The sequence below is a fragment of the Furipterus horrens genome, unplaced genomic scaffold (assembly GCF_987537825.1).
Source record: "Furipterus horrens unplaced genomic scaffold, mFurHor1.1.pri manual_scaffold_2, whole genome shotgun sequence".
Classification (NCBI taxonomy): Eukaryota; Metazoa; Chordata; class Mammalia; order Chiroptera; family Furipteridae; genus Furipterus; species Furipterus horrens.
The window spans coordinates 185989426-186233218 of record NW_028327172.1 but is presented as its reverse complement, the minus strand read 5'-3'; the positions used below and the strand labels follow the sequence as shown (position 1 = coordinate 186233218).

The following is a 243793-nucleotide window of genomic DNA, read 5'->3' as shown; positions in this document are numbered from 1 at the left end:
GTACTGAGTTGAGTTGGGACAAGTTTTTGTTTTTCTGTCTGACTTTTTAATTGTGACAAACTACATGTAACATAAAATTTACCACTGTAACCATTTTTAAGTGTACAATTCAGTAGTGTTAACTTTTTTCACATTGCTATACAGCCAATCTCCAGAGCTTTCTAGCTTGTGAAATTGAAAATCTACAATTTATCTATTAAACAACAATTCCCCAATTTCCCCTCCCCTTTCCCTGGCAACCATCATTCTATTTTATGGTTCTTTGAATTGACAACTCTAGATACCTCATATAAATGGAGTCATTCTATCTTTGTCTTTCTGTGACTGGCTTATTTCACTTAGCTTATATCTTCAAGGTTTATCCATATTATAACATGTGTCAGAATTTCCTTCCTTCCATTTCTTGCTCTCAAATGTTATAGCAGAGTCACATTAATTCCAGCTAAAATAATATGCTTAAGATAATCAGATTTACATTATTTAAATGTGATTTGTATTTTGCTAAAAACAGCCAGCAATTATTTCCCATTCCTCATAAAATCAAGCATAGCTCCCCTCACCTCATTTCTAAGTCCTCCATATGCATGGTCAACTTAAGGCTTTACTAAGCACTTTCCATGTGGTTGATATTGTAAGACAGGATCTACTGACCACAGAAAAGAATTGTTTTCACCCTTAAAGAGTGTGCAGTTTATATAACAAACAGTGTAGATGTAACAGGGGATGATACAATGTTCTAGAAACAACTGACAATATAAAATTTAGTGTTAAAATATGTAAGAATATAGCCCCAGCTGGTGTGGCTCAGTGGATTGAGTGCCAGACTGCAAACTGAAGGTCACCATTCAATTCCCAGTCAGGACACCTGCCTGGGTTTCGGGCCAAGTCCCCATTTGGGGGCATACGAGAGGCAACCACACATTGATGTGTCTCTCCCTCTCTTCCTCCCTCCCTTTCCCTCTCTCTAAAAATAAATAAATAAAATCTTTTTAAAAACTATGTAAGAATATAGAGGAGGATGGGTAATTGGGACTTAATTACTAATGAAAGTATCTAGAGAAAAAGAAAACCTCTGCACGTGCAATTATTCAGGTTGTTCAAAAGAAAAAAGTCCTGAAACCTAACCCATCACCTGCTTGCCACTAAGATGTCAAATGCTTTGACATTTGACACCTCACTTTAATCTTTATTATCCCCCCAAGAAATAGATGTAAAATTTTATTTTAATAGATTGATTTACTGATGAGGAAAGTGAAGAACATTGAAATTTAAGCAACGTATTTAAAGGTGGCAGCAAATAGCACATTTGGGCCTAAATGACATATTCATTCAAAACACACTTATGAGTACTTGCTATCTACTAGATACTGAACAAAGCACTTTCATTTGATCTTTAACTCTTGTACTCCTGTCTTCATTTTAATATCACTAAGCATTTCCTTTCAGTAATTCTCAGAAATAAATATATTAAAACAGATCTTGGTGGTTTGTTTGTTTTGTCAAAAACTAACAGATTACAAACAATAAAATAAAATAATATAAAATAGAAATCAAATGTAATCAGAATATATGGAGTATTGCAGTTTGGGAAGGTCATAATTTTATACAATATTTACAGGCTACCTATTTTTGAAGTCTTCCCTGGTGAGTAAGAAGATAAAGACACCTTTAACTAAGGAAGCTTATCCAGGCAAGGAACTCAATTTGAAAGCAAGCAGGAAGAGGACTTTTAAGACTGGCTATTAGTGATTTATGGGCTTCTCTGCTTGTGGAAATCTTCCTTTCAAAGCTTAGCTCAAATGCTACCTTCGCAAAGGCAATTCTGATGCATCAATTATTATCCAGTAATTCTTCAGTTCAGCTTAAGTAAAGCCTTGAGAGTCAAGCTCATTTAAGGCAGCTTAAAGAAAAAAGAGACCCTCTCAGCAAAAAGCAATAGTTTCTTCCATGAAACAACCAGAGTTCATTATATGCTCATGGAATGATAAACAGAACTATAAGTGATTGTCTTATGACAGTCCCAAGCAGAATGTAAAACCTTTATTCCATCACTGTCAGTAAATACCAAGGAAATCCTCATCACCACTTGATGTATTGCACATTTACATTTATTGGCTCTCCCCTCATTAGAATGAAAGCTTCATGAGAGAATGACTTTGTTTTTCTCATTGCTGAATCTATATAACCTAGAAGAGTTCCTGATACTTGGTAGACCCTTCATAAATATTTTTTAAATAAATAAAGAAATAGGATGAGATAAAGTGGAATTTAGGAAAGGTTTCACAAAGTTAATTATATCTCACTCAACGGACTTCAGAAGGATGCAGGGATTATCTTAAACAGGTAAGAGAGACCAGGAATAGCAGATAGATGAGTATTCAAAAGTAAGGGGGATTAAAATCACATGATTTCTTAAAATTACACAAAATATCTTATTAGTAGGCTGTAAACATTTTGTTTTTGCTTCTTTTATGGCATATGCACTTTTTCCCTTGTAGGAGAGCTAAAATTGTTTACTACCTTTTCATAATAGAGCTCTTCAAGGGCAAGGACTATGTTTTAGTTACATCTTTATTTTCCAAGTTCTCCAACAGCAGGTATTCAGTAATTGTCAAATAGATAAATGAAAAAAGAACAACCCAATATTTATTGATTATAGAGTATGGAAAAATTGATTGATTTTCAAAACTAAAATAGATTTCTTTCTGATAAAGTGTCTTGTTTGAAAACTTCAGAACTGAAAAGGACTTTAGAGATCATCTAATTCAAATTTACCATTTTATAGATGAGAAATTGAAACATCTGAAGTCAGGAAGTATGTAGTTATAGTTAAGAACTAGAACACCATTGTGACCAATCGTGTCATTTTCTTGAAAGATACGTTCTCAAAAGTGGCCTTATTTGGCATTATCTAATAAAATAAAAACTGCACATACTTTATTATCTATCTTGGACGAACATGTACAAGTCTGCAAGAAGTCATGGACAAGAATTGTCATTGTAGGGTTTTTTTGTATGTTAAGGTGTAAAGTTGAAAGCAATCTAAATATCAACAGAGAAATAGCCATGTTCACTTTATGAGAGCCATGCTATGGAATATTACCACACACTTAAAAATGGACGTAGTTTGATATATATGTAGTAACATGAAAGGATCTCCAAGACAATTAAAAAAAAAGCAATCCACAAAAAAATGTATTGTACTGTACATTTTTAGACTCATTAACCTCAGGATTTCCCACTAAAACCATACTATTCAACTGAAGTAAATGTATAGAAAATTTAAGAATGATTTACAGTAAACAAATCACAGCAAGCAGAAAAAAGCTGCTTTTGTAAAGGATGGTAGTGGGTGAAGGGATCTTTGAACTTAACTGTAATGCTTTGTTTTACCAAGGAAAAGGCATTATTCATAATTAGTTTTGCTTTTGTTTGCTGTCAAAATTAATTTTTCAAGAAAGTGGCCATGAATTATGATTTCTTATTTAATAAGAAACAGGAATCGATAAGCAGCTATTTTGTTTCAAGGCTGTACAACATAATAAGAATAAAATAAGGCCTTTCTTGAGATTAAAAGCAGAAAGCACCAGAAGCAGAACGGAACAATGGAGTACTCCGTAGGCAAAGGCAATACGGGTTATTACAGCAATGGTTGGGGGAAGGGAACCCTAGTTTACACAGGAAGCTACGGGAGAAATCAGCGCTATAAAGCCCAAGTGGGAGTACATAGGGGCGGGGCTAATTACGGTGCGCACGCGCAACTATGTTCAGGTGGCCGTCACCGCGGAAGCAAATCCACTTACAGACGCCGCACCGCTTGGAGGGTTCTGCGCCTGCGCTGGCGGGCCGAGGCCGCTGTCGTCTTTGCCGCCTCGCCCGCCGTGTGGTGTCCAGTGGATTTGAGTCTCGCGCTTTCTTCGTTCGCTCACCGGGGGTTTCGCGCCCCTCTTGCGTCTGAGGGCAGCGAGGCTGGGGAAGAGGGTGGAGGGGGCTTTTGACCGCTGCTTTTAAGTTGTGCTCGGGGCGGCCATGTCGGCCGGCGAGGTCGAGCGCCTAGTGTCGGAGCTGAGCGGCGGGACCGGAGGGGATGAGGAGGAAGAGTGGCTCTATGGCGGTACGGAACTTCCTGTCCCTTCTGTCTCTCCCGGGTTCTCCCAGGCCTCCCCTCCCGGCGGGCAAACAGTCGTCCTCTCGGGGCCCTTAACTGCTGCGCCTGGGGCTTCTGCGGAACCTGGTTTGGCCTAAGTCAGGCCGAGCGCGGTGGGCGCGTTCCCCCGTCCGCCTCGGCGTCCTCTCGCCCAGCGCACACCCCCGATCCACACAGCCCGCGGCGGCGGGGTCGGCCTGGGGTCTGGGACGCAGGCCCAGGCCCCAAACCTCGCCCTCCGCCCCACCGCAACTCCTGGGCCGCCTCGCCTCCGTGCTCTTCACTCTTTACTCTTTTCATATCGGTTCTGAGTAGTATTCTGTCTCTTCAAGCCCCTTGGCTAGGATGCCCATCCTATCCCTTTCTTTAAGCTACAGTCATTCTGTAATAGGTAATAAAGTTGATGCTGTAAAACTAACGTCTTGTTTCTTGATGGTCAGTTTGTATGGAATGCACCTGCAAGGGTACCTCCTTGTCTGAAAGTCGTGCTTAAAAATAATTAATTAAGAGAGATAAAGAAAAGATGGAATACATTATGGCCCATACAGAAAACCCCGAATGTCTCCTGTATGTATTAAGGTGAAGTTTTTCTTATTTAAGAGACTGCTCTTTAACCCACATCGTAGAAGTAACACATTTCCCTTAGGCTTATAGTTTTCAGTATCATCTTATGTATTTTTTTTTTTCCAAAACAAATTTAATGTATCTTGTACTTCCTTTTTGAAAGGAACTTGTTTAGGCGTTTGTTTTTTAGCTTTCATTAAGTCACAGCCCCTTGTTTGTTACAGATACTAGATGTGAAACTTAATATTTGTTCCTTGCCAGAAATGTATATGCTTCATTGTCTTTAATATAGTAAAAGTATATGTTTGGGCACCATGTAGCTCCTTGATGATGTGACTTTGACAAACTTTGATTTTGATAAACTTGTAAAGTCAAATCATTTGTCTTTGGTGGCAAGATGAAAAGCATTACTAATAATCTGAAATGCAAATATGTAGGATTTATTTTACAAAGATATAGAAGTATTTAATACCTCTTTATTTTTATGGAAGTAAAGTGATTTTTATTTTTCATAAAAGACATATCTTGTTAAGTCATTATAAAGTGATCTAACTTTGGATATGCTTATAGGCCCATGGGACGTGCATGTGCACAGTGATTTGGCAAAGGACCTAGGTTAGTGCTTGTGATGATCACTTCAGATTTTCATACTACTGGTTTCTTTTAAGAGTACTTTGTTAATTTTATTTATTTATTTATGTATTTTCTTTTTTGGTAGATGAAAATGAAGTTGAAAGGCCAGAAGAAGAAAATACCAGGTTAGTAAAACTTCTTGTTCTTAACACAGATCATGTGATACAGTGGTTCTGTCAACAAATTGTCAAAATTCATTGATTTGATTACAATGTTTGGACTAAAGGTTGGAAGACGTTGAAACTTTAGGAGTGTATTCCTATTTCAGGACCTGATTTCATACCAGTTTCTTTATTTGCTGGTAGATTAGGGGACAAAGATTTTGAAGTTAGGGTTTAACTACTTTTCTCTGTTAAGTAATTTTTACTTTTAAGTAAGCTCGAGTGGGGTATACGATATAACCATTAGACTGCCAAGAAAAAAGTATTAACTTAAAAAATTTTTTAAAATAAATAATCTTAAATTACTACTTTCACAATATTTCTGATGGTATAATGTACTTTGATTATTTCTGCATTTTGTGCTTATTTAAATGCAAAGTGGAATTATCATAAGATTAGTTCCCTTTGTTAGATTACTCGAAAAGTATGAGTATCATTTATAGAACATGTACAGGGAGCCAGAAACTGAATTGTAAATTTCAGAACAGCTCACTCATACAGGTTAATGGATATGCTGACCCGAGGGCTTAGTTTTTAAAGAATATTTGGATTTAATAAGTGGATGAAGTAGTACTTCACACCCATTAAGATAGCTGTCATAAAAGACAGCAACAGGTGTTGGGGAGGATATGGAGAAATTGGAACCCCCATTCACTGATGGTGGAATTGTAAGAAGGTGCAGCTACTTTGGAAAACAGTCTGGCAGTTCCTTAAATGGTTAAACAAAGAGATACCATATGATCCAGAATACCACTCCTAAGTCTATACTCTAAAAGAGAAATGAAAACATACATCCACGCAAAAACTTGCAAAGTAAGTTCTCACTTAACATTGTCTATAGGTTCTGCAAATTTAGGTGAAACTACCTATAATGAGAACAATTCTGCCATAGTCTAATCAATATACTGTAAACAGAAGTTACATTCCTACCCATCTCATTGACGTTATAAGAAAATGACACTGAATGAAAGGACATTATCCGAGCGCCTGCTCCACACAAGTGTTCATAGCAGTGTTATTCATAATAGCCAAAAAATGGAAATAACCCACATCCATCAAATAATGAATGGATAGATAAAATGTGGTATATATATACAGTGGAATACTATTTGGCAGGAAAAAGGAATGAATTGTGTGTTACAATGTGAATAAACCTTGAAAACGTGCTAAGCGTAAGAAGCCAGTCCCAAAAAGACTGCATATTATATAATTCTATTTATATTAAATGGGCAGACTAGGTAAATCCATAGAGACACCAAGTAATTAGTGTTTGCTGGGACTGGGTACAGGGCAAAATGGGGAATGATTAACATATACAAGGTTTCATTTTGGGGTGATGAAAATGTTCTGGAATTAGTTGTTATTGTTACGCTATTTTTTAAACATATTAAAAACCATTGAGTTGTACATTTCAGATGAGTGGATCATATGGTATATGAATTACTGCCTCAAAGCTGTTACTTAAAAACAAATGAATGGAGGAAGGAAGTGAGAAGTAGAAATAGCTTTAGGGGTGCTGAAAGTAAGAGTATTTTTCCCCACTTAAAACTCCTGTGTATGGGAAGGCATTTTTTTTTTAAACTTAGTGCTATATAATCTGACATTTTTGTTTTTAAATTTATGTATCCAGTCCAGTCTCTAAAGCTAACCTTAACCACAAAGTGAGAATTTGTGTAATTTATAGTTTGGAAAGTAATTAAATATTTTGTTGTGCCCTGTTTCTCAAATAGTCAAGAAATTACTTGATAACAAGGTAGAGTCACAACTAAATACACTTTTTTATGAGGTAATTTTTTATTTTATTTTTGTTAATAATAGTATTTTTGATAAAAATCTTAGAGCTTATTTTCGGATTCTAATTCCTCAATACACAGCTTGATTAAATTTATTTGAGAGGCATGTTTTACCTTCCCTGAGCATCACTGTCAATAATCTCTATATTTCTTATTCAGACTTTATTTGGAGAGCTATTAAATTTGTTTCATCCTGTGGAAAAGATCGACCCTTAAGGTTTTATTTTTCTAGAAAATACTTAAAATGTTATCATGTTTTTAGCATTTTAATGATGATAGAGAATTAAAACTTTTAAAAGTTTATTGGGAAAGAGAACATCAAACCTGTGTTCTAGTATCCAGTTTGGTACATTATTGCATTGTCCTAGGTGAGCTGAGTCCTTGTTATTAGAGGTTCCCCCAGTTTCTTTGTGACTTACTCATTGTTAAAACCTCTGTTTTTAATAATTACATTATGTTGTGTCCGATTCTCTCATGTTTTATCTATCCATGTTTTGGCTAATCATACTGTTTTGTGACATAAACAAGCTGAACTTCTTTATGGCCACCTAGAAGCTTGTTTAAGCAGGAGGTAAATGTACTGAAGACATATAGTTGCCGGTTTGTTTTCTTGGGTCAAGCAGGAAGACGGTGAATTTACCAGATATGCTATCAGTTTTTATTCTTCATGTTCCTTTATTTGAAAATTATGTTATAAAATATCAAGATAGAGATTAAATTGATTTAGATAGAAAATGCTTGATAGAGAGTGAAGTTCAGAAGATAACAAAAATCTAATGAAATCTTTGAACTAGATCAACATTTGTACTGTATTTTAGAAATGCTATTGAATAATTGTTAGTTGTTTTGTACTTGGATTTTCTTATCAATAAAATGAGGTTAATAGCTAATTTCCATTGTGGATATCATAATAATTAAAATTATAAGAAACCAGTTACTATAGTACTAGAAGTTTTATATGATAGTTATTGGCTATATGCTTGAGAATAAGACACTTGCAAAGAAGACGTAGTAGGATAAGAATGTCTTATTATTGTGTCAATTTTGCTGTAATGGCAAATGTAGGTATTAACTGGCCTTAAAAAAGCAATTTGTTTTTTTTTAATTAATTAATTTGTTTATTTATTTTTAGAGAGAGAGGAAAGCAGAAAGAGAGGGAGAGAAACATCGCTGTGTGGTTGCCTCTCACTCACGCCCCCAACTGGGGACCTGATGTGCAACCTAGTCATGTGCCCTGACTGGGAATCGAACCAGTGACACTTGGCTCGCAGGCCGACGCTCAATCCACTGAGCCACAGCAGCCAGAAGCAATTAGTTTTTTAATGTATCTGTCTGCAGCTGTTATTGTTACCAAATTGGGAGGCTGTCTTAAATAAAATTTTTTATCTTAAAATTTATTTGTTATACAACAAGGAACATATATTCAGTAAAATTGAAGAAACAGAAAGCCAGGCAGAAACATGTGTGTTAATTGAATACTAAAAGTGAATGAGATCTTACAGATCTGAAAGAGGAAACTGTTACATAGTCCTTGGCAATTACAGTAGTACTTGTCACATGGCGAATGTTTGATAAATATTTAGGATAAGTAAAATTGATTAAGTGTGTTGCATATTTTAAAAATGTAAAAAAGAAACCCTCCAGTTGTACCCCACCATCAATTGCAAATTTGACATCTTTAACAAATTTTGGAAACAGTTCCATTCTATTTCTGATGTTGACTATTTGTTTTATGCAAGGCATGAGGAATAGGAATAGCAGAGTAAGATGGGTAGGTAGTTTTTACCATCCATTTTCTTACCATCCAATGGAGCCAATTTTAGGAAACTATCAGACATAGCTTAAAAATACCAATATACACTATCTGTACTTCTGAAAAGTAATACTAGGTATATGTATTTATTTTTGTTGTTTGTAGTGCTAATAATCCTCCATCTGGAACTGAAGATGAAACTGCTGAAAATGGCGTCCCTAAACCGGTAAACATAAGGCTTTGAAATCTAGTTACTTATCTCTTTAAAATCTGTATCAGAAGTTTTGTGTTCACTTAGAAATAAAGCTAAAATTTAATACGTCCAGTATCCAGCTTGATCTGTCCCCCTCTTATGTTGCCTACCTCACCCAGTGCCATAGCAAAGAGAAGTAATGGAAAGATTTCAGATGAAATAGGACACATGCAAAGTCTTAATGTCTATTTCAAGGAACTTAATAGTTGTAGAACAACAAAATAGGTAATACCCTGATTTTCAAAGCAGACATTTGAGTCTTAAAACCCATTTGGTTGTGATATTTTTTAGCAAAAAAAAAAAAGTAACAGTATTTGACCTCATACCTGTTAAAAGTGATGTTTTTGAGAGGTGTGAACATATTATGAGTCCCTATGACTATTTTTAACATTCTGACCATGTTTAAAAAAAATTTTTATTCTGCAATTTTGAATTTGTGTACAAATATTTTTAGCCTAGGTGTTCTCCTTTTTAAATTTACTATTATGTGACTAAGCTCAAAACAGCCTTTTAGAGCCAAAACTGCCTTCATAAAATGGCTCTACTTCTCATAGAAACAAAGTATTTCCTCAGCCATTTGCACGCAGGACCCCTTCTGGGTGTATATGAATTCCAGGAGTAAGTAAACTGCTTTTTAACCACAACACTGTGAATCTTAAAATTAATTATTTTCCTCTTAACCTCGTATTCTTTTTACCAAGAATTTCTTAAATACTTTTTATAATTTTATCTACATATTAGTAAATTACTGTAGATCCTTTTTGCAAGAGGAGCAGTTATAAATAGTAGGAAAAAACATGAGGTATTACTTATTAAAAGATGATGGTTAAAAAAGGTTTTCACATTCTTATCCTATCATGTAAAACATTGAAGATATAAATGAATTGAAGTAGCAGTCCTGTGAGCTTGTAACTTTTTTTCTTCTGTGAAACTAGCTTAATTGCAAAATGGTTACTTCAGTTACTCATATTAGATATGGAAATGGATTATTGAATATATTTTAAAATTCTTTATGTTGGTATAGAAAGTGACCGAGACTGAAGATGATAGTGATAGTGACAGTGATGATGATGAGGATGATGTTCATGTCACTATAGGAGACATTAAAACAGGAGCACCACAGTATGGGTAAGTTATTTTTAAGTAACAATTGTGTGACTAAATCAAAGGTAGTGTGCCTTATTGAACTTTTTAGTGGTTGATTCCATTGTTTACACATTTTTCCACCTTACCATGATACATATAAAGAACTCTTGTTAAAATTTCTCCTGGGTTGGTAAGAGACTAGATCTTAAAAATTCATATTACAATAAAGAAAGGAAAAATTTATAACTTTGTGTGGTATTGTACAAATGCCTGTCCATAAAGTATCCATTTATTGAAGAAGATACGAGAAACATTGTATGTAGGACAGTGAAGCCTCAGTTCCCTTCAACGTAGACACCTTGGGTCCTCACACAGTTCTCCCAGTCGCCATCAGCTGCCCTGAATCTCATCAAAGGTCTGAAATCTCTTCCTTTTTTTAAAGATTTTTTTTCTTTTCAAGCTTTTATTTATTTTTAGCGAGAGGGGAAGGGAGGGAGAAAGAGAGGGTGTGGTTGCCTCTCGCAGGTCCCCAGCTGGGGACCTGGCCCACAACCCAGGCATGTGCCCTGACTGGGAATTGAACCGGCGACTTTTTGACTCACAGGCCCACACTAGATCCACTTAGCCACAGCAGCCAGGGCTGAAATCTCTTCCTTTTAAAGGTGATTCTAGGTTGGGGAAAAACCAGAAGTCGCAGGGTACCAAATGTGGTCTGGAGAGGCACTGAGTCACCTGGGTGATTTGATGCTTTGCCAAAAAAATCTCTGCATGAGACGTGATGCATTTGTGGGCACGTTGTTATGAAGCTGCCAATCACCAGTTGCCCAAGTCATCTGAATAGTTTTCAAGGAAAAATGTTCAAGCTTAACTCAAAATTTGATGCAGATTCATTGCTCTTCTCATTCAGTCATTTTGAATGCAATGGCTACACAGTACACATGCTCCCTTGACTGCCCCCACTGACTAGTACAGCGAAGTCATCATTGTTCACACATGCACATTCCAGTCCACTCTCCTTTGCTACCAAGTTACATCGATGTTCCACAAACTGTTCTCGTTATATTAACAATGGTTGAACTTTTTCTGGACAGAGCTGATACATTAACTAAATTTTTGTAATTTAAATATATATCAAATCAAAATTAATACAATGTTATATTTTAATTACAGCTCATGATAAAAGGGGATTTCATCATGAAATATTTATTTCCTAAAGATTATTAGGTAAAGTTATAGGGAAGGAGTAGTATTTTTGAGTTCTGAAATTAGAGTATTTTTATAAATGAATTGATAGAACAAATGTTTTAGTTAGAATTAGAAAACCTTAAATTGCAGTTTGCATCTGTATCGTTCCTGTGTTTTTATTACTTATCTAAGCCTGAATTTGGGCTTTTAATTTTTTGTTCAATAAAAATATCAAAAGTATTTGTGCTCCTCAGAATGTCTTCTTAAGTCGTTAATTATCCCGTAGACTTGAGGTCAGTGTGCTGTTTCATGTTTTGTAGCTGGTAACATAATCAAGTGAATGGGCTGTCACTGACTCATTGAGCACATAAAGAATCTTATGGAAATTTTGGAAGGAAGTATATTAAAGTACAGATGGTGATTTTTTTATGGTGGTAGAGTAAGAGTCAAGGTTGTCTTCTGTGCTTTTTAGATTGGATGTATAATGTAGTTGTGTATTGGGAACTTTTCATTAATTGCACTATATAGTTTATTGATCAGCCTAACCTAGAATCAACCAATATATATACACATTAAGTACTTTTGAATACTGGGTGGGCAAAAGTAAGTTAATAATAATACAATAATTAATAATATAAGAATAACTGTACTTACAAGTGTAAACCTACTTTTGCCCACCCATGTATTTTATTTCTTCAATGGAGCCATTTTTTTCAAAAGTTATTTCAGGAAGTAAGTTTTGCATTATAACAATGATTGTCTGTGTAAATTTATAACCCTAGCAACTTTTTGGGCAGCAGGGTTGAGAAGAGAATAAATTACCCATGTTAAGGGTAAATAACTTTTTAATTTTTGTTGTTGTTGTTGTTGTTCTATTACAGTTGTCCCATTAAAAATAAATAACTTGATGTTCTCATCCCTACTTAAAGTACATAGTGTTGGGCTTATAATATAAGGTCAGTAAGCCCTCTATGGTAAGAGGCCTTTACCACCTTTTGCATTATACAAAAGGGACACTTCAATATGACACAATAATCATGGCATATTTAGTCAATATTTTTACATAAAATTATTTGTAGTTGCAAGTATAGAACAATTAAAGCAAATGGTGATTTCTTTTATTAGTACGACCAATTTTTGGTAGTACAGTATTCCCTCACTTATCGCAGGTATTACGTTCTAGACCCCCCCCCCAATAGGTGAAAATCTGTGTAGTAAGCACCTTACATTTATTTTAGTATTTATATATATTTTAAGGCTTTATAAACCCTTCCCACACACTTATAAACAGTTACCAGTCCCTTATTAACCTTTCCCACTCCCTTATTAACCTTTTCCACACTTTTATAAATACTACTTATGTTCTTAAACATATTCTACACCCTTAAACCTACGTAACTTTAACAACATACGTATACAGTACCACAAAATCCTGCGATATAGCGAAAAATCTGCAATAGATAATTAAATATAATATTTTTTAAAATCCTGTGATACAGTGAGGCCACAATAAGTGAACCGTGATAGAGAAAGGGACTACTGTAATTGCATGCAAATGTTAAATGTACATGGACTCCCCTAGTACTTTATCTGAATTTTATTTCTTAGAGTAGTGTCCAGTTTCAGGAATTCTAGTTATGTTTGTCCATAATTAGACTCTAAATTCCTTAAGAGTAGAAATCCCGGTTTATGAATTTACGTATTCCTTATATTGCCTTACATGTAGTAAGTACTCAGTAAATGTTTATTGACTAAGTAGACTAAATGTTTAAACAATTATCTTCGAACATTTTTTCCTCAACATTTGATTATGAAAATTTTAAAATCAAAAAAGTTCAAGGAATTGATGTGTGAACACCTGTTTACCCATTACCTAACTTACACAGTTTCATTTTGCTGTTTGCTTTATCATATATATATACACACATATGTATATCTACACATAGACATGTATACATAGATATACACATACATATTTACATGGATAGATGCACATGTGTGTATATATTATATATATATATGAATGCCTCTACCCATTCATCAATCCATCTGTTTTTTAATATATTTTTTAAGTATATTTTATTGATTATGTTGTTACAGTAGTTCCAATTTTTTTCCCCTTTGCTCCCCTCTGCCCAGTACCCTCCTTCCCTCCAATAGTCCCATCCCCCTTAGTTCATGTCCGTGAGTTGTGCACATAAGTTCTTTGGCTTCACCCTTTTCTGTATTATTCTTAACATGCCCCTGTCTATTTTGTACCAACCGATCATGCTTCTTAGTCCCTGCACCATTTCCCCATTTCTCCTCCTCCTCCTCCCAGCTGATAACTCTCCAAATGATCCCCACACCTATGATACTGTTCCTATTCTGGTTTGCTTAGTTGGATTTGTTTTTATTTTTAGATTCAGTTGTTGATAGTTGTGAGTTTGTTGTCATTTTAGTGTTCATAGTTTTGATCTACTTTTTCTTAAGTAAGTCCCTTTGACATTTCATATAATAATAACTTGGTGATGATGAACTCCTTTAGCTTTACCTTGTCTGGGAAGCACTTCATCTGCCCTTCCATTCCAAATGATAGCTTTGCTGGATAGAGTAATCTTGGTTGTAGGTTGCATTTCATCATATTGAATACTGCTTGCCAGTCCCTTCCTGCCTGCAAAGTGTCCTCTGAGAAATCAGCTGATAGTCCTATAGGCACCCCCCTGTAGGCAACTCTCCACCTCTCTCTTGCTGCCCCTAGGACGCTGTCTTTATCTTTCACCTTTGGCATCTCAATCATGATGCGTCCTGGTGTGGTCCCCTCTGGGTCCAGCTCACCCGGAACCCTCTGTGCTTCCTGGACCTGTATGTCCATCTCCTTCACAAAACTTGGGAAGTTTTTCTCATTTTTTTCAATTCTTGCTTCCTCGTTCTGCACTGGTTGACTGTTTTTTTCTTCTTTATGGTCCAAATCATTGATATGAACCCCGGTTTTCTTCCCTTCACCATTGGTTTTGTGTGGATTTTCCTTTGTTTCACTTAGCATAGCCTTCACTTCTTCTGTTATGCGTTTGCCATACTCAAGCATATCTGTCAAGCCTATGAGCATCTTTATCACCCATGTTTGGAATTATGCATCTGTTAGGTTGTCTTATCTCCTCATCTATTAGGTTGGCTCTCTCCTCGTCGCTTAGTTCTCCCACTAGAACCTTGATCCATTCCCCGTTTTGGGCCATACTTCTCTGTCTCCTCATTCTGACAGGCTCCTGTGTGTGTTTGCCTCCACATCCCAGGTAGCGCTGTGGCTCCTGTTACATTGTAAGGGGCAGGGCCTTAGGGATTTGTCGGTACAGGGCAACCTGTTTCACCACGTTGTGTCGATGTATGTGGGGGAGGGGTCCGAGAGGGAACAATGCTGCCTGCCCAGCACTCGCCCCTTTTTCAGGCACCTCTCCCACTTCCACACTGGACTGGGGCCCCTCTATCCGCTGCCCTGGCCGTCATTCCCAGAGTGGGTTGGTGTGCGGACATTCTATGACCATGGGGGCCCTTTAAACAAGCGGACTCTGCTGAGAGACGGGCACTGGTTTTCACAGTCAGAAGCAATAAGGCTTGATTTTCCCCGGTGCTGGAACCGTGAGCTGCAAGGTCTGGTGAGGAACCGGGAATGCTCCCCAGGTGTCCCTCCTGACTTTTTAAAACCTCTGACTGCGATTTCTGCTGGCCTGCCACTGCAGCCACCACACCACGCCCTCTCCGCCCCTCCTACCTGTCTGGATGACTGTTTCTTCTTTATATCTTTGTTTGCTGGACTTCCATGCAGTTTGATTTTCTGGAACTTCTGGTTTCTAGTTTTGAGGCAGTTGTACTCCTTCTTAGTTGTGGAGGGAGATGCAGTGTGTCTGTCTACGCCTCTGTCTTGCCCTGAAGTCCTGTTTTTTAATATATTTTTAATGCATTTTAAAGTATGTTACCTATCTTTCTAAAGGGTATAAAGCTTATTTAACCTTGATATCTCAAGATATGATCTCAAAACTGAAAGCCAGTGAAAAAATTAAATTTGGTGGACGTTTACTTTGTGTGCACTTCACAAGCACATTAAAGGACAAATTATATTCAAGGAATAATACTAAGTTGATTCATTCTTAGCTATTCGGAGGTACATAATAGCATTTTTGTTTTTTTGTAACATACTTTTGTTACAAAGTTCTTTTTATCTGTAAGGTAAAAAGAAAAGCTGGTATGAATAATTTATCTTGTATAGAGAAGTGGTTTCTCAGCTGTATATTTGAGATTCATCCATTCTTTCAGGATCACGTTAAAGACAGTTTGGCACTGTACTAATTGATAATAAGGATATAAAAAATAATAGTCTTTATCAGAAGTAGTGAGGAAAACAGATGTGAACAAATACTTCTGGTGCAGTGTAAGTGCTAGAATGGGAACATGTATAAAGTGATTTGAAAGCTTTTGAGAGCACAGTTGCTAAAAGCCTACAGGTATTGAAGAGGAGGTAATATTTGAACTTTTCTGAATAATACTTGAGTTAGAAGGAAGAGAGGGCTGATGATTTATCAGAGGATACTACTTAGACATAGTGCCAGCATGGTTTAAAGCAGGAGTCCCCAACCTTAAGGCGTGTTAGAAACTGGGCCGCACAGCAGGAGGTGAGCTTTGCTGGCATTACCACCTGAGCTCAACTTCCTGTCCCTCTCTGACCAGGCCCCCCCCCCCCCCCCCCCCCGTGCTGTCAGTGGAATAATTGTCTCCCAAAAGGTCGACCTCTGGTTTAAAGGAACCACGTCACATGGCTGGGGGATAAAGGTAGATGTGAAAGGATAGTTGAGACCACTTAAGGAGAAGAGAGTTAGCAGTTTTTTGGTGTTACCATGGACCTCTGGAGGTTTTCTTAGGCAGCTCAGGTTATTTGAAAAGATAACTCCAACAACAGTAGTTGAGATGGACTAGATAGAAATTAGTTGTTGAATTGATTGTCCACACGAGGTAATCCAAATTAAGCCAACAGCAGTAGTATAGGGATGAATGAGAAAATAAGGTATATTTGAGTGAGTAATATATAGAAATAAATAGGTAACTGGTTGGTTGTGAATGAAGAGAAAGAAAAAGGATTCGACTTAAAGGTTTCTAGGGCAGTTAATTGCATACACAACAGAGTATTACCATGTATGGGCAATTTTGGAGGAGCAGGTTAAAATAAAAATTTTTGATGCATTTATTTTGAAGTTTCTTTGGACACCAGAGTATAGGATCTAGCACCTATAAAAGTGTGAGACCTCGTGAGGGTCTATTGGACAGTACGAAATTTGCTTGGGTGCAACTTTTCATTTAAAAATTTTATTTATTTATTTATTTTAGAGAGCGTGAGAGAAACATCGATTTGTTGTCCCACTTATTTATTTTTGCATTCATTGGTTGATTCTTGTATGTGCCCTGACCAGGGATTGAGCCCACAACCTTGACGTATTGGGATTACTCTCTAACCAACTGAGCTACCCAGCCAGAGCTTAAGTGTGTTTTTCAGGTAGCTCAGTTTCTCTATAAACATTGAATACAATGGTTTGGTGACTTTAAAAAAGAAAAGTGATGTTTTAAAAAGTGGAATGTGGAAGGAAAGTATTGGTTTGACCAAAACGTTTGTTTAGTGTTCTCAGTAAAATAAAAGGCACTCTTTTCATTTTCATCATTAACCATTGATTCCAATATTTTGAGCATGTCACCTATCTCCTGGGTGATATAATATTGATTGTTTTCAGTTAATGTCGCGATTTGATCGCTATCACCTTCATCTGTTCTACCTGACTGTGAAGCATCGTCCAGCGAGAAATCTCCAGCATGAAACTTCAGAAACCACTTTTGACATGTTTGATCAGTGACAGCACCTTCTCCATACACTGCACAAATCCTTTTTTGTGTGTATTTCAGTTGCGTTTTACCTTTCTTTTGATAATAAAGCATAATATGCCAAAAATGTCGCATATTTTCTTCCATTTTCAATGGCTACACAAATGTGTTGTTGTTTTTTAATGTACGCTGATGTGACAGCAGTCACAATATAACAAAATTGTTTCAAATGAAGTTAAACACAACTAAGTGCCACTAGAGTAATCTTATGGAAAAAACAAACTTAATGGATGGAAAGAAAAATTCATTTATTGAACTTACAGCTAAGCCTTTTATAAATACTGTTTTGTTTTATCCTTTACTAGTTTTGTAAGAGGACTATTTAGAGACTGTCCTTGATGTTTGTGCATTTTACCTTCAAACATTTACCACTTCCGTACATCAAATATAGACTCTGAAAGTGCTTTTGCTGTGCTAAATTTAGGTTGTTGAAAAGTAAGCAACATGGGGCAGGAACTATATTTGTCTAGTGCCTCATTCTCCTTAGCTAGAAATATATGTGATATATTATTGGTACTCAGGCATTTATTAAATGAATTAATTAATGAGATGATTAAACAGTTCAAGTTAGTAATAATAGTACTGCTTGATAGTTAACAGTTTAATTGGGGCTACTTCATACTTGTTGCATTTATAGTGGTGGAGCTTTGTATAATTATTTAACATTTTAATTTACTTATCTTTATTTTTAAAGCAGAAAACAGAAAAATGGTAGTGCTATGTAGGTGGATAACTTAGGTCTGATAAACTTAATACATTGGAGATGCAAAGGTGGAAATTACTAGGCAGACCAAAAGCAGTGAATCTTCACAAGTCCAGTTGGCTAAACTTGTTAGGGTAAAGAACCAAATTAAATAGCATGACTATAATGTGAGAAATATATCATTGAAAACAGTATGTTTTTGCTCTCTGGAAATGGAGTCGTCTTCCTTACCTCCTCCCTGCTGTTCTCTTTCCCCTAATCTCTCCAATAACATATATCTATTTTGGTCAATATATATGTTTTTCTCCTTTTACACAAAAACACATTTATATTGAAAATCAGGGAGCTGTCTGTAGACGCAGGAAATTTATAAGTTCTAAGGGATCTTAAGTGACATTGCTAACGTTATACAATTAATAACAAAACTTGTATTTGAACCGGCATCTTTCTGACTCTAGATTACCCTCTCCACCTCATAACATATATATTATACTACATTTAAAAAGGTGTAGCTTAATAATTTTTTAGAGTGTATGAATTCATGTAGCAACCATCCAAATCAAGAGATTGAACATTACTAGCATTCTACAAACTTCCCTCTTATTTTTCCCACTTAATTGTTAACCATAGACTACCACCAAACACTGTTGTTCTGCTTTTACTTTAGACTTATTTTTGAATTTCATGTAAATTTATTCATTTTATGGATAGAAGTACGCCTTGGGTATTTGAAAGAGGATTTATCAACAATATCAAATACAGGGAGGATTAAAGGGAGGTCACTGAATTTGGGAACAAGGAGAAATTTCAATCTTGGCAGGATTGCTGTATATGTTGAATTAACTAGAAGATGAGAAAATGAAGACAAAGTATATAAACTTATCTTTCCTTCCCAGCCAATTTTCTGTGAAGTGTCTTATAGTGGGATATTAAGTTAATAGCAGGTAGGTTTTTGAGATGGGAAAACAACTCAGACTTTTAAATAATATTTGTTTTTATCTTACTGAGCAAGTGACAGACTGTGTGAGTCATTGTCAGTTTATCCAGTCACTATGTGGGTGTATAATTCATTTGTACACATTGAATATATTGCTATTTTTGTTTAGGTTTCTCAGGATAATATTTATTTTGTTTTTAGGAGTTATGGTACAGCACCTGTAAATCTTAACATAAAGACGGGAGGAAGAGTCTATGGAACTACAGGTAAAATTTTTATTTGCAGCTGCATCAATAGGAAACTAAGGCATATATTTGCATAGGTCATGACTAGATTGTAATAGCTATAACAGCTCAATTAAAGGTATCAGTTTTTAAAAAACAACAGTTTTGACCATATATCACAGGGCTAGATAATATTTTAGGCTGTGTGGGCCACATAGAGTTCCTGTAATGGTGTTTTGTTTGTTTTTTCCTTGTCTTAACCCTTTAAAAAGGTAAAAACTTTTCTTAGCTCACAGACTGTACAGAAACTGAATTAAAACATGGAAGTTAGCAACTTCCTAGTGGTGCAGGAATCCCATATTGTAAATAACAAGTCCCTAATCTCTATCCATTTTATCTTATAGCTGTACCATAAAGTTTGACCTACCTTTTATTTACAGTAAACATTAATGCTTTTTTTGGAACCTTTGCCATATATATAGTGCTAGCAATAGTGAAAAGGTGTCAGTGTTTTCTGTTTGTCTGTTGTGTATGCCAGCTTCTTACTAATGTAGCTCCTTCACCATTTTGTAATTTTATAAAATAGGAACAAAAGTCAAAGGGGTAGACCTTGATGCACCTGGAGGCATTAATGGAGTTCCACTCTTGGAGGTAGATTTGGATTCTTTTGAAGATAAACCATGGCGTAAACCTGGTAAGGTTATTGTGGATTATATCGGTATCAAAAGATTTATAGTATAAACAATCATTAGAAAAGTATTTTTTAATATCAGTTTAGAATATTATTGTTTTAATGTCATTTTTATAATAAATGCATGAGACTGATAATGAATTTATTAAATGTTGCTCGTGACCTTGCATATTAAAGTAGACTTGCATATTTTACTATAATGCATTTCTAAAGGAAATAATTCTGATGAAAAATTCTTATAATCCTATTTCTTTTGGTAATTGGGAGAACTGGTAAAATTAGAAGGGGTTATAAGACTAATAGAACTATAAATTTATATTTTATAGTTCATTTTATTTTATGTACAGCATACAAATAGAATTGAAATATTTGTACACTAAAAATATTTTTTATCTCTAGGTGCTGATCTTTCTGATTATTTTAATTATGGGTTTAATGAAGATACCTGGAAAGCTTACTGTGAAAAACAAAAGAGGATACGCATGGGACTTGAAGTTATACCAGTTACCTCGACTACAAATAAAATTACGGTAATTAAAAAATGTTCCAAAATATTACAGCCTTTTCTACTGTCCCAATTTTACTTCCCAAATAAATCATGTTTTCCTCTAAAGGTGGTTAAAAGCTATATAATAGTTTTAAAATTTCATTTTTTTTTTACTGTTTGTTTTTTTCCCCTTCTTCCCTTTCAGTTTCATATTAATGATTTTCTGATGTTCTTAGTTTCAAGTCACAGACTAGCCACAACTAGTCTTTATATGGCCTATCAATTAAAAAATTGTTATTTAACTTAGGCCGAAGACTGTACTATGGAAGTTACACCAGGTGCAGAGATCCAAGATGGCAGATTCAATCTTTTTAAGGTGAATTTTAGTAAATTATCCTTGGTTGCTCTCATTTTTTGTTCTGGAGTCTGCTTCCATACCACTACTCAAGGGACAGGATTAAAGTGGAAATAGCTATCTTTTTTTCCAAACCTTCAGCTTCCTGGTGACTTACAAATTTGCTGATTGTTGTTCTGTCTCCACTTTTGCAAGCATGTGAATTTATAGCCTATCGTACTAACAAATGCCAAGTAAAACTATTCTTGCTATATGCTGTGATTTTATTTTTAGTCATAGTATGTTTGTAGGATATAAAAGTTAATGCCAACAGGTTTAAGTTCTGCTATAAAATTTTATCAGAATTAGAGATTCATTATTCCAAATTTTCTTTTTAAAAATGGTAAGGAAGATGGCTTATTATCTGTATGACCCTGAAATTCTTGGTATAGTTTAAGATAGCTCAAGAATCTTAGGCATTCTTTGAGAGTCTTTTGAAAAGACTCAGCAAGATAGGATAAAGCCATTGATTTTAAATTAGTACTTTAAAAAGGAGTAGGTTTAGTGAGGTACTCGAAAGCTGATACTACCACTTGTGTATCAAGTCTGATTTTTGGCTTCTCCATTCCATATGATCACAGACCAGTCCAAAGAATAATATATTTTCATACTTCTTTAATACATAGCAACCTACTCTTCTCGAAACCTGATGGTGTACTCTTCTTTCTTTACCTTAATTCTTAATTTTTGATTCTTGTACTGAATGACACTGGGATGAAGACTGGGAGTGGCTTTTAGATTGGGTTGTACATTTAGGGAACTTTTGTGTGCAGGAACTTTTTTTTTTTTTTAATTTATTTGTTTATTTATTTATTTTTAGAGAGAGGAGAAAGGAGAAAGAGAGGTAGAGAAACATCACTGTGTGGTTGCCTCTCACGCACCCCCAACTGGGGACCTGATGTGCAACCTAGTTATGTGCCCTGACTGGGAATTGAACCAGCGATCGCAGGCTGATGCTCAATCCACTGAGCCACAGCAGCCAGGGCTTGGCAGGAACTTTTTTGTGTCCCTTTTAGAACTGCAACTCTGTCCACCAAAATACTGCCTTATGCAATACATGTGCTATATCCGCAGATGTAGCAGCTCTGCTGGACACAATTCTGTATAAAGAATTTAATTTTAATTTACATCCTACTCTGGGTGAGTATTTGGTTCTTGTTCTGCTGTAACTTATTTTGAAAGTACGTGGTGATATTTTTCATATTTTAAATGACATCAGGTTCTTTTTGATGATATCTACTTATTGAGGCATTGAATATATTGCTATCCATGATTACAATGAATAGATAGAAAAGTTGTTTTGATAATGAAGTAGTTTATTTGCAGTAGTGCTTTGTGTTTTCTTCCAACAGAAATGAGAATTTCCTTTGTAAACTGGCAGCTTCTGTGTACTTTGTCTTTTTGCAGTGAACTTCTTAAACTAAAAAATAAAGAAACTTCTAGGGACTGGTCTCATTGAAGATAGCCATTGTGAATGAGTTTTTTAATATACATACTATATACTGAAAAATTATTTTTGAAGTTCTTTTTGGTTATTTGATCCTGAATGAATAGAATATGAATTTAATGAGTGCAGTCTAATGGGTTTTTTTGCTTCAATAATATGGTTAAATATTACTCATCTGTTAGAAATAAATAGGGTGTGTAATTTAATGTGTGGCTCACTTTTTTTTTCTTTTTCTTTTTGATGTATATTGTGGCCTGTAGGGTATATTTTATTGATAATGCTCAAACTCGGCAACTAATGGTGTGTGGGAGTGTTTGGCATTTTTAGACTACAATTTGATTTACACTGAATTTCAGAGAAGTTTCTATCACCTTAAATTTAAAAAATATCCTTGCCCAGGCTGGGTGGCTCAGTTGGTTGGAGCACTGTCCCATATACCAAAAAGCTGTGGGTTCAGATCCCCTGTCAAGGCACATACCTAGGTTGCAGTTTTGATCCCGGGTCTGGGTGCATATAAGAGGCAAGTGATGGATGTTTCTCTGTCTTTTCTCCCCTCCATAACCCCCCACCACCACACCCCCCCAAAAAAATAATCAGTAGAAAATATCTTTAGGTGAGAATTTTAAAAAAAAAGAAATATTCTTGTTGGCCCTTGGCTGTGTAGCTAAGTTTGTTACAGCATTGTCTTGATGCACCAAGGTTGCAGGTTCAGTCCCTGGTCTGGGCAAATACAAGTCAACCAATGAATGCATAAATGGGCAGAACAACAAATCGATGTTTCTCTTTCTCTCTCTCTCAAATCAATAAATAAAAATTTTTAAAGAAAGAAAAAAAATATCCTTGTTTAGATTTCTGTGGGATTCTTATTTTTTGAAAAAGTATTACTTGTCTGTTTTACTATTCTGCCAACTATGGAGAGTACAAAAAAATTATAAATATGTAACTGGTATTCCAAATATGCAGAGGTAAATTTCTTAGGTCATTGGCAGCCGTCCGTCTCGAGAGACGATGGTGTAGCTTCTTAAGAATATCTGCACCGCCGAGAATGGCTGTGCAGTCCGACTCGGGAATGACACGGTATCTGTCTCCTCCCGTGTTGAATCGACATCTTGCGATGACGCTGGAGTGTCCTCTCCAGTGAAGCTGAAGCTACAGAGCCTGGGCAGGGTGATATGGAGGGTCTGCTGTTGCCCATGCAGCAGACCCCCCCCTCTCTTCGCAGCTGAAGGGTCCAAGGGAAAGACGGAGTCAATACAGCTTGGCTTCAGGTGCGCCGCAGGAGTTGCCGGTGTTGACTACAACGTCGAACCGCCTTAGGGACTCCGGCTCCGGATTTTCTGTCGGGGTTTACTCCCTTAGCCTTTCCCCTGAAGAGGTATGCCGCAAGGCAGCGGAGGTTTTTTGGAGTCAGAGTTTTCCTTCTCTGATGTGCCCTGACTGGAAGATCGAACCAGCGACACTTAGCTCGCAGGCCGACGCTCAATCCACTGAGCCAAACCAGCCAGGGCCAAATTTCTTAGGTAGTAAGTGCTAAAATGTATATTTTAGACAAAAAGCTATAGAAATTAGAGTTAATTAGAAATTATTTTGGAATTAGAAATTGGGTGTTATATACAGGTTCATTCTATTTGTGTGTGTGTGTGTGTGTGTGTGTTGTTGTTGTTGTTGTTGTTGTTTTAGTCTAAAGTAGGCTGCAGTAGTAGAGAAGCGTATGCCATTTTAATCAGACCCTTTGGAGACTGCAGAAGAAGTTGCAAATTGAAGAAATTGCTTAGGCAAAGAAACTTAGGTTTTAATTGAGTAGAAGTGAATGAGAGGATTATTTAAGAAATTGGCATTATTGGATTAGAGAGTTCTTTTTGGAAAGGAGAAGAGAGGTGGCTTTGTGGAGTGTGGTTTAATTCTAGAAGCCTAGAAATAAATATGAGTTGGAGGGCTACTGCCTATTTGTGAACAGGACAGTGACTTTTCTCAAACGTTTGTTGATCCTTGACCATTCAGTCATGAGAGAGGCCACCAAAAAGGTGATTGGAAGTTCTGTGCATATGAATAGAACTTACTGACTGCAGGCTTTACTGCACGCTAATAAGCTTTTTGTACAATTCCTGCTGTCAGTATCTTTAGGTTGTTTTACTTTTTGTGGTTTTGTGTGTGTGTGTGTGTGTGTGTGTGTGTATGTGTGTGCGGTAATCTGATTTTTCAGAGAAGGCATTCCTAGAGGATTTATACATGGCTGATTTGAATGTTGACAATTCCTGAACCTTTGGGATCCTGTCATGAAAATTAAGTGTCTTTGCTTTGTCTTTGCTGATTTAGGATTCATGTTTCTTTGGTCTGCTAAATCAGTTACTATTTTTTCATCCACTTTCAAAGTCCTGAATTTTGTTGCTTTCACAGTCTTTTTGTTCTTGTGGCTTGAAACAAAGTTGTGTTAATTTATGTGGTTTTCTTCTTTTTCTTTTTTGCACCTTAACATTATGTGGCAAATGGTTTCCTAGGTCATTAAAGTTTTTTGATAAATAACACTTTAAATAGTTGCATAGCCCATTATTTTGATATACTATAATTATCAAATTTCTTTCTAGATATTTTGTTTATAATGTCAGACTTATAAATAATGGTATAAAGGGCAGCTGAATGAAATTTCACAGAATAATTATGTTTTGATATAGTAGTAGCATTTTGGGGGTGAATATTTAGCTTCTCAAGTTTACAGACTAGTCAGCTTTTGTTTGAATATGTAGGTCTGACATGAATTTGTTTTTAGAAAATCGGTCATGGTGTTTTACAGTCATTTAAAAATATTAGATCATGTGAAAAAATAGTTTGTGTTCTGATTAAACAGACTTTGAGTCTAATCATGAGTACAGCATCTGAAGACAAACAAGTGGATAATGATAATGGAAGTTGATTAGGAGGGTTGCTAAAATGGTGAGAGTTTTCAGAATTGTTTAATGAATGTATTATGAAGAAAGTAAGAAGAAAACTGAGGAAATACAAGTGGTTTTACATGTTTTAAAATCTACCTATCTTCCTGATACCTTTTCTTTTCTCGGATTCATACTCTTTTTCCCTTTTTCTTTTTTCTCTCTTCTTCCACTTTTCTTCTCCAACCCTTTTCCCTTCTCCTTCCCAATTTTTAATTGGGCATTGACTGTGCCAAGAAGTATCTCAGGTTGTGTGTGGAGAGGTGAGCATTACTGACATAGATAGACCCTGTATCTTAAGAGTTTATCTGAATTCATGGGAAAGATAAGTATTAATTAGGTAATAATGCCAAAAATTATATAGTTATAAACTCTGTGTCCTATGAAAACCTTCGAAGGAAGAACTGACACTTACGCTGAGTCCCAAAGTCAGTCAGCAAATACAGTATATTGAGCACTCATTGCATGCCAGCGTGCTGTTTTTGGCACTTGGGTTATAGATTTGAATGGCCACTGTCTGTGTTTTCAAAGATTCTGTGTTACTGTGGCAGCAAATAGACCATAACCGTACAACAATAAATGATTTCAGATAACTATACTAAGGAGAAAGTATGAAGAAAATAAAAATGATAATATGATAGAGATTGTTCAGGAATGGTTAGAGAAGGCCACTCCAAGATGACATGTGAACAGTATTTGAATGACTGGAAAAAAGATACCCATGATACAATCTGGGGAGAGAAGTACAAGGAACATCTGATTCAAAAGCTCTCATAAAGAGGACTTTATATACTTAAAAGAATAAGAAAAAAAAGTCACTGTGACTGGGTATAGTAAAGACAAGTCGGGGAGAAATAGAGGTATGCAGGGCCCACACCATGTAAATCCTTGTGGGCCATTATAGGAAGTTTCGCTTTTGCTCAGTTTGCATTGGGCAGCTATTAGAAAATTTTGAGCAGGGAGAGACATGAGTTCATTTACACTTTAATAAGATTGCTTTGGCTCTGTACAGACCATGGATTTTAGACAGGTGAGACCAAAGCAGAAAGGCAAGTTCTTTAGTAGAATGATTTGAGATGTGGCAGTGGGTTTGACCTGCTTTTAGGAGTAGACATAATACATGCTTGAATTTTATATATATTCTAAAGGCAGTGTCAACATTGGATATTCATACGTATTGGATAATTGTTAGGGGTTTTTTGTTGGTTTTTTTTTTCTTGAGCAGCTTGGCAGATGATGGTACCATTTACTTGTGTGAGAAAGACTTAGAGAGGATCAGGTTGGGGGATAGTGGGAAATTAGTAGTTTTGTTTGAGATACTTATTAGACATGAAGAAGTTGGATATAAATTACTGGAGTTCAGGGGAACAGTTGAGACCACAGTGTCAACTTGGAGTATTCCTGACATCCTCAGGAAAAGTGTTGCATTTCTTTTTCTGTGTTCTCATAGGAGCTTTTATCTATAGCTATTTTTTTCATATCATCTATTGTATTGCTTTCATTGTTTGTATGTCTCTCTTTTCCCATGGTCTGGTTTGTTGTATTTTTCGGTGTAGTCTCAGCTTCTGGTACAAATAGATATTTAGTAAATGTTTTATGAATGAATCATGTTTAGTTACTGTCACCACATTCTGTCAATTTGACCTGTCAGGTGTCTATGAGATTATTTCTTTTTTATCCTCATTGTGTTAATGTTGATCCACATCATGCCTCATTAGGGTTCGTGCCTGGATTTTTTTCTTTAAGCAGTGGAACTTTTTTCCAAATAAAATATCAGTGTTAAATCCTGATTATATTGAGGTACCAATTAGGGTCTGGGTATGGCAGTATTAATAAGAGATCTGGCTATAATGTCTCAAATATAAATATATAAATAAGAGTTTCTTTTTTCCACAGTGATTATTTGAGAGGTAGATGGTTTCTGGAATTGAATCAGTGGTTTGACTGTGTCAGAATCAAGGTTTCTGAGATTCTCTTGGCCTTTGCCTCGTGGGGAAAGGAAAGTTGTAGAATTTAGTCTGAACAGAGGCAGTAAAATATAAATAGGGCACAGAGTATGATGTAATGTTATTCAAGTACATGGCAACTTGAACTTAGTTTGTTTATATTTAACAAATTAATGACAATTTTAAGATGGGAAGGTGAATATAAAAGCAAGGTACATAAGAAGATATTTCACCATTGTAAAGGATAACTATGGACCATATTCAAAGGATCTAATAGGAGCAGAAAGGATGGACAAATTTGGGAGAAATTGTGGAGTACTGGCTTGAAAGTGAATATAAAGAGGGAGAAGAGGTATTAAGGGGACATGACTTTCAGGTTGCCAGTGCACAAAACTGGCAGGATGTTGATGATGGTGGGAAAAGGGGAGAAATAGTATGGAAGTGCAGGAGCAGATCATTAATATCTGTGTTAGAGCAAATCACAGTGTAAATGGTCAGAATGGCTAAGGGTAGTGAATATAGAAGGGGAAAATTCTTCAAAGCTTTCTTGATTTCTGAAACATGGAGTTGTAACCAAGTATTTTGGACTTACATGTGGTGATCTGAGGGAATTAATGAAAGTCCTAAAGAGTTGTAGTTTATTAGACTTTTAAGTGACATTTTTAATTTTTGGAAACACTTTGATTTCATAATCCATCTTCTGTGTCTTTCACCTAATGGTATTCTAAAATAGGTTAATTTTATTAAATATTCAATAAAACATTTTCTATTTAATTTGATATCAAATGTTACAAATTTATTTAACACCTTCAGTGTATTATTTTTGTGTTCTCTTAAATTAAACAAGCTAATAACCCCTTTTTTAAGGTACAGCAGGGAAGAACTGGAAATTCAGAGAAGGAAGCAGCACTTCCATCTACAAAAGCTGAGTTTACTTCTCCTCCTTCTTTGTTCAAGACTGGACTCCCACCAAGCAGGTTAGTGAGACCATTGTAACTCAATTTATTGAAGGCATTGGTACCTTGTATTGGTGCTATATGAAGTATAAAAGCTCTGAATGTGCTACCAAAAGATTGGAACATTCTACTTCGTTTTAGTACAAAATCAATTATTTGTGAAAAACTTGTCTGGGTGCTCATTCATCTTTAAAAAAATCAAAGTAAGCAAGTAATAGAGTTTGGTACTATAGTTACATGAGTGTATAGAGACAATTTTACCTTCAGGATAGTTGGTGACAACGGTGGTCTTGCCTTTTTCTGTGCCTTGTATTCTTATTTAAAGAATTATTGGACTTTCTTAAATCTAGATCTCTTAGCCTAAAAGTGTTTTACTAATTTTAGTAAAAGAGATTATTGAAATTTCAGCCTGGGCAGTCTTTCAGATTAAAACCTTTATTTTTTTTTCTTTCTTTTGTTTTGATAATATCTAACTTTGAATTCCACAAGATACTAGTTTTAAGAGGCAAATACACTGGAAGATATCCTTTTAATTTAAATGTAACAAATGGTTAGCCTGTTAGCAGGAAAATAGTAAGAATTAGATAAGACTAGGGAAGTTTGATGTCAGCAGTTTAATCTTTTATTAAACTTAACTTATATCAATTGTTTCTCTGAGCCTGAAGTAAGTCACTAATTCAAGTATTACTAGTTCTTAGCCAGATCATTTACCTGATGGGCATTTCCAAATACAATTATTTAAACTAAATGCAATTTCATAAAATGTTTGGCTAAGAATTTATGCTAGCTGAGGAATATTTACCCTCTTAATATGTAGGAGTTTTTTTGTTTGTTTGTTTTTTTCCATATTTTAAAAGAGGCCAACTTTCATTCATTGAGTTTATGGTGTTCTACAGTGAAGAGTGGTGTTAAGGGCTTGGATTCTAGAGCCAGGTTTCAAATTCTCGCTGTTTACTTACTAGCTGTGTGTCCCATATTATTATTTCATTTCCTGAGCTGTAAAACACAGTAATAATACTTCTCTCACAGGGTAGTTATGTATATTAAATGGATTAATTTATGTAGTGTTTTAGAATACTGGTACATACCTACATAGTAAATAGATACTCTATGGATATTTGCTATTATCGCAATTATATTAAATATTTAAAAATCAATAGCACTTTCATGTACTTTACATACTTCCCCACCTCCTACCCCCCTTTATTAAACTTGGGTCAGATTATATAGAGCATTATAAGGGCTTTGGCTTTCCTGTAAATGAAATGAATGGGGAGTCATCATCAGATTGTGAGCAGAGGAATGAAATACGTAATCTGCTTTAGGTTTTTAAACTGCTATATTAAGATCAGACTACAGATGTAGTAAGGGCAGAAACTTGGGGGCCAGTTAGGAGATTTTAATGGTTATCTAGCCAAGAGATAATGGTAATTTGGACCAAGGTAGTAATGGTGCAATGGTGAGAAATAGCCGGATACTGGATACATTTCAAAAGGTATAAAAGCATGTACATCTTTTATATTTGAGATGGAAAAGAATACCAGAGGCGTGACTTGTACAGGTGGAAGACTGCGAGTTCAGTTTAGGATATTGTAAAATTGGGATGCCTATTAGACATACACGTAGAAAATTTGTGTAGGAAGTAGATATATAGATCTGAAGTAGAAATGAAGGTATGGACCGGAGATATAAATTTGAGTGATCAGTGTTTAAATAGTATGAAGTGAAACTGAATAATATTATAGAAGAGGTAGGTATTGATAGAGAAGTGGTAAGAGGTCAAAGCCTTGGGGTACTCTTCGCAGATCAGAAAAATAAGGATGAGCCAGTAGAGAAGAATAACTAGTGAAGATGGAAGAAAACCCAGTACATATCTTGAAAAGGATGCTATTCATAGTAGGAAGAAAGATTAACTGTCAAATAATACTAATTGACCAAGAAGAAGAATACTGACAATGTTGGATTTTAAAATGCAAAGGTCATTGCTGATCCTGACCAGAATCATTTTCTGTGGTATAAAGTGAAGATTAAAAAAAAGACTTCAGAAAGACTTTTTGGATTCAAGAGAGAATGGGAGCAGAGGAATTATAATGAGAAAAAAAATGGATAATTATTTTGAGGATTTCTTTTTTTTTTGAGGAGGGCAGAGAAACAGTATAGTATCTGGAGGGAAATGTGAGATCAGGAGAAAGCTTTTTTCAAAATGGAATAAATTACAGCATGTTTGTCTGCTTAGGAGAATAAGTCACTAGAGAAGGGACCTTAAGGAGGTCAGAGGGGATGGAATGTAATAGGCAAGTGGAGAGTTTAGCCTTAAGAAGGAGCATGGACAATTCACTCATAGTAACAAGAGGGAAAGTAGGATATGGTGAAGGTGGATGGGTAGGGTAATGGTGATGGGAACAATTGAAAATTTTCTTATTGCTTAATTTTTCTCAGCAGCAGAGGAATCTGGGAAAAAGTAAAGTTGAAGGGGATGTTGAATGTTTGAGAAGAGCAGAGGTCTGAAATAGTCATTTGGAGGTGAATAGACTAGGGGAAGGGAGTAGGATTTCTAGGCAGTACCTGTAGGGAAATGTGGAGTCAAGAAGGTGTTTTTTTTTTTTTTTCCAAGATGGGAGAAACTATAGAATTTTATATACTGATAGGAATGAGTTAGTAAAGTGAAAAATTGATGACACAGGGAGAGAGACTATATACATTTCCAGCTTTTCTTGAGGTTAATGGCCATGGGTTTAAAATAAGTCAGTTTGCTTTCTGGTGTGGTTCTCTTTCCCTTGTCAAGTATTCATGTGTTTATGAAGAGTAACTACAGTTGGATTTCATAGAGGTTGAGGTTATTCCAAACAAAAATGACAAAGGGATAGAGGAACAAGGAAGGTGAGAGTGCACCTGAAGGAGTGATTGTAATGATGGACCATGGATCAAAGGAGAGATGGGAAGACAGTGGTAAATAAGGGACAGTAAAATGGAAGTAAACAAGGACAGAAAACTTAGAAGTTTTACTACTAAAAAAATAGATAAATACCAACACAGCCCCTTCAGAAACATAATCAGCAAGTCACTTTTGGATGTAAAGTTTCATTAGGAAAGTTTGTTTTCTGGATTCATCGTCACTAGGTCAAAGGGATACCTTTCGGAGATTATGAAGTATTTTCCTAAATACTTGTTTTTTTGTTTTTTATTTTTATGGAGATTACGAGACATCTTTGAAAGTGAAATCTTACTAACTTTAGGGAGAAGATAGTAATGTCATTTAAGACATAATACAAGCCATAACTTTTGCCAATTTCTCCTATGGAAGTTCTTTTCTTTCCTTCTTGATTTAGGATTCAGTCCAGGATCATTTATTACAATTAAGTTTCTTATCTCTTTGTTCTTCTTTAATCTGGGGCAGTGTCTCAGACATTCTTTGTATTTGTTTACATTGAATTTTGAAGAGTACATTCCAGTCATTTTGTTGATTTCCCTTGTTAATAGATTTAGGTTTTGCTTTGGGGGCAGGAATACTATGTAAGTGAAGTTGTGTCATTCTCAGAGCATCATCCTGGAGGTACATGATGTCTCTTTGTCCCATTATTAGTGAGGAAAATCAGTCACTTATTTGTGGTGGTGTCCTTTGGATTTCTGCACTACAAAGTTACTCTGTTTCCCCTTTATATTTAATAAGTCATCTGAGGAGACTACATAAATATCCTGTTTCTCTTAGAACTTTCCAGGAATTTTAGTATCCATTGATTTTTGCTTTAATCAATTACTAATGTAATGGCTGCAAAATAGTCTATTATTTCTCTTACATTTATTAGTTGACATTCTGTTTAAAAACGAGCTTTCCTTTTCTCCCCAATTGTTTATTTATTATCAGCCAAACTCATTAATTTCTTTTTTATGTATGAGAGAGTATGTGTATAGCTTATAAACACAGCTTATTTGTGGTATATAAACTATATATGATTTCGATATGCTGTAATTGATATCTATGCTCAAGTTGTTCCAGATTGGGTCCATGGGAGCCTCTTCAAACTGGTTCCTGTGACTTTGATATGTCCCCATCTTTTTTTTTTTTAAAGGATTCTTTCACTTTCTGGCATGACCAGATTTTCTAAGCTTATCAGGTAATTTCCCTGCCCCTTTCCCGGAAGCAGCCATTTCTTGTCACCCTGATGCCTTTTAGTGGGAATTAGTAATTAGAAACCAAGATCTTGGCACTATGTTCATTGCTACTGGGTGTCACTATTTGCAGGTCTTTTCAGCACCCAGAGCTAGAAAAAAAAAACAAGCAATTTCAACATGAAATTGCCATGTGTATGTTCTGTTTGTACATTTTAATCATACGATCATGTTTCTTTCTCAGTTTGACACTACCAGGTTCTACTTTCCTATTCCTGTTACATACTCCTTCTACCTTTCCCCATAGTGAAAACCTAGTTTCCAAGAACTTCAGTATTTCTGATTTGCTTCATTTTATAATAACACACCAAATACATTATAATTTCTGTACCTACCATTACCAAAAACCTATTAGGGTTTAAGATGCCTTTGCAATTCTTTCTTTCTTTTTTTTTTAGAGTGAGGGTATATAGTTAAAATATTGTGTTTGAAAGTTTTTTTCAGAGTAATTATATTAACCATTTAAAATATAATTTGTTTTATTGCTTCTGTTTGTATTTAGTATTAGCATTTCTTTTCCTCCATGATTACTGACATAATCATTTTTTACTTACATAAAACATTTTACATAGTTCCAAAGGCAAGGCTATTCAAAAGCATACTCAGATTTGTCCCTCTTTCCCCTATTTCTTTCACTACTCTCAATAACCAGTTTCATTTTGTTTAGTTTCTGGTTTATTCTTTGTGTGTGTGTGTGTGTGTGTGTGTGTGTGTTTTGTTTTTAAGACTTAAATTATTTTGAAATGAATTTTTATGAAGTATGTAGTATAGATTTTTATGAAATACATGAGTGTTACTGGTTACCCATCCTAACAGTACTTATACCTATTATTGAAGAATCTAGGGAAAGAAATACCACAATTTTGAATAAGTTTTATGAAACTGCAGAAATTAATGTCATTAACTTTTAAAAGCTCAGAAGTTTATTTCTTGATAACATTATACCCTGAAGAAAGCCTTTAGTTCTTTTCTTATTTCTGCATTTTGACATGAAACCATCTATGTTGAAAAATATTTCTAAAAATATTCTAGAGTTAATAAAATGTTGATATATCTACATTTATATACCACTAGCTGTCTTAGTACAGCATATAGTTTATGTGACTTGAAAAGAATGATACTATAGGGATATAGTAAAGGATTATAGAAAAAGCATGTCAAGGAAAAGAAAATACAGAACAGGGGGGTGGTCAGAGGCAACAATATATAAGAAAAAACATAGAAAATTTATCTCACCAGAAACAGCAACTCTTCTCAGTCTCAGACAAGTACTGCCTCCAGAAAAGCCAATTCAAGCGTTGGGAAGTGGCAGGATCGATATGGGAGGGCCGAATCGCCTGATCTAAGGTAAGGCTATTTTTGAACATTGGATACTCTCTGATGTTTAGATCATCAGTGTTATTCTGTCTTATATTAGTAGATAATAAATTTTTATTAGACTGTGCCACATTTTTACCGCTGTAAATTATGATTTTTCAGTATAGTATTTAGGGTTTAAGTTATAAATCAGGACATATCACCTCATGTCATGCCTCTCATCTCCAGCCTTTTATAATGTAAATTGCATGGAACCATGCTAATGGGTGCTGAGTAAATTTTTATTTCCCCCTTCTGCAGGTTTAATTCTTCTTTCTCATAATGCACCCTATTTAAAAATCCCTGGATGCTTTTCACTATTTGTTGAAGAAAATTTACCTTCTTAAATAGGACCCATAAAATTGGACTCCACTGACTCTTTTTCCAATCTTTATATCCCAACTGCAGTACATGAACCTGCCATTTTAGTAAGTGGGTCTACCAGCTATCCTAGGAAGTACTATTTCCCTTATTGTTGCTATGGCATTTTTTTTACTCATGATCCACCCTTCATAGAATTTTGGCTTGTGTTCTAAATCTTATATTTACAAGGTATACAGCCTTGGGTGGGTACTGTAAACTCTCTGAGCCTGTAAAATGGGAATAATAATTTCTATCCTAAGGGATGTAGTGAGAAGCAAATATGTTTGGGTACGAAAGTGCAATGCCACCAGTAATTAGTCTGAGCAATTATACTTAAGATACCTTCCTAAATTACCATTTGAAGTTTTAAACAATGACAGCGTATTAGGGATGGGGGAAGTATTATATTTTTGTTGTTGCAGAATTTTAAGCTTCCTGGGCAGCTTGATGTTATATGTTCTTAATTATTTTCATTTATAGACTTTATAATTATGTAAATTATGATTAGATATCTTTGATCTAAAATCTATAAGAAAACCATAGGGAGAAAACATAAAAATTTTATTTTCTTAGATTTACTTTTGGTGTCTTTATTATATATTTCTCAAGAGTAGTAGGAATTTTTAGTCAACTTGCTTTGGTAAGATTTCTGTTTTTGAAAGAATAAGCTTAGTCATTCTCAAAAATGGGTATTTGTCTCAAAGTCAAATATTTTTACTTTTGAAAGGCTATGCAAACTATAAGTATAGTAATTCATGCAGATAGAAATATACAGGGTGGGGCAAAAGTAGGTTTACAGTTGTAAGTACACAAAATACAGTTTATCCTTGTATTGCTATTTGTTGATTATTGTATTATTTTCCATACAAACAACTGTAAACCTACTTTTGCCCTACCAGTACTATCTGTATTCTTAGAATATTGTCAATTGCATGTGTTGCTTTAACAGGTTATAGAATAAAAATTTGTATATATTACTATTATTTCATTTTATTCTTTAAAGATTTTACTTATTTTTAGAGAGACAGGAAGGGAGGGAGATAAGGAGAGAAATATCAGCGTGTGGTTGCCTCCCATGCGCCCCCAACTGGGGACCTGGCCCACAACCCAGGCATGTGCCCTGACTGGGAATTGAACCGGCAACCCCTTGGTTCACAGACTGGCACTCAATCCAATGAGCCGCACCAGCCAGGCTTACTATTATTGTAAAAGTATCAATTGATATTTTTTCATATGTATTATACAATATTTATTGATGTTAGTTTTTAAAACTAAAATTCTCCTTGAAGAACCAATAGCAATTTCAAAGAGTTAATTTTAAACAGAAAAAATAGATCTGATAAGTGTGGAGTTTATGAATCTTTTCTCCTTTAATATTTCTTTGGAATCTGAAAGTTTAATAGCTGTGCTAGTAGTATAATTTCTATATAATATTTAACTTAGTGCATTAAAAAAACTGTATTTATATTTAACCCGTTCAACAACATGTACAACCTATTTGCTGATCCCCAAAGGGCCAGACAATTAAGAGTTTTCATTTTCATCATGCTTCCACTGGTAATGAATTAGTAGCTATCTTTTTGTATAAAGAACAACTACTTTCTTAAACTAACAGCTGTTCATGGCATACATACTAGATTTGGATATTAGGTTTGGTTTGCACATGTGTGAATTTAGGACAGTTTCCTAAAATCTGTAGGTCTATTTCCACATTTGTAAAATGATAGGGCTAGGCTGTGTTATCTGGAAGCCCTTTTAATCCTGAAATTCTTTATTTTATGGCTAGTACCTGGTTTATATGGAAAATGAGATCTGAGAAACTAGGGAATTTGGCCAAATTCATGGCTAATTAAGAGGCAGAGCCATGACTAGAGTCTTGTTTTCTGCCTTTAATACCTATAGTTCGGGCAAATTGACATCCATAAGCAAAGACATGGAAATGCTTTAAATATTCATTGTTTTTCATTAATTTTAAACTATATTTTTTTTCGCTAATATTTTAACATCTGGAATTTCATATCAACCATTATAATGTGGACTTTTTTACTTAAAATAGTTGCTTTTGATACAGTAGTTTATACCTTGAAATAAAATAGCTAGCTTACAGGAAGAATATTCTCATATTTGAAGGTGATACATTTAAGTGCTTACAATATATAACTCCCCTTCACCCCCCAAAAAATGATGCTTTGGAAAGAAAACTCCTCATTATGATTTTGTGATTAGTCTCAGGGAATGTAAGTAGTACAAAATTTGACACTATATTTTCTGCATGTTTTATGTTTTTGAAAATTAAAATTCTCTAAGATAAAAGCTACTTTTCTCTTTCAAAATGGTGCGCACACACACACAAACACACACACACACACACACACACACACACTTTCTTATAGTATTAAGATGGAAAATGAAGTTCCAGCTCTTACAATTAATGTAACAAATGTGGAAGGTTGTTTGTTTTTTGTTTTTGTTTTTCCTGAAGTATTGCTTAAGTCCCTTTGCAAAGAGCAATTTAACAATAGTTGACATCCTTTTCATAAGTTACTGTATTTGGAGACTTGGACTTCTTATCTCATGCTTGTTCCTCTTAATTTATATAAAACAGTGTTTTTCAAACTGTAATTGTCCTCTTCAAGCTGTGTGTATAACAATGGCATTTATTAGTGCAAGTTTGTGTTATAAATTCAGATTGGTAACTCTTATAAAGCCAATTAGTAAGAAAAATAAAGCAGTTTAACACAGAAAATTGAAATCGGTAATATGGATGGTTGCTCTACTTATCCTAATGTTCAGTTTATTTCTGTATTTATTTCCCAGTTTATAATATTAAATTCTGCTCCTCTAAAAGTAATTGGTTGCAGTTTCTAGGTTGTTCTGTTAGGCTTGTTTATCAGTGTCAGCGCTTTTTTACTGATTCAGACTCTTGAAAGAGGAATAGTAAAATGATTTTTCAGTGTAGAACCACTAAAATATTTAAACTTCCTTTCATTCTTACAATAGACAAGCATTAAACTTATAATAATAAAACTGGATGTTAAATGAACATTAAATCTAAGAGAGACCTTTTCATTTGTTCTTGCACTACTTCCTATGTTTTGATCCAATAATGTACTGAAAAGGTGTGCCTCTACCTTCATAGCATTTGATTGAGAGCTCTGCATGTTGCTGTATTGAGTAACTTGTAAGATTTTATGTGATTAGATATATGAAGGCCTTTATTTTATTTCTTAAAAATTTGCTGTAGAATACCTTTTTCTATAAATGATAAATTTAAAAATAAAATTAAGCATAAATGTGGCAGGTAAAGTTTTATTCCAAACTTTGCATAATAGTGAGTACTCTTGACTGCCCAGTGAACACATTTATTTCTCCCAGTGAGCCAGATTTTAGCATCTTTCCCCTTTAGGCATTTAGGATTTTTTGCTTTTTTTAAAAAAATATAACTTTAAAAGCAAACATTTTCAAAATTCAGTCCCCGGAAAATTAGCATAGAAAGTACTTCTTGTTGAAGAAGGGAAAGGTTGGAGTTGGTCTTAACCTGAGCCTGGATCCTGATGCTGGCACTTCACTACACAAAAGAGCCTCCTTCTACATCTGTGAAAATGAAACCAATTGGTCATAAGCCTTACTTATGACCTATTTGTAAATTAAATAATTTCTAAGCTTGTGAAAGAACCTGTTGGAGGACACCCAGTAAGTTTTAGTTTGGATCTCTGCTACTATCATGGGCTGTCAGTCTTTTTAAATGTAGTACTGAAGAAAATAAATTACATGTCCTAAAGATAGTTATAAATACTGTGATTTTAATTTTGAACATATATTACTTTTCTGGATAGGATTCTTGATTAATAAATCTTCATTTAAAAAATAGAATATATTAAATTTTCTTATAAACTATGTATACACTGTAGAGAAAATTACTCTTGTGCTTTTGAAAGTAAAATGTATAGAAGCAGTACTGTCACTCCACACAAAACTAAAAAATCAATATAAAAATATTATGTATTGAATGATATCCTTACCTTAATTATCAGACCTTTATAGGTATGACTTTATATTTATTATATGTATTTGTAATGAGTTAAATATTTACCAACGATTTTAAATTTTTCTTTTCTTTTTTTCCTCACCTGAGGACATGCTTATTGATATTAGAGAGGGGGGAAGGGAGGCATTTGTCCAGATGTTGTTTGTATCCAGCGAGGTATTCTTATTTTTGCAATCGTTTATCCACATAGCTAATGCAGACTCCATCTTCACAGTGATCTTATTGCGGGAAGTAACCACCCTCTTTGCTGTTTTGTTGAAAGTCACTGATGCTATCTATAGACCTGATATTCTTCACGTCCTTCTTTATATAGTGAACCGTAGACTTGTTGATCCCGTAGTGGTGGCCAACTGATGCATAGCTTCTCCCTTCAACATGTCGAGAAGTTCCCCCTTCTCTTTTATAGTAAGCGTCTTCCCCTGGCACTTGGGTTCACTGCCAGAATCCTTAGAAGATATAGAACATTTGGGTGGCATCGTAGGGTTGGCAATAAATTCAGTCTTTAAGGAAAATTTCACAAAACACAACACCACAGAGCAAAACTACGCACAGTGATCAGAGGTAGGAGTGAAGTGGACAAGGCAAGATGCTGAATGTATGCGCACAGTGCGGGATAGCAGACAGACTGATGCTACCGTTACTGAGCCAATCAGCGCCCAGGATACACAAGACAATGCTCTGGTTGGTCTGGTCACCTTTCATCAATCAGCCATTCGTGTGCTGTGTACAATCTCATATAGGCAGACGAGCTTGAGTGTACATCTCGTTTTCAGTGTAGTGTGTTTGTCTGCAAAAAAAAAATAACATACTGTAAACAGTGCAGTATTTTATTTGAATTTAATATCCTTTTAATGCTAGAATCATTTATTATATTTTTTAATATATTTCTTGAAAATTTTTAGGCAAAAATCATTAAAATAATAAATATGCATATAAATACATATACAGTATGTATATATATTTCAATATAGTGAAAAGTCCACAATAAATAATTAAATATAATATTTTTAAAAATCACGCGATGGAGTGGGGCCGCGATAAGTGAATCGTGATATAGAGAGGGACTAGTGTATTCTATTATGTAAATGTAGCATAGCTTTTTAATCCACTTTTCTACTGATGGACACTTGGGCTGTTTCCAGATCTTGGCTATTGTAAATACAGTATTCCCTCATTTATCGCGGGTATTACATTCTAGACCCCCCCCCCGCACCCCCCCCCCCATGATAGGTGAAAATCCGCGAAGTAGGAACCTTACATTTATTTTACTATTTATATATATTTTAAGGTTTTATAAATTCTTCCCACATATTTATAAACTGTTCCCAGTCCCTTATTAAACCTTTCCCACTCCCTTATTAACCTTTTCCACACTTTATAAACACTACTTATGTTCTTAAACATATTCTACACTCTTAAACCTACGTAACTTTAACAACATAGGTATACAGCACTGCAAAATCCCACGATATAGTGAAAAATCCGCGATAAATAATTAAATATAATATTTTTTAAAATCCCGCGATACAGTGAGGCCACGATAAGAGAACCACAATATAAAGAGGGACTACTGTAATGTTGCGGTGAATCTAGGGGTGCATAAATTCCTTCAAATTAATGTTTCGGAATTATTAACATATATTCCTGGAAGTGGGATCACTGAGTCATAGGCAGTTTCATTTTTAATTTTTTGAAGAAACTCCATATTGGTTTCCACAGTAGCTGCAGCACCAGCCTGCCTTCCCACCAGCAGTGTACTAGGGTTCCCTTTTCTCCATGTCATCCCCGCCACTTGTTGGTTTATTGATGATAGCCATTCTGTCAGGTGTGAGGTGATAATCTCATTGTTTTAATTTATATATGTGATGATTGGTGACATTGAGCATTTTTTCATATATCTATGAGCCATCTATATGTCCTCTTTGGAGAAGTGTCTGTTCATGTCCTTTGTCCATTTTTTAATTGGTTGGTTTGTCTTCCTGGAATGGATTTGTATGAATTCTTTTTATATTTTGGAAATTAACCCCTTATCAGATGGATGGATGGCCAGATATGTTCTTCCATACAGTAGGTTCCCTTTTCATTTTGTTGATGGTTTCTTTTGTTGTGCAAAAGCTTTTCAGTTTGATGTAGTCTTTTTTGTTTAGTTTTTCCTTGTCCTAGGAGATATATCGACAAAAATACTGCTACAAGAGATGTCTTTTTTCTGCCTGTGTTTTCTTCTAGGATTTGTATGGTTTCATGACTGACATTTAAGTTTTTTATCCATTTTGATATTACAGTATTCTTGTGTATGTTGTTAGTTGGTGGTCTAGTTTCAATTTTTTGCATGTACCTGTCCAATTTTCCTAGTTGTGTTTATTGAAGAGACTGTCTTTATTTCATTGTGTGCTCTTGCCACCTTTGTCAATTATTAATTGACCATAAAGGGCGGGTTTGTTTCTCGACTCTCTGTTGTGTTTGATTGATCTATATGCCTGTTCTTATGCCAGTACCAGGCTGTTTTGATTACAGTGGCCTTGTAATATAGTTTGATATCAGATATTGTGATCCCTCCTACTTTGTTCTTCTTTCTCAAGATTGCAGAGACTATTCAGGGTCTTTTTGGTTCCATATAAATTTTTGGAATATTTGTTCAAAATCTGTGAAATATGCCATTTATATTTTAATAGGAGTTGCATTGATGATGTTAATTATTCCAGTCCGTGAACATAGTATTATGCTTCCACATATTTGTATCTACTTCAGTTTCTTTCTTCAGCGTCTTATAATTTTCCAAGATAGGTCTTTTACCTCCTTGATTATATTCCTAGGTCTCTCTCGCTCCTTTTTTTTTTTTTTTTCCAATAATAAATGGGATTGTTTTTACAATTTTTATTTCTGATAGTTCATTGCTAGTATATAAAAATGCCACCTATTTCTGAATATTAATTTTTCATCTTGCTACTTTGCCAGATTTACTTACTAGATGTAGTAGTTTTTTGGTGGAGTCTTACAGTTTTCTATGTACAATATCATGTCATCTGCAACTAATTATGGTTTCACATCCTCCTTTCCAATTCTGATGCCTTTTTATTTCTTCCTGTCTTATTTTTGTGGCCAGGACTTCAGTGCTATCTTGAGTAATAATGGTGAAAGCGGGCATTCCTGTCTTGTTTCTGATTTTAAGGGAAACGCTTTTAGTTTTTGCCCATTGAGTATGTGTGGCTGTAGGTTTGTCATATATGGCCTTTATTATGTTATGATTTCTCTATGCCCGCTTTGCTGACAGTTTTTATCATAAATGGGTACTGCACAGTCTTTTTAGATCACCTGAGCTTGGTGCTCCAGGAATATTTCTTGTGGATTATGTGCACCCCTCGTTGTAGTTGAGTCATGAAGGCCGTTGGCCCTTTCGTGGGTAGAGTTAACTCTTCAGGCGGGAAAAGTATAAGGGTAAATAAAGCTCAATCACTGTGTATGAGATGCTGTGCAGGGGCTGTCCCACAAGGTGGAGTTGCGCCCTCCAGGGTCATGGGCCTGCTGAAGTCCCCCTTCGGGTGTGCCTTTGTGTGGCTAGTTTGGTTGAGGTCTGGTGTGGTCTCAGGCCCACCACTGGTTGGGCCACCGTTGGTTTAAAGTAGCTTTAAAAATGGTATACCAAACAAAAAAATAAAAATAAAAATGGTATACCAATTTTGCAGTATTGTTACAGCCATCTATTTAGATGTATGACCCGAGTTAGACATTCACGCCAAGGGTATCTGTCTTTAACTTGATAATACGAAATAGCCACATTCTGGGGTTTTTCCCCCCTAGAGAATACATCCCTGAACTGTCTGCGCTCAGTTCTCATTAGAAGCTCTGATGTGAGAAAACAGCATTAATAGATTTCTGCAAGGATATGTAATTCAGTATTTATTTTAGAAAAGTGGTTCTGAACTTTCTTTGAAACAGTAACCCCTTAGAAAATGTGCTGTAAACTGTGGACTCTTGCCTGAAAAATATGTGATTACATAAGCATATATTTAGGTTCAGGGATCCCCTGATCCCTTTGTATCTCAGATAGTCTAGTTAAGGACTCTTTCTCTAAAGTACAAGTGAATTCTTAGATCAAGCCTGACAGTTATTAAGAGGGCTGTCTACTAAGACCATATTGTTTTACTTTTCCTGATTAAACTACCTTTATTGAATTGTGCATTGTTGTTATGCTTCACCCAGTGTTGAGGAGTATTTTGGGAAACATCTCTGAAATTCACTTTTGCTTTTACTGTAGAAATATTGGAGACTTTATTCCTATTTCAGTGTTTTTCAAAACACGAGATTGAGATCCATTAGTGGAGTGTGAAATCAATTTGGTGGTTTCAGCCACCAAATATTTCTTGGTTTTGTATTGTTTACTTTGTTTTTTCCTTTTGTTATATTTAAATATTGATTGATAAAATTTTGTTTGATTTTAATGTTACTTTTTTAATACTAAGTGTTGTTCATGAAACTTAGTTTTTTATATAATATGTGTATGCTAGATTGCTTTGCAAAACTAAATATTTTTTAAGGAACTGTGCTTTGTGGTCTAAAAAGTCTAAAAACTACTGTACTCTATCACACTTTCTCTTAAGGTGGTCTCAGAGAAATTTTTTCCATTTTTTCATCTATAAAATGAAAATAATAATAGTCGCTACCTCATAGGGTTATTATGAGGAATAAATACAGATGGTCCCCCACTTAATGTTGGTTTGATTTGATGATTTTTTTGACTTTATCATAGTATAAAAGCAATGTGCAGTTAATAGAACCTATACTTTGAATTTTGATCTTTGATCTTTTCCTGCGCTAGTGATATGTGGCAAGATATCTCCCATGATGCCGGGCAGCAGCAGCAAGGTCATTTTGCGCAACTGTAGGCTAATGTAGGTGTTCTGAACATGTGTAAGGTAGGGTAGGCTATACTGTGATACGATGTTTTGTACATTAGGTGTTTGAAATACATTTTCACTTAACAGTATTTTCAAGTTATGCTGGGTTTATCAGGACATAACCCTATTGTTAGTCAAGGAGCACTTGTGTATATAGAGTGCTTAGAACAGTACTTTCCTGTCACATAATAGGTGCTCAATAAATACTAGCTACTATTATTTAGCACAGCAGTTTCAGAGCTAATACTTTGTTTTTGTCTTATGCACATTAAAGATGTTTGTTAATTTTCTTTATTTTCGCTGTTAAAAAGTAAGCTCAGAAATGAATTTGTGGCAAAAGATTAATAGCTAACCTTTTGTCCATCTTCCCTTGGCTCTAATTTTGTCATTTTTTAAATTCCTGTTGTATCTCTTCTGTAAGCAGCCCTCACACCCTTTTTGGAACATCAGAATCTCCAAAATATGATGTTTTAATTTATATTATCAGAGATTTTTTTCATATTTATCTGTGCCAGGAGGAAAGGTGGAGGCTCCTGTGAATATTCACTGCCTGTATGACGCTGTAGATAAATGAAACTGTAGGTATCATCTCTGTGATTAGTTTGACTCTTTCAGCTTCTTGCTACTGTATGATTGAGTCCAGTAGAGGGAAGAGAATATATTAGCTGTATTAGCTGTCTGCCTTATTGAACAAATTCGTAAGCCCAGTTAAAATTGTCCTATGTGGAAATTCAAGTTATAGAAGATTGTCATAGTGAAGCTGTACTAAATCTTTTTATGTATTAAAGTAAAAAGTGTTACATCAAAAACTTTTATAATAATTTAGTTCAATATTTTTTTATAATAGAATGACATTGAATTAATTACTCATCTGTGTTAAATATGTGCTTTTGTGTTACTTTGTTACATAGTTATATTTCTGTCATAAAATATTTCTAAGCAAAGCGGTAACCTTCACATTTCTGATTAAGGTAAATTAATTTGTATTATAAAAATGCCTGGACAAGGAGGTGTTATTTTTATATAAATGTAAGGAATTAAAAATTTCTGGACTTCCTCTATAGATACATATTTCTTAAGGCTCATTTCTCATTTGTATGTTTTTAGAAGCATAGTATATGTCATTTTGAATCTTTAGCAATTAATCCATTTAAAGCTGAAAAAAGTAATTAGACTGCTCTGATCATATTTAAGATAAACTTTAAGAAATAAGTACTCCTGTATGCCTCAGAGTTTTTAAAATCTATGGTGAAAGGTTATAGAAATAATTCCCCGGCACAAAAATAGAATATTATATCTAGATTTAAATTTTGCTACATTTGACAGTTTGGAGAATTTGTGGTCCAAATTGCAAATCCAAGCAAATTTGTGAAAATTATTCTTCATGGGTTTAATTTAAAAGATGGAGAGGGGGAGAATCCAGCAGTTGAGAATAGAAAAGAATGGAAGAGGAAATAGTAGAAATGTAGGTTTTTACAGTGAAGTCTATATAGCAATAAATGGTGAGGAAAGTCCTGGCCTTAGAATGCACACCTTTATCTGTTAGAATGTTGGAATCTGAGACTTGTGCATATATCAGAAGTTTTATAAAGTTTTTAAAGAGCTAACAGCATGGGCATAGGTTTAAGTTTTGCGGGAGAAATTAGAGCAATATTTATGTTAAAAGTATTAGGATTTTTTCTAATGTATTAATGCTAGGATAGTTTCCCAGGTATATTGAAGGGTATAATTTAAGTAAAATCACTCTTGATCTTTGAGCTCATTAGGGAACCCTAGGAAGTCAGTGACCAAGGCATAAAATCAGAAAGGCTTGAACATTTTTAAAAATTGTATTAAAATTATATAGAACAGAGTCTTAAAGTGGGCAAGATGGTAAGTTGGAGACATTTCAAGTGCCATTTTATACTTTTAATAGGGCTGTCTTTTATTTTTGTGAGCATAAAATTATGGGGATTTTCAAACTTGGCTTGAGACAATCTTATACCAATTCTTGATTTTTCCAGAATCCTTATATTTTTCAAGGCCAGTTATATTGCTGGAAGGCAGCCTGGTTCAAGGGAAAGGATAGGGTCTACTGTATAAGCTTTAGAATCAGACTCAGGTTTGAAAGTTAGTTTTGCCATTTGATTGTTACTGGGGTCCGTGACATCAGTCCGGGCCCTAGCTTCATAATTTTTAACAAGTATACAGTAATTTTTTTAAATTAAGGATTATTGTGAGGTTTAGGTAAAATATATAGACATTCAACAAATTGTAGCTCCTGTTTTTTAGTCATTTTAGGAACCTAACCAGTGACTGTGGATATATCTGTGGTATTTTGATTATCTTTTTATAAAGTTTTAGAGGCAGAATTGTTCATAACTGAAATATAGATAGGAGAAATTAATATGATTTGCATTCATTTTTTATTGCCTATTCCTACAAGTCATTTCTGTACCTTAATTAAGCATATATACTTTTTATCAAGTCCTTAACCACACTAAGAGAAGGAAAACTCTGACTCCAAAAAACCTCCGCTGCCTTGCGGCATACCTCTTCAGGGGAAAGGCTAAGGGAGTAAACCCCGACAGAAAATCCGGAGCCGGAGTCCCTAAGGCGGTTTGACGTTGTAGTCAACACCGGCAACTCCTGCGGCGCACCTGAAGCCAAGCTGTATTGACTCCGTCTTTCCCTTGGACCCTTCAGCTGCGAAGAGAGGGGGGGTCTGCTGCATGGGCAACAGCAGACCCTCCATATCACCCTGCCCAGGCTCTCTAGCTTCAGCTCCACTGGAGAGGACACTCCAGCGTCATCGCAAGATGTCAATTCAACACAGGAGGAGACAGATACCGTGTCACTCCCGAGTCTGACTGCACAGCCATTCTCGGCGGTGCAGATAGACTCTTAAGAAGCTACACCATCGTCTCTCGAGACGGACGGCTGCCGACGACGAACCACACTAAATTGCTTTTAACATTTTTTTAAATTTTACTTACTCGATTTTCCTGCTGAATTTGCAGGATTTTGTGGTAGACTATTTTCCATTTTCTCATATACTGTAGTGGATTGTAAATAAAATTGAAGGTGTGGCAGGCATCTAAAAATTTGAATTTTTCTACCTAAAGGCAAATTATCAGAAATATAAAGCTGGTTCCTTTTTTATGCTTTCTAATGCTCTGAATAGGTCACTAAGGAAAATATTCTCTGTGTTTCAAAATGAGTATAATTACTTTTCAGGTCTTCTGGGGGTATTTCTAAAAGTTTCTGTAATAGAACTGTGCTATTTGTTATAGCTAGCGTGCCCAAACTTCCATTTGTTTAGCGTTTGCTTCCTGATTCAATTCCACAAGGATAAATTCAGTCAGCTACTATTAAAAAATAGTAAGTTTAGAAGAAAACCTATAAAAATGCTTAAATATAATCTTACAATCATCATTGGGTGTGTTGGTCTAAGCTTATTAATAAGAATGCAGTTTTTTGACCATGCAAAGTAGGGAAGTTCAATCAATTTAGTGAAGTTTTTTCAGTGTGTATTGTAATCTGATTTTATTTTAAAGTACAATGCATAAGGTTTTAGATTTATTTCTCACCTTATATTTGTTTTCTTTTTTAAATGTCTAATTAGATAAAAGTGAATTGATTCAATTTTTATGTTACAGGAGATTACCTGGGGCAATTGATGTTATTGGTCAGACCATAACCATCAGCCGAGTTGAAGGAAGGCGACGGGCAAATGAAAATAGCAACATACAGGTTTAGTATTTTTTAAATTATTATTGTTTTTAGCTGAAAAAATATATGCATGCTTTAATTTAATTTACGCTATATTCATAGTGTTATACTACAAAGCGATTTAAAGTGTGGAGTCAGTCACCCTTTTATTACAAAAGCTGTTCCATTTAGAATTTGTAACCTTGTGTCTTTTTTAGTAAGATTCTTTCCTTGTTATAAATATAACATATGGCTCCATTGAACAAAAAGAGGGAAATATGGGAAAGTCTAAAGAACAAAATAAAAACACTGGTAATTCTACTAAGATAACCACTCTAAACATTCTGATACAACTCTTACATGTCATTGAGCTAGACTGGTGTACTATTATATTTTAGTGTATCCTTTTTTTTAACTTTAAATTATCATTTGCATTTTCTCATATTCTTAAAACTATAACTTAAAATCTCTTTATGATAGTGTTATTGTATGGATATATCATAATTTATTTAGTGTGGCTTTTCTTAGGGAAAACAAATTTGTAAGCCCTGTGTTTTCAAGTGAAAGGATGTAAGGTAATGAGTTATTAGTAACTGGGATAATTCAAGTTATTAGCAACTGAAACTTTCAGCTATTAGCTTGACCACACTTGTTTTATACCTATTTCCTTTTCTTTTACTGAATTTATTGGCATGATATTGATTATAAAATTATATGAGTTTCAGCCGTATGGTTCTATAATACATCATCTGTATATTGTGTTTTGTGTTCATCACCCCAAGTCAAGTCTCCTTCCATCACCATGTATTTCCCCTTCTGCTATCTTCTACCTCCCTCAACCCCTTCTCCCTTTGGTAATCGCCATGCTTTTGTCTGTGTCTGTGATGTTTTTCTTTACTTAATTTCTTCACCTTTTTTACCCAGCCCCTAACCCCCTCCTCTCTGACAGCTGACGGTCTGTTCCCTATATCTATGAATCTATTTCTATCGTTAGGAATTTTCTTTTCATGAGCACTTAAAAATGTCTATTTTTTTGTTTTTCATTACCTTTAATAAGTTAATCATGTAGAATGTTCTTTTTATCATCTTTAAAAATAAATAATTTCTAAAATGAAGCTGTTTTTTTCTTTCCCCCACCATCAAAATGCTATAATCTTAAAAAATAAATCTGTTCTCTTTATTAAAAATAGCTTATCAGCATATGCTTTACAGAAGTCACTGTACTTAAATGTAGAACAAGTTAATGAAGGATTATATGTCCAAATGATATGCTTTAGCTAGTAAGGATTTGAGAAATATAATTTTAATGTACAATATTATGTTGCCTGTCTCTGCTGTTTTCTAAACATGTTTGCACATTAGAATCCGTCAGGAAGCTTGTAAAAAATCCAAATTTCTAGGTGCCAGTCTCCTGTAGATTTGGTGCCTGTACCTTACCTGTTCACACAGGTCAGAATTTTTTGAACACTTCTATTTTTCAAGTGTAAACCATTGTTCTTAAAGTTACAAGGGTCACATGAAAAAGTTATCTATATATCTGGCTGCCTCTTGCACCCTGTTTATGTGTGCTTTATGGTCTCTATCTTTGCGCCCTGGTGATGACAGGCCCTGTAACAATGAATATATGGTTCTGCTGCTGTGTTAATTTTTTAATGCTAATATCTGACACTAATGATTCCATTGCTTTAATTTGAATGCTTTAACTTTGGTTGGATAATGAAGATAATACTTATTACATTTTATTTATAAAGTACTTAATTTTCTCTTGTTTAGAATATTTTTATCATTTAATTATTTCTTAATAAGAACTTTTGTAATGATTCTTTTTCTTTTAAAATTTAATTTAATTTAATTTTTGGTGGGGGACCCCCTCTGTAACAATTCCCCCCTCTTGGACTTAAGACCCTTTATGATCTTATAAAGGACAATGGGCAAAGGTCTCGTGCTCCTCTAGCTGCTTCAGGCTGGACATGGTTGTCATCCTACCTACGATTCCGTTGTTTTTATAGGCTTTAAATATGTGCGTTAAGTGTATACTCACATCTCTGTATATACACAGACATCACACACAGAAAATTAGTCCTGCCTCCTCAAAATATTTGTATATAAGTAAAACCTTTTACTTTGGTTCTTAGATGAAATATACTGAGTTTAATCTCAAATAAGAACATTTATTCATCTTTTTAATAAACTATGCTCTAATTTTAGGTCCTTTCTGAAAGATCTGCTACTGAAGTAGACAACAATTTTAGCAAACCACCTCCATTTTTCCCTCCGGGAGCTCCTCCCACTCACCTTCCACCTCCTCCATTTCTTCCACCTCCTCCAACTGTCAGCACTGCTCCACCTCTGATTCCACCACCAGGTAAATAGTACATAGACATTTGGTTTTGAAAAAAATAATAGCCCATGAATATTTCTTTTATTTTGAATTTAACAATTAAAATATATATTTGAAAAATAACATCTTCACTGATTGCATTGCATTAAAAGTAATAGATACAAAATTATGTTGTCTTCAGTAGATTCATATTGAAACAGATGTATGTATGTCTTGCTATTTCAGTATAGAAAAGAGACAGTGTGCTAAAATAGAGAAGAATGTATGGATACTAAACTTATGATCCAAAAATATGATCATATTCACCAAACTACAGTTGCTAATTGTATAAGTCCATACTGAATTATAAATCATGTTAACTTGTTTTGAAAAAAACTTTTGAAGATACTTTTAGAATTGGAGTAGGTAAAAAATAATATATCCTATGAGGAGAATTTTGAAATGGAAATCTCAGTCTGGTCATCTTCTTTCTTTGTATACTGGTTTCCTTTTAGGAGACTACTTCTGGGTGCCAGGTACCTGGTATTTACTTGTTTTAAATGAGGCACAAAATTTAATGTAAAATTTTTAATAATATTTGTAGCCACTTTTGATTATTTATTTATTAAAAACTAGATCAGAGGCCAATAGAAAAAAATTACAAATAATCCCCAAATTTCATACTTTCAACCTTTCATCCAGTAGCCTTTAATTACTTTTTTCCTAGGGAGACTGCCCATAGTATATGATGGAAAATTAGCTATTGTACCCAATCAGAATTACATGTGTAATATATGTTTAGGTTGTAATATGTCAATTTATGCTGAAGAGCCATGTCCACTCACTCACTTAACATTTACAAGAGAGCTGTCTTGCTTTTAAGGTGTCAGTTATGGTTAGAATATAGAGGCAAATAAAGGGTCTGAATAGTCCTTTCCTGTAGTACTCCTTGGCCTCTAAATGTCAGTTATCTCTCAGCCTTACAGCCACAATAACTTTGGATTCCTTCCATTGTCACCTCTACCTTCAAAAGGATTTTAAAATTATTATGAAAAATGACTGGCAATAGAGAATCTTGTTGCCTTAAAAATAGAGGAAGATTGGATAGGTTAGAGGCACTTATTCCAGGCAACATTGTTTCTAAAGTTCAGTTAATTCTTGTTCCAACAAGAATTTTTTGTTCCGAAACACAAACCGGAAGTTATGATTTGACCCATGGTTCTTGTATCTTTACTATGGTGAGAATTAACTAAATAAGGGAAAGTAATGAGAACTTAATGATTCATAAATGATTTCTTTGTCCCCTGAAAAAGATAAAATGTAGAAATAGTTAATTTTGAACATAATTTGATAAGACTAAAAGATGATCAGTGTATATGTTAACAGTTCTTATGCTAGATTGCTTTGTAACCTTATTTAAACTTTACTAGGTACTAAAAGTGATTTAAGAAAATTTTCTTATTTATTAGCTAAATAGTATATCCTCAGATGGCTAACATTTTATACAGTTCAATACTAGCTGTTTATTAAAGTGAGAGAGTGGTGATATGTAGTAATGATGAAAAAATAAATCGTCGGCGGCGGCAGCCGTCCGTCTCAAGAGACGATGGTGTAGCTTCTTAAGAGTCTATCTGCACTGCCGAGAATGGCTGTGCAGTCCGACTCGGGAGTGACACGGTATCTGTCTCCTCCCGTGTTGAATCGACATCTTGCGATGACGCTGGAGTGTCCTCTCCAGCGAAGCTGAAGCTAGAGAGCCTGGGCAGGGTGATATGGAGGGTCTGCTGTTGCCCATGCAGCAGACCCCCCCTCTCTTCGCAGCTGAAGGGCCCAAGGGAAAGACGGAGTCAATACAGCTTGGCTTCAGGTGCGCCGCAAGAGTTGCGGGTGTTGACTACAACGTCAAACCGCCTTAGGGACTCCGGCTCCGGATTTTCTGTCGGGGTTTACTCCCTTAGCCTTTCCCCTGAAGAGGTATGCCGCAAGGCAGCGGAGGTTTTTTGGAGTCAGAGTTTTCCTTCTCTGATGTGCCCTGACTGGAAGATCGAACCAGCGAAACTTAGCTCGCAGGCCAACGCTCAATCCACTGAGCCAAACCAGCCAGGGATTGAAAAAATAAATACCTCACAAGTATAAGGATATTTAGTAGTTCTGGAAGATATTGCTGATAGGCAATGGCATTATCTGAAGTAGACTTTTTTTAATGATAAAATTACTCCCCTTTATAATCTCTGTTTATAAGGTAACATCTTTTAATAATGTATACATGATGTATGGCATTATTCTGTAACAGATTATTATTCTGTTGCATAAACTATATTTAATGTTAATTTTCAAGCATATGCTTTCCATATTTTAAATAACTATCCAGATTTCCTTGAATGCTTATTTTTGGATTGCACTCCACGCTGTCCTATCAACATTTAAGGAATATAAATTCAGATGGATTTTAATGCTAATGTATTTACCCTAATGCTGCTGTATTTGCTTGAGTGAGGTGGGGGAAGATACCAATTCATATTAAAAACCAAATATTTGTAAGTTGAGGCTAATTGAAATACTCATTTTTACTAGATTGTGAGCTCTTTGGGAGAGTATGTTTCCCCATGGTCTTATGTATACTTGACATTCTCTAAATATGTTAACTAATTGAATTAGAAACATTTATATATCTGTAACATAGGGGAATTTTCAGATTGATAGTTGGTACAGTCACACAGGCACTTACCAGTCAGAATGGGCACTGGCTTCAAACAGCACCACGGCTGCACAGATACATGCCAGCTGCATGTAGGCCTTGATTAAAGCCACATTTTAACTTACTATTTGCCAAAGAACCACATGGTTACAGTATATTCTCTTGAGTTTGCTATAATTTATATCACCTTAAGAATCATAAGCAGCTAATGAAAGAAAATTGGCTCAGAGTTTTTTTGTAAGTATTGCCTTAATAAGTAAATTCCTTTCTTCTAGGAGAAACCTTGGGTTTTCTTTGTGATTTGTTGAGAAATACTAAAAGGAAAAAATATTTTAAGAATTAATTTAAACATTTTAATATTGACTTTGTTAACATTGGCTTTCAAATGCGTTTTTAAAACTATAATTCTGTATATGATGGGACAAATAAATAATGATGTATTAAGTCCATATTTGGGGGTGCGTCCAGTTTTTTTTATAAATAACGTAACCATATATCCAGATTTGCCTAGCACAGCCCTGCTTTATATGTTTTTGTCCCTGCATAATTATTATTCACTCAGAAATGCCCTTTTTGGAGGATAAAATTTTTAATCAGCTCTGTAGTTGGCTCCTAGTGTAAGCAGATAGTTACTCCTTAGCATGTGGAGTGTGATGGACAGTGCTCATTCAAGGGACCTTTACTGTCAGATAGTTAATAGAAGAGGATAAGTATATTGTCTCCTCTCTGCCTCAAGCATCCATCTGCTAATATACATGAGACCCTAGTAACAGGGAGAACAGAGCACTTTTGGCCATAATAGATTAGTATGAAAAGTAGGAGAGTAATGGAAAAATATTTAATCTGGTTCCTAGTTGCTGAACTAACCATAGCTTGAAAACGAACACTGATTATTCAGGATCTTCCCTAATTTTCAGAAAATCTTTTTTCATTTTCTAGTGCACCAGATCTATTGTATTAGTGCGGTTTATTAAACACTGTGTAGTAATACAAATAATAGCTAATATTTATTGAATGCTTACTATTCAAGACATTGTTCTGAGCACATTTCTTGTATTAACTCAGTTTCACTCTTGACAGCATTTGAAGTAGATATCCTAATTTTACAGATATGGAAACTGGGACTCGAGGAGTTTTAAGTATTAGCTAGAAAAGTAGCAGAACCAAAATTCTAACCCAGGCAGTTTTCCTCAAAAACTATTTTATTAACTATGTTGAAGTGAATCATTACCTGTGTCAAGAAGGCTATATTATTGAATTATGTGATTCATCCCACTAACATGCCCTGAAAGCCTTTCTTTTTTTCATTTTTGTTTTAAGCATTTTCTTTCTTTTTTTTTTTTTTTTTTTAAGCATTTTCTTGATGTTGAGGTATGTGTGTGTGTAGGGAAGTTACGGAAATTGTAAAGGGCAGAAATCAGTTTTTTTTTTAAATCCACTAACTGAGGTATTACTGTTTGCCTGATTTGTAAGTTTGTGTTCACTGAATAGTATTGAAATTCTTGGTTATTAGAATAAAAATTATAAAATTGGAAGGATTGATGTTATAGAGTAATTTTTTTATTGTGGTAAAATATGCGTAACAATATTTATGGTTTTAACCATTTTGTAAATGTGTAGTTCAGTGACATTAAATACATTCAGGGTTGTATAACCATCACTAGGATCTGTACCTAAAACTTTTTCATCATCTATAACAAAAACTATGTACTCATTAAACAATAATCCCTTCCTGTTTATCCCAGCTCCTAATAGCCTGTATTCTTTCTTTCTCTATGAATTTGCCTGTTCTAGGTACCTCATATAAGTGGAATCATTCAATATTTGTTTGTGTTGGGCTTATTTTAATGATTGTAAACAAACCTTTTAAAATTGTTCAACCTATATTACATTTCATTTAGGGTTTTAAGTGTTAATTTACTTCAGTGTCATGTTTTGTTTTTATTTTTCATAATAGAGTTTATTGACAAAAGGCATATTCAGTTTAACTCATTTCTTGTTACATTAATCAGTATTAGGGCTCATGTGACTGTGGTTATATATGTCTTGGGAACAACTGAAATCTAGCTCAGGAGTAGAACTCTAGTACATTGAAGAAGGCTCTTTGCTGTACTGAGATGTAGCCCAGCTAGTCTGGACCATAGACCAGTCATCTCAGCACTTAAAGTTGGATATAGGGTTTAGTTGTTTATCTAGATTTCAAAATGTATAAGCTGCATTTTAGAAGGAATTAGATTTTTTCCTAAAAGATTGTCAGGCATGTTGAGTGTCTTACTTATTTATTCCTTAAATATCTTGAGCTGGGATTAGCAATGATACATGGGGTTTGGGAGGAAAGTGGCGTACGTCTGGAGTCTTCAGCATTTCCTCCAAGGCCTATCATGTCTTTAAATTATTTTTCCCTTAGCAATCTGATTCCAGCACAGTGGCTCTCAAACTTTTGGGCCACAGACCCAAAATTACTTAAAAATTACTGCAGACCCCAAAGAGCTTTTATTTATGCATGTTAACATCTATTTTTTGTATTAGATATTAACTGAGAAATTAAAATACTATATTTAGTCCTTATTTTCTAAAATACTCATAATAAATCCATTACATATTCACAGTTAGAAAATATTTTCTTGTAAAATACTATTTTCCCAGAACAACAAAAAAATATTTAGTGGAAAGAGTGGCATTGTTTTACACTTTTGCATCTGTTTGCTGTGTGCCGTAATAGAAAACTGGGTTGCCCTGTTTGTTTCACATTTCACATAGCCTCTGGAAAACTTTCTTGTAGATCTGTAAGGGAATGAGGGTAAAAATGGCAAGTGACATCTTAGTATTTTTATGAAAGTAGTTTAGACCTTACAACTTTCTAGAAAGGCTTTTGGGACCCCCAGGAATTTCCAGGTGGCATTTTGAGAACTGCTGCCTTGGTAGAAGGTTGACCTATATTGGATGAATATTATTAGCACCTTGGAGGAAGTACAATTTTGTTCCTCTAATTGATAAGCTATTTCATGAACATAACATTTATTAAGCTTATTTTATAGTTCCATGAAGCTTTTTGGTCTTATACAGCAAATTGCTTATTAACTGATGCTATTTGCCAAAAATGTATTTTACAGAAGTACCTTTGCAAAAGAATTCCTTGAAGTTTTTGAGAACTATACTCATCTTCTGTGTTAAGAAAACTTAACAGTCTGTTGTGCTTTTAATATACTCAAAATAGAAACTAAGGCTAATTATCTGTAATAAGTAGTATATTCTGGCACAATTAAAAATTAAATTAAGTTTAATAGAAATTAAAAGCTTCTTTTTAATGGTGATTTTTTAGGCTGTTAATTTTTAAATGTGTTTTGCCCATGGATGCTGTAACATAGATGCTACATTTTGTAGAATTTAATTATAATTTAATATTTGCCTTTTGTTTGTGTAACTCTTCCAATCATTTTGTGATTTTAAATGAGCTTATAGAGATCAATTCCTTTACAAGTTTTTTTTTTTTTTTTTGTAAGAATACTGAAATTTCTATCAGAGATGTTTTTATTTGTTTAACAGAATTCTAATATTTGTAGCCTGTAGATTATTTTATAAACTGGAGGATTAAGAGATCCTAATGGGATAAAGTAATTTATTACATTTATAGTTACCAATAAACCGTCTTTTTAACTTCTTAGGTGTGAAGTATTCTGGTAACTTCATTGCCTTAAGTTTGTGACCATAGCACCTTTTAACACATATTTTTTCTTTAAAATTATTCCATTCTATTTTGTATTTTGTGATTAATTATTTTTCACCTTAATTATTAAAAACAGTTTTATAGTATTCTATATCCTATGTTGCCTTTTTTATTAAAGTAAATTATAGGTGAAATGTGTTTATATATAATTTTAAGAACACTGCTACACAGAAAAAGCCATGTAATGGAAGGTGATATGTAATAATTTTATAAGTCTTTTCATGTGCAGAACTTATGTATGGACTTTGTCTTAAAAACCAGTGAGACTTAAGGAAAGTGATCAGGCTTAATTATTTGTAACATAATAATGTTGAAATTTGGACGTTATCTGTGAGATCTTGGAACTAACAATTTGAAGTTACCAGTGAGACCCTATCACATAATTAATTTTGCTGTGAGGTTTTTTTTGTTGTTGTTGTTTTGTTTTAACTTAATAGAGGAATGATAGGTAGTTTTTATGTGTATTGGCTAGCTATTGCTGCAGAATAAATTACTTCCTAACGTATTGGCTTAAAACAACAATATATTATTGAATAGTTTTTTTGTGTGAGGAACATGGAGGTAGCCCAGCTGGGTCCTCTGCTTCAAGGTCTCTTACAGACATTGCAATGGTCATCTCATAGGCTTGACTGAGAAAGGATTCTCTCCAGCATGGCAGCTTGTTTCATGAAAGCATGTATGCCGAGAAGACAATAGGGAAATCAGCAAAATGGAAGTCACTGTCTTTGGAATTGTAGTCATGGAAGTGACATCCCATCATTTTTGCTATATTTTGTTTCTTAAAAACAAGTTATTATATCTGGCTGGGACTTAAGGGGAGGATAGAAATACCACATGTATAAAAAGGCATAAATACCAGGAGGCTCAGGGATCACTGGAAGCCATGTCATAGGCTGCCTGTCATGTTACGTTTTTTTGCCTTAGTTATACAAAATCGTGATGAAATACATTGAGAATGAGTTCTTAGATAATTTTTATTCATTTTGTTGTTGTTGAATGTGGAGCCTCTTAATTTTGTGAGAATTTAAAAAATTCTCTTTATTATATTTTGCAGGTATGCTGCCTTTCTATTTCTTTGCTTCAATTACTTCAGTCCCTCAAATAGGATTTCAGGGCCCCCTACCCTCACTCTTTACATTTAAGAGTATGTGTTACATACTGGAAAAATTTCATTTCCTTCTCTTTCTTTTGAGGATGCCAGATAGTATAGGCTGTCATACAACTGTACAATTTTACTTCAAAGTGTCACATACTTTGTATGTTTCATAAAAATTTGGAATGGAATTTATTTTGTCTATATTGAATATTAAGGTGTTCAGCAGTGCAGAAGAGAAGTTTATAATTGAATCCATCGATTCCCAAAGTTATCGTCTTTGGTCAGCAACATCACCATCTCCTGTTAGAATGCCAATTCTCTGGTCCCACTCCAGACTTACTGAATCAGAGATTCTAGGGGAGGGGTCCAGCAATATATGTTTCAACAAGTTCTCCAGGTGGTTCTTCTGACAGGTGGTGAAGTTTCAAAACCATTAATCTAAAAACTTGTGGCCAGTTTTAGCAATCTTACTTTTACTGCTATTATACAAGGCTTTCCAGAAAAATAAACATTTTTTCCCTACTCATTTTACAGGTAAAGGACACAGAGAAGAAATTACTTGCCTTTGTGTATTTCGGGTCTGTTGACTAGGCAGCACCTGTGTTGGCCAGGAAAGTGAGAATATTGAGAGAGAACACAGGGATTTTTGAGATGAATTTTTCTTTCCTTATACTGTTTCTCCTTGGTTAACAAAAGTCAAATGCATTTTAAATAGTGATTTTTAGAGGAGAATTATGTTGGCCTAACATATTAAACTTTCTTAGTTGCATTTTGAAAATACATTAGAAAATTGTAAAAGAATTGACTGTATAGTGTTAAATCAACTTTATAGTTAAGTTTCAGTGAACATTTGCCAATAAAGATTTACATTGAAATATCTTAGGTGGAATAGAAGTCTCACAAAAGGTCCCTTTCTAGTTGTCTTGCCAACTTTCTGATGTGTAGATACTGATTGGAAAGGCATCTATATAGGTAGCATGATTTTTCTTTCATGTTCTTAATTTCTCCTGGTTGATTATTTTTTTAAAACCTGTCCTGTGATATTATTATAGTAAGATTCAAATTAAAAGCATACTATATTTAACAATTTATTTATATATCTTTTTATCACTATGTTATGTGAAAAATTTGATAAATGTTTTTGAGGACTAAATTTTGAGAGGGCTGGTTAGTAATTTCTTAGTTAATTTGCATGAATTCACATTTTATTGACTGTACCAAGTGTATTAGCTGAAATGATACATGCTGCTCATGTGCTCATTCACATAAAATTATTAGGATTACAGAGTGGGTTGCCGAATTTGGTATAGTTCTTTTATCTTATACACCTAAGAAAATGGGTGTTTAAATGTAAAAACTAGGTTACATAGTGTAGTTCAGTACTGTACTAAACAAAATCAAGTAATAGTAGATATTAATAAGAACATTGGATGTGCTCTGCCTTTCTTACTTTGCCCATTTAGTTAGCTGTCTGGAATTCTGCTGGCTTGTATTGTTTGCTGGATTCTTATAGTTTCATAATTTAGAAAACAACAGGATAACCAAAGGATAAATGAGAATCATTATTAAGTGTAGATCAGTTTAAGTAGACTTATGGAGGCCTAATGATTTTTCTAAGATGATGGCTGCTTTACATATCTATTACAGTCTTACTGGTTTTATAAGTTTATCGTATCCTTTTATTGCACAGTGGTTAAATGAGGTGCGTCATTATTCATTTGAAGGCCACTTGCTACCTTAAGAACTTTTTATATAAACTTATTCTGGTAAAACATACAAAGAAAATTTTAAAATTATTAGCAGATTTTTCATCAACAAAAACATTTGAAAATGATTCTGTTTTCATTATTTTTTTCCCATGCATTTAGTTGATGAATTAGGTTATTTTTCCTCCAATTTTGATACAGTTCATGGTTCTTACGATAGATTTCTCTGCTCTGCTGAAGTTATTTATGGTATAAAATTTTCATGAAACAGTTTTTTTTTTTTCTGTTCTTAATAATGTCATTTTTCAGCAAACAAAAAGTAGTTACAGTGTGCATGCCACATAAGTTCTACATGAGGATTTAAGTGCACATTTGACAAATGTAAACTGAGAATGTTTATATGTAGTTGAATATTTCTTAAAGTTTATAATGTGTGCAAATGAGTGAGAGTCATTCAAACTAGTATTTTCTGACTCCTATAGAAGTAAATTGTCTACATTTATTTTAATGTGCCCTGTGGGTGTATATATATGAATTGGCTACACCCCCTTTTTCTACTCCCACAAATCAAGGGAAATAATAACCTTTCCCCACCCTGGTCAATAGTAAAACAATCCAGATCAACACCTGAATGTCCCACAAAGCTTTACTAAGTGAATATCCATCATCTTCAGAGTTACCTTGCAGTATCTACAGTATTAAAGAGCCCATTTATCAGTTTCCCTATTAAGATGTTAAAATAAGACCAGATGCTGATAATCAAACTTAGTGTTATTTTCATAGAGTTTGATATTTGTGTATGCACAAATGTGCTCTTTAACTGATGTCTAATTTTGTTTATGATCACAATTTGTGGGGGAAACCTGTTATCAAGTTGTTAGATTGGGTTTTCATTGAGGAAGTCAGATGTTATATACTCAAGTTGTTGGTCCTCTGCAAGAAAACAGAATGCTTCTCAGAGTGGATAAGCCAGGAAAATGAAGCGAGGGGTTTTATTTCAAAGGTGTGTTTTTTGTTTTTTGTTTTTTTTGGTGACGGCATAAATACATAACAGATTATAAAATCCAATTATATATTAAATTTCATCACTTGTTTTTTAGGTATTCCAATAACTGTACCACCTCCAGGTAAAACTTTTTACATGTTTTCTCCATCATTGTTAATAAACATGAAATTTCAAGCCTGTAGTTACAGGAGGGACAGTGTTGAAATGGTTAGAATATGGAATAGGCTATTGGGATTTCAAGGTCCTATTTTCAGCTCTGCCTTTGCTTCATTCCAGTTTTGATTAAGGTAATTAGTTTTCTTATACCTGTCTTACCCATTTCTGTAGAAGTAGAGATTCTGAGAAAATAAATACCACATCAATTTGTTGAAGAAAACTGAGTGTAGGATATAAAATAAAATTTTTATAAGAAGTACCAAGGAATTTTTTATATGATAAAGTGACTGCAAGAGGTGAGAAAGATCATTTATCTTAATTTTATTATGGTTTCTGGTTTTTTTTTTTTACCCTGCTGGCATAACTCAGTATTAGGAGAATTTTGAACCACACTATTAGATAGATTGATAACTGGACAGATGGTTGCTCTTTGAGTGGTGATTAAAGTGTTCATTGTTATAATGATATGATCAATAGTTTATATGTGGCCCAGTGTTGTTGTTGTTTTAATTTTTCAGGGTTCTTTTGTTTTTTGTTTTTTGTAGTATGATGCAAATGTGATTGCAGGTGTATTAACTGAGTTCAGTATTTAAAGCCAGGGAGCATAAAGAAAATGAGAAGTGACAATGCTTTGGAAGGGTGGGTCTAAATTCAAAATGACCTTGATAAGCAGAAATGGTGGAGTTTAGATAGCATAGGGGAGTATGCATATTTAGATGTGAGATAGTCACTGATTGTCTATAAATGTGGCTGAAAAAAACACCAGGAAAGTTATAAAAGAATCATTGGTGTGTCTTTTTAGTTTAAAAAGAAATGTGATTGTAAGACTTTAGAGTAGGATTGTGGACTTTGAGGACTAGTGTGGTACTTGCTAAACTCTACATTGCTAAGATGTTCAGTAGAGGATTTATTAATCCTAAAACTGGATACAGTGAGGATGAGCATGGTGAATTTGAAACAACTTGAAGCAGGGCCAAAACTGATTTAATTGGACTTTTGAGAAGGGTTAAGAGAACTGAGATTCACTTTTACATAGAATACTAAAAAGGAGGCCGAGTAGAAATGTTTTTAATATGTAAAAGGTGTAGAGAGTATGATAGTGGATTGTTTCTTGTCCTTGTTCAGGATAGCATATGCATTGGAGTGTGAGAGATATAAATAATATAATTTGATACATTTCCTAATAGTAAGAGTTGTTAAAACTTGGCTTGGTTTCATATATTGTGGAATCTTAAAGTCTTCATTGGGATTCTTTTTGTCTATCTTAATTTGAAAGTGTAGAGTAGATTAACTATTAAGGTCCCTTTTAGCCACATTCTGTGGTATTTCTTTTAGGTATTGCAAATTATTGAGAATGCAGGCCTCATGATATAAAAGTTCAAATTGTTTTCTTTCCAAACTAATGTAAATCTATATTACCTGCCTTTTGTAAACATAGTTTTTTAGGGTTGTGCTATTAAAACATTTTATGATGGATATTCTCAGCCTTAAGCATTTATTATATCTACTGGTAAGATTTTATTTATAAATTCTACATCTAAAACTCTAAATATTTTTTGAAAGAGGTAAATGTTATTTTATTTGCTTTTCTTCTAAAATATTTCAAGTCTAACATATCTGGTGGCAACACTACTACTGTTTTGTATATGGAAAAGGTAAGGCATTGAGATTAACATCTCATACTCACAAAATGGGCTGTGTGTGGTGCTGAAAATAAGACCGGGTGTCCTGACTCCCAGTTTGTGCTCTGTGTATTAGACCAGACTGTTCATTTAAAGTTTTATTACTTCAATATTTGTTTATAAGTTTAAACTCCATTCTTTTCTGTCCATTATAACATAGAGAAGCATGTTATGTCCCCAGAAAATTTAGTGATACGCAGCAACTTTGTTTTACTCTTGACATTAAGTATACATTCTCTTAATTTTTTATTTTCTTATGATTCAATGTTTCAGGTTTTCCTCCTCCACCAGGTGCTCCACCTCCATCTCTTATACCAACAATAGAAAGGTAAATCATTGCATATACTGTAAGTTTTTAATCATTGATAGACTTTTGACAGAAGAATCTTACACATGTTTTGTAATATTTTCACAGATTTAATGTTTAAATGGTAGTACCTGCCTTTTAATTAATAAGTCTAGATCTGTATTAGTTACTTTTATGTAAGATGTTGTGGACCTATGTAACCCAATGGCAAAACATAAAGAAAACTGAAGGATAATATTTTGAAATATCTTCCTTTGATTTATGATTAAAGAAACTCCTAAGTTAAAAAAAAACAAAATTCACTGTAATCAATTTTGTGGGAAATGCGAACAGATGACTGGTAACCATGAATAATGCATGTCTGTTTTAGGATTAGGTAAGGACAGCTATTATCAGGCACCATAGTAAAGAAAAGCTGCTTTACTCCTTGCTACCCTGCTGCAACTCAGCTTCCACAAAGGAGAACTAGATCCATTCTGCATAAGAATAGCCTTATTTCTATATCTGCATTTATGCTTTATGTTAGTTGGAATGCTACTGTAAAGAATATTTACCCTCATGGATGGCAGTGTGGTGTTTTAACAACATAGGCTCTGGAATCACAGAGACCTGGTTCAAGTTTTTGCCTTCTCGATTTACCAGCTTTGTGTTGCTAGGCAAGTTCATAATACTCCTTGAGACTTAGTTTCTTCTTTTTCCAAATGGGGGTTGATAGAATTGTGAAGATTAAAACAGCTAGTGCATTTAAAGCATCAACATAATTCTTAATAGATAGAAATTACTAATAAATGGTGGCTATTATTTCTGCCTAAGTGGCAAATAAATATAAAAGTAGTGTATTTTGAAAAAGTGATTTAAATTATATAAAAAGACAAAAATTGTAAGAACCTACTTACATCAATAGCTTCAAATCATGCACAAGATATTCAAAGAAAATTATAAAACTCAGTGAAGGATGAAGTGTGAGAACATAAGGATTTAATTTTATAAGTCCTTGTTAGATATATATATTTTTTCTCAACCAAAATGTTAAAAGTATTATTTGTTGATCCCGTCAGGGGAACTGAATTTCTTATTTATAACCAGTTTTTTTTTTTTAGACTAAATTTTAACTAAGTCTCAAATATTCTGTTAGCCTCAAAATTTCTGTTATCTTGTGAGTTAAGGTGAATTCATTGGGTTATTCATGTTTAGCAAGCTATATTTTTCTTTACAATTGAGTGTTAGGTTGGATATCTTTTGGAGGTTGAAAAGCCTGTTTTTAATATTAAAAATAAAATTACAGAATTTAAACTTATTATTGTGGTTAGTAAGTCATAATGTTTTGTACCAAACTATTAAAATTTAGAACTTAATAGTAACACATAAAAATACATTTTCTTCAACAGTGGACATTCCTCTGGTTATGATAGTCGTTCTGCACGTGCTTTTCCATATGGCAATGGTAAGTATTTTTATATTTATTTTTATTTATTTAGTTTCTTTTTGTTTAATTGTATTTTTTCCCTATTAGCATTTATCCCCCTCATACGCTCTTCCATCTCCACCCACCCCACCCCCCGCAATGGCAAGTATTTTTAGGTACCAGATTCAGTTTGAATCAGTAAAGGACTTAAATATTTTTATAGCAATAAAAACATACTTCCATAGTTTAAAACACTATCTTACAGAAAAACTAAAAAATACTAACTAAACAAGTAACTAAGTCTTAAATATATTTAAGGTTACTTAACAAAATAATTTTTTCTTTACTGTATTTTTTAAAATCAATAAATAGAGACACAACAGAGATATTTATACCATGTCTTTTCCTAAAAGGATTTAGGATTTGTCACCAAATTGTTTGTCTTCATTGTCTATAATCTTTCTGTTTTTTGACTCATAGTATTCAACTAGCCTTGTTCTGATCTTCCCCCATTAGTGGTTTATCTTTTCTTCTAGATCCTTTGGCTAAGTCCTCTATCATGTTCACTCTTGACAACTTTATCCACTCCAAGGGCTTCTGATACCAATTTCTGCTTAGATTCCTTTATGGTTTATTCGTTTGTTTTAAAAGTGCTATGCATTGTACTAGGTTTTAGAGATACAGGAAACTAGACATAGACAAAAGTTTGCCCTTATCAAATTTATAGGCTAATGAGGAAACAGATGATAGAAGAGTGTCTCATGGGAGCAGAGTGCAAGGGTCCTCCCACTCCAGAGGGATGGAGCTATAGATGATGTGACTCGGGGTTCAAAACATGTTCAGGGACATGGTGGTGATGGTGAGAACGTGTTAGGCTTTATGAACTGAATTGTGGTGTGGCTGGAATGTAAAGAATGCATGATGAATGTCTAGAGATGAGAAGAGAGCATGCAGGGCCTTGTAACCATTCCACATAATTTCAGCCTGATTCAGAGAGCTGTGAGGAGCAGTTTTGTATTATGCTGAGTTGTGAAATTGCTAGATTTACATTGGAAAAGGCCCGTTCTGGCTACCTACTCTGAGGAAATCGTGGGTGGGGGGAAGGTGGGAATGGCTGAGATGCCTGCTTGATAGGGAGAACAAGAAGCTATTGTAGTACTCTCATGTGCTGTATAGGACCCTTCTGTCAGTGATGAACTGCACCACAAACATGACTGTGGTTCCATGAGATTATAATGGAACTAAAAAATTTTCCGTCGCCTAGCACGTCATAGCTATCATAATGCGTTACTCACGTGTTTGTGGTGATGCTGGTATAAACACACCTACAGCGCTACCCGCTGTATAAAGTGTAGCCCATACAGTTATGTTTGAGTGTGCTCTTTCTACGTACATAAAAAAGTAGGTGGCTGTAAAACAGTGTGCCGTGTTACACCAGCATCAGCCTCATATATTTTGCATTTAGTGCATCTCTTGATTGTTTCATTTTCCCTTGTGCTTGATTTAATCTCATGTTGTTTTGTATAATAACATGCTGCACAGGTTTGTAGCATAGGAGCAGTAGGCTATACCAGATAGCCTAGGTGTGTAGTAGGCTGTACCATCTAGGTTTATGTAAGTGCACTCTGATGTTTGCACAAGAAGGAGGTTGTCTAATAAGTGTATTTCTCAGAACCTATCTTTGTCTTTAAGTGGCACGTGACTGTAATCCATGGGAAAAAATTACGGTGTCCTCTTTTCAGGTAGGAGTACCACTGGAGGTGGAGAAAATTGAATAGGTTAAAGGCTTATAGAGTGTAAGTATCAGTCATATATTTGGAGTTACCTTTAGGTATCTGTATTAGAGGGTTGTACTGTCCTTCAGACCCACTCTGTTGAAAGCCACATATGCCATCATTCACATGAAAAGGTAGTCTTTCTGTTGACTGATTTGTTTCATTGATTATACCAACTTTTTTTTTTTTTAAATAAATTCTCAGCTCCCAGGAAGTCGTATTACTTGAATTGCAATCTTGCTGCACCCTCTCAGTATTTTATGTGGCTTTTGTAGATCTTCAACCATTAAATGGAGAGCACAATTTTTCCCATAAGATAAAGTTCAGTGAGACTACATTGAAGCACTTTAGTCCTTCCATTTAATAAACACTCAGATATTAGCTGTTTCATTATTGATTATCTCCACCATCTTCAGCAAGCTCCAGGTTCTCTCCCTTTTCTACACTGAGGAAGAGTAGCATAACTATTAAAGCATAGGCTCTGTAGTTAGACAGCCTTGGTTTGGGTCCTGGGTCCATCTTACCTTAGTAACTTTGGGTAAGTTAAATAACCTAAATTGTTTTCTCAACTGTAAAATAAAGTTTGACTACAAAGTGCTGAGCACAGTGCCTGTAATATGTAAGTGCTTTAGTAAGAATTAAATGAATTAAAATTTTACCTATTATGGCACTTGTCATTTTGTGGTTTGTGATTAAATTCCTTGTGTACTAGTTTCAATACAAATGAATATAAGGAATAGCTAATATCAGAAAGATAAGACTGTATTCTTGAGATTACATACACAGTTTCCTTGTAGAAAATTTCATTTTTAAAAATACTTATTAAGTATTTAGCTTTTTCTGCTGTTTACTACCCCCAGCTCTTCTCTGAGCCTTTTTTTTTAAAATAAAGGACTTTTAAGTAATAACAGTTATAAAGCATTTTGCAAGAATTGAATAGAGGAAAGTTAGAAGTTTTCTTCATTCTAGTGAAAAAGGACCTTGGAATAAAGATGGTAAATGCAGCTTCCTCTTTGTAATTCTGTTTTAGCTCTGTTTATTTTATTTTATTATTTTATTATTTATTCCTAAATATTAATTATAGATGGAAATATTAAATTTTCCTTGATGTGCATATTAAGATTGTGCCTACAAAATAAGACCTAGTTTAAAAGTAATCTTTTGCAGGAATGTGAAAGAGCATAAGCATTTTTAATGGTTTCTAGATCTGATGGTCTCCATGGCATTTCTACATAAGCTTATCCCCTATTTCTTAAAAACAAATTTTTAAAAATTTATCGACTTTTATTCTTTCTCAGAGAGAGAGGTTGATTATTGTATGTGCCCTGACGGGATTGAACCTACAGCCTTGGTGTATCAGAATGATGCTCTAACCAACTGAGCTACCCAGCCAGGGCCATCACCTACTTCTTCATTTATATAACTTAAGATATCATTGTCAGGGCAGCCTTGCTCTGAGAAATCACCTGGAGACCACCGTGGAATCAGGCAATGAAATGGGTTTATTGAGGGGGGGAAGGGGAAAGAGGGGGAGGAGGGGAGAAGCAGTGCCCAAACCAACTCAACGGCCCATAGGAGCAAGGGGAATTGGGAGCAAGGGAACGGGGAATGGGGAATGGGGACTCCCATTCTTCCTCATGGGCCCATAGGAGTCCCACCTGCACTTTTGCAGGCACCAGATTATATTTGTCAACCACACATTTTGGTAAGGGTGAGTTTGCTTATCAACATATTCAGTAGGTCACTTACATCTCATTGCTTCCCCCGCCTGCTCCCCCCCACACACCAGGTTATTTAACATATCAGGCTAGGTCCATTACCATTTCCCCTGGGAACTATTTCAGTCCATCAACATATCTTTTGGGAACTAAGTCATCAGCATATCCTTTGGGAAAGGCTAAGTCCAGGGCCAGGTTGATGAGCATATACCAGAAGTCCAGGTGTGCATTCTAGCTGTCTCCATGTTCTGACAACCATGTGCTATCTGTCTACTATGATAAATGTGTATTTTGCAACTTACTATCTTTACTCACTTTTCCCCACCAGTGAAATTATAACATTATTTTTGTTCCTCTTTTTATTTATATACCTGCCCTCTTTTTCTTGTAACATCAATCATAGCTACTTTCTGCTTTTTAAAATTGTGTGGTAGTTTTCTGTTTACTTGATTTCTACTTTTATCCTTATTGTCTCCCTTTGGTTATATTATTTGGTACTTTTCTAAGTTCTTAAGTTGGAAGCTTAGTGGATTAACTTTCCATCTTTTCTAATGTGTTTTTAAAGATTAAAATTTCTCTTGAGAACAATTTGCATCTCTAGACATCTGATGTTTATGTTCAATTCCTAAAAGATGAAAAACATTTTGACACCTGAGTTATCAGAAATGTGAATTTAATTTTAAATGTATGGAGGTTATTTTCCCATAAATTTTTTAATTTTTAATTTAAATTGCATGGTGGTCAGGGAACATAGTGTTTAATATACTTATCCTCTGAAAGTACACAGTATACTTTTATGAATGTTTCATATGTGCTCGAGAAGAATGAGTGTTCTTTAACTGTTACAGGCGGTATTCTGTTAGGTTCATTATCAACCTTGTTAACAGTGTTTCGCTCAAATCTTATATATCTGTAGCAATTTTTTGTCTGCTTAAAGTATCAATAATTGAGAGAATTTTGGTATTCTCCCATGATCATTGTCAATTTTTCTATTTCTACATGTATTCCTGTTAGCTCTTACTCTCCAGAAATTTAAGGCTGTGTTGTTAGATACCTGGATGTTTAATTTGTTCTGTCTTCTTGGTGAGTTACATCTTTCATCTTCATGTAGTTATCTTTTTTTCCCCAGGTAATTCTTAACTGTGTGAGTCCTGCTTTGTCGTTAATATAGATGTACTCATATAGAGATTGAGGGGTGAGGCAGAGGTGCCTCCAACACCCTAGGCTCGGTTGGAACTACTCTGTCCAGCAGAGGTTTCATGACCACGGCGGAACAAATCTACCCAGGACATTTTATGTCTGGGGGAAGGGAGGTGGCTGCTCTCTCTAGGGGAGAACATTAATCAGACCTCCATCCCTCATGCCTTTTATTGAGGAGGATACACATGGGAGATACAAGGTCAAAATTCATGAATCATCAATAGCTTTTAGTCGTTCAGATAACAGTTGATAGTAACAGGTTACATGTATCAATATAGAGGGCACAGTGACCAGCTGTGTCAGGGTCTATCAAACATCTTGACGCCACACTGGCATTAGGTGCAAGGTTTCATACATTTCTTGCTAGAGATTGTTTATGTTACATTAAAAGATAAGCAGAGCAAGTTCTAAAGCATAATAAGCATTCTTTAAGTCCAATTGCCATGGAAACCCTCTGAGTGGTTTTTGGTTATGTTTCATGCTCAGCCTTATGTTGAGACTTAAAGACAAGCATGGCCGAAGTGCCGGCGGCAGGTGATGCTCAGGCCGGGGCTACAATTCCCTAAACCACAAGGAGCGGTTCAGCCATTTGGTGTGTTTTTGTGTTTTACATTCAAAATATAGTCAGAATTTTTCGAAGTACAGATCAAATTCTGTTATATAACTGATGAATTCAGTTCCATTTTATTTTATTCCGATTGTTGAGCTGATAAACTTGTCTACCTTACCCCATGTTTTCTAAGTCTTTTGAATTGAATTGGTGATTTTTAAATTATATTTTTCCCTATATTGTTTTGAAATTATACATTCTTTTCCTTTTTTTTTTTAAGTGGTTTCTCATAAAATGCATTATACATCTATCTGATAGAAGTTCTTTTGGTGAACTCTGTTAATTATGTTTGCTCACTTTTTTTGTTTATTAATGTGTTTTTTTTTTTTTTTTACTTTTGAAATAAAATATGTTGAGTACACATTTCCAGGTTTTATCTTCTCAATAATATGAAGATGTTCTAATGTATTCTGGTTTACATTTTTGATATTGGGAAGTTTGTGGTGTATCTATTTCTGGTTCCTGTTCACATTGCAAAGTGCAGTGTCTTTGTATGTTAGGTCTTTAAGATTTGTTTCTGGATATTCCCCCAATCTTTGAGTATTCCCTATATGTCACTTCTCTTTTCTAGTTATAAGTTTTCATTATAATCTAATGAAGCAGTTTTGGTGGGAGTTTTGTCTTTAATTTTTAGTACTTTTGAGTGGTCTTTTTCTCTTGTTTTTAAGTACCATAACTTTTGTTTCTAATCGTAATGTTTTGTTTTGTTTTTTCCTTTAGTTGCCTTTCCCCACCTTCCTGGTTCTGCTCCTTCGTGGCCTAGTCTTGTGGACACCAGCAAGCAGTGGGACTATTATTCAAGAAGAGAGAAGGACCGAGATAGAGACAGAGACCGAGACCGAGAGCGAGATAGAGATCGGGACCGAGAAAGAGAGCGCACCAGGGAGAGGGAGAGGGAGCGTGATCACAGTCCTACACCGAGCGTTTTCAACAGGTTTGTGGAGTGTTCAGGAGTTTATATACTTGCACTTTAGAATTTATATTTGATAATACGATGGAAAATCCAATTCAATTGGGAAAGGATTATTCGAAGAGCCATTTCAAAAGCATCAAGGCTATTCAATTCATAGGGGTTCTCATTACCTAAAGCAACCATCTTCAAATCTGTTTGTTCACGTCTCCCTTAAAAGAACTTTGAAAACTTGGTACCTCCTCCTATATCTTGTCATCTGAAATCTTTCATCTTAAATGTACATAGTTGGCTATATATAGTTTCCAGTGTATTATAAACATTACAAGTTTAAAATAAAATTATCACTCAAATATATGCAGTCAGCTAAGAACATTATAGTGATTTGCTAAACATAATCATCCATTTTTTAAGAGTGCATCAATGGGCTTTCTTTAACAGATGAAAATTATACATTTCCTTTTGTGGTCAAATTCTTCTCAGCTAATTCCTCTAAAAGAATTTTATTTGAATGTAAAATAGTTTTATTTTTAAGACAGTCTTTTTAAATTGATCATCCTGTCAATCTTTCCTACAACATACTTATATAAGTTAAAATGCATAAAAAATGTATAATGATACAAATTTTAATTATTTAAAAAAATTTTCCTTGTTTTAATTATCATTTTTTAAAATATATAAATATAATGTAATTCTGAAACTATTTTAATAGAATTACATTCCTTAATGTGATAACAGAGCTTCTGCCTATCCCCAATTAATATATCTATGAATGAATATTACTATTGTTAGGAAAAAACACTTTGCTATTAAATATTTTATATATATATACACATATATACATATATATGTTTTTATATATATATATAGTTGTAAGTGCTGAGAAACCTTGTTCACATAAGATACATAAGTGAGACTCTGGAATTTTGTTGAAACTCCATCACTCAATTATTTGAGCACCTGTAGATTAAGTGACATGCCAAAAGTACGTAGTTAACCTAGTGTCAGTAGTTGTTTTTAAGAATCTATCAGCTCATGATTTGATTTTCTCGGGAGCACAGAATTGGAAACCCCCTGACTTGTAAAAGCATTGGTTACTCAATGTAATTGTTTCCTAGGACTACTGTAAAAAAGTACCACAAGCGAGTGACCTAGAACAAAAATGTACTCTGAGTTCTAGAGGCTAGAAGTCTGACATCATCGGGGTGTCGGCAGGATTAATTCCTTTTTTGTACGCTCTGCGGGACAGTCTGTTCCATGCCTGTCTCTTAGCTTCTGGTGGTTGTCAGCAGCCTCATGGTGTCCTTTGTTTTATAGATGCATCACTTTGATCTCTGTCTTGTCTTCGCATGGCATTTGCCTTTCTGTTTCTATGTCCAAATTTCTCTCTTCTTAAAAGACTGTCAGTCACTGAATTTGGGCACAACCTAAACCACTATGACCTCATCTTGACTCGATAACACCTGTAAAGACCCTGTTTCCAAATAAGGTTACTTTCACAAGCATGGGAGTTAGGACCTGAACATACATTTTGGGGGGACAAAATTCAATCCCATTCAGTAATTAAAGTTGTGGTTTTCTCAGTTTCTTGGAAGAATACCAAAAGGGTTTTACCAAGACTGTTTCTTTAACTTAATATGCTTAGAAGGGTTTGGGAAAATCAAAATGTTGTAAATACATCTTGGCCAAAACTATCTTAAAAACATTAAATACCTTTATGTGTGTTAAATATTTTTTTCTATGCGAATTTCCTTCATTCCATCTATGGAAAATGGCTACCATCATGCCACTTCTCCTGCTAACTCCTTTCTCACTATCACCCTCCTGGCCCTTAGCAGAAGAATAGCATTCCTTTCACCAGTTTCACTATGGGACATGGGCTTAGGGTATAAAAATGATCATGGCATCAGACAGATACCTAATTTATAATATTACCGCCAGTGAGACCTTTTTTATTCAAGGAACCATAAAGTGTCTATGGTAAAAGCTCTCGTTGTCAAGTCAGACCCCCAAATCACATTCAGTTTCTAATGGAAAATATCTGGCTTCATTTTTCTGTTCACGTGAGTTAACCTATATTCCCTATATAAGTCTAATAAACAAAATAGTTACAGAGCTCAAAATTAGGTGCTGCCTTCCAACACTTTGCTTTTCTTCAAAAGGATTTTTTGTTTTTGTTTTTACAAAAGTTATGACTTCTGTAGTGTTATGACACTATATATAGTGTTACTATAGTTGTTATGACACTATAGCATATATGAAGTTTCGAAATCTCATTTCTTATTCCATACTTTGTTCTTAATTTTTTTTTGTTTTTTTTTTTTTTTTGTTCTTAATGTTCTTAATGGAACAGTGTATACTATGGGAAACCCAAAGCCCTATAGATGCTTTATGGTTCCTTGAATGAAATAGGTCTCACTGGCGGTAATATTATAAATTAGATACCTGTTTGATGTCATGATGGTTTTTACACCCTTAGCCAATGTTCCAGAGTGAAATTGATGAAAGGAATGCCTTTGTTTAGCAAAGGGCCGGGAAGGTGATTGTGAGAGAAGGGGCTGGAGAAGTGGCATGATGTTTTACCTGCAGGTGTATCATTAGGCAGTTCAGATTTAGGAAAGAATAAATATAGAAGGTGGGGATGTGGAAGTTGATTCCCGAAAACGTTCTGTGCCACTGAGAAGAATTTATACACTTCTGTGGGGCTGGCATGTACTGCTGGCCTAACCAATAAACTCCTGATTATTCTTATGATCCACAAGCCGCAAGTCTTGCACCTTTCTGCATTTTAACCAGAGGTCTCTCCCAAGCCAACACACTGCATGTTCTGGCTACACGGAACTGGTTGCTGTTCTGGGAATCCCTCATAGTTTCATACTTCCTTTGCTTATGTTATTTCCTCCCTCTCTGCCTCACAGACTTTTATTCATCCTTCAAGGTCCACACATCTGTCTTCTGTGGGCTCCTCTGAACCTGAAAGAATTAATTTCGTTCACATGTTCCCTAAGCACTGTGTATTTTTTTTAGCATGTCTTCCTTAGTAAGCCTCTTTCAGGGTATTGACCACCATTTTTCATTTCTGTAACCTCAGCACTTTGTACAGTAATGCCTGGCACGTAACGAATATATCAGCAAATAAAATAACTCATATATTTCAGGGTAGGAAGGTGAATACAATAGAGAAAAACAATTTTGAAACTCTAAGAAAGTTTTTAAAATGAACAAAAATCAATTTTTATCACAATCAATGCATTAATTTGGGCATCTTCCTTATAACATATTTGTGTTGGTACCGTCACAATGTAGAATGAAATAAGTTAAAAAAAACTTTTATACTATTTTCATGGGTGAGATAAATAAATGTAGCATAGACAGTTTTCTGATTTTGCTGGATGAAATGAAGTAGTAAGTGTATCAATTACGGATGTGAGTATATGCTTGATTCAAGCAGCATTTATTGTTAGTTATGGTCATCAAATCATAGACTTCTTAATCCAAAAGGTGCTTAGAGATTATCTAGTCTAAATTTTTACTTATCAGATGAGGAAATGGAAGCATAAAGAAATACAAGGCAATGGTAGAGCCATACCAGCTACTGGAAATGTGGTTGAGATTTTATTTAATATCTTTAGTCTTGAAGTTAGGTAGTTTAAGAATTGTTTTCTCATTTTCTTTATTACTCTTAAGCACTTGATTTCCTTTTTTATCCCTTTTTTGGTGGAAAGGGGTGGCAGTTCATTCTTTTATTCATGTAATTGACATTTTCTGAGTCCCTGTTATGTACCAGGCACAAAGCTGTGTGCTTGAGGGTACAGAATTAGTCATACACTACCCTTTCAGATTTAACCATATAACGTTGTCAAGGTGACTAGGGCTTGTTAGTAATTAAACTTTACCTAAGATAATGTGTAATAAGAAACTGAATAGGATTTAATAATATTTTTCTTCCTATAGTTCCTAATAATATACTTTTTAGGCACCTAATAAATCTGTATTCATTAAATAAATAAATGTATGATACATATATGTTTGTATGTGAGTATATGTTTTGTTTTCATATGGTGGGACGTGTGCTGTTAACTTTAGCCACACTGATCAGCATGATTCCTTTAAGTTACTTTCCAGAAAATTGAATTGTTTCTAATGTAGTTAAAATACGTGAGATAGTGCTGCCATCTCTCAAATGTCCATACTTAAAAGTTAAGGAGCTTAATGCAAAAGTTGATAGGAATGATGACTAAAAGTAATGGCTTTTCTAGAGCTCATAAATTTTCTTTGAATAAGTACAAGTAATACAAGGTTTATAGAATATTTGAGGCTAAATTCCTTCCTTCAAGCACATATGCACAAATGCTACTTAATTTTTAATGGAACTAAAGTGTTAATGAGTAAAGCACATTTAATTTTCAGGTTGCTATACTGCAGGGCATTAGAAGTCAATGTTTACCTAAATCTGACTAAAAGTTCAAGGCCACAGAGGCAAAAAGTAGAGGAATTTTGTGTTGTTCTAAATTATCCTAGGAATAAAGTGTTCTCTGGGAAATCCAAGTGAAGTATAAGTAAAAGCCACTTTTTTTTTTAGCAATATGGCATGTAGTATGTGTTGTGTTACAAATTATAGGGTCATTGTTTTGAAAATTACAGACCACTTTCAACATGTCATCTTTAAGCCACTTAATTGTGGGCCAGATTGAAGTCTGTTTGTTCTAGGGTATTTGAATGAATTCTAATGATTTCCAGGCCCAGAGAAACTGTGCTGCAGCTGCTGTCAAAGAAGGGGCTAGAAGAAGGGGTCTTAAATTTTATGCATAAGACCAAGCTTTCTATCACCTCTAGTGAGGTTTCCATCTTATGGCTGCCTTTAGAATTTATTTTTTCCCCAAACAGTACTTTTTTTTTTTTAATTTTGAGTTTATTTGAGCAAAAATCAATCAGAATTGGTCATTGTCAAACTAGAAGTGTTAGAAATACTCCACTGACAGGAGCTAGAGGATTTTTTTTTTTTTTTTTGCCTTTTTTTAATGCCTTCAGATTCTTAAAAGGTCTCATAGCTATCAAAAAATGGTGTTAGGGTGAGGTTACAGATGACAAATTGTGAGATAATTGATTTTATTTTAATGTAGACCTGTTTGGAATCATTACAAAGAGAGCTTCATTCTTTAAGATGGTAATACTAATGATAATATTCATTTGTCCTGGTGTGTGCTAGTTTATTCTGCTTCAGAAACATTAATTATTACAGGGTCGGTCACCTTTACAAAACAAGGTGCTGCTGCTTAGAAATTTAGCATTAAATTGACTGAAAGTGATGATCCTGCATGTCAGCTGGCTTTTATTGAGGGCCTTCTCTTGTCCCAAGCACTTTATAAATGTTATTGCCAGTTCTACAACAACCCTGAAAAAGATTGTTGCCAGTTTTACAGATGAGAAAACTGAGGTCTAGAGAGGTTGGGTAACTTACCTGGGGTCACACATATAGTGAGGAGTAGAATCAGGATGTGACCTGGGCCTGCTCTGCCTGTGCTCTTCCCACTACTCTGCACTGTCTCATGGCATCTCTCTTTTCAGGGGACGTGCTTCCACCTCCAAACAAAGTACAGTATTCCCTCACGTATTGCGGGTATTACTTTCCGGACCCTCCCCAGCCCCCCACCCTCACGAAGTGGGAACCTTACATTTATTCTACATTCTTAAACCTACGTAACGTTAACAACATACGTATACAGTACCACAAAATGTATGTATTTATGGCTAGGAAAATAGTGTTTATATACACATTTTTTGTTTTAATGAAATGGTTTTAAAATGTAATGTATTGAAGCAATAATTACTTCGTTAGCAATATGACTTGCATTAGGCATAGCACTACCTATTTCTTTTGCTAGGAGACCACAGGCTGATTTGTTCTTTTACATGGCTTATACTTTCACCCGATTCTATCTCCTGTTACTCCTACTCAGATCCCTCAACACCTTGATGTTCCAGACAAGTTAATTTAATAATTTGTGTTAAACATATATTTCTAGAAACCAAGGCTCTTCAGAACAGTGTTCTAAGAGCGATTTTTATTTATTCTGAGTTCACTGATACTAAGTTGTAGAAAGTATTGACTTCTGTGCTGAATAGATAAATACATACATAAATATATAAATAAATAAGAGACTTAAAGGATTAAGAGAAAGGTGGCGAGAAGAATGTCAGTGAAGAGATGTGAGAAGAGAACAGGACTAGGGAGGTGAAGGGAGACTACCCCTCAGTCCCAGTTCTACCAGTCCATTCTCTCCCAAGTCAGAAAGCGGAGGTGCAGCAAAGCTTATGCATTTAAAGTTATTGGCCATATGAATGAATCCCTTCTTTTCACCACACACATATAGTATTAAGTAACTGGGATGTCAGAATGCACGTGTGTCCACAGGCAACTTTTGTGTGGATATTGTAGAAGTTGCTTTGATGTCCCTCTGTTCTTCCTTTCTGTGCCTCTTTATTAATGAATATTATACTCTTGTGTGACCAAAAACTTAAGAACTTTCATTTGCTTCCTACTGTGTAGCCATTGTGAGCCAAATATTTAAAAAACATGTTTAGAAAACTATGTGCCCGATATTTTACAAGTAATATAAAAATTTTGGTTGGGTTTCTGAAATATACAAACATGCTTTTAATTCTAAAAGGAGTAAAAGAAAGCTGATTAAAATGTAAATCAGTTACAGCTCCCAATTTTTGAACAATGTTGTTTGATAAAATTTATATCCCATAACAATTGTGAAAGCACAGAACAAAACTGGTCCCTTAACGTGATGTGTAATTATTTTATATTTTGTATTCTTGTACTGTAGATTTAGTACTGATTTGGGAATGGCATCATTATTTCCCTCTCAGTTCAACAACTGTGAGGGGGGCTTCTGGTTTGAACTCAGGTCACATCTTTTACAGTTTGAAATCATTAAGTATTAACAGTCCAGTTGTCAAGAAAAGTTGTTTCTGTTCCAATTTCAGTGACGAAGAACGTTACAGATACAGGGAGTATGCAGACAGAGGCTATGAGCGTCATAGAGCAAGTCGAGAGAAAGAAGAACGACATAGAGAAAGACGACACAGAGAGAAGGAGGAAACCAGACACAAGTCATCTCGAAGGTTTGTTCTTTAATGAAATGGTGAAATACTTTGAAGCTAAGAGAAATTGATTTTGACTTCAGGAAGTAAAATCAAAGATTTCCCAATAACCAGTAGAGCATATGTATTCCTAGTTAGAAGATTAAGAATAATCTTTTTAGTAAGTTGATTCCTTATAGGCGTCAACAAAGATTTTTAAATCTAACAAGACTTTAATACCAGTAAACCAAAATTAGCATGGAATATAAAATAACATATAAGAGAATTAGGCTTATTGGAGAGAATTTGGCATATGAACCAGTCTTTAATAGTAAATATTATTAAAGCAGTTTAATCAAAGAAAATTCATGGTCTTGTAGTCTCAAAAAAAAAAAATTAAATTGTAATGCCTGTTATTTTCCTAAAATAAACCCTAGAAAGTTTTTCTGATTTAGTGCTTGTAATTTGTCTTTCAGAATAAAGTATATGGGCCCTGGAAATATTGGTGAATATTAGCCTATAATATAAATATAATCTCAGCATAAAAGTCACAAAAAACTGATTACTCCCCATAATGTGTTTGAGAAAAATAATGGATTAAATTTTTTAATACTCAGTATTGAAGATTTACCTAGACAAAGTGGATTGGTTTTTGTCACCACTTGCATACTTAAACATTTTAAAGAACAAACCTTTCTTCTTTTTCAGTAATAGTAGACGTCGCCATGAAAGTGAAGAAGGAGACAGTCACAGGAGACACAAGCACAAAAAATCTAAAAGAAGCAAAGAAGGAAAAGAAGCTGGCAGTGAGCCTGCCCCCGAACAGGAGAGCACCGAAGCTACCCCTGCAGAATAGGCATGGTATAACCCTTTGTGAATATTAGTGCCAGAAATAGATACTACAAATCTTGTTTATTTTTCTGGATAATGTTTAAGAAATTTACCTTTAATCTTCTGTTAGTATAAAAACTTTTTTCCAAAATAAAAGACTGAATTTTTCATGTTAAGTTAAAAATCTTTGTTTTGTAATATTTAAAAAATAATACAGCAATGACTTTATATCCAAGAAGGTAATGTGAATGAGTCACTCAGCAGGGAATTTAAAGAGTTGTGTATATACCAGTATCTGATAAAGTCAAGGTTCCACCTTGGCCATAGTTTTCTTGAGTTAATCATAATACTAGTCTTTCAAAAGGCTTCACTGCAAAAGGCATCCAAGGGCACCTCTGAGTCTTGAGATTAAAACTAGTTTTTATCATTACTGCTGTGGCACTGTTGCTTAGCATATTAAGGAACTCATACAGTTTTGATGTAACTTTTTGATAACAGGTATTCAGTGTTCTAAATCTGGGTTCATGGTGAAATTAAATGGGGAACTATTATATTCAAAATAGTCAAACTTAATGGTATTTGGGTGGCCTCTGTGAAATAACTTATCCAAAGTGTAGTTTCTTGTGGGCACATGGACACTCGTCACTGACACAAATTGAACTCCCTCATGGCCATCTGTATGAACCAGGTTCCAGCCGATTGGGCCTTTCTTGATTCTTTCCCTAAGGTCCATTGGTTGAGCAGCATGAATATATTTTATACAGTTACTATGTTGTGAATAAAAAAGTGACAAGAGCTTTAGTTGTTTCCTTTTAAATTTAAGAAAAAGCAAGTGTATAATTCTGTGAGCATTTTCAGGGGTAACCTTTAGAAAGTATTTGTCAGTGATGGTAACAACATGGTTTTGAAAGAATTACAGGATCTTTTAGACAGCGATAATAGAAATGAATTGAGTGTCACATACGTAAAGACAACTATAATTTTAAAAAATATTTATTTCTTATTTGATGTAAGGAACATTTTTCGGCAATGCACTTTTAAAATCCTCTGGGTGTAAATTGTTTTAAAACACCCATAATGTACCCTTGCGTCTAGACCTCAGCGTAAACCAGATTTTCACTTTAGTTGTATGATTCAAATCCATTGGGGACCTACAAATTATTTCAGCTATTTAAGAGCTTTTTATTAAATAGAAAAAATACAAAGCTGAGTGATGCAAAATCCTCCACACTGAATAAAAACTATTAGTAATGTTATGTTTGGAGAATTATATTTTCTGAGGTGTAATTGGCTTTCATTAGATCATACTTTTACTGATATTTAAGTTCACATTTTTACAGTGTATCCTTTAAATACAAAAATTGACACGATAAATATATTGTTTCAACTTAACTTATTTGTAATTTTCTGTTTTTCTGTGACCCATCATTCTATAAAAAAGTGCCAGGCCAAGAAACAATAGTCAGAGTGATTTTTCCTTTAAGTTCTTTCAGCATCCTTGCCAAGCAGGCATGTGTCATTCCTGATGTACTTCTGCCATTCACAGCAAGAAGAATATCACCACATCTAAAACAAAATATACAAAACAAAGTATATGATTAACATTTTGATCCATAGCTGAAGTTAATTCAAGTTTATTTGGTGGTCTTAATTTTTGCTACATCTGTCCATTTCCATTACATTACTTCTCATTAAGGTCTGCCTCTCCTGCCCCCCACCCCCACTTAAATTTTGCAAACCATCCACTCAGCTTGCATTAGAAGGGGGTTGTCAAAAGTAAAGCAAGTTGCTGTATGGGGACCAAGTAACTAATCATTTTGGATTTCTTAGAAATTGAATGCTACATAAATGTGTTTAATTTTTTACCAATAAAAAGGTTATACTGAAATATATGCCTTATTTCAAGCTGGGCCAAGCTTTTACATGTTATAATAAGGCGCCTTTTTTGTTGTTGTTAAATAGTTGTTATTATTACCTAATTCTTCCATCATTGTATGCTGGTGTTCCTTCAACAATGGATTTGATAAAAAAAGGTTTGTTCCCATTGTATTCTTCGTAACCTCCTACAATGCAGAAGCCCAGACTTCCAGCTGTGTTTCTTCGTAATATAACATCTTTACAGTTATACAGGTACCTGAAATAGAACATAATCAATATATAAGCATAGTTAAGTTGAACTCGTAGTTAGTAATTACTGTGATCCTTATCCCATTGCCTTTATTGGCATTATTTTTTAAGAGCACTGGATGGTCTCACTCAAAATTATGTCATAGCCCGTTGACCTTTGTGCTGTTAGCTGGATTTTTCTATTTGAGCTTCTGTTTTCCATTGTTAAACACATTTTTAAAAATTAGACCATCTATTGTGTCTTGTTTATACGTCTGCTGGGAAAGGTAATCATATTTTTTGGCTTGAAGAAGATTTCATGCTTCAATTTATATCAAACAAAAAAGTTAGATACGCATATATCCTTATTGGTGAACAAAATTCAGGTATACTTATGAATGTCATTTTTATTTACTTGTAGATAGAATTTTTAATGAAGGCAAAATTCTTTGAATAAATTATTAATCTCAGTTAAAAAAATTAAGCCTAACCTGATTAATGCATTTGCTGAAATTTTGACTTTAAAAAAAATAATAATTAGTTTATGTGTAGTTCTACATGTTTAATGAAGGTTATAAACACACAGGCAGGCATAAAGTGCATAGAAATTGTACATTTAAAGATTATAAGAATGCTTCATATAGGAAGAAAGAAAACTGGCAGTAAATGGAATAGCAAGTTATGAAAGAAGTAGGAGAAGGAGACACAGGTCTTTTGTAAATGAGTATAGTCCTCAGTGAAAATAGAGATTGAAGAAGCTTTCTTTTACTCTTCAGTGGCCTTTGGATCAGTGTTAACGCAGGTGCAGGCTACATGCAAACTCTATTACAGTTTGGATAGAGGTTGTATGTCAGGAGCTGGATTTGACTCTTAAAATCCCCCAGTTCAGAAACTAGTTTGAAAGAAAATTAACGTGTTAATAAAAAAATCCAAGATACTGTTTTGTTTTTAAGCTGTATCTTAAAATACTAACTTTTTGAAAAACCAATAAAAAGTCTCTTGTGCAATGTTTTGTTAAGTGACAACGTTGGTCGGTAACATTTGTTAAACTCTGAATTTATTTGTGAGCTTTTTTCTATTCTGAACTTACTATAGGCCAAATTGAAGATTGGGCAAAGTGTAAAGAATAGCAAGGTAGTTTGGTAATTTTTCCAAATAAGAAAATTATAGTTACCTCAAAAGTAATTTAAACCCTGTTGAAAGGAGTTGATAAATACGGTGATGGCTTTAGCTACTCTGGAAGGTGCACATGTTTTTGTTCTTTCACTAGCTGTTCCTTCAAGGATACCCCCCTTCCTCAGCCCACTTCTCTCTTGACCTCAATATTTCACTGAGCCTCTGCATTACCAAGTGTGGTTCTCAAATTATGTGCCTTTCAGGGTCTGGAAGTAAATTGTGTGTGTGTATATATTTTCTTTTTTTTATAACAGTAAGATATTATTTGCCATTTCACTCATTTTCTTACGAGCATACATTGTCATTTTTCCAGAGAATATATAATAGGTGATCTGGCAGCAGATATGGGAATCCAGTTATCATCTATTCAGCCAAACATTAAAGAGGTTTGCAAAAAATATACAATGCTAAGCTTCTCACTGATCTTTTAAAATGCTTTTCCTATAAAAGATTGTTAACATGTAATGGGAGTTTATTATTTTAATTAAGTATAAACTTCAGAATAATTCATAAGTTAGATATCATTAGATATAACCTATATAAACAAAAGTTCTTTGAGATCATCAATACTTTGTAAATGTCTTATAGGGGTCTTAAGACAAAAACTTTGATAAAGACATCTAGAGCTGAAATTCCCAAACTTGGAAGTCCCACTGGTGTCTCATACTCAACATGTTCAGAACAAGTAATATCTCCTCATTGGTCCTTACTGTGGCAAAATAATTGCATTGATGGTCCCCAGTGGTCACCCTTCCCTGGTATCCATGCCTGATTGCCTAACTGTGGTCTTCCTTTCTGATTCAGGACTCAGCCATAATGATCATCAGCGGGATTTTTGCCACAATCAAGCAAATCATATATATATATGATATAACTTACTACTGAGGTTTTGCAGCTGGTTGTTGTGCAGCATGATTGTGAAAATATATAACTGATATTCCTACTCCTATTTTAGTTGTATCCCTTCTGCTTTTAAAAAATTACTAAATAAGCAGCTAGGAGACTTGAAAATAGAAATGGAAATTCCATCTTAAAAATGAGTCACTGTATATGCAGGAGATCTTCCAAAGGCAGTGAAAGTCAAAAGAGGGAGGATGAAAGAGGGAATTCCCAGAGCTGGGGAGTGCAGTCCAAGCCGGTAGAGCCCTGGGGGCCATAGGTGAATGATCCAGTGATAGATAAAACACCCATTCCCCATGGGAACACCATAAATAGGAAGGCTGACTGTTAGCAGACCTTCTCCGGGCCCATTGTGGCAGAGAACAAGGGCTAAGGGAGGTAATAACCCAGACAGACAACCCATCTGGACAGGAAGTAGCCTGTCAGCATGGTAGGAGGAGAGAGATGGGCAGTGTGAGTGGCCCAGCAAGGCTGATCTTAGCTGGTTTGGGAGAAGTAAAGAAACCCTACTTCCTGGAACATGAACCTCCAGCAAATAGCTCCTCCAGGGAGAATTTACCTGACTCAAAGATTAAAGAATCAGCAGACACTACAAAAGTGAGAAAGTAACAATAATAACAGACAGAAACCACTCACCAGAAAAATGCTGCCATAGAAATGAAATGCTGCTATAGAAAATGAAATTTTAACAATATTACTATGAATTTAAACTACTTCTGAAATAACTAAGATCAATGCAGAGTTGTAAGATTTCAAGGACGATGTGAGACAAGAATAAATGAACTGACAGAAGTGGCTATAAAAACAGATACACTACTGAAAACAGGGATATGAAGGACAGATCAAAATAAGCGAAGAAAACAATGGAAATAAACAGTTGAAAGGAGTTTAAGAGAAAAGATATGGAACACAAACAAATACATAATCTGGACTCTGTAAAGAACCCAAATAAGTCATTCTGAACATTAGGTGAAAAGACCAAGCCACACATGGATGGAAAGCGATGAGGTGGGGCTCACTTCTCTACACCGGGACTCAGTGCTAGTTAATAGTGTTGCAATGCCTGCAAAGTCAAAGCGCGTGACCCGATAATATATCCAAACTATCACCTGGTTGTACAGATGGACCCTAATTGAACCAGTTCCTGTTGGTAGTGGATGCTGTCACTATATTCCTTATGAATTCTTATTGTAGCATTGTTTGTGAAAGCAAACATGGAAAAAGACTTCAGTGTCCACTATCAATTCAATAAATTGTGGTACATCAGTACAATAGAGTACTATTAAGCCATTGAAAGAATGAGACAGCTTAATATGTACTGATGTGAAATAATACCCAAGGTTTATTAGTTTTTTAAAAACTATTGGTACCTAATAGTGTATATGCTACCACTGTGTGTACAGGTATATATAAACAAGGGGTCAGCAAACTACAGCTCAGCCCCACCACCCATTTTTGCAAATAAACAACCACACCCATTTGTTTATGTATTGTGTACATATGGCTGCTTTCACGCTACCACAGCAGAGGTGAAGAGTTGCAACAGAGGCAGTATGACCCACAAACACTAATCTGACCCTTTTCTGAAAAAGTTTACCATCCCCTGACATAGATACTCCCTGGGAAAATACACAAGGAATTGGTGGCCGAGATACACTTGAGCAGATCTGAGGGGACTGAGGTGGGAGCCTAGACCTTTTACTCTCTATACCCTTTGATGCCCTCTGAATTTTGTACTGTGCTTATCATATTACTGTGAGGAGCAGAGATGAAGGCAACTAAGAATGGCCAGGGTGACTGAAAACCAGCGTGGTCTCTGCACTAGTTCTACTCTTCTTTTAAAGGAAATAAGCAAATCCAGATGATTATTCGGGCAAGAGCAGAGAGGTGCTCTCCCAAGACCAAGGGAAAAAAAGAGGGAAAGAAAGCCATTCACTTGGTCATATTTGGAATAAAAAGCATCTCACATTTGTCCCATCTTACATGAACCTTGATTATATATATTTTTAAAAATAGCTTTGAAGCACAAGAAAAAAATTCCATATTAGATTGCAGTTTCAAAAAAATTTTTTAACAATAAAAGTAACTTCCACCTAGGGTCAGTTCCAAAATGTTTAAAAGATTTTTAAACTGCTTCGGTGCTCATTTGTCAGCTGTTTTAAAAAAATGTACTCATTTAAAATGTATCAGTTACTGAAGGCTCAGAAAGGAATCTAGGTCATTTTGTATTTGAGCCAGGGATTTTTTTTTTTTTTTTAACCTCATTTAAATTTTTTTAAAAAGAATGAGACTGACCTATCTCCACCCTCAAGAAAAATGTACTGAAACCAAACATCCTACTTTCATTCATTTTTTAATCCTAGCCAGCATATCTTCAGTGACTCCACTACTGAACATTTAAATCACACATTTAGAATTAGTAAAAATCTTGAAGGCCAAGAGTTTATGCTCTGATGCAGGCAAGCAAACCCCGATTTATCTGTCTGAATATTTAATTTCAGTATACAGCCATATAGCAAGGCTGCACCCAGAAATCCTTTCCTGAAGTGTCTAGATGAGACAAAAACAGCTAGTCACATCTCACTAAAATGACAACCCAGATGCTTCCTGAAGTTTTATACAAGAACCTCAAGCAGAAACTAGGGCAAGACCAGATACTTTCAATCAACATGCTTAAACGTGGGTGAAGGCCAAGTGCTCTGCTGCATTGCTTTATGGGTAGCCAGGGCCACCCAAAAGCTAAAGAGGAAACCACAGAAGGGAGTCATCCTCTATGCAAGTACCTAGGGCTGTACTGCCAGAAAATTGGAGAAAGGTGAACATGCCACTGGTTCAAGGTGTGTGAACACCCTGGATTTCCGCCTCTGCTCCCTATCAGCTGAGTTCCCTGTTGCGTGAACAGCTAAACAACTCTACGTGGCAGACCTGTGAGCATCTCACCGTGAATGCCTAATGATGTTTCCACATCCAGGCTTTCATGCCTGACCTATGAATTTCTGCATGCATTTTGTTACAAAAGGGAATTATTTCAGGTTGTCCCACAACCAAGCCTGGGGTTTGTTAAGATGCTAGTGCCACAAGTCAGCCCAAGAGTGGAACAGTGGTCTAAGAAATGTAACTGTTTCCTCCCAGCGCCACCCGGAATCCTTTCCTGTGCGTCCTCCCCAAAGGTGTCACGTTGGAACTCACTCTGGTAATTCCAGCCACATGACCCAGGACGGGGACCAGTCGCAGGCTGGGGTGGTGTTGTCATTGGAGTCCAGGGCTGCTGGGCTGCTGCAGTCTTCCTGCGGTTCACATTGTTTGACTTCCAAAACTTTAAGAACAACCAAGGAGGATGTGCTTTTCAATAATGCAACGGCTTTGCTCCGGCTGACCTCTGTTAGTTCAATCCCATTCACATTCAACAAAATGTCACCTAATGGTCAGAAAGAAGAAGCCATCCTTAGTAGGAGTGCAAATAGGACCTTCTGCATCAAGTACAAAAGGGCAGGGACTGACTGGGATGCAGAGAAGTAGTGATGGTGAGGGGCATGTCATTAACTTCTTGCACTGACATGAGGCTGGATTCTCATACAGCAAATGGTGAACTGTGTGCATTCGCCAAGACATTAGTAAGTCATGTTTGGAGGTTTCTAAAGCGTACCCACTGGTGTTCGGCTCTTGCCTTAATAAAGGGGGGGAGGGGTGGGAGGAGGAAGATTAGCCTCATTTACCATTTAATCAAAGAAAACCTACATTTCCACTCCTTTTTTGTTTTTGTTTTCTGTTTTTAACATAAAGGGAGAGCACTTGGCAAAAGCTTTTAGTACATGCAGTGAGTCTAGTGTGTGGTAGGCACCTAATAAACATAATTTGAATGAATGAATAAGAAACTACCCCTAAGAGTATCTGGCAGAGGAGTCTACAGCAGTTAAGAAAAATGGACCATGGAACTGTGTTCTTAAAGAGGTAGGAAGAACTTGTAGAATTTTGCACCTGAAACCTGCATAATTTTGTTAAGCAGTATAACCCCAATAAAGAGCAATAAACAACAAAATAGGTAGATAGATGATAGATAGAAAAATAGATGTGGAAAGAAGAGTTAACATTTCTATTCATTGCAAAGGTGCTAAGAGTTACCATTGGTTGAGCACCTGCTATGTGCTGGACCAATTCCATACATCACACCACATAAGCTGCTCACATTCTTTCACTAACAAGTCACTTCTTGCGTGACCTCATTATTCTCCACCCAGGTGCTTGGGTGAGGAAGAAAATCAAGAGAAACTAAAACACATACCTCCCCTGCCTCCATTTTCTATTATTTTATCTTTCCTCTAATTTTCTGCCTCTGAATAGCTTTTTGTACACAGAATAACCATAGCAAGAGTAAAAAGTAGGAAAGGAAATCAGGAAAAGGCCTTGCGTCCTTTCTGAGCCCAAGAGAAGCACCGTTAGGTTAGCTGACTGAGCCCCTTAATATTCCACCCCTTCTGGCTCCATAGACTGAGCAATCTTACTTCAGAAACTTCTCCCATTTTATCTTTTGAATCTGAATCCTTAAATGACATAATTGCTCAACCATCTGAGCTACCCCTTCATATGAATTGACAATATTATTCAGGATACACATTTCACATCTTCATTCCAGGAGTTCAGGACAGATAATGTTAAAGTACTGAGACATTTCACCAGTGGGAAAGTACCCATCGCATGGTAGTCGCACTTAATATTTGTGCAATCCCAGTCTACCCAGTTATTCCTCCTATCCAACCTATAAAATGGAACAATTCATGAACAGTTACAACACTGGATCAATCCAGCAAAGAATCAGAATAAGTGGAACCAAATTATACCATTTCATCAAGGCAACTTCTCCATAACTGTAGCGTTCTCCTATTAATTCTTGGCATGGTTTGCAATACTTGCTTTTTACTAGCAAGCGAGATGGCACCCACATCAATGCACATGAACTGAGAGAGGTGAAATCCAGTCCAGCAACTACACTCCAAGCCAATTAAGGTCAATGGGTAACAGATGTCCTGGCCAGAGCACCCTTAGATTCTCTTGTTAAATCTGGAAACAGTTACCTAACTCAGCAAGCTGCTAATTCCTTTTAACACTGCTGCCCCAGAATCTCAAGTCTTTACTTTTTACCTGTTCTTATTCTTCCGTCTCTGCTTACGACTCCTCCAGGCTCGACACTGATGACATAGATAGGCAAATCCCACTCCCTGTGTGATGCTCCCCCTGCAACAGTCATGCCAAGAGATTCACTGGGGTCTTTTTGGACAGTAACCACCTTCTCGTGACAAGCGACCGCAGGATGGAGGGACTAAAGGCACAGACAGAAAAACAAACATGGGTTTGCATTTCCTACATGCAAAAGCTACCAAAATTGCATACGTACAATACATGATGGCGGTGCCTGGTCTCACAGAGGGACACACAGAGAGAACCCTTGCTTGCCCCCCGCCCTCAGCAGAGTGACACCCCAGATTCTACAGGCTGACTCAGAGGAAGTTTACATTTCAAACAGGACCATTAAAATGGAAGGAGGAACAGGCTGGAGACCACTAGAGAAATAGTAAACATACAAAGTGAACTCTACTCAAAGTTTTTCAAGTGATTCAATTCATTCCTGTGAGTCAACATTTCATACAACTCTTGTCATTCATGAATATCAGGAATTTTTCTAAGTTATATTTTAACTAAATAGTACCAATTTAATTTATGCAAGTAATCAATTATAAAAATTCTCAGAGAAAAATAGTGGATTTCATAGATATAACTAAAAAGTCACCAATATCTAGGCTCCCTCCAATTAGCATCTTTACTCTTACTTTAACACTTTTAAATTACATGCAGTCAGTTGTACTTTTTCATGTTATTACATAAAATATATAAATAAATATAAAATTAAAAATATAGTTATACATTGTATTGTATACACTGTGGACCAACTTTTGAAAAGCATATTAAGACAGCACTAGATAAAAAACATGCAAAGCTATATGCAGCATTCTCTTGAAGGAAAAATATAGAGAAAGGGCGCTGTTTATCAATGAATATACATCAATATACTTCTCCAAAAATTTATTTTCCCTCTGCTGCGGTGACCTAGGGGACTAAGACTGTTGACATGTGCACTGCAAAGAAATATTTATAACACTTGACCAAACCTCAAAGAAGTCCCTTGACTCAAAACATAGCTTACAGTTGTACCTAAGGAAAGAAAACTTTAAAACATATCTGATAAAAAAAATCAAGGTACAGAATAAAGTGTGAGTGTACTAACTTTAAAAAAAAAAAAAAGAAAAGTGAGAATTTGTATTACTATTTGCATTTTCATCAAGAAACTGGAAGGAAAAGTGGCTGTGTAGGGGTAGGTAGAACTGTGCAGATCGGGGAAGATGAGAGACTTAATACATCCTTTCCATTTTAACCCTGTATGTATATTATCTATTCAACAAATCACATTAGTTATAATTAAACAAACATCTATAAAAATCTGACAGTTGACATCCTATAGAACTATTACTTGCATGCATGGGGTTAATTTTAAATGCTTTGTTATGAAGCAAGATAAGCCTAGGCTTTTGTGCATTTGTTATCTCATGATTTCCTGTAGTTTAAAGTTACCCATGTCTGTTTTAATGGCCTTATGGTATAGAGTAATGGCCCATTACTGTATACCTAGCATTGAACATAGCATTTAGCACATTGAAGATGGTTAAGTACATGTTTGTTGAATAAATAGATGGATAAATTGCAAATTGCCACAAATTGTTTTTGGTAGTTAATAGAAAAATAAATCAAATTATGAATAATTATGGCAAGGGAGGGATATGTTCAATTAGTACTTGTAAGGTCTGGATTGTGTTTACATAAACCCCAGAACCTGGAATATAATGGTTATCAGATGAGGGCTATAAAACTGAAATGGGATTTTCTTCAGAGAAGTTTCCAAATAAGACAAATAAGTATTAGTCCTAGCACTCCGGCTGAGACCAAGGAGTAAATTTAGAGGGGCTCTCAAGATCCATTCTCAGTACATGACCTTTCCCTTCTAAAAAGCAGTTAGGGGCAGGATGTCCCTTCCTTTAATCACAGACATCTCTCAAAAGGACCCCACTTGGAGATGCAAGCAATTCTGAAATGCCCCCAACTTGGCAAGAGTTCTAAACCCAGAGGCTCCTACTGGGCTGCGCTGTTGCTTCAGCTCCTTCCTGGGACTATTTGTAAAGCATTTACACCTGATGCTCACAAGGAAGGGCTTCATTTCATTCTTTCCAAACATGTGGGATATGGGGATTGTAAGGGTAGCTGACCAATCTCCCAAGGTGATGTCTAAAACACAGTATGGAATATTCTGGAAAGCAAATATATCTCACACATTATCTCATTCTTGAACACCTGTGGACACTGTTAGTTATAGCCCCCACTGATGACAGGTTGTTTGCAAAATTAAACAGCAACACTGTGAACATCTTCAGACACATATACCTAGAGCACTTGTGTAACTATTTCTTTAGGCTAATGTCCTAGAGCTACAATGGCTAACAAAGGGCCTGGGCATTTTACATTTTAACAAATATTGATAAATTACCTTTGAAATCATTCTATCATTTATAATCTTACTAATACATTGTGAAAATGCTGATTTCTCAGAATTCTTCTAATGCCGGGTTTTATCAATATTTTCTCAGGTGAAAACTCAGATTCAAATCATTTAATTGCCTTTGTAGTAGGTTTGAACATTTTTTATTGTTATTTGGGTTTTTCATAGTAATTCACTTATGAGATTTGTATTAAGGTAATCTATGAAATGGGGAAGAATGCCCACATACTATAAACCTGTGGCTAAATAAAATGTAACCAAATGGAAGATCGGAGTTTTACCCAAGAATACTTTGGTTTAAAAGATGTGTTAAAAAGTTCATTTGAGAGTAGCAAAATCACATGCATTATGCAATATTGCAGAAGTTACACTGGCTTCTCTTCTGCACTCCAGTTACTAGGAATTCATGATGCTTTAATTATTTTGTTGTGAATAAATATTGCTTCAATAATGTACAGATTGGCCAGATACACCTTCAGGAAAAGGAAGGAAATATTATTTGTTTTCTACTTAAGTAGGTCAGGGCAGACAAACCAAGACTCAACATTTTTAGAAAACTGATCAGTGAAACACATATGTAATGAGGAAAATTGACCTGAGGCCCAGATGTCTGACTATAAATCCATGCTCTCTCCACTATACCATTTTGCTTTTAAAGGTAAAATTTAAATGTGATATAAATCAATGAATCAATTTTCAAGTATAGTCAGAAAAACACATGAAAGAATTAATCACACAATTCTTTTCAGAAAGCGTTTAATTAGTTCATTGACCAGAGAACTCAACTCAAATCCAGTTCTGTCAAATGAACACAGGACGTGTATGATTTGAATGTGGAGAGCTATATCCTTCTGGGCACAGAGTTGTGTTATTTATGTATTTAGATGTAAGTTCCGGAAACCAGACTCTTCACTTTCTCAGTGCTTACTTACCAAATGGCCTTTCTGACCTGAGCAAACATATTTTGTTGAGCAACTACGGGCCCAACGGACATGACTGGACTGCCCTGAATAAGAAATGTGTCTCTGTGTCCATGTGTCCTGTGTCTCCCCCAGCATCTGCCTTCCATGAGAGAGAGACACCCATGCTAGGAATGGGAAAGCCCCAGTGCTCCCATGAACCCTCCATACCCAGACTTGCCTAACTTTGGGGAGAGGAGAGTTAAATACAAACAGAGATCTTCTTTGCCATCTGCTTCCTCCCCATGCCCCTGCTCTACTTTGGAGACTTCAGTATGCTTCCTCATGTTTTAAACATGATTTATGATGAAGTAATTTAAGCTGATTAAAACATATCAGGGGCACCTGTGTACTCATCACTCAGCTATAAAAATATATTATAGAATATTAGCTTTGGATTTTAAAAAAACATTATAGATGTAATGCTTATTATTCTTTAACTTTTCAATTCGCTAAAAACTTTCTGTCTCACAAATCTTGGTTTGCCTTCTTTGGTGATTGAGTAATTTAACTTCCTGTTTTCAAAAAGCCATGTTGTTTCCTAAACAAAATACAACTTTAGTAGGATCATAAAAAACTAAGTCATCGAAGAGCTACCTATAGCTTGGATTGAAATAGGCCCCTTTTTTGTGTGTGAGAGAGAGCGTTTCAGAAGGCAGACAGAACTATAAATCAAAATCAAAATAATCACAATTTCCATTAGGCCAGTTTGTTATGCATGTTTTCCAGGAATTGAATATATGAGAGAGGGTTGCAGCAAAAATTTGATCAGCTCAATCTGGCTCTTCCCATGATTCATTATGATTAGGTGGAAGGGATCATAAAACCACAGGGCTGGTGAAAGCTTCATTTTGGTGGTTTAATGAGCTAGAATATAATACAGTCTAGTTAATTCACCTCTAATTAGTTAACTAGGTTAAAATTCTAAGAGAGTAAACTCATTCTCTATTAATAAATAGTGTTAGCTTAATTTAAACACACTAATAGTATTTACTAGTGAAAAGACACCCTGGAGTCCTTATCCATAAAATATTTTGGCAGGAGGTACTTAGTCTGTTCAGATTGCTTACTGTAAATAAACCTGGAATTTATGGATTTATGGGGCATGCTGGCTGGCTGGCTGGTGAAAGGAGATGGGGTGTAGGCTGTGTAATTAACAGCTTACAAAGCAGAGATGTTCCAAAATCAAAATCTGAGGATTGTTCCTCTATACATGGTTCAAAAATTCAAACTTGTGAGTTATTTCAACTGAAATGTAGCCTGATGTGATATGCAGGGGTTCCCCAGGCTGATGTAAGAAGAAGAGGCTCTCTGTAAGATCTGTTGTTACTGTTGTTGTTACAAGTGATTTAAAGAAACCAGATCCCAGAAGCAATGATGGCTGGACACTCACTGTCATCACAATAGGATGCCAAGTCAAGGCTACAGGACTCAATTTGATCTAAGCAAGGTGTGTGTTGCTTAGACACCCATCCAAATGGAGAGGTCATGGTATTACCTCTCATATTGGCCACAGACAGAGGTAGAAATGGGGCTGAGTGATCTCACTTAAATTTGCTTACCTGAAGGATGCATTTTGCCTACAAATATATTCTGCTTTCATCCAGTTTTTAAAACTTTGTCTAGATTTGAATTCCATAAGATAGGAATATGCTTTTGGGTTTGCCCCAACCCCCACCACTCCCTAATGTCACATGAACTTCAAGTGTTCATATTATTTTTCTGAGTTCTTCAGCAAAAACAAACATAATAAAAATAGCAGGGGAATTGTTCATTTTCAGGCAGATTGGGAACTTCAAAATCCAGAAGCCAAGTAAACCTCTTGTTTCATTTCAAAGTGAATGAAAAACAGTCCTTAAACAAAACGACTTGAAAAAAACATGACAGTTATTTGGCTTAGACTAGAAACTAGGTCCCCATATGAGGTCTGCAAGATCAAGTTTCAAAACTCTCCTGAAGGTCCTTTCTCCTGTTTAGATGGGAGACACCTGTTATCCCACCAAGTACTGAAGATGGAACTTTGGGCTTTTAGTTTTACAAGACAAGCCACATAATGTTCAAGTGATAAAGCCCAGAGATGACACTTAGAAATGCTGAGATGCGCAGCCTTCCCAAGAGATGGTTCCCCACAGAAGCAGTGGACATACCCTGGCTGGGCCTCACCTTGGGAGAGCTGCTCCTGTCCCCTGGCCCTGGGGACTGGCTGCCGTTGCTGCTCCAGCCGGCTTCCTGAAAGATGTCAGGACTCCGCTGCCGAGCCTGGCGGGACACGACAAGGTGGATGCGCCGTTCACTGGCCTGGGTGATAAAACACAGGCGTTAGTCACTCTGAGCTTCCACCCAAAGCATCTGGCACCAGGGCTTACCAAGGTGTGAGCTGGGTTTTACCTTTTCTATCGGAGGGGAAAAAAGTGGTTTCTAGTATTTTTCATGGCGGTGCCCACGTTGTAATTTGACAAGAACACAAGAGTTATTTCCTTTATCCTTTATTTAATGAATGCTCTGCTGTACACAGCCTGAAATGTCTGAAAAAACTTCTCAGATAGAATAGGATGCACAATGTAAAGTAGCAGCCTTTCAAATCCCAGACCAAAGGTAAACAAAGAAAAAGTAGAGTTAGTAGCAGCAACATTACTACTGCGGAGAGAAATTCTGCATCTGACGGTTTCAAACATTTGGGTTTTGGAAAAGATGGGCACTTCAGAACTACAGGGGTGACTGAAGGGGTCTAACACAGCCTGAATAAAGGCCTTTGTCTTGATTTATTTTTTATGTGACTATCATTAATTCTGCTAGTCCTCTCTGCTATGTACATTGATACTTGGACAGAGCGTTCCAGATCGCAAATATATTGCTTATGGGTAAGGTCCATTCCGCACCATAAATTACAAATTGGCTTTCTGCCAGAGATGCATTTGATGTATTTGATGTATTTGAGAATAAAGGTCATTATTCCAGAGCTGCTGATTACTGCGACTCCAGAGCTGCAGGGCAGTTAGACTAGACCTTGGACCTGTGAAACATACATAGACAGAGCTTTCTGATAGCCCCCCATGAAGTAGCCACTTGCACTCACCCATCACTCTGTTAAGAGCTAACAGTGGCTGAGGTGTGGCTAGATTTAATAAAAAAGGTACCTCTGAAATACTATATTTGTGGACAAGGACGGTAGAGAAGGGAGGGGTAAATTCTACGGGTTCCTCTCTCCATCCCATCCGCTGACCACTCACAGCCACAGCAGAGCTGAACATTAGCCTGCCAGTCTTCTCCTGTTTCAGAAACGACAGACCACGACAAAGTCAGGTCATGAAAGGAGGCCATGGAAAGTCCACTTTCTCGTCCATGATCTCAGAAAATGGGAACTGAGCTATTTGCTCCTGGTGTCTGCAGCTTCCTTCCCACACCACATAACTCTCACTGTCGGGAACTAGGACCCTGTTTTAAAACCTAAAGCAATAAGAACCCACCAATGAAATCAGATCCCCACTGTTGTCCAGCACTGATCAGCCCTAACCTTCATGACTTTGCATCCTTATATTAACATACATCTCCTCCAGACATTCTTAAAACGTGGGGGTCATCAATTAGGTGGCTGCACATTAGCTGAACTTTCTTTTATCCTCACCCGAAGACATGCTTATTGATTTTAGAGAGAGAAGGGAGGAAAGAGAGAGGAAGAGAAATATCGATGTGAAAGAGAAACATCGATCGCTTGCCTCATGTGCACCCACCCCAACTGGAACCTGGACCCACAACCCAGCCATGTGTCCTGACCAGGAATCGAACTCACGACCTTTTGGTTTATGGGATGATGCTCCTACCAAATGAGAGCTTTTGAAACTGCTGAAGCACCATAAGCGTGCTTATTGTAATCATTATGGCAGACAGTTGGCCAGTTGAGTTGATTCATTCCACATAAATTTAGAAAATCCTACCAAACAGGACTCAAAAGGAAAGTTCAAGTCCTTCGCTCATGTTCCTTCACATAAAGCCAGTTATCAGGCACTTGCCGTTTCTCCATTCCTTCGCCTATCTTGAATCCCCTGCTGTCTTTTTTCATATAGAAAGCCTGTGCCATATCAGAACAAAAATAACAAGCTCAGGAAACAATCATGAAGCAGGCTGACATGAAGAACTATGGTATTAGCATTCAATTCTTAGAAGAGTATTTTGTAATCACTGTCTCTTTATACTATAAGCCTCACATATCTTAATGAGGTTATCTCTGGGAACTTTCTAAAGCAAAAATTATTAAGAGATAAGTAAGAAGTGGCAAACATTCAAGTCAAAACTTCAATGGCTGAGCCCAGATTTACTTATCTTCAGGGAAACTCCGATGTTTTGAAAGATCTGGGCAGCAGGCTTGCCTCATGGCCAGCATGCTGTATCACATTCACTTTGGACCAGGAACATGACCTAGCCGCCTCATAAAAGTTGAGAAAATCTGAGACTTACATGTCAAATCAACTTGCCAGGCAAAATCCAAAATGTCAAGGAGCAGTCTGCAAGAGCTATTTAATTCACAGTTTCCAGCATGGATTTCTCACTGGATTTTCAAATGCTGACTTCAGTATTAAGTTGTTGGCAGGAAGAACACTCCAATAAATAACCCTGGTATCAATTTACGTGGAAATAAATTCCCTGCAAGCCTGGATCCATGGCTCTCACCAGCCACCTTATAAATTGCTCTCAGGGAGACTCTATCTGATGCATTTTCTTTCTTTAGCTTTTGAAGTTGAAGGTGGAAAATGGGCTAATGTGTTTGTCCTGGCTCCAGCTTTCAGAAACAGCTGGATTCAGTGTAAAGAAACAGTGCTTAGCATCTGTCTTTTCTTTCCATGGAGGTGAAGCTGGTGTGAATGTGGAGTGAGTGTGAGAAGAGGGCTGAGGGGGAGACACAGAGAGACCGAATGAAGGAGAACATGTGCCAGGAAGATGGGCACAGCAGACATGTCACTTAGTGGGTTGGCCAAAAAGGTCGTTTGGTTTTTTCCGTAAGATGACTGAGCAGCGCTTAGTTGTCTTTAACTTCATTCAAAACAATTTTGTTAGATTGTATTGTGACAGCTGTCATATCAGTATGCATTAAAAAAAAAAAACCTATCAAAATTGGTGAATTTTGTGTAGCCATTTTAATATTGAAGATGGAAGAAAATATGCAACATTTTTGGCATATTATGCTTTATTATTTCAGGAAAGGTAACAACACAACTGAACACAAAAGGAGATTTGTGCAGTGTATGGATAAGATGCTGTGACTGATTGAATGTGTCAAAAGTGTTTTGCGAAATTTTGTGCTGGAGATTTCTCACTGGACAATGCTCCACGGTTGAGTAGACCAGTTGAAACTGATAGTAATCAAATTGAGACATTAACTGAGAGCAATCAATGTTAGCTGACATACTCAAAATATCCAAATCAATCAAGTTATTGATGAAAAGAAAAGATGTGTCTTTTATCTTACAGAGAAAACTAAACAGACTTTTGGGCCAATCCAATAAATAAAAGCTCAAATGACGAACATGCTACCAGCATCTCTTGGGGTGTTGCAATTTGGGTGAAAGGACTGTTTAACAATTGTGGCTGGCTCCAGTAGTAAACAAGGCAATAGCTGGATCCTTTTCACTTCAAGTTTTCTCTCCTCTCTCCCTTAAACATCCTCAATTTTGCTCTAGGCAAACTCTAGGTACAGTGGTTGCAAGCTGCATGGCCACATCAATGTACCATATACTCCTTTCTCGTCCAAGATCTCAAGCATTAAACTTCCTCTCTGCGTTCTTTCTTTCTTTCTTTAAATCTTCACTCAAGAACATGGTGATTGATTTCAGAGAGAAGGGAAAGGAGGAAGAATGAAAGAGAATATCAATGTGAGAGAGAAATATCAATAAGTTGCCTTTTGTATGTGCCTTTACCAGGGACAAAACCCATAACCTAAGCATATGCCCTAACTGGGAATCGAGCCCATGACTTTTTGTTTTACAGGATGACACTCCAACCAACTGAGCCACACTAGCCAGAGCTCCCTCTCTTCTTTCTATGGGTTAAAGGAAAGGGATTCCAGTGGCATCCACATTACCTCCAGTGGATCTTAGCTTGTTGGCTGACATATTCCCTCTCTGGGCCAGGCATTTCACTAAGAGCCTTCCAGACATGGCTTCTGCCCTCATTGAGCTTGTTCTATTTCAGGGACAGTCAGAAGCAGGCACCATGAAAGAGATATGGGTAATACAGTAGTCCCTCTCTATATCGTGGTTCACTTATTGCGGCCTCACTGTATTGTGGGATTTTTAAAAATATCATATTTAATTATTTATAGTGGATTTTTCACTATATCGTGGGATTTTGCGGTACTGTATATGTATGTTGTTAAAGTTATGTAGGTTTAAGAGTGTAGAATATGTTTAAGAACTTAAGTAGTGTTTATAAAAGTGTGGAAAAGGTTAATAAAGGAGTGAGAAAGGTTAATAAGGGACTGGGAATGGTTTGTAAAGCCTTAAAATATATAAAAATACTAAAATAAATGTAAGGTTCCTACTTCGCAGATTTTCACCTGTCTTGGGGGTGGGGGGGCTAGAACGTAATACCCGCAATAAGTGAGGGGATACTGTACACATTAATTTCCAGACATAGAACCAATTACTTCTATACAAAAAAGAAAAAAAAAAGGAAAATCCTAATATTCAGAGAAAGCTAGAGGGTTAAAACTGAGTAGCATTTCTCATGGAAAAGCTTTTTATTTTTTTTTTTTAATTGTTCTCTTTAATGGCTATTTTTCTAAAAGCACTTGAAATTTGACTAAAAACTGCCAATAGTATTTATATAATGGAAGTAAGCAGAGGCTATAGGAGGGAACCATACATATTCTCGGAGCCTCAGTTATATTTAGCTTGTTTTAAAATAATAAAATTCCATCTCTAATAGTTGGAAGGGGGAGTCTGGGAGCATCTTGTCCCATCATGCTCAGCCTGGAAATGGCTCTTCTTCCTACAAAACTTACTATGGCTGATAAGAACTGCTCATATTGTTAGGATGCACCATGGACCAGAAACTTCACAGAACAGAATGATGAAACTCAAAGATGCGACTGCACAAGGAACCAGGAGAGGAATCTTGCAGAGCCAATTATTGAACAGAGGGGTCTTTTCACTTGTCCTGGTATTACACAGGTCCTGGGGGTGGCTGAGAGATCAGCCATAAATAAAGGCAGAGCAAGAATGGACAGAGTACCTATACTTCAAGGTGTAAATTTCTCCCCTAGCCAAAGGCTTCAGCTGTTCATTGTAAAGGGAAATTAGAGTTAAACTAAATGGTTTATAATAGCATCTGCTGTTTTTAAATATATATATGCATATGCTTAAATAAAATGTTTGGTTAACTGTATGCAACTTATATGGGTTCATTCATTATGTTTTTTTTGTGTTAGCTTTAATGACGTTTCAAATTAAGAGTTACCAGGACTTCCAGCCAAGATGGAGGCATAGAGAGACACTCTGCGTCTCCCTCTATAACTAAGAAGGAATACAACTACCTCAAAACTAGAAACAACCAGGAGTTCCAGAAAATCAAACTGCATGGAAGTCCAGCAAACAAAAAATATAAAGAAGAAATAGTCATCCAGACAGGTAGGAGGGGCGGAGCTGGGGCAGAGAGGATGCAGTGTGGTGGTGGCAGTAGCAGCAGCAGCGGTAGGCCGGCAGAAAGCTCAGTCACACATTTTAAAAAGTCAGGAGGGACACCTGGGGGCATTCCTAGCTCCTCACTAGACCGCGAAGCTCATGGTCCCAGCACTGGGGAAAATCAAGCCTCATTGTTTCTGACTGTGCAAACCAGTGGGGGTTGGGATGGAGGCAGAAACTGCTGGTCTGTCAGCAGAGTCCGCTTGTTCAAAGGGCCCCCATGGTCATAGAACATCCACAGACCCACCCACTCTGGGAATGACGGCCAGGGCAGCAGCTAGAGGGGTGCCAGTTCCATACTGAAGTGGAGAAGTGCCTGGAAAAGGGGTGAGTGCTGAGTAAGTGGCATTGTTCCCTCTCAGACCCCTCCCCCACATACAGTGCCACAATGTGGTGAAATAGGTTGCCCTGTACTGATGAATCCCTAAGGCTCTGCCCTTAAAACATAACAGGAGTGACAGCTTTACCTAAGACACAGAGGCAAACAAACACAGGAGTCTGTCAAGATGAGGAGACAGAGAAGTATTGCCTAATCGGGGGAATGGATCAAGGTTCCAGTGGGAGAACTAAGCAACGAGGAGACAGCCAACCTAACAGATAAAGAGTTCAGAACACTGGTGATAAAGATGCTCACAGGCTTGACACATATGCTGAGTACGGCAAATGCATAAGAGAAGTGAAGGCTATGCTAAATGAAGCGAAGGAAAATCCACACAAAACCAATGGTGAAGAGAAAAAAAACCGGTGTCTGAATCAATGATTTGGAACATAAGGAAGAAAAAAACAGTCGACAGTACATAATGAGGAAACAAGAATTGAAAAAAATGAAGAGAGGCTTGGGAACCTCTGGGATAACTTTAAATGTGCCAACATCCGAATTATGGGGGTGCCAGAAGGAGAAGAGGAAGAGCAAAAAATTGAAAACTTATGTGAAAAAATAATGGAGGAAAACTTCCCAAATTTTGTGAAGGAAATAGACCTACCAGTCCAGGAAGCATGGAGAGCCCCAAGCAAGCTGACCCAGAGCAGACCACACCAAGACACATCATGATTAAAATGCCAAAGGTGAAAGATAAAGAGAATCCTAAAAGCAGCAACAGAGAGGCAGAGAGTTGCCTACAAGGGGGTGCCTATAAGACTATCAGCTGATTTCTCAAAAGACACTTTGTAGGCAAGAAGGTACTGGCAAACAGTATTCAATGTGATGAAAGGCAACCTACAACCAAGATTACCCTATCCAGCAAAGCTATCATTTAGAATGGAAGGGCAGATAAAGTGCTTCTCAGAGAAGGCAAAGCTAAAGGAGCTTATCATCACCAAGCCATCATTATATGAAATGTCAAAGGGACTTACTTAAGAAAAAGAAGTTCAAAACTATGAACATTAAAATGACAACAAACTCACAACTACCAACAACTGAATCTAAAAAATAAAAACGAAATCCAACTAAGCAAACCAGAATAGGAACAGAATCATAGGTATGGGGATCATTTGGAGGGTTATCAGCTGGGAGGGGGAGGGGGAGAAATGGGGAAATGGTGCGGGGATTAAGAAGCATGATCGGTTGGTACAAAATAGGGGAATGTTAAGAATAATACAGAAGAGGGTGAAGCCAAGGAACTTATATGCACAACCCATGGACACGAACTAAGGGGGGTGGGATTGCTGGAGGGAAGAGGGGTACTGGGCAGAGGGGAGCAAAGGAAAAAAATTGGAACTACTGTAACAACAATCAATAAAATACACTTAAAAAAAAAAGTTACCACATTCACCTCTCCACCACCAACCCCCAGCGCCCCAGGGTTTTGGTCTATAGAAACACCTGCAAGAGGAAACCTCTAAACTGATTGTTGGGGCTGGAGAGCGTGCTGCTCAGATCAGCTAACCCATGTCCACAGCACCTTTATAACACGGGAGATGCATGCGTGGCTGGGCAGCTCTCTTGTTACAGAGACAAGTGAGAGGTGTAGTTGGATTTATAATAATCTTAGCTGTTTACAGAGCTTGTCTCTACTTTTCATTTCATCCATTAACATAAGTTTTAATGACCATTTCTTTAAAAAAAGAAAACAAAAAAAAACCTCATTCTGCCTCTGCCTACCTCTGTGGTTTCTTTTCCAAGGCTCCTAGAGTGAGACAATCTAGCTTTAATTGATTTTCAATATATACCAGTGGGGATGGTTTTTTCTATGCTGTCTGGGCTTGCCCCACATTAGCTTCTCTACCAGCAACTGCTCAAGTATCATTCTAAGTTCATCCATCCTTTGCTCACAAAGCCCTGGGGAACTGTGGAGAATTGGTTCCATAATGTTAGAAGGTCACAGATATGGAAGAGAGGTCAGACATCATCTAATGCGACATTAGCTCTGTAGCCCATGCTTCAGTTCCCCTACAAATCCTCACCATGCTGTCACCCAGCTCGTGCTTCAGTGGCTCCAATGACAGTGAACTCACTGTGTCTCAAGGCAGTCCAGGCCATTTTTAGACAGCACTAATTAGAAAGTCTGTCCTCAGATGGAGCTGAAATTTGCCATTTTCTTGCTTGCCCATTGGTTCTAGCCACATCTTCTAGGGTAACCCAAAACCAATTTCCATATGATAACCCTATTTGAAGATAACTCATTGCCTTCCCTTAGCTCTTCTCCTTTCCAGATCAAATATCCCTACTTCTTCCATATTTAGTGTATTTTTCAAGTCATCTCAAAAACTTGATGAACTCTGGACTTACTCTAATAAACTTGTCTGTGCGTGTGTGTATGTTCGTGCACATACGACAGAATCAGACCTAGAAAATGAGTTCTAGTCTTGCCAGCACAGAATAGGCTTTTTTTTTTTTTTGCTGGTGGGCCAGTTGCGCCCAGGACCTCACTGATGGAGTTCCCATTTTGCCATTTCCTACGTGCACAGGGGATGGTCTCTGTGTTCCTTGAAGCCAAGAACTCCACAGATGTCTTCATCATTATCGATCAATTGGAAGATGACAGTGAGGTTCACAGAACCCCACTGTGGACCACATGCACTCACTTCGAGATCATATATGGTGCACAGACCCTCCATGGCAATACAGATGACAGGAGACATCCAAATAGGGTTACTGATCGAAAACACCAAAGTCGTCAGTTATTCCTGGTGACATGACAACATACTACACAATGAGGTATAGAAACAAAGTGTTTGCCCTATCTCTCCTTTCAGTGAGCAAGAGAACTTCTGAAAAACAGAGGTACCTCTCACTGAGTAAAAAAGCTGGGGACTCCAGAAACGTAAATCCAGGATGAGCTAATGGCGCACCGTAAGGTAATATTTCCCCTATAAAATGAGCTCCGTGAAAGCAAATCTGGTGTGTGTCAATTCGTTCACCATTGCAACTTTAACCCCTAGCATAGTGCCTGGCACATTTAAAAAAGAATTTGTGAGTATCTTCTGCTGGAGAGGCACAAGCTACTTTAGTGAGCTCAGAGCAAGTAGTCTGGCCAAGGAAAAAGGAGATTAAGGAGGCTCTAAGGAAAAGAGGTGAATAGAAACCTTAGGATTTGTCTGGGGTAGAACAGGAGATTTGACATAACAATTTTTTCCCATCAGATTCTAGCTCCATGTTCATCTTTATGTTCACAAAAACACATATGTTTTAGAGAGTAAGAAACTGATGATGGTATGACATCTACAGGGTCCTAATAGATATCGTTGACAAGGTCAAAATAAGAATTTAGTGATCACCAAGTCAGCAGAATGACTCGACTCTTTTGTTTACCTCAACTTTTCTTTTATGGAATCTAGAAGTTACTCTCATGATCCATTCTCTTCCATGGTAAGAAACTCATTCATGGGCGTGATATGTAGGTTAGAGAAAGATAGTGAAATTTCAAGGTTCCCAAATATCTGCAATGTGTGGTCGGCAGCCGTCCGTCTCGAGAGACGATGGTGTAGCTTCTTAAGAGTCTATCTGCACCGCCGAGAATGGCTGTGCAGTCCGACTCGGGAGTGACATGGTATCTGTCTCCTCCCGTGTTGAATCGACATCTTACGATGACGCTGGAGTGTCCTCTCCAGTGAAGCTGAAGCTACAGAGCCTGGGCAGGGTGATATGGAGGGTCTGCTGTTGCCCATGCAGCAGACCCACCCTCTCTTCGCAGCTGAAGGGTCCAAGGGAAAGACGGAGTCAATACAGCTTGGCTTCAGGTGCGCCGCAAGAGTTGCCGGTGTTGACTACAACGTCAAACCGCCTTAGGGACTCCGGCTCCGGATTTTCTGTCGGGGTTTACTCCCTTAGCCTTTCCCCTGAAGAGGTATGCCGCAAGGCAGCGGAGGTTTTTTGGAGTCAGAGTTTTCCTTCTCTGATGTGCCCTGACTGGAAGATCGAACCAGCGACACTTAGCTCGCAGGCCGACGCTCAATCCACTGAGCCAAACCAGCCAGGGTCCTCTGCAATGTGTAGCTGTGATGATATTCACTCCTAAAATTCTAAGCTGCATAGTTTACCAAGTCATCCTTTATCATGAATGCATGAGGTTTGGAGCTCCAGGTAAAAATAATTTGGACTCTAAGAATTCAGTTCAGAAGAATGTTTTTATATTCATATATTATTCTCTGAGCATTAAATTTACTAAAATACAGAGCTAAAACATTTTGTTTAAATAGAGATTTGATTTTATATTAGCTGTGATCTGTGAAAAGCACCCAGACCAGTCATGTCTTATTTCACTGACAATTCTTTCTGGTTCCAGGGAACAAAATGTTGCCTCTTTCTCCAGTTATGCAGTGAAACTCATGGACTGGACTCATGGATTTAGAACAAAGGTAGGTGACGTGAGTAGTCCATTGTTTGCTTTCTCACTGAAGGCCAATCACATTCTTTTTAAAAATCTGAAGAGCTTGGTTGTCAGTTGTTCTTTGAAGAGATGACTTTTCATTTACATATTCATTCATGCAAAAGGGGGAAAAATCACACGTATCAGTATTAATAAAAACTTATTACCACCTCTCCAACTGGCTCTGAAGATTTTTAGCTTCTGCATGAAATCTAGAAGTTGCCTAGGAAAATAAAAGGCACCAGGAGGATACTCAAATGTGAAATCTGTCATTACTTTCTTCATTTATTATATGCATATATTTGAACTCCTAAATAAATATGAACTCACTGATCCAGAATTACTGATAGATGAGAGTATACCACAATAGGTGTAACCCTCAGAATCAATCATTTTCATATTGACTGTTGGATAAATACATGCTGAATCGCCACAGTTTTAGATGTTCAGCTGTTTGTTTGTCTTTAGGGTCTCAAATCTTTGGTCTATATTTCTTTGCTCTCCCATTTTAGGTATGACACCAGACAGTGCCACAAAGTTGTCTCTTTCATACAGTTATTCTTGTCCTGGTGCTCAAAAAACTTAAATTGGCATGGAGAAAAATAAAGCTGTACTAAGTTCTAAATAAGTCAACGGCTCTGTAGTTGGAGCTTCTGTCTAATTCTGGGGTCTGGCACCCAGGCTGCTGCTGAGTAAGCTGAGGTTAGGACTCCACATATGTAAAGTTGTTCAGATTTAAAACAGTTGTGGCTTCTCTGTAATAACTTTTCCCTGAAATAATACATAGAGAGGCAGAATGTGTGGTACTGTGGGCGAAAACATGACCAAAGGACATGCGGCCTGGGAATTTCTTTCTAAGGCAAATATGATCCACGGAGTAGGTACGGGGCAGGGCAGCCAAGGACTGGTTAGTAATCTGGGCGTTTAGTTGAATGCTCCCAGCCTGGTGTGCATTGCAAGTATCACGTAAATAAAATCCACTCTTGAGATTGCTTAACTGGGTTTTCCCAGCATTCTATTTTTTTCCTACTTCTTTTCCAACTAGCTTTGCCCAATTTTTAAAAAATTTCTCCTCCCCTGCTTATAAAGCACATTGGTTTTGTTTTAGTAAGCAGAAGAATCTTTTAGGAAGTCCCACTATTAGGCAAGATTTCATAAATTAACTTTCTCAGGAAAAAAAATGTTTTTCCTCTTCTGTTACTAATCTACAAAAGAAGCATGCCATATGTAATCATATATAGAATGCCAAACTTTTCCAAATGGCACGAGTAAGGGAGTTTTTGTTTTGCCTCTTGCTAAGTAGAGTTGGCAGATGATCTCTAGACTGGAGGCAAGCTGCACTGATCAACCTGCAGAGGGCGTTAACAAGTGTAACACACACACACACACACACACACACACACACACACACACACAATTGATGACTCCTACAAGTCTGATTTTTAAAGAGAAAAAAATCATGCTTAGAATGCAGTTTCTTCATGAAGAAAAACAATAAGGATTCTTCCTTTTTCATGGGTTAATGTTTTCATAAACATTGTCTATTTTCTGTCTCACCCATTAGCACATATCTGAGATCAGAGATAGGAATATATTCTAAGCTCTATAAGCCCTGGAAATGCGTTGGTCTTACTCCTCATTGTACCTCCCACCTCATGGTGCATAGAAGTTGCTCAGCTAGTAATAATGGAACAAATTCAAGTGGAAAAAATAGAGATGCTATCTTAGGGACAAATAGTATATAAAAATAGATTTCATGCTTGTTCTTTGGTAAATGGTTTGACAAAAAAATTATATGAAATGGAATGTGTAAATTATATTTTATATATATTTACATTTTTAATAATTGGACTCAATTTATTCATTCAATAAATATGTATTGAGTGTCTGCTATTGCCAGACATTTCTCTGAGTATTTGATATATAATACTTTACTGTACTCACACTAAATTGGCAAGTAATAATAATTAGTTGATAGAAAAACAAAATAAAGCAGATTAGAGGATATAGAATTGGAAGTAGTAGATGCTGTTGTAAGTGGGACTGTCAGAGGTAACATTTGAGAAGAGATCTGAATTAAGTGTGGGAAGGAGTTTCACAGGTATGGAAAAGAGTCTTCCAGTCAGAGGGACAGCAAGAATGTCAACCCTGAGGTGAAGAAGCTCTTGAAATGTCTGAGGAGAAGGCAAAGTGACTGAGATGGGTAAGCAAAGGGGGAAATATTAGGAATTCTCCCCTTTGCTTAGGAAGCGAAGCTGGAGACATAACTAGAGGCCAGATTATGTATGGCTCTGCAGGTCAGCGTTAAGTTTCAGAATTTTTAATCTAAGTGTCTTGTGAAGCATCAGAGAGCTGAACACAAGAGAGGGACATTTTGGCATTGACTTTGTAACATGGTCATTCTAACTGTTGTGAAGAGAAGAGGCAGAGGGTTGAGTATGGAAACAAGGAGATCAGTTAAGAGGTTCCTGAGTGGCACAGACCAAACTTGATGGTGGCCTGGTTGATGGAAGCCATGGAAGTGGTGAGAAATGGGTTGCAGGAAAGGATGCTGAAAAGAGTAAAGTTTCTTTTTGGCCCAAGTAACTAGGTCAATGGTGGTGCCATTTTTAGAGACAAGGAAAGACTGAGGGAAGAGCAGGTGTGACAAGGGGTGGAGTAGAAGGAGGCCAAGGGTTCAGGTCTGGCCATTAAGTTTGAGTTTCCTTTTAGACATCCATGTGGAGACACCAAGTGGGCAGCTGGAGATGAAGTGTGGTGTTCAGAGAACTTGGGGCTGAGCACATGAACTTGGGAATAGATGACATAAACTCCAGAAGGGAAATGCCTCTTGTAATTATGCTTTTGTTCTCTATCTGCCTGACCCCCATACACCCTGTTGGGAAAATCCATCAGGCTGATAATCACCTTGGAACTGGGACACCATCAAGAGCCACAGTTCAAGGGCAAAGGCACAACGTGTCCTTCCCATTCCGGTGGATGGAGCAAACAGGGGAAGTCTACATTTAAAATGACAGTATCACCCACCATTTGGGATAAGACCTGCATAGTACTGAAAGGTGTTGCCAACCCCTGGAAGAACTCCATGGCTAGAATCCAAGAATAGGGAGATTTGTTAGAACTTAGATAATCAAGTCCTTGAGAGCATTCTCTTTGTTCTGACTGCCACCCTCCATGGAACTTGGTACAAGATTTAGTCAACTAATGATGCTGACTCACTGTTCTTAAAGCCACTTCAGTCACTAAGTGGAAGCTCATATTTGTGCTGGGTAACTGCAAATACATATTAAGACACCATGCTCCAGGCATTAACCATTTCCCTAACAGCTTTTTGTCTTCTATCCCCTTAGAAAGATCTTCCCTGCCTCATCCACCTAGAGAGCTTCTAATTCCTCAAAGGCCTGGTTCAAGATCTACTCCTCTGCAGAATTCCTAGACCCATCTAAGCAAAAGTCTCCCCTTTCTCTGTACCAGCCCAGTACTTAATGTCTCCGTTACAGGACTATTACTCCACATGGCAGTCATTCAGAAAAAGTCCACCCCCCTTAATTAGACTGTGAGCTCCTTTGGGAGAACAGCCTGAGAGTCACCATCTCTCTGTTTTCTACACCTACTCCAGGGTTAGTCAAGGAGCAGAAACTTAATACATATTGACTAAGTGAAGTGAATGGAAGGGTTAACGTATAAAAACCCAGAACAAAGCCTGTTCCTCTAAGAATAAGGCTGGCAGCTCAGTGAACACTGGAAAAACTCATGGGGACTCAGCCAAAATCAACAAGATGCATGCTGGGGCTTGATGACATCACACCGGTGGGAAAGTGAATTAGTTTGAACGAATGTCTTGCTATTGGGAGCTCTATTTGTCTGAATGATCAATAATTTGTATCTCTCTTATTAGAGGACTTCCTCCCAAGTTTATACTTGAGTTTCTGTGGGCTTTCCAGTGGGTCTGGACGTAGCTATAGAGACGGGGCTTAGCCTTAGCCAAGCCTATGGCAGACTCTAGCCCCCTAGCCACATGGTCACTGGAGGGTGCATGGCACAGCTTCTTAGGGATGTTAGTACAATGGGATGACTGGAATGTGCCCAGCATGCATGTGAATGACCAACCCCTGGATCTGCAACAAATAAATACACTGAGTACCGTGATGACACAACTCTGCTCACCTTGAGTGATCTTGACCTGCATCGGATTGGATGGATGGGCAAAACCTAAGGACTGTTCACAACCCCAAGACACATCATTTGCTTGAGTAGCATTCTTACCTGGCCCTTTGATCTTGACTCCTCGAATGCAAGGCACTGCAGGTCACATTGGTAGTAGCAGGGCAGATGGTCAGAGGGAGGAGCATTCCTGCTCCTGCTGGGAGTTTCTGACCAGGATCTAGGAAAGACCTGTGACCCACCTGGATCAGATGCGCCGCGCTTTCCGGGCTGCCGTATCTAAGGTCATGTCCGTTGATGGCTAACAGGCGATCGTTCTCCTCCAGCTGACCATGTCGGTCCGCCACACCACCGTTTAAGACGTTGAAAATGAATACCCCAGGTTCGTCCACCTTGCGCACCAGTTTTATCCCAAGCTGCTGCTCAGGGCTGCTTTTGTTGAGAATCACATGGAAACTGTCATCCCGGGGTCCACAGGTGTCCAGTGCCTGTCCGTTGTTCCTGCTTCGGAACTTCTGCTCACGGAGCACTGTCAGCCACAGCACCCGGCAGGGCTGCCGCAGGAGGCGCAGGGCGTAATTGTGACGGACGTTGCTGATGTCCATTCCGTTCACCTGGGGGGTTAGAGGCCACAGAATCACTAGGGCCATTCCACAAAGCCACTCTGCTCTGTCGCCTTATCCTGTGTCCAAATACCCCATCTTCCAATATCACTTCACACACCTGTACCACCTTTTCAGGTCTCTCAGTAGAGACCACCTTTCTTCCACCTGCTCCTTAGACAGGTCCCCACCTTTACTTATACAACCTCAACTCTCATTTCTGTTACCACACTTATTCTTTTGGTTGGGGGAAAGTGGGAAAAAGAAATACAAAGTAGAAAAAGGCAAAAGAGAACAGGAATTTTCCATTGAGCTCAAATGGTAGCAGTACACTGCTGTTCAGTCCAAACTGATGTGATATTTTCTTTCCCAAAGTTTCCAAATGAGTTTTTCTTTCTGGGTCATGCATACTGGAACTCCAGGCCCCACTACTGTGTGTGTGTGCGCACGTGCGTGTGTGCGTGTGTGTGTTTGTGTGCGTGTATATGTACACACATGAGACAGGGAGAATGTGCATGAGAGTGTGCATATGTTGGCATATCGGCAAGTTTGTGAATGTGAGTGGTAGAGTGAGTTTGTGTGTGTTTATGAAAGACAGAGACAGACATGGAGAGGGGGAAGAGAGTCAGGCTTGCAAAGTTTTTTTTGCCCATGTTCTCAACAAAAGAAAAAAAAAATCTTTGTGGTATCTAACAAAGTAATGTAAATAGAAGTTTCTAGGCTCTTTTATTGAAAGGCTGGATCACTTTATGATGCTACTTGAATGTTCTCAAGTTCAGGCCTCTCATTTGTGCCTCATTAAAGATCTGCTGAAGATGCTGCATAGGACTCTCTCGTTTTAATTACCCTGGCTAAGCGGGGCCTGGCCTGAAGGCTGTGGCCACCAGTTAGTCACTGCTCCGGAAGAAAACCATTTCACAGCATCCCCGCACTCTGTGCTTGTGGAGGGAGGCCCCACAGGAGAGAAACAACCTTCTTGAATTCCTGTGGTTTGGTAAGAGTTCTCATACTTGCAGCCAATTGTTAGAGGAATTTTGCAGAGAGCTTCTAAAGGGCCTTCCTGCAGCGTACAATCGCGGGTTCTCTGCTCTGTCTCCAGGGATGGAGTGCAGCTCCCTCCTGCATAGACAAGGATCATCACGTTTGTCCAAGCACAGGTGAACTTCAAGACCTGGCTCTGCTTGGTCACCTTATCCTGTGTCTGCTCCAGGCAAAGAGAAGGTCAGGGTCATCTGCTAAATAGTCCCAGCAGGCCTTTTGCCTACAAATTCCAGTTGAAGGCCATAAGAATCAAACTGTTTTGTTATGCAACCCTCCCAGGCAGCGTGGTTTCCACTAGAACTGGGAGGAAGCCTTGCGGAGTGTCATCAATTGCACTGCTGACTGTCCCTTGGGGTTGATAGGCCCTGCCTTGTACTCCACCAGTGAAGGCCACTGGGAATTTCAGTGTTTCTACAATAAGTGCTTTAAATTTTCTCTTATCCCAAAGAATAAGAACTTCTTGCCAAAGAAACTGCTCATGATGTGTCAGAAGCTGGCCCGTCAGCAACCTAGAAGGGGTGGGATGAAACTCATCTAAGTATCAGACAGGAAATATATGACAAGGGAGAAATTTCTTGTCATTTTGGCACATGTTTGACTTCTGTCTGATAAGCAACTCTTCCTTTATCCTTTCTCTTCTGAAAATTCCTCCCTAACGTCGTCCTTCCCCTCAACCAAGCCTCAGAGGACAGTAATGCCCAAAGATTTCTGTTCCACCACCTGTCTCCCTGGAATGTCTGTGGGTTGGCGGAATAACTTAGGAAAGACTTTTTTTTTTTTTCATGGAGGGCCATTAAGCTACAGGAAATTTACTTTAGACCTGTATGTGAATGCGAGTGGTTAGATAAAACACAAAGTGTTCCATTAATCTACTCTAAAAACAATTGCAGAAGATATAGGCTCCAGATTTACTTATTTTATGTTATTGTTACTTAAAGTGGGAGGAAGGAGTAGAAAGAAGGAAAGAGAGGAGGAGGAGAAGGAAGAGTGGGGAGGTAGAGGAAGGGGAGGAAGGAAGATAGAGAGAAGAAAGAGAAAGAAGGGGAAAACAGACAAAATGGTAGAGACAGAGAAATATTTATCCACAGAGTGAAAGAATGAGAAAGACGTAGAGGGACAAAGACATCTCAATTAAATGACAAATCTCATCTTACGAGCATATCACATAGTAACTATGGAAAGTAACTGTTCCACATTTACTTTAGTATTTCACTCACCCATCCATCCATCTATCCATATACCCAGTTAATTGCTCTGAAGTGATTTTTATTAAGCCTTTTTTAATGGCTTCACAGCCATGGTCTCTACCTTTAGTATGATGTCTCCTGGCAGTAGCCGGCCGTCTCTGGCAATCACCCCGTCACGATAGATGTGCTGGATGATGATATGGACCAGCGGGGTTTCACTGCCTCCCACAAGCCTAATGGAGAGGCTTTCACTGGGATCCACTCGATTAATCTTGATGCTGGTAATTTCGCCATCTGGAATCAGGTGATACAACCTTGGAAAGACTAAAATGGACAAAGACAATATTAAGACTCCCACCCAGTGCACATTTCCAACCACTCTTGTTCTTGCCAAACTTGGGTTTCAGCCAAACTCAACTATGCATTGTTCCTCACACATATTTTCTGTCTTCCTTCCTCCATGTCAGCATAGGTTTCTTTGCCTGGAATGGTTTTTATTCTAGGCTTAAACCCCAATTCTCCTTCAAGACCTGCATGAAATGATTCCTTCCACTTAAACTCTGCCCTGAGTCCCTCACTCCTTGCTCTCTCTAAACATCCCATTCCCCATAAGACTTTCTCTTTATTTCTCATAGTGTCACCTTCTATTACTTTTCATGCCCATTTCTTGTATCTCCCATTAAACTCTTGAAGGACATGATTTCTGGCTCTTCTGGAGATCAGTACATGAATCTCTGCACACAGGAGACTTCAGCCGATGTTTGGGTGAACAGGAATGATGAATGAATGACTGATCTTCATGGAATGGACGGCAGTTTCATCACTTACTTATCAAGGAACAAAAGAGAACAAACCTGCTCTTCTGCCCTCTTGGATCTTTTGAAGATTTCCTTCTGAAATTCCCTGTTTTTCAGGGCCACGGACTCACCAGTCCCCTCTATCAGATACTTCTGTCAATAAAGTCAAACAGCCTGACTCATGATCAAGAAAAGAGCCCTTGGCTTGGTTAGTGGCTTTAAGAGGTTTGGCCCTTAAAGTGAGTCTGATCTCCAGGAGTCAGTAATTCAGAGCTAGAAGGAGACTCAGAGATCATCTGGGCTGGCATTGCAAACTTTCTCTTTTAACTGGGGACTCTTCTTTCCCACCCCACTGTGCCCACACATAGACCCGCTCCAGTCTTGTGCAGCCTGAAAGCAAGTCAAACCTTTATTTCACAAGTGAGGACATTTAAGCTCAGAGAGAAGTGATGTAACTGGTTGGAGGCCAGAAAGTTAGGTGGCCATCAGAGCCAGGTCAGAACCCAGAGCTCAAGATGACCAGCCTTCTTGTCACCTCAGTCAGGTTTCCCTGGAGCCAGGGGTTCACAGCCAGGAGGAGACAGTCCCACAGGGGACTTGCCTAAGACCTATAAGCCAGCAGCTCCAACTGGTGCTGTTCTCCACCTGGGTTTGAATGGAGGTGCACAGCGGGGACGCCATCAAACACAGGCTGAGCTACCCTTAGTTTGGTGGATGAGGCATTCCTCCTGGATTGCTTGGAGGAGGGCAGAGATGCTTCTGTCTCCTGTAGTGCTGACAACCGCCCAAGATTCTCCCTTCATTACATCATCTGGGGAGAGCAAGACCGCATGCCCCGCTTCTGGATAATACACTGTTTGTGACTATTATCAAAACAGACGCCCTTAGTCCATTTCCCCTAACAAACAATGACTTCATTAATGTGTACTCAATTCTCTAGGAACAATACAGAAAGAATTAGTTATTTCTAAGTATTGTAGAACATGATAAACAAAACAATTTAGTAGCCAGAGGAAGCCAGAGATATTGTAAATGTGGGTCCTTCACCCTCACTGGGATTTAATTTAAAGTAAGTGATTGGCTTTGCCGTGAGGCTGTGGGCAGCTGTCTTACTCTGTCAGTTCCAGGTGCTAACAGCACTAGGGTGACTGAGTTCAATTAATGTTTAAACTACTCTTATTGCATTAAGTAGAATACCCCACAAGCATTTGCTGGAACAGGTTTGGTGACAAGGGAATAGAAATTTTAAAAATTATTTTGAGCAAGGAAAGATTTGGAAATAATAACCAAAGCTGCTGATTTTCTCCCCGCCCCCCTTCTCAGCAGATTTAGAAAAACCATATTCCCAAACCTAAATCACTCAAAGATGTTTGATTTGATAATCCAAGAGGACATACCCAACCACCCTTGTAAATAATGTTAATTAAAGCCACGTCAGTGAGACCCTAGTGACCATAAAGAGTTCAAGTAATTTTTAAACTGCCAAACTGTGTTAGTCTAGCAAAGCAACAAAATTGTTCAACATTCTGTCTTCACTCAAGGACTAAGGGGTATAACATTATTTGCTAAGAGTTTATTATATGTTAAGCATTGAGGTAAGCAATCGGCATGGATAGTTTTTTTTTTACTCCTAAAAATGTCATGAAGTAGATAATGATTACCGTTGTTTTTTTAGATGACAAAATACTGAAGCTCAGAGAAGTTAAGTCACTGGGTCATGCAGTTGATAAGCAGTAGACCCAGTCTCTTTACTGACGTAAAAAGTAAGAATAAACTGTACCACGAGTGCTCACCACATATCACTAGCAGCCTCATTGGGTCTTAATACCTCAACCTATCCCAGAGCAACAGCTTCCCGCGCCATCTAAGGAAATCCCTTCTCTCCCACTCTAAGGCCTCTGCACAAATGATGCAGCTGCCACAGACCTCTTTCTGAAACACAGCTCCAATTCTGCAATCATTCTACACAAAAGTTTTCAGGTGCATACAAGTCCAGATTCTAAATGGCATCAGAACCCTCTCCAATCTGACTGTTAACTATTTTCCAACACAGCTAAGATCTCAATGTCCAGCCAGACCAGAAACCACTCCCTACTTGGAAGCCATGTGGCTTTCCCTATGACTGCCATTGTCATTTATTTGTACCTCACTCTTCATGACATTCTATTTCTTTCTAGTCTTGAATGAACCTCTTGAAGTCAGGAACTGGATTTTATCATCTTCATATAAAATTACAGCGCCTCGGTTAATGCCTTAAACATGGTAATCTCTCATTAAAAAGGTTTCTGCAATACACATGCAAATAAATCTTATTCATGCAGGAGAAAACTGTATATAGAGTGTAATTAAGGAGCCTTGAATGAGAAAGAAAGACTGGCAGAAAGGAAGTTCTAATCATTTCACTTAATCACTGCACAGTCAGTGAACACTATTACTCACCAGACACTGTGTTTGGCTTTGAGAATACGAAGGCTCTGAAGGAGAACCATTGCCCTTATAGCTACAGTTACAATGAAAGATGATCATTGCTATAATAGAGATCCAGGTGCTTTAAGAACACAAAGGAATGGGGACTGAGGGAATCAGGGAGGGCTTCAAGGAGGAGGGAAAGCCTATGTTGGAAGGAGGCATTAGAATGCCAGATAAAGGAGAGTGGGAGTGCAGGCTGGACAGCATGGAAGTGAGCAAAAGACAGTATTTACAGGACTGTGATAATAAGTTCAGAATAATTAAAGCAAGCAGTGTGTGTATATGTGTGTATAAGGAGGGAGGTGATAAGTGAGCAAGAAGGGGTCTTATAAGACTGCTTAAAAATTCTCTGAAAGCACGCGAAGGACAATGGTTTGGGCTCTACCTCCCAACCACAGTGTACTTAGGCAGCAGTTAGGACAGTGGATTCTGGAGCCAGAGGACCTGATTTTAAATTCTAGATGTGCCATTTTCTAGCTGGGTGACTTTGGGTTAGTAACCTACAGTCTCTGGGTCTGTCTCCTCGTCTTTAAAATGAGCATGATAGTCCCTTAAAGTTGTTGTGATGTCTAAATGACTTAGAATACTACCTAGCAGAAAGAAAAAGCTCAGATTTTTAAGACATTATAATTACTGCCCTCAAGTTCTAATATAAAATGAAAAGAAGGAACCAGGACAGTATTTCTTCAGCTCCATTTGTATTGGGGAAAACATACAGGATCTAGGATCCACTTAAAAACTTGGCAATGATTCTAAAGCCACATTACCTGGGTTCAACATTTAGCAAGGTACTCCGGGGCAAACTAAGTAACCTCCCTGTGCCTCGGGTTCCTCATCAGCCAAACAGCTACTTCATAGGGTTGTTGAATGGATTTCATAAGTTAATGCATGGAAAACACTCAGAACCATATATTGTATTTACATACATAGTTGTAATAAGGCCAAGTAGTTACATAGCATTTACTCTGTACCAGGCACTGTTCTGCCTTTCACTTATGAACTATAATTATTCTTTGTATGTATTAAGCTGGTACCTGAAGGTAAGCATTCTAACCCCTTTTCCCTCAACCCATGTAAAAAGAGACCAATAATTTCTGCTTGCAGTGGCTTATGTGACAAGTATGTTAATCAAGGTAAGAAATATTTTACATCCCTGGGAAGACAGTTGTGACAGAAAGTGAGGGGTGGTCAGGCTGTCATAACACCTGAAGTCATTCTGGAAGGCTGGTCCATCCCAGCCTGTAGGGAGTTCATTTACCTTCAGGAGAAGTGATGTTTTCAGAATTTCCTCTGCCCTGGTCAGCTTGGTTGGCAACTGCACTTCCACTCTTGGTCCTTCGAAGAACACTCAAAGCTCGATTTATCTTTTTAAATGATCTGCTTCTAACAGAGGACCGCTCAAAGGGCCATGCTGAGGAATGGAGAGAAGGAACAGTTGCTACCCAGCCACAGAAACCCTCTTTTATGCACATGCCTAGTTAAGATAATGGGCAGTAAAACACGAACAGTGATTACTGCTAGATGGTGGGATGACAGAATTTGCTTAGGTATATTTTCCAAGTTTTCCACAATGAACTTGTTCATTAGGCTTGTTGAAAAATTTTGAGACTGAATATAATAGCGCCTTCCTTGGGCAGAGTGGATGGGAAGGTACTGACCCTGCGGGAGTGATGAATCATTAGGTCTAGCTTCAATCCCTGTCACCGACTCAGATCATACATGATTTCAAAGACCAGAGGTACTTGTACTTCCATCTCACTTTGGAGAATTGGACATTGAGTTGCTACTAAAACTATCAGAATGATTTCTCCATAAAAAATAAATATATATTTCAAGAACTTTCCATGGTGAATATCCCACAGAGGGCTATCCCAAGACAAGGAGCCCTTTCCCGGACAACCACCCATTTGACTCACCCCTAGTTCGGTTGCTCCGGCCAAAGTCCGATGGACTGTTTGCTGGCTGACCGTCCTCTGCCACGGACATGTAGGCAGGGTTGTCCAGGCCAGGCTCGTCTGTCGTTAAGGCGATGGTAGCAGCTGCAGAAACCTCTGGGAAGAGTGTTGTTGCTGGGAGGCTTGCCCAGCTGTCTGGACAGCCATCTTGAGAGCGCCTCTTCCTGTCTTTGGTCAGGCCATAGTGGGAGGCTCCTTTACAGCTGTAATAGGACCCATGGACATGAGAAACGGCTCCAGCTTTGCTCATTATTCCACCAGCCTCTTTATACAGGCATGCTTGCTATTCTTAGAGCTTGACTTGGTCACCCCTATATCCACCTCCCGTTTCACTTATATGTACTCAGTATACACTTGCCAACCAAAGGAACTGATAATTTGAGAGATTTTTTGAAAGATGCTTATTGCATTCTCTTAAAGCAATCTCTACACTGACCCCTGGAATGCAAATTTGTGGAAGTTGTATGGTATCTATGAGACTAGGACTCGAGGCTGGTGACCTTCAACTCTTTGGACTTGGTAATTCATTCCTCCTTGCTGGTGTTTATTTTGACCATGAAAGCACTTAAGTCACATTCTCAGACCTCTCTTTTGGGTTTAGCTCCAAAAACACTGAACATAAATATAAATCTCCCCCCAGATTCCATACTTAACTGTCCATGGAAACAGAGTCACCATCACCACAAAGCCACAGGAATTTACTCAGCATTGCTATTCTCAAGAGACAGGACTTGTTAGCTTTCCTTCTCTACATCTGGGCTAGTCTCAGAGTGGCCATGGCAAGGGGTTGGGGGCTCCCATGCACTGAGAAATTTCTTTCATTGTCACGTCTTCTAACTTTGGGAGAGTGAAACAGCATCCATGGTCTTAAGAATAACTGTAATTATCTATACCCACTTACCATCCATGTTAAACATCAGGCTCTAAGCCCAGGAGACCAAGGTTTAAGTTGATCTAGGTCCATATTTTGCTATGGATGTACTTCCATGCACCTCTTGGCAAGTTGTTTCAGCTCTTAGGTAGGGTTTTGGTTAGAAAATGGTGATAACTTAACTATCTAATTGCACCATGGTGAGGACATAGCCGCAGATAGCCACCCTGGCGCCCACAGTTGTTGTGAGGGCAGAAATTATATGGGTGAACCCCTTTAAGAAGTGGCCATTGTATATAATGGATGTGCTAATCAGTATATATACTTTTTTTTATCAATTAATTAAACAACACCTTATTGGTTGAGATATTTTACACACTTGATCTTAAATAACCCATCTGAGAGCCTATTTGGAGCAAAGCTTCAGGTAAGGTGCTTGAACGTAGACAGAATCAAGTGGCAGTCTACGCTGAATATGCACACCGTAATTATATGGCCCATGGAACCATATAGCTGGTGGATAGAAGGGCCTATTGTCCAGGGAAGAATCCTTGCTTTAAAGTTTACCTAGCTGTATGATCTGGGGCAATTTTGTTAACCTTGTTAAACAGCCTAATCTGCATGATCTAAATTGTATGATCTTGGATTGCTGTGAGGTCTTGCTGACATGAAGTCTTGCCAAGAGTTTGGTAGCTTGTCAGATAGTAAGTTCTCAATAGATTCTAGCTACTTCCATAATTTATATTTTCTAAGATGCTCATTTTTACACACTTTAACATCTGAGATTAGGATACATGGGGGACTGGTAGGTCATATGGCTCCTGTTGCAAGCTGAAGTCACAGGGTGGATGTCCCTGCCCGAGCATCCCAACATAGTCACAGTTGTCTGTCTTGTCACTTCTCGTGAGCTACATCCACTCTCAGTACGACGGCATTGAGCTTAATTATCATTAATGTCTTAGAAAAATTACATTCTGATTCAGTGTCAAAATAAAAAGTTACTATTAATATTGGAAGTCTCAAAAATAGCAGTGGTATGTGAATATGGTATTGATGAAGCAAATATTCATTGTTAGGACAGAAATTCCATATTTTCTTGCAATGAGACAAGTAAATGCTTTATTTGCTCAGAAAAAAAGATACCCCCCAAGAAGATGAAAAGTGGTGTTATATTTTGTTAATGAGATCATTCAAAAGGATTGACCTATTTTATGCCAAATAACACAACTAGAGGGCAGGAGAAGTCAGCAATTTGTCTGAATATATTTCAAAGCCCCAAGTGTCTGTTGTGACCAACCCACACATCACAGGGATATCTTTGAAAGTGTTTTGAGATCATTTAACCAGCGGCAGATTTAAAAATTTTCTTTACTTGTTGGTATATGAAATATGTTTATTATAATCAATGACACTTTGGAGTTCATGAAATGTGGTTTTACTGTTAGTAGAATAGGACTTTGATTATAGAACCCTATACCCTTATCTTATTGAAGATGAAACAGGCCTCTGGCTTCTAATGCTAGTCTTTCTCTCACTGAAAGCATTCAGACTCTCTATTTGAACTGATGAGATTTTACTGTTCTGATTAGCTACTTTGGCTTGGAATTATTCTGTTTTAAAACAGCAAAGTGGTTGATATGGGAAACTCAAAAATTGGAAGAAACATTGTGTGATGGAAAAAATAATAGCCAGCATACATTTGAGCAGCTCCCAAGTCATAAATACATGAGTGGAACACTTCCCTGTGGGCCAGCAGGATTGGTTAGCAATGCATGGAAAGGAAGTTCCTATTCAGTTGGACTGGAAAGAGTCTCTTTTCTGGGGGCAGCAATGCCCTTTCCCTCAACCATGTGTCCCACCAGAGCAGGAAATGAATTTTCCAATTTGACAAATGGCTGGCAAAGGCACCAGCCATGGCTTTCTGGGAGGACAGAGCATATCCCAGTGGGAAAAGTGGCATCCTATTCCGCTGCCTCATTTGTGAGGAGGGTTAAAGTATTTAAAACTATCTAAGTTCTAAGACTATACCATTAAAAAACCATTGCTGTTTCAAATCCCTGGAGTTCCAAAGACACATTGGAGTCCAAGAAAGGAAAACCTCATAAACTGGGTAAGGAAGCCTTTCCTATGGCCTCATATCATGGCTATCCTTACAGCAGCTGGAAAGGGTACAGAACCTAGATTTAACTGCTCTGGCTCATAGGCCTTGGTAAAAAAGGTTCTGCTAAAGCAATTCCTACTTGTGTAATGTTGCTTGCTCCAGTTTTTTGGCTTAGCTTGAATCTGAGGCATAAAGTGATCTATAAAGGTAGCAGCTTGTACTTACTAATTATCTCTTTTGTGTTGACTAATACTGGGGCCTCTTGATTTACAAGCACAAAAAAGGGGAGGATAGGGGAAGAGCTGATTAGCATTGGCCAGTACAGGAACATATGGTGAACCCTGGGTTGTGTTCAAAGCAAGCAGGATTTACTCTCCCTTTAAGATATCCTGAGCACTAAGTATTCTCAGGTGGTGATGGGCAATGGCCATGAACTTGAAGGATGAGCATAAGGAACATGGAAAACCATTTTTCAAATAAACCATGCACTTTCGATATGCTGTCTATCAACAAAGCAACCCTGAAAAATCATTGTCTTTATTGCTGTTTTTAATAATAAAGTTGGGATCCTGATTAAAGTGAACAGAGGCAAGTCAGTCTTAATATGCTGACACTGGGTGTACCATGGAATTTTTGTCCTTTTTGCCAGGGTAGGGAGCCAGAAGAGAATATAAACCCCTTCTTGCAAAAATTTCTAAGCCCCTGAGTTCACTATTAATGGGAGTTGACCTGAAGCAGCATGGACCCCAGGCATTCTTCACAGAGGCTCTGACAGAGTGTCTTCTGCTGAGTTCAGCCAACTGGGCGACACAAGCTGGCTTGCAGCGGGGACTACTTTCTGAAGGTGAACTATCCACCATGACAGAAGAATAATAGCTCTCCACAAGAAAGCAAGCCTCAGTACTCTCATCATAACAGTCTGGGTAACTATACAACCTCCCTTTGATCTAACTTCCCTCACATTCTTTTTCTCTCAGTTCACTTCTGAGTTAGGTTAACATCGAGTCTGCTCCTCATGTTGAGTTCATTAATTGCCCAGTCTGGTCCTACTTGAAACAAGGCTTGCAAACTCATATGCTGGTCAGGTGAGGAAATGAAGGAGGTCATGCTGGGAGGGGAGGACTATGGGGAGCTGTGTTTCAGGAGTGCAACAACAGCCTACAGTAGGCTTTGCGGATCGTTGCCTCAAGAAGACCACTCAAGAGCAATTAGGAAAAAAAAGAAAAGAAAAGAAATAAAAGACATCTAAATTGGAAGGCAAGAAGTATAAAACTGTCACTATTTGCAAATAACATGGTACTATATATAGAAAACCCTAAAGACTCCACCAAAAAAACTGTTAGAATAAATTCAGTAAAGTTGGAGAATATCATATCAATATATAAAAATGTTGCATTTCTATACACTAATAATTATTGGAAGAAGAAATTAAAATAACAATCCCATTTACAATTGCATAAAAAAATAAATAAATAACTGCCAAAAAATTTAACCAAGGAGGTAAAAGATCTATACATTGAAAACTTTCATCAAGACATCGATGAAAGAAATTGAAGACACAAAGAAATGCAAAAATATTGCATGCTCATAGATTAGAAGAATTGTTAAAAGGTCCATATTCTCAAAACAATCTACAGATTTGATGCAATCTCTATAAAAATTCCAATGGCATTTTTACAAGCAATCCTAAAATTTGTATGGAACCACAGAAGACCCCAAAACTATAGTAATCAAAACAGTATGGTTTTGGCATAAAAACAGACATGTAGATAGATAAATAGAACAGAACAGAGAGACCATAAATAAAAGCACACACATATGGCCAATTAATTTATAACAAGGAACCAAGAATATACAAAGAGTAAAAGCCTCTTCAATAAATGGTGTTGGGGAACTGGACAGCCACATACAAAAAAATGAAACTGGACCACAATCCTCCACCACATTCAAAACTTAACTCAAAATGCATTAATGACGTGAATGTAAGACCTGAAACCATAAAACTCCTAGAGGAAAATATAGGTGATAAACTCCTTGACATTAGTCTTGGCAATGACTTTTTTTTGGATCTAACAGCAAAAAAAAAGAACCAAAAGCAAAAATAAACAAGTGGAACTATAGCAAACTAAAAAACATCTGCACAGTGAAGGAAACCATCAACAAAATGAAAAGACAATCTACAGAATGGGATAAAACATTAGCAAATTATATATCTGATAAGAGGTTAATATCCAAAATATGAGGGGGACCTAAAAGAACAACAATGAAATTATCTTCTGGAGGGCAGACCTCTTGCAGTTCAGGCTTCTCTAACTAGTGAGTGTTCTAGGAACCCATTTGTATCAGTTTACCAGCTGGCGCTGTTGGGAGAGGCTGCATTTGGCTTCAATGAATATTTTTTGAAGATTCTTTCAATGCATTTGCCCATTTCATGATGGGTGATTTACAAGCTCACCTGCCTACACTGCTCTGAGTGTTCAGCAGTTTTTGACCAAAAACAGCATGACACCCCCATGACAATCTAATTTCAGGTGATCTTTTTGTTTGTTTGTTTCCCCAGATGAAAAAAGTCCTCAAAGGGAAATGTTTTGCCGATGTGCGAGAGGTGAAAAAAAATGGCAGAAGCACTAAAAGGCATCAAATCAATGAGTTCAAACACTGTTTTGAACAATGAAAAGTCTCGATAGGTGCATTGCATCAATGGAGAATACTTTGAAGGTGCCTGAATTTTAAACATGTAAGAATAAATACGCAATTTTTTATAAATAATTTCCAAGTTTTTTTGGTCCCCCTCATATAAAGAATTTATACAGTAGAAAAAAATCTGATTAAAAAATGGGCAGATAATCTGAATAGACATTTTTCCAAAGAAGACATACATATGACCAACAGGTACATAAAAACATGCTTAACATCACTAATCATCAGTGAAATACAAATTAAAACTACGATGAGGTATCACTCACACCTGTTGGAATGATTGTTATCAAAAAGACAACAAATAACTGTTGGTGAGAATGTAGAGAAAAGGAAACCCTTGTGCACTATTGGTAGGAAAGCAAAATGGAGCAGCCACTATGGAAAGCAGTATGAAGGTTCTTCAAAAAATTAAAAATAGAGCTAGTATCATAGGATTCAGCAATTCCACTTTTGAGTATTTATCCAAGGAAATAAAAAACACTAATTTGAAAGATATCTACACTCCCATCGTATTTTAGCATTTTTTACAATAGCTAAAAGATGGAAACAACCCAAGTGTCCATCAGTGTATATGTATATATACACATAAACACACAATGGGGTATTATTATTCAGCTATAAAAAAGTAATAAAATCTTGCCATTTGTGACAACATGGATGGACCTGGAGGGCAGACAGAGAAATAAGTGAAATAAGCCAAATAGAGAAAGACAAATACTGTATGCTCTCATATATAAAATCTTTAAAAATAAGCAAATAAACACCAAGCTCATAGAAACAGAACACACTGGTGGTTACCAAAGGTGGGGTGGGAAGAGTTGATGAAATGGGCTAAAGGGGTTGAAATGTACAAGCTTCCATTTATAAAATAAATAAGTCATGGGCATGTACTGTATAGCATGGTGGCTATAGTTGATAATTTTTGCACTTTTGAAAGTTGCTAAGAGAGTAAATCTTAAAAGTTCTCAGTGCAAAATTTTGTAACTATGTATGATGACAATGTTAACTAGACTTATTGCAACTATTTTGCAATATATGCACATATCAAGTAATTATGTTGTACACCTTAAACTAATATGTTGTGTCAATTATACCTCAATTTAAAAAAAAATAACATGACACTTATAAACAAAATGAAGGTTAAATATCACATGATCATATCAATAGATACAGTAAAAGCATTTGATAAAATCCAGCACTCATTTATGATAAAAACTTTTAGCAAAGTGGGAATAGAGAGAACATACTTCAACATAATAAAGGCCATATAAGACAAACCCACAGCCAACATCATACTCAATGGGCAAAAACTAAAAGTGTTACCCTTAAGATCAGGAACAAGGCAAGGGTGCCTGCTTTCACCACTCTTAATCAACATAGGACAGGAAGTCCTAGCCTCAGCGCTCAGACAAGAATAAGAAATAAAAAGCATTCAGAGTGGAAAGGAAGAAGTAAAACTGTCATTGTTTGCAGATGACATGACACTGTATGTCAAAAACCCTAAACATTCCACAAAAAAAACTACTAGAACTGATAAATGAGTTCAGTAAAGTATCAGGATACAAAATAAATATCCAGAAATCAGTTGCATTTCTATACCAACAATGAACAATCAAAAAGGGAAACTAAAAAAAAAAAATCCAATTTATAAATGCATCAAAAAAATACCTAGGAACAAATTCAAGCAAGGATATGAAAGACCTGTACTTGGAAAATTATGAGACACTTAAGAAAGAAACTGAAGAAGACACAAATAAGTGGAAGCATATACTGTGTTCATGGATAGAAAGAATGAACACCATTAAAATGCCCATACTATCTGAAGCAATCTATAGATGCAATGCAATTCCTATCAAGATACCAATGGCGTATTTCACAGATCTAGAATAAATATGCCAAAAATGTATATGGAACCACAAAAGATCCTGAATAGCCATACTAATCTTGAGAAACGCTGATTTAAAAGAATATATGCACTCCTATATTCATTGTAGCATTATTTACTATCACCAAGATTAGGAAGCAGCCCAGGTGCCCATCAGTGGATAAAAAAGCAGTGGTACATTTACACAACGGAATATTACTCTGCCTTATAAAAGAAGGAAATCTTACTTCTTGCAACTGCATGGATGAACCTGGAGACCATTATGCTAAGTGAAATAAGCCAGTCAGAGAAAGACAAGTACCATATGATTTCACTTATATGTGGAATCTAATGAACAAAATAAACTAACAAACAAAATAGAAACAGATTCATAGATGCACGGAACAGACTGACAGCAGCCAGGGGGGCTGGGTGGAAAAGGTGAAGGGATTAAATAAATAAAATAAAGTAAGTAAAATAAAATAAAATATTAGCCTGGTGTTGTTGAAGAGAGCAATTTGGAAGCTAAAATCCAGTTTTTAATGTGAATTGTCTTGATTTTAAAAGTTGGCAACAAGTTCAAAAATTTTAAGACCATTGTGTTGGCCAAACAAAACACATCTGTAGGCCAGATCTGTGTCAGGGGATGACAAATTCCAACTTCTGGGAATTAAATAAAACTGCCAATGTGGGTGAGTCAGGCTGATTTCTCTCTTTTCAGTCCTCCAGGAAGCAACCCTAGCATCCCCCCCTGTCCCCCCATGCTTCTTCTCCCTGCCACGTGTGTGAGGTTGGATGTGCGTGTATGCATAGGGGAAATGGCCCAAAAGGGGGGTTCCCTTTCATTATTTGCCCCAGCCCCATTTCTGATCCAAGTCAGAGAATAAGATTGAATTCTCAACTGTTTCTCTTTCTCTCCTGGGAGAGCTAATCACTTGCTGAAGCTATTATATAATGGGAAAGGGAGACATTCAACCCTAATGGATGTATTCACTTTCAGGCAAAGAGAATCAAGATTAAGGGGCTCTGGAGGAAGCAAGTTTCCCTGCCAGTAGCCGAGTCTTAGGCTTCAGCTGCTCTGTTGAACAGAATGAATGACTCGAACTCTGCTCAAAGTGGGAACCCTGGGGCCAGGCTGGGAGAGTGCTGCAGGAGAGGAGGTGGTTGCTGTGAGAGAGCAACGGGCTGTCCTTCATGGCCTTGAGCGAGGACCCACTGTGCTCCAGCTCACAGAAAGTCTTTGTCAGGATGCTAGTGACCCCGGAGGCTGAGGGTGGGCCTCAGTCATCCATGCTCAGCCCCCAACTCCATCTCGGGGGCCACCACCCTGTCCCTCCTGACACCACGCCTCTGAGGCTTTGCAACACATCCCAACCTGCGCCCCTGCTCCCTGTCTTCCTCCCCAACCCTTCCATCCAACCTGTCCTGACAACTCCAACACAACTTTTTACTGCTGACGTTCAGGCCTTTCCTGACCCGTGTCGATAGTGGCCTCACTACAGGCACGCAATGCGTGGCTGCCTCCATCACTACAGTCTGGCAACCCAGAACGGGGCTGGGAAGAGGACAGCTAACATCTGTTGATCTACTATGGGCTGTGTGTTATCCTTTATATGTGTGGCCTTCTTTCACCCTCCTAACTAGCCAGTCACATCAGTTAAACTGCCTCCACTTCACAGACGAGGATAGGGAAGCTAGCTAGAAGGGAAGAGAGCACTGTGTATGTTCACAGAATGGAGCTGGGACTGGAATCCAAGCTGTGGGGACCATACTCTCTCCCCTCCCATGGCCTGGCCTGCAGCCTGAGGCCTCCCTGCACTCCAGGCTCATATATCAAACTGCTTACCCCATGTCTTCACTTACATGTCTCATAGGCATCTCAGGCTTCACATATCCAAACACCCTAACCTTCCCTGCCAAGCCAGCTCAGACACAGCTTCCCCATTTTATTCAATAGCACTTTACATCCATCCTGTCATTCAGGCCAAAAACTTCAGAGTCATCCCTGATTCCTCCCTTTCTCTTGACACTGCAAGCGTAATCCAGCAAGATTTACCCAGGATCCATCTATGTCTCATCACTTCACTGCCACCACCCTGGTCCAAGCCACCATCATCAATGCCTAGGTTATTGCAACAGACTCCTGAGAGGTCTTCTTGTTCCTGCACTCGTTCCCCTTCCCCGTCTATTCTCAACAGAGCAGCCAGAGGACCCTTTGTCGGTAGGTCACCATTTTACTAAAACATCTGATCCTTACAAGGCCCTGCACTTTCTGTCGCGTTACTTCTGCTCTCATACCCAACCCTGGCTCATTCAGGCTCATTCAGCTCCTGCTGGTCTCCACACTTGCCCAGCATGTTCCTGATTCAGGGGCTTTGCATTCGGCTGTTGTCTAGAGAACTCTTCCCAGACGCCCTCCTGGTCTAGTTCCACAGTCAAGGCAATAGGTCCAAACTGTAAAACCGTCACCCCTCTGGGATCAAGTTGGCTTCCTCACACTGGTGCCTGGAAAAGACTGAGCTCCAGGATTCCACGTCAATCCTGGCACATCACCTCTGCCTCAGCTGACTGGTTGGCTCTGGGCACGTCTTGCTCCATGGGGTATAAAGGACTGGAGAAAAGGGACAAAGCTTTGTTTACCTGGGTACCTTTCACAGGGTCTGCATATCACAGATCTCCTAGGACAAGCACTCAGCAAACGGGTTAAATTGAACTAACCAGCGGCCACCCTGTTGATGTTCTGTTCATTGAAATTCCGAAACTGGAAATGGATGGATTCACCCACATGGTCCTGATAATGGGGTAGGGATGCTGATGCCAGTCCCCCTTCTCCCTCAGCAAGCTCCTGATTTCCATTTCCCTAAACCTCCACTCAAGATGAGACAAGTGAAAGAGGGAAAGTAAGACTTTTTCCAATTTCTCTTTTTTTACCTACTTCCCTAATAACTTACAGGATTTTATTTGATCTGTGTTTTAAAATGATTACATATATAATAAGACTGAGAGTAATAATTACCATACACCTTCTTTTGCTAGATTATGCTTGTCCAGCAGAGGTTTTTAAGAGTAATTTTTAAGTACATTTTTTCCACCAACGAGCACTTAAGGGGGGGAATCTCCTGAGAAAGATGGAGCAGCAAAGTAGAAAAGGCACAGATTATCAAGTTTAAAACATCCGGTGTGAATCCTAGGTCTGCCACCTTTGAGCTCTGTGACTCTGAGGAAGTTCCTTAATTCCTCTGATCCTTGTTTCCCAGATGTAAAATGGGCAAACAATGTTTATTCACTGTGAGGTTTAAAGATCCATGCAAAGTGCCTAACAGTATCTGGGATATAGCACAGTAACGCAATAAGCAGTAACTAGCATAATTATTATATGTCAGGCACAATGTTAGACACTGTGGGTGAGAAGAAAAATACTACACAGTATTTGCACTTGTGGAGACCAACATGAAAACAAAAATCACTGTGCTACATTGTCAGGGAGCATTAGAGTTTGTAAGAACCAAGTGTTGGGAGAGCTCGTTACTCTGCCTGGAGTAATCAGGGAAGGCTTCTCAGAAGAGGTGAAATCTGAGCTGAGTCTAAGAAAATGAGTGACATTCATCTGGCAGATGAGGTGAGAATGCTCCATTCAAAGGCCCTAAGGGTGCAAGTGCATGGTAGTTGCCAGAAATAGAGGATTCGGTACAGACTTTGTCTAAGTGACAGCTACAGATAAAGAACAGAGCTGACGTGAGACCAAAGAGGAAGAGAAATGCTGCAAGTGAGGCTGGGAATAAAACCCAGACACCTGACGACTAATCCATTACTCACTTCTGGGGTTCAGTAGGGCTAAGCCATGCCCTTGGGGGCCAGAGACAAGTGGGCATCGAGAAGTCTGATGCCAACACAGGAGAGGGCAGGAGGGAGCAGGAAGGATGACATGGACAATGGAAGGCTCCAAGTCACCACCTCACATAGATCCCATGACCATCAGTCTAGGGCAGACCACCACTCCCAGCCGACCAGTCCCTACTTTCAATTCCTTAGCACTTAAATGTTTGGAATTTATTTTGAATGTTTAATTGCTTCTCTTTTAAATAACTGTCTCCATGCCCTCCCCCAATAGAGCACAGCTTTCATAAGAGTAAATGCCCAACTCGTCTTGCTCACCCTAAGCCCTCACTGTGCAAACAGCATGCATGCGGAGTCAGCGTGTGTATGAGAGAGGCCTGAGAGATTCTGGGAGCCACTCTGTTTCTCTTGCTCCTTTTATTAGATGTTTTTCTGTTTATACTTTTAATTGTGCTGGTCCAGATGTGTTTTAAGCATTACATGCGACCTTGATTCTTCTTTCTTTCTTTTTTTCTTTTGGAAGAAGGCAGGCTATATCTTTTAAATACATCACTAACATTTTATGACCCTTTTAATGCAAAGCACTTAGAAATCTTTATTGTGCATACGACAAAAATAAATGCATCAGTCATCATCTTCCAAAACAGTCCCGTCTGAACTCTCCGAGCCCACCCTGGAGCAGGACCCATCCTTGCTAATTAAGTCCTGATCTTGTCACTTGGAAAAGACTCAAGTTAACAGCAATACAACGCCTATTAATGCGACTCCTCTGGTCTTCAGGCAGCCTGGTCCTGAGCACAGGACCCCGTTCAGGGCCTTTCTGAGTTCTGACTGGATCATTGTTTTCTACATTTCACTCGCTATACTTGCAGATTCTTAAATAATATATCTTTGGTCTAAGAACATTAAGTACATTTATTATTCCTTACTTGGATTACTTTTTCTCCCCCTCTGAGTTAAAACCCATATTCTCTGGGGTCAAATTACATGGCCACTCACAGAGCTAGCAGAAACCATATGTAAAAAAAAAAAATCATTAGTACTTTTGTGTAGCCATGGGTGAAGCAAACATTAGTGAGTGGGTAAAAGAGGTCATAGCCTGGGCAAGTGCACCCTCTGGGATTCAGCTGAAGCTCTAGAGTATGAATTGAGCCCTAAAGGCCCTCACCCTGGAAAGTCCAAGGACTTCTTACATCACCACCGACCTCACACTCCTTCCTCTCATTAGCCCCTATCTTCTGCCTCCAAACCCGCTGGGGGAAATGTCCCCAGCACTTCCAACCACTCCCGCCTCACTTGTTAATGAATACCAGAAAGAGAAAAATCACAGCAAACTGGGAAATGACATGAAAATGCAGGTCAGACCTTAGGCAGCTGGAAGCCCAGCCTCTTGACTGGGTGAGGTGGGGAAATGTGCAGGATGCTCTTAAGGTGGAATGAGCTCAGGATACAAACAGTCCAATGCCAACCTAAGCAGGCTAACTTGACTTGGTTTATCCAATATGCTGATATGCTCCCATGAAGTAGATCAACCGTGCTGGGCAGATGTGAGAAACATTTAGCCCATCTGCCCAATGTCAACTTTTATTTGGGGTGGGGTGGGGAGGCAGGGAAGAAGTGGATATCCTTCTACTTAATGTTACTGGCTCTCCTTTCCTATTTTTAAAATTAGTTTACAGAGTTAAGTCTGGAAAATGATCTGTGGCTACATTCTCTTGTCCTTCAAATCTCAACTCAGAAATAACAGGATTACAGCCAACACAGTACACTTATTCTGGACCAGGCAATAACTAATCCATGTACTTTGTTCACATTAACCTATTCAGCCTTCATATCATCCCAATGAGGAAGACCCTTCCATTACCATTTTGCTAATGAGAAATTAAGGCACAGAGAGATTAAGTAACTTTCCCAAGTTTACACAGTTGGTAAGTGTAGGGGCTGGGATTCGAACCTAAGGCAGACAGACTTCTAGTTGACCTGTGAACCTTAGGATGAGATGCACCCTGGTGGCTGGCTGATGATTCTGAAGTGACTAAAATGTAAGAGACGAGGAAAGAACAAGAAAAATTAAAAGCAGGTTACTTATAACCTTATACACTTTACTGCAAATATTTTTCACTGTCAGCTTAGTGGCTGCTCTGAGGACCACAAACAGCACGGGCTGGCAGCTGCGGCCTGTTCCCATCAAGTCAGCAGCATCTTCAGGCTGCAAGTGACAAGCATGGGCCCTGAGCTTCCTGCTGCCTGTGTCTTCACATCTGCCCCTGACAACAAGGCCATTGTCAGTGGGGCATGCTGGCTGGGTTGTTGGGCTGGGGGAGGCAGCTGCAGAGGTCTCACACACCCTAGGGATTGCTATCCTCCGGCCATTATTCCTCTCTGAAAATAACCTGATTATCTCTGAGAATGGGAGTGGCCCCAAGCAGCCCAGGCCCCTCCAGGGGATTGATTTATTCCTCCTCTAGAGGGAGCCGCTCAGTCCAGGCATTCATATTCAAATACACAGTATAAATACACCGCAATTGTGGTGAAAATCGGGATTTATCAGAAGAGGCTTACCCAGCCATCCTGTGCTGGCTAAGAGTATGTACATCTTCTCCCCTGTTAATCAGAAGTCAGAAGAGAAACCACCTGAGCTGTCTTTTGTTCTGTGCTTAGTCTTGATCACTACGCACAGCAGTGGGGTTTATCATGTCAAACTCAGGATAAACTCAGGCCCTAGCTGGGTTATATTATCCTCATTTTACAGGCAGGGAAAACGAAGCTCAGAGGGTTCTGCTCACAGGTGTTAAGTAATTTATCCAAGATGGCATAGCACTAAAGCAAAGAAGCGCAAAGTCGATCATACCGCTGCCTGGGACTTTGTTGTTATTGATTTAAACCCTGTGTATAGCTGTCAAGGTATCTTATGATAATATCAGTAAATAATACATGTGGCTTCTAACATGGGTCAGACAGTTCTAACGTTCTATTCATTTAATCCTCATAAGAACCCAGCGAGGTAGATGTGATTATTATCTCCATTGTGCAGTTGGGGAGATGTATGCAAAGGTTCAGCTCCCAGCAGCACATGGCTATCCAGGCCGACCAGCAGCCCCAGTTTGCCTAGGGCTGACTGGGGTCTTGGAATGCCAGTCCCAGGCAAACCAGGACAAGCTGGTCACCCCATAAGTGGCAGCCACAGAGCTTCAAATCAGACTTACAACTCTGAATAATATGCTCTTCACCATGGCATTCTGCTACATTTTTCCCCCCTTCTCCTATGTTTTGCCCAAAAATTTAATAGAAACAGAAACGAGTTGGGTGGGGGCTTTTGCGGTTTCAGGTCCTCCCAGTGTGTGTTCACATGACATGTTTTTTAGAAGGGTGTCCAAAAGGCCACCCTCAAACTGCTGCGTCAGCACATCTTTCCCAGCAGCCTTTGCAGGTCCAAACTGCATGAAATCCCAGGCTTCCCAACAGCTAGGAGAATCCACTCCACTGTGTAGTCAGGAAGAACCCAGCTGATAGGCAGGAGTGCCTGATAAATACCAGCGCTGCCCCCTGGGGTGATGCCTAAGGATTCCAGCCCCAAAGCCAGATGTGAAATTGACAGCAGTTAATGACGGATGGTGGAGGGCTCGGGCTCAGTCCACATGCCAGGTCAATTCTTCACAGAGACGTCAGGATAGTTTACCCATTCTCTGAGTCTCTGGCATCTTTGGAGTCACTAAGTTTTTTTCCCTGGACGCTTGGGGGAGGGAAAGCAGACAATTCTCATACTACAGATGATTTGAGTTCTTCTTCAATTACCCATGAATCCTTGAATTAGGGGGTATATGCGGTGGTCATGACAATGGTAGTGGTGGGTGGCAGGGGGGCATCTTCTTTTTGGTTAACATTTTGATCCCTACAATTCCTGGTTTCCATTCAGAATTATCATCTTTACTTTTTAAAGCACTTGGAAATAACCGAAGTCTAGTTTCTCATTTTCGAGAAACCAGGCTATGGATCAACTGTACTTTCTATTTCAGGACTGATGTGGAAATGTTTTTAGGGAAACTGGGAAGGGGTGGGCTGCATGGTGGTGAGGGTTTCTAAATATCGGAACTGGCTGCCCAGTGAGGTTTTCTGAGTGGCTTGGAAGGAGCAGCCTAGCTTTCCAGCCGTCTGGGATGCATGTTATTTGAGTGCTTGAGTTTCGAGAACTCTACACAACCCCTGGGGATTCTCACAGCTCAGTGTGGCGATGGAGTGGGGGGTGGGGGGGTGCGGGAGAAGGTGGTATGGCACTTGAGTGGAAATCATTGCCAGACAGCATCTTAAAGCATTTCCTTCATTCTTCAAAGCACATTCCTCTCTAGCTCTTAGGATAACTGAAATGCCTGAGTTTCTCCAAGCTATTTCTGAGCTGGGTGGGTAGCAAGAGCGCTCCTGGATCCACTACTTGATGCTCAGATATTGAGAAAGTGTGTTCTTCCTCCCTCAGTCTGAGAATCTGTCACATGGAGGTATTTTACTCTTTTATGCCAAATATTTGGGCATGAAACAAACAAAAATCCTATTTTTCCAGTCCCTTTCTATTTGTTAAATGAGCTTCCTCTTCCCTTTCAAAATATTGAAAGGAAACAACCTTACTCCTTCCGTGAATATATAATTTCCCCAGAATTGTGTTATGCAAATGGAGGAGGGAGTGGACTCTTCTTTTTGCAGGAAATGCTGACTGTAATTTACTTACTGGGACATTGAAAACCTTTTTTCTCCCTTTCTCCTGCCAGACCTACCTCTTGGCTATTGCTCTGCTCAGTTTTTTCGGTTTGGCAAAAACTGGTCACCTCACTAGACAAGGCATTTTGCAGTTGAGCACAACTACGAACTGTCCCTCTTCACAACAAACCCTTCTCCAGCACAGTTCTTGTCCAAGCTGGCCTCTCTCCTGGAGTGGGGGCTGTTCACACAAATCCCACTCCTTTTATACAAAGAATGCCCCTAATCTCACTATCTCTATTGAAGTTTCATAGTACTCTTTCTCCTCTCTGCAAATATGTGAATGATTACTAAAGCCTACCAAATGTGAGGCACATGGCGAGGTGCTCCTAAGACCTGGCCCTCTCGTGAGAGCAATCTAGCACAGAAATAAGACAGAAGACAAACAGGCAGAGTGAGAACTGCACTTGCTATGCCCCGTACATAATGGCACGGAGTGCTGATGGGCATTGGATGGGTCTCTTCACCTGGAGTGCGAACTCCCAGAAGCCATGTCTTTGGTATTCTCCAACTTTCATACATGGTTCAGAACATGACACATAGCTATGATTTTTTTTTGAAAATATAGAAATATAAAAAGGAAATAAGAATAACTCATAATTCTACTCTCAAAGAACACTCCTGCTATTCTGTTAGTACCTAGTCTTTTAGTCTTTTTTCAATGCCTATACACACATACACATATCTCTATTTTTGTGTGTTGTTTTTCCATAATAGGATCAAGTGAAATGCACATTTTTAGGGCTTTTAAGATACATTGCTAAATAACTCAATCATCACAGTATCAACATGCTTGTTCATCTATCTAGTAGATTGTAACCCTGGCTGAACAATAGGATCACCTGCGAAGATTTTTTAAATCCAGCCTATTATGTACTTCAGATCAATTAAATCAGAAATCTCTGGGGTGGGTCTACTAGTATCTGTTTTTGCAAAAGCTCCCAGGTGATCCTAATGTGTACCCATGGTCGAGAACTGCTCCCTCCATTCTTTCCTTCTCACTGCTTACTTTAATTCAATGAATTACACAATCTGCTTAGAACTGACTGTCCACTGACCAATCATTACTGTGTAAATTCTTGAAATCTTTTGTTTCACTGTTGGTGTCTGGGTGACCAGATGTCTAGCTTCCAGGGTAGCTATTGAATTATTTCCTAATCCCTCCCAGAAAGCTGGGCTGGGAACCATCTCTGGATAAGGTCTGGGGCAGTGGGACTCAGTTGTGTAGGTACCTTAAGGGAAGAAGTAGAATAGGGGTTCTTTCTCTGCTACATTTGGACTTGGAAAAAGAAAGAATGAAGGCTCACTGCCATCCCCTTCACTGGACAGTGTCCTCTTACCTTGTCCTTCCATGTGTGGGGATGGGGGGTAGGGGGAGAAGGCTATAACGGAAAGCACAAATCAGTGTTTCATCTAAAATTGTAGGAGTTGAATTATTACAATTTTATTTTTTTGCACAATATACTTAATATATAATCAGGCAAATGACCCATCAAGGAATGACCAATGTGATCACAAAACATAAGTAGTTCAGGAGGTAAACTGAAAGGCCATTTCAGTAAACATAGCACTGGGTTTCTATGGCCTAAAATAAGTCGCATTAAAATTGTTTTCATTATTTTAAATGGTTAAAACCTTTAAATAGAATCTATTGAAGTCTCTTTCAGCTCTAAGTATAAGCCTAAAATATATATTTTAAAAACCCTATTGGGAGCTATGCCGAGTGCTTGATATATAAGCTTTCATGAACACTTATTGAATGACGATACAGGAATATTTCAATAATTAGATTCTTGATTCCAACTACCTATCTAAAAATGTTTCTCTATTCCTGGTTCAGTAACATCATAAAAGAATTGAAACAACTTTAATACCACCCCCTATTTTCTCACCATCCCATTTATTTCCACATCTACTTCTCTAATACACACACACATACACACACACCACATACACACTAAGAGTTAACATCCTTGAGGTAAGTAAATGTCTTAAGGTACTACTTGCCCACTATGTGTTCTTAGTGAATGATTTTCAATAAAGAGAGTTTAGGATCTGCCTACATGTTAAAGCCTCTGCCTCTCCTATTGACCCTTCAATACTTCAGTGCCTAGTCTTGACTGCTATTACCAGGCTGAATACTAAGCACGGCTTTAGCCCCTACTTTCTATCGCTTGTCAGTTGGGGTTGCCTTTTGGGTTTTAATCCAGTTGATTCTTTTTCCTTTTGTTTCTCTGGGAATTCAACAATCACTAGGGAAGGGATAGTAAAGAAAGGAAATAGGAAAAAATATATAAGTAAAACCTAACTTTGGTCCCTTGCCAACCATCCAACTTTATCACTCAACCTGTTCATGACTAAACTCTATCACCAGAGAATTAAACTGAAATCAATGGGGGTCAAACATTTTTAATCTAATTTACTCCACTGGGAGTAAACAGAGTCTCCAGATTTATTAGGGCAAAGTGGACTTCCAAGTTTACCCATCTGCCAACAATGGATGCTGGAAGAGTAGGAAGTAAAGCTGCAGAGTATTACCTCAAACAGCAATAATTCATGTTTCTCTATGATGGAATTCGGTGCTAACATCCTTGGGGTCTGAGTGCCTAGACACTTTAAATTTTTGTTAATATGTTAGGTATTTCATCAATTATGAATTGTCTATCATAATATAAATAAGAGATGAATAATTGGATAGACCTCCAGAAAAATTATACAATAGGAACCTCCAGAAATCTTGCAAGGAAAGACCAACCTAGGGATCGGTTTGTGTTCCTGGGAGAGAATACGTAAAGGATTGTTATAAAGAAAGAGGGTTATATTTTGAACTTTGAAAAGAAGTATGTCAAGCTATATAATGCGTTTTCAAACATAAATATGTACATGTCATGTAAAATCAAACAATGGTCTACTAGAAGGAAATCCTAGGTTTTCTGCTTCGTAGGTGAACTTAGAGGTTTAGTTTTGGCCTCTTCAAGTGAGGACAGACCCAGATACATTGCAGAAATCACTCTGGATTCAGGTAGTTTTAGAAACTTGAAACAATGAGTAGCTCTCTTTACTTTGCCAATTGTCTTAAAATATGCTGTGAGGGCACTGTTCCCTCTCTGCCCCTCCTCTGCTTGCCTGGCAGTGACAGGATTTGGTTAATTATAGTAGAGGATTTCATTAATCACGACATAGGAACTGATCCTCAGACGACAACTTTTTCTATTAACTTAATTGTAACCTGGCTGGTCAGCCTATTCTTAAATTGACCATCAATTGGATTACACACAACTGGTGTTTTGGATAAGGTTCTTTGTTTCCCCAGAAAACCAGGAGATTTGGCTCACTAACATCTGTTCTCTTTAATGGTCATAATATTAATGTGTTTGGGGAGAACATGGTTTGATAAAAAACAGTCTTAGGGTTTAAATCAAAGTGTTTCCCCCCTCCCTGTTTTAAAATTACAGTCAACAAAACTTTCATCGGACCTTGGTGGCAGAATGGTCATTATCTCGGTGAAATTGTGATTTGAAGAGTTAGTACTGGAGAGTGGAGGTTTCCTGTCCCAGGAATAACCCAAGAGCTGGGTTTGGAGGTGGCACAGAACTAGCATTCTGGGAAACGAATGTTTGTTGAGCCCATTACTACTCTTTCATATATGGTGTCTTCCACATTTAATAGTAACTACCTACTCTGGGGCCAGATGTGTTGCTTTTCTCCGTTGGATAAAGAAATAGATTGAGAGATGCTAAGTCACTCACCCAAGGTCACACCAGAAGGCCAAGATGATTTCCCTTGAAGTCATTCAAGTCTAACACAAGTAAATGGCAGAACAAAAAATGAAAAATTGCCTGTGGGACTAAAAGACTATATATTTCTACCAGTAAATGTTACCTCCAGGATGCATCCAGTTCCTGGAAAATACACTGCATTTCTGAGGAGACTACAGGTAAGGTTTAGGGGAAAAAATACAGATGCGCAGTGTGGGTCCCGCAGGAAGGTGTGCAGCTGAGGGCTGGAGGGGCTGACACGCAGCTAGTGCTCCGCTTTCCAAACCAACTACCAGCAGAGGATGCATCTGCCCAGAGGAGGGGGCCCTTTTTTTTTTTTTTGCAAAATAGGCTTTCCACTTGCCAAGTGGGTGTTTACTTCTAACCTACACATGATAGGAAGGAGGTCTCCTATGCAGGGAATCTCAGAGTGTACAGGTGGGAAGCTTCTAGAAAGCTCTCATGTGTTGCCCGAATAGTAGTAACCTGTATATTATAACCCTTTGCAGCCACAGGACCTTCTCATGCCCTCACTCTTCTCTTTCAGTCTCACTTAGAACCCCCAAAGCACCTCCATGTGGCCTCTGAGTCCCCCTCATCACAGTTGTAAAAACTAATGAAAAGCTTTGCCACCTGCCTGAAGTCATATAGCTGATAAACTGAGAAGATTCAAGCAGAGGTCTTCTCCCAGCTCTTGCTATTTGTGCAGTTCTGTGCTTTCAGCCTAACCCATCTTATCTGGCAAACCACTCACAGAGAGAGAGGCTTGGCTTTCTGTCTGCAATCCCAGCTCTATACTGACCTTAGCAAATCTAAGAATTATTTCTGTCCCACACTCAACAAAGTTTACTAGCGAACACAGCCACGGGGAGAGAATGGTCAGTTAGGACAGTGAATGGAAATAGATCAAACGTTTAAAACTTTTTAAAGGTAGACTCAGTCACTAAAGGTTCTTGGATCAAAACCATGGTAGGCAATGTGATTATCCTGTGGCTGAAACAGCCCCTCCCTTTCAGCCAGGAAAGGGGTGGCTCTGGGGGAGGCACCGGCAAGCTGGGCGGATGGTTAAATAATAAGGTTCTTTGTTAGCTCAATCACATTTTTAGGAAATACCACCTGGTCAGTGCTAGCATGTACCCTGTCATTTAATAAAATGAGCAAAGGGGTAATTTGCAAATTGAACTTTGCAAATTGCCAGTATCTATCTAATTACTGTTTAATCAAAATAATCACTTCGTTATTGGAATTCAGTTTTTGAAAATACAGGCCATTTGTTTGGAAGCTGCCTAAAGGAAAAGCACTACAGCATATTTTGAGACTTTCTAGAAAAGAAAATATTTAATAAAGATTCCAGGATAAATCTGTTTTAACCAATGATGATATGAACAACAAAATAACCCCCAATCACTAGACACATTCTTAATTGTCCAACCTCATGTTTATATCAGAAATTCAAATTGGGGTATTTATAAATGTTGATGTAAAATGATGGAGAACTGGTTACTATGTAAGTGAGAGACAATAGCTCCTTCTGAACTATTTCCATAATTCTCAATTCATATGTCTGAATTACCCACTGATCAACCCACCAACCCCTGACACTAAGAGGGAAACCCATTCTTCATATCAGAATGACTACCTTAATGGATAGACATTACAGAGCTAGTTCTTTTAGACCCTTCTCCCTGCATATTGGGCTCCTGGGTAGTCTAGTTGCAAGTCAAATAAACTAGCTAGAACAATGATGCTCAAAACCCTAGCCTGCTCTATTGGAAGACAGACAATACCAAGCTCAAGTACACCAGGTCCTGTCTGACCATAATATGAAGCCCTAAGGGTGCAGGGAGGTGGCCAGATAGAAGCTTCAGCTTCTCTCCCTTTCTTATTTCTTCTCTTTTTTCATTAATCTCTTGTCAAGGTTTTGACATCGAATGATTTCGCTTCCCTGACAGGTCTCTGAGGGACCTTTTGATCATATTCAGATTTTTTCCCTTCTCTTCCCCTCCCTCTGTTGTCCTTTTCTCTCTCTTCTTTTGCACAAAAATGTACATGGAAATATACTGTATGGACTGAATTGTTCCCCTCTCCATTCATATGTTAAAATTCTAACCCCAGTACATAAGTATATGACTATTTGGACACAAGATCTTTAAAAAGATCAAGTCACTAGGGTGGCCCTTATCCAGTATGGCTGATGTCTTTACAAAGAGAGAAAGTTAGGACGCAGAAAGGTAGAGGGGGAGATCACGTGAAGCCACAGGAACGAGGCAGCTATCTACAAGTGAAGGAGACAGCCTGAGAACAGATCTTCCCCCACGGCCCTCAAAAAAAGCTACCCCTGCCGACACCTTGATCAGGCCTGGACTCTCAGCCTCCAGAGCTATGAGGAAATAAGTTTGTTATTTAAGCCCTCCAGCCTTTGGTACTTTGTTAGGAACTAATACACACTGCTTCAGCCTTCTTGCTTTCTTCCTTCCCACAGGCTGAGCCCATCTGGCACCGGCTGAGAACACTGTCACTCCTTCCCTCTATCACAGAAGTGCTGTGGACATGAGGTAGGGAAAGAACACTTTATGGGCAACAGAACTGTGTGGTTTGCAGAAAACAGGGTCAGAAATTAAGGAGATATGCCCCCTGTCCTTTTTCCGTATGAATTCGTGTTTTTAAGCAAGTCACTTAAGTTTGGTGGGCATCTTCCCATCTGTAAAGTGGGAGCCCTGAATTGGATGATCTCTAATGTCGCTCATAATCTTAAAATTCAGTGGCTTGCCCCGGCTCAGACAGGGGGCCTATTTCACATTCTATACTCACAGGTCCCTGGATGAGGCTCACAGAAAAAGGCAGGGGTTAGGGCAATATTTAGTTTTTAAAATGTTTTTTAGTATAAGTTATTTTAGCTCGAAGCTAGTTGTTTGGATTTGCCTACTCTGATGCTTTCGTGCCATGTAAACATATAAGCTTGTGGGGAATGTACGGGGAGGTGAATGAACTCATAACTGTTGTGTAAACTGTGAGCGAGGATTAAACGTGAGACTGAAATGGCCCACATTTGTGATACGTTTGAACCATGCTGCGGGTAAGCCACAATTTCTGCACTTCATTTTTCTTGACGTTGGACCACAATGAATGCTCCGAGTTCTAAGAGGGATCTTGGAACAGGTCCTTCGGATGCGGGTGTTGTTGCTCTTTGTTCTATCACAACAACATCCTGGTGATGTACTTATTTCTGTCTTTTCAGGAATGTTTGGGAGGCAGATACAGTGTGGCCTCTTTGAAGATTGGAAACTACGAGGGGGTGCCCCCAAAACCAGAATTATCTTCTGGAGAGTGGGCTCCTTGTAGTACTGGCTTCCCCCACTAGGTGATGTTCTGGGAACCCATCTGTATCAGTGTACTAGGTGGTACTGTTGTAAGAGGCTACATTTGGCTTCAGTGAGTTGTTTTTTGTTTTTTTTTAAGACTCAGTGCATTTGCCCATTTCATGATGGGTGATTTATGGGTACAGCTGCCCACACTGCACTGAGTGTTCAGCAGTTTTTGACCAAAAAAACAGCATGACCCCTGTGCCCTACCCTCCCTATTCACCAGATCTCACTCCTAAGTGCCTTTTTTGGTTTGTTTGTTTGTTTCCCTGGGTGAAAAAAGCCCTCAGAGGAAAACACTTTGCTGGTGTGGAAGAGGTGAAACAAGAAAATGGAAGAAGCACTAAAAGTCACCAAACCTGACATCAAAAAATGTTTTGAGCAGTGGGGGAAAGGTCTCAATAGGTACATTGCATCAAATGGAGAGTACTTTGAAGGTGACTAAGGTTTAAACAGGTAAGAATACATATACAATTTTTTATAAATAAATTCCATTTTGGGGGGGACTCCCCTTATACTTTCTGCCTCGGGTGCTCTTTTTGCTAGAAAGGAGTTAAGGGCGCTAGGGCTGCTATAAAGTCACATACAAGCCACAAGAGGATACCCCAAGCGTTTATGCATGCCTTCCAATGAAGAACAAAGGCAACATCATTTCTAAGTATAACTGTGCAATGGCTTACGTTCTTAAGAGCGGGATGGACAATGGGCACAAATACCATCAATATATTCAGTGTCCCCTTCAAGAAACACCTGTTCACCTGAGGCCATCAGCTACAAAAGCCAAAAGCCCCTGAACCCTGGCACTGCAAGGCTGCAACCAGTCTTACTTTTAAATAAAATGTTCGCTTTCCATAAAGATGCTGCAGAAGGCCCTTCCCCTCGAATCGATCAGCTCTTCTAGTGCATGGCACTTAGTCTCTGCATTGGAAATTCTCCTCATGCCAGGTGGAACATAACAGCCTCAAGCTGACCATTTAGGGAAGAAGTTCCAACCTCAGGAGACAGACTAAATGGAGTTCCTGAAAGCATCCAAATCGTTCATGCTGGAACACAGGCATCAGATTCCGCTTTGTTAGTGTGCAGTGTATGCTGGGCCATGGGCTCACGGGGCTCTGCTGAGGTTGCCTTCTGGGTGGGTGGAGGAAGCTCTAGTCTCCCCTTAGGCAAAGATCCAGGCTGCCAGAAGTGGTTGCCAGGCATTGTCTGATCCAAACATTCCCCCTCTGGGAGTTGGCCACAGTGAAGCTCTCTTGCCCCTTTTGGGTCTAAAGATCTTATCAAAGGAGCCTATTTATTGTTTTCCTGGGTTCTACAACAACAGGAACATTCCCTCCAAAAGGACTCTGTTATTAAGCACATATGCTTCCTAGATGCAGCGTGGCCACTTGTGAGCACACAGCACGATCTCGTTTATTTAGTTAGTTAATTGCCTTCTGGGCAGGCAGCACAGTGGCCTGGCTTGGGAAGATCAGAGCTGAGCTTTACCTGTAACACTTCTGTGGCCCTCCAGGTAGCCTTGGAAGCAGGTGCTGAAGGACAATAGGATGTTGACATGGAAGAAAAGGTCCAATAGGGCACACACAGGAACTAGATTTGCCTGAGGAGCTTGTTAAAAAAACAGAACCCTGGGCCCCACTCTCTCCTTAGGAATCAGAATCCCCAAGACAGTAGTTCTCAACCAGGAGCAATTTTGTCTTCCAGAGACATTTTTGATCGTCACAACTGAGGAAGTTGCTACTGGCATCTAGTGCATAGGGGCCAGGAATGCTGTAGATGTCCTGTAATGCAAAGGACAGCCCCCCTACAACCAAGAATGATCTGAACCAAAACATAAATAGTGTCAAGGTTGAGAAATTTGGCTGTATGGGTTAGAGGGGTGCCAGGTACCCGTGTTTTTAACAAGCTCTCCAGGTGATTCCAGTGCACACTGAGATTGGAGGACCCTTGCCCATGCCTTGCAGCCAGATGACATCAGGTTGCCAGGGCAGTGAAGAGTGGCTAGAAATAGAAATGCAGGTACATGGAATATGCCCAAGTCGGTAGCACCAAACACAATCACAGCCTACTTTACAAATTTATTCTAAAACCCAAAGAAGACTTCAGTAATAAGATTTATGATGGGACTGGAGGCATGAGTAAGTGCAGGTCCAGGTACTCCAGACAGAAAGACAAGGGTTTACTGGAGTAGCTGTACCTTCGAAATATCAACCTCACTGCCAATTTTCCATCGTTACCTTTACAGACTTAATTCTTTAAGAGGTTTGGAAGCCCTCTTCTCAAGTAGACGGTGCTGCAGGGTAGGGACCTCTCTTCAACCTGAAGTGTCATCCGTGATAATGAGGAGAACAGAAGTTAATTCTAGGTCTTGTACCTCTGTTACTTGAGCCCTGGCTGGTTTAGCTCAGTGGATTGAGCGTCGGCCTGCGAGCTAAGTGTCGCTGGTTCGATCTTCCAGTCAGGGTACATCAGAGAAGGAAAACTCTGACTCCAAAAAACCTCCGCTGCCTTGCGGCATACCTCTTCTGGGGAAAGGCTAAGGGAGTAAACCCCGACAGAAAATCCGGAGCCGGAGTCCCTAAGGCGGTTTGACGTTGTAGTCAACACCGGCAACTCCTGCGGCGCACCTGAAGCCAAGCTGTATTGACTCCGTCTTTCCCTTGGACCCTTCAGCTGCGAAGAGAGGGTGGGTCTGCTGCATGGGCAACAGCAGACCCTCCATATCACCCTGCCCAGGCTCTGTAGCTTCAGCTTCACTGGAGAGGACACTCCAGCGTCATCGCAAGATGTCGATTCAACACGGGAGGAGACAGATACCGTGTCACTCCCGAGTCGGACTGCACAGCCATTCTCGGCGGTGCAGATAGACACTTAAGAAGCTACACCATCGTCTCTCGAGACGGACGGCTGCCGACGACGACCTCTGTTACTTGGTGTGCGACAGAAGGCTAAGAGAATTTGTCTTTGGGGAAAGATGTGAAGAAGTTAAGAAACATCTTAACTATCTTCTAGTGCTCCAGAGAGTACCATACGGAGGGTCCAATGCCTTGTCCTTCTGCTCATCAGCCATATACTTTGGCCAGGCTGCTCTCTCGGGGGCTTCAGCATCCTCACCCACGATGATGTGACCTAACTAACAGCATTTATATAAGGGTCACCAGGAAAATGTCTCAGAAAGGGCCTTTTAAAAAATTACAATGGAAAAGAAATGATTATGCTTGTAGGTGAAAGGAAAGAAACCAGTAGTGTTAACCTGATATAAACAGACATGTTTTCCTACTAAGTGTTATAGTTCATGGAAGGTGTCCATCATTTTCATGGAATAATTATGAATCCCTATGGCTGTAAAGAATCAGGAGAGAAAGCAGCAGACTTTTTTTTTCTGTACCATAATTTAAAGGTTTAGAATTCTTTTTAAGGAACCCAAAGGATATAATCAAAGTCATATGAGACCTACCAATATTGCTGTTTCCATCATAAACTAAGCTTGTTTAATTCGGTCATGTAGACCCCATAAACAACGGAGACCGGTTTTGTTGTTTTGGTTGCTTAAGGCATGACTCTTTTTGCAAATTCTACTACAATTATTCTCTTTCTCCTGAAATGTTGTTATTTCCATGACATAAAACCTGCATTTTGATGTGACCACAAGTGAACTCTCTCCCTGTTCATCCAAAATAACAAACTTTATTTTACTTTGCTTACCTATGAGGGCAATAAAATAAATTGGCTCAATGGATTGTAATGAAACTGAACATTAATTATTTTTATGATTAGTTTTACCATTCTATTCACATATGCTTTAACTCGAGGGTCAGTCCCAGATGTCTGAATCAGCTCCCCACTCCTAGCACTACACGTACACCAAGTACTTCTCAGTCTGTTCCCACCTCTTGATGCCATCCCTCCCTATGATTTCCTCTGTTATTTCCCATTCACATATCGGCTCGGCTCATGAGCACATGGGACTATCTTTACTTCTGTGTTTGGTAAAATGCCTGATAACTGTTGACAAAGGCAGTATCACCCCCATTTTACAGATAGAGAAGCTCAAATACCAAACTATTGGACTCAGTCAAGGCCAGTGCTTCCCAGAAATTTTCAGGGACTGCCTTGTGGTTTAACACTTAACCCTAACCCCAAATTTTTCCACCTATATTTACTAAGCATTTTACAACACCCTGCAATTTGCCTTACCATTGTTTTATTCGTTATTCCAGCTAACTGGGTGGTGTGATTTTTCTTATTTAACTACAAATAAATAGGTAGTGAATAACTAGGGCTATTTCTACATAAATGCAATGCTCTCTGTCTGTGAATGCAACTCGTATATTCTCAAGTTCACATCAAACAAAAGCTCATGGTGATCTGATGGGAAATACCTAAGAGGACTCCCTCTGGTAACTGAAGCCACTTATCACCCAGAGAAGATGAGGAGAGTCTCACTAAGGGCACAGCCATGGAAGGTGTTCCCGAGGAACTCTAAACCTAGAAGATAAGCACAAAAAGGGTCATAGTAAAATATAGTATTCCCTCACTTATTGCGGGTATTATGTTCTAGAACCCCCCACAATAGGTGAAAATTTGCGAAGTAGGAACCTTACATTTATTTTTAGTATTTATATATTTTTTAAGGCTTTATAAACCATTCCCACACACTTAGAAACCATTCCCAGTCCCTTATTAACCTTGTAGCAAAAAATCCACGATAAATAATTAAATATAATATTTTTAAAAATCCCGCAATACAGTGAGGCCGCAATAAGTGAACTGCAATATAGAGAGGGACTACTGTATACAGAAATGTTACCAAGTAGAATGTTGCCTAGACCACAAACAAATCATAGCCTATGAAGGATGCTCCTTTCTTCTCCACCTCTGTCCTAGAACACAGAATGCTCCATAGATATACCTTATGAAAATATGTTTAGCAGTCCCACTGTACAAACTCTGGATTAGATCTCAGAGCCACTACATTTCTAGTCTAGTGCTTCTATTCCCAGGTCACGGTTTTTCTGAACTTTTTATAAAGTTATTTTTCAATTAATGTTGACATTCATATTATTTTATATTAGTCTCAAGTGTACAGCATAGTGGCCAGACATATAATTTACCAAGTGATATTCTTGATAGGTCTAGTACCCACCCAGCACCATACAGAATTATTATAATATTATTGGCTATATTCCCTATACTGTACTTTGCATCCCCGTGACTATTTTGTGATTACCAATTTGTACTCCCTAACCCCTTCACCTTTGTCACCCAGGCTCCCGATCCCCCTCCCCTCTGGCAACCATCAGTCTGTTCTCTGTATCTATGAGTGTTTCTGTTTTGTGCCATCACTTCTTTAGGACGAGTTTTCCAGATACCAGTGTGACACAGTTTCCTTGAAAGAATGCTACATGCCTCTCAGGAGCCTTTGATTACTCTGAGGAAACAAAATGTTTATGAGAAATTGCTTTGTCTTTCTGTAATTAGCTGGTTCTCTTCCTCTCCTTGATTCTACACCTAATGATGCATTGACTTGGCTACACGACAACGTGAGAGATGTAGTAGACTACACTCATTACACTATGATATGAATTCTAGCAACAACGTGGAATTTCTGCTCCAGCCCCAGAATCATTATTTCCTCTGTTGGTAACAAAAATCTGAATATCTCTAATATGGCTTTAGCAGTGATCATTACCAAATTATTTAGGAAAATCTACCTTTCTGGTTATTGCTCTATTTCTAGTCAATGCCAGTCATTACCCTGCCATGACATTAGGTAAAAAGTCTTGCATTTCAGGGGAGTAATGGGGGAAAGTATACTGATTTTTCTGTCAAAAGTGATTTTCCTTAAAACATGTGAAAAAGGTACACAAGCTCTGTCTGGAAGGTATCCAGCCATGTAATATTAAAAAAAGACATTTATTGAAGATACAAAATACAACAAACATTGTACCCCTTCAAAGTAGGCAGCTTGGTACCTCACACAGTTCTCCCAATTGCCATCAGCTGCCCTTTCATATTTTACTGAATCTCATTCCTTTCAAAGGTGATTTTAGTTTTGGGAAAAGCCAGAAGTCTCAGGGCACCAAATCTGGGCTGTAGGGAGGCTGAGTCACCTGGTTGATTTGATGTTTCATAAAAAAAACTCTGCACCAGACAGGATGCATGAGCAGGTGCATTGTCATGATAAAGCTGCCAATCACCAGTTGCCCATGGCTGTGGCCTTCTGAATCATGCAAATAGTTTCCGTAGAGCAATGTTCAAGCTTAGCATAAAATTTGATGCAGTCTTTGCTCTACTCATTCAGTCGTTTTGAATGTGATGCCCACAGTACACACACTCACTCAATGGCATCTACCACCCCCCACTGACTAGTACAATGAAGTCATCATTGTTCATGCACACACATTCCAGTCCACTCTCCTTGGCTGCCAGGTTACATCAATGCCATGCGAACTGTTCTCATCATATTAATAATGGCTGGACTTTTTTTTGGACAGACCAAGTCACATAAGGCACTTTTCATGGAGTCAAACACCCAGCAAATTATAAAGAAATTATGAGAAGGCCTGTAAGTACTTGGAAATGGCACCCTTGAAGTCTTATGTGTGCAATAACCTGAGGTCCACCCTTTCTGAAATGACTGAATCTTCTAAGGGCCGAGTTTTAGCTTTTTCTATGACTAGCCTTGCTCCTGGATGGAGAAGGAAGAGAGGCTGTTGTGTTTCTTTCCATCAACAGATAACCAGGTTCTGTTTCATTCCAAAGCATTGATTAGTTTTATTCCTTTTATAGTCATACACACACACACATACAAAAGACTGAGATGTGGCCACTGTTACGTTTCCTTAGTATTGTCTCAGCTTCTGCATCTGTCCATTGACTCGTGCCCAGCTTGGCACCAAACACTGGGCTCTGCATCAGCCTCATGGAGCCCCACACAGGTAGGCAGCCCTGGGCGCTTTCCTTTGCATTATTCCCTACCTGACAGGAGCCTAGCCAAACCACACCCTCTCACACAGACAAGGGACAGAACATCTTTGTTATTGAAAACAAAAGGAGGTTTCAGAGGAGCAGCACTCCTTCTTCTTCATAAAATACACATGCCGGTCCATGGAGTTCCTTGTTTTCAGGTGATGGGATGTGGGGAAGTCAGTAAGCAGGGTGAGCTGGGACAGACCATCCTAAGGCTAGGGGGGGGCTTCACTACTGCTAGTCACTGCTTCTCTAATTATTCTTATTCCAAATGTGAACTATTAGGAAACACAGAGTCTATAAAAAATGTGCATAGCAATTGGTTTCAATCAGCTGTTGGTTAAATATAAATCTCAAAAAAAAAAAAAGGACAAAAACCAATCACAAAAACCCACTCCCAAGCCTGACATCCAGAACACACAGGCACTACAGGGTGGGTGTCTAGATCACTCCTGGGATGGGATACCACAGTGTCTGGGTTTTACCTGCCCCCCTTTCTACTGGCCTGGCCACAATCCAGGCTAGTTGTGGGACCTTGTCTTCAAGCCAAAGAGCCTGAACAGCAGGGACGGAAAAGCACCTCTGACAGAGCTCTTTTGCTACCTAGACCAGCTCTTCCTTCCAATTTGGCTGCACTGGGGGCTCCTATTAGCTCCAGGGGCAATGCAGGGAGGAGGCACGTGTATATTGGAGCTGGGGCATGAGCTCAGAACCCCTAGGCTGTTTTTCTGAATGGATTAGGGTTCCTCTCTGGAAAACCACTAAATCGCAATTCAGATCCAATTAATCTGCATGAGTCTTCTATTTTAGAGAAGTCAGAGTCCATCTCCTTGCTCTGCCAGATGGCTTCAGCCTAGTACCATGGCATATGTTTGGATAAAAGTTCTTCCCCAGGTAGCCCAGGTCTCGCCTGATTCCTCCGTGATTCAAAAGCAGGGATTGAGAGAGCCTTCAAGCTCGCAGGTGTGCAGCTCACTGGGGACACCACACAAAAAAATCAAAGCACAGCAGCCATCAGTGTCCCGTCTCCAGGAAAAACCAAACATGAGCACGTTGGAACAAGGGCCCTTTTGGGGTAGAGGGAAAGGAGAAGGTAACTGAAGCCCCTCAATAGGGACAACATGTTCTACAACTTCTGGAAGTAATCAGAGAGAGCAGGCCAAAGAGTGGATTAACATTCATACACAGATTTAACTGGCCACGTCCAGGAGACTCGGCTGGTTGAAGGGGATCCAGAAACAAGGCTTGGTCCCACTGAAAGTGGAGTCAGTTCCCACGGCTATCTGGTTTGAGTTTTTCTTTCCTTTTCTTCCTTCCTTTCTTCCTTCCTTCCTTCCTTCCTTCCTTCCTTCCTTCCTTCCTTCCTTCCTTCCTTCCTTCCTTCCTTCCTTTCTTCTCTATCTCTCTCTCTCTCTTTCTGTCTTTCTTTCTTTCTTTTTTTAACTTAAAATAAGGTAGATTTCCTCACTAAGGTCGGATCAGCCGTGTAACCACCCTGCTACATCAAAGGCACTTTATGGAATTCACATGGGTCAAAGGCTCCCTCTGCCACACACAGGGCCACAAGGGGAACTATCAGATGCCTGAGGCTAGGCACTAGAGAAAGTCTGTTGTCCCCTTCCCAGAAGGTCACCAGCAATATTCCTTCCTCTTCTGGTTCTTTAGTCATGCAGAGTCAAGAAGCAGGGAAATCAAGTTACTCTCTGTCCATAATATATGTAGTATTTACCTACTGAATTAGGATGCGGAGGGTAAAATGTTCAGATGTTCCCTAGTTCCTCCTTTTCCAATGACTCATTTTTAAGAATAGGATTTTAGAACTTTGAAAATTAAGATTTTAGAACATCATAACTTGTCCCCTTGTAGCATAAGCATATGATTCACACAAACATTCTTTTGTTTGCAGAAAATGATTTCACTCCAAGTTGTTTGGTTTAACCTCTGCTTTGATGTCTTCAAAGTGTATGAATATATAGGCCTCCCGACACTGGGGCTGCTGTTACCTCCACCGATGCCATCACAGACCTTGCTTGCTACACGTTGTAAGATTAATAGTATCCTTTCAGAGGACAGTGACTACAGCTTCTTGCGAGGTTGCTCTCACTTAGCAAACAGCTGCAACAGGACTTCATTTCTGGGATCCTTCCCTGGAGCATCTGTGACAAAGGTTGACTTGGCCACATGGTTAAAAGTGGAAACACTATTTCAGTTGCTCCAGTTATTTTTTGCTCAGCCTACTGCAATCAATATCAAATCTAATGCCATTTCAATTAAAAGCAAACAAACAAAAAACAAACAAACAACAACAAAAAAAAAAAACGGCACCGCAACTGCACTGTTCTTGCTAACAGCATCAAATGACAATGGGGCTTCACTTGAATATACTCCAACCCCAACCTCAGAGTCAAGTGTCATGCCAGCTTTTAAAGCCTGTTAAGAACAGGGGTTAAAGCGTTACAAATAGAGCTTTCCGTTGGGAGCAGTCATTGGCACAGAGCACTTACAGATTTAAGCGTCCTTGCTTATTGGGGTCAAACATTTGTCTTTAGTAAAATAAAGGCACTGGATTACTTTCTAAAATATAAAAGCCAGCAATGTGGTCTATGGCTTCAAGATTCTCCAGTGGGTGGGTGGAGATATCAACTGAGTTAGGATACAGAGAGCAACTGAGTAAGCTTCAACAAAAATGCTCTCTAAAATTATGTTGACTTGGCAAGGTCATGTTTAAGACAGGTTAGTTTTAATAAAAATGATCTCTCTAAAGAAAAGAGTGAATAATTAGGGCCAAACTATTTGCATAGTGGAAAGGTCTACACTTTGGGAAGATGAGAGAAGGTCCGAAGAAACTAACCAGCATATTTCATTGCTATTGTTTTCCTGAAAGAAATTTAACTCGTGACTTATTTTTTATTCTGGTCTCTAACAATTTATATCAAATGGAAAGTAAACACTTATTTAGTCATGTGTCAGAAACTCAGGATCGCTAAACAGTTCTGAATACAAGTTCTGAACATAAGAACAAGAAGATGCCCAGACAACGGACTGTATGAATTAAGCTCAGCAGAGAAAAGTACACGAGTTGAACCAGAAGGACTTAACACTTAGCAATAGCATTAAAATCTGTAAACTCACCCTGAGTCATTAAAAAAAAATAAAAAACGTTTTACAATGGCCAAGAAGCTTAAAAACACACAGGTCTAAGTTTTTAAGAGGTGAACACTGAAATAAAAATGTTACAACATGACATGCTCAACTCCTTTAAACATATCTTTATAAACACAAATAAATGAAATTTGGTGACTTAGAAAGAAACTCAAGCAGAGAAGTTGGACAAAAAATAGGTAGAGGAATATTTGGCAAACACAAACACACATAAATCAGCTGTTGCAGATGACACATGTCCTCAGGGAGTAAAAGAGTTTGACTAATATGCTTGCTGAACACTGGTGCAGTAAAGATGAATAACTGGGTCTGAAAAATTACCTTGCACACAAGGGGACGTCAGAAGATTGGAAGGAGACCAACTACATGTGATAGTGATGTAGAAACAAAGCAGAAGGAAAGAGTAGTGAAAAATTAATGCACAGCACATGAAATTGTTGATTTAATAAATTATGGAGTAAATATTACGGAAGCAAAATTTAAAGGGTTCAGAATACAGGAATGAATAAACAAAAAACAATCTGCAATAAAATTACCACAGTTTATGAGATTATTTTAAAGATTTTAATACTGTGGGTGTTGAAGCTAAGAACATAAAGGGATGGGGGGGCGGGGGATTTTGAGCTGAATGTGCAGTGTCTTGGGAAAGATTTTACTTTCACTATGAGTCCAAAGATTCAAAAGGGGGGGGGTGGAATATAGACAGAAATCACAAACAAGCATGGTATTAAGCCCAGTTGTGCGGAGGTGTTTCAGAGCCCATTTTACCAATCCACCATCACATCGACCTGACTCAATACCCTGACGAATGACCTTGGACAGGATATCACAGAATTTATGGATGAGACTCAGTTGGGATGTGCCACAGGAGATGCAAAACAGGAAGAAGGAAAAAAAAAATAACTATGTTAGACACAGACTCATCTGCAATTAGAGAGAATCCATCAAAAACATTAGATATGAGCAGGCTGGAGAAATTTAGAAAGTCATACAATTTAGGGATGAGACAATTAAACATGAATTCACACTGAGCAGGGTTGGCGGTGGTGTGGAAAGGGAAGCCATTGGTATTTGAGATTCCATTCAAAACTACATTCAGAGCATGTGACCCCATGTGATATTTAACCAGGTAAGAAATCCTTTCCCCTCCCTCCCTCAGGAATTTTCCAGCAGAGGGGAAAGTGGAAGCAGCCAGATCTAACATCCAAGCAGCTGCCCGGAGGCCAGCTCCTTTGTCAAGGGCCTCCTTGACTGCTCCCAGGAATCCCACACTGTAGGAATCACCAACCACACTTCGCAGGTGACACAGCAGCGGCCCAAAGAAGTCAAGCCCACGTGGTTTGCAGACAGGACAGCCTGACTCCAAAGTCCCAATCTCGGATGCCCCCACAGCCCCCTCCCTCATTTCCTCGCTCTTGGATTCAGCTCCAATGCCACTTTCTCAGAGGCCTTCTTACAAAAATAAACCAGGACAAGAAGACACTATTTTATTTCATGCCACTTATTTCTACCTGACATAGTGTGTTTGCTTTTTTATTACCTTCTCATTCCCTCTCACTGGGATATACTTTAGTGCAGAATCCTCAGAGCCTAGAACATGCCTGGTATTTCATAGGCACTTGATAAATATTTGTTGTTATTAAATTATCCACTTCCCAGCAATGACTGCTTTCTTTTTACTACCCAAGTGTCAATGTAATTCATTCACCAGTGGGATGCCTAGTTTGGAAAATTTCACTTATAAGACAAAACACTAAACAGAGAATAAGAACTTCTAAGAAGTAGGATATGTCTTGCTGGATTTTTTTAGAACATTAATTTACTGGACAAAGCAGTCAATCTGTTTATGTCAAGTACCATTTTTATCAACATAAATTTCCTGCCTTTGTTAAATGTTAAACAAATAAAGAATCTGAAGGAGAATGAAGTCACTGGTCTTTTGGGGTTAACATACCTCAGCCTAGCCCCATCAACCACAGCAAGACAGTAAGCACAGATGAAGGTACAGGCACAGAAACCAGCTGAAAAGCAAGTCAATTGATCACTCTGATGCTTTCCTTAGTGATATTTGAGCCCTACACACCATTCCTGTCTAGTTCTCATTTGGACTTAAAAGCCTCTAAAGCAGCCCTGGCTGGTGTGGCTCAGTGGATTGAGCACCAACCTGTGAACCAAAGGGTCACTGGTTCAATTCCCAGTCAGGGCACACGCGTGGGTTGCAGACCAGGCCCCCAGTAGGGGGAGTGTGAGAGGTAACCACACATTGTTGTTTCTCCCCCTCTTTCTCCTTCCCCTCCCCTCTCTCTAAAAATAAATAAACTTTTCTTTTTTTTTAAATTGCTGAAGCAGACTATAAGTGTTTAGGGCTTTTAATGGATAATCGGTACCTCCTAGGGGTTTAATCATTCTTTTGTGATGTTAACAGGAGTTATAATTCCCTGATAAGGCAGGGCTGCTGAGTAGAACCCAAGGAGGCCATAAGAGGGGAAGGGCCTCCAGTCATCAGGCACCAACACCACTGCCCAGTGCTACATAGGTATCTTATCTAGAGAGAAAAAAAAGTATGCAGGAAGTAAAAACGGAAGCTGGCTTGTGGAGTAGCAAAGGCAAAAACATTAAAATAGCTAATGCTGGTCAATCTCGCCCATGTACCAGGCACGGTACTGGGGGCTGCAGATGCATGACCTCATTTAGTCCTAACTCCGTAAGGCAGCTGGCTCTCTGGGAAGTGAAGGCAGCTGCCCAAACACACACCTACAATGGCAGAGCTAGTGTCCGTCTGGTTCTGCCATCCACACACACGACCACATTGCTTCACGACCTGCACAGCCCTGATGACACTCAAACCTTCACGGGGTCTCTGTCATGGGAGTAGCAAAGGGCTACTTTGGATGGGGCCCCGATGTTTTTCTATAAAAACTGCAGAAACACTGGCAGAAAGGGTTATTCCAGATGCATTTACAACAGAATCCCTTTGATCTTCATTAATCTATCATCAGCTCATGAGGCCAAAAAACACTTCTGGCTGACCACTTTAAAGATGGCTTTGGGACCACTTGTATTCTGCCCCCTTATGCCTACTTCAGTGGAAAAAATAATTGTACTTGCTAGAAAGCTCTGTCTTCAGCACAATTTTAACTGGCCAAAGAAACTACCCAAATATTCTGTCCAGAGAAGTTTCATCTACAAAGCAATTTACTTTTTTGCTTCAGAATCCATCTCTGTCCCCCACTCTGTCCCTAGAGAATTATAAAGGCCTGGAGCAATGCCATCTCCATGGCAACAAAGGGAGTTGCAATGGGAAAAAGCTCTAGAATCAGGATACTTGTGCTCCAGGTTGGCTGGATCATTAAGGGAGTTTCCTCAAACTCAACCACTCTTGGTTTCTCATCAATAAGATGGGGATTCACTGCATTTGCTGGGAGGTGCACACGAGGTCATTTCTCATCACCACAGCTGTTGACAGTGCACTTACAATGCTCCAGGCCTCTACCAAGCACTTCACGTATCTTATATCTAATTCTTACCCCATGAGTTAGGTACTATCATTAAGACCTGATTTCAAGATGAGAAACTTGAGGCCCAGCTGAAGTTAAGTCATTAATTTCTCCAAGGTTTCATAGGTGGTACATGATGCAGCAGGATTTGAACTCAGATCTGAATGATTGCAGAGGCCAGCTTTTTAATCACAAACTGAAACTTATAACTGCTTCATGACTGGGCTCTGCCTTGCCTCTCTGCTGTCATCTTTTATGTATGGAATGTCGTATTCAAATGTAAAGCTTCATTACTGTCAAGTGGCCCCAGCTGGCATTTGTACAAACCTGGGCACAGAAGTTCAATAATAGCATTCTCTGAGCATGTCCAAATGGTGGGATACTTTCAGAGGACATTCAGTTCCTAATTGGTGACATGCATGATCACATGCATCATTGTATCACATCTATGCCATTGCTTTGCCCAAAACTGTTAATTAAAAATTTTAACTCCAGTTCTATTGTTTCCTGAGGACTGAAATAATGAATGCATTATCATTGTCTCCCCAAATACAGTACAGTAGTCCCTCTCTATATCGCGGCTTCACTGAGGGGTTTTTAAAAAATATATTTAATTACTTATCACAAATTTTTCGCTATATTACAGGGTTTTCTGGTACTGTATATGTATGTTGTTAAAGTGACGTAGGTTTAAGAGTGTAGAATATGTTTAAGAACATAAGTAGTGTTTATAAAAATGAGGAAAAGGTTAATAAGGGAGTGGGAAAGGATAATAAGGGACTGCGAATGGTTTATAAATATGTGGGAAGGGTTTATAAAGCCTTAAAATATATATAAATACTAAAATAAATGTAAGGTTCCTACTTTGTGGATTTTCACCTATCGTGGGGAGGTCTAGAACGTAATACACATGATAAGTGAGGGAGTACTCTAATGCCATGACTTATGTGGGGTCAAAGAGCTTGTTACTGTCAGGGCTGCATCATTTGGGCAAATTACTATTCCTAAGTTTCTTCTTCTATAAAATGGGAATATTGGGCTAGATCACCTCCATGACCTCCTTTGGCTTTTAAAAAACAATGGTTTGGGCCCCAGATTCCCCAGCCCAATAAGCTGGATCCAGCCTTCCTCTTTGAATTGGGGAAGGGAGACGATGACTAGGGAAGAGAAAGGGAGTAGGAGCTGAAGTGTCAAGGTAACAAGGAAAGGAACTAAGTGGCTGAGGAATGAGAAAAGAGTGGGAGACTGAGAGTTGAGGAAGAATGGGGGTGTCGTAGAGAAGGACCCACTGGCGTGAGTGGAGCTGCGTGGGAGGCATGGTCCTGTCCACTGACAAACAGCTCAGGTCTCTCACCAGACTTCACCCCAAGATGCTAGCTGCACCTTTCTCAGCTCAGGTAAGTCACTAATCTGCCTCTCTATGGAAGGAGGGAGGGACGGAGGGAGGAAGAAACTACATGATTTCAGCATTTCCATTTTCTTGACCTCAGCCTATCAATGCTCTCTGTGGATAAGGTTTATTATTGAGTGTTATCAAGTCAAAGACTCTATTATAGAACACACTATTAATTCATATATCACCAAGAATAAAAAACATTGCCCATTACTTTGCATGGTGCCATCAATTCTAAGATATAGCCTGCTCTCAGAGACTAAAAAGTATCTCAGACAGATGAAATATGTTCTTATAACTTCTGCTATTACTAGTAATAAAATCCATAATTTAAGGGTATGCTTTGACCAGAAATTACATATTGAATGCTTTACATAATCTTATTCAATACTCACAACAACCTATAAGACATGTGTTATGATTCCCATTTACAAATGAGAAAACCTCAGAGGCTAAGTAACTTGCCCAAGGTTGCCTAGCTGGCAGAGACTGAAGAGGAACCTGAGTCAGCCTGAATCCTTATGCCTTAAATCACCAAGTCATCTCACCTCCCAATCCAGTGGCAGGCCACTTGATAACTATCCTCAGGATGGCAAAGGGACGTACTCATTGTCTGGGGGCCCTGGCTTCTCCCTCTAATAATGACAATTGGTGGAGAAGGGGCCATAGGTACCTAATACGCCCACAGAACATTAGAAAGACTGTTTTAGTTCTGGGTATGCAAGAGTTAAACACAGACGAGGGCTTAGAGGGGAACTAGTGTTCTATAGCCAGTTCTATAGGAAACTTAGAGTAAAATGGGGTGAGCACCCTGACGCAATGGTATCTAGTGCTCACACAGGACGAGGGTTACCGGAAGACTGATGACTATACCTCAGGCATGCGCGAAACCTTCCAAGAACCTGACTGGGGATCTAGCAAGTATGACTCTATGATTGTATATTTTTTTCAAAGAAGAGGATTCCTCAAATTCCAAATACTTCCAATTTCACAACCCTGGACCCTGTGCAGACCCCCTCCTGGTGTTTACAAATGCAGGTGTAGGGGAAGGCAGAGGAAGCTGGAAAGAGTGGGGTCCACATGGCCCACATGAAGGAAGGGGTGATGGCCAGAAAAGGGAAAAATGACTACGAGAAAAGATATCTGGTTCTTTGGCTCGCGAGTTTTCATTGGCCTGCAGAAATGGGCCATTTCCTGTGCTATTCCTTCCAAGACCAATCCCACAGACTGGCCGTGGGAAGTTTCCTCTGTTGCCTTTGAGGAGGTTGTGTTCCAACGCCAATGAGTACTGAGAGCCTGTTTCTTCACTCAAAGCGACCAACGCCCATAAGGAACCTGGGGAGACTATAATAGAACACTTAAGCACAATTTTCTCTTATTCTTTTAGAACACTAAGTTTTGTAATGGATATAAATAGTGTATAAATGGTGTATAAATAGGTAACTATACATATGATCAAAAAAGGCACCTGTGATCCAAAAAGTTGGGAGCTCATTGCCCTAGGGAGAAAATATTCCTCCATTCTCTTTAAGTTCCTCTCTCAAAGCTTCTGGGTGACAAGGTCATCAAAAACACCCATTCGGTTTAACTTGGTTGAACTGATAAGACTGTTCAATGATTTGGATCTTGCCTCCTTTACATTTCTCTCGACTTGATAGTTGATTAAAATAATTGCTTTATTTTTCTCTTTTTTGGCTACCAGCTCAGTATTTTGAGTTTGCCAAAGCCATATTCTTCAGAATTTACCTCAAGAACTCCATTGCATCAACGGAGTTTGAGAGGGGAGGAGGCTGGGGACCTAAGAGATATGGCAACCAAGTGCAAGGTGCAGACCTTATTTAGCTCCTTATTCAAACAAACTGTTACCAGAAAAGTTATGAGACCAGAGGGAAAATTTGGACTGATTGCATATTTGATAATAAGGAATTATGGTTACTTGTTTTTGGTGTTACATCAGTGTTATGGTTATATGTGCATTTCTTGGCAATCTTTGTCCTTTACAGATAGATATGGAAATATCTGCAGATGAAATGTGGTTGAAATTTGCTTCAAAACAATTCAAGGAGGATATAAGATATCCATGACTTGTTAATTTTTAAAGATGGGTAATAAGGTACATGGGGATTCATTATAAAAAGGTAAAATGAAGAAAATAAGTCTACCAAACATGAAACAATCAGTGAGATCTTATGTTAAAGAAATCCCCATTTTGCCTTTCACCTACCTGACATAGCCATGTGACCCAGAGAAAAGCCAACACAATTTGCCATGCATTGGAGTGCTATCTTGAAACTCCTGGGTTTTGCATTTTAGACCAGAAAGCAAACTGTTTGGGCCTGAAGTTGCTTTACTGCCCGGTAAAAGACAATGTGTTGAGTCCAAAGGAGAAAAAAAAAAAAAAGAAACAAGACCATTAAACAGGACTACTATGCTCTTTGGACATCAAAGAATCATTATAAAGCAACATTGTGATGAGTTAAATGTAAATGAATCAGGAACATGCGGCTTCCATTTCCTTCCAAATACACACATTTGTAGACTTAAGGAAAATGCCCTATGAAACATGCTGAACTGCAATCCTTTGACAGACGTGACGAGAATCACTGAACCCAAAGGGGCCCCGACTTTGCTCCCAAAGGCTGGGCCTTGTTCCTCTCCAGTAGGATATGATTTCACCATCTCACCCCATTTCCTCTATAAACTCTCCCTCCTTCCTTCCAGGTCCTAATCCAAACTCCGTTTCAAATCCTCAAAACATATGACAAAGGAAAAAAGAAAAAATTCCTGGGATTAGCAGCATTTTTTCTTCTTTTCAATTTTGATAAGAAACAAATTCTTTGAGACTCAACTTAGAAAGCATTTACTGGCAAATCCATACAGCTCACCCTATTGGTTTAAACTTTGAAAGTGTAAATGAAAAAGGGGCCACATATTAAATCTGACAAGCTCAGGGGGAGGCCTGCATGGCAGGTTTTACAGACTCGGAGACAAAAATAACCACATAGGATGGTCTGAACATAAACATTCCTAAATAAAAGTGAGTCATGTTGGGTAGTCACATCCTGGGCCTATAGCTTCCTTAACAAAGGTCAGTCTTTACCTTAACTGAGACTGTCTATTGTCTTTTTGCATTTAAGACAACATATTCTTGGAATTTCAGAATATAATCTCCGTTTCCAAACCCTTCAGGGCACACCCCATACCAGAGCAGGAGACTACAGAACAAGTTCACTGTTATTTTGTTCTCTGAATACCATCTCTATATGCTGTAAATATTAATAATTAGCTACCCTATACCCACCATTGTAAAAGAAGTATGTGTCTCTCCATTTTACTTTTTATCCAGTCCCAGAGATTTCCCTTTTTCCCACCCTCTTAATTTACCACCAATGGATTTCATGTAACCCTCCCTATGTCTCCTCTTTTGAGTCTAATGTATAAAATATGCGGCAGAACTGCCATTCTCCAGAGCATTTTCTCAATCTGTTGAGATTTTGCTTCCTGGCAATTGTCATCAGTTTGACTCAAATACACTCATAAAACTTCTCTACAGGTTTGGACACTTTTTTTTAAAAATTATTATTTATTTATTTGTTTGTTTATTTATTTATTTTAGAGAGAGGAGAAAGCAGAAAGAGAGGGAGAGAAACATCACTGTGTGGTTGCCTCTCACTTGCGCCCCCAACTGGGGACCTGACGTGCAACCTAGTCATGTGCCCTGACTGGGAATCGAACCAGCAACACTTGGCTCGCAGGCCGACGCTCAATCCACTGAGCCACAGCAGCCAAGGCTTGGACACTTCTTATGTTGACAAAAGTATTGGGAATAGTTAACACAGTGAAAATGAAGTGAGGAGGAAATGGGTGCTGAGGTAACCCCACTATTCTCTCCCTCCTTCCTTCCCTCCTCACGCATGCAGGAAAGAATTAAACTGCTACGAGCTAGACGTGCTGTGTGGATCTCTGTTTAGTACAAAACTTTAAAAAAAGATGCTCCCCAGGTTATATAGTTCATGGCCCAACACCTGGCCCAAGGCCGCCTGAAGTCAGCAGGGAGAAAATGAGGTTACTAAGACTAGGCCTTGACCTAGGGGAGGGGAAACTGAGAATTCAGACCAAGCCGAAAGAGCGATCTACAAAATTAAGGCAAACAGTCTCCTCACTTTCCAGTCTGCAATGTCTAGCTGGGTGTGAGCTGAGGCTCTCTCTGGCTTGTGGGCCTCAAAGTGCATGTCCTTGCTGTGCAATGACAGTGCAGTGTGTCGGAGGTGTGTTGTGCAGGTTGGTGTCAGAATGCTCTGCCAGGGAGGTGGGTGGTTGGACTCATGGACCTAAGACAGTTGGTTGGTGTCTGCGTCTTGGACTTCTGGGCCCCACCCCACTTCCCGGAAAGGACAGACACAGGGTTGCCTCCTAACCCCTGTGCTCTTAGCAGTTTCTGCAGGAGACTTGCTCTTCCACAGATCTGATTCAAGTTCAAAATCAGAGTCACTCATCTTAATTTTCTGAGCACAAAACTCCAGTGGGAATAAAACTTTCCCTGTTAGAACTTCTATCTCTACAGGGGTCAAGGGTTAGTGTAATTTTTCTCTCCAGACACTAGTATGAATACCGTTCATAGTGACACCATTTACAAACCACAAATATTTGACTCTAAGATAGAAAGACAGCCGGCATTTCCTGACTTTTTGAGAAGCCACACAGCTATGGCGGTAGCGCTAGTTACAGGGACCTGTCATCCCCCAGCGACCCTGCCTAGTCGTCCTGTTGATAACTGGGTCACTAAAACAAAGGATGGTTATTTACTTCGAAAGGTAGGGTTCCTACGTACTATGCACCCACTCAAAACTCAGTCCGAACTTATGCCATGGGCGTAGACACAGTACCCACCAGAATATGACACACAGAAGTATTTCCAAAGGTGCTGGAGCTAGGAATTTTAAAGGTGGGGGACAAACATCAAACCTTTTCATTTTTTGTACATGGCTTTTGAGAGTTGGGTCTTTCCATAAAATGCATCTTGTCCCCTTACCAAACTCTGAGGTTTTCTCTGGAATTTTGAATAAACAAAACATGTAAAGAGATGTTACAAAAGCCACAGGAGATCATTGATCAGAGCAGTGACCATCTCAATTATTTGAACACAGTGTCACTTTCTGCAGCAGCTGAGATGAGGCTAGCTTGCTCATCAGCAGCAAGAAAACACTCCCTTACACAGAATCCAAACCAAGGTATTCTTGACTACTGCTTGCAAATGTTTAGGAATTGGCCCAGATATGAGACAAACTCATCTCACTCAGTTCCACTTAAGCCGTAACTGTGCAGAAGCTGGGTGTACGGATGTTAATGCCTCCCAAGCTCTGCCTGGAAGTACTGACCTGGCAGAGGGGACAAACATGAAGGCTGCTGATGGCACACAGCACAGAGGAGGCCCACAGAGCAGAGCGAGGCTCTTCCATGGGGGGCAGTCAAGGTGAGTGGCATACGAGCTCCCTCCAAGGATTCTTAAATTGCAGTGCCCTGTAAGGATCACCTGGGGAACTTGTTCAGCATGAAAATAGGACGGCCCATAAGAATCACCTGGGGAACGTGAGAAGAAATATGGATGCCTCCCCCAAGATTTTTGTTTTAGAAGGTTTGATTTAGAGCCCAAGCCTCTGCATTTTGAAAACCAAACTCTGCCTTCATTCTTATGTGGTTTATCCTCAGAGCCCAAGGTGCTCTAAGGACTTCTCCCCCAAGTTTTCTCCTATGTGGGGCTGTGAATAGGTCCAGAAAGATGAGAAGGCAGTATTCATGCTCATGCCCGTAAAAGTGAAAGTCTATTTCCTAAATTCGCTGCGGGGTCTAGAAAACTGAGGAAGGGTTTGTGCGAGTCAGGGGTGAGGGCTTATAGGGAATACCGCATTGCCTCTTACCCTGTCATATGCTCTTTGCAGCCACTGAGAGCAACCCCAGATGCCCTGCCCCATGGCCTGTGGGTTGGGACTGCACACCAAGTACTCTGGTTTTAGGTTTCTCCTATGGAATTCACTCTCCTCTGGGTCCTGGCAACAGGTGGCAGTGGGCATAAACTATTGGCCCCTCAAGGCCAAAGTTGGATCAGACATTATACATTATATACATAGGAGTGGGCAAAGTAGTCTTCAGTTGTGAGTAGGCAAAACAGAGTTTATTCTTATATTTTACTTATTTATTATTGTATTACTTATTATTATTAACCTACTTTTGCTCAACCCTGTGTCTTCTGTGTTCTCTGCAGTTGACCAGAAGCCATCACTTCCTTTGGTTTTATAGCCAAATGGTTCACATGTTTAAATAGCTCCTGCCAGGTTCCTGTAAGAACCCCCAGGCTGCAGGCAAAATGGGACTCCATTTATCGGATTGGCTCCAGTTTTTCAGCTGCACCCCCGCCACAAGGGAACAGGACTCAGACCAAGAGAGTCCCACTCAGATGATGGTAGCAGGAGGAAGACAGGCTTCCCAGGGCCTTCTCAGAGACCCCAGTAGCCAGAGGCAGGGAGAGCAGGATCCCTTCATCTTAGGGCCAGGCGGCCACCACCCAAAAGCTCCTCTCCCAAGAATGCCAAACACACCCAACAGTCCCACCTGCTGCTCTCAATTGTCATTTCCCAGTGCTTTGGTGACAACCACAGCCACGTCACGACCTGTTTGCCTGTGCTCTTTACCTTATCTTTCTCTTTCCATCCCTGATTTTGCCTAATTTCTCCCTAATTACTTCAAGATCCAGCTCAAACCCCCAACTTCTCTAGAAGCTTTCCCTAATTTCATTGAAATGGACAATCTCCACCTTTTCTCCACTTATTACCTACCCTTCATTTTAAAGACTTGCCCTCTTATGCCTTGGTCATTGTTTATATTTCTTATGTGTTCACATTCTGTCTTTTCAATTAGACTGTCAGCTCCTTGAGGGTGAGCGCTGCGCCTCATTTCTTACAGCTGTATTCTTTACAGCACTTGCCGCAGTACCTGAAATGTGTGCTCAATTCACCGATTAGTTCATTATCCCCAGTAGCACTGGGTAATAGCTGCACAGACTTCTCTCATAAAACATCCCCAGCAACTAGGAGCTTCCCAGAAAGCTCTATCAAATTAGTCTGAGGACAGTGTCACAGCAATTTCCTGGCACCATGCTTCCTGGATTGCTTCACGTTTTAGAGAGAATGGCCTGCTTGTGTCCTCTTGGTTATTCAACAGAAAAGTTGCCTTTGGTCCACAAACTTGTAGGAAAGAAAACTGTTAAGCTAGTATGAGAGCCTTCTTTCAAGTAAACTATAAAACTAAAAGTAAATCAATGGACAGGCTCCTTAGTAGCACCTGCCATGGGTTGAGGGGTGGCCCCCAAAAGTTAGATCCACTAGGAAACTAATGCGATCTCATTTGGAGAAAGGATTTTACAGATGCGATCAAGCTAAAGATCTCAAGATGAGATCATCCTGGATTATCCATCCAGGTGGGCCTTAAATCCAATGACAAGTGTCCTTGTAAGAAGAAAAGACATAGAATTGGAGAGGACATAGAGGAGAAGGAGACGTGAGGATGGAGGCAGAGACTGAATTCACGTGGCCACAAACCAAGGAACACCTGGGACCATCACAAACTGGAAGAGGCGGGGCCAGGATTCTCCCCTAGAGCCTTCACAGGCATCCTGACCCCCTGCTGACACCTGATTTCAAGCTTCTGGCCTCCAGAACTGTGAGAGAATGATTTCTGTAGTTTTAGGCCACCAAACTGTGGGGGGGGGGGGGGGGGGAGTAATTTGTTACAGCAGCCCTATGAAATTAACACAGAAATTAACAAGGATTGCAGGTGAGGAAGAGGCAATGGAGTGGTTGGGGGGCTGGGGGTGTAGGATGCTTTGGCTTTAGACATACCAACGTCAGCTTCATCAAGTGAGAGGAAGAGGACTTTTCACAACCCCAGTTAGTTCTGCCATTGTATATTTTTCTAGAAAAGCTTCCACTATGTCATTATTACCTGCAAAGGGCTCACTATTTAGACTTAAGCCAGATACTTTCTCTTTGAACCTTTTTTTATCTAAAGTAAAATGGAATTACATTTCAATAAGGGAGGGCCAGATAATCCTGAAATGTAGAGTCCTCAAAATGAATGGCCTGTCTCCAAGAACCTAGGTTATTTGTTCCTTCCTCTATTTATCAAGCATTTATTGAGCATCTACTGTGTTGGATAAATTGGTTAGTCTGGCTAATGACGAAAGAGGCCTTGGTTATCATTATAGATTCATGGTGACAGGGCTGTCTCTATCTAAAGATGACCAGCCAAGTTTTCCTGGTCTGGGTTCTAGGAGCTCTTTTTAGAGTTCCTCTGTTCATTTGCTTCCTGACTCTCATTTACATAGAAGCCACCCTCGCTGTGTTTACCAGTCTGGTTAGTAAGGAGAAATACATTTTTGTAAGTGCTCCCAACACTGAAGCACTCACAGCAGCACTTTTTATATGATTGCTAGAAGCTGTTCACATCCGTCTGCAATCCTCTTTCAAAGCTTATTAACAAACGAAGCCACAAAAATATTGTAGAGGTTGGGGACATGAGTCATTTCCTTATAAAACAGACAAAGGTCATGTAGAAAAATGTCATTATTTTTTAGAGACACATAGTGAAGTATTTAGAGGTTGAAATGTTATGATGACTGCAAATTACTGCAAACCACTTTAGTAAAGAATAAATAAATGAGGCAAAGGTGGCAAGATGTTAATCATTAAGTCTAGGTGATAGGAATATGGGTGTTCACTACACAGTTCTCCTTTCTCACATCTTTGATAATTCCCAAAAAATAAAAATAAAAATGGGTATATATTTTCTACATTTAGGGTTATCTTTCCCCAGTACTGATACTGTATGTGTGTGCAGCTACGGAGACCAACGGTATTAACAAGGGATGCTCTCTGTTTGCAACGAGAAATGCCTGAGAAGGGCCGAAGATCTGTGCATGGAGGCTCTGTTCTCAGGTTCTATTTATGGACGGGATAGAACACCCATCTATTGAGAAAAAGCTGAGTACAAAAAAAAACAAAACAACATTCTGTGTTGGCACAGAAGCAGGAAAAAAATGCCCTCTTGGGAAAGCACTGCATCAGTAAGATGGTGTTTTTCTGTGAAGTCACAGAGAGCTAAGCATTGCTTTAAACAGCTGGCAGGCTGATTTGTCCAAGTGCATCCAGAGTAGGTGGCATTTATTCCTCTAAACAGACATACCACCAGGGTAACTGTCTCAGGTCCCACCCCCAACATATCGAACACACCAACCCAGGCAGGTATGATTAGAGGGGGACTCACAGTTCTGAGTACAGGAAGTGCAGGTTGCCCACATTGTCAATGTAGTTGGCAGGGCTGAGCCAAGGCAGGACCAGCAACAGAAGTGCCTTCATTTTCCGGGCAGCGTGCTGCTTTCTTCCTGGACACCTTCTCTGTCAGCTGCAGGGGCCGGCCCAGCCCAGCCCCTTTAAACAAACCTTGCCATGTCCCCACAATCAGATCAGAAGGAATCTGACATAGATTGAGCCACACTGATAAATAAATCATGGGCCTGTAAGAGGACTGCACCCTCTGATTCTCAGATGGGGAAAGAGCAGAACGGAGGCACCCACCATGGTTGGCGAGAGGACTTAGGCTGAGAGCAAGCAGGCTGATGCCCCCGAAAGGGCCCTGCCCCTCCCGCAGGATGCCGACTGGTTCTTGAGAAGCAGCTGGTACATTTACATCACTGGCCCGGAGCAGATGGGCTGGGAGCAGATGGGCTGGAAGCTGAACGGTGCTGGGAGAGGGCATGAGCACAGCAGATTTGTGAATGAGCAGATAGCCGAAGTGGTCCCCCAGCTTGCTGGAAGAGGACACTGTAAGAAATTAGCATGTTGGCAACACAGGCTGAAGATTTGAGCTCAGAGTGAACCTTCAGATATTGCAACATAGAAGTAAGATATACAAACCAACTCCGCCTCTGAGTGTACATTTAGAATATGCATTTAAGTTGTTTACCTGTCACCATCCTCACTGCGCTGACAGACATAAGAGAAGTGATGGCTCCCTTCCTGATTTTTAAAAAGCATTCTCCTTGAGGAAAACAAAGAGCCTTGATAAATATAAAGTTCTGTCCAAACAGTGTATAGGCTTCTGTTCTGTGAGGAAAAAAGGCACTCCATTCCTCCGTCTCCCCTGAACTCTGACCCGAGCGGTGGGGCCTGGGCATTTCACTTAAGGCCCTGAGGCTCAGTCATCTCATCTGAAAAATGGAGCTAATAATGCCTCATCTGCTTGCTCCAGCAGAGCCTGGACCACATCATCTCTTCCAGCCTGAAGATCTGTGATTCTAGACTGCACTCTCGAAGTTATCAATAGGACTTCCTTGTCGACCTGAGCTCTGGGATGCCACAGAAGCTCCTGGGAGTCCTCTCCTTCTACTCTCTATTCAAGAAGATTAAAATCCATTTTGCCAACTCAAGACCTGAACCTTAACAGAAATGGCTCCAAGGGATGGTTCCATTAATGACAACCAAGCAATCACAACAAACTATACTTGGTAAGAAGACCAAAACTAAATCTGTGGGCTGAGACCAACTGCAATGAACCGTGCAGGAAGTAGGAATTTGGCAACAGAGACCTGCAATTACCTGAGGTGGGTCTGAAACAGATTAAATACAGTAGACCCTTAGAATCTGCAGATTTATTTTCTACAGCTTCGATCCAAGATAAGCAACCTTGATAAAAATGACAGGTATTAATTTTGTTGAGGCCCTAATTTGAATTCCATTCCCTTTACGTCTGGTATGCAATAGTGAATCCAAGCTGGTGAAAAGCAGTAAAAAGAAAGTCAGGTTTGGCATTTAGATGCTGGAGTCACACAGGCTAGAGTTTCAACCTGAAAGAGCTGTGTGACACTGAATGTGTTGTTCAATGTCTCTGAACCTCCATTTCCTTCTCTAAAGAAAGACCATAATAATAGGGCTTCACCCATAGTATTGTTATGATGGTAGAATGAGATAATGCCTATAAAGAACAAAGGGTTGATGAGTGCTAGCAATTGTTATAAATATTGTTAATAATAATTACTAACAGTAGGAATGAGCCTAGCTGGCAGCCTAGCATCTATCTCCAAAAGGCTTTGTTATTCTCTTTCTGTCCTTTTCTTCCTCCTGCACTGTCAGGAACATGGCATGTTACAGCCTTCTCTGGAGTTTCACCGAGTCCTGAGACATGCTCTACTGTATAGATCATAACTCACAAGCAGCATTGTGTAAAATAAAGCCTGTGGTTATGGAGTGGACTGGATTGCATTTCTGATCATCTTGGACATGTCAGGTTGTTTCTCAAAGTCTCTGTGAAAAATAAGAATGCCTGCCCTTTCACGTGTGCATTTCAAGAGGATAAAATTTATTAATGGATATGAATGCAATATCAAAATGAAGGTATTGTTTTTTGTTGTTGCTTATGTCACTATCGCAAAAACTGCTGGTTGCCTATCCAATATCTAATCTCTTCTTTTTCCTTTTAACAGAACCCAGGCATTGTTCATGGTGGTGATGCACTTAGCCTGTCTCACCAATGGGCAGCCAGTGAGGTGTAAGCAGAAATTACTGGGTGAGGCATCCCAGAAAGCTCTTTAAGGAATGGAGTCACAGGCTGCACACTGTATTTGGCCTTTCCTGCCTTGTTCTTCCTACCTGGTTCCTTCTATCTGAAACTTGGATGTGATGGTAGGGTTTGAGCAGCTATATTGAGACCCTGAGGTGACAAACTTGAGAATGAAAGCTAATAGGAAAACAGAAAGATCCTGGATTGCTGATGGCATCATAGCAACATCATGAACTTCCTATGCCCAGAATTTGTGTTAAGAAAAAAAATACAACTTTTAATAGTTAAACCAATATAACTTGAATTTTCTATTACCTGCCATCAGATGTAATCCTAACTAATACAGTTCCATGGGGATAAAAATCTCCCTTTAAATGGTCGTGGATTTCTCTGTAGTTTACTTGGTAGTAAACTCTAATCCTTGACACCGGGTTTTGCCCAAGTCCTATTTACCTTTTCAATGTCATCTCAAATATCACCTATCACCTCCTATTCTTTTTGTCTCTTTACTCTTCACTAAACAGGCAACTCCATGAAAGAAGTTCTATTGATCATGTGTCCATCATATACTCACCACAGTACCTGGAATTTGACTCAGTTAAAGAGTCAGTTATTTGGACCAGCTTTTTTGATCAGAGACAAGTTAGCAGAACAGAACTTCAAACTGTACCAGTGCCATGGTAGGGGTTAAGCATTTATACAGATGGATAATAAATGACCAAGAAGAAAGAAACAAGTAAGGAAAATTTCTGGGAATGAGTGCCCAGGAGAATACTGTTTCTTCAAAGAATTTTTTGGACCATAATCTGCTGGAAATTCAATGGTTCTTTCAAAAAGTAATGCAGGAAAAAAAAAAAAAAAAAAGCCTCATTTCTACATGCCCAGCAGAGCCAAAAGAGGCTCCCAGCTAGGTACAGCCAGGAAAATGTGGGGTTCAGGATAGGAGAGTTAGATGAAGGATATACGTGAAAGTTATAGTGGAGATGTTGGGCCAGGCTGCAGTGACTGACAAGACCTCTGACTTACCCACCTGTCCTAGGGCGATACTCCCGAGAACCTTCAGTCTGGCAGAAAGTCTTCCTTGCACTGTAAACAGCTCGCTGAGCCCGTGTTGTACTGAACACGCTTCAGAAAAGGGACCCTGATAGAAGTAAAGCTCAAGAGAGGTTTCAGAGTAGGTCTTTGGAGAAGAAACTTTCAGGACACTGGGTGCAAAGTTAATCAAGAAAATAATCCCAGAGAGCTTTCAGTCAGGTGTGCCAGCTACATCACATTTTCATTGAGTTGATTTCAAAACATTGAACAAAGATTTCTTTATTCATGCTGGTAAATACTTAAGAAGGGTCAGCTTTATTATCTCCCATTTTTATTATCTTCCCTAAGAGAGAAACTAAAGGGCCAAGTGACTGGTGCTATGAAACAATTTGGTGTGTGTGTGTTTTCAATTTCTCTCTTTTCCCTTTAAAATGTCATTTCCTCAGAAGCAGATAGCATGACTTGTATAGATTTTTCTTTCTTTCAGGTCCTGGCCTATTGTGTATCTTGATAAGTACTATAGATGCAGATGATGATATTCACAATAAAGATGTAGTCTTGAGCCAAAGATTACCACCACTCAGAATCAAGGAAGGGAAAACTTTGCCTCCTCCACACACCCTCTGATGGTCTAGGTCAAGAGCGATACATGGACTTGGCCCTGTGCAGCGTCCCGGCTACGTCTGCTGGCAATGTCGTTTGACTAGGAAGGCTGTCATTTGACTCGACAAGCCCGTCACCCTCATGGGAATTCTTTGCAGTAGACCTGTGTGATGGGAGCCTGCAAGCATCTAAGAGGGCAGAAGTCAACAGAAGTAGCCAGAAGATTCCGAACATTAGTTCACATGCTCAGATTTACTCCTCTAGAAGAGACCTCTAGTCTGGAGTTGGAAACAGCTGGCCACCTAGTCGCTGGTGCAGCCAGTCAAGCACACCCACAGTTGGTCCTCAACATTTCACTTAAGGATTTACATTCAACTAAGGGTCTGAAGTAGTGAGATAACAATGTTTACAAACGATACAAATTCAGGAGGGAACAGGCAGCATTTGTTTACAGATGAGATGCCATCTGCCTGCATCCTTGACTCAAGTGATGACTATTAGCATTCGCACGGTCTTAAGGATAGAGCATAAACTGAGACTTTGGCTGATGGGGAAAACATCTCTCTACTTGGGGTTCTTTTTTAGAGAGGCAATGGAAACCTCCTAGATGTGATTATTTCTGCAAGGGCTTTGTCTGCAGGGAGCCCACTGAAATAAATTCCCATTTTACAGGTAGACAAACGTAAGCATGGATTTTCCTGTGAAGTTCAGTGACTAAGCTCTCCCCTGGGCACACTGTGTGGATCCCTATCAGTCACATGGTGGTTTTCAACCAGAATTAATGATAAGTTCTCCATGCTAGGTCAACTCAGCTTGACTATTTTATATTCACATAGTGCCATAAGCCAAAGAATATTTTTTGACCCATTATATTTAAATCCCACAACCAAGAGGCAAAATTTATAAACAAAGCTACCTTCCAGTGCAAACATACAACAACACCCTCCTATAGGCAGCCACCAACCCGGAGGCCTCATACAGAAAAGGAAAACACTTGCCTCTTAGTGATCCCAGTTCAAGGAAGTCCGGAGATAGTAACTATTGAATCTTAATATCCCTTCTCAGGGGACAAAGAGGTGGTTTACCCACCCAGACACAGGCCTAAGGCCCAAGAGAGCTCTGGAGTTAGGTTCTGGATGAGCTCCAAATTCTCCATCCTCGCCAATAAAATGCCCAGGGGCTGGGAGGAGAGGAAGTGTATATTAAGCATTTGATGACTAAAATATATACCATATTTTTGGAAATGCTGGTTTCAACCTATTTAGGAAGCTGAAGTGTGGAGAGGATCAAGAGCAAGTGTTGAGGCCAGTACTCTTTGGGTGGGAATTTTCCCTCCATGGAGAGCAGCCGTGGGCACCTGTGAAGGGCTCTGGCCCGAAGCTCATAGAGGCGATCTTCATTAGTTTTGTGTTCTTTTCTCACTGTTGTTTCCCAATGTGCACCTCGTTAGCAGCTGAGCATTCATCGAGCCTTGCCCCCAGGGCTCCTCAGGTGTGTGGGGTCACACCACCTGCTTAAGCAGTGAATGCAAGTCCTATCTGGGCAGCTGAGTGAGCTGTGGCATCTCCCTTCTGGAGACCCCAAAGGTCCCCGACAGCCTCTCCCCAGCCCTTTTCCTGTCCCGCTTCTGTTCTGGCCTTGCCCTCAGGTCCATGAACCATCTCACCCCAATTTTTTTTAAAGGATATCCTTGGCCCCCAAATCAGTTCTAGATGAGGGGATAGGAGGAACTGCTGGGTTTTCACTTCCTCTCCAGAAAGCCCCTCCATTTATTTCCTTTTCTATCTTTCCTCTTTTCCCTGCAAAACTCCTGTGGTGGACAGAATAATGACCACCCCCTCAGATGTCCACCTCCTAATCCTCAGAATTGGTGATTACGTTACCTTACATAGCAAAAGGGATTCGCCGATGTGCCTATGGTGAGGATGCTGAGATGAAGAGAGGATCCTAGATTATCCAGATGGATGCAATGAGGGGATCCCAATGTAGTCACAAATGTCCTCATCAGAGGGAGGTGGGAGAGTCCAAGCCACAGAGGAGATATGATCATGGAAATGGTGGGGTGGGGACTGGGGGGTGGGGATGACAAGAGGGAGAATGGGAGAGATTCTATGCTTCTTTGCTGCTGGTTTTGAAGGTAGAGAAAGGAGCCACAAGCCAAGGTGGCCTCCAGAAGCTGGAAAAGGCAAGGAAAGCAATTCTCCCCTAGAGCCAAAAGGAACTAGCCCTCCTCACACCTTGATGTCAGTACCAGGAGACCCAGGTTGGACTTAAAACTCTCAGAACTGTAAGATAACACATTTTTGTGGTTTTAAGACATTAAGTTTGGGATCACTGGTTACAGCAGCAAGTGGAAACTGACAGAGCTCCCAAACACAAATGTATAAATTGCAACAACCCAGCAATGCGATGTGTGGAGGCAGCTGTATCAGGGCATTCTCCTCGCGCTCCTCAGCTCCGCTGCCCAGTGTGGCCCCAAGCGTGGCCTTGGCTCTGCACCATCACCTATAATACCCGCCTCTCCTCTGACCCCAGGCCTACTTCCCTCCAAACAACACCTCTCCTCACTGCGTAAAACCTTCAGCAAAGGTCCCAAATAGATTCCCTGTCCCCTTCTCCTCTGGTCACACCTCCTTCCTGTCAATCAGAGAAGAGGAGCATCCTTGTTTAAACTCCAACCATAACAGAGGGTCAGAGGCAACCCACACATCCCAGGTAGATGCATTTGGCTCAACATCTTGGGGAGAAAAATGAGTTCACTGACATAACTGGTATGGAAACCACATGTGCAGCATTGCACCCAGGCTATGGCTTTGGACGCAGACTTCCACATTAGAGAATCTGTGTGTCCCAAAAGACAGAGACTCAAATGCGTGACCTAAGGAATGTGACCTTAAGAAGAAATACCTGCATCTGCCTCTTGCCCTGGTCATGACAGAAACCAAGATAAACACCAGCTTCCAAATTTCCTCTGACAAAATAATTGTGGTGTTATTGTTCACACTTTACTAAGCACCTTAAATGTTCCAAGAGAGCAGCTCATGTGGAACAAAACCCAGGGATGCCCTCAGGAATGCCCTGGAACAGAAGAATGCCAGTGGACAAAATCAGAGGCAAACAGGTGGTACAAGGTGACATTGCGAGCAGCAGAGGCAGCCACACCATCAGGCTGCTGCCGGTGTGTGCACCTTGGCCCAAAAGTTCATAGAACAGTTCACTTAAAGGACGAAGTTTTCTAAATTTCTCCTTTTAATCATTAGTTGAAAATATCTCATATCTCTTCAAAGAACAGTTGGGCTTTGCCAATTCCCATACAGAGGAAATTCTAATAATTGTGGGTCATGTTAAGACATGCCTTTTTTTTTCCTTACGTGAAAAGACAAGCACCCACCTGGAAATATTCTGGGGGACCATGAGCCCCAGAGAAAGCTGTTCACCAGACCCTTCCAGTGTCTCTCACATTTTAAAATGTACACATATGAAATAAGCCCGTCATGAGAGAGTGAACATCGAATGATTCCTCTTTGCTAGGTTCATATAAGAGTCAGATTCATAGAGGCAGAAAGTAAACTCCCGGTTACCAATTCTGGAGGGGAGGGAAGGGGGAGTTTTTGTTGAATGGGTACAAAGTTTCAGCTCTGGAAGATGGAAAAGCTCTGCAGCTGGGTGATGATGAGGGATGATGCACAACAATGTGAATGCATTTAAGGCCACTGAACTATACGCTTAAAAATTATTAAAATGGTAAATTTTATCTTATGTCTATTTTGCCACCAAAAAAGCCCTATAAACACACACACATAACACAACTCCACCATGTGCGTTTCCTTACACTGAACCACGACCATAAACACCTAAAATGTTCCTTATTTTGAAGGAATCTTTTCACTGGTTGCAAGAAGACAGAGAAACAGGCCTCCCGTGGGGCTCCCAGCACCTGGGAGGCAGTCCCACCTGAGGAGACAGGTGAGTTCCAGCTGCCCCTCGGGCGGGGCCTCTCAGGGTTGGCCAAGGAGGAGGCCCTACCTGGTTTGAAAGTGCTGCTCGAGGTCACAGCGCTGCACTACCTCGGCACAGTGCTCGGTGAACGGGCAGGTCACCGTCAGCTTGTTGAGCAGCTTGTGGACCAGGATGCTGGATTTCTTGCAGTGCTGGAGAAGCACTGGCTTGCGATCCATGGGGCAGAAGTCCTTATTCACCAGGAAGTTGGTGAGGCAGAGGGCGCAGTAGGTGTGTCCGCAGGGTGTGTCCAGAGGATCCAACAACGCTTGCAGGCAGATGTGGCATATGAGGTCATCGTCCACGTCTTCTGTGTAGGTGTAGAAGTGATTCTCTTCAGGGGAGTGGGTTTGGCCACATACCACACACAGGGGTGCAGGGCTGGGATCCGGGTCATCTGCAGGGTCTGGCTGGCTCATGGTCAACTGGGGGGACAGGATGTTGGGAAACCAACCCAGCAAAACAATATTTCCTCAGGAGTCAATCAAGATCTTTTCGGACCCCTCCACAAACCTAAAAGAGAACAAGATGACATCTTTGTTTTCATGCAAACTTGAGACCCTTTGTTTTCACGCAAACTTAAGACCCTTTGTTACTGGCATGAGACAATGCTGCCAGTGGAGAGGGAACTGATATTCGAAAGGCCAGGGTTGAGTGACCGGACTTTGGGCAAGCGACTTAGCCTCATTTTGCCTCAGTTTAACTATCTTTACAGAGGGAATAAGGTCTACCTTTAACATTCTCAAGGTGGTGTGGTAAAGATCATTTGGGTAATATCTGAGAAATGCCTAGAGTAACTCAAAAGAAATATGCCCTAAGAAATGTAATTTGTTAAAAAATGAAATATATCAGTGATTTATATAATTCTCTGTCAGATCAGGACAAAACAAAAAACAAACAAACAAAAATCCATTAACACTCTAATGGCTTTCTCTTATCTTTCTTCCCCACCTTTCTCAAAAATCAGGAAATGTAGGACATCAGAGCCTTCAATTCCTAAATACTCTATGAAGAGATAAAAGGCTGTTGAGTCTGTTGTATTTCTACTACGGTGAAAACATTGTTTCCTGGATGCATTTCACTCACTCAATCAGTCAGTTATTTACTGGTTAAGTGGGCTCTGGAAACAGTGCCTGGGTTCAAATCCTACCACCACTGTAGATAATGATTTAAGCCTGGGGGATAGTAATAGCCTACCTCATGAGATTGTTGTAAGGATTAAATGAGATACGATACATCCAGCCTTTAGAATTGCACCTGGTATACAGTAAGTGCCCTAAAAGAGCTATTATTCTTATATGTATTGCTATCTAATTCATTTTGTCCAGTTTAGCTCAATTGGCCTGGAAACTGGAATCTATGGTTGCTGTAAGGAATCTTTTTGCTTTGCTCTAATAGTACTCTTCTATTCAATTATATGTATTTCAAACCAGTTCCCCCTGGCTGGTTTGGCTCAGTGGATTGAGCGTCGGCCTGCGAGCTAAGTGTCGCTGGTTCGATCTTCCAGTCAGGGCACATCAGAGAAGGAAAACTCTGACTCCAAAAAACCTCCGCTGCCTTGCGGCATACCTCTTCAGGGGAAAGGCTAAGAGAGTAAACCCCGACAGAAAATCCGGAGCCGGAGTCCCTAAGGTGGTTTGACGTTGTAGTCAACACCGGCAACTCCTGCGGCGCACCTGAAGCCAAGCTGTATTGACTCCGTCTTTCCCTTGGACCCTTCAGCTGCGAAGAGAGGGGGGGTCTGCTGCATGGGCAACAGCAGGCCCTCCATATCACCCTGCCCAGGCTCTGTGGCTTCAGCTTCACTGGAGAGGACACTCCAGCGTCATCACAAGATGTCGATTCAACACGGGAGGAGACAGATACCGTGTCACTCCCGAGTCGGACTGCACAGCCATTCTCGGCGGTGCAGATAGACTCTTAAGAAGCTACACCATCGTCTCTCGAGACGGACGGCTGCCAATGATTTCAAACCAGTAGAATACTATCATGCTATGTATTTTCCTTTGGTATAGGAACATAGAACAATGGAGTTATCAACATGCCTGATTAACATCCAGGAAGTCTCTTGGAAAATCAGTCAATAAATATTTTTTTTTTGACACCAACTCTGAGCCAGGGGGTGAGTTGGGTATCAAGATCTTTCAGAGAGCTTTGCAGGATCTCTCCCTGCTCTCATGGAGTCTCCAGTTCAGGGGAACGGACAGGAGCACAATTAGTTAGAAGCCCAGGTAAGCAGTGCGAACAGAGCTATGCACCAGGAGACTCTGGGTCAGCTCTCATGACGACTGAGAATCCCACACTACCCCCCAACTCAACTTTCTTCTTTTCTGAAAGTGAGAAGCCTTGAAGCCTTCCACAAGAACATCAAGACACATGAATAACCCAACAGGAAACGAGCCACATTTGGAAACAGCACAGCAGTCATAAATTGTGCTATATCTTTTTTCTTATCCAAATAGAGTCCGAGGTTGTTTGTACAAACATCGCCTTATCTCAAAAAGAAAATACATTGACTTCAAACTTTCAATGGGTCAGCTTCGTGTTTACATTTTTGTGCTGTGCTAACATGCCAGAAAGAACACTCTCGTCAGGAGGTCGAAGAAAAATACCCCTGAATGTGAAAACATTTAGGATCATAGCATTTTCTTTGGCATCCAAAGGGACTACAGAAGGCTAAGGTAGAGGGTGCAGGAGAAGGTCAAGTTGTTTCTAGTCTGATTTTATGGAAACCTATTTGTCCTCAAGGCTGATAGAAGGTACTAGAACCACACAGAGAAAACTTTTAAGTGGCATGAAAAATAGTTGAAAATAAACATGAAAATCGAAATGGGCCACCCAAAAGATGATCCTCTACTATAGAAAAAATAAGGTTCACATATTTTGAACTAAAGCTCTAGAGCCTTTAAAAGTTTCTCTGTAAGAATTCTGTCAAATACTCTCCCCGCCGTTCTCTTACATGTGCTGACTAGAAAATGATAGGAATGTTGCGCTGGTTGTACCACTGAAAAGCACTTCACATTTCAGGGCCATTTCCTCATTGGTGAAATGATGGAGTAACGCCAGATATTTGGTTTTCAAACTATGCTCTGGGGGGGGGGGGTGTCAGGTGCCTCAGCATCTTCCAGGTCTTCCAGTGGAGGAAGGACGGGAGGATGAAGCTGTGGCCACTTCTCTGCCCCTCCCAGTCCTAGCTCAACTTTTATTCCTTGACACAGCACTCCCATATAATACTCTGTTTGAAGAACCCTAGTTTAAAAACAAACAAACAAACAAACAAAGAAAAAAACACCAGACCAGTCACTTAAAGTCCCTTTCAGAAATAGAGTTAGAGGGGGTGGGATTGCTGGGCAGAGGGGAGCAAAGGGGAAAAAATTGGAACTATTGTAACAATATAATCAATAAAATATACTTAAAAAAAAAGAAAAGAAATAGAGTTCTATGATTTTATGCTAATAAATGGGAGGTATTTTGTTTTCTTTTAGGTGATTGACTCTTTGGGAACATCTTTTTTTTTTTTTCCCCTTTGCTTTCTTAGAGTTTCTGAGCATTGACCCTGTGTCAGGCACTGTGCTGGGGGCCTTACATATTATGTTATTTAATCCTCACAGATCCCCAGGATGTCCCCTCCCCCGCATTTACCAGATAATTAAACTGAAGTGTGACATGTAAGTAAGTAACTTGCTGACACACTAAAAAAGAAACAAACCCAGCAGGGGCTGCTGACTCCTGTTTCTACATCTATGTGGCTCCTTTTTCTCCCAGCTCTTTCCTGATTATGACTGGTCAAAATCCCAATAACGTAACTAACCACGTATAAAAGCCCCGGGAAATTAGAAGTTTTAAAATCTCCGTATTCCTCATTGCAAGCAGGTTTTTCCAAGATAGCCGAATAAAAAGTTTCTTTTACTTTAGCGAGTGCTAAAATGCCCGAGGTGGAATTAATGGAATAAGGCAAGCAAAAATGGCAGGTTTTAATCCAACTCTAATTCTTCTTTCCTCCCTTCTTCTTTCCTCCCTCCCTCATTCCCTCTCTTTCTCTCTCCCACTGAGAGCAATTTGAATCCTCTGGCACTTACCCATGTGCATAAACCAGATTCTTTATATAATATTAATGTAAACACTGCTGTATATATTTTCCAACTAGACTAAATAAAGCCTATATGAATAAACACAGATTATGAGAGAATTGACCGAACAAGCAGTTTTGGCTCTAGAGAAAGAAGTAGGTAGACTTTTAAAAATATGATTAAGAACATTTATCTGACATTTCTTATTTCCGGTTTACATCTTATAAACATGTATGATGTATCATGCTTTTAGACATAGATGTCCCTTGCTGCTAAACTGAGAAGAAATGATAAAATATCATTAAGGCTTGAAAGGTAAACTATTTTCTCCCCCAGAAGTGCATGAGAGGGCCTGCTCGCTTTGGGTCCATTTACTGGGTTCATTTACATTAATCAATGTGTCAGCTGTCAGCTCTTTGGCCCTGGCTGAAGTAAGGAGAAAAAGCTATTATGGCTCTTTCTTTTTTTTGGGGGGGGGGGGTGCAGTTTGGAGAAGAACAGAAGTGGATTCCCTCTTTGGGTGTGTGCATATGGGGGTTGAGGGAGGTACTACCCTACTTTGGCTTACGAACCATTCTTTCTCCCACTCCACTGATTTGGGGTAGGCTAGAAGCCTGAGGTGACTTTTAGAGATATGTGTCGTCTATATACTGTAGTGCTGAGAAGTGCCAAGTAGATACAAAAGCTGTGATACACAGAAAAAGAATGAAATCTTACCATTTGCAACAACATGGATGGACCTAGAGGGTGTTATGCTAAGTGAAATAAGTCAGAGAAAGGCAAAACCATATGATTTTACTTACATGTGGAATCTAAAGAACAATATAAACAAACAAAAATGAAAAAGACTCATAAACACAGAACACAGACTGATCGTTGCCAGAGGGGAGGGGTGTTGGGGGATTGAGAGGAAGAAGTGAAGGAATTGCGAAGTATAATTACAAATTGGTAGTTACAAAATAGTCACGGGGATGTAAAGTACAGCACAAGGCATACAGTCAATTATATTGCAATAACTATGTGTGGGGCCAGGTGGGTACTGGGAATATTGGGGGAACACTTTGTAAGTATATGATTGTCTAACCACTGTGCTGTACACCTGAAACCCTTATAGAAAAGGGCAGTGTGTCCCGCATTGGTACTTTAACCTTGACAAAGATTATATGTGGCCACTGACTCTAAAGGTTGAAAGGGACCCTTGACAGATGGTCCTTAAATGCAACAAGTCTTTATTACTTGATAAAACATCATTCTGCCTTTGAAAAGCTCTAACTGTTAGGGAGGGGAAGTCGGTATACTGAGTAAAAATTTGCCTCTCTAGAACTCACCAACCCCTCCATAGGTACCAGCATTATAATAGGAGCTATTTAGAATATGTCTAGTTCCTTAAGCCCTCTAATTATTTGAAGACAGACCCTGTGGTCACCTCCAGGTGCAGCAGCCTTAGGTTCATCTGATATTCCCTCAGGTTTCCAGACTCTTGGAGCTCCACCACTCTCCTCAGTGTCCCTTCTATAATGTATGGGGAGAATGAACCCCAAAACTCCAGGAGAGTGAAGTAGAAATAACCACTCCCAGAGCCTAAGACTGTCTGTTTTCTTGGGGGAGGTGGCAGACTGAGCAAGAGACATTGCTCTAAGGCCTGAAAGAAGCTATTAACAATTCTTGGCCACAGAGAGGAAAGAAAAATCAAGGTTAATAAAGTAGAAAAGGGGGGCCCCTAAAAGCAAAAACAGGGACTGTGAGCACAATTTAGAAGATACAAAGATATTTAGTGGCAGAAGAAAGTCCTCGGTGTCTGAACAGTTCCATGTTAGACTCCTTCGTGCATAATAACCTGATCCCCAGAACAAATGGCATTTGGGGAATGTGGGGTGCTCCGTTTGTTTGTAAGCACTTCTTTATTTTGATAAATATTCTTCTAAAATTTACCAACATAATAAATAACAGAAGAGAAATGGAAACCATTTAAACAAATGGCAAGTCAGAAATACCTTTTTTCTACTCAAGAGTACAAACATGGATTAACACTGAAATTCACTAATAAATGAAAAAGTTAAAATTGTGGCAGGCCAAGGGCAGCTGATGCAGGGGCAATGGAATAAACCAAAAGGCCTGCAGCTCAAGATGTTCCTTTCCCCTTCCCTCCCCCAAGAAGATGGACAGGTGCCCAAGAAAGAAAGTGTTTAAGGTGTACTGCTCACCTTGGACTTCTCCCCTTATGCAGGGGAGGGGCATCTACTAAAGAGCCCTGCCTATGGAAAACCCCTACTTGGCCTATGACAAACATGTCCACAAAAATCCACAAGGACATTTCTAAATAATAGATATATTTCTCTCTCTAGTGCTGTGCTTGTACACGCTGCAGCCTGAGGCAAAAGGAAATGTGTATCTCTTGATACACATATTTTTGTGTATTTTTTAATGGTAACATTAAGGGAGTTGAAAACATTAGGGAAACATGAAATGTAAGTGTATTAAAAATCACAACATCATTTTAAGTTTAAATATATTATTTATACTACAAACAAAATTTTAAAAAATTATCTCACTTTCCTGACTTTAAAGGAAGCAAGCTCAACAATATTTTCAAAACCTACTGCTTTGCTTATCTCATTTTCAGTGGAAGACATTGCCATATTTGACAATTTCTCTTGCTTGATAATCATTTAAAAAATTTTTTTTTGATTTTAGAGAGAGAGAGAGAGAAAAGGAGGGAGGGAGGGAGGGAAAGAGAGGGAGAGGGACACACAGAGAGAAACATTGATTTGTTGTTCCACATATTTATGCATTCATTGGTTGATTCTTGTATGTGCCCTGACTGGGGATTGAACCCACAATGATGGGATTGGTGTATCTGGGTGATGCTCTAACCAACTGAGAAACCCAGCCAAGGCTTAACTGATAATCTTAAATAATTTTTAAATAAGTTTAGCTTACTGATCCTGTCTTTAAATACATTTTGATTTTTTGTTCATTATGAATTTTTTGCATTAATTCTGGTTTTTAAAAATAATCATTAAAATATTACTTACTGTAATTACTGAGATTTTTGGTGCCCCCTTAAATTTTGCACTGAAAAGTGAGTGTCTCATTTGCCTCACCTTAACCATGACCCTGTCACTATTATTTTTAGAAACCTGAGTAGAGAGAGTGGGGCATTAATACTGTGGTTTGGATGCAGCTTTGCTACTGATAACCTCTTTAAGTCTCCATATTTTTCTTGTACCTGACCTGGTTCCCAGCTATGCGGTCACAAAACCAGAGAAATACAAACTTTTCACAGGTGTGCCACTAAATTTTAATCAAGGTCTAATTTGATTGTTGCTCTGGCTGATTATTATATTTGTTAGAGATGCCAGGTGAGCTGTTTGCTTCAGGATTCAGGAGGCGAGAAGAAGAAAGGCAGAACTTGCTTCAAATGAGAGAAAAAAAGTGTAATCTAAAGCCAGGTCCCCCAGAAGATCACAAAATGACTGGATCCTGAAAGAGCTTTGTTTTGTGAGTATACACGACAGCCCAGTCTCTCTAGCAAGGACACTCCGTGGACCGTGACATTTTAGAAGCAGTGTGAGGCTCTGTCTTACTGTAGTGTGATTGCTTCATAATTTTTGTTGACTTATTTAGTGTTGTTTGAAGTCTTTTAATCCCTCCAATGAACCCTAATGTTTTACAGTGTCTCAAACAGAAAATCTAAGAAGCTCTGTACCAGATGATCTCCGAGGTATTTTTCGCTGCAAGAAACTGAACTTAAGGGTTCTTTTGTTGTTGTTGTTGTTGATGATGATGCTGCTTTAAAACTTGGATGAAGCTACTTGAGGCAGAATAGCTGCAGGGCTGGTTTCAAAGTAGTCAGTGGGGTCACCGTTCAGGGCAGAGATCACAATCACAGTCAGAGACACCACCCTGGACCTTGAAAACCAGAAGTACACTCACAGAGGAACAGAGTAGCCCAGTGCCATTAAATTGTTGGCCTTGCCTCTCTTTCTAAAATAATTATCCAGTAGGCATGTCTGTCTAACCACTGCCCTGGCCCCGGCTGGAACTCCTAAATTATTGTGGGGAAAGCAACTGCCAAAATTAGGGCAAGTTCCCTCTTCTATTAAACATAGTAAATTTACAATTACATTTTAGATTATGGATAAATTGAGTAAGACGTGTAGGTGTCAATAATATCAACTTGGTGTCATCAATTTTTAAAATAAATATCAGTTGTGAACTAATGTATATAAGAGAATGGACAAGCGGACTATTCCTCAGCTTAGAGACTTGTCTGTAATAGGGAAGAATTAGGGACTTTAGTGACTTGAATAAAAATAATCACACGAGATAAAAGATGTTCTTGAACAAAGGGCCTGAGTAGGAAGTAGGGGCAGTAGAGTGAGAGAGGGAGTGCCATTTGCAGAGGAAAAGGAGAGGGAGCAGACGAACAGCAGGTGCTTATGGGCTGTTGCAAAGGTCAGGGTTAGCTCTGCTCCTAATTAATATCTAAATCTATGATCTCCAAGAGGGAGTAGGCAATTCATTCATGTAATCTGCGAATGACACTAGCTTGCACAGCAATGCCAATACTAGAAAGGACGGAGAAAAAAAAACATACAAATGATCTTTAGAGAGGTCAAAATATGGCCAGGAAATTAAGAGAGAACTAAACTAAAAGGAGACAAGGTAATACATCTGGAGTCAATAATTGAAAGCATAGGTATTCAGAGAGTGGGAAAAAACAAGGGAAGTGGTTAAGTGGAAAGAGTCCCAAGTAACTAGTCAGTTAGATCAAGTTTAAGAAGCCAGGGCAGGTCAGTACCAGCTGGTTACAGAAGAGCTTTGCCTTTCCTTATTTTACTGCCGATCTCCTGGGCTGTGATATGGCATATCTTTCTCACCTGGGCTGGTTTGTAGGAACTCCGGCCCAGAAAAGATATCCTTCCATTTCCTGGTCTATCAACACAGTCAAATAAAAAGTTGTGTATTTATTCTTACATGTTTAAACTTCAGTCACCTTCCAAGCACTCTCCATTTGATGCAATACAGCTATCGAGACATTTTTCCACTGCCCAACACAGTTTAACTTGTTGATTTTAATACCTTTTAGTGCTTCTGCTGTTTTGTTTCACCTCTTTCACATCAGCAAAATGTTTCCCTTTCAGGACTTTTTTTTCACATGGGGCGAGATTGGGTGAATAGGGGGTGGGGCACAGGGCCATGCCTTTTGGGGGCAAAAACTGCTGAACACTCAGCCCAGTGTGAGCAGGTGCACCTATAAATCACCCATCATGAAATGGGCAAACGCATTGAAATAATCTTGAAAAAAAATTCACTGAAGCTGAACACAGCCTCTCACAACAATACCAGCTGGTACATTGATACAGATGGGTTCCTAGAACACTCACCTAGCAGGGAAGCCTGCACTACAACGGACCCACCCTCCAGAACATAATTCCATTTTGGGGGGGGGTCCTCCCTCATAGACCTGACCCCTACCAACAACTAAAATCAAGTCAGGGTATTTTGCGTTGCCCAAAGGTTCTGTTCATGCACACAGGTATCACTGGATCCCGGGAAGGCTGATGTCAGGGGAGAAGCAGGACATTCTCCCACCCAAAGCTATCAAAACACTTTCAGGAAATGCTTACTATTTTTTTTTTAAACAAATAACCTTTCATGGAGAGAAAAACAAGATGAAGAAAGATATTTATATTGTCAACATTTTTCATCTGTGTTTCAGTTCTACAGGTATTCATTAATCACCTGTTACATGCTGGCATTTGTCTTAAATTCTGTGAGAGTTGCCACAGGGAATTCAATCTCATCTTCAATGAGTGTAAGTCTAATTAGGAAACTACAACATATATATAGGAAAAAATGTTGAAACACTGCCAGACAATACACAGTAAGCATGGCAATGAGTGTGGTCTTCTAGGATAAGAGCAGGGCCAAGTTGGGAGGGAAAAGAACAAGAGAGTGGTGTAGTGTGGCCCAGAAGATTCAAGGAAAGTTCGATGAATAGATGGCCTTCTGCAAGGATCACAAAAGATAAAAGGGATTTGGATAAGTGGAAAGAAATCTTGGTTTAGGGGAAGAACCTGAGCAAATTTCTCAATCAAGGAAGAGGAACACACACAGTAGTTTGGTGTCCCTACATGATAGTCTGTATTTGAGACTTTAAAATTATTTCCTTAGAAATCACAAGAGTGGAGGTAGATAAGGATCTTAGATTCTCACCAAGTACAGGAATCCTCTTTACAGCATCCCTGAGGGATGACCTACCAGCCTCTGCTTGACACCCGCAGTGATGGGGAGATTATCAGTTTGCCATCAGCTGAGTGCTTTTCTCTTGTTACTGTGACCTTTGGCCCTTGTGTCTTTCAGTGTAACAAAGATCACATTCATTTCCTCAAAACATGACAGCTCTCCCACCCCCAAATTCAAGACAGCATTGTCAGTGGCTTCTCTCTTGTCTTTCTTTTTTGTCTCTGGTTCTTCAGTTGTCTGGCTTCCTGGGTATTCTAGGTGGTAGTAAATGGTCCACTCAGGATACCTCCAGTTTGTTAAGGTCCTTTTGAAAACATGACACCTGGAAGTGAACACTTACCAAGTTATGGATTAATGGGCTCCAGATTCTGTGAAATAATCACTAATCACTTCCTTAACCAGGACTCTACTTGTGTATGAAAGCAGCCTAAGGTGGCCTTTACTGATTTGCTTTTATAGGGACATCATACCATTGACTAAAAATACTCAGTAGGCCTTTGGAATATAAAGCATTCCTGTGCCCTGAACATACATAATGATAGTGGGAAAGGCTGCCAATTTGGACTCTCCTTGCCTATATTTTGCCCAATACTTTAGTGTCCAAGTGGACAAAGATAAGTAGTGGGAGAGGCCTGTGTATATGCATGTCAGTTGGGGTATGTAGGAAGTAGGATGATGGCCCCCCCAAAAGATATGTCCATGTCCTAAACCCCAGAACCTGAGAATGTAACTATTAGAAGAATGGTCTTCGAAGATATAATTAAAGATCTTCAGATGAGATCATCCTGGATTATCTGATTTATCCTAAATTCAATGACAGATGCCTTTATAAGAGACAGAAGAAGAGAAGGTGATGTGAAGAGATTGGAGTTATACGTCCACAGCTAGGGAGCACCTGGAGGCACTAGAAGCTGGAAGAGGCAAGGGAGGATTCTTCCTTCTGTGAAGCCTTCGGAGGAAGCAAGGCCCTGCCAACACATTGATTTCAAGCTTCTGGCCTCCAGAACTGTGAGAGAATCAAGTTGTGCTATTTTAAGCCACCAAGTTTGTGATCATTTGTCATAGCAGCCCTAGGAAACTAATACAGGGGGCTATGTATTTGCAGGGGTATTCCCCAGAAGCAGGGCAGACATTCCCAGTGATGCACTGCAACACTGCTCTACACAGCTCAGGAATACAGAAGTATGTTGGGTGGCAGCTCCTTGCACTGCTTACATACTTAGGGACAGAATTTTTGCCCTAGTATTAAATTGTAATAATTTCCTTTTAATCCATTACTGAGTTAGAATACAGATGTCTTCAAGGATAACTGTTAAACCACATTTGTTAGGGCCCCAAGCGGAAAACAGGCCAGAGATTGAATGGCTGAGGGTGTGTGTGTTGTCAAAGATGTATTACAAGCATAACAATAATACTTAATGAAGACTATGAAAACACTAGGTGACTCATGTGTTAATGGGAGTATGCAGGAGCCTAACCATGCAGTGTCCTATTCAAAAAAGGCCACGTGACCGACCAAGCAGTCATCAGCAAGTTATGCAAATCATCTCAACAGATAGCAATGACATGCATGTGCTATTGCCATTAAAGAAAATTCTTGGAGAGCTTCTACTCTGCTGTTGGTGAACTCTTTTGTGTCCTTGTGACAAATGCGTCAAACACAAGAAGCAAATAAGAGTCACTGGAAAATAATGGTGGAATTTAAGTCCTGGCATTCCAAGTCACAAATTAGTGATGTAAAAAACACAATGGCCCTGATTAACTGGGACAGAGCTGCTGCCACTGTTAGCAGTGTACTAGTCAACCCACCATGTCAAGCCATGTGGCTTGCAGGGGAAGAAGGGCAGGGGCAAAGGAAATTGGAATAAAGAGACTGTATTAAAAACTGCAAATTTCGATTTTGGAAGGTCATCTTGTCCACCTTCTGCTTGAAGCAGGAATTCATTCTCCCACCTTCTTTTTTGAATATAATAAAACAATATTATTAAAATTTAATAAGCAGTTCACTAGAAACAAGCAGTGTATTAGAAATTTTACATGTATTTTCCTGTTTAATCTTTAAAATGACCCTATGAGATCAGTGATAAAAATCTTTATTTACAGATGAGAGTATGCACTGCTAAAAAAACACAAATCCTCTTTGGCCTTCCTCCCTCCATTTCTTCTGCAAACACATACTAAGTGCTAAATATACCAAAGCCATTCACCTTCAGTACCGGGAACTCCATACCCAGAAGGCAACCTACTAGGTTTGGGGACAACTCTTACTTCTTAGAAAGGTCTTCCTTATATTGATCTGAAATGTGTCTCAGGGTAACTAAACAATAAGTCCCTGTGGTGTCCTCGAGTCACTTAGAACAAAATGAGATCAGAGGAAATGGTGATTTACAGGAGACCACCAGCATTTTCTACCTCTGATGTCAGTTCAGTGAAGTGTTTGTTCTTAGAAACTTATATGGTTTTCATGTTAACTCTTATTTTTTTGGGAACAGTAGATGGTTAAATCCCATTAACCCCAGAAGACTGATGTAGTCTTCCTTTCAAATAGTCTTGGAAAGCCCTCAATACCTTGGACATGCTGTCAGAGGACAATAAATTTGTCACCCACATAAAAGTGAGTCCATCTGATGCCAGCACGTAAATATCAGAAATAGTTGTCCATCTTCAGGAGGTTCATGAATACTGAGGACACATTTCAGAGCCTCCCTTGTAAGTCTCTTCCAGTAGCATCTTAAAGGATGGCCTTTTAAGTCATCTAGATCCTAGCAGACCTGATTTTCTTCACTTTAAGTGAGGAATTCAAATCTAAAAAAGGAGGCACTACAAGCCAGGATGCCAGGAATCACAGCTCCAGGAGAATCCAATAGTTTATGTACATTGCAGAATACTACTGTCCACAGCTCTGCAAAGACCAGGCCTTGCCAATGGCAGCTACCCTTCCCTGGAACTCCAAGATAAACAGATAATTTTTGTTGACAGGTTTTCCTCCTAGGCCTTTGGGGGCCTTTCAGGGAAATCTGTTTTTGTTCAGTCTTTGACTCTTAACTTACTACTGTTTCTATCATTATTATATCCAGACTAAGCATGACCTAAGATGTCTAACTGTAACCAATATAACAAATGTTTTCTATAATAATATAATAATATATAACTATATTATATATAATATATTATGTTGTAATATATAATATCAGAGAAGGAAAACTCTGACTCCAAAAAACCTCCGCTGCCTTGCGGCATACCTCTTCAGGGGAAAGGCTAAGGGAGTAAACCCCGACAGAAAATCCGGAGCCGGAGTCCCTAAGGCGGTTTGACGTTGTAGTCAACACCGGCAACTCCTGCGGCGCACCTGAACCCAAGCTGTATCGACTCTGTCTTTCCCTTGGACCCTTCAGCTGCGAAGAGAGGGGGGATCTGCTGCATGGGCAACAGCAGACCCTCCATATCACCCTGCCCAGGCTCTGTGGCTTCAGCTTCACTGGAGAGGACACTCCAGCGTCATCACAAGATGTCGATTCAACACGGGAGGAGACAGATACCGTGTCACTCCCGAGTTGGACTGCACAGCCATTCTCGGCGGTGCAGATAGACTCTTAAGAAGCTACACCATCGTCTCTCGAGACGGACGGCTGCCAACGAATATATAATAAATGTTATATATAATATATATACATTAATGATATATAATACATTATATATAACAATTATTATAATACTATCTAACAAGTTAAGATGTATTGAGCACTTATTGTATACTTGGCAGTTACATAAAATCATTTCAATTATTCCTCACAAAACCACTAGGTTTGGTATGCATTTCATTGTCTAGATAATGAAACTGAGACAAAGCAATGCTAAGGAACTTATTTAGCTTAGTAATTTACATAGCAGAACTAGCCTTGAGCCAAGATTTGTCTGATATTACCCATTATGCTTTCCTTTCAAGAAAATAATACTAGTAATAGCTATTTATCATTGTGCCAGATACTATTCCAAGCACTTTACATATTTTGACTCATTTCATCTTCACAACAACCCTATTTTATAGTTGAGGTAAAGAGGGGTTAAATAATCTATCCCAGGTCACACAGCTAGTACACAGTAGAGCTGGGTTTTGAACCCGGGGAACCTGATGCCAAAGACCAGACCACTGTTCTAAAGCAGTAGTGCCAATTCCACCTAGAATTGAATGAATAAGATTAAAATGTCCTAGTGAGGCTTTGCCCATACGTCAGCTGTCAGTCTGACCTCCTCCCTCAAGTGTGCAGCCCATGAGCTTCTGTTATAGGACAGGTGATTTGTGAAGTACACCAGTTTAGCAGCCCTCTTTTAGGAAAAGGTAGACAAGGATACTGCTAGGCAGGGAGCTTGAGTTTCTTCCCCAGGGTCCCCTAAGCAAGCAAGCTAGTAGTAGGTTCAAGGTTATAAACCCCTGTCCTCAATCACCTAGGCTGTTACCTTGCTCTTGAATGATGAAAGCTTGCTGTATTTTTTCAGGATAGGGTGAGACCTAGAGAAGGTCCCAGGGGTCTGGGAACACACCAGGTCATCAAAGGGCAGAGGATATTCCATTAGCGGAACAAAGGATCCACAAGTGCCCCTTCCACAGTACAGTGCATTCTCCAAACCACCTGCTTCCTTCTTTCTCCCAGTGATTAGGCAGGCAGCTCACCCAGACTGAAGCAACAGGTGTTTATCTGCAAGACTGGAGGAGATCGAGCACCCACCCAGCTCTGCCCAGGAGACAGCGCAACTGAAAGCAGAAAGAGAAGCCTCCAAGTCAGGCTATAGCAAGTGACAACAGGATACAACCCCCTGAGGGCCTGTGAGGAACCACATTTTGTGGATCTGTTGTGGGATGACAGCCTTGAGGTGGGATAGGTCGGAGTAACAGCAGCAGCCTGGGAGGCGAGCAGAGACCAATCTGCCTGGCTGTTTAATGACAGAGCTTAAGCATTCTCCTGCTTTCTGCCTGTTTTCTTTCTCTGATCTGTTAACATCAAAGTTAATTACTTACAATTAATAACCATAACAAGAATTATCAGGGTTTCTCACAACTGTAAACACATAAAATCTTTTATCTGGATAGGGTCAGACTCTCTCCTTCAAACAACCCAGGAAGATGCCTTCAAGAATGATGGACAGACCTAGCCTTTATCTAACTGCCACCTGGCACCAGACATTGTCACGCAACGCTCCGTATGTTCCCCATTTACTTCTCTCAACTTCACTGTGTCTCCCATTTTACCAATGAAGAAGCTGAAGGTGAGAGAAGTTAAGTAATGTGCTCAAGGACGTAAATGGGAGATTGTACACTTGAACCAAGGGATGGAGTGAGCACAGGAAGGGAACCACTGTGGCTCTTTCTCCACCTTTGGACACTACTCAGTGTGCAAATTACCCAAGAGACCAACTGCATTCTGGACAACCTGACCCTGAATTTCAGCCTCTGTAATTTTTTCCCTTTCTTATACCTGGGGGCCTGGTAGCCAGCCACAGCTTTGTTCCTTCAGGATCCAGAGAAGCTGACATTTTGTGATGAAATGATTTGTTCAGTCATGAATGAACTACTGTGCAAAGAACCATGGAAGCTTCAGGATCCAAGGTATTTTTTTTCTTCTCCTCTACTGCCAAAGCCCTGAATCAAGTGACAACACAATTGAGGGACAAGCAATAGCCACCACCCAAACACACCCACTCAGGGGAAAAGAATAGACACAAAGGTCAGGTAAAGAACAAGCTGAGCCTCCAAGGAGTAAGAGGGAAATTGGCAACAAGTATAGGGGAGATTCTCAGTGGTGTAACCGGGACAGAACTTTTCTCGGCTTGTTTCAATTTATACTTTTGAAGAATTGACATCAACTTAAGAGTTTCTGGGTGGATGAGTATGAGCATGATTCCTAACACATTATTCTTTCGCAAACATATCTGCTAACTGAAATCTCAGAAAAATAACTGATGAATGAAATGCCTCCCTGGAAGGTGGACTTCTCTCCCAAGTTTTCCAGCTCATCCCAGGAGGGAATTGGGTTTGGAGATGGTTTCTTTCCTTCTCTACCAGCAGGATTGGGTGTAGAGTGTGGCTATTGGGCTGTCAAGAACAGAAGTAGTCACGGCTGTGTGATCAGGGCTAGCAAAACCAAAATGGATCCTGGAGGTAAAAGTACTTGTAAAACAGTCAGGTCTTGGCAGAACCATCTCCTCGGTATATGTGCTACTAAAAGCAAAGTGGAGGAGTGCCAAAAAATTAAATGTTAGACCTGAAGTTACATTCTTGTAAGCAAAGGGGAAGTAGACTTGACTTTAACTGAAGGTCAACAGACAGCCAGTCCAGATCTAAATGTAAACAATTCCAACCAGACTGCAAAGTGGTTTTAAAAACAGTATTTAGCAAAGAACAAAGAAAACAGTAGACTTTTTAAAAGAGAAGTAGAGGGAGGGAAACTAGAGTAGAGGGTGTCTGAGGGGGACAACAGAATTAACCCCTTTGAGAAACAAATTTTCAGGGGGGAAAAAACAATGAACATTTCACAGGTTTCTCCCGAAATTGCCTCTGGTGGGCTGAGCAGAAAGTAAGGCAAAATAAGGAAAATAAGGCAATTCTGAAATCAATTAACGCTGGCCTCCCAGGCCCCATTAGATGGGCTGAACTGGTCTATACCTTTGAGATAAGTTTCAAAAAAGTTCCCTCTCCACTCCACTCCAGGGTTAAAAAAAAAAAAATCAGATCAACTTCCCAGACAAGCAGAGGCTGGACTAATGATTAAGAGAAGCAAAAAGGATTAAATATCTGCCCCGGGAGAACTTCTCTGTGCAACCAAAATGTCAAAGGCATCCTTCGGCTCTTCCCTCTCAAAAGCGCTTCTCCCTCTGGGACAAACACCCAAGGCTGGTATTTTTCAGTCCAATTCCTCCTTCAGGTCCCTCAGGGCCCACTGGTCTACATGCCAAGAGAGAAAAATGGAGGGTTTCAGCTCACCTGTTTAAGTGTCTGCCTGGGGCTCTCAAAGCAGCAGCAGCCTCCCGGTTCTAGTGCTTTGTAGGTGAATCCAGCAACTCCCTGGGCCTCCGGAGCTGTGACCAGCCTCAGGCTCGGCTACAGGTGCCTAGAAGAAGGAGGAGGGCATTGGTCGGTGGAGAGCAGGAAATGTGTGACATCACGGGAGCCCGAACAGATAAAACATTGCTGGGACCTTAGCTATTGAAACAGTCAGTAGGCCCCGCCCACCTGTCATTTACCTGAATACCTGCAAGCAGGTAGGTGGCGTCTCTGCGTGGACAAATGAATCAGTTAGAGCAATTTGCTGGATGGAGTGTACTTTCTTTCCTGTGCGCAGCATGTGGCCAGCCCCGTGGGCAGATATGAATTGATCCACCTGGTGGCTTCCTCCTCCCACCCCCTCCCAATAATTACTTTATAAAAAGTTAAAGAGGAAGTTTAAACACCAAAAGGAGGCAGTAACTTAGTGGGCATAAAAAGGAAGAATGTCAAGATGGACTGCTTGGGAAATAGCTGAGATTTAACCCCAAAGGCCTTTTTGAATGGCATTCATTTGACCCTCAAGTGCTTCTCTATTCCGACATAAGAAATTGGAGGTGATATTTCAAATTCATTAAAAAAAAAAAAAACTAAACATGGTACTTGTCAGCAGTTTCAAAGCCAGTTTGCAAACACTTTTTCCCTCCCCCCACCCCTTCCAGCATTTTAATTCCATATTCAGGAGTCTGTAAAACACCAGTCACTCCTACCTTGGCCCGCCTGGCAGTCACACGGAGGTTACAGTTCACTATAGGCCTGCAATTAGAAGCAATTTACATGATTCAGATTCGAATGATAGCACAGTAAGAAGGTGGCTGCCTTGCTGGTTAGAGCCAGGAAGGAGGAGTCAGAACTATTTCTGTCCCAAGCTTGAAGTGTGACCCTGGACAAGTCACTGTGTTGCTTCAGCCTTTCCAGCAGGAAGGGACCGAGTAAGGCTGCAGCCCAGCCAGCGCCGCAGCTGGGAGTGATTATCCCGACTGTTAAACCCTTTGGCATCTCTCAGTGGGTTGTAAACAACTCCCCTCATTGGACTTAAATGTTGTGTTTTCCCGTGGCCCCCGTCCAGCATCTCTGGACAATTCAATCAGCCTCTGGAATGTGTTACCTGGGGGAGTCGTGGGTTCTCCCCTGGAGGATGGCTTGCTTCCCCAGAGATACTTTTTCCCCTACTTAAAGGAAAAAAAAATGTTGGAATTCCTCTTTTTTCCCTGTTCTGCCTCCCTCTTTCCTCTTCCCCCTCCTACTGCCACGGGATGCTTTGGTCCGACAAGTTCTGATATTGTACTATTATTTGACAGGGTTTCAGAACAGTGGGTTGGTTGGTTGGTGTTGTGGCTTGGGGGAGGGGTGGCAGAGAAAGGGTGAATGGGAAGGGAAGAATGGGCTGAAGGGGGGGGTGGGAGAGGAGGGAAGGAAGCAAGGTCTTGATTCGTTCTCTTGGCCTTGACATTGACTAGCTGCAGCCAGTCATTTGATACCTTGTAAAACAACCAGGGAGGCAAGGAGGCGAAATTCTAGTCGAGGGTGTGGGGTGCGGGGCAGACTCTGGTACTTCACTTGCAGGAGAGCTGGCTCCTCTCCTGAGCCACCTAGCCCCAGCAGACTGCTCAAACTACCTTTCCCACCTGGAAACCCGTGCACTTTGGAGAGTCCAAAGCTTTAAAAAAAAAAAAAAAAATTCCTCATTCATGTTTTATCCAATAGAAACTAAGGTAGGTGGGGCTACTTCTTTATTTTTAAAAACAACAAAGGTGAATGCAACGAAACCTTTTATACTCAGGTCTTTCAGGAAAAAGTGCCAGTCCTCCAGTTTGATACTCTGTTTAGGAACATCAGCAAAACAAAGACTTCTCCTCCACGGTACTGGGTTTTCCCTGGGACAGGAGGAGGGACTGGGTGAGCCTGCCAACCTGATGAATCATCTGGAAGGTTACCCTCCAGCAATCTTCGAAGCATCCTGCCTTCCCTGTGTGTCAATCATGCCTCACCTTTTCCAAAGGGCCCCAGGTTCAACTGTAGAGAGAAGAAGCACACACAGGTTTTTTGTTTTGTCTTGTTTTTTTGGAAGACGGAGGTTTCAGAGGAAAAGAGACTGTGAGAACTGACAGTGTATCAGTATAATGCTCTATCCCGAGGCCTCAGAGCTATGGGGCTTCACTTACTATATTTACATACACACAGACATCTGCACACGTGGCCTGATGAATAGAAATTTACAACAAGAGTTGAACCAGGAGTAGGGTTCACTCCCAGGTACAGTGTATAAAAAAAGGGAAAAAAAAAGTTTTTCACACAATCGGTCATCTCAAGTGAGGTGGGTCTTGGTACTCTTGGCTTTAGAATAATCTTTTAAAGATTAAAATGGGCTTCATTATTCTATTAGGTCTGTTGCATTATTAAGGAAACAAAATTTCTAAAGTATTGGTGAAAAGATATAAATAAAAATCATAAAGCACTAACACTGAATAAATCCTTAGCAGATGCTACTTGCTGTTCTAAGCACTCTTTACAAGGCTGTAGGTTAGGCAATATCACTATTTGCATTTACAGGTGGGAAACCCAAGGTGTAAATGAGACTGCCTAAGGCCAGCACAACCAGTGAGTAGCAGGGCCAGAGCAGTTCTAACTTCTGGAAAGAAAGGCAAGGAAGGCTCTGATTTTATTACGCTCCCTGGGCAACTTCCTGGACACTACGAAGCTTCCCACCTATCCCTCTGTTCAGAAGGAAGTGACTTGAAGAAGTGGCCCCGGGGAGTGTAATTTCTGGGAAGAAATGTCTCCTATTGCAAATGAATTAGTAATCTGGTTTATACATTGAGTATATGTGTGTAGAACATATATACATATGGATACATTTATACATAAACTTATAAGAGAACACACCAGGAAATCCATCAACCCTGGTGCATATTTGAAATAATCTTTTTGAGGCCTATAAAATCAACCCCAGGAAGGGAAGGACAACTGGAGGGGCCCCTCCAGAATGATCAGTTGTAACTCTCTCTGACATCTTTTATGGTTGTTTCTCTCTATAATTTCATCAGAACAACCATAAGAACATGAAACTCCAAACAACTGGATGAAAGGAGACAATGTAAAATTAAGTTCCAATATGAACCACTGCCAAGGTGGGTCGTTTAGACCAGGGTTGGCAAATACTAAACACACACTACTCCATTCCCACCTCCCATGCCATTTTCACAGTTATTGCTAAAAGGCCATGGTGCTCCTGAGCTCAGAGTAAGCTCTATCTTCAAGATCTAAGTCCAAGCATAGTGCAATTTCTATTCTCAATCTGACAGGAAGTGGGAGTGATAATCAGGAAAGAAAAAGATTGGTGTTGGCTGGTGCCGTTGGGGAAGATTTCATAACGATCGAACATGAATTGGACTTTGAAGGATTTGGAGAGGGTGTGAGAGGGGAAACAATTCCAGGCAGGGCAACCCTGAAGGTGGAGGCAGGGATGATCACAGAGCTTGTGTGTGTTGGGGAGGAAGCTGGGTGGTGGGGGAAGGGGGGAAAGACCGGGCAATGAAATGTTTGCCCTGCTGGGGTGAAGAGAATCCACCACATGACAAATCTGGATGGGTAAGGTGGAACCAGATTAAAAGGAGCCTCAAGGACTGACTGCTTTAGGCCCTCATAGTACTGCTGGCTACTTCTTTCATGATGATTAAACAGCTTTTAAAAAAAGGAAAAAGAAAGAAAGAAATCCAGTTGCTTGGGCATGGGGTAATTTATTAAGAATGACAGTGTTTTCAGTGCTGAGCTAAAATTTCAGGGTATGCCATTTCAGCTACCATATGAGCATCTTTCTCTTTAGAAGCAAGGTTCCTTTGCAGTCACTGTATCCTGTAAACGTTGCTCCTTGGAGAGACAGGTGGAATGCATTAGGAAGCTCTCTGAACTCAAGGTTGGGGTTGCCTTAGTTAACCAGCCAGCTCACTTGGGCTTTTTGATTAGTTTGAATTCTTTTATGTATCTTGACAGGGAAATATAAAGAGGGAAAGAAGGTCTGTTTTTAAAGCTCTTTCCTTCTAAATCACCACAATGAAAGTTGGCGTTCTCAAGGATTCCCCCTGGCAATGAACGTATTGCTAAGCCCACGCCTCATCGTGATTTGTCAGAATGACTTTTTAGACACCTTGTTTTCTTTCTTTCTCTCTCTCTTTCTCTCTTGCTTTCTCTCTTTCTTGGCTTATTTGTAGCATTGTCTAAGAAGACTGAATGCCATAACAAAAATGAACATATTCCATCTGACTTTAATAAAAGGCATTTCTAGAAATAGTATCCTTGGCTGAAAGTATTTAGCATTATAAGAATGGAATTATTGTGTACATTCCATCATATGGGCCTTAGCTTCTCAGTTTTTAAAAAACTAGCTTAGCTCCAAATCTTTCATTGGCTTATTACAAGCACTTACAGTGATGCAAAGAAGCGGATCCCTGAAGGGCAATTATAGAAAATAGCAGCAATAATCACAAATATCAGCTGACGTGATAGATCCCGTCTGGTTCTGTGTATGCGGAGAGATTGCATTTTCCCCACAAACTCAACCTGTGTGTTGCCTGGTGTGCAGATGAGCTTCTAGGCTATTCTTTAGATCTGCAGTTTAGGAGCAGACACTCATCTGGCTTGTGTACTTTTGCGGGTAAAGGTTGTACCTCAGTATTAGAGATGGCTCACATTTTGTGAAGGTTTACTACATGCAATTTTGGCCAGCAGTTTTCTTTAGTAGGAATGAAAAGAAAAAAGACTTCATTGTTGCTGTCTCTATAATTTTCACAAGGCCTCTATTCCACAACTGTACGTGTCTTTATGTTTCTATGACTCCATTCTTGCACAAACCAGGTCGGTCGTCAATATCTTGGTGATGGTTGTAGCTATGTTGGAAGTTGTCATATCTTTCTTTTTTTATTGATTCCTTTATATATACCCATTGTAATGGACCCAATACCACTTCTCAAAGATGTAAAACATCTCTCCTCCTTGTTAACTTTGGTCCCATCTTGAGGGCTTCCAGCACCATTGACCTCCTCCAGTATCCTTGACCTCCTCCAGCATCATTGTCCTCCTCCAGCATCCTTGACCTCCTCCAGCATCATTGACCTCTTCCAGCAACCTTGACCTCCTCTAGCATCATTGATCTCCTCCAGGATCCTTGACCTCCTCCAGCATCCTTGACCACCCCACCTACAAAAACATTTACCTCTACTTCTATTAAGCTGCCTATTCTCAGGGCTACCCCTCAGATCTTTTTATCATCCCCAGATCTTCCATTAAAAAAAAAATCGGAGAATGCTACTCTCTCTTGTATTCTCTCAGTCATTCTGGTGTTTCACTCCATTATTCAAACTTTACCTTCTTCTCTAAATTGATTGTGATCCCTGGTTCTTGGACTCCTGGAGGTGGCCCAAGAATATCCATTCCCTACTGTTGTCACTTCAAGCCTATCTGGCCCAGGATCCCACTTCCTTGCCAGCTTCTTCAACTTCCCCATGACCCGGAGGAGCCATGGCAGCAGCCCTCTCTCTTGCCGTAAGCATAGAGACTGTTGTCACAGGTATACTCTGCAATGCCAGCTGCACTGGCACTCACCTTGGCAATTGGCCAGCCCTCTTCCTTTCCTGCCAGTGGTCATCCCACCTTCAGTTCATTTGCAGTGCCGTACCTGGCCAACCTCACTGACATTTCCCATCCTTTCCAACCACACAATAGCACCCCCAGCTTCCATGCCCCGATAACACGGTGTGAAAAGGGTACACTTCCTACACCCCAATTTCTACAGAAGAGTGGTTCCCAAAGCAAACTCTGACCATGCCCCACCCTTTACATGCTCTGCCCACAGGAGTCCCTGATGAAAAATGGGAAAAAACAACTGGGCAAGCTTGATGTCGCTCCTCCCTTTTCTGTCATGAGAGTGAGCCAGCTTTTTGCTGAGCTGCTCTAGGCTCTAAGCCTTTCCCAGGCAGGCTGCTGTCTGAGAAGCTGCCGGTCCCAGATCTTCCCGGTCTGGTTGTCTTCAAGCTCTGCTTTTCCTTATTTCAGGTCTTGTTCTCCAAATTAGACAGTGCCATTTAAAAGTGATATTTTGGTCTCCATAATTACTATTTTAATATTCTTCAACTATTCCAAACCCATGTGGGAAAGAGAGGAATTGCTTTTTGGTGTCCCCCTTTAGGACCCCCCTAAACCTGACTATCTGTGGTTCCATAACAACCAGAGCATCTTCCTTCTGGCTCTTTCCCATGCAGCACCATCCCCATACTTACTGTCCATTTTCCTTATTGGCTGGATTGGTGTCATGCATTTCATCTACATTCCTTTACAGAATCCTGGCAGAAACCCCAGGAGCAAACTCTACTTAACGGGTGAAGAAACTGAGTCACTGAGAGGTAAAATAACTTGTCCAATATGACTTGCTGATCCCAAGCAGACCTGAGACTCAGGTATTACTCCGCCCTCAGCCTGAGAAACTCCTCCTCCATCTTAAGGGCTCAGCTCAAATGCTGTCTTCTTCACGGAACCTTCCCTGACCTCCCTACGCAGATATCTGCATCTGCTCCGCACTCTCCATGCATGTTACTTCAGCAGTTATTTTACTGATTGTATTTTTTAAAGACTATTTCCTCTGCGGACAGCCAGGGAACATCGATCCAATTTTCACAATAATGCTGCTATCTAGACAACCATAATTCATTCACTTACTTATTCAACAAATTTATTAAGCCCCATTAATATCCTAGTCAATGTCGAGGATGAGAAGAACCTATTTTTAGAATCTCACAGTCCACAGAGAGGCAAAGGTCAAGACCAATGATGAAAGCACAACGTGGAAATCGCCATAATAAGGAAGTGGCACAGGTGCATAAAGGAGGAAAGGGGGCTTGTATCTTCTCATTTAAAGGTTCCAATATGTTAAAAAGTACTTGCCCAAGTTTGCCCAGCTCATACATGATGGAGCCAACATTGGAGTGTGGTTCTTGGCATTAGAGCCCGGAATCTTCCTAGAAGCCCTCACTGCTTTGTCTTGGCCCTTAACCATGTACAGCCAGGGAGAGAAGGAGACCCATGGGAACAGGGACCTGACCTGCTTCTAGATCCTGTGCATGTCACCCAGAGAACCTGAGGTCTCTTACAGCTTTACAATTTTCACAGATGTGGGGTAGATTCTCTGAGTGGGTAGAAAGACTTCTTCTCAAATGCCATCTCAGAGTTTGGTGCCCATAGTCAGGAATGGCTGGCACCTTGAGAGAACAACTTGAAAAGAACCTGCTCTTACAGGTGACAGTAACATCTGTATTTAGATGAACTGAAATGCTTTTAAAGTGGAGTTGATGATGTCAGTAAACCTCTGTTTTAAAGACTCCCCACCTCAAACTTCTCATAAGCTTTTCAAGTGTTGTGTAATTTAAATTCCATTTAATTTTGTATTCTGTATCTCCTGTCCTCAGTGAATAAGAACAAATTATCGTTTTCACAACAACCCTCTACGCAATTGCTGTTTAACAAAGTGTTCTGTCCAGGCCTAAGAGCCCAACTTTTCAAACTCTTCCTGAGGGAGCTGAACATTTATAATAACTAATAACATGAAGTGACTCACAGAAACATGTCCCAATAAGGGATGGAGTGGAAAAGTCAACAGCAACAGGAGGATCATATTGCTGGCCTCCTCGGCTGTGATAAGCACAAAAGAAGCCAACTTTCTAGGTGGGGAACTTTCCCTTCCATCCAAGAAAGGGCAGGTCCTCAAAAAACAAGAATCATTGCCAAGAAGTCATCCTTTAGTTCTCTAAGTCAAAGAATATGTATAAGAAAGAGAATATCATGAAAACCACTCACCATTAATGGGAGATGACCCTGTGGTCAGATTCTGAGTAACAGAGTCTCGGCAAAGTTCATTTAACTTTTTTCATATCATGAGCACATTAAGATGCAACTTTTCAACTTGGCCAATGGGCCAGATTGGGTGCCTTCTCTTTTTTTGGTCTTTCTTAGAGGTGGATTCCCCATGAGCACCTGCCACTAACCCCCGATGAGGGTAGACTTCCTGGTGGTCATGAAGCCACAGCGAGGTGGAGCAGTGGACATGGGTCAGGCGACGTGGGCAGAGGGCTTCTGGTAACTCCAAGCCCAGGAGCAGCCATCCCCTCCCACACTCAGCATGGAAGCTGCACTTCTGTCCAAAGTGTAGATTATTACAGAGTAATACATATTTTCCCCTCCTACTAGCCTTTGCCCATTATGAGATTGTGGGGTTATCATCATGGACCTTTCTGGGAGCCCCCCCATCACTGAGTGGCTCAACTAATCCTGAGTCTCAAATGCTAATTTCAACTGCAATCAAGGGTCCCGAATATGGGTGAGACAGCAGGAACTCATTCCCACTGTGATAAATGCATGTCTGAGAAGAGGCTTGCATTTTCTTTGTAAATCAATTCAGCTCAATTCCCTGAACCTTTAGGAAGAGCTAAGAGCTAGGAGCAATGTTATTAATCAGTCTGGGTAATAGAAGCCCCAGATTGCCAAGTTCCCTGTTTGTCCTGTCTTAATGTAAGGCTTTGTCAATATCAGGGCCGGCCATCAGCCCAGGGCGGCCAGGCTGGTTCTTCTAGCTCGGGTTGTACCCCTAAAGTGGTGTGGTCCACTTGGCAAGAGGAGAGGCCACCCTTCCAGTCCTCTCCCACTTTCTCTGAGTTGAACTGGAATCGCAGCTTTGACAGGTCTGGCCACAGGGAAACTCACACCACCATGTTGGTGACTTTCACTAAACTGTCTCCTCAGGGAAGCCAGCTCTTCTAAGTGATTCGGCTGCACCTGGATTAACGCTGTTCATGTTCAGTCCACCTACCTATAACTCCCAGGGGCAACTATGGTTTGAGTGTGGCAGCAAGCCAGCTCTACTCTGGCTCTTTATTCTTCAGTGTTCACATGGCTATGGGATTTGGGCAGAGGGGACAGTAGTTGCACTAGGTATGTTTCTTCCTCCCCTTTGCCCCCAGTGGCTGTTGCACATGCCTTTGAACTTGAAGATGAAAGATCTGTGAGGTTCCTGGTCTATCTTCAACTCATCTCAAGCCAGCAACTTCTCTAGAATGAAGGAACCATGTGCCAGGGCTCACCAATAGGCCAGTCCTAAGTACAAGTCATTTCAAAGCAAACTCTCCAAACTGATTACCATTATTTCTCCCTGTTCCCCATCCCTCCTCCTACAAATCTCCCCAGTCAATAGAATCTGTATACCACCCACCTTCTTTATTCCTGCTTCAATGGCTGTCTTCTGTTAGTACTATGGCCCACCCCTAGAAATGAATCACATGCAATTTCATAGGAAAGCAAAAGTGGATCCTCATCAGGAAACCTCAGGATTCCTGGATGCATGATGGAAAGAGGGAGAGTGAGAAACAGAAATCAGGTCTGTCAAGGCACGTGTCCAAAGTAATGGAAATGAAGTTACCATTTCTAGTGACATAGGATGGATCCAAATGTAACAAGTGAGCTCTGCTGTCTGTGATCCTGACACCATGATCCTACAAGGAACAGATGCAGAGATGAGATTAAACATGCAAGGACTTTAATAGAGAAAATACCTGTGTGAGTGACAATAGGACAGGAGCTGAGAAAGGTGGGAAGAACACACAAAGAACCTTGATCATGTCTTTGTTGAATGAATGCACAAGAGAACAAAGTACAGTTTAGAAAGGAAAAGAGATAAGAAGCATTTGTGTCCAAATCCAGAATCACTATGGGGTTGTAGGCAGGGGAGATATTCAGCTGGTGTCCATCCTGGGACTGTACCAGGTCTCCACTGCTGACATCTGTTCTGATTGGTCAGGTCTATTCTGATTTGTTGATGTTTGTTGTGTTGTATTGATTATTACATATTTTAAAAATCACCCCCAATTACACAGATTATCATATTGCCTAGAATTTTGGGCCATGTTTTCACAAATAGAAAATAATTTGTTTCTGATGGCCATTCCACTTTTTTTAAAAAATCCTCACCAGAGGCTATGTTTATTGATTTGTGAGAGAGAGGAAGAGATGGGGGAGGGGGCGGGGAGACAAACATTGATGTGAGAGCAAAACATCCATTGGTTGCCTCCTGTGCCCCAACCAGGGATCAAATCTACGACCCAGGTATGTGACCTGACTGGAGATCGAACCAATTATGTTTCGGCCAGGGCCATATTAGGTTATTATAATAATATGGGTTATCTAGGTATGGGGGTGGGTTGGGAATTAATATATGTGGAAAAGAAAAGGAGGCGCTAAGCCAAAAAGGAAAAACAAACAAAAAGACCACCTACACATGACCACACACACATACCTATGCTTGAATTGATCACGTATGTGCATCTGTAAAAATATATGAATGCCTGCTGTTCAGACATAAAGAATACACTCGACCAGGCCAGTGAGAGGGATTCTGTCTCACAGGTAACTTCTTCCTTTTCAGGAAAATGTGCTATTCCATTTGTCCCCCGGCACCAACAGTCTCCAGGAAAGAATTTTTCATTCTGGGATTCCCATACTCAATTCTAAGACCTCTCTTCCCATGACATGGTGTTTCATCTCAGCAATAACCCCCAGAAAGGCTCCGACATTCTTCTGGAAACAGTCTTCCTTTGGGGTTTCTACCTCTATCTCTTCTTGTCTGTACTCCCTTTCTCGAAATGACTCCCAGGCTAATGTTTCTAAGTAAAGCAAATCATGTCATCATGGGCAGATGCCCTAGGGGTGTCAGGCCATGGTTCTCCCTCCACAACAGATAGGTTAGAAGGTAAAGGCCTCTGCTACAGGTCCCTGAGGAAATGACCAGTTGCTCTTTAGAACACACATCTCAGAATTGTAGAGCTGTATAAATGGTGAACTTCACCAGGACCAAACATGAGCTAAAACGTAAGAAGGCAAGAACACTAACTTGAGATACCTTTAGTGAGCTCATGCTGTTTACTGCATGAGTCTATCCCCTCCTTGGTGTTTACAGAATGTTTGCCAGTTTCACATTCCTGGCTCACATCTGTCTGCCTCTTTCAGCCTCCTGGTGGTGGAGCAATTTCCTTCACTTCAAAAGAAGCTCCAGGTGCAGGGAAGACCGCTAGAGGTGTGGCCCTGTCTCAGAATCTGGCTCCTTTCCTTTACTAAAACATCTCTCTTCATCTCATCCCCAGCTGACTTTTGGAGCCATTCCTAAATTCATTCAAACTCTGAGAGTGAGAAAGAAATGCAGTTTCCCCTTTTCCTCAAATCACTGACCCCTGTTGGGTCATGACAAATCAAACTGATTAACTGCAGAGAGAAACAGGAGGGATAAACATGCGCTAAAGAGAAAACGCCACAATTCAGAGAGTCAATAAGCTGTGGGAGATGAGTATAGTGATGGCCTCCAGTGACTGGTGGAGAAATAAAAAATTGTGGTTTGGGGTGGTTTGGGGTGGTTTGTGTGCAGCAGTAGTTACCGGATTCCATGTCCAACCCGTTGCAATGTCATATGCTTCCTCCAACGAGACATGGGCACTATTTCTCCACCCCCATGAATCGGCCTGGCCTGGCCTGGCCTGGGGACAGGGTTCCAGAGGCGAGGCATTGGGAACTTCGCAGCTTCCACTCCTGTCCTCTTGGAACCTTGAGGTGGCCGTGCTGTCACGAAGCTCAGACCTTAAGAAGAGGGGGAGGGGGGGTTCTTGTCAACGGCCAACTCCTAGATATGTGAATGAGGCCACCTTGGACCTTCCAGCTGAAAGCAACCTCGCAAGTGATCCCAGCAAAACCTGCAGAAGAACATCTCAGCCAAGCCCCAGAATTGTGAGAAATAATATATGGCTGTTGGTTGAGCCCCTGAGTTTTGAAATGGTTTCTCATATCACTGATGAATGGACATTTTAATCCAATATTTATCTTGTCTTTCTTTTTCCTAGGGTTGTGTATATAATAAGGCTCCTTTTCAAATCCCACCCCACCCCCCTAGAAATCTAGGAGAACATTCCTTCCATGGACACAAATAACTCCTAGATAGTATACACTTGAAAGTTCATAGGAGACAGAAGGTTGGAAAAGCAGCCCCTGGCTCTTATGTCTCCTCTTCAGTGTCCTGCACCCAGCACAGCACTGGGTAGCTGGTGGGAGGTCAGCATATGTTGACCAAATTAAGTATCTCATGGGACACCTGTTGCCACTTTCATCTCATTTAGTGTTGCATGCGTCACAAAATGAATGGTCTGGTTGATTTGGCTTTCCAGGCCAGCTCTGCAGATGTCTCCTGGTTGCCTCACTTTTCATTGTAGATAGCTCTCCAAGATCCAGCCTAGGAGAAGAGAGTATCTCCCTAGTGGGAGAAGGACGAGATCATTGTTCAACAGTGTCATGATTATAGTAATACTAGTGGCAGGAGCAGCAGGAGCAGCAGCTAACATTTATTGACATCTGTCAATATGCCAGTCATTATACCATGCACTTTACATATGATAATTAACTTAGTTAGTTAGTTATCATTTCCATAAGGAAACTGAGGCACCCATGGGCTAATTGATCTACCCAGGCTAACACAGTTAAATGGCAGAACCTTAGCTCTTAGCCAATACTCTGGCTCTAAAATATGGTAATTCTGTAGTTACAGCTGGGAGGTTTAAATGAAGGAATATTAAACACAGTCATTTATAAAAGTTACCTAATAAGAAGTCACCTATAAGTTACAATTTGCAAAACTTTTTAATATCACTTTTACTTCTCATTAGTCAAGAAACAATATTACAAAGAGCATAATATATGACTGCACTTATACACAAAAAGTTATTAAACATATAAATTAATATAAAAAATAACATCAGCCCTGGCTGGCATGGCTGAGTTGGTTGACCATTTTCCCAGAAAGTGAAAGGTCACTGGTTAGATTCCTGGTCAGGGCACATGCCTGGGTTGTGGGTTAGGTCCCCAGTTGGGAGCATGCAATGGGCAACTGATCAATGTTTCTCTCACACATTGATGTTCCTCTCCTTCTCTTTCTCCCTCCTTTCCCCTCTCTAAAAATAAATAAATAAAATATTTTAAAAATAACATCATACAAGAATCTTGTCTCTAAAGGAGCTTACACTGTTTTTAAGAGACCAGACTTATACAATGAAATAACCAAAGCAGAAGACAAGATATAATTAAAAAAAAAAAAAAATAGCAAAGAAGTCTCTGAGACCTCACCTTTTGCAGTGAAGAATCTGAGTCAGATTTCAAATCTCCCCTTTTTCTCGAAGCAAAACCACAGCTTTCATCTTGGGATGTCACAGCACTAATAGCTGATTCAATGGGCCAGGTTAACCTGTGTTAGCAACTAGAATAATCTCCAGAAAAGAAACTTTACTTTGGGATTTAAGATAATCAAAACTGATTACTTTTCAAGAGGCTTAGAAACCCAAAGCTGTAAACACAGCTGGGGAAATACTTAAATGTGGGTCCATAAAAACTCCATTGAATAATTATCCTTCTGCCTCATGACGTGGACACTACACTGCATACAAGATCCTATAGAAAAGCAGTAAATATTTTTATACAACCTTGTTAGTGAAGAGAAAAGAAAAATGTGTAAAGACATGCCCACCCACATCTTCTATGTGTGTAATGTAAATATCTTTTCTGTTTTATTAGAGTAAAGACTAAAAGATTACAGTTAGCCCAACCACTAGATTGTAACACATGGGTGTTATGTAACCGAATCTATAAAAATTAAATTTATCCTCTCAAAATTTTGCATGCCTATTTTTGATTGGATGAAAAATAAATGTTCTACTATTTGTTGACCAATAGTCAACAATAGAACCTGGGCTAATTTTCTCTATAAAGAATAATTCTGACTTATCAGGACCTTTGTTTTTCCCCTGTAAAGACAGACATCTATATATTGACAATGATTATTTCTGGCAGTACAATTAGGAGTGTTAGTTGTTTACTTCTCTTTGTTTTTTTTTAATGATTTTGAAAGATTTCAAAATAACATATAGTTTTTTATAATAAAAAATATGATTTTTAAAAAAGCAATCAAGCTACTTCTTTACTGATAAAGATTTCTAAACTATTTAAGTGTTTTCCCTTAACTACCTCTCCTATTAAATAAATCCTTGTCTTCAGCTGATTTAAAAACAATTTTGCCGTCCAGGAGAATTCTTATGATCAGTTTTCACTGATGTCTAGAAACACATGTCAAGGCTAAACATATTTTCACACAGGACTTGAGCCTTGGAAAAAAACTTACTCTGAGGAGGGAAGAAATTATGCCTTAGAAATTTCTTTTTCAGATGACTTGCTGTGCAGTTCATTAGCAAGAGACACAAAAAGGACTTTCTAAAATAATAATGACCCAGAACCTTGCTCTTTGAGATAACAAGGCTCTGTTTTTGCAGGTGGCTTTCTCCTCAAAGAACAAAAACTGGGAACATGCATTGAATTGCCCTGTTCACATGTGTTGAATCATGCTAATGTAACAGAGCTAATCAAGCACTGGATACAAAGCCCTTTATGTCAAGGCAAAGAACCACCCTCAGATTCACCAGCGCCCACATGCAAACACTTCCCCGTGTCTCTGCAAAGACAGAACCTACTAGGGAGGCCCTCCAGGGCAGAGCTGGCCAATGGAAAGATAATGTGAGCCACAATGGGAGCCATATACAGAATTTTATATTTTTCTAGTAGCTACAATGTAAGAAGTAAAAATAAACATGTAAGTTACTTTTAAAATTATATTTTGTTGAAATATATTCAAAATAGTATCATTTCCATTTAAAAAATGTATTTAGATAATGTACATTCCTTTTTAAAAAACTAAGTGCTTGCATTTCAGGGTGTATTTTACACTGACAGCACCGGTCACTTTGGACTGGCCACACTGCAGGAGCTCGAGAGCCACATGTGGCTGGAGGTGACCTTACTGGACAGTGCAACTCAGAGATGAAATATTTTCTCACCAAGTAGGATTATGGGGTCAAAAATGTTTATTGCACTGAGATGTAGTTCACATATTATGAAAGTAACCCTTTTAAGTATGCAATTCAGTGGTCTCTTGTATATTCACAAGTCTGTGCAACCCTCACCACTATCTAATTCCAGAACATTTTCAGCATTCCAAAAAGAAATTCCATACTGTGATCAGTCACTTCCCATTTCCTTCTTTCTCTAGTCCTGGCAACCTCTACTAAGCTGCTTTCTGTCTCTATGAATGTGCCTATTTTGGACATTTTATGTAAATGGAATCATATAATATGTGGTCTTTTGTATCAGACTTCTTGCACTTAGCAGAATGTTTTCAGGTCTCATTCATGTTGTACCATGTATCAGTATTTTACTCCTTTTTATAATCGAATGCTATTCCATTATATAGATATGCCACATTTTATTTAGCTACTTATTAATTGTTGGGGACTGTCCAGAGTTTGGTTATTATAAACAATGCTGCTATGAACATTTATGTAAAAGAGTTTGTGAGAACATATGTTTCCAATTCTATTGGGTATATACTTAGGAGTAGAATTGCTGAGTCATATGATAACTCTACATTTCACTTTTTGAGGAACTGCCAAATTATTTTCCAAAGTGGTTGCACCATTCTACAGTCCCACCAGCAAGGCAGGGAGGTTCCAATTTCTCCAACATTCGTTATTGTCTGCTTTTTCTTTATGATAGCCATCCCAGTGGATAGGAAATATAAATTACCTGTGAGCATGTTAGAAATGCAAACTCTCAGGCTCAAGTTCTAGGGGTGAAATCCACCAATCGGTGCCTTAAGCACCCCAGATAATTCTGATAGATGCTAACATTTGAATACCACTGATCTACGGCAAACAGATCATATGACAAAAGTTTATGGAAAAACTCCTGTAGGCCAAGTAAGTGTTGGGTGCATTCAGTTTGAAGATTCAAGGTTGAAAAAGGCATTACTGTTCTTTCAGTGCTGAAATCAATTTGATGGGTGACTTGGTGGTAGCTTACCGGCTCTAAGAGAAGGGAGAGAAAGCTTCCTGGTGAAAATGACTTTTGAGTTCCCAATAAACTTATAAAGTCAACATCAATTTCAAGTTACTCAAGTATATGTGTTACTCCTGTTACTTTCAGGAGAAAATCCAAATGCTCTAAGATCACATTCCAAACACTTTAACTGGCTTCTGCTAAGTCCTCACATTCATCTCCCCTGTAGTTCCTTGCTACTGAAAGTGGGGGCCACAGGGCACTATGATATCACTTCGGAGTTGGTTAGCAATGCAGAATTTCAGAGCTTACTCTTAACCTACAGAATCAAAATCTGCATCTTACCAAGAGCCCGGGTGATCTGTGTGCCTATTTAAGTTTCAGAAGCACAGCTCTAGCTACTCGGAAGGACCTAGCAACTCTCCCAAACTGCCCAGTTATGTGCAGCGGCCTCTGCTCAGGATGCCCTTACCTCCTGCGCCCTCTCTGTCCCCCAGAGTCATGACCCTCTTCGTGATAGCATGCCGACTGTAGGTTGTTTATTTACCTGTTTGTCTTCAGTATTAGACTTGGAGCTTCTCAAGGGCAAGGGACTATTTTATTTTTCCGTGTAATTTAAAGAGTTTTATTTTTTTCTGTAATTTACAGGAAGGGCTGCCTTGCATATAACGGGGGACCAGTCAATGTTCATTTGCTGAAACAATGTGTAGATGAATGAGATGCAGCAAATGCCCAATGAGATACCACGTGAACTTTATCCAAGAATTTATATTCCACTCTTCACAGTTACATAATTCTAATCACTTGTCCATTAGTGGAAAGAGAACCAGACAAAGTTAGGGCAAGAGGAGACTGGGAAATGGTAGAGCAGGGGTCACCAACTTCTGGGTCATGCACTTGTACCAAATCGGGCCTGTTAGGAACCAGGCCGCACAGCAGGAGGTGAGCTTGAATGGAATGCACTTGAATCATCCCAAAACTTGTCCCTCCACCCCCTCCATGGAAAAATTGTCTTCCACGAAATCTGTCCCTGGTGCCAAAAAGGGTACGACTGCTATGCTATAGATTAAAAAGAAAATCTAATTCCTACTTTGGAAAAGTTAACGTGATTTTCCAGTATATTTTAATTTACCAGATCCTACCTGAAAAAACAGATGCAGTGACATAAAATGAAATAAACACTGACTGGGTTGAAAGCTGGGTTCTAAATACAAGGAGGAGCCCCCACCCCCCCGCAAAAGAAAACCCAAAATTTATTTATAAAAAATTGTGTATTTATTCTTCACCATGTTTAAACTTCAGTCACCTTCAAAGTACTCTCCATTTGATGCAATGCACCTATACAGATGTTTTTTCCAATACTCAAAATAGTTTTTTAACTTGTCAATTTTGATGCCTTTTAGTGCTTCTGCTGTTTTTTTGTTTGTTTGTTTGTTTTACCTCTTCACATCAGCAAAACGTTTCCCTTTGAAGATGTTTTTCATCCATGGAAACAAAAATAAAAAGGGATTTGGGAGAGATCAGGAGACTAGGGAGGGTGGGGCACAGGGTTCATGCCATTTTTGGTAAAAAAACTGCTGAACACTTAGCATGCTGTGGGCAGGTGCACTTGTAAATCACCCATCATGAAATGGGCAAATGCACTGAAAGAGTCTTCATAAAAAAAATTCACTGAAGCCGAACACAGCCTCTCACAGCAATGCCAGCTGGTACATTGATACAGTTGGGTTCCTAGAACACTCACCTAGCAGGGAAAGCCTGTTCTATAAGGCACCTGCCCTCCAGAAGATAATTACGCTTTTTTGGGGGGGGGGGTTCCCCCCTCATATAACGCCAATCAGTAATTAATGGCTTTGAGCCTTCATTTCACCTTCTTGGGTTCTGTCTCCTCATTATTAAGTCAGGAGTTGGCCCTGGCTGGTGTGGCTCAGTTGGTTGGAGGTTCTCTCATATACCAATGGTTGCAGGTTTGATCCCTGGTCAGGACACATATGGGAGGCAACCAATCAATGTTTCTCTCTCACATAGATGTTTCTTTTTCTCTCTTCCTTCCTCTCTCTCTCAAATTAATAAACACATTTTTAAAAATTAAAAAAAAAATGAGGGAGTTGGAGTAAGCAATTGCAAAGATCCTCTACGTACCCCACCAAAGATGATTTTAGCACTAAAATTCTAATATTTGTGGTATGTAGGCAACTTTTGGAAATTAAAGTTTATTTGAACAGGCCTTTGGAGGATAACAATTAGTTTAGTTTTCAAAATCTCTTTTATTGGCAAGTTATACTAAGTTTTGTGTTTCCCTTATTTCCCTAGATATCTTTTAAAAACATTATTTATTGCACATGTAGTTTTTCATGAGAAGGAAACTATTGGATGGACTCTGCCTCAGAAAGACTAGGTACGTCGTAAACCAGAAGAGCGGATTTGGATCAAGAGAGCTGGCATTTGCAATAAATCCAACTTTGTACAGAGTGATTAAGTTCTTTAGAAAACCTACTGACATTGCAAAGAGGGCATAGATTAGAAAATGCTGATGATTTTTAAAACACTAGCCTTGAATTTTAATGCCTCAGTGTCATGGGAGTGAACAGTAAAGTAGTGTTGTCTCACAGAGGGCCACGCTCGCACATGGAGTATTTCAACCTGACCGGCCTGTAGAGACTACAGCTCTCCTTGTTTCCTCTGTTACTCCCTCACCCAAGGCTAGCAATGGGCCATTATCTCTCATTCTGACATCTGAGGAGAGAATCTGAATGCCAGGAAGGAAGTTTTCCAAATCGGTATAAAAACAAAATCCTCTTATTACAACAGGATACAGTGAAGAAAACAAAAAAGGGAGCTCATGAGAAGGAAAAGATTTAAAAGAGTAAACAAAAAATATTGTGGGGGAAAAAAAAGCCAGATATCCCTAACACAGTGCAGTTTCTTGTATTCACTGGGAAAAAACAGCATTGCTGGAGGGGCCAGAGTGTGGGAAGGCGGCTGACGTAAATATATATTGCCAGAGAGATTGCTCACCATTGTCTATGTCACGGGATTTTATGATCTTCTGTAACTGAAAGTCAATAGCATTTTCTTTCACAATTTTATTTCTCCTAGGAGTAAAATATTATTCTTTGGGAGGGGGGAGTTTTCAGTTTTGCCCAGAGTGAACACGGTTGCACAGAAAGGTAGAAACAGCTTGTTTTTTTTTCATTACCCAGAAATTAGGGGAAGTCTTGTAAGGCAACATCATCATAAAAAGTCTTAATAACTAATCCTTGCTCCGGGCTGGAAGAGATTTCAAAATGAAGTGCTGATGTCATCGCTCAGGATCCACTGTGCGCATGGTACTGTGTACATTGGCTACACCATATCCAAGGTAGCCAGTGTCAGCTGCTTGACTAAAATGTGAGCAGACTCCATCTCAGTTACACCAAAGCATGGGAGGGGGGAAAGATTTGACTCCATAAAGCATAAATGAAGTCAAGCTCAATCCTTATGCAAATCATATGTTGTGCTTCTTAGATATTTGTCAAGAATATTGTGACAAAGTGCTAGGAAGAGGGTTATGATGTAATAAAATATAATTTCAACCAATTGAATCCTTTGTTGAAGTAATATGGATGTGTTTAATTTTTGTTAGAGCTACTGCGGATTTGTGACTATGAGAGTTTTATATGCAGACCTCATTCCCATTTTATAGCAGAGAAAACTGAAGAGTTAAACTGCTTGACCAAGATTATATAGCTAACAAGCAGCAAAGCCTGAATGTAAACCCAGGTCTGTCTACACCTGAAGGTCAAGTTCTAGGTTTTGGACTTCTTTCAGTTTAAATTACAACTGAGAATAAAAGATGCTTATGTAAGTAGTTACTCCTCAAAGAATATAGGTTTTTCTAATTTCCAAGTTACCTGTGTAAACTGTGCTCTTAACACCATCTTATTTGTTTGTCTCTGAGAACTGGGCTTTTAATTCCTCCTTTTTTTGAGCTCCTTCAGGCTCTCCCTCTCACTGGCCATCTCTTTTCAATACACACACGCATATTGTACAATTCTTTACTTGACTCTTTTGTACCTTTTAATAATTATCCTATTTCTTGCCTTTTCACAACAAACAGCCTCTTTAGCTGCAACTTTATGGCCCTCATGGCCCAGCCTCTCTCTGCTGAAGCTGCATGCTTACAGGGCATGTGTGATCTCCAGCCGCCAAACCCAGAAGGCCTCTCCTGGGTTGCCCTTCACCTTGACCTGTCTGCAGCTTTTGGCCATCTTCTTTTTGGAAAGCCGTGTGTGCACATTAGACACACAAAAATATATTAAATGATTCTTTAAATAAAATATTCAAACATTTTCTGAATTCTTAAACACAATGTATATATGGCTAAACACCAGAAAAAAATTTTTATATATGAACCTCCTTATGTACTTTTAAAGAATAAGAAAATGATTCTAGTTAAGGAAATTGCCGAACATTGTAGCAATCAGCCCTCTTCTTCAGAGTAAGGAATAAAACTTAATTTTTTAAAAATTGGTATATTTGTGTTAATATTTTTTAAATGTAGATATATAGCATATATAAAAATTAGCTCAAAATGGATCATTGTCATGGTGACCATAATTAAAGAGTATATTTTAAATGTTTTCATCACAGAAAACAAAAACAAAAAAAAACACCTTTGTTACTATATATGGTAATGGATATTCCTGAAACTTATTCTGGTAATCACACACACACACACATATAGTGTAATTATTATGTTGTATACCTAAAACTAATACTATATTATATGTTAGTTATATCTCAATAGAAAAAAAGGCCTAAATGTAAGAGCAAAAGCTATAAAACTCTTAGAAGAAAACACAAGTCAATCTTTATTGGACAGTGGTTTCTTAGCTATGACACCAAAGCAAAAACTACAGCAATAAAAAAACTGTTATTTATCAAAAATTTTTTTGAGTGTTTAAAAGAACACTATCAAGAAAATGAAAATACAACCCATGGAATATGAGAAAATATTTGCAAATCATAGATCAGATAAGGGATTTGTATTCAGAACTTAAAGGTAAAAAGACAACATACCAGTTATAAACTGGACAAATAATTTGAATAAAGAGTTCTCAAAGGAGATATACAAATGGTCAATAAGCACATGAAAGGATGCTCCACATCATTAATTATTAGATAAATGCAAATCAATAGCATAATATATCATACCCACTAGGATAGCTAAAATAAAAAAGATAGACAATACAAATGTTGACTCACAATGAAATATCACTTCACACTCATTAGGATAATTATGATTAAAAAAAAAACACAAATAAAACAGAAAATGACAAGAATTATCCAGGATGTGGAGAATTTAGAACCCTTGTGCATTGCTGATGGGAATTTAAAGTGGTGGACCTACTGTTCAAAATAGTATAGCAGTTCCTCAAAAAAAAAAAATTGGATTACCATATGAGCCAATAATTCCTTTTCTGGGCACATAGTCAAGAAAAATTGAAAGCAGGGATCCAAACAGATATTCGTACACCATTTTAATAGCAGCATTATTTGCAATAGCCAAAATGCAGAAGCTACCCATGTGTCCATCAATGTATGAATGAATAAACAAAACATGGTATATCTATATAATGGAATATTATTTACCAATAAACAAGAATGAAGTACTGATGTATGCTACAACGTGGATGAATCTTGAAAATATTATACTAAGTGAAAGATGTCTGACACAGATCTTCTATCATATTCTTCCATTTAAAAGAAATGTCTGGAATAGGCAAATCCATAGGGACAGAAAATAGGGTAGTAGTTTTCAGGGGCTGAGCAAAGGGGAGGAATGGAGAGTGACTATGACTGGGTCTGGGATTTCTTTGGGGGGTAATGAAGATGTTCTGAAATTTGATAGTGGTGATGGTTGTACAACCTTATAAATATACTAAAACCACAGAACTATACACTTCAAATAGGGTAAATTTTATGGTGTGTGAAATATAACTTATATAGTATGTGAATTATAACTCAACAAAGTTTTTCAAAAGAAAAATAAGTAGGGACTGGCTACCTGCAAACCAGTATTCATTTTTCTCATTCATTCATTTATCAAATCTTTGTGGAATGTGGTTTGAGCCAGGGACTGTGCGATGTGCTGGGCATAACAGCATTTTGAAAAGATCACCCAGCTTCAGAGTGGAGACCAGATTGGACGGGTGCCAGGAACCATATGGACAGTTGACAAAATTGGGAGCTAGCCAAGATAATCATATCTCTTCTTGGTCAGAAGTCATTGCTCTACATTCTTTTCACCACAAGTAGGCAAACCAGAAAGGAAACAAGCTCTTCCTCAGCTCTTTTATGATCCAAAGAAAGCTCTGCTGTTTCTTAGAGGATTCAGAAAAGAGCTTTATAATCATAAAAACCAAAGACTTGAGTATTAATTTTACTTTGGAAATCTAATAAAAAACATACCACGCATCTATCTTGCCAAGAGTCTGAAATGGAAAGTAAAGCTAGGAGTGCAGCAAGTAGTCTGGAATGCTGAACCTTCATTCCCCACCCTTCTGTGACAAAAAGCTCTGTATAAATATCGGCCGAGAATCTGAGGCCAGCTTGGTTGGATAGGAGTGGCCTGTGGGAACACCACGTGCTCCAACAGGAGCAATTCTTGTCCCCTTCAGCCTTACTTGCCCCAAGTCCAGTCACTGGGTTTTAATGGGGACGTGGCATGCCACAGTTCAAACTTCATACCCAGCCCTTTGTCCTATAGGCTAATTGTGTCTTCATGGAAAAGGAAAGCTTAGCTACTATAATAAGGCACTCCAAGATGCTGTGAAGGGGACCAGGTTTGGAGTTTTTCTGATTACCTATAAGCTTTCCCATCCTCCTAACTCTCTTATCATGGTCCTTGAGGTACAGAGTAGTCCTCAGGATACATCTGTCATGTGAACTGCTTGTTAGCATGTGTAAGAAAAGACTAATCGAGTTTTGTCAAACTGAGTCTAACAGAGTTGAGCAATCTTGTTGAAAGTTTAATATTCTTTCAAATAACTTCAGTTGATTCACATTATTTCCACGAGAATTCCTTCCAATGGTCAGTTCTTACACAGAAAGCAACTCAACCACAGGTTGACAAAATAAGATTTTCTGCTTCAAATCGACTCCAGTAAAATGAAATAAGCCCAATTCAATTCTCTGATCTAAAGAAAAGAAAATTGAAAAAATTTTTTAAAAATCAAATAATTGTTGAATGAATGAATGCATGGAAGTGAAGTAACAATATTTCTCTCCTTTATATGCGCATATAGGCGGGTCGGTCTTGAGTCAGCGCACACACGAAGATGGAGGCCGTAATCCATCCCAACGCAATGCTCTGAGCTGAACCAGAGCCTGCTGAGCTTCCGCTGCATTGCTGCTCCTCTGAAGGATCTGGAAGTGCATCCTCCCTGTCAGCCAGGCCTCCGCACATCCGTGGGATTTCAGAACAGAGATCAATGGCAGCGCCCAGCTCTAGTTCAAGTGGACCTGGGATTTACATAATTCTGATGTCACAAGTTCCTGAGGAAAACTGCATTTAGGAAACAGCCAAAGGAGAAGATTATCCTAGGTATCAGTTCCCAACACTCAACTTGGAAGGATTTTTCTGAGTGCCCCTTGAAGTTTTCTAGTGGGCCTGAAAATTAAATTCACTAGAAACAGAGTAATCTCTAGGATTTCTGTTAGGCAGGGCTTGGAGGCCGCCATTCAGTTAGAAGGATGGGACAAGTGGACTTCTCCTGAAGCTGCACCAAGGTCTAGGGTGTTTGTCTGAAGTGACTAGGGGGCTATGGGAGATGGGAGGGATGGGGAAAGCCCTGACCTCCTTGTCTCCAGCCATCCCTCAGTGCATCCACAAATAGAAACAGGCCTGGAAACTGTCCCTCGCAGATGCCATGATAATGGCTGCAAGGTCCTTGCCACCAAGAAACAGAACAAGTTCATGCTGATCTTAGCTAAGGGACAGTATCAGTGCTAAAAACTCACTCTAACGCCTCCTGTCCTTGCACTGGTCATCCTTTAAGAAATATTCAAGGCAGTGCTAAAGTGTGACCTTTCATTCCAAGACCTGGAAGGGAAGTATGTTGTAAAAGACACAGTCTGCCTTCTGCACGGCTTGTCTGTTCACAGTCAGGCCGCAGCCTGTTCCATGCTGCTCTGAACCAGCAGCAAAGCTGTTTGCCCCACAGATGTAGCAACACAGCTGAAAAGGAAATTAAGGGACAAGCTCAGACCTGGGGGATGGAAGAAGACCCCTCTCTTGGTGTTCTCTTGATCTTTGGGGTAATCAGGGTCATGGTGGTTAATCTGTGCCCCTGCCCAAAAGATCTCAGCTGGACACACTGAGGGCAACACCCCTGGCTTAGAAAGAGCCTTTTGTTTCATTTCGTTTTGTTTTTACATGACAGTCACACCTTGCTTTGATTTTTTTTAAATGGATCATACCATTTTCAGAAAAAACCTTTAAACAAATCCTCTCTATGTATTTACAATAAAGACCACAAATATGTCTATTTTTCTCATTATTTCAAAACACTGTTCTAGTGGAAAACCAAAATCTACACAATGTACCTATATTATATCTTCTACTGTTTCACTGGTCCAGAAAAAAATCTTTAATCATCTTTGAAAATATGAATATTTTCCCATAAAAATAATTTCTTGGTTAAAAATCAAAGAAGGGTAATAACACTGTGTGAGTTTTTTTCTTCATCTGAGTTAGTATTTTAGGAATTCTTGCCTAAAACAGAGGCCTCTTAAATTAATAGTGAGGCATTAAAACGTCTTGTCACTCAGAGCTGGGATCTTATCAGTCAGTCCTGATTACTTGTCGATTCCACAATTGTGAATACATGTACTTACTCAGATTTATTTGCAGCCCCGAAATCAATACTCCTGGCGTTTTCACAGTCATTCGTGCACATGCTCAAGTACATCCGCCTTCTTCTTTCAGCTCTTAGTGTCCTTTCATGGTCTATTTAGTGCCACAATTTTTGCATTTTTGTGCTTTCTATTGCTGATTTCACTGGTTAAAACAGCCCCCAGGCATTGTGGGGAATGTGTTTTTAATGTACAGAGAACATAGGTATGTTCAATAAGGCACAAGTTACAGTGCTGTTGTCAGTGACCTCAATGTGAACGAATCAATGATATTAAATAAGGTGTCTTTTAAAAAATACACATGAAACAAGCTTATACAGTCATACTTCAGTACTTGTTGGCTTCAGAACTCATGAAATCCTGTACTCATCACATTTTGACAAGAAGAAAATTACAACTAAAATATAGAACAACCATTACTCAGAACTGTCAGAAATTAGTTTAATGAAAATCTGACAACTATAGAATTAAAGAAATCACATCCATGCAGACTGGTAGGAGGGGCACAGATGCGGAATGGGCTGGTCCTTCACCCACGTGTGGTGGATTAAAATTCGGAAGGGATATCTTGGGAGTGAGGAGTCACAGCCCCACACCAGGCACCCCAGCCAGGGTTCCAGTGCCAAGATGATAAGTCCCCACAACTTCTGGCTGCAAAAACCAGCAGAGAGTGAGCTGGTAGAAGAAACTTCTGGAGCCCCAAGCAGTTCCTCTTAAAAAACCCACACATGGACTCACCTATTCAGACTTGCTTCCTCTGAGATCCAGCACCAGGGTAGCATCTTGAAAGGCATGAGTGGCATACAGGGAGAAACTGAAGTGTCCAGCATCAAGGAAAGCAGATGCCATTGTCCCTTTTCTAAACATTCCCCCAAAAGAGCCTGCAGGCTGGTGCCATATTTGAGACACCATCAACCTGGCTAACACCATTTGACCTGTCTTGGAGATTTTCAGAGACTCTGCCCCACCTCAGCTCCTATTCCATATGAATAGCTAGTCTTAGCTCATGCTTCACAACTTCCTAAATCCTCTCAAACAAGCAACAGCTGGCCTCAGTGAGCCTCAGTCCCAGCACCACCAGCAGCCAGCCTAGATTCATAGCTTGGCTTTGCTTGGGAATCTCCAAGCCTAGCACAAATAGCAACCATCTCAGATTGTTTTATAGCTCAGGCAGGGTGGCCCCGGGCAAAACACAGGTCAGGGCTGGCCTTGTCCTGCATCACCTGGGAAACCCCAGGGTCTGCAAACCCAGTGGACAGCTACAGACCATGTCAGAGCACCACCACCCTGCCCTGCACAGCTGATTCTCCGTGGAGGGTGGGGGTTGGTGGTCAGTGGTCACAGCCAGTCCTTGCAACTGACTGGCCTGGATAAATCTCTCCCATTGATCTACCAACAGCAACAAAAGCTCAACTACAAGAGAAGGGTGTACTCAACCCACATGAAGGGCACACCTCGAGTTTTCAGCTTCGGTGATAGGGGATGCTGTGCCACTGGGCCCTACAGGACACGTACCACATTATGCCACACTACCAATACACAGAGTCAAAGCAGCTCTACCTAATACATAGAAACAAACACAGGGAGGCTGCAAAAATGAGGAGACAAAAAAACATGGCCCAAATGAAAAAACAGATCAAAACTCCAGAAAAAGAGCTAAACAACATGCAGAAAAGCAATCTATCAATGCATAGTTCAAAACACTCATTATAAGGATGCTCAAGGAACTTAGTGGGGACCTCAACAGCAGAAAAAAGATCTAGTCAGAAATGAAGAATTTATTAACTGATATAAAAAACAATTTGCAGGGAAACAATAGTAGAGTGGATGATACCAAGAACCAAATCAATGATTCAGAACATAAGGATGCAAAAAACAACCAATCAGAACAAGAAGAAGAAAAAAAACATCCAAAAAATGAAGATAGTATAAACAGCCTCTTGGACAACTTCAAGAGGTCTAACATTTGCATCACAGGAGTGCCAGAAGGAGAAGAAAAAGCAAAAAATTGGAAATTTATTTGAAAAAATAATGAAAGAAAACTTCCCTAATTTGGCGAAAAAAATTGATATATAAGTCCAGAAAGCACAGAGTGTCCCAGACAAGATGGATGCAAAGAGGCCCACTCTAAGACACATCATAATTAAAATGCCAAAGGTTAAAGATAACAAGAGAATCTTAAAAGCAGCAAGAGAAAAGAAGTTAGTTACCTACAGGTGGGTTCCCATAAGACTGTCAGCTGATTTCTCAAAAGAAACTTGGCAGGCTAGAAGTGATTGGCAACAAATATTCAAAGTCACGAAAAGCAGGGACCTACAGCCAAGATTGCTCTACCTAGCAAAGCTATCATTTAGACTTGAAGGGCAGATAAAGTGCTTCCCAGACAAGAAAAAACTAAAGGAGTTCTTCATCACCTAACCATTATTATATGAAATATTAAAGGGACTTATTTAAGAAAAAAAGATCAAAACTATAAACAACATAATGGCAAAAATACATATCTATGAACACTTGAATCTAAAAAACAAACTAAGCAAACAAAAAGTGCCAGAATCATGGACACAGAGAGCATTTTGATGGTTGCCAGATGGGAGTGGCATGTGAGGGAATAGATAAAGGAAGAGATGATGGGATTAAGAAGTACAAATAGGTAGATACAGAATAGCCCTGGGGATATAAAGTACAGTATAGGAAACAGAGTAGCCAGAGAACTTATACGCATGACCCATGGACATGAAAAGTGCTGAGGGGATTGCCTAAGGGAGTAAGGGGTGCTGGTTGGAGGGTGGCAAAAGGAGAAAAACTGAGACAACTGTAATAGCATAATCAATAAAATATTTTTTTTTTAAGAAAGTTTTGGTGATAAATATACAAATGTGCTAAAGGTGAGGTCAAAGATCCTGGGTCCTCAGAGTCTCTACTCCATTGAATCTTGACCTGAAAGGGAGGCAATTGGGCGATGGAGGGTAGTAGAGTGGTTTAGGGGCATATCTAGGGTCACATTATCACAGGAACTGCCCTGTTAGGAGGTCTTCTGATTGGCTGCGAGACTGGCTGCGAGACTGGCTGGTGCAGGGGCCAGGTCTTTGGAACTGACATTGGCAGCCAGAGTGGGCTGTTCAGTGACTTCAGTGACCACTTGGGCAGTGGTTCCTTCTCACCTGGTCTCCTCTTCTCCCCTCACTTATACAGTAGAGAAGCGTAGCAGATTGCAGAGAAGGTGCTGTTACCCCGCACAGACCACCTTTCCTGGGCTGGTGCACCCAACCCCCCAGCTGCTATGACTGCTAACAGCTCACAGTCACCTTCTTCTCCAGAGCTCTGCCTTCTGCTAAACAGGTGCTTCCTTGAGATGTTACATCCCCCACATCCCTCTCCATCCTGGCCTAGAGGCACAGCCCACAGACAATGACTGACTGGCAGTGGTGCCAAAGTCTGACTCCCTTGCCTCAAGGAGGGATGAATTCTGAAGGGTGGTTCATGTTTCCTGTTGGATCAGGCCACCGCTAGAATAACTGAGCCTACATCCTTGCTTAGACTTTTCCACTGCCCTACTCTGCTTCCCTCATTCCCCTTCTCCTGAGAGCACTTCTTCAAGAAATCCTTTTATACAAGAATCCTCATCTCAGGCTCCACTTCGAGATAGCTTGTCCTAAAAGAAGTAGTGATTAGGTAGTATGTGGGTTATAGGGAGGGTCTGATAGGAAGAATATGAACTTGGAAATCAGATATGCATGGGTTCAGCTCCAATGTCATCATTTCTTAGCTGCATGAATCCATCAAGTTACTTGGACTCAATTGACCTGTTTCCTTCTCTATCTAACATAGCACGGCCACACATCGCTTGCAAGGATGTCATGATGATGACAGTAAATGCAATAAGAGAATGGATGTGTAAGTCCAGGGCACATGGTAGGAGTTCATTAATGTCAGTTTCACTTACCTCCTGAAACTTCCACATCACCTCCTTCTAAACTTGGTTCTCCGCTGTTCTCTCTGGTCCCCTGTGCACTATGATTTTCTTAGTCTCTCTCCATTCTCTTTCTCCTTCTTCCCTCTTATAGCTTCCTTCTACTACCTTCTTTTTTGTAATGCTTTTCACTTCCCCCAGCCATGATAAACTAAGGAAATTGCACAGTAATACCCAGAAATATAGATCCTTGTTCAGTGGGCTAAGGCCAGGGAAGCTGGAGTGAAGTTATTAGTTTTTGCCAGCTCAGCAGAGTTATATTGAGTTCAGTTTTGTAAATAGGACTCAGGGGTCTAGTTTGTGGCTTTTCCTGATATAGTGTTTAGCCAGGGAAGGATATACTATTTTCCTCGTAAGATGAAAATAAAGGCCATTAAAAACCAATCATACTAGTGCTTGACATAAGAACCCTCATTACCATCAATCTTTCTCATCTGGGCCAAATGGCGGAGCAGAAGGGAGCTGATCCCCACCGTCAGGACATAAGACAAGAGTTGACTGGCGAGGCCACAAACTGGTTGTGGGACTTTGGGGAGATTGCATAACCTCCTTGGAGCTCAGTTTCTCCATCACCAGAAAGGCTCTGTAGCAAAATATGTGCCAGCTACTTCACAAGGGACCTTCTAGAATTCATAAAATATTATTTAGAAAGCTCTGGAGGTGTGTGCAGAAACTGTGTACAATGTATTTTGTTACTAATATTTCTGTTTTTTAAAAGACTTTATTTTTAAATTTTATTTATTTATTTTTAGAGAGAAGGGAAGGGACAGAGAAAGAGAGAGAGAAAAACAGCAATGTGTGAGAGAAACATTGATCAGTTGCTTCTTGCGTGCTCCTAACCAGGGATGCAGCCTGCAACCCAGGCATGTGTCCTGGCCAGGAATCAAATCAGCGACCTTTAGATTTGTGGGATGACCTCTAATCCACTGAGCCACACTGCTCAGGGCACTAATATTCTTGTTAATAACACTATGAAACCACTGCAAATCAACTCATTAGGTCATGGAGTATGCTGTTAATCATGTCTGTCCTGGTAACATTCTACATTGAAGACAGCAGGAAATCTGAAAGTCACACATGAGCCTCGAGGACCCAATACCAGCTGTTCAACTGGATTTTTAAATGATGATTGTTGTTATCATAAGCCCAGTGGAACGGGCTGGGCTTATGATAATAATCTTTATTGACCAACACTTCAAAAGTAATGAATACTTTTTTGTCTGCCCAGCTCACTTTTCTATCCTTGTCTGGCATTGCTGCTTGCTTCACGGCACTCCTTTTCCACACCTGGTCCTGGCGGGACTGCAGTCATGGGTGTCACTGCCCAGCCAGTTCACCTTACAGTTCACCTGCAGGAAGGGTGGGCATGTGACCCAGGCTTGGCTAACTTTGGTCCATTTCTCTCTGGTCACAGGAATTGGTCTACCAGATTCATCACATCAATCAGAACGCTTGCCCAGCAATCTGGAACGTGGTCAATGGGCTGTAGTTTAAAGCACCGCTACCTTTTGGTGAACAAGCAGTTACGATGAGGCCCACCACCCATCTTTCCATTTAGATAGATGTTCTTCCTCAAATATCTTATATTAAAGAATATGTGTGATTAGAATAAAATAAGTCCATTTAGTGTTAATGTATAATTATTTAAAGATTATTATAAAGAGAAATAATACTAATATTTTAGTGTGATATATGATTTAATAGAAAGCATGTCTATTGGGTAGTAGGGGCATGATCTGATCAATATTCTATCCAATGCATTAGAAATAAGCCATCTTATCGCTACTACTTTTTCCAAAAGAGGATGTTTGAAAGCATCGAGCTTGGGACAGTCCCTACACAGTGACCATTTTCCTCATCCTTCTTCGTCAGCGCACTTCTCAGTGGCCACAGACTGTACACCTTCTTAGGCCAGGGCTGAAAAGGGCAGGTAGGACCAAACCCCGGGTCTCCCACGTTTTAGTCTAGGACTTGCAAGATTGAGTTTTGTGTCCATTTACTTCAAGTTTATATTTCTCACATCTGTTTTACATGTGTATACGTAGAGCTGAAAGTACTTCTTGTCCTGGCTGCAGCTGGGAAGATATTTGAAGCTGTAAATATTTACTGAGTGTGCATGAAACAGCAGTGTGGCCAATGAGGAGAATTTGGGCCCTGGGCCCCACTTCTGGCTCCATTGCTAATTCCTGTGTAACCTTGGGCAGGTCACCTAAACTCTCTGTGTTTCAGTGCTACATTAAAAAAAAGGAGATGCTAATCTTTATTGGCCAGCACTCCAAAAGTAATAACTCCTGAGAACAATACCTGCTATTCAGAACAGAAATCAAAGAGGAATCTCATTGGGACCACAGATCTATTCCTTTTTTTTATTTAAGGGAGAAAGAGTGGTGGAGTGAAAGGGACATATCACTGCCTAGCCTGAGGAAAAATAAAACCTCTTGTCTCAAAAAAATTAGCAAGCACCTTCTTATGCACATCAGAAGGAAAGAATGTAATAAAAGTGGCCAGGTTGGAAATACCCTCAGGGAAGGAAGGTGGATGGCAAAGGCTTTGTAGCAGCACCTCTGGATGCTAGTTAGCCCTTATTTCCTCTTAGAATAGAAAGAACAGGGCTTTGAGACAGGAGTTGGATGTTAGGATGATTCTGTTTCTTACTCTTATGATCTTAAATCATTTCACCTTCAGGTGTCAGGTTTTGATAATAGTACAGTGGAAATGATAAGGCCCATATTTAGGCACACAAGTACCTAACGAAATGGCACACTGAAGCAGCCTGGTGGATCCAGGTTTTCTACCACCTTCTGCTTACTTATTTACTTGGATAATATTTGGCAATAGGATGGCAGATAAAGCAGCCTCCATACTTTGCTACCAGGCAGCAAACACTCAGCAGGCATTCAACCGTACACACCCAATTAGCTGATCCCATCACATGTCCATAGTTAGACTCCAGAGAAATTTCTGGCATTTATAAGTGCCTCTTTTCATCAAGAAGCAAACATGTACAAGGAAACATGGTCAATGGGCTGTAGTTTAAAGCACCTATTTGGAGTGAAGGTGTTATTTTCTCTTGTACACAGAATCTAAGGTGACCTCCCTCCCTCACCAAACGAACAATTGAGGTGATGATATGGATGACACAGACAGAAGAATCTTGGGTTATGTTAATAATGTAGGACTGAATTATTTCCTCAACTGTTTCATTTTCCTTTTGTTACTGAGAGGACAGAACATCAACAGAAGGAGTTTTATGAGGGGAAATGCAATTTGCACTGGCCAAGAATCTCATAATGCAAATAAGAGAACCCCAGTAATCAGATCACATGCAAGCTCATTGTTGCAACAACTCTGGCCCCTAAGAAACTTGTGTTTTGCTTTCCTCAAATCAGTGGTTCTCAAACTCTTTTTTGGTATCTATTTCCAATGACCAAAACATTTATGACCCACTAAATTAATCTGTTTGCATGAGCCACTGCATGAAAAATATAATCAGAGTGGTTGAGGGTCACTGTGCAACTTTTATGCAATTGGTTATGGAACTTCAAAAGTAAAAGATGAATCTGTTCCAGGAGCAAGAATATTCCCAGCCATGATAATAATTTCTTCATTTGCAAGTGCTTTGCACTGTACACATCCTTTTCCACGTTACTTACTTTTTCACAGCAACTCTGTGAAGTTGTAGCTTGTCCAATCCTTACAATACTACAATGTAGGTATCATTATTACTGTATTTCATTGCTTCTGAGATGCCAAAGGGTGGAATACGCATCTTTGTTTTAAGTGCCACCCAGAAAGAAAACAGAGTACTGACAATAAAACAAGGACACATCATCAACTGGAAAACAAAACAAAACTAACAGACTGCATGACTTCAGATATGTTAAAATGTGAAAGGATGAGTGTCTTGGAATTGATGAAGTCTGAGCTTTCCCTTTACAGATGAGAACATGTCTGCCTTGTTCACGTCAGGCTGTTGACAGAGACTGAAGCCAGGAGCACCACTCAAACTCAGACCCCAGTCAACCAGACCTAGCAATTATGGAGATGATCTTGGAAGCAAGACCATATACTTGGAAGGCTCCCATCAAGTATTCCTGAGACCACCACTTTTGAAGGAAATGGTTTACATTAATAGGCAGCAGCCATCATGATAGCATTTTTATCAAGAAACAACAAACTGCTTTTCAAGGGGACTATGAATGGCTACCCACCTCTTGTCTTCACAACATACTGCATTAATACAGTACAGGCATAGTCACTCCTCATTATTCATGGATTCCATATTTGAAAATTTGCCTACTCTCTAAAATTTATTTATAACCCCCTAGTCAGTACTCATGTACTTTCACAGTTAGGCATGGACATGTGCAGAGCAACGAAAAATATAAGTCACCTGACATGCAAGTTCCCAGCTGAGGTCAACCAAGATGATGCTCTGCCTTCTTGTTTCAGCTCTCCTACTGTTAACAAGTGTTCTTTGAATGGTCTACTGACTGTCATATGTTTTGCATTTTTGTGCTTTTTATTGCTTGAAATTTCACAATTCAAATTTTCACTGTTTAAAATTGCCCCCAGCACAGCATGGTGACTATAGTTAATAATACTGTGTTGCATACTGGAGAGTTGCTAAGGAAAAATTTTGTAACTATAGACAGTGATGAATATTTACTAGACTTATTGTGGTGACCAGTTAGCAGTATATATAAATGTTGACTCATTAGGTTGTACACTTAAAACTAATACAATGTTATCTATCCATTTAAAAAATAATGCCCCCCCACCGACTTCTGGCCAAGACGGAGGTGAGGATAGATACACTGCATCTCCCTCCACAACTAAGAAGGAATACAACTACCTCAAAACTAGAGACAACCAGAAGTTCCAGACACTGATCTGCATGGAAGTCCAACAAACAAAGATATAAAGAAGAAATACTCATCTAGATATGGTAGGAGGGGCAGAGACAAAGCAGTGTGGTGGTGGCAGCAGCGACAGCAGCAGTAGTGGCAGGTCGGCGGAAAGCACAGTTACACATTTTAAAAAGGCAGGAGGGACACCTGGGGAGCATTCCCAGCTCCTCACCAGACTGCGAAGCTCATGGTCCCAGCACCAGGGAAAATCAAGCCTCATTGCTTCTGACTGTGCAAACCAGTGGAGGTTGGGGCGGAGGCAGAAACTGCCAATCTCTCAGCAGAGTTCGCTTGTTTAAAGGGCCCCCATGGACCTAGAACATCCACAGATCCACCCACTCTGGGAACGACAGTCAGGGCAATAGCTAGAGAGGCACCAGTCTCATACGGAAGTGAAAGAAGTGCCTGGGAAAGGGATGAGTGCTGGGCAAGTGGCATTGTTCCCTCTCAGACCACTCCCCCACACACAGAACCACAACGTGGTGAAACAGGTCACCCTGTACTGATGAATACCTAAGGCTCCGCCCCTTACAACGTAACAAGTGTGACAGCTCTACCTAACACACAGAGGCAAACAAACACAGGAGCCTGTCAAGATGAGGAGACAGAGAAGTACAGCCCAAAAGAGAGAATGGATCAAGGTTCCAGTGGGAGAACTAAGTAATGAGGAGATAGCCAACCTAACAAATGGGGAGATAGCCAACCTAACAGACACAGAATTCAAAACACTGGTGATAAAGATGCTCACAGGCTTGACAGATATGCTTGAGTATGGCAAACGCATAGAGAAGATGTGAAGGCTATGCTGAGTGAAACAAAGGAAAATCCACACAAAACCAATGGTGAAGGGAAGAAAACCAGGGATCAAATCAATGATTTGGAACATAAGGAAGAAAAAAACAGTCAACCAGTACAGAATGAGGAAACAAGAATTGAAAAAAATGAGGAGAGGCTTGGGAATATTTGGGACAACTTTAAACGTGTCAACATCTGAACCATGGGGGTGCCAGAAGGAGAAGAGGAAGAACAAGAAATTGAAAACTTATGTGAAAAAATAATGGAGGAAAACTTACCAAATTCTGTGAAGGAAATAGACATACAAGTCCAGGAATCACGGAGAGTCCCAAGTGAGCTGGACCCAGAAGGGACCACACCAAGACACGTCATAATTAAAATGTCAAAGGTGAAAGATAAAGAGAGAATTCTAAAAGCAGCAAGAGAGAAGAGGAGAGTTGCCTACAAAGGGGTGACTATAAGACTATCAGCTGATTTCTCAAAAGAAGCTTTGCAGGCAAGAAGGGACTGGCAAGCAGTATTCAATGTGACGAAAAGCAAGGACCTACAACCAAGATTACTCTATCCAGCAAAGCTACCATTTAGAATGGAAGGGCAGATGAAGTGCTTCCCAGACAAGGTAAAGCAAAAAGAGTTCATCATCACCAAGTCATTATTATATGAAGTGTTACAGGGACTTACTTAAGAAAAAGAAGATCAAAACTGTGAACACTAAAATGACAACAAACTCACAACTATCAACAACTGAATCTAAAAAGTAAAAACAAAATCCAAGTAAGCAAACCAGAATAGGAACAGAATCGTAGGTATGGGGATCATTTGGAGGGTTATCAACTGGGAGGGGGAGGGGGAGAGATGGGGAAATGGTGCAGGGATTAAGAAACATAATCGATTGGTACAAAATAGAAAGGGGGAAGTTGAGAATAATGTAGGAAAGGATGAAGTCAAAGAACATACATGCATGACCCATGGACATGAACTAAGCGGGGTGGGATTGCCGGAGGGGTGGGGGGTACTGGGCAGAGGGGAGCAAAGGGGAAAAAATTGGAACTACTAAAACAATATGATCAATAAAATATACTTAAAAAAATAATGTTTCCCAAATGTAATTCTGAAGTGGTGTCTGGTATTTCAAAGTACTAGAAGGCTGGGATGTGCCTTACAGAGAAAATAGATGTGTTTGATTAGCTTCATTCAGGCACAATGAACAATTTTGTTGTCTGGGAGTTCAGTATTAATGAATCAATAATATACTTTAAATAAAGTATCTATAAACAGAAATACATATGAAACTAGATTATGAATTGATCAATTGATGAAACTTGTGACTGGAGGCTCACAGCAAGCTAAGTCTGTGCCTCCCCAGGAACAGTTAGTATTCACTAACAAGAGTTGACTGTTTTTGGATGTTAAAGTGTCAAAAAGACTCTTCCTTCCACTGCTAACTTGCCAGCCACTTATATGTCATGACTGAAAACCCAGTGGAAAAGTCGTCAGAAAAAGAATCAGGGGATACACCACACACACACACACACACACACACACACACACAGTAGACAAAAATGTATGGCCAATGACAAGATCTACAGAGAAACCGAAAATAGTAGGACAAGAGTGATGGGAATATCTGTTTTTAACATTCTTTTGTTAACACTTCTAATTTTTGGCACTTCTTCAGAGATTTTGTTATAAAAATCTAGAAAGATTGTCAAGAAGTCCAGGAAGCATCCCCTAACAGAGGGGTTGGTGATGGCAGAGCAGTCCGAAGAGCCCACCAGGAGGTGACAGATCTGCAAAGAAGTCCTTTTCCCCCTGGAGTGCTTCAACCATGGAACAAACTTCTCAACCTTCCTAGCCTTCTCTTCAAAAGTACAAGTCGGTTAAAAACATGAGGAGAGAGAAAGGAGGAGCAGGGGTGGAGAAAATGAGTCTGTGGTCTTAGGGTTTTTCTGCTGAGAATCAAGCATTGGCAAGACCATTGAACACATGCCTCTTTGCTAAAAATAAAGTCACCAATGCTGTCGTTTTAAGCCTTGATGGGAGGTTAATGATAAAGAACCAATAGTTGCAGGGGGGCCACCCTGCATCTGTAACCCTGAAAAATACCTCAGTTCCTGGGGAACTGTTGTCAATGGTAGAAACAACCAACACGACTGTGCCATTACGGAAATACTGTGCCTTGCCGGTTTGCAAAGGAGAACTCCCCCAGATAATTTATGGAGGACGTGGAGGGCCTTGGGAAGCAATTTGTTTCCTTGTGACCAGGGACTGATTTTCCACAAAACCGTGCACTGGCTAATTCTCACAGGAGGGTTGGAAAATGAAGCTAGGGTTTCAGGTTCGACTCACAGGAGCTGTCTTTCTCTGGACGGTCTTTGTTTCCCTCAGTCTGGTCGGCAGTCCTTCCGGGGCCTTCCTCAGTCCCTGGCGGGGGCTGAGGCCTAATCCTTGTTCAGGATGAAAAGGTATTGGAAGGCCGGCTGCTCTAATTGGAGCCTGCACCTGCAGCCCCCAGCCTCTGAGGCTGTGTGTGTGTGTGTGTGTGTGTGTGTGTGTGTGTGTGTGTGTGCATTTGATTTCCTCAATGAACACTGGGACACTGCACAGTTTTCTGGCCTGAATATGCTGGAAGGGATCCAAGCTGCTGAGCTACTTTCTCTTTTCTGGGGAGGAGGCACCCTTTACTCTCTAAGAAGGAGGAATTTTTAGCCATGCAAATATATCCAGTGTAGTTTGATCTAATCTCTTCTGGTCCCAAGAGGATTTACCCAGATAAAGGGTGCCCTTCAGGTAGTATGAGAAGGTGCCATGGCAGGACTTTCACGCACCCATAAGATGCTGCATTTTTTATGGGTTTCTCACACTTCAGTAACACTACCCAGGCAGGCTGAAGAGCTGTGGCTGCAGCCTCTGCGCTCAGACCAGCAGAGAGAAATAGAGAAGTCACCCAGGTGGAGCTAATTAATTAACGACTGGCTGTGTCCCTGCCACCCTCACAGTGCCCAGGGTTCCGTCCTAGGGCACATCTTGAATGTGTAGAATCCCATGGATTCTGGTATCCAGATATGCCCATGAATCATCACCACAATCAAGATGACGGACATGTCAATCGCCGCCCCAAATTGCCTTATGCTCCTCTGTAATCTCTGTCTCCTTGATCCACCACCACACCCCCAGGCAACCACTGATCTGCATTCTATAACTACAGATTATGTGCATTTTCTAGAAGTCTATCTAAATGAAATCAGACAGTACTTTTTTGGGGGCGAGGTCTGGCTTTTTACATTTAGTGTAATTCTGAGATTCATTCACATCATGTGTATCAACAGTTCATTCCTTTTTCATTGCTGGACATACCACAGACCATTGTATGGGTATACCACAGTCGGCCTATTCATTCAACTATTGGTGAGCATTTGGATTGTTTTCAGCAGCTATACAAGCCTTTGTATGAACAGGAAATTTTATTTCTCTTGGGTAAATACTTAGGAGAACAATGGCTGGATATGTGGCAGATGTATATTTAACTTTTTAAGAAACAGCCAAATTGGTTTCTACATAACCTTACAAACATTTGGTATGATCAGTCTTTTAGATTTAGCTATTCAAAATGCAGTGGTATCTCCTGGCTGGGGTGGCTCAGTGGATTGAGCGCCGGCCTGCAAACCATAGGGTTGCTGGTTTGATTCCCAGTCAGAGCACTTGTCTGGGTTGTGGGTCAGGTCCCCAGTTGGGGAGCACAAGAGGCAATCACACATTAATGTTTCTCTCCCTCTCTTTCTCCCTCCTTTCCCTCTCTCTAAAAATAAATATAATAAATAATATCTTTTAAAAAATGCAATGGTATCTCATTCTGGTTTAATTTTTTTTTTTTTCTTTCTTAATGACTGACAATGTTGGACATCTTTTCAATGTGTTTATTGTTATCTGTATATCTTCTTTTGGCAAAATAACTGTTCAAGTCTTTTGACCATTTCTTAAACTGGCTTGTCTATTTTCTCATGATTGAGTTTTGAGAGGTCATGATATCATACATTCTCCCAGGGATATATATATAATCCTCACATGAGGATAAGTTTTTTTAAGTTGACTTGAGAGAGAAGGGGAGAGAGAACAAGAGAGAAACATTGATGTGAGAGAGAAATATCAATCCATTGACTCCCAGATGTGCCTCTCGACCAGGGATCAAACCCAAAACCTAGGTATGTGCCCTGACTGGGAATCAAACCCATGATCTTTTGGTGTATGGGACCATGTTCCAACCGAGACACCCACCAGGGTGGGATATTTTTTATTTAAAGAATTATCCTAGAATGTACAACATTGCATAGAAAGTTTTCATGGAATTTTCAGCATTAATCAGAGTATGGCGGGGCCAATTTGGGAGCCCAGGGTCTTCTAGCAGCTGGAGAGCACACTTCCTATGTGCCTTACTCTGCCTTATAATGATGAAAGCTGTCCATGCCAGAAGTCAAGACAAACTTAGGCTACTTCCACTTTTTGAGGCTCATTGGATATTATTATACAAATGAAAGACATTCTAAAACAGACATGAAAATTATGATACATTTTAAATGTGTATTGAATAAATACGTGCTTTTGAACATATGTAAAAATTCAACACTGGAGATGTCAAGATTTTAAATTTGAGGCATCACGGAGGACACAGGCTCTCGTGGACATCAACCGTCTTATGACAGGCCTGAGAGGCCAGCACCAGCTTGCGCACTTCTCACGTACCCCACAGACCCCTGCAGTCATATCTAGCATGGTTAGTCTTAAACCGTTTGTGCTTGGGGTAAAATAAATGGTACGCAGATGGCTACAGAAGAAAGAACAGTTTCCTAGGCACACACAAATGTCCTGTGAGAATGGTGACTCTGGGGAGGCCAACCACGGTCCTTGGGACCTTTTGGAGGGACCCCTGATCCACCCCCTGCAAGCCTGTAGGGCCTGAGACGCCTGTTGGGCTGGTTATTGCTTTGATCTTCTCACTTAGTTTGAGGCTAGAATGATGCTGTGAAGACGAGAGGGGATGCTTCCCTGGATGAATTCCCAGACACCTCCCAGTCATACAGAAGCTTCCGCCCTCTAGACACTTTCATCATCACTTCTGGGGACTTGATTCTTCTTTTACTACTGGTTGTATCTAGCACAGCGGTTCTCCATAAGGGGCAGTTTAGCAATGTCTGGAGACATCTTTGATGGCCACAACCTGGGAAGTATTACTGGCATCTGGTGGGTAGAGGCCAGGGATGCTGCTAAATACCCTGCAATGCACAAGAAAGCCCTCCACATTCAAGAATTATCCAAATGCCAGTGTTGGCAAGATTGAGAAACCTTGATCTTGATGATTTAATCATGTGTCAACCAGACTGGACAGAGAGGCTGACAGAGGGATTCTGAAAAAGTGGTGCTTTGTTCACTAATTAGACAAGCATCACAGCAGGGATGTAGAGAGCTGGTCAGCAAGATTGCGGGGCCGTGAACAGCTGGCTGCCCAAGGCCACTCCTCCTCTCCTCTCACCCTTCTCTCCCTTCCCTTCTCCTTCCTGTTAGGAGCTTTGGAGTGTGACAGACGTGGTTACAAACTCAGGCACTGCTGCTTGGTGCCTTTGGAAAGTTGCTTAGTCTCTTTAAACCTCAGTTTCTCTACCAGAAAATGGAGATAACCATAGTGCTTTTCATAACTATGAGATTTAGGCACGATAAACCAAGCCATGTAAAGAGTCTGACAATGTCTGGCACCTGAGAATTCAGTAGTGACTAGATTACTATTATTTCATAAATTGAGCACCTGCCGAACACGAAGCACCTTGCCAGGTGTGTTTTCTAGTCACTTAGTGCCAGTTGGTGACAAATTTTTATTAGTCTATAAAAAATATTTACTCTAAAGTCTTCATAATGTTAACCCTTACCCCTCAGAAACAAAACCTGAGGGTATATTGAACTCACTGTGTTTTGTACTTCACAGTAGTGATAAAAGTAATGAATGAAAGTGATTTAGGTTAAAATGATACATTACATATTGAGGTCTTTATGTACATGTTCAGATATATGTCTATAATTTGTTCACAGTCCCTGATAAGAAGTTTACACCATGAGGTTTGTCAGACAATACTGCACTAACTGAAACTCATGCAGCAAATCCTGGGAACTCACGGGCTGCCCCATTCCAGCACTGAGCGGGATTCCATGTCAAGTGACGCAGAATGCATCTCAGCTGGGGTAGGGCACTCCTGCACCAGGAAGACCTCATTGCCAGACGGCCCAGCAGGGATGGTGAGGCTAGTCCCAGGGTGAGCTCAGGGAGTTTCTGGGGATCATTGTGTAAATCCAGAGAACCAGTTCTGTGAGGTGTGCTCAGAGGGGATATTCAGTCAGAGTCACAGAGAAGTGTGGTAATGAAGTGGAAGAAGTCTGGGTAAGGATCGATTACAACCAGCACAGGCAAATTGCTTTTCTCCATTTTCAAAAGAGTGCAGGAGAAGTAAGGCTTCAGCCCTGGCCCTCAGACAATGCCTTGGTTCTTGCCAACTGCAGGAGAGTGAGCCCACAGAATCACCTGGGAGCCAAAAGATAATCCAGGTGATAAGGGCTCAGCCAGGCAAGCATCCTGGCCAAAAAGTAAGAACAGAAAATTTGTCTTAACAATATTTCTCTCTGTGCATTTCCTTGTGGGGCAGGAGACACATTTAAAGGCATAGACATGCTCTGCACTTGGGATACCCCGTGGGGCTGTCACAAATTAAGAATTCTTTGGGAACTCTCATGAGGCTTTGGACACTGAAGCTGTGAAAGAGCTCCTGAGGAACATTCTAGAAGGCAGGCTTGCTTTCCTGGCCTTTGGTTACCAGCTCAGGAGTATGTTGGAGTCCTCTTGGCCTGGTGTGGGGTTTGTCTGTGAATGAATAGACTTAGGAATTTTCTTCCCTGAGACAGGTTGTTCTCAGCATTAAGGAGTTGCTGCGCATAACCAGGCCATTTCCCCACTAGGCTATCCCAGAAAAGGGAAGGAGGTTTACTTACTTAATCGAAAAGTTCAAGGGCCACACAAATTGCCGTCTAGCAAGAGGAGTGGCTGTTAGTAAAGAATGTCACAAAGAACTGTTAATTCTGCTCTTTACTTTCTGTCTGTCTGTCTGACCAACTGAGAGAAGATAGATTTATGGGAGGAAGATCGTTGGAGTGACAGGCATTCTGTCCATTCTTCTAAATACTCTGTGAATTGAGATCAGCAGGAGCAAGGGGTCTGCACTGCATTATCTTGACTTGTCATATAACACCCTTCACCAAGTTGAGTTTAGATGAGGCTTGCTCTAATCTCTTACCTAAAGGCAGATGCCAAGGGGAAAAAAAACCCAACAGGCATTTCTGCATCACCAGAGCTTATGTCAGTGTCTCAATAAAGGTGGTTTGAATGAATGACTGAGACAGTGGGAAATATCATACTTCTGTGCATGTGTTGGTGTGGCTATTAATCACTGTATCACTCAGAGTTTTCTTTATAAAGCCTGACCTACTCAATATCCACTTCAAGTTCAGGTGAGGGAAGCTTTGTACCTAGAAAGGAATGGCTCTACGCCTTCCTCTCTGAAAATGGGGATGATTGGACAGATCTCCCCTTGGCTCCGGTTGCCAGGAACCTCAGAGTTAAATCTGATGCCACCTATGCCAATTGCAAAGGTTCTTATGCAGCCATGTTTGGTCTTACTTCCTCTGGTTTTGTCATCCTGTTCTTATTGGTATTCCCCCTGTTTCTAATTTAAATTTTTAATTATATTTCTCATCATCCTATTGCAGAGCTCACAACAGTTGCCAGGTAGCAGTAAATGACTAAAGCGAGTAGTGTAATAGGGTGTGGTGTGGACTGGGACAAAGTGAAAGAGGTCTTTCCTGGCCACTGTACTAAAACAGCATTGTCCCCTCACCCCACTGTCAATCTCTACCCCCAGCCCACTTTATTCATAGCACTTATCACTTTCTATAATTATCTCATTTATTTGTTTACTTGATCATAGTCTGTCTTAGCTCTGCTATATTCTCAGTACCCAGAACAGTGTCTGGCATAGAGCTAACACAGTCCACACTTGCTGAGTACATTAACGAATGTGTGTGGGACCAGTGTGGCCAGATTCTCCCATGTTTTAACAGAATTTGAAATTTGGATTTCTATATGAAACCTGATCATTAGATATTGGTGGCTAATATAAAAAATTAGAATCACTGTCCTGGCCAGAACTGGGCCATGTTAGTGTGTGACCAGTGTTCTACTCTCTCTGTTCTCCATTTGTAGCCGCCATAGTGTCTTTGTGGAATGAAGTAATGTACACATAAATAAAATCATACTTCTGTTTTATGGTTTATGATGCACCATTGCTCCACACTATTTTATTGTTGTTCCAATTTCATACATGAATAAATTAAGGCCCCTGATGAGATATGAGGGGGCAAGTTATGATGGGCAGGACGTGCTGAAGCAGTCAGAGCTGGCCTCCTGGTCAGACACAGGAGAGAGGGAGGAAAAGCCCTTCTTGCTCCATTTCTTCTCTTCTTCCTGCCCCAGAACCCGGGGTTAGGTGAATGCTTCATTTGACACAGGCTGCGACCTCAGATTCAGGTTCAGCCTCATGCTGGCTCTGTTTCTCCACCTTTTAATGCAGAAGGGGATGACCAGAGTGGAGGTCTTAAAATCCTCTCACACTCCACCTTTGGCTCACCTGCCACCAGTCAAAATGTTTTAGTGACACACACACAATCCAATAATCAAACATACTTTTTCCTTTTTATAACTTTACTATGGTGTCCTTCTTGCTGTTTTGGCCCTCTCTTTACATCACTATTAAGAGTTGTAGGCTTTTTTGGATTTAACAGAAAAAATCTCAGCCAGTCTTTGAAAGCATGACCAAGTTCTGACCAAAACTTAGTTTCTTGTGTATTTATTTTCCCAGAGAGAAGCTTTAAAATAAAATTTAAGTATTGACATTTAGGTCTCAAACATTTCTAGAAAACATTGAGATGCAAAAAGTTTCTCTATGAACTGTAGAATGTTTTTCCTTTTATGGTTCTCTGAACTGTTTCCCCAGAAGCAGTGGTCCATCTTGTTAAGCAAAAATTCCAGGCCTTATTGACATTTTTAATTATTAATTTTTATTGTGGTAAAACACACATGACAAAATTTATCATGTTCACCATCTTTAGGTGTACAGTTCAACAGCATTAAGTACACTGACATTATTGTGTGACCATTATCACCATCCATCTCCAGGACTCTTTTCAACTAGTAAAACTGAAATTCTGCAGCATTCAACAATAACTTCCCATTACTTCCTCCTCTGGCCCCTGGTAACCTTCATTCTGCCTTCAGTCTCCAAGAGATTGAATACTCCAGGGACTTCAGAGAAGTGGACTCATTCAGTATTTGTCTTATGTCTGGCGTCCGTGTTTTACTTGGCATCAAGTCCTTAAGGTTCATCCATGTTGTAGCATGTGTCAGAATTTCTTTCCCTTTTTAAGACTGAATAATATTCCACTGTATGTTTATACCACATTTTGATGGACACTTGGTTTTCTTCCATCTCTTGGATATTGTGAATGATGTTTCTATGAGCATGGATATGCAAATATCAGTTTGTGTTTCTGCTTTTAAATCTTTTGGGTATATGGCCAGAAGCGGAATTGCTGGTTCATATGTTAATTCTATTTTTAACTTTTTCGAGGAACCATCATACCATTTTTTATAGTTATATCATTCTACATTCTCACCAACAGAGCACAAGGGTTTCAATTTCTCCACATCCTTGCCAATGCCTGGTATTTTGTGTGTGTTTTAAAATTTTATTTTATGGCAACTATCCTAATGGGTCTGAGGTGGTATGTCATTGTTGATTTGCATTTTCCTAATGCTTAGTGACATTGAACATCTTTTCATGGCCTATTTGCCATTTGTATATCTTCTTTGGAGAAATGTCTACTTTGCCCATTTTTTAAATCAAGTTCTTTGTTTTTATTCATCGCATTGCAGGAGCTCTTTATATATTCCAGGTATTAACCCCTTAGCAGATTTATGGTTTGCAAATATAATCTCCCATTCTGTGGGTTACCTTCACTGTGCTGACTGTGTCCTTTGGTGCACAGAAGCTTTTAATTTTGATGCACCGTCAGCATTTCTGAGCTTCTATTTTTGGCTCCCCCAGCTCTCTTGGCACACGGACTGTAGGGAAAAGAAGGAGGCCTCATAGCTCCGATGACAGGACTAGGGCGGTGTCAAGGATGACCCCACTCTCCCCTCTCTGCCCCTCACCTCCATACTCAGGGTGCAGAACTGCTTTAACAATAATAAATTTCGAGCTTTGGGGTAGCCTTGGTTGGTGTTGGGTTTGTCAGACAATCATGACAGTTACTATTGGCCTGAAACTCAATGAGTGAGTACAATAGCCATTCCTAATGATCTCAGTGAACAGGAAACCAGTAGAAGAGAGATGTCTGCAGCATGTCTTTTCTGTAACACTGGGACCTTTAAAGGCCAAAACAATGACAAGATTATGGTGGTCTTTCATCCCCTAAAGTACATCGAAAGAAAAACAACAGTAAGCCATAAAAGGAGCTTATATTAACTGCAGAAAAGTTCTGATTTTTCTCAAGATAATGACTTTGGAGTTCCTTTTCTAAATTGAGATATAATTTACATATAACATTATATTAGTTTCAGGTATACAACATACTGATTCGTATTCATATATATTGCAAAATGATCACCACAATATATCTAATTAACATCCACTATCTCACATAGTTACAATTTTTTCTAGTGATGACACAGTGTTACTTTTGAATTGCCCAATCTATTCTTTCACATTTCTCTCTTTTAATGAATGATCTTTTTAGTGCCTCTGCTTTGCCAGTACCCTAATCCCTTTTGAGCCACCTATTGAGAAATAATAACACTTACTGTTTATTATATGTTTCTTATATGCATTTTTCTGTGTACTATGTAAAAGAAAAAAATTAATCATTTCAATCCCATGAGGTAAGTACTTTTATAATCTCCAGTTTTATAGAAAGAGCAGTAACTTGCCTAAGATTACAATTAGTAAGTGGCAGAACCAGGATTTGAACCTCTCAAATTTGGCTCCAGTCTCTTGTTCTGAAGTCTAGAATCCAGCCATATTAGCCCAGCATGCAAGTGACCCACCCCAACCAGCGTGCACCTGCCTTGCCAGCCCTTCCCTTTGCCTCTGGCACTTCACGCATACCACACCTTTGCCTCCCTTCCAACCCTTCTGGGCTTCATTAATCCCCACCCATTTGGGATTCCCCTCTGGCCTCCATCTCCTCTCTGCCAGTCCCATCTAGGTTAGGTGCCTTCCCAAGACAAGCTGTCGAGACAGCTATGATTGTGCTTTCCTGCATGGAGTTGTGACTGCCTCTTGTCTGCTTCCCACAGTGGACTGAGGGTTCCTTGAGACTGGAGGCCAAACTTTCAAATCTCTGTCTCACAACCTAGCCAAGTACCTGATACACAGTTAATGCTTAGTATCTGGTTTTGAATAAATAAATGAGGGAGAGCCTAGATTAGGATTTAAGAGTAGAAAAAGGAGCAATGATTGCCCAGCTAGTAAGTTCATCCTGGAAATGTTGTTAGTACCCTGAGCAGACAGTGAACAGCCCACATCCGTGTAGGTCAGAGGAGCACTTGGTGAACACAGTCACTGGTGTGAACCTCATGCCCTTGGGCCTGGGACTGGGGACATGGACCCTAACTGAATGGAGGAGCCTGCTCTGCTCCCCACACATCAAAGACAGTGACAACACATAAACATGTACAAATGTTATCATGGATCATAGTGACTTCTGAGTTTTTCAAAAATGTCAAAACTGAATGAGCGTCTTCTTCCTCTTCCCATCTCCTCCTAAATAATTCAGTCCTTAAAGCCGTTACATGGCGCTGAGCAAGGTAGTCACTAATGTAAAGGTTGGAGATCTGGTGGCCCAGACAGGGTGAGCAGGTTAGCCACAGAGAAGGGCTGCCCAGCATGGGGCCAGGCCCTGGGTGGGCAGAGAAAGGCTTTCCTCTGGAGGAACAGCCTGGAGCATTGGGGTCCAGGCATGGTGAGGAGGGTGTCTGCTAGGGAAGAGGGCAGCGTGAGCCATCGCAATTGGTTGCATTCAGGGCATTGATCGAATAAGCAAATATATAAGGAAAATGGGAGTCAGGCTCCATTAGTGTTAGAGAAGGGCCTTGCAAATAGGGAAAGGGAGAAAACTAGAATGAACCCAGTGGTGGTGGATTGGAATTGAAAGTACCAGTGTGAATTTATGTTTTTTTTTTAATACAAAAAGACTGCTATAGAAATAAAATAGATGTATACACACACACAGGTCCTAATTCTGTCCACTGAGTCAGGGAACAGTGATACCCCAATTAGCAATGAGTACACCTAGCAGTCAGATTTTGGATTCTAAATAATTCTCCACTAAAGGGAAAATAGCTGATTTAAAGGCTCTTGTACCAGGAAGTCCTCAAAAGATGATAGGAACATTTCAAAGGGGCACATTGGAATTCTGGTTAGAAATGAGAGATTTATGTACTTTCAAAGCACTTCTCTGCAGAACACTTATTAATTTTAAAAGGGAGAAGAGTAATTTACAGTGGAGAACTCTGACAGACACCTTCTTAATCAGGTGATCTCAGTGAAGTTTAAAATCATTGCTACCCAGTCGGCTGCAATGAGAAGAACACAGCTTCGTATCTGTGCTGGTCTTGCCCACACTGTGCAACTTAAATCTAGGCGGCAAGAAACTCAGACAAACCCAAACTGAGAAACATTCTACAGAATACCTGGCCTGTATTTTTAAAAAGTGTCAAGGTTATGAAAGTGAAGGAAATAAGGAGGAAAGTTTCCATACTGCAGCTAAGGAGACATAACAACTAAATACACAACTAAATACCTGATTCTGAAATACTCACTTGGTATGAAGGATATTTTTGGGACAACTGGCAAAAACTGGAATTGGTGTGAGGACTCAATAATAATTGAAAACAGGATTAGCTAGTATTCAATACTAATACATCAATGTTAATTTCCTGATTTCGTGGTTATGCAGGAGAATGTCCTTGTCTATTGGAAATGCACACTAACGTATTTAGGTAAGGTGAGGCATCGTTTCAGCAGCTTACTCTCAAAGGGTTCAGTAAAATACAGTACAAAATTCTTGGCACCATACTATATGTGCAACTCTTCCATAAGTTTGAGATTTTTCAAAACCATATACATACACTATACATATACACACATATACACACATATTCTATATATATATACCTACATATAATGAATATGTTAGATTTAAATTATAGTGTTTTCCAGATTTGCCAGGACACAGGCTACCGAGAGGCTACTTAGGGTGGACAAAATACCTGGGGTGTATCTGCTGCGTGTTGATTTTCTGCTGAGGTGCTGGAGATGGGTGTTCTCACTCCCCTTGTTTAGTAAAGAATGAACAGATTCCTGAATAACTAGAATGAGATAACACATGGTATCTGCAGGGCTGATCATGCCATCCATTTGTTATCTGATGATGGACTCATCTGCCAGCACAAAAAAGTAGGAACATGGAGGGTCTTTGGTCTCTCTGGAAGTTTGGGGGATAACTAAGGGCCAGTTCTTCAGTGTTGATCTGAAATGTGAATTGTGTAGGGGACTGACCCCATGTTCTTTAAAGGACTGGCTCACAGTGCTAATAATAACCACTGCCTATTGGACACCTTCTGTGGGCCAGAAAACGGGATAAGCATTTTCTGTTCTTTTTATAAACATCACAATTGTTCTCCTTATTAAATAGGATTCCCATTTTATAGATGAGGAGATAAGACTCAGCGAGGTATAGTAACTTGGCTGTGGTCATGTTCATATGTTGAGGTCCAGTATCTCAGAATGTCATTGGATTTGGATATAGAGCCTTTACAGAAGTGATTAAATTAAAATGGGGTCATTAGGATGAGCCCCGATTTGATCTGACTGGTGTCCTTATGAGAAGAAGAAATTTGGGAACGCAGGGAGTCACCAAGGGAGGACCTGTGAGGACACAGCAAGAAGGCACCACCTGCAGGCCAAAGAGAGTGACCTAGAAGCAACCAAACCTGCTGATTCCCTGACTTGGGACTTCCAGCCTCTAGAACTTAGAGAAAATGAACTTGTTGTTTTCGTGACCCAGAATGTGGTATTTTGTTATGGCAGCCCTAGTGACTAAGACAGTCATGCTATCAACTGGCTGTGGGTAAAGCTGGGATTCAAAATCAAATCCAGGCAGCTCTTCTCACCATCCTATGCTGCCTCCCTCCACACAGGGCTTCTGCTGTGAAACCTCTTCTCGCCTCTCCCAACCGGCTGCCCCAAATCCTCACCCCAAATCTTATGGACTTGGCAGATCCCTCCTCCATCATCCCAGGGTACTTGTCACACTGCATGTAATCAGCCGCATACAACTAACTCACAACGTCCTGACCAAACTGCATAAAAAAATAAATAAATAAAAAAAAAGGACACCAGGAAACCAATGTCTTGAGGCCTTTCTAGAGTGTTTTAAAAAGATGTAACTAGATACTTCTCTCTTCTATGTTCTCCTTTACAACTGTGTGTGGGGGGTGGGCGACAGTCCACTTGGGAACTGAGCTTTTCTGACTCAGCAGTAGCCCAGGAAAATTTTCTTTCTCTTTCCTCTGTCCTGTCTGGCAGACATGCATGAAACCCATTTCACTTTGTACACTTGAGGGTTAATCAGCTCACTCCATTTCTTCTGCAGGCTCCTCCATGGTCCCAGAACACTTATTACACTGCACACAACTAACTCACAGTGTCACAAAGAGAACTGGTCTATAAACCTGAGAACAACTTCTAGAGAGTTGCCAGGGAGAGCAGCCCCCACACAGAGCAGGCTGTCATTAGCATCAGTGACAACTCTGTTCTGGTTTGGATGGGATTGAGGCCCCCTCGAACTTCCTTTTACTCTTGCCAAAAGCCAGGATCCTTTTGTTCACCATTAGGATGGCCAAGTCAGGCCTACCGCACCCCTGATGTTGTTTTCCTGCAGGCAATAGGAAAGTGAACTTGGAGCCAGGGAAGGGAAATCAACAGGGAAGTAAACACAGGGTCACTGCACCTTCAGGTCTTCATGAGTTCTAGGGCATCGTCAAGCTGGGACGTGGACAGGTCTCAGAATCCTGGGCATCTTTTTCTTTTTAAATATGCAAAGAAACATGCATTGAAATCTGTATCAGACAAATCAGGCAATTCTGACTTGTTTCAGTACCTTGCCAGAAACTTTCAAAGATTTTTCAATACGCAGTGTCTCTCATAACTGAACACTGGCTTAGTTTGTAATCGAAGAAACTGAACAAGTTTATGGATGAGGCTAGTGAAGACTTCTATCTCTACAGATACAGGATTATTGTTTAAATAGGATTTCTTCTACTTACTCTTCAACGTTGCAGCCCAGCAGCAGCATCTTCATGAACACTAAGTGCATGCTTCCTGTACACCAGATCCTGTGCTAATTACCAGACCTGCATTATTTCATGTAGGTGTCAACATAATCCTATAATTTTCATTCCCATTTTATAGATGCAGAAACTGAGCATCAGAGTGATTAAGTCACTCCTGCAAAGTGACCCAGCTAAATTTTAAAAATGTAAACACTGCCTTCTGGAAGTGTGCTTTTCTGTATCTCGCTTTTCCTGCTGGTCAGCTGAAGCACTTCCACACGCTGACAGCTCTGGTGCTGGGCAAAGGGCTTGCTTAAATAAACTCTTAGCTCTGGGAACAGAATTCTAGACAGAAACATGAATCGTTGGTTAGTTAAGTGGTATCTCCCCAGAGTGCTATCTTTATGTCACTTGTACGCAGAACACTCCTAGCCCGGGTGCCCTCTCTTCTCTCTAAACCGAGGTGGTACAGGCTGAGGTCACCTGGCTCTCCACTGAGATTCTGGCTTACGAAAAGCAAGCCCACTGTGAATTCCTTGGCCTCTGTGTTTGCTTCGGTCATGGCCTGACGGCGAGTTTGTTCTTTTGACTTTGGGAGCCAAACAGCTCCAAGCTTCTTTTAATCAATAATCCCTGGAATCAATGACGCTCAGTTTCCAGCTGGAAAACTTCTGCTTGGTGAGCAGAATGCAGCACAGGTGTTTTCAGTCCTCAGGTCATTGTGCAACTTTTCTTTTTGTGTGATTGTGCTCGTCTTAACTCCATTGTTAGCCATGAGAGGTTACCCAGGGCGGCTCACTGCTGGTCAAAGGAAAGTAAAGCCATTAATTAGGGGACAAGGAGATGCCTCCCAGCGGGGTCCACTTTGTCTGTTTTTGTAAATATGAAAGTTGCGACATCTGGGCAGTTGTGGCTCATCCTTGTTACCCCTGGATTTGATTTGGTGCAGCTTTAGGGAGTTCTGCTCTGGGGCCACGTAAGCCTTTAAACTTGAGGTTGGTCAGCTTTTTGTTCTTAACAGAGAATCCAGACTTACTGGAATTATGGCAATAAAGAAGATTAGAAGTGGGGGGGTGGCTTTTAGTTTAGATATCATGGCATTTTTCTTTCCTAGTGGTTTACAACTAAACACAGTGTCCAAATATGTTTATAGACTCTGGTCTTGGAGTTCTTTGATGAGGAAAGGCAATTTATAAGAGTCAAATGGGCCTTTTCAGCCTTATCACGTGAAACAAAAAACCAAAACATTGGAAGGGAGCTGATGTCATGGAGGCTTTCATGTTCCTCATCTGCTCCCCAGCTTTTCACCACAAGGAAATAAAGACAGCAGATTTGGGGACTGTTGGCAACTTCGAGCTTTTTCATTCAGAAAGGTAAGGTACATGAACTTGATTTCTCCTTCCTCTCCTGTGAGCATCTGGATCAGGACTGATTAAATTGGATCCAAGAATTGAGTCCATTCTGGGATTGACAATAAACACACACACACAACTCCAAAAATATTTTTTGCATGGTCATGTAACCAAGGCTGCTGAGTTAAAAACTGGAAACAGAGAGAAGTCATGGATGGAAAACAGGACATATTAATTTAACTTTACACATGTGCCCTTTCCAAAGCCAGAATTACTCATTCCCTGGCAGCTCATGGTGTGGAGACCTGGGTCTGCTCAAACTCCGTGGCTTTAGAGTGTCCTTTCCATTTGGTGTGGGATGTTTCAGGTGAGTGACAGGCTCCAACTCAGCAAAAATATCCAGATGAAATAAAAACCCCAATCATTATGGGAGAGCAAACATAGCTTCACTACACAAGAATAAATGGCCCATTTTTTTTTTTTTTTTTTTTAGTGTCCCAGAAAAGTAACATGCCCAGTTACATTCAGAGAAAATACCTTCATTTTTTGGTGCATTCTGAGAAAGGGGTATTAATCTGAGAAAAGTAAAATTATAGAGGAGCCATTTCAGTGTTCTGTAGACCCTGAGCTAGCTTCATCTTGGGCCCATTTTCACTTTTACAAGATGCTCAGGGTGAAAATGGATTTATCATAATTGGAGGTAGAACATGGTTTCTTTGAAGCTGATTGCCATCCTTTTCCTCCTCTAAGCACGTGAGTGATAGTTTGCCCACCTGTACCTACAAATTGGAGAGGCAGTAAGCAGCCCAAAGCCCCATCCAAGGTTCTCGTTCCATCTCTGTGCCAACTATTCCCATATTTGCATCTCTGGCTCAGACCTCTTTTCTGAGTTTCCAACCCTACTCTCGGGGCCTCACAGCCATCTCCAGGTTCACACATTGAAAGCCAACTCTTCACCTCTTCCTGACCCTCTTAGACCTGTTTCCCTCTCAGCAAATGGCCCTTTCATCCCTGAAGTGCTCCAGCCTGCGAGTCAGTCCCTTTTCCTCCGCGTCTCCCTCCAGCCCCTCATGCAATTCCCGAGCACCCCCTATCACTCCCACCTCCAGGACGTACCTCAGCTGCACACACCACCTTCACTTCCCACCAGCACAACCACAGAACCCCAGCAGCCAGCACTGGTTACTGCAGGCAGCTCCGAGCCACTCTTCCTGCTTCCCTCCTGCCTCCAGGCCCTCTACCAGGCCTGTACTCCACATTCCAGCCTCACTAGACTTTTAAAAAAGTCATTCCAGTTCTACCATTAGCCTATCTAAAAGCCTCAAGGCTTTCCATTGCACTAAGGAAGAAATTTAAAAAATTCCTGACTTGGCCTGCAGGGTCTGGCGTAATTTGTTTCCCGCTTACCTCTCCAATGTTAGCTCGGTGACACTCCCTACCCTACAGCCCCCAGGAGCTTGCTGTCAGTCACCTGAACAAGGCCGCTCCATCTCGCAGCTTTGGTGTTCTTGGATTGGCCTGTACTGACCTTCCCCCTTCCCCTGTAAAAACCACACCAACCCACTCCCTCTTCCTAACTCTTCTTCCAGGTCTCAGCTCAAATGTCATTTCCTAGAGAACACCCTCTCCCGTTTCCTTTGTAGTACTTGATATGACTTATAAGAATATTATTTGCTTATTTGCTTAATATATAGTTTACCCTGCTATACCCACCCCTGTGCCACAGCCCAGGGACACCAGTGGAGGGGGCTCTAAGGGGTGAGCTGGCGTGGACCCAGGACTAGCATGTTCCCTGGCTTTCCATGTTAGATTCTGTAATTCGTTCCCTGTGAAAACAATACAGCGGAGTGGAAACTGTACTGTTATAAAAACGTGTGCGGGCCAGCTCTGGGAAACCAAACACCACCACTTAGATGTGGAACATCAGTTTATGGGGGAAAATGTGTTCCAAATTCCAGCAGCCAACATACCAAAAAGTTTTTTCTCATGGTAAAAACTCTAAGTGGGAGTTGCCTGTTTTGGGTTTTATATGAATTTTCAAATATTATATATGATGACTCATCGCCAGCCACACCCTGTCCTCTTAATCTGGGCATGGCTAGGAGATAATTTATTCACATAGGGGTTGTATTTATTTGTGTTGAGGCAGAGCCAGGAAATGTTTATTTTCCTGTCCATAGTTCGGAAGCAACTTCCGATTCGTTCTGCAAGAGAGAGCAACAGGGAGCCGGGCTTCCCGCCGCGCGCCAGTGCTCCGCTCGGTAGGACCAAAGACCGACGTGACTGGCGAGGCAGGGAGAGCAGGTCCTTCCCTGGGCGCCCTTCCTCCAGGTACTTACTGAGCTGCTGTATGGAAGGCAAAGGCTTCTTTCCCTTTGCCTCTTGGAGCTTGTGTGCCCAGACTTGACGACAGCAGGGGCTTCCTGCGCAGCCTCTCGTTGCCCTGCCGTGGGCAGCCCATGCCGGGACGTCCTAGCTTCCATTTTCTTCCCTCTCACTGGTTGGAGGATTCCCACTGTAGTTTTCATGGTTCAGGGAAGCAGAAGAAACCACTCAGTCCAGCTCCTTAAAGTGGTTGCTGTATTAACATCTTTTCCCCCCCACTCTTTATTTCTTCCCTCAACTAGAAGGAACACCCCCTGGCCCCTAACTTCAGTAATTGGGGGTTATATTTTAATTTATTTCTTTCATAAACAACTTTTCTATGCCTATGTGTAAACGCATACAAAAATAATTCTCACACAGGAATTAGAAAGCATGTAAGTTAGGTGTTTCCATTGTCTCCAGCACCCATGTTAAAAGGAAATTTTTCTACATTCTAGATTTTTCAAAACTCAGGCAAACTCCCTGTAGAATTTCCTATTAAATGGCTGTGCCCTTGAGTCAAACCAATCAAATGCACATTGTGTATTCTATCTGCGTATCTAGGGGTTCTGGTCTACCATTCTGTCATCCATATAATAGTTTTGCAATGCTTTGCTCACAAATAAATATCTTTTCATTGAAGGAAACAGGCCTAGAAGGATGTAGAGGGTTTGCCCAAACCATCGTGACTCTTGGAGCTGAGCACACAAATCAGATACCGAGCTCTTAGACCTGCGCTCTGTAAATTTCAAATTATCGGCCAGTGCCTGCAGTTCTTCTGAACTGCTTCCCCAGAAAATTCAGTTTGCTATCTCTAGGGAGACGCTGTCTTTTAAAATGTTCTACCCCTAAGGTGCCTCAGACTACCGTATGGAAGGGTCTAGGGGGCGGGGGGGGGGGGGGGACAGAGATTGCTCTAAAAGCCAGAAGGACAAATAAATTATTATATCAAGAAAAATAAAATTTTACTTGTAATACCTGTACATTTTTAATCAGAGTAGGAAGAACACATAGACTGAAACTCTTCTATTAAGTCACAAGTATCAGAAATTCTGAGCAATTTGGGTACGCCCCAGGAGTTAGGAAGCTGTCATCTTTACACATATATTTCTTTAGTTCATGTCTTCTTAAACATTAGGGATATTTCCCTTTGAGGTGAAATGACCTCATCCAGGGCTCTGTGAAATGACATGAGACTAAATATTGTACGTTTGGGGACAGTCGTGGAGAAGAGAACCGAACTGTTAACTAATAGGCAAGGACTAGTGTTCTCTAGGATTTTGCTTTCAACCCCGAGGATACTGTCAACACTTATCACATAAATAAAACAGCAATAATAAATATTACAAATGGAAAGAACAATGTGAAGGCACTCCAGATTTCTTACAATCCAGGAAAATATTCATGGAATTATCTCAGACTTTTGGGAAAAAAAGAAAAAACAACCAAAATACCAAGACACTTTATTTTTGGAGGACAAAAAGCTTTAGATTCCTTATGTTGAAAAGGCCTCGTTAATTGCGCTGATTAATTGATTGGGTCGGTTGATTTTTAAAACCGCATTGCAGTGAATAAGCAATTGGAAAATATAGAAGCATTTTGTTTTTAAACATGGAGTTCTCTAAACTGATTCAGACAGCTGGACCCCATTTTGTGTTTGTTTTTTCAAACAGATTCTTAGTGTTCTAAACCAAATCCAGCTGTACTAATTGTATTTCAGGGACTGGTTGGATGTTGTCTCTTCTGGGAAATCTCACTTAAAAGGAAAACGGATGCTTAAATCTCATTTTAGCTGCCTTATTACTGTCGTCTCTGTGCTTGGTCAGAGCGTGTTCACTCTGTACACTAAGCCTGTGCTGAGCTCACGGATCTTCCGTGGCATGTTGTACAGTCACTAGACCTTAAGTGCCCAGAGCAATCGTACCAGATGGCCTCTAAAGACTCCCAAGTGGGTCTGTTCCTCTTTCCCCACCCAGTTGCTCATATACATGTGCACATACACATACTTTGAGATATCAAGAGAAATCATGTTTTGCTTAAAAAATTATGTAAGTAAAACACTCAGTGAAAAAAATTCAAGTGTGAAGAAAAAAGGGCCTGAAATAAAAAGTATAAACCTGCCTGCCCCTTAGAGCCCAATATCAAACACACACACACACACACACACACACACACACTCTTAGACATGCACACATATACCCCTCATCCCAGTTTCTAGGAATAATCATTTTATATACATTTAATATGTAAATCTATCTATCTATATGTGTGCATATACACATATACACAGAGCTGACAAATTATTTGCATCTTGTGTTCATTATCTAATGTTGCAGAGCAAATCACTCTAAAACTGAGTGGCTTAAAACAACACTAATCATTTACTATCTGTCACAGTTTCTCTAGATCAGGCATGACGGAGTGGCTTGACTGAGTGGTTCTGGGAACTGAGGGGTTTGGGGGCTCCTGTGAGGTTGTAGTCAGATGTTGGCTGTGCCAGCAGTCATTTGAAGATTTTACTGGGGCTTGAGGATTCACTTCCAAGGTGGCACCACTGTGCCAGCTGTTGGCAGGAGGCTTCAGCTCCTCTTCATCTGGGCCTCTCCATAGGCTACTTGAACTTCATCATGGAATGGCACCTGATTTCACTCATAGCGAATGGTCCAAGAGGGCAAGGTAGAAGTGCAATGCCTGCTATGATCTAGCTGAAGAAGTCACACATCCTCACTTCTGCCAACTTCTATTGGTCACACAGGTCAGCCTGTGTTCAGTGCGGGAGGGGACCACACAAAGGCATGAACCCTAG

The 243793-nt window shown here is 39.6% G+C and overlaps 2 protein-coding genes across 26 annotated transcripts; one reads left to right on the top strand and one right to left on the bottom strand.

Annotated features, from left to right (window-relative positions):
* Positions 1-3810: 3810 nt before the first annotated feature.
* On the top strand, positions 3811-77035 carry FIP1L1 (factor interacting with PAPOLA and CPSF1). 25 transcript variants are annotated; one of them, XM_090266864.1, is made up of 19 exons: positions 3811-4114; positions 5282-5326; positions 5430-5469; positions 9217-9277; positions 10329-10432; positions 19318-19382; positions 19927-20034; positions 20431-20561; positions 20826-20894; positions 28106-28209; positions 33598-33705; positions 46659-46752; positions 48919-49075; positions 59358-59384; positions 61375-61429; positions 62797-62852; positions 68837-69050; positions 76023-76160; positions 76827-77035. In XM_090266864.1, exons 1-19 carry the CDS (start codon positions 4030-4032, stop codon positions 76972-76974), a joined length of 1809 nt encoding a protein of 602 aa, XP_090122990.1. In that variant the 5' UTR covers positions 3811-4029; the 3' UTR covers positions 76975-77035. The 25 variants fall into 25 exon arrangements, with proteins under 25 accessions (XP_090122990.1, XP_090122989.1, XP_090122992.1 ...); XM_090266863.1 differs by having other exon boundaries at positions 28100-28209; XM_090266866.1 differs by lacking the exon at positions 5282-5326 and having other exon boundaries at positions 28100-28209.
* A 914-nt stretch (positions 77036-77949) lies between these two features.
* On the bottom strand, positions 77950-187385 carry LNX1 (ligand of numb-protein X 1). Its single transcript, XM_090266889.1, is given in 12 exon segments — positions 77950-78515; positions 78925-79083; positions 84321-84549; positions 86271-86448; positions 91857-91991; positions 106444-106542; positions 106545-106955; positions 109293-109495; positions 113696-113848; positions 114354-114595; positions 169930-170415; positions 187204-187385. Coding segments are annotated over 11 exon segments (2337 nt in total). The 5' UTR covers positions 170322-170415; positions 187204-187385; the 3' UTR covers positions 77950-78379.
* Positions 187386-243793: the final 56408 nt, after the last annotated feature.

Excerpts from the sequence above, each read along its gene's own strand:
- FIP1L1 (XM_090266863.1), top strand. The coding sequence starts at position 4,030 with ATGTCGGCCGGCGAGGTCGAGCGCCTAGTGTCGGAGCTGAGCGGCGGG. Across the intron at positions 19,383-19,926 it reads AAGAGTCTATGGAACTACAG|GAACAAAAGTCAAAGGGGTA; the intron begins GTAAAATTTTTA and ends TTTATAAAATAG. Across the intron at positions 61,430-62,796 it reads CTTATACCAACAATAGAAAG|TGGACATTCCTCTGGTTATG; the intron begins GTAAATCATTGC and ends TTTCTTCAACAG.